At 41.7% G+C, this 288,358-nt stretch overlaps 7 protein-coding genes across 23 annotated transcripts in view; 3 read left to right on the top strand and 4 right to left on the bottom strand.

Annotated features, from left to right (window-relative positions):
- The first annotated feature begins 14,188 nt into the window (after positions 1-14,188).
- On the top strand, positions 14,189-32,688 carry SMPD4 (sphingomyelin phosphodiesterase 4). Of its 4 annotated transcripts, none has more exons than XM_075434716.1 (19): positions 14,189-14,267; positions 14,507-14,593; positions 15,579-15,721; positions 15,873-15,948; positions 16,817-16,907; positions 17,520-17,572; positions 18,144-18,295; positions 19,642-19,774; positions 20,416-20,487; positions 24,027-24,116; positions 26,623-26,768; positions 27,236-27,326; positions 28,265-28,365; positions 28,662-28,825; positions 29,538-29,743; positions 30,313-30,546; positions 31,295-31,426; positions 31,595-31,723; positions 32,172-32,688. In XM_075434716.1, exons 1-19 carry the CDS (start codon positions 14,229-14,231, stop codon positions 32,496-32,498), a joined length of 2,466 nt encoding a protein of 821 aa, XP_075290831.1. In that variant the 5' UTR covers positions 14,189-14,228; the 3' UTR covers positions 32,499-32,688. The 4 variants fall into 4 exon arrangements, with proteins under 4 accessions (XP_075290831.1, XP_075290830.1, XP_075290832.1 ...); XM_075434715.1 differs by having other exon boundaries at positions 16,817-16,925; positions 32,172-32,687; XM_075434717.1 differs by lacking the exon at positions 24,027-24,116 and having other exon boundaries at positions 16,817-16,925.
- An 8,337-nt stretch (positions 32,689-41,025) lies between these two features.
- On the bottom strand, positions 41,026-70,048 carry MED15 (mediator complex subunit 15). Of its 4 annotated transcripts, none has more exons than XM_075434897.1 (18): positions 69,713-70,047; positions 63,346-63,433; positions 62,095-62,146; positions 61,581-61,610; positions 60,154-60,369; positions 59,309-59,571; positions 58,147-58,515; positions 56,883-56,972; positions 51,866-51,985; positions 45,877-46,019; positions 45,433-45,560; positions 44,417-44,551; positions 43,965-44,028; positions 43,730-43,796; positions 43,128-43,288; positions 42,757-42,923; positions 41,748-41,846; positions 41,026-41,605 (listed from the first exon to the last, which is right to left on the bottom strand). In XM_075434897.1, the coding sequence occupies exons 1-18, from the start codon at positions 69,778-69,780 to the stop codon at positions 41,472-41,474; spliced, it is 2,394 nt and encodes a 797-aa protein (XP_075291012.1). In that variant the 5' UTR covers positions 69,781-70,047; the 3' UTR covers positions 41,026-41,471. The 4 variants fall into 4 exon arrangements, with proteins under 4 accessions (XP_075291012.1, XP_075291011.1, XP_075291013.1 ...); XM_075434896.1 differs by having other exon boundaries at positions 41,026-41,608; positions 69,713-70,045; XM_075434898.1 differs by lacking the exon at positions 41,748-41,846 and having other exon boundaries at positions 41,026-41,608; positions 69,713-70,048.
- Positions 69,978-89,406, top strand: KLHL22 (kelch like family member 22). Of its 5 annotated transcripts, XM_075434904.1 has the most exons (9): positions 69,978-70,235; positions 71,349-71,697; positions 80,991-81,260; positions 82,179-82,344; positions 83,523-84,241; positions 85,383-85,575; positions 86,996-87,229; positions 88,268-88,340; positions 89,107-89,406. In XM_075434904.1, exons 3-9 carry the CDS (start codon positions 81,034-81,036, stop codon positions 89,214-89,216), a joined length of 1,722 nt encoding a protein of 573 aa, XP_075291019.1. In that variant the 5' UTR covers positions 69,978-70,235; positions 71,349-71,697; positions 80,991-81,033; the 3' UTR covers positions 89,217-89,406. The 5 variants fall into 5 exon arrangements, with proteins under 5 accessions (XP_075291019.1, XP_075291016.1, XP_075291015.1 ...); XM_075434901.1 differs by having other exon boundaries at positions 69,981-70,235; positions 81,008-81,260; positions 88,268-89,199; XM_075434900.1 differs by having other exon boundaries at positions 69,981-70,235; positions 88,268-89,199.
- A 5,726-nt stretch (positions 89,407-95,132) lies between these two features.
- On the top strand, positions 95,133-110,992 carry CRKL (CRK like proto-oncogene, adaptor protein). Its single transcript, XM_009933210.2, has 3 exons — positions 95,133-95,995; positions 99,515-99,974; positions 109,024-110,992. Exons 1-3 carry the CDS (start codon positions 95,682-95,684, stop codon positions 109,156-109,158), a joined length of 909 nt encoding a protein of 302 aa, XP_009931512.1. The 5' UTR covers positions 95,133-95,681; the 3' UTR covers positions 109,159-110,992.
- Positions 110,993-128,094: 17,102 nt separating this feature from the next.
- Positions 128,095-138,865, bottom strand: LOC104328219 (T-box-containing protein TBX6L). The gene is made up of 9 exons (XM_009933211.2): positions 138,800-138,865; positions 134,132-134,276; positions 133,032-133,134; positions 132,424-132,588; positions 131,944-132,090; positions 131,358-131,428; positions 130,090-130,181; positions 129,167-129,359; positions 128,095-128,521 (listed from the first exon to the last, which is right to left on the bottom strand). Exons 1-9 carry the CDS (start codon positions 138,813-138,815, stop codon positions 128,095-128,097), a joined length of 1,359 nt encoding a protein of 452 aa, XP_009931513.2. The 5' UTR covers positions 138,816-138,865.
- A 24,558-nt stretch (positions 138,866-163,423) lies between these two features.
- CABIN1 (calcineurin binding protein 1) lies at positions 163,424-285,709 on the bottom strand. Of its 7 annotated transcripts, none has more exons than XM_075435086.1 (38): positions 285,588-285,709; positions 284,412-284,551; positions 282,730-282,794; positions 282,206-282,298; positions 281,752-281,865; positions 281,443-281,577; positions 281,006-281,186; positions 279,943-280,072; positions 278,405-278,554; positions 277,017-277,309; positions 275,269-275,437; positions 274,977-275,113; positions 274,394-274,611; positions 272,482-272,560; positions 272,051-272,238; positions 270,642-270,791; positions 269,783-269,977; positions 268,437-268,673; positions 266,786-266,945; positions 266,433-266,548; positions 258,254-258,415; positions 255,166-255,372; positions 254,629-254,774; positions 252,426-252,687; positions 249,603-249,863; positions 248,785-248,936; positions 248,197-248,375; positions 236,928-237,110; positions 234,475-234,812; positions 228,397-228,510; positions 196,746-196,909; positions 194,660-194,756; positions 192,807-193,448; positions 192,271-192,345; positions 178,942-179,233; positions 167,344-167,508; positions 165,303-165,529; positions 163,424-164,802 (listed from the first exon to the last, which is right to left on the bottom strand). In XM_075435086.1, the coding sequence occupies exons 3-38, from the start codon at positions 282,730-282,732 to the stop codon at positions 164,659-164,661; spliced, it is 6,558 nt and encodes a 2,185-aa protein (XP_075291201.1). In that variant the 5' UTR covers positions 282,733-282,794; positions 284,412-284,551; positions 285,588-285,709; the 3' UTR covers positions 163,424-164,658. The 7 variants fall into 7 exon arrangements, with proteins under 7 accessions (XP_075291201.1, XP_075291204.1, XP_075291203.1 ...); XM_075435089.1 differs by having other exon boundaries at positions 248,284-248,375; XM_075435088.1 differs by having other exon boundaries at positions 277,026-277,309.
- A 2,324-nt stretch (positions 285,710-288,033) lies between these two features.
- Positions 288,034-288,358, bottom strand: part of LOC142363036 (D-dopachrome decarboxylase) — a 3,191-nt gene continuing 2,866 nt past the window's right edge. Inside the window, exon 3 of the mRNA XM_075434882.1 lies at positions 288,034-288,358. This exon is cut by the window's right edge and continues 1,113 nt beyond it. The gene's annotated coding sequence lies outside the window, so the exon portion shown is untranslated.

Genomic DNA, 288,358 nt, shown 5'->3' with positions numbered 1-288,358 from the left:
TAAAAGAAATGGAAGTATTTAAAAGATAACCAGTGAACTTGTGATTTTCTTCAGGGTTCTTCAGACTTTGCTCTAGCCAGAACATAGACAAAGCAAACAGATTCTTGTCAAGGAGACAGCTTTTCAAGACACTGCCAGGAACTCCCTAACAAGGAGAAATGCATATGACCACAGCTTTACATATGCTGAACAGCTAGCACTCCAGCAGCTCTGCACTCTCTGTCAATATACAGCAACATTCATGCAATCTGATGTCAGTCAGCTCTTCTGTGTTCCTTGGTGTTTAGTCACACCCTTTCACTAGAAGTAACAGGAATGTCAAATCCAAATATTCTGAGAACAGCAGAGAACAATATGAAATGGCTAAAAATCGCAAAGGCAAGGAATCACAAAACTATAGCTCGACTATGGTGGTGAAGCAATGTCAATGCCTAGAAGTTAAACTGTCAAGGACAGGAAGTAAAGAAGCATGAGCTGGAATCTCTCAGCATGCTAGACAGATGAGACATGAATACTAAAGGTTGAAAAGCAGAACACATTTCTGGGAAAGAGAGATGTGTTTAAAAAAAAATGATACAGGCTCAAAAACAAAGTTCATTAGCGAAACTGGGAACCCTGACCTCTCCCTGGACCTCTGTACAATTCTAAACACAATTTGATAGCAAGGTCCTTTTTGTGGATGCAATGAACTTAATCTGTGTTTACAAAGGAGAGTAACTCTGTCCCAAGAAAAATGAGTGGGTGCTGAGGTTGTATTGTGTTAACTCTGATTGTGCTAGGGGAAAATAGTCATAGTATGTTCTCTTCCTCTCTAGCAGTGACAGCCCTAATCCTTTTAGCCTGAGTGAAAATCCCCCCCGGACACTGAGGGCTCCTGTGCAGGCACAGTATACCTCTGGTTCTGGTCACACTTCCAGTGTAGTGTGGGGCCTGGCTTGGTGCTGGCACATGCACCATCCACACTTAGCACAGGAAATCTAACTGGGAAGGAGCCAGAAGGGTACAAAGCTCTGGTTGAGAAGGACCCCACTGTCCCAGCCTAAGAGCCACTTGGGCCTATCCCTCACCTAACCCTAGGCTGGCACTTATCCATGGGGCACTCCAGTCTGCCAGGCAAAGGACCACTCAGAGGAGAGCCCTAGTAGAAGCCCTTGCTTTACTTTGGCATCCCCTTTGAATTCCGCTCTTATTATATGGCTTGAGTTTCTCTTTCTCAGAGCCCTAATCTTGACTCCAAACCTAGCCTGGGCTCTAAGCGGGGATCTCAGCCACATCCCCAGGTCACATAGTGTTGAGGGAACCCTACCAACAGCCTTCCAACTATTTTGGTAACCCCGTTCTGAGTACCCCTCTCTCACTGTACTTCTAGGACTTCTCTTTCTTAGATTCCTAATCCTAACTCTGTGCCTGCACCAAATCTTATGCAATGGGAAACACCACAAAACTTGGTGAAGTTTAGGTGGGGATGGACCCAGCAGTCCCCACTGGCAGAGCTACTGCTGTTCTCTAGTAATGCTTTGATGTGTACTCTGCCCTATCAAGTGGGCTGTATTATAAGCAACATCTGTGCATGATCCATCAGTGCCTCAGTGCATTTAGAAACTAATATTCAATTTAGTTAATAGACTGGGAGATGAGGACACCTACAGGAAGAGGGCTAAGGGATCTTCCCCAGGCTGTTACTTCAGGATTGGTTCAATAACGCTGTTGGCATTACATCATCCTGTCCCTGTACTGCACAGAACAGCTGGTAGGTCTGGAGAACATGAGTGATGTTGCTCTAGGTCCAGCCATGGCTCTTCTGCCATTGATGGTGTTGATTTTTCTAGTCCCTGCAGCTGATCAACAATCAGAAAACTGTGGGTTGTTCTGCCTTTTTGTGTGCAAAGAATTGCACAAAAAGTAAGTTATCCTGGAAACTACATCCACCAAACAGGAGCTAACAATTTCCTTGATCTCAGTCCTAACGTTCTTCTAGGCAATTCTAGCCCCAAAAACCATCTAAATACCTGGACTGAATCAGGCCATGAGACTTCTCTAGTAGTGTGTCTCTACTTGCCTCTTAAATCAGCCTGTTTCTCTTACCGCTCTCACACACAACAGCACTAAGTCTCTCCTATCCAAGCATAATAAATGCTCTCCTTTGTTCTTCAAATACATACAAAACTACAGCAGTGTTTCTCAGGTGATGATCTTGGGTGAAGGTAGCAGAATGCAGTGACCCAGTAGCAGAATCCCAGTTTGCCTCAATGTACATAGGACGGGCACATAAACTTTGCTGTCCTTCTTAGCAAAGCAGAGGGTGAGAGAAATAGAAGTGACTTCTCCACAGAGAGATACTAGTGATTCACTTATGGCTACAGAGCAACTCAGTGGCAGAATTCAGAATAAAACCAAGGAGGAAATCTTCCTCACTCCACCTGTAAGACACTTGCACAGCTCTCTTTCCACAGTCAAAAAGCTAACACAACTAAGAGTTCAAAGGTTAAAATGCAGTGTGCATATCAAAAAGGCACTGCATTCCTCTCTGTAGAGGGATTACAAAGACATGTCACAGTTTCACAGCCAGACTAGCAATAAAATTCAAATACACTTTTAAAGTCAGACAATTAAAAAAAACAGTCATCTTTACCTACATAGAAGTCTTGTTTTCTATGTCTGTGAACTTGTTACTCTTCCTTTTATGATTATTTCCAAAACTAAAACAAAGCAAAGGTAACATGCACCAAACATATCCTTTTATCTAAGAAAATGAGCAAGTTCATAAATAGCACTGATTTTGGGATCATTTATTGACTGACCTTACCTTTGATTCCTCAAAGACTGCTGTTAAATCAGCAGCAGAAGAATTTATGTAAATAAGATTTAGAGGTTGACGGAAATTGTCTATTTAGAAAAACAGAAGTTTAGAAGAGCAATTCTGAAGGTGTTTATGATATACAGTCACCTGAATGCCAGAGCAATATTTCAGTGTTTAATGTTTCTCCTCACTACACTCCTGTGAAGTAGGAAAGCCCTCATTACAGAAAGGGGAAACTGAGGGTCTAAAAAGCTACATGACTAGTGGCAATCCAGCAGAGCATTTAAACACATGCTTACTGCCTTCTGTGAGATTCCTTGCATTCACTCTGTGAATCCCTTGTTTGCAGAAAGCTGACATGTCCTCCGAGATGTCCAGATAAAGTGCAAAGTGTAAGGCAGTCAGAGGAAGCAGATTTGGTTCAGCTGCTTTTCCATGCAAACTAGAGAGCATAAATATTGGCAGGATGAAACTGAGCTGACGGTTTTGTCTACAAGTCCTCCCATAGCTTTGGGGAACAGCATTTCAATAACTTTAAGCTAACATCACCTTAGATACCTAAGGTTGCCAATGACTTTTTCTCTTCTATTAGGGTTTGTTCAGCAATTCCTGCACTTCTGAATATGAAGGATACGAGAACAGAATATGAAGACATGAGCCCACACAACCTGTACTCTGTCCTGCTTGAACTATAGCCCAGTCCAGACACAATTCCTGCTCTCACCCTGTCTCTGAGGTTCCTAGAACAGGAGCTGTGGACAGCTAACAGCACCAAATTTATACTGCACAACAGAAGTAACACTGCACACAGCACTCATCTGAATCCCTTCATCCTTATGCAATATACTATATTTTATTTTAACCAACAGTAATCCTACAAATCACATTCATTTCCCACTGAGGTGGGAATAAAAATTTATGTTTCCTCTCAGGCAAACATTTTACTTCTTCTCAAAACTTGAATTATTTCAAAGGCACCTTTTGTGATATTCACTATTCACTATTCCATATTCAGATGCAAGATAATAAAGTTTTAGTATTTTGGAGAACAGAAAAATGAGATGTTCCATTTTTATAATATTCCTGTAAGCCCTTAGATACCATCCTGCACCTGACACGATCCCGCTGACCTCCCTACACTTAGTATAGGTTGACACTCAATGAAGAACTGCAGGGTTTATTTTAAATCCAGTCTCATGGTACAAAATCAACTTCAGCCTGGGAAATCTGGCAACTGAGAACTTCACATGCGTAAGACGACCTGTTGGTAGTTATCTGCTCCAGTTAGCTCCGTGTCCTTGCTTTCACATGACAGGCACGACCCTGGCACCCCTGGCAGACAGTTTGCTTTCGGTTGGCTCTAACACCAAAGGGAGTAAAGCAATAGAGGAACAGGTCATGTCCTTGTGGGTTCCAAATTTTTCTTCTGGGTCCCACTTCGCAGTTATGTTCAGTACCTCTGGAAATACACCAAGAAATTTGGTTCAGGATAAGAACAGCCTGTTCCAAGACAGTTTCTCTCATCTCAGCATTTCAAATGCTCTTGAATGCTTGGCTCTGCATTCAGAGCAGAAACTCTTAATTCCATTCTAATATTATTCAAGTTCCAGTCTCATATGACTGAAATTTTATTGTGACAATTCTGCTTAAAGACTTGGGCACTTGAAATAAAAAAAAAAAAAAGCAGCAAATAATGGATAGCCCACAAGGAAAGGTGCGATGCTGGACCTCATTCCCACCAACAAGGAGGGGCTGGTGGGGAATGTCAAGCTCAAGGGCAGACTTGGCTGCAGTGACCATGAAACGGTGGAGTTCTAGATCCTTAGGGCAGCATGGAGGACGCACAGCAAGCTCACTACCCTTGACTTCAGGAGAGCAGAATTTGGCCTGTTCAGGGACCTGCTTGGTAAAGTACCATGGGACAAAGGCCTGGAGGGAAAAGGGGTCCAAGAAAGCTGGTTAATATTCAAGGATCACCTCCTCCAAACTCAGGAGCGATGCATTCCAACAAAGAGGAAGTCAGGCAAAAATGCCAGGAATCCTGCATGGATGAACAAGGAGCTCCTGGACACAGTCAAGCACGAAAATGAAGCCTGCAGAGGGTGGAAGCAAGGACAGGTAGCCTGGGAGGAATATAGAGAAATTGTCCAAGCTGTCAGGGATCAGGTTAGGAAAGCTAAAGCCCTGTCAGAATTAAATCTAGACAGGGATGTCAAAGGCAACAGGAAAAGCTTCTATACGTACATCAGTGATAAAAGGAAGACGAGGGAAAATATAGGCTGTAGGAGTCGGATGGGCCGCAGGCGGCCTTGACGATCTTGATGAATTTCAGCTATATCCTTGAGCAAAAAATATTGTGCAGCTGTGGTTGAAGAACAGGAGGAAAGGAACAAAGAAACAGGATGCGAGACCCCAACTCCTAGCCAAGCGTGAAGGTCGGGTGAACAACGCAAGATGATCAATCAGAAGAACAAAGGAACCGCGTGCCAAGAGACGCTCACCAATGAGATTCTGGGGGTGGGGTTCAAGAGAATATAAAAATGTTATGGATACCAAATAAAGTGCTTCTGCTTCTGTCTGCTTTCTTTTGCTTTGCATGCTTGCTTTTTAACTGCCGTAACTTATTGTGGCGTGTTGCCACAATAGGCCCTCTCCAGAAGGAAACAGGAGACCTGGTTACCCGAGATATAAAGAAGGCTGAGGTACTCAATGACTTTTTTGCCTTAGTCTTCCCTGGCAAGTGCTCCAGCCACACCACCCAAGTCGCAGAAGGCAAAGGCAGGGATTGGGAGAATGAAGAACTGCCCACTTAGGAGAACTTCAGGTTCAAGATCATCTAAGGAACCTGAAGATGCACAAGTCCATGGGTCCTGAGGGAACTGGCGGATGAAGTTGCTAAGCCACTATCCATCATATTTGAGAAGTCGTGGCAGTCCAGTGAAGTTCCCAGTGATTGGAAAAAAAAAATTTTTAAAAGGGTGAAAAGGAAGACCTGGGGAACTACAGGCCAGTCCATCTCACCTCTGTGCCTGCCTGGCGAGATCATGGAGCAGATCCTCCTGGAAACTATGTTAAGGCACATGGAAAATAAGGAGGTGACTGGTGACAGCCAATATGGCTTCACTAAGGGCAAATCATGCCTGACAAATTTGGTGGCCTTCTACGATGATTTGGTGGGTAAGGGAAGAGCAACCAATGTCATCTACCTGGACCTGAGCAAAGCATTTGACACTGTCCCGCAAGACATCCTTGTCTTTAAGTTGGAGAGACATGGATTCAAAGGATGGACCACTTGGTGGGTAAGGAATTGTCTGGATGGTTGCACTCAAAGAGTTGCGGTCAATGGTTCGATGCCCAAGTGGAGACCAGCGATGAGTGGTGTTCCTCAGGGGTTGGTATTGGGACCAGCGCTGTTTCACATCTTTGTTGGGAACATGGACAGTGGGATTGAGTGCACCCTCACCAAGTTTGCCAACAACACTAAGCTGTGTGGGGTGGTTGACACGCTGGAGGGAAGAGATGCCATCCACAGGGACCTTGACAGGCTTCAGAGGTGGGCCTGTGTGAACCTCATCAAGTTTGACAAGACCAAGTGCAACGTCCTGCACATGAGTCAGGGCGATCCCAAGCACAAATACAGGCTGGGCACAGAATGAATTGAGAGCAGCCCCAATGAGAAGGACTTGGAGGTGCTGGTTGATGAGCAGCTCAACATGACCTGGCAGTGTGCACTCGCAGCCCAGAAGGCCAACAGTATCCTGGGCTGCACCAAGGCAGCATGGGCAGCAGGGCAAGGGAGGGGATTCTGCCCCTCTGCTCCACTCTGGTGAGACTCCCCTGGGAGTCCTGCATCCAGCTCTGGAGCCCTCAGCACAGGAAGGACATGGACCTGTTGAAACGGGGCCAGAGAGGCCACAAAAATGATCACGGGGCTGGAACACCTCTCCTAGGAGGAAAGACTGAGAGAGTTGGGGTTGTTCAGCCTGGAGAAGGCTCTGGAGAGACCTTAAAGCAGCCTTCCAGTACCTGAAGGGGCCTAAAAGAGAGCCGGAGAGGGACTTTTTACACGCACATGTAGTGATAGGAAAAGGGGCAATACCTTTAAACTGGAAGAAGGTAGATTTAGATTAGATCTAAGAAATTCTTTACTCTGAGGGTGGCGAGGCACTGGAACAGGTTGCTCGGAGAGGTTGCGCCTGCCCCCTCCCTGGCAGTGTTCAAGGCCAGGTTGGGTGGGGCTTTGAGCAACCTGGTCTGGTGGAAGGTGTCCCTGCCCATGGCAGGGGGGTTGGAACTGGATGGTCTATAAGGTCCCTTCCAACCCAAACCATTCTATTATTCTATGATAATAGGAAATCTGATGCATTCAAAATAGTGTTACATGACAAGCATTAGAAAAGCGGTTTCAAAATGTAATTTCTCTTGTACTACAAGGAAACACGTCCATGTTCCATTTTCAGGGAACAAGGAAGTGTCAGCTTCTGAAAAGAAATTAAAGATCATATCAATCCAAACTATTTTTAAAAATGTATTTGGCTAAATACAAATGTCCAGGCCATTTCCATTAACATCTGCATGCAAATCGGTGGCCTCCCACACAGGCAGTTAGGTCAAAGAAAGAAAAGAGAGAGAATAAACCATGTAAAGCTTTGAAAGGTGAATCAACACCAGAAGTAGTTCTGAAATGCAGTGCTGAGTTTTCTAGAGCAACAGCTGAGGTGAGACAGAGTCAAGTTGACAGCATCCATCTCCCAGACTCACAGGGATTCAGATTCCAAGCTCAAAGACAATATTCAAACTTATGTGAACAAATTATCTATGACAGATGTTCATTTCTAGGTGAAATACACATATACTCCAAATATTTCACTGGAAGTCTTGTAGTAACTGAATCTGTATTATTCCAGGAGAAAAATGTCTTGGAATGCAGAGAATCTGTTCATGGTCCTTTCCATGCATCCTTTCAACTGACCAGCAGTAATGCCAACTTCCATGATTTTACTGCAAGACGTGCGTTATACAACGTTTCTCTTAGGGATGCTGCACATCATCTATAAAAAAATCTAGAATCAACACCTGCTTAAAAAGACCTCATAAACACTCACCTGACTTGGAGCACTCGGATCTGGTAGTACCAAATCAGAGTCAAAATCAAGCACCTCTCTTTCAGAAATCAGGGAGCCTAGTCCCAATTCACAGTGGTGTAGATCAGTGTAAGCAAACAAACTCCAGGACCCATTTCAAGGCTCCCCTTTCTAAAGCTGGTCAATAGCAGATGTTTTTACTTAAGGAAACTTCTGTCAGAGAATACTTTACTTCCTTAGCCCTTATCTTAAAAGGTCCACAGGCAAATAGTTTTGAAGACAATGATCTCCCAGTATTGAGGTCAACCCAGGTTCTTCCACTGGTTTCTGCAGGCCCAGAGCCCCATCCAGTATTCTCAGAAGCTTCTTACATGAGAAGATCCCCTTTCTGCCTCAGGGGATCTTTTTTATTTGCTCTTTTTTATATTCTTTTCTGAGGTCCTGTAAGTGATCCTCCTTCATGAGCTCTATGCAGTTTCCCATTCGTGCATACTTCATCTTGCTTGTCAGGCTGAAGCATCCAATATCCAAGGCTTCTGAATGTCACCTCCTGGTCACTCACCCCAGCAATTTACATTGATGTCTCTTATCTTGACTGCCAGGAGCTAAAAACTTCATGTTCTAAGAGCAAATGCTTCACATGGATAAATGGCTACGGATTCAGAAAGGACAAAGATGAAAGCCAGCTGGCAGACAGCCATTAGTGGGAGAGACATTCTGCTTCCCAAATACTGCTTTCAAAAGGAAAGAGGAGATTATTAAAGGTATTATTAAATAGATTCACTGCTTTTTAAGAACATCAGTATCTGGTTTTAACTGGAAGGATAAAAATAACATGAAATACTGTATCAGTCACAAAACCAACCAGCTACACCTTACTTCATCCATATTATGGCTCTGAACTGCCTTCCTTCCTAAGGGAATACAATAATTCTTTATTATATTTCATTTTATTAAGCAGCTTAGAGCTGCAGTTACTTGTTTAGGGTTTTTTGGAGTACTGAGGTTATAAAAGGACCTAGATGCTAAACTAATCCAAGGACATCTTGCCATGGTGATGGCTGTGTGGGGTCCTTGGGAAAACTCACCTACAACAAATGTTGTAGAGAAGCTGCCTTCCAGGCACGCAGGAAGAGCAATCGTGATTGTAGGCACCCAGCACAGCCTAGCAAGGAATATGACTGTCTCCTCTGTTGAGGGACAGATGCTGCTCCACCACACTGTTGAATATCGTGCAGTTATGGAAGACACTAGGAAATGTGTGGGAACACAAAAAGACATTTGTTCTAAGTGAGAACAATGGTTACTTGACATACACCAGATTCTCTCTGCAAGGCCCAGGCTCTACAGCTGGAAGTGCACAGAATTTAGAGGCCGATGTGGGGCTCTGTAACAAAGTCCACAGCCAGAGGAGCATTTCACAGGCAGCCCACTCCTCCGCTTAGTGCTATATGGTGCAGTATGCACATCCAGTTGCATGAAGAAGCCGCAGCCAATGGCAATCCCCCTTCTTCAGAGTGCCCACATCTAGCCATGAATATAGAACTGCAACTCAAATAAGAAAAGATGACCTTGTGGTTAATGGTATTTCACAGAAAACTGGTGAACTGAGATATAGGAATGTCAATTTGGCAAAGTATAAATAGCAAGCAGAGCTCTAACTGCACGCTTCAAGTATTAGTCAATGATGAGCAATTCATGCTTATCTTACTGCATGAAGATCTTGCTTTAGAAATATGGGGAAATATCTAGAAACAAAATGAAATCATAGTTTATCAGCTTGAAGTACCATTTCCTTTAAAATCAACAGGAAAATCTTCTCACAAATGGAACAAAGTGTTTTTCCCCCCAGGCTAACCTTACTAAATAAAAAATCAGAATATGGATCACCAGCAGCTAGAACGGAAAATGGTACATTAAATATTGCTTTACTTCTTGAAGCCCAAACCCCAAACCTCAACCCCTATATTAATAAAGCAAAACTCAGAAAGTAGTTTCAGTAGTAGTGTTCACCGTATTCAGACTTCCTCAGACTTTGGATTCAAGAGTCACTTTAGCTCCATGCATAATGCATTATGTTACACACTCTGCCACCAGTCTCACATTTCTTAAGGATAGATTTTTATAATCTGAAGAGGAATCCATAGAAAGTCCTATCCTTTGAGAACCTATAGTTTTCTGTAAGATCCTACTACCAGGTATGTATTTATTTACTCTGAGAGAGAAGTTTAATATTTAAAATTTTTGTCCTCGCTAAGTGAATTAAATGTACAACAGACTGCTCAAAGAGCTATACACTAGAAGTAGGCAGACATGCAGGTACATTGCCTTGCAATGGTTAAACATAACCTGAGAGCCTGCTGATGTTTTCATTCAGAAGAGAAGCTGTTACATACAATGAGTGAGTTAATGTTTTCTCAGACTACAAAGGAAGTCTCATCTTTATCCATGTGAAGCTTTAACTTACAGCCGTAGCAGGTCTGTGCATGTTAGGGACAATATAATATTGATGTCTGCCTGAGCTGAACAGCTTTGGAAAGACAAGTTGCTTCAGTTGGACCAGAAACATTACCACAGTTCTGAAAATTCCCCTTTTCTCCTCACCTGTATGACTCTAGGCTCTGTTCCAGCTGAATTCTCATTAACTGGTAGTCTGGTTTTGCTCCCATCACAGCTATTGTTTTCTAATCATTTCATCCATCCCTGACATATCAACACCCAAACAATTGTCCAGCCAAAAGAACACATTTGACAGAGGAGTTGGCTGTTACGACACTCTAACTTGTCCTTACAGGAAGAGATTAAATTAATCCTGCACAAGCAACAAGGTCTGTGTCATTTATCAGAAACCTATGCTCTTTCTTTAAATTAGACTATTTCTAATTTATCTTTCTCTCTGAGATCCATTGATTAACATAATCAGGTTAAAGCTACAGTAACTTGTTCCCAGCTTGGACTTGTCCTTTGCTGCATCTCAGTCAAACTTCAAGAGAAGCTAGAGTGCCCAAAAGCTTGCCTGTTTCTCCCTTTGATATCCATTCACTTTACAAAAGATGGCATGTTTTGCTACAAACGTTGCTTCATTTTAAAGTGGGTAAACCACTTCCTGAAGCATCGATGTAACGCTCCTTCTGTACCCAAACTTCCCACTGAAGTCCGTAAAATGCAGTGGAGGCCCATATGATTCAATTAGAAGTTTTTTACTACTGCTTTCAGAAAAGAAGGCTATATGAGCTCCAGAGACAGTATTGCGAGCACTAGAACCACACAAGTGCTGTTTCTTACATATTCCAAATGTTTAACCTGAACATCAGTAATAGTGCAAGCTGCCATCGGAGGATTTGGAGAGTCTCTTTTCCTAGGGGATTTTCTGGGACTGAGTGTTGTATTAGCTCACTCTCCTACACACAATTTGCTTGTGCCCTACTGAGCCATTCACCTTTATGGCAACTGTATAAACTTACTTACCTCTGTGGAGTTTGAGTCAAACTGTAATGCTGGAGCGATTACACCAAGGTGACAAAACGCTGGCTTACCTTTGAAGCTACCTAGGAGAAGTGCTAGTATGGCTGAAGTTACTCACTTCAGCTGTGTACTTCTTTGCCTAACAAAAACCTCCAGCACAATGAATGGTGAAAACACAGAGCAAGCACCAAAGCAGATCACTCTACGGAATTCATGCTTTCAGAAAACAGCTCAGCCTCCAACTATCTCGGGAATATTCCTCTCAGGGAAAAAAATACCAGCAAACCAAAAAAGCACTTTGTGTTGCTGTGGCTTAAAGACAGCTGTAGTTTGGGAGAAAGGGAAAAAGGAAACCTAGGTAATGGCACATCAGCAGATGACATGACTTTTCTGGGCCTCTGTCTCTCCATCTGCAATCTAGGAAAAAATATATATATAATCCCGATATATACATTTCAGAATGCTATATGTAAGAGTAATAATGGACCTGTACCATTGACTTCAGCAGGCTCCAGAACAGATCTATAAATATAAACTGTCATTCCACACTTCTCCTCAGCAGTTCCCCTGGTTCTTAAAATAATTTTTTAAATTTCTCCCATGCAGCCATTTTATTATTTTATTATTTTATTATTTTATTCACACAATCATTTATTTTTTGTTGTTTTATTTCTCCAGTTCTGTCACCCACTGAAAATACATCAGGTCTACTGTTTCCTTAACTTCTGGCAATCATACCCATAAATTTTATAGCTAAAGAAACACACTGCAGAAGCTTTGCCATCAAGTCCCAATAGCTTTTTCTGGAGCTGAAATGGCTCTTTATCCCCACCTGGAGGGGGGACCGGCCCTTCAAAGAAAAGTGCTCACTCACAGCCAGAGACAGTCTCCATCTGCAAAAGCACTTTTAAAACACGGCCAGCATCCCACCCAGGACGCGAGTTTCAAATACGTATATGCATCACAGCAGATACAGCTCAAAAAGTTCGATTCAATCACTCTTTCGTCAAAGAACTCTTCTGTCATCTGTTACCAGCTTGCTACATTCAAAATACTGGGCATTTCTTTTAAAAAAAATCATATGTAATGTAAAAAAGGGAAGAAATAAGCAAATTAATTGCCTGGCGGAACACTAAATTTCCAGCTGAAAAGCTGCTAATTTGTCTTTTCAGTAGTCAGGAACTGGGTGGCTCTACTGCCAGTGGAGCTACTTACTGCCTTCCCTCCTCTTACTCACCACTGAGATCAAAAGGTATTTCCGAGATCCACTTTGGGAAAAGCAGACTGGGGTGGAAACACATGTCAATACCAAGAAATAATGAACCATTTTTAATTATGATCCTGTAAACCTTTATGTAAATATTGAATCATTTTACACTGGTACATAATCCTATTAAACTGGAGGGATAAAATCACCTTGCAGGGTCAGAGCTGATGTTACAAAATGAATTCCTCTGTTCTTCTCTCTAACACAATTTTTTACGCTTTGTTTCAATGTTAATGACAGCCATGGAGCATGAGGCCACATCATTTTGTTTGACCTCCCACACAACATAAACCAGACCATTTCACTCAACTATTCCTGCACCTCCTCATGTAAAACAATCAAAAGGATCAAGAAAATCTACATTTTACCCCCACTCATCTTTTCTGACGAAACCTGCAAATCTCATCACAAACAGACCCAAACTTGTCTGAGCAGGATTATTTTCTGTAATCATGTTTACTGGTGTTAATTATATAGCTGTCTTTAGTATTTTATAAAATTAATTATTCTTTTCTAGACCTGACTGGAATTCCCTCTCTGAATACTGGCACAGCACAAGTATTCCTCTAGACCTATGGAATTTCCCCCAAATTCCCAACTTTTTTTAAAAAAGAGAAGCAGCTAGTTTTTCTGCATATTTATTTCTCTTGCAGACAGATTACTGGGCTTTGCAATTAAATGTAGCATCTTGCTTCCTTCTAAATACGAACCACCAGCATGCTATCAAACACTCTTCTGCATTATTAGCAATTTTCATTTCATCTATCTGCCAGTGGGGTATTACCACCACAAGGATGTATTTCACTCTCTTTGTACACTGGGGAGATGATTATCCTTACCTCTATAACCATCTATTTTGCCTGGTGTCTTCAGCTTCCCTTATCTTAACCTAGAATGCGTAATTATTGTTTCCCACAGCTCAACTGATGCACACAGCTCTCTTCCAAGAGCCTCATGTCACAGCTGCCTCGCTTTCTGACGCAGTTTTCTGGCCATTTAATACACTTCTATTTTAAAGCGCCTGCTCTTCCTCCACAGCATTGTGACGCTTTTCTACCGCACCGTTTTTGAATTCCCCACAGCCTGGAAGAAAACGGCCCTCCCGAACAGCCAGGAGGCGGGGGCGAGCAGCCAGGCCCGTCTGCGCTCCCGCGGCTGTCCCCCTGCTCACCCGCTGCTGCCGCCCGACGCCAGTAACCGAGCAACCGGCGGGGTCAGCCTCCGCCCGCCAGACCCCCCGCTGCCGGGGGCTTCTCCGCCCGCCATGCCGCGGCTTTTTCACAGCGCTCCGGAGGTGCCCGCGGAGGAAGCCTCCGCCCGCCCGGCAGGGGCTGGAGCCGCGCAGGCCGGGGCAGGGAGCGAGGGGCCCTCCCTCAGGGCGCCCATGTCGAGGAGGCACCGGCGCCGCGCCCGTCCCCACGGCAACCGCCGCGCGCTCCCCTCCGCGCGGTGACCGCAGGGGGCGGCGTCACCACCGCGCGCCGGGCGAGAGCGATGACGCAACAGGGGCGCGAGAGGGACGCGCCGAGGGCGGGCGGGAGGCGGCGGCGCGGCGCTGCCGGGAAGCGCTGCCGGCTGCAGCGCGGCCCGGGGGGAGGCGGGGAGGGGCAGCATGGCCGGCCCGCACCTGCAGCAGTCCAGCTTCCTGCTGGTGGGTGGGCAGCGGCGGGCGGGGAGCGGCGCGGGGTCCTCCCGCTCCGGCGGCGCTTGCGGTGTCCGGCGGGCCGCCAGCTCCGGTGCGCGCCTGGGCAGTCGCAGAGTCGGTCAGCGCAGCTCCGGCCGTGCCGGCGGAGACCCCGCGGCGAGGGGCGGCGGCGTGCGGGGGGGTTCTGGCGTCGCGGCCGCGGTTCTGGCGCGGGGGGGTCTGATGTCGCCTCCGGTTTGTACCAGGCCACGCTGAAGGCAGACTGCATCAACAAACCCTTCGTCCAGAGGTGCCACGACCTGGAGACGGTCATGGAGGACTTTCCCGCCAAGGTGAGGCGCCGCTGCCTGCGCAGGAACTCGCGGCCCGGCCTAGTGCAGGGGAATTTGCTTTTTTCCTGTTACTGCTTTCTTCTTTCCCAATTCTCTTATCAAGAGTTTTGGGAACCCCAGGTGAAACAGTGGGAATCCAGTGTTTCCCAAGAGTTAAAAACCTTTAAAATCATTAAAAGATTGTTCCAGTTGACTGCACTCTATTAATAACTTTCAGTCTCAATTTGCGAGGAAAACTAGTTTTTAAAATGTGACAAATAATTGCATGCGATGCTGGTGAGTATTGTTGGAACTTTAGAATCATAGAATGGTTTGGGTTGGAAGGGACCTTGCAGACCATCCAGTTCCAGCCCCCCTGCCATCAGCAGGGACATCTCCCACCAGCCCAGGGTGCTCAGAGCTCCATCCAACCTGGCCTTAAACACTGCCAGGGAGGGGGCAGCCACAGCTTCTCTGGGCAACTTGGGCCAGTGTTTCACCACCCTCATGGTGAAGAATTTCTTCCTAATCTCTAATCTAAATCTGCCCTCTTTTAGTTTACAGCCATTCCCCCTTGTCCCGTCACTGCACACCCTTGTGAAAAGCCCCTCTCCTTCCTTCCTGTCGGCCCCTTCAGGCACTGGCAGCTGCTCTAAGGTCACCCCAGAGCCTTCTCTTCTCCAGGCTGAACAGCCCCAGCTCCCTTAGCCTGTCCTCACAGGAGAGGTGCTCCAGCCCTCTGATCATCTTCGTGGCCTTCTCTGGCCCCGCTCCAACACATCCACATCCTTCCTATGTTGGGGGCCCCAGAGCTGGATCAGTATAGATTTCCTGTAATTGCCATATTCTAATACATTCTTTTGAATGGAAGCTCTGTCCAGTGATGATCTGGAAACAGTCATAATTAACTGGCAGACAGTAACTTTGTGCATTCTAGTACATGCAGTAGAGATCGGTCAAGTGAGGAATTGCACACATTAACTGTTTGCATCTGTTTTTGCTAAAGGAACTGCATGGCATCTTCCCATGGCTGGTGGAGAGCATTTTTGGGAGCCTGGATGGCATCAACGTAGGTTGGAATCTTCGCTGTTTGCAAGAAAGAACAAATCCTAATGAATATTCCGTGGCTTTAGGTTTCCTGGATCCTAGGTAAACACATTCATTTCAGCACAGATTAAAAAAATGTATGATAAGCAAATACCTAGTCCTTGACCTTTTTCTGTTATGCAAACGTAAGTTTACAAAAGTGAGACAGGAGAGGGTACTTACGATGGATTTTCTTTCCGATGCTTGTTTGCAGTGGTCCAATGATGAAGCTGGTTTACAAACTCCAGGCAGAAGAGTACAGATATGATTTCCCAGTCTTGTATCTTCCTGTGAGTAACTGAAAAATTAAGAGGAGAATGTAGTTGTTCTTAGCTGGAACTTTACACTCGCTTTATACGTACGGTTCAGTATAAGCCAAGGTAAAGCCTCAGTACTGCAGGCTTAGAGCATGCACATTTCTTTAAACGGTTGCTCGAGGAGGAGAGTTCCCAGCCATAAACTTTGTAGGAGATGGTGGTTGTCAGCAGCTAGATATTTGTGCTGTTAAGCCAAGAAAACTGCATTGTGATTCTCAGCATGGCCCCACAGAAAGCTGCATGCTTTATCTTGGTTACCAGTAATTGCAGGATTGAAAACAGTTTTCGAAGCTTGTCACAGTGCAGTGCCTTCCCTGGATGCATTTTGTGCCCATGTGTTTGAAGACTAAGTGCTATTCTGGATATGAAGTATGACATTTCAGACAAAAGTGTATATCTGCAGAGTTGTTTCACTATGTTTCTTGCATTGCTACCAGCTACCTGCTATCTAGAAATTGATTCAGATAGTTCTATGGTCTTTAACAAAAGAAAACATCATTAAAGTATATAGTAATTGCTGGTCCATGGCTCAGTTACCCTAACAAGACCATCAGCCATCAGGCAAACGCCAGTCATCTTCTCCACTCCAACTGGAATAGTCTTGGTGAAGGCTCTTCCTTTTTTTTTTTCCTTATACTGAATACTCATTTTCAGTGAGAAAGTTGGCAGTTACCTAAAGAGTGTACATGTGCACAAGGAAATGCTGCAATGCAGTAAAGTCCCACCGAGCTGAATGTAGATAGGATCCAGAATGCTGGAATGCAGCAGAACTTCACTGTCTGAAAACATACTCTGCAAGCATGCTGAGCAGCCTGATTAATATTTTATTACTCTCTTGCAGGGCCCCGTAAAGGCTTCGATACAAGAGCAGGTCCTACCTGAATGCTCTTTATACCACAACAAAGTCCAGTTTCCTTCATCTGGTGGTTTAGGTTTGAATTTGGCTCTTAGTATCCTTTTAACAGTTGGATATTTAATTCCTTTTAAATGTCTGAACCCAAGAGATTATGAAGCATTTTTGTTGTATATTTATTATCCATCTGTGGTAAATCACTGTCGTGCTGAAGAGTTTGGGCTGATTAGAAATGTTTAGATTCCAGTGAAAAATAAATTTATCCTCTTCATAGAAACCCTTGAGGGGGAATTTCTGGCCTCGTTCAAGTCAATAACAAAATTCCCAGTGATTTTAGTAGAGCCTGTATTTCACAATTTTTGTAATTTATGTAATATGATAGAAAAAGGGCACGTTAACTTTGCAGCTAGCTAGTTTGTTGGAAGCAGTCTAGCTGGAGCTGCACTGGTTGCAGTTGGAGATAGTAAAATGTGCTAACAAGAGTAATGCAAACACACCTTGCCACAGAGAGAAGACTTCAATTACCAATGTTTGAGTTAGTTGGAAAGCAAGAAGGCAAAGGTGAATTTGCTGTTGAGCTCTAGCAAGTTATTTTAGCATAGACAAAATAAAAATTTAATGTCTAGTCATCATCCCCAGGTATCTAACATCTGTACTTGTTTTTACATCTGATCCTTGACTGTTCTTCCAGGTCCATTTGAATATTACATGTTTTACTTTGCAATTAGTTTGATTACACAGAAGGTATGTACCTTTCACAGTTTTTTCCTTATAGTAGTATTAGCCTTTCTTCACAGTGCTTTAAGAGCCTGCTGAGATGCTGTCCAGTTAGATTAACAGCAGTTTTATCTGTACTTTTAGAATTTGTTATTGCTTTGGTTCAGTTCCCTGAGGAGATGATGTAAGACCGGATAATAAACAAAATACCCACCTTAGATATACCAGTAAGCAGTCTGTCCAACAACATGCCAACATCGAGCAGGCAATGGGTTCCAAGTGGGTTTCCTACCCCTCTATCCAGTAACACCGTTACCGCGGCTTTGTACTGTGGTGTCTGGTTATTTGGTTCCTCTTCCTGTTGTTACCTGTGCTGTATAGCACGGCGCTCTTCTCACGCTTGGTTGCATTCACTACTACAGCAACAGTTCTCTTACAGTTAGTTACTTTACTTTTGCTCCAATGTGTCTTTATTGTCAATTCACCCTTTATAACCACTTATTTATACTAAATGAGCCTGGCTGTGTAGCAGATACTCCCTGGCAGCGGCTTAAAGTAACAGTATTTAACTCCAGGTGTATCCTTGTGTCTGTTTCAGAACTCACCCGCCAGCCATCATGTCAGCCCTTCCAACAGTGCTTATTTCGTCTTGGTGGACACGTACCTGAAGTGTTTCCTGCCCACAGAAGGAAGTGTCCTTCCTCCACCTTCTTCAGATCCTGGGGGAGCTATCCCTTCCCCGACTCCCAGGTAATGACTGCAGTGCCAGAGACAAATTGTGAGAACAGTGCTTACAAAATACGGCTTGTTGGAGTGAAATCTCTAACAAGTAGAAAACACCTTGGCTCTTTATGATCTGTATGTACTTATTATATAATTACAAAAATTCAATAGATTTATGTTCACTTAATTTTACCGTAAGGGTTTCATTTGAAAGTCTGAAAGGTAGCTATTGCTGGAGCAGAAAAGGCATGTACAAGCGACAAAAATTCATCCGTTCAGCAACTCCAGCTGTGTTTTCTGCCCTGCAGCTGGAGTAGGACAGCTCTGACTGTGCTTGATAGCAGTTTTTACTACCTTCAAATACATATGGTACGTGGTAAAGATGGCACTGGTGATAACCACTGTTAAAAGGAAACTTGCATCTTTCATTAATATCGCGATAAAGCCAGGCAACTTGGCAGTAGGTCATTTTGTTTCAGTTCTGAGGTTGCCATCCTTAATTGTTTAATGCTCTCATTATCTATTTTGCAGTTCTTTGAAACCGCTGTGTCAGGACCGTGTCTGTGGCTTAGCTGCAGACTGGCAGTGCTCATAGATTTCTTAGTTCATAACTTCCTGATGTACAAAGCCAAGACACATACTAGTGATCAAATCATATAGCGAGTGACTGCATTTCAGGTGACTTTGCACAGTAATAGATCAAGCTATTTAGCCACAACTAGAAGGAAGAGGATGCAAGATTTTTGACCACTTACTGAAGATCTATATGTCTACGTGATAATGGCATAAAAACAAACTCAGAAAGTTGAAGGGAAAATTCTCCAATGCAAGCGTCCAGTGTTTTGTTCTTTGTAATGGCTAAGTGTGTGGAAGTCCACATTTTCAAAATTGGTTTTGCTACTCAAATTTATAATGTTATCAATATTAGCCATTTTATAGAAATGTAAAAATAAATAGCCATTAGATTTTATATAACTGCATTTTAAATACATTTCAAATACCAGTTTCTGTGGTCTGTTGAGCCTTAGCACATACGTAGGAAAATACAGATCATGTGAATCATGAATATGGAAGGCAGAGTGAAAGAAAAGTAGCTGAAGAGGAGAAAGTAAAGAACCATGTGCTATTGAACATAACATCAGGTCTGTGTAAAGCTGGTTCAATGCAGCATGAATAGTGATGTAGTGTTTGCTGATAGTTAAAGTGACTAGTAATTGTAACCCATTGCAGAAGTTTGAAATGTGTAATCAGCTATGCAGTTTTACTTCTTAAAGACTGTTTTCCAGTTTATAAACTGGTGATTAAAAGCAGTGATATATTTCACTGTACCGAGGCTTACTGAATTCAGTGTTTCCATTCATTTGTCTTTAAAGGTCTCCAGCAGTGCCTTTCACTTCCTACGGCATGCATCACACCAGCTTGCTGAAACGGCACATTGCCCATCAGCCTTCTGTGAATGCTGATCCAGCTTCCCAGGAGATCTGGAGATCAGAAACATTGCTTCAGGTAAGTTGGATGTAAGGAGCAAAAAAAACCCACAGCATTTCTTGCTGCTAACTGAGGAATCGCTGCTTTTTAAACCAGAGACAGTTAAGCCATTTTGCTTTAGCGTGTTTTTGGAATTGAGCAGTGCAGCTGTTTTCTCTTAGTGAAACAAAGAACCTCTGTGAAATTTCTAATTTAGAAAGGCACTTAATACCTTTTTTTTTTTTAGACTGCGTATCTAACAACTGTTCTCAAGCATTTGAACATTTTTTTTCCAGAAAAGTTTCTAAACCCGATTTTCTTTTCTCTCTCTTTTTTTTAAAATCTCACATCAATTCTATGCTCTAAGCAAAGGTTGAGCACAGAGAAGTTGGTTCTGTTCACCATCAAGGGAAGGGAAAGGAGAATGTGGACGTAACAGTTGCTCTGAAACAAGTTCCTACCATGTTGCTGAACTCATAGCAGGTGCTAACAGGATGCCAGCTCAGTCATTTACATTGACATGATAATAACCTGAAACATCTCTGAGCAGGTGCCTGTCTATTTACAAGTATAGCTAAGCTTTCGAATTATATACTGTGGCCTTCCCTTATACCTAGCTTGCGACTGACAACTCCTGGATTATTACTTTTTCCCTAGCTGAGAAAATATTTGTTTTGCAGATCTTTGTTGAAATGTGGCTTCATCATTATTCACTGGAGATGTATCAGAAAATGCAGTCCCCTCATGTCAAGGTAATAGTTTGTACTTCATTCGTGAGCACCATCTGATGGTTGACCTCTTGTCTTGGAGTAAATCTCCTATTCTGTGGAAAGTTTGTGCAAATGAAAGAAATAACTTATCAGAGTATCTACCTGACTGTGTCAAAATTGCTAATCCAGTAATCAAGACTGTTGTGTCATCTGGATTTGCCTTCATTGCATAAGTTTTCTTGGTTTTGTTTTGTTTGTTTTTTCTTTTCGTAAAAGACAAGTTTGTGGGATGGTCACAACAATCTGAACACCAATAATCAAAGTACTAATGATGGGGAAGATGCCACTATAAAATCATCATGTTAAATCCCACTGAGGTAGTCTGGCTGCTAAAAATGATCTAAATTGATTTCCAGCAGTGATAGCAACTGTTACTGAGATACTAATTAATAATTTCTAAGATTGGTAACCATTTTTTAGCATAAGTCCAAATTAAAAAGGAAATCTTACTAAACTGTCCTTCAGTTTTAAGTGAATAAGCCAGTTTTGTCCTTTCATATTCAGAAATATGCTTTTCACCGTAATGGTGTCAGAAGCAGTTCTGCAGCTACAGAGTTCAAAGTATCTTAGAAGCTCTTGCTCGGATAATACACTGTTTTAAGCAGTTTGTGGTGGCCTGTTCAGTAACAAACTACTGCATGTAAAAACTAAGTCAGTGTTGGGGATGCTAAGATCAAAGGCACTATAAATGTGAAGGGAATTTGAAGGAGAAAGTGTTGATCCTCTGAATTCCCTCTGGGTCACAGTGGGACTTTTCATAGAAGGGGAGAGAAATATAAAAGCTACTTAGGATTTATTCCTATGTGAAAGAGTAATATGAGAGTTGATTGACTGAGAAATTCTGATCCTTCACGCCACAGGCTATAAAATAACAACCATATCTGTATTCTGCTAGGGAAGAACATTCGAGAGCTGAAGTGTGATGGGTTTTGTCTTTTATTCTTAAAGTTGAGGTCAAAATGCAAACTCATGAATGTTGCAAAGTTTCCACTTGGGACTCCCAGCAGCATGGCTGTGCACCTGTGATGGAAAGGCTTTGCTTGAAGTACCTTTGGCCTGTCTGTCTGTCTGTCCAGTCTCTGTGCATCAAGCACTGTGCTTAGGCCAGAAATAATGATTGCTTTAAACTTCTCTCCTCTGTTCACCCTCTGTATTTCAGATGCTCTCTTCTAACATGAGGGAGCAGCCACTTAGACAACGACTATGAATGTTGTCATGGAATAGGGCCTAGGCAGAGCTTAAAGTTCTCCAAAATCATCACTTCAGGATCCTCCACAAGGTGTGCTGCGCCACAGCTTGAGGCCGTAACTCCCTGATGATATTTTCATTTCATCTTTGAGGGGAAGTAATCATGGGGATGTAAAAAAGGAAGTCTTCACTCTTTGGGGGTTAGAACACCTGTACAGGGGACTGGAATTGCCCATGACATGCGTAAATGGACGAAGGATCCCTCCTGCAAGACTGAGGAAAGCTTCCAGATCAGTTGGGGACAGGACTGTTCATAAGCCTGTGATGCTTAAACTAAGCTTTGTAGGCTGATGTTAGGGTGGGCTGAAGGAGAGAATAGTCTGCTTCATAGTTTCTCAAATGAGGAAGTACAATGTGCAAAAATGCAAGTTTTGTTTTAACATAAGGGTTAAAGGGCTTGACTGGAAGCCCAAGATCACTCTAAACCTTATTCTTAAAATTAGTAATAATTATGCAGGTTCATTTGATTTCATTTAGCTTTCTGTGTGTTTGGAAGAAGGGGTAATTAGCAACCGTACATCCCTGGATCTAGACCTGTTTGACCATCAGTGACTTGAAATGGCTACCTACCTGTACTGGAAGGTGGGATGACGTTCCACAGAACTTGCTCTCTCTTTGTCCAACAGCCAGACTTGTTTGCTTCGATGGGCTGAGCCAGATTCCAGACATGTAACTTTCCTGTGAAGTGCCTCAAGGAATGACAGATTTTCCTTAAACCTTGTTAATGTCATCACAGACTTCTCTTTAAAAGTAGCAAGAGGTGGAATGACAATGAATAGTAAATAATTTCTTTTGAGAAGGTGTACTTCTTTTTTTACGTTACTGCTTTGAATTCTTTCTGGGTCTGGTGTGAACCTGAGGTTGACGCTATTTGCTATGCTGAGTTTCACTGTTTTCCCCTTTAATTCAGCTGTTTTCCCATTCTTTTACATGGTCTGTTCGCTTTCTCAGATGATCCAGAGCCCAAGCATGCAGCATCTTTTTTCCTATTCCCTTCTGCTGTAATCACAATGAACCCTTAAAAAGAAGTGTGATAAAACCTTATGTACTGCTTCCTGACCTTCCAATGCCAGGTGCCACAGACACCAGCACTGCATGTGGAACACCCCTCAGACTACAGGCTCTTGCTGATTCCTGTGCAGGGAGGATTATGAAGCACACGATGTGTCTGATCTTGCAGTAACTATCCTACCACTCTTAGAAGAGTGCAAAACGGAAAGATACCAAACTGGCACTAGAAGAGATTGGGTAGGGGCTGTTCAAAGACAGCAGAGGTGTGATCTGGAGAGTTAGTTTAGATGCCTGACAGTAGTCATTGGGATCGGTGTAGTGTACATTTTTTGTTTTACATTTTTTTCATTAATTTCATACATGTGTGTCACTGTCGCTACAGTATCTTCTTCACCATCACATTGTCAAAAAATACTCTTTACCTTATTCAGCCAAGAAGGGACCTGGCTGAGGCTTGCAGAGGTTTCAGTGTTAAGGCAAGATGCCTTTTGCATCAGCATATAACACTGGTGTTAGGTGTGCCTTTTGCCTTTTTGTACACAAGATGTTTCCCTAATAGTAAAAGTAATTTCCTCTTTTGAGGAAATTCACAAGACCTGCAGCCTTTCCAAATGGCCTTTAACTAGAAAGAGAAGACAGAGGATTTCTCCAAACTGGAAACTTACTGGGCAGGCTCACAGTGATTATAAAAAGCCAAACCTTTTTTTTGCTTCCTGTTCCTTGGGAAGAAGAAAACATCAATTTGAGTTTCTTCCCAGTATACAAACCCTGCTTCTCCAGCAGCACAGGAAGAAATGACAAAGTTCTCAAAACTACTAAAAAATCTTGCAGAACATTGAACGCTTTTACTCTGTTATTTAATAAAACACCATAACAGTGTGTAAATGCTTGTCGTTGCAGTTCAATTAACTTCTGAAATGGGGAGTTCATTTGGCAAAAGCTCCATATCCCCTACCAGCACATGCTCTGAGTGTAGCAAAGAGAACAGCCACTTACAGCTATACTTTTTTGACACCTGCTCCCAGCTGTATTTCCAAGTTGATAAAGGGTATGAAATGCTGTGGAATTGATCTACTGAACACCAGAAAGAAGCGGATACTGTGGCTGCAGTTGTTATTGTGATATGTTGTCCCTGACTGTATTTGTGATGTTCATTTTTTCCCCCCACCCTCTTCCTTGGGCTCATTCTCACTTTTTTTTTCTCTTGCTCTCTTCTCTCCTTTTTTCCCTCCCTCCCTTCCTTTTTGTTTCTGTTGTCTCAGCTGGAGGTTCTCCACTACCGACTCAGTATCTCCAGTAAACACTGCGGTAGTCCTGCCCAATCCAGCTACCAGGCCCTCCACGCATACCAAGTATTATCATCTTTTCATTTTGTTTCCTTTTTAAAATCTTGTTCCATCATATAATCTGCAAAGTGTATTGGTGCTGGCTGTACAGCAGCTTTTTCTGCTAAGGTGTGGCTTAACAACTTGATTGAGAACACTGCATTGAGATTTACTAAATTTTCAGTGAAAACAGATACTAAGAGGTATTAGCAAAGGTCATGGAAAAAATAGTTAACATCTAGCATATTATGAGGACTAACTGGGAGCTCCATTTGTAGAGATGCATTCTTGTAATGCGTTGTAGAAAGAGACTTGTCAGCTATACTGACATTTTTTGACACCAAAACTGGCTTCGCCAATGGCAAATTTCTGCCCCTCTCACTAGTCATTTAAGCAAACACTGCATGGAGGAGATCAGAATTTGCATGGCTGACCCCTAAAATTAAGGTAGGTAATATCTAAGGGGTTTTAGCCTGTGAAATGTCATTGGATAGTCACAAATTTGTAGTGGCAGTGTGAACTTGACTGCCCAGTTTTGCAAAAGCACACGGGTGGTACATTTGCAGATTGTTCAGGAAATGTGCATGCATAAATATTCCTGTTGGAACAGATTGCTGATTCCTCTTTCCCTACTTCAGCCCTTTATTCATTGGGTCTTCATTTTGGGAAAGGGGAGGGCGGAGTGTATGCACTATAAAGCTTTTATTATGCTATAAAGCTCTTTAGGACTATATGGAATTTTCCTCTGTTTAATCCTGTATTTTTTTTTATAAAGTGCTATGATATCGCAAGGTACTGCTTAGAAAGCAAAACAGGAACTGCTACTGTTCTTTAAATCTTTTTTACTATTATGTTTATCTAATTACCATGTTAAGGAAAGAATGGTGTACATCCATCCTGTAAGCTAAGGCTTGACAACAAAAACGCTACTTCTTAAACCAGTAATGTTTTTAATGGTGCTGATACAGGCTAAGAAGAAACTATAAGAATTGCCAAGTGGAAAAACTACTGGCATCACCTGAAATGATGTACTGAAACAGTGGTACTGCTGGTTTTTTTAAGTTCAAAAGGTACCTTCAAGGGAAGCCTAGAATTGTTTTAAAACTACACCCTTTCAAGGCCTATAGCAGAGTACTCAGCCTCTCTAATTGCTTTTGGAGATCCTGATCTAAACTCCTAGGACCAAGTAACTTCTCAGAGTTCTACCCTCTTACATAAACTCTCCTCAAGACTGTAGAAAACATGCTGACTGACCAGGAGCTGTCAAGAACACAAGACCAGCCTTCATTAAAACTGGTAATAGGTTATCCTCTCTGTTAGAATTCTGAGTCTCAGATCTGGCTGTGCTACATAACTGTATCTGTCATCAAGCCTTGAATCTTTTCCTGGAGTGAATTTTACAGTGTTTTAAAAATCTTAAAAGATTGTAAAAACACGTCTGCTTTGCCTCAGGCATTGCAGAGAAAGGACACACACAGACACCTCCCCTGCCTGCCCCCAGCACTGGAAACACTGTTGAATAGATTTAAGAAGTGGAAGCTTTTTGTATAAAAATGCCTGCCAGTCCCGTAGAGTCATACTCAGTGTCTTAGCGTGGCTGCATTGGGCATCCTGGAAACATCTTGCAGCTGTTAACTAATGCACTCTTCCAGCATCTTCCATTATACCTGGGAGCTGTAACTTTTGTTTCACGTACATCCTTCCCAACTTTTGAAGCTTAGAATACAAATGATATCTTAACATCTGCCTTCAGTAGTGGATTAAGATTAGTTCACTACTCTTAAAGCAGATGACAGTAGCAAAGGAGTTAGTGCTTTTTTCCCAGATTCTGCAGCAGACCAGCTCTGGTGCTGGGCACCCAGGAGAACTAGCTCTTTTTAAGTCATTCATAACTCTGCTATATCATACACTCATTTATTAGTAACATCACTATGGCTCACCATTGCTCCTTGTGCTACTCCTGCCCAGGCTACTTCTCCCCATAACGACACTTAGAAGCAACAGCATTATGCAGGACTTCAAGCAGTTCTTATTCTTACTATAACTCTTTCTAGAATAATACTTTTTTATAAGGCAGATGAGTACCAGCATAGGGAGAACTCACTAAAGCCAGCCAAGAGCATAATCAAAGGATCTGTTGTGCTGTCCACAGACGTGAACTATAACGATAGTGAAAGGCTGAATATTCTTTTTTTCAGAAAGGGGTAAGTCGAAATCTACAAGTTACTCTGTTCTTTAATGCTAGCCTGAAATTGAATGCATTAGAGTACTGTAGGTACTTTTTCTTAGAATCACGTTATCAAAAATACGCTACTGTTTCTTAGTGAACTGAATGCTGAAGATTGATGTAGCATATCCTGGGGAGCAAGTCTGTCTAAAAACAGGTGGCACCAAACTACAGTGAAGAACTTAGAAGGAAGAGAACATTTCCTGTATCTTGATTTCTGATCTAAGAATATAACATTCCTGAATTATCTCCTGGACATTTAGCATCGGATACTTATTATCTTCCTGTCTTTTGCTTTGAGTCTAGGAGTCATTTAAGCCCACTGAAGAGCACGTGCTAGTGGTAAGACTGCTTGTGAAACATCTGCATGCTTTCAGCAACAGCCTGAAACCAGAGCCTCTCACCCCTTCAGCCCACTCCCACACAGCCAGCCCACTAGAGGAGTTTAAAAGGTAGGTACATGAGCAGCCTGTCTTTGAAACATGTGGGGCTTCCCCCCGAATAGCTCTGCTTTCACCGACAGGTTGAATTAGGTTTTGATGGCTAAATACAGAAGAACGTTATTAAAAGTACATGAATGCTAATGGCTTATGTTTCTCACATCCAATAGATGGGGGGGCAGCTTCAGTAGGGGGGATGTTGTGCTATTACACTGGTCTGTGTCTTGGCACAAATCAGAGAAAAGAAAATGCTAGCAGAGGATTCTGGCCAAGGTTAGTGGAGAATTTTGTATTTATGTATTTGAGTTGAAATTCAATGGCCAGAAGTAGCTTCAGTTAAGAAAAAACCAGTTTGGGTCAGTCCTTTCTGTATTTGCATTTGTGGAAGTGTGTTGGGTTGTTGGTTCGTTGGGTTACGGTTTGGTTTTTTTAAGTTGCTGCTGGTTTATACCTGTGACTGCCTTTTAATCTGTTTGCAGGGTTGTAATTCCTCGGTTTGTCCAGGAGAAACTTTATATCTTTCTGCAACACTGTTTTGGCCACTGGCCTCTGGATGCCTCTTTCAGAGCAGTATGTACCTGCTTCTCTTTCTAAGTCTGTACTTGAGAGAACTAGTAATTAATTATTGCTGTTTAGCAGCTATTTCTTGGTCTTTAAATCTTTCTTTTTTCCTAGAGCAGTGAAATTCTTTATCTAACGTGTACATTTAATGTTAGAGGAGGAGTGCCAATTACACATAAGAAGAAAGTTGAATAGATCTTGGTGAGAATTGCTACAGGTTGTAAAACAGATACATTCGCAGAGGTCCTGTTTTCTTAATATCTAATATGATAGGTCATAAAAAAATTAATACTATAATAATTTGCGATAGATACTGCAAATATTACCTCCTTCAAGCAGGAAAATAAATATGTCAGACCATGACTCTTGGTAATTGATGCAGGAGTTTAAAAGTGCAGAATGTAACAGGGCTAGATCTTGCTCACTAGAGCTATACCGCAATGTTTGAGGTACACGTGTAAGGCAAAATGTCAGAAGAAATGTTTACAGAGGCCATGGCAAATCTGTTTTTGGCTTCAGTGCAATCAGGACTCCATTGTTTCCTCAGAGTGGTGGGTACATCTGTGCAGAAGATGAGAGCTGAAATGATATGAATGTAGCATCTTGTTTACTTACTTCAGCAGAGATTCAGTGAACACTATTAGAGCTGTTAAATGCACCTTAAATGTACTCACCAACTAAGTTTGCTTTTTTTGTAGTAGCTGTTTGAGTGCCATCTCATTTGGGTACTAGAGAAAATCCAGATTGGTCCTAATGCACTTAAGTTTTTTTTCTGTTCTTTATCAAAAGATACTCAGATTACTAGAGAGCGCGTTCTTCCTGAAAAACTTTTAGGTGTCATTAAGATAATAGTCACTGGATTTAAAGGAAAGAAACAAAAAACCGTTCCTGTCTTCCTTTCAAAGAAGTATTGATACTCGGGTGGTTTTATGTGTGACTTTGCTTAGGTTCTTGAGATGTGGCTAAGTTACCTGCAGCCTTGGAGGTATGCTCCGGAAAAGCCACCACAAAGTGCAGAGCCATTGCCTCGCAGCGTGTCAGAGAAATGGTAAGGAGGAAAGCAGCTGTGAGTAATCTGAACCAAACCTCAAGTTTATGCAGATCCCAAGTAAAACAACAAGATTTCAAGAACCATCTATCTTACCCTTACTTAGCTTCCTGTACAAGATTAGAGATGATTTCTTACAACACAAGCTTTTGTACTGAGGAGTATTCTTGTCTCATTGCAAAGAGACCATCTTTCCAGAGACAGTATAAAATATTCCCTTAATGACTCATTTGCAGAAAACAAAATAACAATTATTTAAATAGCTGTACTCACAAATCCTGTACTCACTTTGACAGGGCTGCCTTCATTCAAGAAAACCTACTCATGTATACTAAGCTGTTCGTAGGATTTCTGAACAGAGCTCTTCGAACAGACTTGGTCAGTCCAAAAAATGCTCTCATGGTGTTCCGAGTAGCCAAGGTCTTTGCTCAGCCCAATCTAGCTGAAATGATCCTGAAAGGTAAATGGATATTTTGACATCTTACGCTGTCCTGTCTCAACCTTTCTTCACAATGGCTGCATCTTACCTCGGAAGCGCTGAGGTGATAGACTTACTCTCCCATTTTGCATGCTATTTTGCCATTCAGAACTGTCTGTGTGTCTTCACTAATGTTTGTCATATTGGTTTAATATGTCTGTAGTCTTTTCTAACCACTATCATTTAGATTTCATTCCACAATTTTTTTTTAAAGAATACAGAACCACAATATTGGGTGTTTACAATAAAGTCAGTTTTCCTTACACTTGTCTTACTTGATTATTTACTGTATGATTAAAACTTCCTATATCTCTAAAGGTATCTACACTTAACAAAATAGCTAGTCAGGTATGCAGTTCAGGATAATTACGACACAGTAAATTTGGGAGAGGCAAGATTTGACAAGTATCAATGTCTTAAGTGTCATGATTCTCCACTGCCTTTGTTGAAAAAAAAGTTAGAGGCTTAAAATGCTGTCTCTATGGTCTGTATTTAAATGCAGTCTGACATTTTCTGCTGTGGGCAGAGACAATTAAATGAAAAAAAGGTATTTAAGGCCTTTTTCCCCCCTAGAACTACCTGCCTACCTAAAAGCAAGTTGCCAGGCAGACTGAAGGTGCTTTGTAGCTAGACCTTCCCCAGGCAAACCCAGGAGCATTATGTGACCATCTTCGCTACTTTTCTCAAATTCTAGGAGAGCAGTTATTCCTGGAGCCAGAACTTGTGATTCCCCATCGTCAACACCGACTTTTTATGACCCCCACACTTGGTGGTAGTTTCCTCTCTTCGTGGCCTCCAGCTATTACGGATGCCTCATTTAAGGTGAAGAGTCACGTTTACAGCCTGGAAGGACAGGACTTCCAGTATAAACAGATGTTTGGCACAGAAGTCAGAAATTTGGTAAGCAACAAGTTTCTTGTCACCTGTCTTTCTACTTTGACAGGTGTTTTCTCAATGCTGAGCATCCATATTATGAGAAGTTAAGAGTGACAAACTTTACAGCCTGCACTAATGTATAGTTAAGTTTACAGATGGTGACTTCTGGAACCTGAGGGGGTCTCAATCTTGCACAGCCGTAAAAATCTACTTGCTATTTGCTAAGTAAGAAGTCAATGCAACAGTTTGCTGCCTTGGAGTAGTGTATTGCAAGTATTTCAAATGTGCTTACTGTGAACTTCTGATTCATTGTATTGATTAGTACCCATCAGCAAGTTAGATCAGCATAGCATGAGGGGAAAAAAAGCAGCTGAAAAACCTAAGCAGCACTCAAATTTCTTAAGTGCTTCAGCAGCAAAGACCTACCTTTGCCCTACCGGAAATGCAACTAACAGCACAAGTCCAGATGAGCTCAGAGAGTGAGTTTCCTGGGTTTGCCCTCACTGCCAGGTATCAAGGCACAGTTTTATCCCTGTTTTGTTTCTTAGTGGTTCTTCATCTTTGTCCCACACAATTTTTTTTTTTTGTTTTAGGTGTTAAAACTGGCTCAGTTGATTTGTCAGGCGCAGCAGACAGCAAAATCCATATCAGACCATTCTGCAGAGACAATGGCTAGCCAGGCCTTCTTCTCATGGTTTCGATTTACACCGTCTGAGATGAATGGTTCCTACGCAGGCAATGACCTTGATGAAATTGGGCAAGACAGCATCAAAAAAACAGATGAATATTTAGAGAAGGCACTGGAGTATTTGTGCCAAATCTTTAAGGTACGTAACATCTAAGAACTTTCCGCATGTGGCAGTGTGTACAAGTCAGGATTCCTCAAATGTGCATCTGCCAGTCGTCCTGTGTGGAGTCACAAAGCCATCCAGAGACCATGCTAGCAAATTTTGTTGTAAATGTCTTTTAGGCTTGACTTTACCTGACCACTTCAAAACTCCTTTCAATATTGATAGAACTAGATACTTTTAATTTCTAAAAGTTAAGCCCACTTTTTTTTCAAGTGACCACTCTTTTGGACTGTACGTCTTACACCAGACCTATCGCTTTACTTGTGCCTGTTCTCATGTTCACAAACAGGCAAGGCATGGCTTAAACTTTAAAAACAGTTCAGTATCTTCTATATGTAAAGAGCTATAAAAATACAACATATAACTGCAGCTACAGGTGAATGGATGCACTAGAAGTAGTCCGTTTCTTTAGTTAACAGATTAATTTCTGTCAGCCACCCTCCCTCACACAGAATTGACCTAGGAGAAGACAGCTATTTGACAGGTCTCAAGGAATAAGGGACATATCAAACAGAACAACTCTTTTGGATTTGACAAGCACAGACAAGAAATCTGGGGACTTTTATCTCCTTTTAATGTCTAACTGAAGTGCTGTTAAGCAGTTCTTGGTATCTGTGATGGCTGTCAAAGGCTTCCACTACTAAGGAGTTTGTGAAGGGAGAAATAAATGAAATAAAGGGGCTAGATCAAACACATGCTTTAGAACTATGTTATTCTTGAGTAGCTGAATGAAGCCCAGCTGACCCAGATGATGATGAAGTGTGGGACAGCTCAAGACGAGAATGGAAAAAACCAGCTTCCAGACTGCATTGAAAGTGATGCCGGCCTCGTTCTTACACCCCTGGGCAGGTATCAGGTGAGAGAAGAAAGATTCTGCATCCCTACCCTAGATTGTTCTTGAAAAAAAAAAAACTGTCCTTGTACATCAAGAGAAATGCAGTTCATCTGGGGTTAAGAGAGGTGCCTGTATGAAGGCATTTCACATGGGAGCCACGAGATAAGGGGTTTATTTTCCTGTTTCTAGATCATAAATGGCTTACGTAAATTTGAAGTGCAGTATCAAGGAGATACTGAGCTGCAGCCCATCCGGAGCTACGAAAATGCCACTCTTGTCCGTCTCCTATTTCGTTTATCCTCAGTGCTTAACGAAAGGGTAAGTACAGCACTGCCTCCATTTATATTTTCCATTGCAAATTCCTGTTCTTCACTGTACCTGCACATACATGACACTTGGTTTGTTCTTGCACGTCTCCCTTATAGATGGGTATTGCCTAATGCTTCTCTACTTGTAGTTCTGCTTTTCCTACACAAAACATTCAAAAATAACATTTTAAAGGTATTCCTTATGTTTGATGAACAATGGAATATCATTCAGAATGTTTCTTAAACAGGAAAAGCAAATCCTTTCCCTTCTTACAAGTACAGATACAAGGCAAGTCTGCACTAAAGCAGTTCTACTATTTAGAAGTGCATTTTGACACCCTCCCCCCCATTTCCTATAATCCTCATCCTATAAATGAAGAAAATTGTAAAGTAAGTTACACTTACTTTATGACAGTAGTTGCAACAGAATACTAATGTTTAAACTTTTCTTACCCCAGTTTGCTGATCAGATGGCTGTGCTTTGCTCCAGGGAAGATTTTGTTGGCAGACTTTGTCGCTATCATCTTACCAATCCCCACCTCATGCAGAAAATCAGGTATAGTCCCATGGTGAAGGACAGAACAAGCCAGAACTGGGGTCCAAGAATCAGCCTGAGGTTTCTGGCTAGCTACAGGACTCTCATTTCTTTGCTGATGATCTACTTCATTGCATCCTGGTTTTACGTCGGGCCAGTGGGCTGCACATTCATTATTCTGACTGGATATTTTCTTTATGCCGTAATAATGACTTTTTTCTCTGAAGGATGGAAACCACATGAACACTGATCTCCTTATCTCAGCTTACACTTGTAAAAATAAATGTTTTAAGGATGAGCCTGGGATTCAGTGACTAAAATGTTTGAATTACCGTATCAGATCTGCCTAAAATATTTTTTAATATTAAAGTTAATTGAGTTTTATAAACAATGATGTGGTTTTGTGGAGTGGAGATAATCAATGTAAATTTGATTTTTATAAAAACGTTCCTATGTAAGCTAGTGAATGACTTTTTTTTTTTGAGGGGGGAAGTACTTACAATTTAAAATGAACCATGGCATATGCAGAAACATTTCTGATTCAGCAGTAGCTGCCTTGAAGCCTCTTGCACTGTTCTAAAGCAAGAATTAGCTATGGGACTTGCACGTTATGCTTATAGGCAGAGCAGTTACAGAAGCAACAGCAGTGCACTGAGAAATTTACAGGAAGTTGCACTGACAGAAATAAGAGATAGGACAAGGCAGCAAGAGTGCATCTCACAGCCCAGTGTTGGGCTTACAGATCACAGAATCACAGAATGTTCAGGGTTGGAAGGGACCTCTGTGGGTCATCTAGTCCAACCCTCCTGCCGAAGCAGGGTCACCCAGAGCAGGCTGCACAGGACCTTGTCCAGGAGGGTCTGGAATGTCTCCAGAGAAGGAGACTCCACAGCCTCCCTGGGCAGCCTGGGGCAGGGCTCCGTCACACAGAGTGAAGAAGTTCTTCCTCATCTTCAGCTGGAGCTTCCTCTGCTTCAGTTTGTGCCCGTTGCCCCTTTTCCTGTTGCTGGGCACCACTGAAAAGAGTCTGGCCCCGTCCTCCTGACACCCACCCTTCAGATATTTATAAACATTTGTTAGGTCCCCTTGCAGCCTTCTCTTCTCCAGGCTGAACAAGCCCAGCTCCCTCAGCCTCTCCTCGTAGGAGAGACGCTCCAGTCCCCTCACCATCCTCGTAGCCCTCCGCTGGACTCTCTCCAGTAGCTCCTCATCTTTCTTGAACTGGGGAGCCCAGAACTGGACACAGTACTCCAGGTGGGGCCTCACCAGGGCAGCGTAGAGGGGAAGGAGAACCTCCCTCGTCCTGCTGGCCACACTCCTCTTGATGCACCCCAGGATCCCATTGGCTTTCTTGGCAGCCAGGGCACACTGCTGGCTCATGGCCAACCTGTCATCCACCAGGACACCCAGGTCCCTCTCCACAGAGCTGCTCTCCAGCAGGTCAGCCCCAAGCCTGTACTGATGCATGGGGTTGTTCCTCCCCAGCTGCAGGACCCTGCACTTGCTCTTGTTGAACCTCATCAGGCTCCTCTCTGCCCAACTCTCCAGCCTGTCCAGGTCACGCTGAATGGCAGCGCAGCCTTCTGGTGTATCCACCACTCCTCCCAGTTTGGTGTCATCAGCAAACTTGCTGAGGGTGCAGTCTAACTCTTCATCCAGGACATTGATGAAGAAGTTAAACAAGACTGGGCCCAGTACTGACCCCTGGGGGACACCACTAGTTACCGGCCTCCGAGTTCTGCCATTCAGCCAGTTCTCAATCCACCTCACTGACCACTCATCCAGCCGACGCTTCCTGAGCTGCCCTAGGAGGATGTTATGGGAGACCGTGTCGAAAGCCTTGCTTAAACCTCCTCTTCCCTACTTGAGGCCTCCTACCTCCATAAACCATTTCTCCATGTGTTTGCACCTCTTGTGGAGCCACTGTGCTGAAGAGGGTATTAACACTTGCCTGTAAAAACAGAAGTTACTGCTGTTTCCCCTAAAACCTTAGTATAACTCTTGCCCGGCAGCTTTGGCCAGCAGATAGGAGCATTCCTCTCGGAGTTCAACAAAGTATTTGTTGAACTCTTCCCTGACACAGAGAGGGCAAGAAGTCATTTTCATTCCATCAATGCGTAAGAAATCCATCAGTTCCCCTCTCGAGCAGCTCAGCTGCAGCAGCAATACTCCCCCAAAGCATTAGTGACTGTGCACAGCAGAGAAACCATTTACAAAACATACCCGAGTGCCCACATGTGCGCATTTAACAGGTTCATGGCAGCACCTGACAGCGAGCAGCTCAGCTCCATGGCCATCCAGTGCTGCCACCTGCGGCAGGGCTGCCCAGACGGTATCTCTGGGACAGGGCAAGGGAGCTGCCCACCGCCCTGAAGGTGAAGCTGCTGCGGAGGCCCCGGGGCAGGCCAAGGGGCAGGGTGGTGGCGGGTGGGCAGCCCAGCAAGCACAGCTCTGCCTCCCCACAACTGCAACAGGATGGTGGGACTGGTGAGGGGGACAGCAATGGCTGCTCCTCAGCAGCAGCCGTCACATTCTGTACTTTCTCAAGTGACACTATTTAAAAAATTTATACCTGTTTTCCCACTTTATTACAGATCTTCATTAAATTCATTTTTCATTAAACTGATAATGAATCAGATTGCTACTAAAAGGTACGCCACATCGTCCTGCTGCTGCAGACAGGATGAACTGAACGCTGTAACAGAGATTGCCCGTTACCTGGTCATCAGTGCTCACAACCAGAAGACTGAGCTGCAAGGAAGTCTTGCAAACCTGTCACTTTCTTGCTGTGTATCTTGAGCCCAGGGCTGCTGACGACCCACACTCAGTAACGCAGAGATGGACTTTAATCGAGAGCGCTCTGGTCAGCTTACACAGAAAAATGGGATAGCTGAGGGTCATTTAGTTTGATCTAGAAATAGTGTTTCTTCTAAACCACCACCCAAACAGCAACAGCAAGCGAGGCAAAGCTGGAGGTGTGCTGGTAGCAATACAATGCACCAATGTTCTCGGCACTAGCTTGAGCTACTTTTTAACAAACCAGATCTGCACACAAAATTTGTGTGGGAAAAGGAAAGAGGAATGCAGTATTTCTGTGCTGCCTGCTACTGCAGTACAGTATTTTTAGCAAGACATTTTATTCCTCGCACCAAGCTGCTGTGACATATGCTGCCACACACTTTACACAGCATAAGCTGTAATTAAAAGGATTTTGTACACACACAAGGCAAAAAATTATGCTTACTTTTTTCCTTCCAGAGAGTGAGGGAGTCCCATTCTAGGTTACCACCTCCCAGGTCATGGTTTGGTTGGGGGGGTTTTTTGGTGGTTTATCTTTTATTTGTTTCAAGATCTGCTGTTGGCTAATACAAGTTCTGAAACAAATACAGTACTGACAATGTTGTGGGGTGGGTTTTATTTAGCATTACAGTGGTATAAATATTTAGTGCTGTCCTCTACAAGCAAGTCTATATGCTTTCTACCAACTTCCATGATACTGCAACATAAAAACTTTTTTTTAAATGAAGTCGTGTGCATCTCCATGTTAGATACCTTCATGTTCTATCCCCAGCTTATCATCACAGTACGTAGTCCCCATGATGAGACGTGAGTCAAACACTGGACTAAAAAGGGGTTCCTCAGGAAAAGGTATGTCAGGTTCCTGGAGGGAACACATTCAGCAATTGAAAAAAATCCTTCCCTCAAAACACCTCTAATCAAGGGGATCTTGGTCAAGTGTCTCACTAACAAAATGACACAACCTAGGGTACTAAACAATAGAAAGCTGGTGTTTTCACAGTCTATTTTGTCATTTCAACACATCCATTTTTCCCTGGGACTAAGGGGCTTTATTTCCCCACCAGCCTGTTTCTGCCCTCAGATTATGGCACACTGGCAAAGTGCAGGCACAGCAGTGCGTAGATTTGTGTCCCCATGTTCACTCTCACCCCTTCCTGCAAGTTCCATCCTCTGAGCTACTTTTTTTACTAACACCAAATATTCTTTGGGGCAACACACCAAGAGATGCCACAACAAGGAATCCTGATCAGGTCAACTTCCAAAGGCAACTCAAGTCAGGAAAATAACCACCATTTTGTGCTCACTAAAAATATGCCATGGTAGTGCACGCGGGAGAGAACTAATCAAAACAGACAGAGGTTCAGTATGAAAACAGCTATCAGCTAAGTGTAAACAAACATGCAGAACTATGCTGTAGGAACCAAAGCATTCCATATCATGAAAGTAAGCCTGCAATAACCAGTTTTTGCTACCAAATCCCCCAATTTGCTTGAGCCTTAGAGCTGCACGAGGGTCGCATCTCACCACATTCCACACAAAACGTAAGAGAAGCTATTTCCTAGTATTAGTCATTCTCCTGCTGTGATGCTGTGGATAACTGTCCTGCTGCAAGTTTGATTTGAGCAATTCGACACCTGAGGGCCTTGGCTTTGCAGACCTGTTTGCTTAAACTGCCGCTCCAGACTACTCCCATCATCAGCTCTGCAGTCACAGGTCTCAGGTCATCGTTTCCTTCTTTTTTTGTCAGATAACAAAATTTCTACCTCATCTTTTGTGATGACCAGTTCAAATCACTGTTCAGCATGTAAGACTGCTAAAAAAGGCATGACTTACCTTTGGGGTAGCAGAAATATCAGAGATGGGTCATCAGACAAGACATTTTATCACTTCGTTATGTGGCCTTATTACCATTTTTATTAGTTTTATCATGCATATTTTACTAATCATACTGACATCAAAGTGAACTATTTAGAAACACATACAAAGCTAAATTTGGACTGCTACTAATTCACGGAGCCTACAAAACCCCCATTGTTTATGGCAAGTAAGTTTTCTAGAAAAACAGCAGAAAGCTAAGTTCTCTCTCTTCCTTGGTGCATCTGAAATAATGTTTGGAAGACAACAACAGGAACAAAAATGTTCCAGGAGACTAGACATCTGAAGAACAGGCATTTGTCTTCAGATGAAGATTAACACATATAGTTATCACTTGTCCTGCTAGAGAAATTTTTTTACGGCTACTGTAGTTAGAAAATAATGTTTTGAGGAATAAGAGTCTAAAAGATGGATCAGGTTCAAGTTGGAGGTCAGGCCCCTCAGCTGGAAAGCATTTCCCAGAGAATCAGTTTAGTTCAGTATATTCTTTAGTATGACAGAGCCCATATCCAGCGCTGATAGGACAATCTGCAAGATATGTGACTGCTGCCTAAACAGACAGGACAGTTCAACACAGAAAAAGAAAGTGGCCAACAACAGTTAGTTAGGGTCCTTCACTCCTATTATTTCTCTCCTCCAGCCAGAAAGAACTTGCTCATCTTATACAACCAGTTTTAGTAACAGATCTGCAGTTCTTTTAAAGATGTGGTTAGAGTAAGGAATGTATTCTACCATTTCTTTAAGTTGGTTGTTCCAAAGATTAAATCATTCTGTGAAGACACTGGCCAGTTAGAGTTTGACTGACTCTTTCTGAAATATCTGTACAGACTACTCACATGACAGGAACTGCTCTGCTTCCTATAGCCCCTCTCCAGTATTTGCCGCTTTAAGGTGCTGTCCATATGAGATGCTAGTCTCAGAAAACTCACAGAGCTGATACAGGTGAGAAACCGACAGAGTAGATATGGTAATACAAGTTGCTTTAGAAGGTAGTATTTACCCAAATGGAATTAAATAATTCTACTGATATGCAAATCAGTCTATTCTACTGATATGCAAATAAGTTATATTAGCTCATATTGTCAGTATGAGCTGTCTTGGCTCTCTAGTACATCTCACACCTTTTACAGTCAAATTTGGCCTGTAAAAGTTATCTACAAGTGGAAATACACAGAATGAACCAGCCCAGAGCAGTTTTAACACTACATTCTAGTGGGAGTCAACAGTTTTGGAAGATAGAGAAAAATATACTTTCCTAAATTTAAGCATCACCATATCCTGTAAGGTAACTATAGTACATTAATATTAAAGTGTATAAGTATTTTCAGTAGTGTACTGGGAAAAGGATGAGTCCAGAAAACAAAGGCATAGTGCTTCAAAACAGGAAGACTCATTCATTAGCACAATGATTCCCAAAACGAGTGCCTGCAAGAACATCTTCCCCGTGTTCTGCCCTTAAGCATGCTGTGTTGACAGCCTAGCAAGAGCGAGCAGCCCTGGGGAGCCAAAAGGCAGGACATGTTCTGCCAGGCTTGGCAGCTGCTGATGTGCCTGCTGCCTGGCCGTGCCAGACAATGACAGGGTAGCTCACATAAGCAAAGATAGAAAGCTCGACTTGAACTCAGAAAAGCTATGCCTCAGACAAGAAGTTTGGAAAAACAGATCAGCCAATCACACAATATCCTTGCTCCACGAAGAAAAACAGTAATTCATTCAAAATACCAAAACTTTGGGGGGAAAAGTTCTCACTAAAGCTTAAAGTCTCATCATCAGCCCGACAGAACAGTCCATCACACGATCACTGAGCTCACCAACAGGACAGTAATCCTAACCCAATACCTTTCCTACCCGAAAAAGAAATGGTTTCAGGTAATGACAGTAACAGCAATATGCTGCATTCCTCTGCAGTACTATTGCCACAGCAGTGCCTATTACAAAAAAGGCAGTTTTCCCACCACTGAAACAAATACCAGTGAACAGCTTTGTTGAGAGACAGAGGAGAACTCAGGTTATCCAAAGAAGCCATCACCATCAAACTGTGCTTTAATTCAACACTCTTACTCTTCATTCTTGTGTCCTTATTACTGCTTCAAACATTTAGATAGAAGTTTCAGGATAGATTCTTCAGCTGCTATTGTCACCTCATTTGAAGTAAAAGATGATTATGAATTAATTTTGTATGCCATTTGTTCAAGAAAGAAGAGGACCAGACGTGCATATTTCTGATTTCATAACAGATTTGTGCATTTCTGAAAGACATGAAGCCCTGAATTTTTCGTAACAAAGGCATTTTCTGAATTCACTTTTAATGCCCCAACAGCTGGTGAAGCACCCAAACATTAATACTAGTTTACTCCCACTTTGGTGCGTCTTTCCAAGGATTTGGGAATAAGCTTTTACTTTTTATTCTAGCAAGATCTGTAAGCAGCTTGTGACAGCTTGCCCATCAACAGAAAAGGAAGGCAGGTATATTGATACACAGCTATTAATTGGGCATGTTGTGGGTACATGACCCCCTTCCAGATTTCACAATTTATTTCCCAACTGAGAAGGTGCTGTATGTCAGTATGCCTACCCCACCCTCATCTAACATCTCCTTACATCTTGTTTAAAGGAAAACAGAAAGGTACTGCAGCGACAGCTCCGAAAACTGCATTAGGGAAGTTACTGTAACTCTGAGGTACATGCATGTTTTGCATCCATTTCCACGTATGTTTTAATCCAATTGTTAAGAAATAAATGCTATAAATGTATCAGTGTTAGACTCCGGCAATACTTCAATCCCCCTCCGCTTCTATCCTCAGTTCTTGGATTATGACTTAATTATGTATTACAAACTGTATTGGTGCCGCTAGTTCTTTGGCCCTAATGAAAGAGTCAGCCATGTAACATCATTGGTTAAAAAAACCTGCATCTTTCTTTTGTAGACACCATTACTGATCTCTTGACCAGGTCTTCCAATTCACTGTGAGGACACTAAAGAGTGTTGCATGGGATGAAGAGCCATTTAAGATTTCCTCCCCTAACCTCAAAGCCTACAAGTTTTCCCTTACCATGGAACAGTCACCATCGCCCAACAGACACAACAGAACTGGTATCTAAGGCTCAACATGGGAAGAGCAGTATGTTAGCATCCAGCACAGGAATAATAATAAATTTATTACAACAGAAACCAACAGATAATGCATTAGTTCATTTACAAAATACTGATAGCATTCTGCTGCCTCAGTGCTAAGTACCCACATTTAAAAACTTCCTAAAACTGATGACACCACACAGATTTATGAAGGTCATAGCAATTTCTTGACGCTACTGTAAGAGAGCCCAGCTACTCTTTAAGATTTCCTGCACAATACAGGGAGATGGAGCAGGATACAATGGAAACATCAGGAATCTGAAATTCTTCTGCACCAGGAAATTAAGAGCGAGCAACTTATAAGCACAGGGAAAATAAAACAATCACACTATGCATGAAATTAGAGTTACTTACGGCAAATGTTCTCATTAGAAGTGCCCAACAATAAGGTAGCTGATGACTGACTTCAGCGCCCATCATTGCTCAAGGCACAAAATATTAGTTGTCAGTTCTACTCCTGAGCTATGTTGGTTTTTTTCCTTTTGTTTTTAAACAAACTTATATAGCATAGAAGCATTTTCACTGAACTGCATCAACTCCCAAAGGAAGCCAGACACCTCAGAGAGACTCTTAGTAAAAGAGGAAATGTAGCTACAAGCCTGCTGGATCGATTTGTGTTACTAGGACTTTATACTGTTAGGTATCTTCCTCCCGCCTTTACGTACACATTTACTGAGTTTATAGAGGAAGTCGGTGTAGACATTAATATCTCTTCTTTCTAAACACCTCACTCTTTGGGAGTGAGAAACATGTGGTCCACGCTAACCAAAAACTGTTTATACAAAGTAGTGTTTAAAATAAGCTATAAAATACTTTGTCTCTATTTGGTTCCCCACCCCCAAGTATAATTACCCAGATTTTTCTCACACATTTGAGGAATGCCTTAAAAGGCTGCAATTTATCCCATCTCTGAGCAAAGCTAATACGCAAAAAGGTTCCTGCAACCACTGAGAAGCTTGCAAGCACATTCTAGTTGCAGCTAATTTATTTCTGGGGCAGTATCGGGTCACAAAACATACAGTGTGAAAGGAATACTGGCACTGAGCAAACTTTGAAGCAAATTAGGACATTCTCTCCCTACTACCTCTTATACCAGACTCCCTGATGGAAGTCCACAAATAATTTCTTCTCTAAGAAGACAATAAAAACTCATCCTAATACAGTCTCAAGAACCATATATACACATTTTGTATATTTGAAAATGCTGGCAAAAGTCCACAGAGGCAGAAGAGAAAAAGCATGAAGGCTAAGTCTAACATCAGGTTCTCTACTGAACCTGACACCTAGAAACAAAACAACGTAAGGCTTCTTTCTTCTGAAGTACCCTCCCCAAAATGTGATTTTCCAGTGGCATGTGGAAGAGGCCAGCTATTGAGACCTTCTTTCTTGCTTCACGACTTATGAAGTGAGATGTTATGCAGCAGATAGGCAGGCCTGACGAATACTTTGTGCCCAGGTGTTTAAGAGTGCCGTGACTGAATGTTTGTCTGGAAGTTGCAATAGTTTTGAAGTCATGTACCGATACACTGACTGCAAAAAGGGATTGGCTGCTGGAAGAAAAAAGATAACAGATAACTGAGTTATAATAAAAATAATATATATAAAAACAAAAGTAACATGAAGTGTTCACATTTCCCCACTATTAACACATACACATGCCCAAGAAATGTCATGCTAGCATCCTCATACCATACTGTCTAGGATTTTTTATCCACAGAGGGCTCTGATCTGGATAGTCCGCTGGAACACTGAGCTGTAGTGGTGGGACATTTGGAAGATTCTTGTCATCTAGAATGCAAACACACCTCCCATCAGAACAAAGCATTCCTTGCTGGACTGGGGCAGGGTAGGGGGGAAGTGGGGGTGTATGCATAATTCAACTTGGTTTCTAGCTTTTGAACCCCAAGCAGGAGCCAGGCTGAACATCTCGATTTTTATTGGAAGGCAAATCTCATTGCTCACTTTAAGAACACTCTTAAATTCTTGGAAGAAAATCCTGGCAAACATAGCTCCACCTCTTACACATTTTTGCAACTTGTCAATCTCATTGTTTCACCAGCTGAATGTTGCTAAGTTAGAAACCTCATTTTTGACAATTAAGTGCCTTATGTACTAATATTCAGGACAAAACCAGTTCAGATTCCTCAAATGAGGAAGAGGAAAGCATCTATTTTTCCCACTGGAATCCAAGAGCAAAACAAGTTAATAGACTGTAACACTTCAGACTTATTCAGCTGAGACAGGAAAAAAGATGTAGTCTGAATGTCATTCTTGAACACACATGGTTGTTAGTGATCACTAGTACAAATTGAAACAGACCCTCCTAAAAACTAAGTCAACATTCCTCTAGCTCTGTCCTAGTTGTTGGAGGCAGAATAACTCTCACATACCAGTATCGGCCAAATCCGGAATCCAGATTATTACTAGCAACAAGTATTTTTCTAGACATAAAATGACATTACCAATTGCAACTCCAGTGCAAAGAAAGGAACAACCAGTGTGAATGAAGTCTCTGGGTGTACCCTAAAGCAGGCTGTACAGACTGTCATGATTAAGCAGTGCTATGAATTTGATAAGAACAGACTTCACGCAGAAGTCACAGCTTGGCAAGATTCAAGATTTAGCAAAAAACTCTGAGTTTCTACAATCAAGCTCAGTACTTATTTTTGAATTCATCCCTTAGTTTCTTCTTGCTTACCTAGCTTGCATATGAGATGAACTGTGCCATTATTACTGCAGTGGGAAGGGTCCAGGTTTACCAGGAATTTAGGATTTAATCTTGCAACTTCCCCTTGTAAGACATTTGGTATGGTCTGTCTTTCATCCTCTTCATATTTCCGTTTTCGAGGTGAAGCAACTGGAGCCCTGTGTAAAATACAGTCCACAAAAGGACTAGGTGAAAACACTATGCCAACATCACATTTGTCAAATATTTTACAGGTGTAAAAAGGAAAGATATAACTCACACCTGTCCATAAACCCATCTGTTCTTCTACCAGTTTCTACAAATAAATAGTTTTCCCTTAAATAATGAACATTTAAGACAGACAGCAGGTCAATGATACATACGTGATAGGTGGTCCGTGAATTGCAGTCATAGCTGGCATAAACGTACGGTAAAGGGAATGGTTGAAGACTGGTGAACGGATGTTGGCCAAAACAGCATCCAAAAGTGGCTGACACAAGTACTGCTGTTTGGTGGGGGGCACTGGGGGAGGCGGTGGAGTAGGCTAAAACACAAGAGAAGCCCCTTTTGATTTAATCATCACCAAAAAAGAAATTCTACTATTGACACTGCAAAATTTTATAGCAGTAAACTTCTAATGCATGAAATACAAAGGATTCTCAAAACTGCACACAGTAACATTAAGGGGAGCGGGAAGCCATCTGCAGCTTTCTTTTAGGAACTCTGTCCTGAAGTCAGCTGCAAAAGTTCATAGAAAGAATTACTCAAGTCTTTGCACAAAGCACAAGAATTTGAAAGTTCATTTAAAAGATACAGATAGGTCATTTATGTGACGTAAATGCCTGCCCTTTTTTTTCCCCGTTTTCTTATTTTGTCCAACCTTACCTGAAGTCTTAGAACATGAAATGCAGAAAATTATCTTGCCAAATCAGAAGACCTTTTAGAATTAATTGCTTATCCCTTGCTAGCACAAAGCATTACCTACCACAGCCATATCATTTTTCAGCTTCTCCAGAGCAATTTCGCATTTCTGCAGTGTCTTCAGAGGGCACCTGCAGAAAAGGAGAAATATCCTCGTCACAAAATGGTCACCTCAGCCAAAATGTTTCTGCTATCTGAGCCCCACAGACAGCTTCAATGCCCACGTGGCTGGATGTTAAACAACAAATTTCTGGAAGGGCTGGGTAAACCGATGTCCAGCCAAATGGAAAAAGAATTACCGTTTTGAAGGGTCAGTCAGGATATCCAAGAGACTCTTCATTTTACTCAGGTCCTTCTTCCTATCTGAAATAATATCAGAAACACAAATGCTGTCTACAAGAATAGCTTCCATACTTGCAGAAAGAAACACAGTATACTGTTGAAAGTGACAACATGAGCCAACATTGAATAAAGATCTTCCATCTAATCATAAGTACATCCATTGCATAAGCTCTATGTGTTTCAAAAACATCACAAGTAAACAAAAACCGATGGAAAATTAAGGACGAGGATTTTACCCACTCTTCACAGTAAAATCTTTACAGTCATAAGCAAGAAAGAACAAAGAACTCTGACTGCCATTTTTAATCCCTGGAACAGAAACCATCACAAAAAAGGCAAGGTACTGCTTCTTTCATCAGAAGAGACAGCTGCCAGAGAGAAATGCATGACTAAATACAGGGAACTTCACCTTCATTTTTATCTATTTTATTGATCATCCTCCGGAGTGGCTCAATGTATTTTGATAGCTGTTTGAGTTTCTCCAGATACTGTTGCTCCTCTGACTGGCTAGAACTGGCTGGACTCATGACAGAATTTGGATTTCCTGGCAAGAAATAAATACTGCATGACACAGGGAAGATAAAAGATATTGCAGAACCGCATTCTCACGTTTCAAAATCTAGATCTGAAATGTGGTGCTCTCGAAGTGTAGCTCATGCCAAATATCCAAATCCGTAACTGGATCCACAGTTAAAAGTGCTTGTCCAACTCTCTATTCTTTGTGCAGAAGTAATGTATTCTGTGGACAGAACAGCAATTCCCATTTAACACATTTTTTTTCTGAAAAGGTCCAAAATTCATACACCGATTTTCTAGGTCCTCTTTTTGCCCTCACTCTGGTGCATTAAACATTAAATCAACATACTCAGTTTGCTGCAGTTTTCCTTAAGTTAGTGCTTTCTAAACCGCAGAGCACACAACACTGGTATGAGAAGGAGCCCATACGTTACTTTCATTCACCGTATCAGAAACTGCTTATTACACCTGGGAGAGAGAGGAGCGAAAGTGGAAGGCGCTTTGGAGCAAAGAAGCCTGCCACCTGTGATTACGTAGTTGCATCCTTTATGACTGCATGTTTTTGCTAAGGGTTCCTTCCTGCATGGAACCATGGAATCATTACGCCTCTATAAACTTGCTCCATTAAGTTAAGTATCATTCTTTTTTCAAAAGACTGGGGAAGTTAGAAAAAAAACATTACACAGTCCAGTCATGAGAAAAGAGGTTTCAGTTGATTTTGATTAGAGATATCCATGTTGTTGCATTATGTTGTGCACGTGACATGTTCACTACTTGCAATGCTGGCTGCTTTGTAGAGCTCTTTAATATTTACCTCGTGTCAAACAATAACAGCTTTCCTGGGAACTATTGCAGTTACCAAAACATACCCCAACTCACGGTCTGCAGCATAACTCTTAGATCATTTACCTGGGGTGTTTAAAGGACCTGGGGACGGGACACTAAAGTTCTGAGGTGTTCGTGCAGCTGCTGGGCTCTGGGATGGTTGTGGAGATGGACTGGGGAGAAAGCTGCTGGGTGATGGAGCTGGGCCGGAGCTGAAAAATAAGCATAAAATCAAACCTGCCAGACAAGCAAGCATGATCAGCCTGCGAGCAGATATGCTTGTAGCAAGCATCGCTATGGCACTCTGTAGCTTTGCCAGTAGACTCGGTAAGGATTTTGTACATAGCTTCTTTATTTAAAATGCGGGTTTTCAGAATGTATTCGGCACAATCCCACCTTTGCTCTCACTGAAGTGCATGTTAAAATTAATTCACTTCAATGGAAACAGAGCAAGATATACTGAATGCTTCTGAACACCTCACTCTTATGGCACTGACAAAGGTCCTCAGAAGTTGCAGTCTAGCTTACCTGACATTAGAGTTTGGCTGAGAATTTGGCTGGCCTGGCTGAGGAGATGGCTGTGGCTGTGGTGGTGGAGGCATTGATTGGGGTGTTTGAGCTTGTTGGACAGGAGATGGGGATGACATCATGGTAATATTGTTCTGGCTGACCTGAAATGTGGAAAAGGATAAGATCAATAACAACAAAAGGGAGCACAGACAGGGAACCTGACTAAAAGGCTTTACCTATGGAGAGAAGCGTATCCTCAAGCCTACAAGAGATGAAAGCGTTAGTTTCCTCTTCTCTCTCATAATGACAGTGCCACCTGTATCACCCTTGAGGCTCTCAGGGCAGTACTTCATATCTACGTCACTATAAATAGCCATTAAAACAGCACATAATTTGAATAACTGTATAATAATTGTTTTTAATTTCCAAAACCATCATGTTGCATTTAAAATATTAGAAGTGCTATCTGAAAAACTTGTACTTTATTAGAACTAGTCAAGAAGAGCAGGAAGAAAAGACAGTTCTAACTTCAGAATTAAGAGCCATAAAAACTTCAAAGGTCTGTCAGACTTGACTGTAGCTTCCCAACTGGTTTTCTTTAGGAGGGAGGGGGGAAGAAAAAAAAAAAAAAAAAAAAGGGAAGCCAAACCACCAACATCTTGTTTAAATATTCAGCTTTGAAAATCTGGGTGGAGATAGAAACATTCCAAACTGAATGGCTGGGTTGGAAAAAAAGGAAGTAGCTTTCTGACCACTGGAGAATGATGAGCTGTGACTGAAGGACAGAAAGATGAATAAAAGCATATCTAGAACAGCACCAAACTCTCAGTAATAAATAAGTTTATTCTGTACACTATAAAGGGCCAGAGCCAAATGACACTCAAATTAGAGCAACTTCTCACATGTTGTAATGGACACTTCCTTTGATGACTTAAAACCAAACAAGAAAACCTGTATCATGGCCAGGAGTTCTTATGACCTGAGGCTATACGTAAGTACATAGAAAGATAAATTAAATTAGCCTGCAGAGGCCACATACTGTGGCTCAGTAACCCATATGTCCATTCTGTAAGTCATCGATGAGTACCTTTATGAATTAACTCTGTTTCCCCCAGCCTAAATCATTTTTAAGCAAAAGTCCTAGTAAATCCCTACACTTGATGGCCACTGCAATTTGGTGTTATCCTTCACTCCTTAAATATCTAAATCATCCAACTCTTTCCAGAGAACATGATATTTAGCACATAAAAAGTACTGCATGGTCTACTTTTGCATGTATGCACTGAATATGACAGGAAACGCTTTGCTTGGAATATCCCATTACAGCTATGCAAGAGGTCACACACCACTAAAAAAAAAGGCGCTAACAATCCCCAGCTAGGTGCAAATTTAAAACTATTACACACTTGAAGATATTAGTTTATCACCCATTAAATCACAGTTTAAAATAAAATTCAGCCTGACATACTATGATTTTTAAAAAATCTTCAATAACTCTATTATATTCACAACCTCTCCTCTGAAGATAATATCTAGAACAAGTGAGGCTGAAATTATGTTTTAAATCAGCTATTAGATCTTCCTTTTCTCCACAATAAACACACACTGAGACTGTGCTTACTGTTTTTCATAGGAGGTGGATTCTTTAACACCATGTGTCTCCTCAATAGCTGGCAAAGCATTTCTGGGAAAGAAACGCACAGTCTGCCCCTCACAGAAACCAAGCATCTCACCACTGTTTGGAAGGAAGCTAGGATGAACACTGCAAAAAGCACGCCCTGATTTTTTTTTTTTACAATTCTATTTAACATTCTATTTAACAGCAAGCGATTTAGAACTTACCCATATGGATGCTGCACCCATTTTTCATCAAGTCAAACTAAGACCACTTTTGAGGGGTTCATCACTTCCTGAATATCAGGCCCCTTTTTAAGTGTCTCAAGTTGGTTACATAAAATTACTTCTGAAAACTTAAATCCTTGTGTTTTGGGAAAGAAGGAGAAAGATTTCATTAGGGTTTTCTGCCAGATTTAAGCTTCTGTATTGACTTCAACACCAAGGTCCCTTCACGTCAATTTACAAATGTTGCAGGAAAACAAAGAACAGAACATGCAGCATCTACTGTGCACAAAATCATAGAATGAATTAGTTTTGATACCTTTTTTTGCATTACCCTTTCTCATTTAAGTACATGCATAGGCAAATAGCTGTCATTCTTGCAAGGTTTGCTCTCTGCCAGCTTCATTTCAGAATATCGAAAGGTGATGTCTAACATGATGCAAAAATGTTAGATTTTCAAAAACATGCAATCAGAAGTACGCAATTCTGAACTTACTGCTTTACTTCTCTTTGAAAGCAGTCAATTTGCTACATAATAATTTCAGATGTCTTTCTATAGAACAGATCTAAAGACGCTTTCAGCTTTAGATTTCTACATTTTTGCAGGATATCGATTAAGATTATAATAATTAAATGAAATTTCAACTTTTAAGGAATGCTCTTTCCAGCTGACTCCCACTAAAAAGGCAGTTTAAAATAACCAAAACCACCCATTAAACCCAAAAGACAAAAAACCCCCTCCCTCTGGAGCTTAACTCCATTAAACTCATATAGCTCCTCATTTAAATCCAGAGTTCAGCCATGGTTACTGACCATTTGCATACCCTTCATCTTCAACATAAGGAAATGCAGTTACCTATTTCTTTACTAAAGGACGAGATTTTTTGTATCCACAAGCATATTCATGGACAGTGATTACAGCCCACTGAATGTCAATGTCCTCTGCTACTCTACAGTGATCTGATCATGAAACCAAGTCCTAATTTTCTGAAGTCTTGCCCACAAGACATTTAGGCTTGCATGACAAAAGTTTGCTCTTTATAGCCACTAAATCAAACCTATTCTTAATATTTAGATCACACCATGCTGGAAGATAAACTTAGCTATGAGGCCAATCTCCAGTTTGCTGAGTCTCAGGCAAGGAACAGTACTCAGCAGATAAGGCTAGTGACAGTTTTTCAGAAGCTCCCAGCAGCAAGAGTGCACAATATGCACAAGCTAATAGCAAGGAAAAGGAGACTGCAACAAGGAAGTGATGGGTAATAATTAGGAACAGTAGAAACACCTTTAGTCTAAAAGAAAACTCTAGAAAGCATTTACACTACTGTACTTACAGTTTCAATGTTAAGCCAGTAAGCATAGCCTTGCCTGCTCTGTTGCAAACTGGGTTTAAAAGTTCACCATTATGCTGTTTTATGTGACAAAATGGAAACTCTGCAGAGCTTCAAATAAGTTCAGATACAGGTTTCCATATTCCCAGTCAGGCCAGTATCCCTTGCTTTAGTTTAATAACAATTCTTATCTTTGTCCCCCCGTATATTTTCAGTTTGCTGAAGATTTCTGTGCCAACAACAAATTGGAAGTCCATACTATTACAGACTGCAATAAATTTGTAGACAGAACTTGAAGATTTTGACACTAGAAATACAGGAGAATGACTGGTATTAGCATATTAGTTATATAATTAGTTCTATAATTGCTAAAGCAAAAGCTAAATATTAATCTTTTAACATTTCAAGATCAGCAGGTTTCTTGAGCCAATCCAAATATAGATTCTTTTAGCTGTCCAAAAAGTGCCACCAACATTGATTGTGGTTCATGGTTGGTAACTATTCAGGCACAAACAAACTTCAGCTAAGAAAAAAAAGTCAGTTCTAATTCTCTGGCAATTTAAAAAACGGGAAATTGTGGAATACAATGCCATATCACTAAATATATTCTTTTGATGAAAAGACTGTAAAAGCAAACCAAAAAAACCACTGCAGAATCAACTGAGATTTGTGATAAAAAAGGACAGACTGACATTGGTGTCACATGGGGTAAAAATAAACAGCCACACAGTATTGATATCACATTTGGTCCTTCTGTTGAAAGAGGTTCTTCAGCGCAATAACAAGATTATTTTCTAAAGAGAAAAGACACTCTGAACTACCTTTCACCAAGTCTAAAATACTTTTGATACTGTAAAGAGACTCTTAAATGAGCAATTAATAACCAGATACATGCTACAGCCCTTTAGTCCTATTGTGAACATCTGCAACGGCTCTGCTGATAAGGAAGTCATAACACATCCGACAGACAATATTATTTCAGCATTTTACGAAATTAAGAGGCATAAATTATGACATTTCTAATTCCTAATACATCTACAGCCTGAACAAAATGCTTTGGCAGACAGCACTAGAGATTCACACTGATCCAGAGCTGTCAAGTATATGGCATGTCAGACTGGCTTTAAAAAAAACATGTTTCCTGCCACCATTAAACCAAGACTCACCCCTCATCCTACCACCTGCTTAGGAGCCATTTTCACTCCAATCATTGTTCATGAAGAAATTTCCTTTCTTCTTCTGCCTTGTCCAGTTGTTCAGTCTTCTACATCATTTTCACAACCCTTAGCAGGCTACTGATGACCAGTTCACTTGGTATCAGAAATTAAAGCTCCTCAACAACCACAGACAAGACAGCACTAAGAGATCAGCCTATGGTGCTGAGTGCTTAAACTAAAGGTCTTGTGTTACGAATCAAGTATTAAATATAAGCCCATCTAATACTTCTGTATCCATTGGAAGGCTTCATCGTCAAACCAAACCTTGTGAATACCTCACACAGCAGATTGTCTCAGTATATATAAACTGCTACAGCGAATAAAGCTCAAAGTAAATTCTCCTTTGACTCAACAGCTACATCTGGGTTTTATTTCAGTGAACATATATACAATGACCTGGACTGAAATGACCATCCATCTTCAACCAGAAACAACAACAGATGTGTTTGCCTAGGTCTGCAGAATCTTTCTGGTCACTGTATCTATCTTAGCAAATTCCTGAGAAGATAAGGCTGTGCCTACTAAACTTGATGCAGCAGCACTAGGAAGCAGAGTTTCAGACATTCCAAAGGCCCACGACAAGCTTGCAAAGGAAACAAAAATGCAGAGTGTGAAGAAACCGTCATTAAACCTATGAACAAAATGCAGCGGTATTAAGAACTAAAATTGCACCTGGTATTAAATTTGAAAATTAGCATCTAGAAGAACAAGACATGAGGTTCATGAATAATAGATAGCAAAATGCAGTTGAACGCTATTCCACCATCATCGTATGATATACATTTAAACCAACACCAATCACATAGGGTTAAGCAAACTTCTGCAGAGAAGAGCAGTGCCTCATTTCGTGACTTACTGGCAAGAACTCAGTTCTATTTCATTCTAGTTCTCCCTGTTCCTGCTCCCCCAAAATGACACATTTTGCTTGCAAAACATGACTGCAAATTCTTTAGCAGATCCGGACCTGCACCAGGCAGATGCAGTACTCTGAGCTCACGCATCTTCCAGCAACAGCTGGATAGGTGCTGCCAGCCTGCCTACACAGGTTCTTCTATGATGCAGGCACAAGTGGGATCTTTCTGGCAGTTCCTCCTACACAACCGTGAAAGAAGAGATCAGCTGCATTTTTCTTGGTCCCTGATACCACATAAGAAGCTACTCAAACTGAAATGAGTGAAGTTTACTCTTAATGAGAAGCAGCACCTGTACAGAGCATGAACACAAGGTAAGCACGGTCCCAGACACAACTCAGCCAGTAGACTGCAGTACTGACTTGCAACGCTGTCATAAATGCACACTCGTGGAGTATGGACAGAAACCACAAAGTTCTAATTTGAGACTTGAATAAATTATGAACATTTTATTATGAACGTTTTAAATGTTAAAATAAAGATCTACATCACTTTAAAAATGCTTTATTTGATATCCCAAGCTCTCAGAAAACCTACTATTAAAAATTAAAAAGGACCCATAAAAAACCTAAAAAGGCCAATACCCAGCAGAAAGTTAGTTCTTTGATCAAAAAGTGAACATCCCCTTGCTTGAAAGCAAGCGATACACAATCACTTATTGAATGCTTTGCACAATTCCTGACACAATGTGCTTTGACTCAGTAAATACCTGTGGCATTTGCTGTCCGCCCAAAGGAATGGAGCTTGGCGGCGTAGCAGACACAGCGGTGGTAGGCGGGAACCGTGGTCTTATTTGCATCCCACCTCGGGCCATAGGTGCGGTGATCATCTTTGAGGACAGAGGGACAACAGACAAAAGTAATCGCAAAACAAGAAATGCAGTGCACTGGCAGGATGAGAAGCCCATGCAGCCTCCAGGGATTAGGGGAAGCGGGAGCATGAAGGGAAAGTTAGTGAGCTTTTCTCTAAAGGTTATCCTAACATGCTAGCTTATAAATCAAACTCCTTTTTATACCCTTTCTGTCCATTTTAGGAAAGCATCTAATGAATTTGAGGTATCTTGAGAGAGTTGATCTGTAGATTCACATTCATGGGTCAAGGGTTGACTGTGCTATCATTTGCATGAAGGGCTTTTCCTAAATCTTGCCTGACAACTTGAATTTCTAGAATTCTTGGATATAAGTACTCTAAGCTTGTTGTCAAGAATGCTCCATCTAAGAAGCTATGTAATACCATAGGTTTCTGATGTGCTTTCCCCCACTGTGGACTCAAAGGGGGTTAGCTGTATTTGCATATGTCACCCTTCATTATAAAAGAATTTGGCAGACAGTTCAACAGCAACTGTCAGTAGGGATGCTCCACTGTGAGCAAAATTTTAGACCAACCTAACCTATGACAGCATAACAATGCCAAAGACAACAAAAATGACTTCTGGGTTTGAAAAAGCTATTTCCTTCCTTTTAAAGCCCACAGAATAAGTAAAAAACATGCTCGTAACTTCCATCATTTTGACAAATACCCATTCCTCTATTACTAAGCTGTGCTAAAATATTGATTCCACAATCTGCCTCAAGCTTATTCATGCACTATTTGATTCTCCAGGTGTATAGACTGAGCACACCCTGAAGTACAATGATTTAGGACAAATGACAAAGGTTAGCATTAGAATTTGTATTTTAAAATAGCATTAAGACTATGCTACTCTGCAGTGTCTACAAGCGCCTTTCAGAACCATCAGCCTGCATGAGCCACACAGATTTAATCATATATATCTGTATAGCCCTCTGTTACTTAAAATCTGATATGACACCATATATGCTGAGAAATTACAGCAAATACAGCATATTTTTGAAATAGCATTCAGGTAACTTTGGCAGATTGACTTATCAATAATAGAGCTTCTGTTTGGTACTTCAAAGATCTACAGCAAAGCACTCTAGGCTACTTTTTTTTCCAGCAGACATACTACCAAGAAACCTACACAGGCCCTAACTAACCTATGAGTTAATGAAGTTGCCTTTCAGTAAATGGTTTGGGGCATTCTTGCTTAGTGTTCTATGTAAATGGACTGAAGCAGCCAGCAACATGTGTCTAGAGAGAGCCAGAGAATGCATGTGCTTACAATTGTTAAAAATAAATAAAATTAAATACAACATACCAAGACTGAAAAAGGAAAGCAATAACTGATAAAGAAAATAGTGTCAAATTCAGCACAGCTGTTAGTTCACAACATCAGAGCAACGCAGTCCCTTTCCATCCAGGCAAAGAAGGATGGTCAGAGACAGGATTTCAAAAGGGGAACAAAGGAGAGCACTCCAGACATCACACACACATGCCCACGTATGCACACAGCATGCAACAGCCACCACAAGCAAACACAACCCAGCACTGGCACAAAGCACAGGTGGATGCTACAAAGTGCAGTGAAGAGCTACAGTATCAACATGAGAGCTGGTGAAGCAACACAACCCTAACAAAAAAAAAAGGGGGGGGGGGGGGGGGGGGAGGGGACGGAATTGCTAGGGGGAAAAAACAACACACATATCCTTCCAGGCACAATCACCCCATCTTAGACCCTCGTGAATGCACATGGATCTCTGGAGCATTTGAAATCCCAGGAACGCTATGGTGACCCACGTGTCCCATCTTGGTCCTGTTTCTCATGCCACACCACCAAAGTGTGAAGATTTAGATTACTGCCTCCAAGGTCAAGGAAATTAGGGTACATTCACAGTTTAAGTGTCTGGCAAACTACTGAACACCAGCATAACAAACTCCGATTCAAAGGCTTTCAGCTGTTTGTTGTTGTTGTTGGTCAAACATTTATGCACTTGCACACAATTTTAATTTTTTGTATTTTTTATTTTTTTAAATGTATGCTTTGGAAAGGAAGTGTATATATAAAATTACGCCAATTTCACTCTCTTAACAAAAGTAATCTACTTTTCCCATTCTCTAGATGATTTACATTTAAGAAACCTGTGATCCTTTGACAAAGCACTTGGGAAAGGGGGCTGCAAAGATGGAATCTGTTTTATGCAAAGCAATATATCCATAAAGGAGTTCTTGTCAGTCTAAAAACAGAAGGCAACCAGAAGCGTTCAACTACTTTTGAAAAAGATATAAATCCTCTTCCACAAGTGAAACTGATTTATCTAAATTTACAGAATTAAGAATTTTACCCCATAAAAATAGAGAGCAAGCACAGCAAGAGAGTCTCCCCCTTGACTGTAAGATACAAAACACTCCTTATCTGATAACAATGAAGCGGAATATAACAGAATCCTGAACCTGTAATTTTCTTTCACCTAAAATCCACAGATTCAGAATTCTGTAAAGGTGCAGCTTCTGGTGAGCATATGTAAGTACTGTGCCACTGTCACACTGCTAAAGACAGCTCTGATTTTCAAAGAGCAACAACCAACCTGCATTCTGAGCACCTGAAGGAGTTGTACCAGAACAGTGATTTAAACTTTATTAATATTTAACTCCAGTTTATTACAGATTTTCTATTGGTGCTGCAAGCACCTGTGTAGCACTTTGTGATCACCAGGACACTACTTTGTTTATTTATCAGCTTCACCTGTGACTTACATGCTTACAAGGACTAGACACCCAAGCAGGGTAATTACCAACCTGCATGGTGTCTTTATGACTTCAGAGAAGAACTTCAAAAGTCACATGAATCCACGTTTAAACCTGGAATTACTTTTACTTTTATGTAGGAAGGATGAACAGAAATTTTACAGAAAAGGAAAAACACAGCCATATCAACCAAAATTCCCAGTTTGAAAGCCCCTGGAGACTAAGTTTAAATGTGACAAGCAAAGATTAGGATAGGGTTCATTTATAACAAAATCTTCCCTGAACCAAATGAAGAAATAAAGGCAGATTTATTAAAAATGCTGGTGCTAGTGAAAAGGTACTAAATACAAAAATCTACTCTTAAAAGAAACTTCTTATAAAGTAAATCCACATACACTCTCAACACGGAAGCTGCATTGTAATATTGTACACAGCCACACTCTTAAAACTATTATATACAGAAAATATATACATACAAGAAACTAGCTTAATTATTGGACTTCACAGCATTAAGTGAATTTTAGTAGACTCATACTGCAATAGCATGAACATAAATGGAGTAAAGCTTGTATGTGGAATTTTCTAAACTCCATCCGTGATAGACAATGAGCAATCCCTGAGTTTACTACACATCTGAATAAAGCTGCAATACAAAACCCGCTATCAACCATCTTACCACCCAAAACTTTTCATATGCACCGTGCTGACAAGCCACTAGCATATGAATTCACTAAACAGGGCAAGATTTAAGCTGACTCTACATAAGCACAATCCATCTGCTTAGGAGTTGAAAAGAATACCATTAAGTTAGTAAAAAGAAAAAAACAGTCAGTATCCTTCCAGTCAGCCTAAGTCCCTGCAGCTCCCACCTGGAAATTATTTAAGAAACAAATTTTTTAATTCACATTTCAACTTTAGAAAGAATTGTGCATTGCTGCCAGTACTGTACCGACCATACTTACCACTGCTCAGCTTTTACATCCCTGTGTTACGTTGACCCATACAGAAACAAAACTTAGCCACCCACAGGGATATGGGCCACATGAGAGTTACGATGGTACAAGACACTATTCCTGATACAAGTCTGGAAGATGTACGTTGAAGAACCAATTGTGGTCATAGCCCATGCAAAAAGCTTCCAAATGTCTTACTGAATCTGTAATATTACTTGTGCGCTGAAGGGAAAATGGTGCATACAGACACGGAATGTCCCGATATATAGGAAACTCTGCCATTAAACCTTGTCAACCTCATTTCATCTGTCTGCCTCAGCCTCTTTGTCTACAAGGTACTTACCCATGTCTGTAAAATGCCTCAACGTGAAACACTACAGAGGTAAGCCACGAAAGACTATTTCATATTCTTGTGGAAAATGGGATGAGAGGTTCAGCTCAAGCCATTCCCAGTATTTTTCCCCATGTCTCCTTCATACGAGACACACATCAAGGAACATTCACTGGGGCTACAAGTGTATTGGAGGGTAAGAAAACTGTGTTAGACAATAAGCTTTCACCCAGCACTTTTTTTTTTTTTCAAAATGTAACTCTGCACTTGTGACACATGCCATTTTTTCTTCACATTTCACATCCAGAACAAGAGCAATCTATATCTGCTGCTCATTTCACTCAGAAAAAGCATGAAAGACAAAAGGAATGAAAGGGGAGTGCAGAGAGATTTCATTGTCTATACTATTTTTTGTGGTTGATACATGGAGGTGGAAGGTAAATCACATGTGAGTAAAGATAGCAGGCAAAGATTCACAGTACAGAAATCAGGTCACAGAACAAAGCAGTCACCTAAAAGTTTAACGAAAGAAGAGGTGATACACTCCAGGTACCAACAGCCAGACTTGTAGTGTGACCACAGTAGGCCGTCTTATTGATGTGCATTCCTGTGTCAGTACAGGCAACAACCTTACCTACTCGGGACAGAGAGCATGCACAGAGAGGTTGTCAATGAAATCCTGCCTCTGACTCCAGGCAAAGGAGAAAAAGCATAAAAGCCTATATCCCTCTTTATAAAGGGGATGACCGATGTCAGATCCCTTATCAGAAAGCCACCAGAAACCCACCTCCATGCTCACCCCTAGCATGCACTTGCTACAGGTCTATAACTAGTGATACTGGCTCCCAGGCCCTTACCTGCCCTGAAGCTCCCATCTGAGCAGCTTGGGCCTGAGCTGCTTGCACTGCTGCCGCTGCCTGCTGCTGCTGGACCAGCTGAGCCCTTACCTTGAGTATGAAAAGAACAAACGAAGTAAACATTAGTATTCGATTAGGGTATGACACTCCTGTTTCAACTACATTGACTATTCTCGTAAAAAAGGGTGTGGAGACAAGATCAACCTCACATACATATTCTTCCTAGAGTTTTTGAGCTTCCTTTATGGAAACAAGTTCCCATATTTCTCACATTTAGAATGGTCTTCCCACAGACTGTACACCCAAGATTTGATTTATTCTTGCAATGTCTTCCCTGTACTATCAGGTCTTCCTAAACAATACTTTAACTTTCTGGCAAACACAGCTAACCACATAAAGGCTCATTTCCCTCAAGTACACTGTATTAAGCACCTACCAACGATCAGCATTTCAAAAGTTTATACAGTGATTATGACTGTCAGGGTGATGTACATGACATATAACTACCCCTAGCTTAGCTGGTAGAAGCACAAAGCGGATGTATCAACTCATCCATGTGGAGTCAATAATTTCTCAAGTGTGGCTGACACTCTGCTCCTTCCCAGAAAGGCCCAAAGAGAAGCAGGTCTTGGGATTACATCTGGGCTTTTGCTCAACAGCACATACGGAGCCCAGAAAAAACTGACTGTAATGCAACAGTTCAAAAAGCTGCACCATTAAAAGTATGACCCAGCAAGAGGTTCAACAGAGTAAAACTATTGTCTTGTTCACATTCGCTTCAAGGCAGAACCTACTGGTATCTTAAACTTTGTCCCAAACCTCTGAACATGGCAGCAGAAGCAAAGCCAGCATGCTGCAGAGCCAGCACTGGCTCCAGTCACATGCACTAGGCACTTCAAAGCACGTGCTGATGCTCTTAGAAAAGCAAACATCACGCAGATTATTTTTCTTTAACCAGAGTTTGTTGTTTCTTATTTTTTTCTACTTGTCCACTCAAGCGTAAGACAAGAATTTATCTGCAAGTATCAGTTGCATAAATGGTTTTCACAGATTTCTGAAGTCCTACTCTTAGACACAAAACTGTTCTCTACTGGCAGGCCCAGACATAAACCCTTAAATTCTCCATACTCATAACACGCTAACTACAGATCTCTTCATAAGCTATGTTTTTTACTACTTCATTATTAGCAAAAGTCCAAGTTTTGGTTTTTATTTCTCTACAGGATCATAATGAACCAATAATCAGTGGGTCACTAACCCTTACCTGCATTGCTTTTAACTGCTGTGGCGTAAGAGTAACAGGCATAACCTGACTAGGAATTTGTCCCGAGATTGCCTGTGGCTGAGATACCATGGGTTGGGGTTGAGGCTGAGACTGTGGTGGAAGCTGAGACTGTTGTGCCTGAGCAACCTGTTGTTGTTGTTGCTGCTGCTGTTGCTGCTGCTGCATCTGTTGCATCTGCTGTTGTATTACTTGTTGAGGTGGCTGCTGCTGTATCTGTTGCTGTGGTATTTGTTGCTGTTGTTGCTGCTGCTGTTGCTGCTGCTGTTGTGCCTGCATAGCCTGTGCTGCCTGCAGCTGCTGCATTTGGGCAATTCGCTGTAGTTGCTGCTGCTGCTGTTGCTGCTGCATCTGAAAAGCAGGAAAAGCCAGGATGCTAAAGCTTCCAGCAATGCAATAGCAGCCTTATCTTTACAGCATGAACCAAGAGCAAACAGAATTCTAATACATCATGCTAAGGTTTTAAGTCCAAAGAGAAAGCCCAAACTTTTTACACACTCACTCTTCATATATCTCAACTCTACATAGCGCACATCCTGTGGTTTCAGTATTACAAGCTTGTCTCGCTACTAAAACAGTTTTCAAAAGCAAAGATGAAGTCCATCAGCTTCCCCTGTACAAATGGGTTCAGAAGCACTTCTTCAAATGTAATCAGCCTGCACTAGCACCACTATTTACCAGAAACTGCACAAGAGCATGACAGCTGAAGTTTCCTCTTCTCCTTTTGTGCCTAAGGATGACACAAATATATGATGTGCTTGGCACACACTTTTTTAAGTGGCAATGTGCAATTTACACACCGAAAAAACAGCCACTATTTCTAGAGTAATACAAGTGCTTTTAGTTTTTTCCCACATCCCTGTTCTTGCGAGAATTAAAGACTATCCTGATGTTTATAAGAGACAAAGGTTTTAGTTCGCTATTGCTATGACAGAAGAAAGCAACCAAACAACTGTTAAGCCTTTCCTCTGGGATGTAATACATTTTTGCCAATTAACTTGCAAGTCTAAACTGAAGTCCTGCCCAAAGTGGAAATGTGTTAATAACAAGCAGAGCTGATATTCAGTACATCCATGCAAGCCATGCCCAACTTGACAAGTAACTGAACACAGACCACCTCAATTGCCACTGTAATTGTTATCACCTGCTGTTGGTTTTGCTGCTGCTGCATTTGCAGTTTCAGCATGTGCTGTTGCTGCTGCTGGACGGCTTGCAACTGCTGTTGTTGCTGCTGCTGCTGCTGGGCTGCTGCAGCTGCTGCTGCCTGCTGCTGCTGGACCTGAAACTGTTGTTGCATGGCTGACTGCTGGGCCTGGAATTGCTGCTGCTGCAAAGCCACCTGCTGCTGCTGGAATTGTTGCTGCTGCTGCTGTTGCTGCTGAGCTATCTGCTGAAGCTGAAGTTGGGCTAAAAAGAACGTAGACTGTACTTAAAACATGAGACTGAAACATTGCAATAGACAGTTACCCACTATAACTCATAATAATTGAAGATAATCCCTAAAGTACATTGATGTTCTTCGTTAGCAGCATACACTTTTGCTTCCTCAAATGGAGGAAGCACATTAACAGCAGAGTTTATGACACTTCCTACTACCAACATCTTCATTCTCACTGCCTATATTGAGTCAGCAACCTAGGCAAAGAACATAAAAATGTGCAGGAGGAAAGATGCACAGAGGTCACCAGCAGGAAGCACTGTACGCATAGAAAACATAGGGGAGTTCTGCAAAAACAAAGTTCTGAAGTTGACATCTTGAAGGACAAAAGAAGCATCTGCTCATACAACAGGTAGACTGTTCCTCACTATACTAAGCAAGACATTTATCCCATTAGTTAGCAGTTATTTGAAATCAACTCTTCCTCCAGTTCATTTGGCTGATTTAGCCAGAAGTATGAAATCTCTTCAGCACCCTTTCCTCATGAAAGATAGTTATGTACTGAAAGGCTGATCTAACAATTTCAGTGGTTGAGGCAAGTGACCACTTACTCTGCTGAGTAGCTGTAGAGACACCAGGCATACCATGAGGGGCCATTCCCGAGGTTCCAGGAGGTGGCTGCTGCCCTGGGAGACTCATCTGTTGTCCCATTGGGCCAAGGCCACTCATCCCACTCATTGGTGCTCCTTGAGCTCGGGAAGCCATTCCCATTCCAGGCGCCCCTGTCGGGGGACCCCCAGTCAGATTCTGCAGGGCATTCATTGGATCTACAAAGAAAATAGTTACCAATATGCAGCCAGCCATGCAATTGCCTCCCCAAAATCCTCTGATCTCCATCATCCACTCTCTGATCTGTCAGCTTCCGACATGACTAGACCCGGTACCCTGAGAATTTAACATTCACTGTTCTGCCTCCGAGACCGTAAGAGACTCCCAGTACATCTTTGCCTCTCTGTAAATAGAGTGAAGATTATTAAAAGTGCTTCAGATTTGCAAAGTTCCAAATAGATTCTAAACACATTAGAGAAAACAAACTTATCAGCCACCTCTGAATTTATATGCAAGTCAAAGCAAGCTGCCAACAAAACTCCATGAGGATATCCAGCTTGTAACCTCAAAAACCAAGAAAAGAGTGCCACTGTCGATCCAGTTAGCCTCCTCCTCCTGAGGTCAACACAGAGAAGCATCACTCAGACCAGACGAAGTACTTTGACATACTGTTTCCCCCATAACATCACATTTATTATGCAGTTCATAAATTCAGTGCTGTTTAAGACAGCTGTCGTAACTGGAATTCTGGGTACACAGAAAAGTTAAAGAGGGAATGGCAATTCAAGAGGGCAAAACACAACATGGGGTGCAGAAGCAATATTAATCAGGTACAGAAAGCAACATCCTCTCTTAAAAATACTTATAAAATAATTTCCAACTGTCTAGGCTGGACATCAATCACAGACATTGCATATTTAGCCTACAGGGGGATAAAAACAGAGGATCATGCTATGTTCCTGACATACACTGCTGCGAGAATTAGCACAGAGGCAGAACACATGATCAGATCTAACCTCAGTCAACTGGCAAGAGCGCGTACACCAGCTTGCCTCTGATACAACACACTGAGGAACCCAAGGCTGGTAACAGGGAGAAACCTGGACTGCTCAGCAAGAGATTCTCTTCAATCACTCTTGTTCTTTGAAGAATCTTAGTCTTGTGAGCTAACAAAAGCACAAACCGGGAAACAAGTCTCCTGTGTTATGTTCAAAACACTCTCCAAGCCTGTCAAACTCATCACCAAATAACTGCAAGACTATCATGCCACCTCTCCTTTCCTGCTACAGCATTTAATATTCCAGTCAGGGAATCCATAGCCGCCGCCTTCTTAGTACACCACAGCCCTGAATTCTAAGCTGTTCTACAGGGGGTTGGGGAGGGTGGGCGGAAAAAAAAAAAAAAAAAAAAAAAAAAAAGGAGCTCTTACCACTGACCGAGGCTTGAGATTTCTTATTGTCTGCAAAGGAAGAACAATTAATTGTCTTTGTTAATCTTGTCACACATAAATTTGGCCCTTCAGACATACTCTCTACAAGAAATATACTCACATAATAATTTACAAAATAACAAAAAAAATTACTGTCCACTGTAGTTCTAACAAAATACATTAACCTAAGCCAATTTGGTAAACAGAATGCTAAATAAACAATGAAAACAGAGCAAAAACACAGGAAAAAAACTAGGAAGGTGGAAAAAGTAGTTTAAATAATTTCTCAAAGACTTTTCAGTTATAGATGAATGTGTAAAAGAAACAGTATTTAGAAAATAAGCACGTATATTACAGGAAAATTTTTACAGCAACTTGTGAAGAGTCACATGCAGAACCATGCATACAAACCCTAAAATACACTTTTTTTTGGGAGGATGGGATGAGCAATCCCATTACCGAGGAAAAAAAAAAAAAAAAAAAACAAAAAACACAAAACCAAACAATTACTTACGAATATCTCGAAAATGGATAATAAGTCTGGCCACAAGAGAAAGATATTCCTCCTAAGGGTGAAAAATGAAGATTTAGCATAGGAAATAAAAACGCTGCAACCATGACTTTCTGGTTCTTCAGTATACTTCCTTCACATAACAAATTTTACTTTACAATGTCTGTGGGCTTTTCAGAGCAGTTCACTTGCAAGGAATAGTCTGTTCATTAACTGATAATATTTTTACTAATGGGTCATTGTGGTTAATGGTACAAGAAGGCCAAGAAACCACAAAATTCACCGGAAAGAACCTCCTCCTGTGACGGCCACACTAATAGGACCACAATATGCGAACATAATTATAAACCAGTACATCCATTTTCCACTTTTATCCACTCTAATTCCTTTTTCTTATGAACTGAAACTGCTTACTTGGTACACTGACTGACTTTAGTCCTTGAATGATGTCACATTCATACTACAAGAACTTTTTTAAGCTAAGTTAGTATTACAAATACAAGTACGTTAACCACTTTAAGGACTAACACATGATAGAAGTGTCAGAAGACAAATATTCCTTGCAGCATTTTATTAGTTTGCTTCATAATGTGCAAGAGAAACTGTGCAGGGCTGAGATAACCTTTCTGCCCATGCAACTACCAACTCACCACTGAGGATGCCATCAGCAGGCATAAATTTGTGACACCAGCATTATAAAATTTTCACCAAGTTCCATCTCAAACGTGGCTTGTTTGGAGACAGCAACAGTATCCAACTTCTCATAATACAGCTCCAGGAAAGAGGTTTACATTTCGGTAGAGTCTAGAATTGTACACGATAACCAGACTTTCACAGAGACCACAGCACTTCCCCTGGACTTACTCTTGACACAGCCTTTTCATTGATAGCTTAGTCTCTCCCGACCACCAAACTGGTCATACAGAATGGTGTTACACTGTAGATAAAGTAAATTCTATGCAATTCACTGCACACAAGTCTTTGGGTAAGAATTAAGTGCCGTCCCATATATGCATTAAATGCTGCAGCATTAGCAAAGCTGTCTTGGACTGAAGTCCAGTTTGATACATATATTGGATGCAAACCACCTCACCTCCCCTCAGGGTAAAAAGCACATATAAATTAAAACTTATGCATAACTGTGTGTAAGCAGAGACAGTTTACTAAGTACATTGGGTTTGCTACTTCTGCGGGTCATTCCAAACTTCTCTGGATATGCCAGTTAACTTCTGGAAACAAACAGAGATGCTTTACCCTTGTTTTGGCCTTCATGAACACATGACTCTCCATATCTTTGCTGGATTTATTATGGGCAACACCAGCCTTCCTCATAGCATCATCACTGAAAGAACAGGAAAAAACAAGGCTGGGTATTAGTTGAGGACATCAGAAAATACTTTCTGTAGTTAGGAAGGACTGTAAAACAGCTTTTTACCCCTCTCTTATTTATAGGTTAAACCACATGCATACACATTACTTAAAATTGCCACTCTTTAAAATGTCTTCAAATAATGGAGAAAAAAGTCAACTAAGTTTTAAAAGGCAACACAAATATTTTTTGCAGAAATTCAAGAACAACTGCTAAGTGAGTCATTATTTTACCACTTTATGTATTATTTTGACAAAATACCAGGACCTGTTCATTTGAGGAAAGCTGAATGACAGGATTAACGTAATCCATGTTCAGTGAACAATGGGCTTGAGCTTGCCTAGTGTCAGGCATTTCCAAAAGAATCCTCTAAACACAAGGAGTAGGAGGAAGGATTTAAAAAATAAAAAAGTCTGGCAATAAGAAGCTTTAAAGCTTTCAATTCCCTTACTGTTCTTTCCCATTTACCAGCCAGAATCACAGGGACTTGCTGTCCTTTCTCTGTCACACCTCTACTAAATTGGATCTAGATCTGCCCTCTGGATGGGATTTAGAACATGCAAGATGAAACCGGGCAAAAAAAAAACCAAACAACAAACCACACATTGCTGAGGACATGGGTAGAAAAGAAAGGGCATTCTCAGTACATCAAAAAGTAGCAAGTAATTCAGCTGTGAAACATGCAATGAGATAAAGACATCCTAAAATGAGGAGTTCAGTCAGGTGAACAGCCCTATTCAACTCCTCCAGGCATTCTCATTATTGCAAACATTTCACTTTACTGCAAAACCGGTTCTGTTTTAAAGCAACCTAGCAGTTACAGTCCAAATTCCACAAACAAGTTAACAGGAAATACTTTCACCTTGTAATTAGCATCTCAGCAACTTATTTCTCAGTAACTGCTGTTGCATGAGCAGCTACCCTACATTAAACATGTGTCAGGCATCCAGTCTGAAGGGGAACTGCTGTTTTCTTCCCCCTAAACTTCTACCACCTCCCACACAGCAGGAATGGTGCTCGCATGAGCAGTAAGCTGGTTCATCTTCCTGAATTAATAACACAGTCACAGAAGTGAGAAAATTAGATGTTATAGCCTTAAAATGCAGGAGCTTAGGCTGCCACAACTCACATGCTTACTTTGCAAACTAGCAGCATACAGCTAACCTGCCATAGCCTGCAAAGTAGAAGACAGTAGAATACAGCTACCTGCTGTATGGCTCTCGCAGTAACTTGTGTGGTCTGGCAGATACTAAAAAAATGCTGTTTATATACGGAGGTTACTTAAACTGAAGCAGAATCTGAACATAATGCAGAATAACTATTCCTCCATGTGAAAACAAGTTTTAAAGTGAGCTGCTCATAAAAGAGCTCTGCTGCCGAGGAAGCAGCTACATCCAATTCTTTATTGACACCTCCCTTTTTCAATGCTTTGCCTTTCAGAAAGGCTGCCTCTAAATCCACACTACTCTGTATCCTCCTTAACTTCCCAGTCCCATAGTACAATGACATTGTTGCTCATTTTAAGAGCACCAAAAACTGGGCAGGCAGAAAGATGAGAAAAAGATTATGCAGCGGCAAGTAAAGGCAGTAACATGTAGGTAGTATTAAGTGGCTGCGATACAGACAGTGGTCAATGTGGTATCAGGAACTTGGAAAAAAATCCACAGCAAAGAAGTTATCTACTTTTACACACATCTACCATTTCCTTTCGATGTTACAGAACATGACAGACATTTTATAATGACTACATCTGCATTACCAACAATGCCACTTCAAGCACTCCATGTCATATATCCATTAGCATTCCAATAAAGGTTTAGACTAGGAGGGAGAAAAAATACATGTGTTCTTTGTTCACACATTCATCTGCAATCAATAAAAATATTTACCTTAAAAGACTGGGAAAGTCACTAAAAAAAAAGCCATAGTTTTAGCATGGAGTTAAGCACACCAAATAATCCATTATATCCTTGCAGAACACCAAACTTGGCAAACCTCTGAAAACTAGATGGTACCAGCCAATTCAATCTTCATCTGCCTCATAAGCACTTACTAAACGCAACAGAAGATGTGTGCTAAAACTCTGCCTTTTTCACTTCATGCAGAACACTCGAAGTTGCAGTTTCACAAGATGAAGCATTCAACACCAACACCAGCTTCAGGAATTTTCCCTCCATTCCCAAGAAGGTTGTTTCCAGCCCAGCAACGTGCAACCTCTCACTCAGGCCAGCCGGTCTAGTTGAAAAATCTTACAAAACACATTCTTCTTCAAAACTATACCAGCTCCCCTATGCAGCTCACACCATGACTGTATGAAACAAATTGGCAGTCAGTTCCAGGGCCAACACCACATTAAGTCATGTAACCTCACCAAATGCTGCTTCATGAAATACATTATTTGATCACTGTACCACTCGGTTCAATAAACCTTTCTTGCTTACAACAACAACGGGTGGGGAAGCAAAGCATTCTGGTAAGCTGTTAGTCACATCTATCTACATTACCAGGTTTAAAAACGCCCAAGTAAACATCACAAACACATTAAACTTTAACCACTTCACCTTGTGCATGTGACCACATTTCTGCTAGTTACAGATCGGACATATCTTTCATCAGTAGCAGCCCTCACTGTAGGAATACCCACATAACAACACAGACCAGCAGAAGACCCAAAAGAGGAATCACCCATACTACTTTATTCACACTGGTTGGGACAGAACAGTTAAAGGTGAAGGGCCTCAGCCCCCAAAACACCGCTTTCAACTACAGAGGGGAAGTAAAGGACAATCCAGCCTCCCTAAGGCCTTGTTCTAGCACTACCTTTCTTTCCTTTTCTGCAGTGATGAGAAAAACCCATTCCCACTACACACAGAATCACCCCTTTATAGCTTCACAAGCATACCCTCCAGCAGAGGTGATGTCCTCCAGCAGAGGTGACTAGGCAAGAAGCTGTCCCTTCCAAGTCAGGCAAATACAACCATCTGCGTGGCTGTGCCATAGCAGTACTGAAGAACAACCAAGGTTAAAAATAACCACTTCTGCTGTATTATTTTTAACTTTGAGAAATTTGCCTATCAGGTTCATTGCATGGCAACCCAAACACTTGCAATGAACAGGTATTGCAGAGGCAGCAGCTTCTTCAGTTCACCGCTGTGTCAAAATAATCATTTATAAAATGCATCCCACACTTTCTACAGGCCCAGGAAGTGAGAAACATCTGCCGCCTTGGCCTTTTTTGCCTGAATTCTCATCAGACAACCTAGGTTGGAATACATATCTCAGGCTGCTTTATTAACTGGTTTTGTGGAGTGTTTCACAGAGAGCAGCAATGTAGATGATCTTCCTTTTCTCCTTCCTCACTCAGAAAACTTCAGCTGATCTCCTGCCTGCTTGTTCCTCAGTCTCCATCTCTACCTACTTCCATGTGCTCTCCACATTCTCATCCTCATTTCTGTTCGCACATGTTCTTTCTTCTCATCTAGCTGAATTATTAGATAAATCCTAAGGGAGAACATACATATCAAAGCTTCAAGAAAAAAAATTAACACAAAACTAACGGACCACCACACAACCTCAGTTACTTTTCCTTTTCTGTAGTCAACATTATTCCCTTCTAACACAGCCTAGCAGTAGCTCGGGGCAGGAACTGCACACAACTGCATACGGGGTTTATCACCACCACACAACCAAGTTCAGATTTGTCCTTCAGGCAATATCAAAAAAACATATTAAGGAAAGGCCTTTAGAAAGGAGACTCCCAAGCCAGCAGTATTTGCCTGCTCCCTGTAAACCCAGAATAAAGGGGTGCCCTGCAAGCACAGGTATATTGCACACTCCCACATCATCGCTGTCTCCTGGGACAACCTAGGAGAAGCCAAAGCTGATCCCTGGCCTCAGTATGCACAGTATGAAGGTCCTGCTTGGGTCTGCAGTCACACAAGAACCTAATACCAAAGGGAGCTTCTTAGGTTATCGAATACAGTATTCTCTTAAAAAATGACAACCAAATAATACACATTGCCCACTGACGCATTCACTAGGATAACTATTCCATGCAGTGTTCCTGGAACGTTCATCCACGTAACGACACTCTTTCAAAAAAAAAAAAAAAAACACAACACAACAAAATAAACAACAACCAAAACCCAAACCTTAAATTCAGTGTTGTAAAGGAAACCCAAGTGTGAAACAGCAACAAATTAAGACTTCTGTATCCAGAAGCTATAACAAGGCACTCAAAATGAGTCATGTGACTGGTTCCATACATTTAAGTTCCCTTTTAAGACCAATTGTTCATACTCATCTTGACAAACAAATACCATTTGTTATTTGCAGGATAAACTGGAAGATATACATAGATATAAGACAGTGTATTTTCGTAACAGTTAGGAACAACCTTCCCGCAAATTAAGAAAACTTTCAGATGATTCACCAGAAATTTATTTTAATTACTTCCCTCTTCCACCTACTACATAAGCCTCACTAATAGCAAAACTGGAAGCTTATAGAAAGAAATGTTGCATACAGAGCTCAAGTCTATTTCAACAATATATTGCTTCTATTTCTCCTTTAATAAACCTATCTATCACAAGCTCCACTTCTGGCTAGCTTCACTTTATTCCAAGCACCAACACGAAACCAAAGCAAGTTGGTTTTAGATAACTAGCACATATCAATCACTTTAAAAAAAAAAAATCCACTGCAGTCACTGTACACTTATCCCAGTTACAAGTTGGTTTGCTTTTTAAACAATATAGTGAATACAAACATATGATGTATACTATAAAAGTTCATGGAACGCAAGGAAGAAACATCACTTATAGACACAATCTTAACAAAAAGCACACAGATCATATACAGACATCTGTCCACATATGTAAAAGACAATAAACCAAGGACATTTGATTTCTACTTTTTCACAACGAGAATTAGAAGTTTAAGATTACTGTCATCTCTTCATATAACATAAACCTTAAAGATTTTATTGGTCAGTAGTAGTAATTTTTTTATCTCTTGCCACATGCTTCCTTTGAAACATCAGGTTTACTGCTCAGAGAAAAAATAGTTACAGTTTGCAGGGCAAACACAAAATCAAAGGTTTGCATCTGCTTACTCATATTTATTTCCTCCAAGTTACACAGCACTTGAAAGCACTTTTGTTTGCTCATTTTGATGAAGAGGCAGAAGAGAAGAAAACGCAAGGGATTAATCTAACAAGCTTAATGACTGCAGAAAGTTTAGAAAGTAACATATTAGTTCTGAGCACCAAGAAAGTTTGCACGGCTTTGACAGACACATGTTATCGTATTTCTTTAATGAATACCTTAACAGTTTAATTCTGAAACTGCACCTTAAGTAAAGCCCACAGCTAGGAAGTAAAACTGCATGCAGTCAAACAGCATACTGTCTACATACCATTAAAAAAAGGTCTGTTTTTAAATATTGATTCTTATAAGCAGCAAGACAAGACAAAGCTTTTCAAGCATATATAAATATGGATTTCAACATTATTTTAAAAGCATCGAACAGTGCTTTCACTCTGTAATAACCACCTTTTGTAGGGTAAAAGAAACTTCCATAAAATAGAAAAAGCATGCAGAGCAGCAAAGTAATTCACGTAAAGTGATCATTTCACAAAGGACAACTGAAAAGGCAACAAGCTGAACTTTTTTTTTTTTAACAGCCTTTTAAGCATCAGATAAATACCAATTACAGTGATGCTTCCTCTGTAAGTCAGAAAGCAAATCGCTGTCCAAAATCACCAAAATACTAAGTCACCGACATTCTAATTTCATTTTTGCCCTAAAGGCAAACACAAGATAACGACAGCGGTTTTTATCGGACAGAATAAGCCAAACTTGGCAACTCTACGGACACTGCCCAAGTCGCAGCCCTCAAGCAGACACTGTCAAGCGGGCCAGGAAGCCGGTGTTGCCGCGGACGGGGAAAGCACAAGGGAAGGGGGATCGGAGGAATGAAACCAAAGCACAGGCCCGGCTACGCCCCGCGCTGGCTCCGAGCAAACCCCGGTAACGAGGCCCCCTCACAGCGGGACGGCGGAAGGGCCCCGGGGAGAGGGAACACCGGGGACGACGGACGAGCCCAGGCAGCACGGGGAGGACCGTGCAGGACTCGCAGAGGCGGGTGGGCCACGGGCGGCCCCGGGGGCAGCGGCAGCCACTGAAGCCCCTCTGGCAGCGGCTGCGGCCCGCCTGCGGCCTACTCAGCGGCGAGACCGCGGCCCGCACTCACATCTGGCTGACGAGCTTCTGCCGGAAGTTGGTGCTGCGCCAGTCGGTCTCGGGCCCGGTCACGTCCATCCCCGCCACCCCCGCGAACGCCGAGCCCCGCCGCCGCTCCGCCACACACCACCGCGGAAGTACCGCGCGCCCGCTTCCGGCACGCTGAAGGCGTGAGGGGAATGAAGTCCCGGCGCCAGTCCGGCCACCTCTCGCGAGAGCGGGCGGCTCGGCGCGGGGCTCGCTGGGAAGCGTAGTCCCGCCCTGGGCACACCACCCGCTGTAGCGGCCCGGGCCCCGACACCGAGGGACTGCGGCCGTCCGCAGCCCCAGGCCCCGCTCGAGGCTGACACGCCTGCGCCGAGGGACACCGCAGCGCGGCCGGGGCCCCGGTGACGCTGCGGGCTCTCGCCCGCCCCGGTTCCGGCCGCGGCCGCCCCTCCCTCGCGGGCGGGCGCGTCACGCGTGGTCGCCGTGATTTCCGGGTCGCACATGAAGGCGGAAGCCACTGGCGGAGGCCGCCGCCGCCGCTCTCGGTAGGTGGTGGGGGTGGGGGCGGGGGCGGCGGCGGGGGAGAGGGGACGGCAGGCCCCCGGCTGGGCCGCCCGGTGCTCCCGGGGAGGCGGCCCCCCCCAGCCGGCCCCGGCAGCGGCCTCAGCCGGTCCCCCAGCGGGGCCGAGTAAGGCAGCGAGTCGGGGGGGGCAGCCCGGCAGGCACGGCGCGGGATCTGCAGGCCCCACGGCCGCCCTCCTCCCGGCGAGGCCAAGGCCCTGCTGTCCGTGCGAAGCCACCGAGGCCCCCCCAGCCAGGCCACGGCTGCAGCGAGGGCCCTGCTGCCTGCAGGAAGCCCCCCGGGATGTCCCGGCAGGGCCCCGCGCAAAGCCCGCACGGGAGGGGGGATGAGCAAGGAGGAGGCTGCCGAGTCTCGGGACCTCCAAGGGCATTTTCAGCAGAGGAAGGGAAAGTAAAACCAGAAGCGCGCTTGAACTGGCTTTCACCTCTTCATCACAGGGTTAGTGTAGAGTCAGGCTGGCTCTTTTAATGCCGCGCAGCTCCAGGTAGCCTTCCCCTGCAGAGAAAACTGCTCCTTGTGTGTTCCTGATGGGAGGTGCATAGGGTATGGGGCAGGGGGGTAACCCCACAGATCCCTGCAGGAATAAAATTAATGTCAATAGTATGAATTAATTCACGTTTGATACAGCAGTCGGAGCTGGAGCATGCTGGAAGAGGTCTTTGCTCTGTTCCAAGTCACTTAATTGTTGTAGTTGGCACAGAATTAATTACTTTTTTTTTCTCATTGTATTTTAGACTATTAAAAATTCATGTTGTGGTTTAAGCAGTTCAACAAAGCAGGTTCAAGTCTTGCCAACTAGCAGAGTCTCTCAAGATTCATAGAACATATACAATTAGCTAATTTATAAACTGTCAATTTTTGCATAGTTATTACTTAAGAGAGCTTGATGTTGTAGAAGCTTCATTCTAAAAAGTGTTGTTCTTATTACGGACTAGATGACCCACAGAGGTCCCTTCCAACCCCTAACATTCTGTGATTCTGTTATTATGGAAAAGACTTTAGGATTTTTGAGGGGCTTTCTAAGAGTTCTCAGGAGAATTAAAACAAATGTGTCAAAATAACATATTCCTCACAGATTTAACAGACCTATCTGGACAAAAAAACAACGCTACCTCCTGACTGGGGAAAAATCTGGCAGTGTGCACTCGCAGCCCAGCAGGCCAACCATACCTTGGGCTGCACCAAGAGCAGCGTGGGCAGCAGGGCGAGGGAGGGGATTCTGCCCCTCTGCTCCTCTCTGGTGAGACCCCACTGGGAGTCCTACGTCCAGCTCTGGAGCCCTCAGCACAGGACAGACATGAACCTGATGGAGCGATGCCAGAGGAGGCCACAAAAATGATCTGAGGGCTGGAACACCTCTCCTACAAGGACAGGCTCAGAGAGCTGCGCTGGAAGACCTGATTGCAGCCTGCCAGTACCTGAAGGTACAAGAAAGCTTGGGAGGGACTTTTTACAAGGGCATGGAGTGATAGGACAAGGGGTAATGGCTTCAAGCTGAAAGAGGGGAGATTTAGATTAGATATAAGAAAGAAATTCTTTACTGTGAGGGTGGCGGGCTACTGGCACAGGTTGCTCAGAGCAGCTGTGGCTGCCCCCTCCCTGGCAGTGTTTCAAGGCCAGGTTGGACGGGGCTTTGAGCAACCTGGTCTGGTGGAAGATGTCCCTGCTGATGGCACGGGGGTTGGAACTGGATGGTCTGTAAGGTCCCTTCTAACACAAACCATTCTACGATTCTGTGAAAAAGATGGAGCTTTAGTGGCAGGCCACTTGTTTTTAGGGCAAGCAGGTACACCCTGCCTGAATATAGTTGGTTAACACTCCTTTCTTTAAAGACAAGCAGCTGCTCCATCCAGACCAGAACAAAACTATTGAAAGACTCAGATGAAAAGCAAATCTTGTTTCAAGATTAGGAATAAAGGGAAAAAATGCACCACAGAAATCTTTACAATTCTATGAATCTAGTAAGTTCCAAATTACTCATAGATAAGGCAAAATATTCAAGTTAGAAAGCTCATACTCTTTAGGTTATGCTACTGTTCATGGGGAAAAAACATTTTAAAATATCTGTATTAATAAACATTCATTTCATGGGAGTTTTGCCATATACATATTAAATATGAGATGTTTTATTCTCAATATGTCTTAGAAATAACTTGTAATTGGCTTGGAAAAAAAACCCCAGGTGTTTGCTGAAAGGAACAAATGCCAAAATTTCTGAGGCAGCATAGTTTGCAAAAGCTGTTTCCCAAACCACACCTTTTGGTTTCCTCCCACACTTCAAGTATACTACTAATGCTAGAAACTGAAAGTGGCTCAGAAATTCAGCCCAGAGTGGTGTGCTTGCATATTTCCATTAGTGACTCAAAGAAATATGGTATGTATAGACCTAGTAAGAGCATCTCATCATTTGATGAGTGTTCAAAATCAATGCTGAGACATTATATACTACCAGATGTCTTCCTTTCTTTGTGTGGGTGACTCAAGTCAAAAGGAGTCGTTAGGGTGGTTTCCCATATTTGTAGAAGGTTCCTAAAGTGAAGTGGTATTTCAGGAAGGTTTTTCTTTTTTGCAGTTGTGAATGCATAGAGGAACAATTCTGAAAGAAGCACTGCTGAGCAAAGCCTCTGGTTTTCCTTCACCCCTCTTCCCTTTTTCTTCAAAAAGAATGAAACTGTCTTAAGTCTTGTCTACATATAATGGTGTACTCAATTGTCTTCTATGTAGCAAACAGTCTTACAAGTGCCCATTACAAATTGTTATATAGTAGTTGAATTACTGGAGTATTTGCACTTTGTTTAGAATGAACAACAGTTTTGCTTTTCAGTTTGCATTGTTTGTGGCATCACATCTGTTTTCTGAATTATTTTGGCAGGCACCCAGCTGCCTCCCCATTCTGCACACTCCCTGACTAGTTGATCTGTTTGTTTGTGTGCCCTCTGCCCTGTTATAATTTTGGTACATAGCCAGGTTCTGTCTGTCTGCATTTGCAACCCCTGAGAGTCAGCATAACTAGCATTTTGTTCTAGGCTTGTATCTTGTCGAGCTTTTGGCTGAAGCCTGGCTTAGATCCTAATTGTTACTCTGTAGGGAGATATGAAGGTGTGGGAAGCCTTGGGGCATAGATTTTAAACTTCCTTCAATGCAGTAAGACTTTTAAGGGCCTAATCTATTTGGATCACAATCAGCACACCATACTGGTTGCTCTGTATTAGAAAAAAACTGTGAAGAAGATGGCCTGCAAGAAAGAACAGAGCTGCAGCTGAGGGGCATCAGCAAGCTTTGAGAATGGACCAAGAGGAACCACATAAATTTCAACAGCAAAAGTGAAGTCATGCACGTGGGTCAGAGTAACTCCATATATCAGAGCAGGTTGGAGAGAAGCCTAGCAAGAAGTCAGCTTTGCGAAAAGAGCCCTGAGGGTCCTGGTGAGCAGCCAAGTTGAATACAATTCCTCCAACCGGGGCCAACTTCATACTGGGTTGTGCTTTGAGCTCCATGCTGGAAGAAAAACCTCTGAGTTCAGTGGAGGACCACCACACAGGGCAGCAGCACGCACGAGGAGATACAAGTGCATGCAAGGCAAGAAGGCTGGGTTTGTTCAATACAGAGAAGGAAAAGCTAAAGTGAGAACCAGTTGCCATTTTTTAAGCTATCTAATAGGTATGGGAAAACGTAGAGCCAAACTTTTCTTGGTGCTGCATGGTGCCAAGGATGAGAGGGAAGTGTCACAAATTTCAGGAAAGGAAATTCAAACAGGATAAAGAAGAAAACAAATTTGATGGTTAAGCACTCAGTTTTCCAATTATTGACAAGGATGGAGATTGTGCGCTTGACTAGACAAGGCTCTCAGCATCCTGACCTGATTTTGAAGTTTTCCCTGCTTTGAGCAGGAGATTGGACTAGAGACCTCCCAAGTTTATTTCCAGCCTAAATTATTCCACAATTCTAAAAAAGCATGGGACCCTCACCAAGCTTGAACCACCTGTCCATATGGCAGTAAGCTACACAGATTCAGATACCCGACACCAGCAAGCTGTAGTTTATTTTGGGCACAGCTGATGCACAAGAAAATATCACTATCTACATAAGACACCACTTAGTAGAGATGTAACTGACAGCCGTGAGCTCTTCAGTACAAAAATGTCTGAGTTGCCATAGAAACGAACTTGGATAATCCTTCCTGCATCCAGCCATTTTTCTACAGCAGAGAATCAAGGCTGTCAGCACAACTGTACAAAAAAACCCCACAACCCACCCGCACACCACACACTCATAAGCATCACTGTAGGACATGGGTGCTAGCCATAGAAGGGGTGAATACTTGTCTAGGTGTATATCATACAGTGCAATACCAATAACAGACTTCAGCACTGTAAGTGATCTACACTACGTTTAAATAACAGGATCAGTGCACAACGTATCTCATCAGAAAATAAAGGCTGAGTGTATCTATAATGGTGGCAGGATGCATCCAGGACGTATGTCCTGACCCAGCTGCTGCAAAGTGCTCCCAGGTACAGCACAGATCGATTCTTAGGGAAGCGGAAGACTGTTCTCAACCTCGGAAGTGTGTGCTGTAAGCCGTGTGAATTCCCACTCCCAGAATGTTCTTTACTGGTGCAGCACACAAACACTGTGGTGTAACAATTGCTTTGCACTTAAAAATTCGGGTAGGACAGATGCTGCATTCTCTTCTACCACATCTGTTTTACCATGCCTTTAACTTTTCCTTTCCCCATTCTAGTTGAGCTACTCCATTCCTGTACCCTGTGTGCTTACACAAAGCATGAGGATTTTCAGTGAGCACAAGAGCAAGCCAGCATACCAGTCTCTCACCATTCTGCCATTTGAATGATCAAGATGCAATTCCTCCTGCCCCAGTGCCAATCTCCGTGGTCATAAACCACATACCTTTGTTGTGAATGCAAATATTCCATTGTTAATCAGAGAGGGGATTTTGTTTAAAAAAAACCAAACAACACATCTCTTTTCATGTACAGATAAGCAGTTATTTCAGTTGAATAAACAGAAGCCTAAGACTTCTACTTTTTTCATACAAGTAATCTGCAGAAGCATGTTGTGGTAATGGAGTCTGAATACAGGACAATCACATAGAGCTGTCAGCAAGCCGCTGACACACTGTAACTTCCACTGTGTCCATAGCTTGTTACAAAAGACCACTAGTGATATACTGAACTTTGAATTTAGTACAGAAAATAGAAGGAAATACTAGATTTCCTTCATGCTGCCTCCATGTCTACCATTGCAAGGCATGGCTGCTTTCTCCTGGTTCCTAAATGGAATCCAGGACAGAATATAGAAAATTTCAGTCTGTTGAAAAAGAGAAGTCATGTCTTTCTAGGTAGCCGTGAGGATTTTACCATTTATAGGGGATTTTTTTTGTGTGTTTTTTCAGCTCCTTAAAGTGACCAAACAGTGCATGTCTTCTGACATTAGCATTGCTTGTGGAAGTGCTCGTACAATTATTGACCTCATATGCCTCTTTCCTCTTTATGTACTGGGCACTCAATTGTAATACTCTAAAATTAATCACTACATTAACCCATGTCCTCTAAAAGACAAATTCAGACCAACATAACTTCAGTCTCAAATACCTTGTGCAGCCAGCTAAGAAAATCTCTAGTCTGATTTTCTCTGCCGTTTCAAAGTGGGTGGAACAAGGACTTGCCATCCCTTGTTTCTGGAGGCAGTGTCCCACAGCACATGAGACCATTCTTTTTGTCTTTGCTACTGTTGAAGAAGCACAGTGAACAGAAAGAGTTCCTCATCTCTTCCACCTTAGGGTCAGTCCTGCAATATTCAGCCACTGAGTCCCACTGTTAACAGCTGACCAGCACCGAGAAACTTGCACAAGAGGAGAGAAAAAAAAGTTATTCCTCGTATTTCTAGGAACTTGGCTCAGTCACAGAGCTAGTTTCTCAGTAACAGAAGTAAGAGAACAGAGAGGCCTCAAGAACATCCTAGAAGCAAGAAGCTGGCAGTAGAGAGGCTCAGGATAGAGGCAACTTAGCTGCATGGTTCAAGGGGCTGTGCGTTTATGTTAGCTCACAAGGGCCTGCCTACAGCTCCTTCATTTACAGGGATAGATATGGGAGCCTGTGAAAATGGTGTCTCAAGCCCTAAAAGCCAGCAAAGTTCCTGAGTGGTCAGGAAGGAAAAACAGTAAATAGAAGTTTTTCTGCAGCATGCAAGAGGCAGAACAAGCCTGTTCTGTCTCTCCATTCAGAACTATACTGCTTGTACTACATTTAGATTTTTTTTTTTATAAAGGGCAATAAAGATTAAGCAAAATACAAGTTTGAGGAGATAGGATTAAATTATTTTCAGCTCAAAATATACAGAGGTTACTGAGTAAATTTCCATGTAATTTTTAAGACTGATGGACACTTACAAGGCATAACCGTTCCTAGATATGTTAACAGTCATTCGCACCACGCAGCTGGTACACCGCACATAAAATAGCACACTTCCACCCTTTGGGCTACCAGATTTTTAGACAGTAACAAAGGCATAAAACATAACAAAGGCATAAAACACACAGGTCACAATTAGACCGCACAGTCCAAGAAGCGAGATGCTGTGCTAATACCAGTAGCCCTCCCCAGCAGATTTGTAGTCAGCACTTAAAACAATACTCAGAAATACACAGAACTATCAGCTCACCAAGCACACTGCATTTAATCCAGAAAAACTCAAATGCCAAGAACACCACACTTTCCTTCCAAGAAGCCCACAACACAACCCCATTAACCCTGCTTCAACAACCACTCCTTGTAACTTCCTACCCACCCAACCCCAGCTGCTCCTTGTGCAACTACTACAAAGCTGAAGGCACTCAGTAATCAGCTAAGTGAGTCTTGCTGGCCATCCCCCACAAGTCTTCCTTCTCTTAAAGTTCTTGTCTACTAAATCCTAAGACTACCTAGGTACAAGTTAAGAGGCTTTCCTTGGCTTTTGGCTCAAAGAAGAGGACTTAACTACCTATGTCAGTCAGCTGTTATGGATTAATACCATAAATGCTCACCTTTAATTTTATAAGTAGCCAACAATTCATAAAAATCATAGCAGTGAGAATTTTGCTAGAGTGGTATGTTACCACTGGTTAAAACTATGACAATAGGCATTCATACTTAGTTTATGAGCCTTGCAGCCCAATTTAGGAGAGTAGGGAGACATGACAGGATATAGGTTTTCTGAGTAGCCACAGTGTAATTAAGAAATTTCATGTATCCATGTACAAAAAGAGCTTACAAGTGCTGGCAGGTTTTAGACCACATACACTGTACTTGCTCAGTAGTATTCTACCCTTCTTCCACAGCACCACTGGCACACCCAAAACTGGTTAGCAGCAAATAACTGTGGGTGGTAAAGTACTCACAGGCAGCTATAGCGAGGGGTGAATTTCTATGTCATAGTGGCTCTGTGTTCCAAGCACACAAGGCAGCTCTTGTGTTGGTGTACATGCATGAGTGACCACCCTGAGGACAGTCCAGCTCACCAGTGACAGCCAAGATACAATCCAGGGGCAGACATTGAGAACAAGTAGAGACTGCCAAAATTCAGAAAACGGAGTACAGCAAGATACCTGTAGGCTCAGCTGTTGACTAGCCAAAAATCAGCTGTGGAGGATGGTTCAGCTGCACTCCCAGCATCTATGTTTGACCACACTGGTCTTACCACAGGTCTGCTAGAAGGGCTGGTTTGTTCAGCTCTTGCTAACAGTTGTGGGATAATTCAAGCCTGTATCTAGTAGAACTAGCAGTGAGATAAACTCCCTTCAGATCTCCAACACAGCCCCGTGTGTCACTGAAAGCTCTGCAGATTCTGATGCTTGTACGGGCTTCAGAATCCCTGAATTATTTTTTTTTTTTTTTTTCTTAATTTACCTCTTTCATAATACCATTTAATCTTCCTGGTTCCAGTTACTGTATTTGTAAGATCGGATCTCTTCTGGGGCATTACTTGCTGAAAGCTTCATCCCCTTTCTGTTCCTTTTTAAGATTCTTTGGATACAGAATGTATTCTGAATAGTACTGTCTACAATTATATTAATTAAAGACAGATTTAAGTAAAGGCTTGGGATAATTATACAGGTTTCCCACTTTTCCCCGCATGTCTCTCTCTCTCTCTCTCTCCCTCTCTCAGGAAGCCACTTCTCCTACAATACGTTTCTTTGCTAACACTTGGTACATGGGTTCAATGGCCTGTGCAGTTTAATATATCTCACTTATTTCTTCCACCAACGGCTATACGATATGACACACTGGAAGATTGTATCAAAGGTCATGCTCTTTGTACCCAACAAAAGTCTTTGAATTCAGAAAATAGTACATTTGTTACATTTACTTCTGCTTTTTGATACAATGATTTTACTCTCATAGAGATTTCTTTTGGTATAGCTCTGTAAGCTGCTGAAAAGATGCAGCCTTTTTTTGAGCATTAACCACATTAACTCTGGAGTGTTAACCACATTAAACCGCTTTAACAGATTTAATGTGGTTTATCTGAATCTGTTCCTCATTTGGACCATATATCACCCTACTTTGGTTTTGCTGCATTTATTCCCTTTTAGTGAAATGGGAATTTTCTGATCAACATCTAGTAACACTCCTTCACTTGCCTTTTTTACTATATTATCTCCTTTGCCTCAATCCATCACTCTTAGTATTCTTCAGGAGCAAATCAAATGATACAGTAATGTTTTGTCTGCTTCAAAAGCAGTCATCTTATTTGTAGGAAAAGCATCTACCTATCATGAAAAAACATCCATTACTCATCTCTTCAGCTGATGATGGATAGTTTCCCCTATATTATCGACCTGAATGTGCTCCCTAGAAGGCTGTCTCATCAGAGGTCCTCTTCTGAGCTGGCTGTCTTGGTTTTGCTGGCAAAGAGCAGACAACCATTAATATGCTTTTTCAGCCTTTTTTCCATCCCATTTATGATGCAATGCCACCTACCTCCCTTTTGTTTTGGACAGTGTAGGATAACTTCCCTCAGGCAGGACAATGAACATTTTTATCTCTTGGTGTCACCCAGATAGCTCCTTCCTCGCTGACCATACACAGAATACCTTGCAGTACTTTGAGAGAGCTCCAGTGCTGCCTTCGCCATTTGTGGCTGGCACGATTAAACAATGGTTCTGTTTCTTCACTGTCTGTTTGGATTTGCCGGCTTTGTTCTGCTTTTGCCTTTCTGACTGCTGATAACTTCTTGTGACTATCCCTTGTGCCACTAAGCTATTTCCCAGCCCCAAGAGCAGAGCCTATTACAACTGTGTCTTAAGCAGCCGTATCAGCCAAGTTATTTCCTTTTTCCTAATGCGTTTTTTTAATGCGCTCTGACAACTGGATAGAGTCTATGAGCTCTAACTGCTAAAACTTCTGATTCTTCAAAGACAATGGAAAGGGTAAATTACAGGATGGTAGAAGAGGACTCATGAGATTTTGAGAGCTTAACCACAGACATGAAACACAATCACTTCCAGCTAGGTTTTTACAGGTGTTTCCCCATGTGCCATAGGGGACCTTCCTGCAGTGTCAGTGGCAGCCCTAGAAAAAGGTAAAGGATAGCCCTCGACAAGGGCCTACACTGGAAGAAACGCCCTCTCTCTGCAGGGAGTCACGGTGAATTGGAAAGCAGTTGTGCATGCTAGCTTGAAGTTGTCACAATAAAGAAACTCACTTCAAAGCCTACAGTTTCATACAGTATTTTATAGAATGACATTCGGAAATGTGCTCAGCTAAGGAAAATGAAAAAGGGCCACGAAGATGATCAGAGGGCTAGAGCACCTCTCCTACGAGGACAGGCTAAGAGAGTTGGGGCTGTTCAGCCTGGAGAAGAGAAAGCTCTGGGGTGACCTTACAGCAGCCTGCCAGTGCGTGAAGAGGACGACAGGAAGGAAGGAGAGGGGCTTTTCACAAGGGTGTGTAGTGACAGGACAAGGGGGAATGGCTGTAAACTAAAAGAGGGCAGATTTAGATTAGAGATTAGGAAGAAATTCTTCCCCATGAGGGTGGTGAGCACTGGCACAGGTTGCCCAGAGCAGCTGTGGCTGCCCCCTCCCTGGCAGTGTTTAAGGCCAGGTTGGATGGAGCTCTAAGCAACCTGGTCTGGTGGAAGATGTCCCTGCTTATGGCAGGGGGCTTAGAACCAGATGATCTTTAAGGTCCCTTCCAACCCTTACCATTCTATGATTCTATAAAAAGCAAAGACAGGAAGAGAGGAGAGCTTTTAGGTTCTGTGGTAAAATATCAAGAGAAAGACAGAAGTGCAGTTTATATTGCAGCAAAGTTATCTGAGGGTATTAGGCAATTTTGAATTTGGCAAAAATTATGTCCATTCTTTGTTATAAATGATGCAGAAATGCAGAAGAAACAAAGGGTTCTGGCAATGGGTTGGGAAGCGAAACTCTTGCTAAGAAAAAAAAGTATCCGCACATGCTGCATACTCTGATGCTTGGAGTGAAAACCCAGAAGTCAGAATACTTGTTTGAAAAACCATGTTCTGCCACTTTGCTATGCTGATGTACACCTGTCTATTTCCAGTATCATCATTCAGAATAATTTCTTCAGGGTAGAACTGTCTCTCCATTGACTGAAGAGTTGGTTTGATTTATTTTCTGTGACAGGCGGGGGTCAGAGGACCATTTGTAAAGCAAAAGGCACAAACCTTTGCTGATTCTGTTGTCTCACAGATTTCATTCTGCTACAGCTGGTGGCTAAGCATTTCTGCCTGGGATGGCGGAGGATCAGGAGCTGACTCAGCCACACAAAGCTCAACTCGAGCCCTCCCTTCAGCAGCGCACCAGCAACACATACCGCAGTGCAGAGCACTCTCAGGCCTTGCTCAGTGGCTTGGTATCTCTCCGAGACAGCAGCATCCTCTTCGATGTAGTTCTGGTAGTGGAAGAGAAACCTATTGAGGCTCATCGGATACTTCTAGCTGCATCCTGTGACTATTTCAGGTACACTTCAGTACGGCAGTAACAAGCATGTGTCTAAATGTTACTCAAACCTGCAACATCCAAGTCTTCTGTCTTGGCACACTGCTTCTGATGTAAAATCAGGCCCGTAAGATGGAGCTGAATGTGTTTCAAAATAAGAAGTATGGCTTTATTAATCTCTCTGTTATTTCTCTACAGAAATAAAGCTCTTGTTCCTTCACACTGAGCTTACCTCCACTAAATTCACTGCCTGTGGTACTTGGAGGTATATAAAGAGGAGAGACTATCTGAACAGGTGTCTTTTGCATACATGCACTCTGCGTGGCTTTTAACATATCATTAGCCTTGTAAGACTTTGCCCATTGTGGTGATCATTTCATAATACACAAGAAGTCACTGGAAGTGGGTCACTCCTCTGTTACATGCCTGTAGTGTGACTTGCTGTCCATTAAATCAGGCACTCCCCTGGTCAATTTGACTAGCAGTTTCTTGAACTGACTTTATTTTCATAGAGCGAACAAACAAATCCCAAGGCAATCCAGACAAACTTCTGACTGGAGGAAGAACTGCTCTGGAACAAATTTACCTGCCATCCCAACTTCCTCTGTTTTTCCTCTTCCCCCACACCCAGAGTATCTACCTCTGCCTACTGACTATCCATATGTACTGGGTCTGTATTTAAGTCCTGTGACTATGAATCATGCCTTTCAGATGGCCCCTATGTTTTTCTGCAGAATGAAGAGTATTACTTTGCTAGGTCCTAAACGCCTGTACTTTTTGTATCATTGGTTTACAGAAGAGGTAATTCCATAAAAGTGTCTGGCTAGTTTTTTATCTTTCTGAGTATTTTTTTATGTTTCCAGGACAACATAAGATAAGTAAACTGAAAATAGCTTCAATGCAAATCTGCCAAACCATGTACCATTGTCTTTTTTACAGAGGAATGTTTGCAGGAGGACTGAGAGAGATGGAACAAGAAGAAGTTCATATTCATGGCATCTCCTACAATGCAATGTGTAAAATCTTGAACTTCATTTACACTTCTGAGCTGGAACTCAGTGTTAACAGTGTACAGGAAACCTTAGCTGCAGCCTGTCAGCTTCAGGTGAGGTACTGGGAGATGTGACACAAAAGAAGCAAGAAACAAAAGCAACAATGAGAGATGGAGGGTTAGGGGGTGAGTGAGAGCCTGGGTATGATAAGAAGAATTTCTTTGGGATGGTGTGTCCACTGGAACTAACTATGCAATAGTAAGAACAATGAATGAGTACTTGGACCTTTCATTTGTGCCACTGGTTTTATTATAAACATTTACCATTTCATCTAGAAGACTTTTATAAAGCACTCACTTCCACTGATGTGCTTATGAAAGCTTCCCTAGAATGGAATACCTCTGGCCTACGGTAGAAGACAGGGCTTGCTGCTCAGAAATTGTGCAGCTGAAGATCTTCCTCAGGTTGAGTCCACAGGCACATAACCTCCCCTGACCCCGTCACTACAGGAAATCCTACCACCATGGTTTCTGCACTAAGTTCAGAGTTCATGTGCCTTTAAGATAAGTTCTTTTTTCTCTAATTTCCCCTGCAGCTAAGCACTGCACAAGCCTTTGGTGCTAAATCTTAAACTTTCTGAGTGCTTGCTTTGATTGGTTTCTATGCACTTAGCACCACTTTGTTAGCAGAGGGGCACTTGGACAGCAGTTAGTTCTTTATTTGCCAGTAGTCCCTCCTGTCAGATAGAACTTCAAACTGTATTCAGAAAACAACACTAAATACTAATTTTCCTTTAAAATGGCTTCCTGTGCTTTTGAGTGATGCAGATATGTTTGTTACAGATATAGTCTTTGATACAGTGTGTCTGTAGTGCTCTGAAAGAACAAATCCGGAGTGGCTGTAAACCTGGCTTTCTCCACGTCCTCCCTGCCTTCCGTTTTCATGACTGCCTGCCAGGCAGCCTGCAGCTCGGTGCCATACTAACAAACCAGGCAGCCTGGCTGTCCAGTGTCCCATGTGCCTTGGAAGACACATTGCTGCTGCACCTGAAGCCAAACTCATAGGTTTGCAGTATAGTGTGGCTACTGTATTATATTCGTCTACACACTCATGTTGAATTCTGTTTCTCTGAAGAAAGGTGAATTGGGCACAAGTGAATGTGGTGATTGGACTGTGAGGATAGCCGTTGTCTTGTGGACGATTTATAGTCATCCCAGGCTTGTGTCACCTGTCTCTTGAGTGTGAGGTGAGGCAAGTGGTGTCTGACATGAAAAATATCTTTCTCTTGCAGATTCCAGAAGTCATTAAGTTCTGTTGTGATTTTCTCATGTCCTGGGTAGACGAAGAGAACATCCTTGATGTATACAGACTAGCTGACCATTATGACTTGAGACATTTGAGTGATCAGCTGGACTCCTACATTTTGAAGAACTTTTCAGCTTTCTCAAGGACACAAGTGTACCGACAGCTGCCCTTGCAGAAGGTCTACTCCCTTCTCAGCAGCAACCGCTTGGAGGTTAACAATGAGTTTGAAGTTTATGATGGGGCACTTTTTTATCATTATTCTCCAGAGCAACTGGAGACAGATCAGGTCTCCCTGATGGAGCCCCTTAAGCTACTTGAGACAGTTCGTTTTCCTCTGATGGAACCCCAGATCCTGCAAAGACTTCATGACAAATTAAGTTCATGTCCTTTGAAAGATACAGTCGCAGATGCATTAATGTACCACAAGAATGAATGTCTTCAGCCAATGCTTCAAAGCTCCCAGACACAGCTAAGATCAGAGTTCCAGTGTGTAGTGGGATTTGGAGGGATGCATTCTACTCCATCCATTGTCCTCAGTGATCAAGCCAAGTATCTGAACCCCTTGTTGGGAGAGTGGAGGCACTTTACAGCTGCACTAGCCCCCAGAATGTCCAACCAGGGGATTGCTGTTCTCAATAATTTTGTATATTTAATTGGCGGAGACAACAATGTAAGTGGTTTTCGAGCAGAGTCAAGGTGTTGGAGGTAAGATAAGGATAATCCTGCTATTATTTTTATTACCACCCTGTTGTCCATCTCAGAGACAGTAAGACAGTAGTGCAGTCTACACACTTGATAGCCAAAAGAGTAGGAACTAAGCAGGGGCCTCACTGAAAGAAAACACATGAAACAAAGAAATGAAATTCATAGTAACAGGGAGCTTCCAGCAGTGCTTATGGGACAAAGCCAAGCCTGGCAGGGTAGGAAGAGCTACTCATTCAAGAGTATTACATGTGCTGCTTTCTTCTGCTGGAGGGAGGAAGTATTAAAGGTGTGGGAAGCAGTAATGAACTAGGATTCACTAGAATCCTAGTTTGTCTAGATGCTCTTGAACTAGGATTTTCTCAAAGTCCTCTATGTGTAGTTTTGATCCCAATATAAAGGGATTTAGATACCAAAAAGGATTTTTACATTAAACACTATTACTGTTTGATTATTGAGAATTTGTGTGCACAACAGCAGCATTCCAAGGTCCTCTTAAGTGCCTGTGTGCCAGGGAAAAGAACAGGAGGAAGGATCTTAATGCCCATTACGTTGCAAAACTAGATAGAAAACCGTTTGTCTTTATAATGTGGTCATTTTTACTAATTTTAGCTGAGTTGCCCTTATTTTATGGCATGCATAGTTTCACTTCACAACCGTTTTTCTCTGTAACAAAAATTTCCAGGCCAGATAGATATTTTGATCTGAAAATTAATCACGAGGTTCACTTGAGCAGCAGATATTTGGGGAAAATAATCAAAGAACCCACAACATATTTGTGCCCTTCTTGGCCTCTTGAAGATCCAGATTCAGTCTTTGTGCTATTATTAGACTGGTTTACCTTGTAGAATGGCTTTGTGCAAGCAGAGATTTTGATGTATAACCTGACAGCACTGCATAAGATAATGGAAAACCTAGTCTTTTATAGCATGATTATATCAGCTAAAATACATCTTCTAAAAATGGAATAAAACAACTTTGCTAATAATAAAATGCTGACAAGGCCAAATTTCACTCCACTTACAGCTGAGCTCAATTTCAGCCAAAGGCAGTACAGTAACCCACATCTATGGTGCTGTCTGGTATTCCAGCAAGGATTCTGTGGCTGTATGAATCACTTTCTTTGATCCCATTCTTTTACAAGGTATGACCCACGACATAACAAATGGTTCCAGATCCAGTCCCTACAGCAAGAGCATGCTGACCTCAGTGTCTGTGTTGTGGACAACTATATCTATGCTGTCGCAGGCCGAGATTACCATGAAGACCTGAGGGAAGTGGAGAGGTATGACCCTAAAAGCAACACTTGGGAATATGTGACACCTCTGAAGAAGGAGGTAAGGAGTGCATTAGCCACACACACTACTACAGTTCCCCAATTCCTGATTTCATCTTTTTAGGTGCTTTTCTTATGCGTAGCTTTAAACATGCTGATATTCGGATGGGAAACAGTAACTTCTGTATATGGGATAAATGAATATCAAGAAAGGAGAATAATAATATATGTGAATTCAATTTTTAATTTAAATACTTATTTTTCCTCTTTTCTTGTTGTTTTCCCCTGCACCTTTATTGTGGTAATCCTTACAACCTTTTAAAATTGAACACATAACCTCTGCGAATAGGAAGTTCCCATTCCTCCTAGGCAGGTAAACTATGAGCCACAGTAGTGCAAGCTTCTCACAGTCCTGACAACGTGCTTTACTCCTGATCAGAAGAGATAATGCCCCAGTAAGAAGATACATGAGTTTCTACAGACTACTTAGTTCCTGGACAGAACTGAGATTGGGTAACAAGTTCTGGTGACAGTAGTTTATGTGATGCAGAATCACATCTCAGTCAGCTAACGTAAGGTCATTACTTATTTGATATACATGAGTGAACAGCTATCTTTTGTCATCGGTACCATTTATCCTTCTAGAACAGCAGCTGCCAAACTAGCAGTCATGACCCCCAGAACCAGGCAATGGTGTAGTGACATGGCAATTGTGGTTATGAGTGGAAAAGTTTGTTCTATGTTCTAATACTGCTAAAAAAGGCAACAATTTCCATTTTCAGGTTAAAAGTGTTGCAAAGGAGGAAGATGAACACAAACAACTGCCTGATGAATCTCAGTTAGGAAAGAAAACTAAAATCCTGAGTAATCATTCAAGAAACTATGCTGATTTCTACTACACCTTTTAAAAGCTTTGGGTTAGGTGACCAGCACAAAATAATATTTGTGATTTCATAATGCATCTCAATTGAGAATCTCAGGTCACCTTAAAACTATATTACTGTAATTTTACAGAAGAGATGCAGAGGCAGAAGAGGATAAACGGCTTGCATGAGGTCACAAATAATAAATGTTTGTCAATGCCAAGAATATAAAAAGCCTTAAAATCCAATTAAGTAGTACTAAGTAGAATACCTTGCATTCCTGATAATACTGCTTGTGTAAGAAAAATCTCAAACAGAATCGCTTCCAAGTAGACTAGGGAGAAAAGTAATAGTATGAATGATCTTCTAACCAAGGAACAATAAAGAATGAGAACCCACTGCAGTTCTGGAAGTTGTAGAAATTTTAGTGTATTTCATTTAGAAACTCAAACTTACAGCATAATCACCTAGAAGGGAATTGTGTATAAGAAAATCCTTCCAGATTTTGATATCTGCATAAGTCATGAAGAATGTCTTAATGTCTATTCCATACTTTGAAACCGGGAGAAATGCGTAAATCCAGACCTCAACCTCTTGCTTTCCCATGTGGTGATACAGGTCTATGCACATGCTGGAGCAGCACTGGATGGGAAAATGTATATTACCTGTGGGAGGAGAGGAGAAGACTATTTGAAGGAGCTACAATGTTATGACCCAAAGACTGACCGCTGGGACATTTTAGCAGATGGTCCAGTGAGACGCGCTTGGCATGGGATGGCTGCACTGCTAGGAAAGCTCTATGTAATTGGAGGAAGCAACAATGATTCTGGCTATAGAAGGGATGTTCACCAGGTGAGAGCATGTCATACCTGCGTCTTTCTTGGAAGAGCCTGTTTCTTATGGATGCTTGCACTCTGACGTAGTGTCTTTCTCCTACAATGTATGCAAATAAAACTGTCTGCCCTGCAACAGCTAGTGCACCAGCTCTCCCCCACTCAGCTGCAGAACTTGCAAGGATTTATTTACTGCTGTCTTTCTCGAACGCACTAACCCACAAAGCATTAAAGCTCTAGCACTCGGAATTCTTACCAATTTTAAAACATCTTTGATGGATAACATGCATTGACATACACACACCCAATAAGTAGTACATCAACTAATTTATTTTACATTGTCTGCTCATGTGCATTTTTTTCTAAGTCAAGGACTTTTGAATTACCAATGTGTAACTGCAGGTCAGAGTTGTTATGTTGGAAGGCAATTGTATAATGCAATTAAATGTACAGTGCCTGATGATAAGTGATGGCTGCAGAGAATTCTCTTGAGTCTTATTCCAGCTTCTAGAACTGCTAGAGACATGAAAAGAAGACAGAAAAAATAACTGCTCTTATAAAGCCAATGAAGATGGCAGAATTAAATCTAGCTGAAAAGTGTATCTGAATTATAACAAGATGCTTACAGATAAAAGCAGTCAGCTAAGTAGGTACACAATGAAATCTAAAATTTCCCAACATATGGTGCAGAGACAGCTTAACAGATTTGTCATATTTGTATGTTCCAGCCCATTTTTTCCTAATGCAAATAGATGCATTATGCTTGAGCTTATATTAGCATGTGTCCCCATCTCGTTCACTTTTGTATGCATTTTTTGAATGACATACAGCTGTTACCCCAGCAGCACGGTCAGAAGTTATGATTCAAAGCGATATGGCAACTATGCAAAGTTTTCTGCTGAGTACTGTACTTCTACTACATAGTGATACGCTCTATTATCAACACCCTGTCAAAAGACTGATGATATTGCATGGCTTCCTAAATAGTTTGCCATATGGCCAAGCTCTGTCACTAAGATACAAGTTTGATTTTGGCTAATCTCTCTTTTTTTTACAGGTTGCCTGCTATAGGCCAAGCACTGATCAGTGGACAAATGTGTGTCCACTTCCTGCGGGACATGGAGAGCCAGGTATTGCAGTCTTAGCCAACAGGATCTATGTATTGGGAGGCAGATCCCACAACAGAGGAATCCGCATGGACTATGTCCACATTTACGATGCAGAGAGAGACTGCTGGGAGGAAGGACCCCAGTTGGAGGATGATATTTCTGGGATGGCTGCCTGCGTCCTCACTTTGCCCAGGGCTATTTTAATGGAAACGGAGAAATGGTTCTCAGAATGGCATGCAGACCGCGTGAAGTATCACCTTGACTTTCCATCGGAAGTTATGAGTGTATCAGACTGGGAGGAATTTGACAATTCAAGTGAAGATTAGAAAACTTTAATATTTATTTTTTTGCCAGTGAATGAGGAAATTAAGGCTTGGAGAAAATACTTAGAGATTTTATATGTCTTTCTTATATACATAAATCAATATTTAAAAGTTTGAAAAATAAGTGTTCTGCACAAAATGCCATTCACAGCCCGTATCTGCCCATCTGCAAGTGTTCTGCACAAAATGCTACTTACAGTCAGTATCTGCCCACCTACTAGAAAGCAGCATTTTTAAAGTAACCACAGAACTGCCATCTTCCTCCATTGAAGGAGACTTTTCTCAACCTTCAGCATGGACAGAAAAAAGGCACAGAAGGCTCAGCTTGTCTAGCTTCTTTCCTTCCAGCTTTTAGCTTGAAATAGCTTTTCAAGATTTTTTTTTTCCCTTTTGTTTTTGGTAATAAAACTTCCTAGCCAGCTTAACACAGGAAGGTAACACCTAGTGTCTCCCTCCTGTTCCAGGTGTCAGACAGCTTGATTGGTTTTTCAGCAAGATTGAACATACTGAAACAGGAACAGTAGCAAGAAAGTCTGAACCTTCATCTCATCTGGGCATGCAGCCATCTTTGTAACTGGGTTAGAGTCTGTGAACTGACACCCACTCCTGAACTACTTCTATACTGCAGGTTCTGTCAACACAGTGGAAAGAAGATTTCTAGAAAAAAAAGATCTCTGTACAGAGTATGGCAATCTTATCATTCAACTGTCAGACACATTTGTTCACAAGCATAAATTAATAAATCCTTGTCAGAACTTTTTAAACTACTGTCTCAGCTTTATTAACCATGATGTGGAGTCTGAAAGTTGGTGAGTTTAATTAGATGCTATACTATATTAGTACCAGTGAAGTTACACCAGCTGGGGAGATGGGCAATGTTTTTCCTTCCTTTATTATATCCTTTAGAAGAGGATAAAGAGAGTAGAGATTGGTTTGCTGCAGCATAAGAAAATAAGTAATAAGGAGATAACTAGAGGTATTGAAGATTACACTGGTCCAAGACCCTGCAGTAGCTGAACTAATGCCAGGAACATAATAGAGAATTACTACAGCTCAGAAAGATAAGGCATAGTAAATCCTTCCTTCATGAGGCCTTAAAATAATTGGCTTCTGACTACCGCCTTGCTTAACATTAGTTCAGAAGCTGATTTAAAGTCTGAAGCAGTGTGATACCTGAACAGTACGGGATCCTTCCTCTTGGAGGGGTGGGGAAAATCATGACAAACTACCAAAAGCTTTTAAATCTTGTAGCAATAATGGGGCTGCAGGAGAAGGGCAAAACCAAAGTGACAATGAGAATGATACGATACTAGTCAGGTGTCATCACATCATGACAAATACTGTACATTGACATGCTACTTCAGAGTAAAGAAGTTCCTGGATATTGTCATTACTTAGGGATATTTTGTTTATGGAAACAAAGATTATTTCAAAATGGACCTAGATGACTTTACATTAGTAGACTGGGCTTCTGGAAAAGATTCAAGTGTATATACACACGTCTTTTCGTAAGTTTTTTCTTGGCAAGAGGGGCATTTGTTGGATCTTTTTCTCCAGCACTGTCAGTTTTCACCTCAATCTATGAACCTTTGCCAATTGGCAAATAAAACAAAAGATCTGGTAACTGCAGGAAACCCTGATTATGAGCTTCTTCAGAAAATCTTTTTTTTATAATGAACTCTGAACTGCACATGGACTCTGGAAATACAGACTTTATTACACTCCAATATTGGAGAATAATGAGTATTCCTATTTTGCCTGTAGAGTTACTTTTAGGGAGTAGGAATTAAATGTAGCCCTCAGATGTGAGGACAGATCTCTCTGACCTGGGCATCACTAGAACCACTCTTTTCAGACTCTTAAGTGTTGCAGTGGCAATTTGTTTTGTCTGCAAACAAGTGATTCAAGACTTCTAGTGGTCCAGATCATATTCTAGACCCAGCGGTTGTAACTAAACCCAGATCTAACTCAAGTCTAATGCTTGCAGTGCATTTTCCATGTTAACACACTTCTCGACAGGACAGTGAAACCCTATGTTATACAACTGAAAATGTCATTTAGCCTTTTTCATGATAAAAAAAGAAAGTAATTATTCTTTGTCTGGCTTCTTTTCCTCTGTATACCACTAGAGGGTATTACTTACTATTACAAATAACCAAACTGATAGGCTAATTCTTAGATTACATAGGAGAATATAAGACATTCATGAGTAATTATTAAGCTAAAGAAACATCTTGAGAAAACTCATGTTTGTTTTTTTCCAGCTTCTACCCTATCACTCCTGTGTTTGAATACTGATTTTTAGATAGACAGGTGATCCAATTTTCCATTTTTCAGTATATGCAATTTTGTGATTGCATTATTTATTAAATGTTGCAGTTCGATGCTGTGCAGAGCAAATCAGTATAAAGCTTAGAATGCCACTACAAGGAAGTTATTTTTACTTAAAGCAGATCATCTACCTTAGAGAGAAGTGCTGCATTATTTTTTCTATTTTTTTTAGTTACTGGTATAATACCCCTAAGTTAGAGGAACTAAACCTAAGGGCAGGTATTATGTATTTTGATTTGGTAAAAACAAAACTTCTGTTGCTTTCACCCACAAAATTTCTTTTCATCTGAGCATAATGTGTCGGCTGAAAGTTATGATATGCACTATCTTACTTGCATGTGTTTTGTTTAGGTAAAAAATCACAGAGTTTAGCTTAGCTCAAACCATCCTAATCACTTAGCAGTAGCTTGTTTTAGTCCAGCATGTACCCTTTCAAACTAACCCATAAGCTAACAATAATAAAATTGCTTGCCTTTAAAACTGGCAATTTTATCTAACTCAGCAGATATAAAGCACTTTGTTCTTGTTTACTACAGTTAGCTATATAAAGAAATTGCAGGAGAGATTACAGATTGATATGCAGAGCTATAATTACTATTGATTGCGTTTCCTATCAAAAACGATGCTTCAGGAACTTAGCCTTCAAGATCCCACTTAAACTTTGTGTTATCTCAAGAAAAATATGTACTGATAGGAATTTCAGGCCAATTCCTTTTTTATTATTATTATTTATAAATTCTCTGACCTCCTAAATATGTCAGTCTTGTATCTTACAGTAAAAAGCATTTATTTTTTACAGTGAGTCCTCAGAGACAGTATAGCACAAGACATTGTGGACAGACGGACAATGAACTAAGAAAGCTTTAAGTTATTTCTGGTCTGTGAGAGAATAGCCAAATAACTCTTCCAGCACTGAGTGATCAAAATACCAACACTTAAACTGCTGATACATTAGGAAGTCCAGAAGAATAGTAACTAGGTTTCTTGATGATCTATTTTCCTATTTCCTGCCAGCACAGAGGTGAAGCTGTACAGGCATACTTGCTAGATTTGTAATTAGTGGACTTGTAGACTGAAGTATTTCAGGCTTGCACATTTAGAGAAGTGATTGTGATTGCCTCAGGTTTTGTTTCATAACTGCTTTCACTACTGTATTTCTTCTCCAGCTGTCTACCTCCAAATCCAACATATCCTTTCCCATTTCCTGATAGTTTAAATTAGGGTCATTAATTTTGCATTAGAAGCATACCCCATGCTTGATTTGAAACAAATAAGGATTTTCATTCTATACCCTTGACAGAAACTTCTCCTTACTTAGAGGCCAGCCCACATGTATTTGGCATTCAGCCCAACTGACGGGGTCAGAAGCTTCTGGTGAAAGGAAGAAGCAGCAGCTGGGCACAGAGAAGGATGGACGGGACCTTCTCAAGGGAATATTCTGCCAGCTTGAGTTTTTATTTCATCAGCAGCTGATGCACTTTAAGAGCTCCCCACCTCCTCAGTTGTGTTACAACTATTTGGCCACGCTCTGAGGGTGGAAGCTGCCAACAGGTAAGACAAAGAGCGTAAATGTATTTATATATAATAAAAAGGTAAAGTGGTGCCATGTATTTATCCGTTCTTCCTAAACCAAATGCAGTTGTAGGGATGTAATACACCCGAGATGATCATCTGTAGTCTAGGAAGTTGAAGCTCAGTCTTATTGGAGAACATTAATGATCTTGAACAACGCATCTTTTTCGCATATGTAAGTAGAACATGGGATCTTTTACCTAGAAGGTCTGGCCTAGTTCAACCACAGCTATTGATACTGAGGGGCAAATTACTTGATGGATGCACACAGCTTGCATGAATAAAAGTTCAGCACAGGTAATTGTGGCAGTTCCTTTCAAACTGAAAAGATCTCTGTGCCTCAGAATCCTCTCTGGATGGGAAAGTGGGTGTCCTGGTTCTCCAGCATCAGCCCAGCCCCATGCAATACTGCACAAAAACTGGTTTATAATGAAATACTATTTATTCCTGACACATTTCAACTCTTTAAAAGTTATTTTAGTGTCATCCATACGAAACGGAGGCAAAACCACTATGTATTTGACCTACCACATTTGATTTTTATTCCAACAAAAATTATAATTCAATAAAATGCAGCAACAGGAATTTTTATTTCCTTTTTATATACCGTGTTACTAATTCTGCTGCTAACTTGTGGCTTTTGTAATTATTTAAAAATATTATTTAGCATGTTATTGCAAGTCCAACTACTAATTTTAATGTATATATTGTGGCCATGGCCAAACAGAAAACGATCCAAACCTGCGGAAATGACAGAAGAAACCATAGTAACCTTCGTAATTTATTGTAGCCTATTTACATGTGCTTAAAAATGACTCTCATTGGCAGACACAAGCACTTAAGCCAGTAGGAACAGATCAAAGGTATAGCTACTAAGTAAGCTTCCCTAGCAATGGTTGAAATATTTTTGCATAGATGTGAATTTTCTGATGGTATTATTCATCTCTGAGTCTACTGTTTTGCTAGTATTGCTGTACATGACTAAACAGCTGTTGTTTTCCACCCGGGAGATGGCTGTATTTCAGCGGCTGGTAAAGTGATACCTGTACATGTATTTAGGGCCTCCTTGAAGAGTTAACGTTTGTGATGTTGTAAGACTTTCATGGATGATTTTGTCTAAACCACAAGAATGACGCTGTCTTCCATTTTAGATGATTTAAACCCCGCTGTCTACAGAGACACAGCCCATATGTTCCAATCCAAACACCTCAGTTGGCACTAGTTACCAGAGTAGGAAGAAGAACAAAGAGAAGAAAAATGACCACGTTGTGACTGAGCTTTCGGAAATGGCAGAGCACGAAAGAAAGACCGTAAAGCTGGAGTAAGACTGCACAACAGTCCAGTCAGGCCCTTCAAGATGGTCATCTTCAATCTATTTCTCCATTTTAAATGGTTTTTGCTTTCAAGTGCTGCTTCATTTCACATCACCAGCCCCAAAGCAAAATGCAAAAACAAAATCAAAAGCACAAATTACACAAGGTCATGAGACTGAGGTAAAAATGACACTATTTGCAGAGGCTTCTAGCACATCTGGGGAATCGGTGCGGTTACTTTGTCGCGCCCTTGCCTGTTGCAGCTGGACGCGCGGACTGCCACTGCCAGCCCTCGCAAGCGCGGGTCAGCCCACGCCAAGGCCCGCGCTGCTCCGCTGCGGCCTCCACGCGCCAGCCGCCCTCTCCAATTGACCCGGCTTGTGCTGCGCCGCGTGCCGAGCGCTCGCCCGGCCCTGCCCGGCTGCTGAGTCCTTTCCGGGGCTTCCTTCCCCTTCAGCAGCCGCAACACCATTTTCCCTCCCGCTTGTGCCCCGAGACAGAGGGGCTTTGACCCCGTTATCTGGGAACGGGGCTATAAAGAGACAGGAAACTGTGTCTCAGAGCACGTAGGACGTTACCTTGAGATCAGAGATTACCACAGTGGTCCATTTTGTTCCTTAAAAAAATAATCAGCTAATAAAAACAACAAACCCTCAGGGAAGGTGATCGCTGCTTCCAAACCGCCTGCGGTCAGGGCGCCTGGCTGCGCAGCATCCCCCTGAGCCAGGAGGTGTGGAGGGGAGGGGTGGGGTGGGGTGGGGGAGGCCCGGGGCAGGGCAGGAGGGAGCCCGGCGGGAAGCGGGCTGCCATGGCAAAGCCGGGGACCGGGCGAGGAGGATGCGCCGAGAGAGGGATGCGGAGAAGACGGAGGAAGCACGTTGGCGCGTTCGCCTCAGAGGTCTTCAGCCCAAGGACTGGGCAGTTTTGAGGGGGGCGACCTGTGGTAAAGCTGCCTGCAGCACGCCAGGGAAGCGGTGCGCGGGAAAGACAGCCTTGCTCTCTGAGGGGCCTCATCCCCCGCCCTACCTCCGCACCGGGGCCGCTCGCGTTCATTCACCAACCCCAACCGGGGGTGTCCCTGCGCGCCGGGGCAGGCTGAATGGCTGCAGCCCGGAGGGACTGGGGAAGGAGACGGCGCTCCCTCCCCTCTGGCGCCGAGCCACGAGCCCCGCACCCGGCGGGGCCACCCGGCCACCGAGGCAGGCACTGCCCCTGCCTCCCCGCGTCACTTCCCCCCGCGGCCCCGACCCCGCCGGCGCAGCGCGCCTGCGCGGGGCGGTGTCTCCGGGGAGCTTCTACCGCCCGCTGCCGCCGCCATTTTGGTGCTCGGCTCCGAGAGGGGAGGGAACCGACAGCAGAAAGCGGGAGCGCGGCTCTTCTGCCAGCTCCGGCGCTGAGGCACTGCCGCAGGCCGCCCTCGCCACCTTCCCGGGCCGCCTGTCTTTGTTAGCCGCCGCTGCTCTTCGCCACCCGCCCAGCCGGGCCCGCCGCAGGCCTGAGAGAGGCGGGAAGGATGCCCTGCACACCCCGTCGCTGAGGGAGACTCGGGGGCCCTGACCGCTGCGTCTGGCCAGCCCCACCCCAGCCGCTCCTCGGTCCTCCGCCTCCAGAGGCACACGGAGCTTCTTTCTCGCTTATCCCCCTTTCCCCGGGCTTCCTCTCTGCTGGGCTGGGCACTAGCCGCTCTCTCCTAGCCCCCAGCCCGCTCCGCCTCCCAGGCCTCCTTGCCCAGGCCTTCCTTTCTCCGGGTCTCTTCCTGCGCCTGGGCCTTCGGGCTCTTCCCCTTCCTTCCCCCCCTCCCTTCCCCTTCCCCGCCCTGAGCCATGTCCTCCGCCGCTCGTTTCGATTCATCGGACCGCTCCAGCTGGTACGTGGGCCCGGTGTCTCGGGCGGAGGCACAGACGCGGTTGCAGGGGCAGCGGCATGGCATGTTCCTGGTGCGGGACTCGTCCACCTGCCCGGGGGACTACGTGCTCTCCGTGTCCGAGAACTCTCGGGTTTCCCACTACATCATTAACTCCTTGCCCAACCGCCGCTTTAAGATCGGCGACCAGGAGTTTGAGCACCTGCCTGCCCTGCTGGAGTTCTACAAGATCCACTACCTGGACACCACCACCCTCATCGAGCCTGCGCCCAGGTAAGTGCCACCCTCCCCCCGCCCCACCCCCTGCCATCTGTGATCGAGGTGGCACGAGGCGGGAGGGCGTCTTACTCGAGCCCAGTAGCTCCAGGGTCTTGACACTGCACGTAGGGCCATGCTGTGTGTACTGAGGAACTATTTGTTTACGGCCCTCGTTTTAAGCTGTTTCTGACGGTGCTTCTTCACACTCTGGATCTCCATGACCATTACAGGTTGCTTTTTCAGTCAAATCACCCATATAGTGCATGGCGCCTGTCCTTACAGTGTGTGTACATATATGTAAAGGTAGCATGTACATCTCCACCACCGACTATAATTGCCTTGCGAGAGGGTGTGGTCATATGTTGTGTCAGCCTTTTCTGCTGGTATTGTCCTGTTCCTAGCATGGTTGAGAAGCTGGTTCACAAGTCTTCCCTTCAGTGATTGAAGCACAGCCTCTGAGCTTTAAGTTGCTGTCTGTCCCTGCATCCACACTGCTTACAATAGAACAGGCCTTTATGTGATCAGACTGCTTCACCCTGTTAAGTCAGCTTTAATACATTCTAGGACAGCATTTCCCAGACTTTTAGAGCAGCATTTCCACCCCCCAAAAAATGTAAAACATTTCTCATCTGTATCTGCATACTGCATGGACTACACTGGGAAATGCTATTCTAGGAGTATGGGAAAATATGACTTGGCTATGAGCTCATTCTTTGTCCTGTTCCTAGCATGGGACATACCTGCAACTTGCATCAGTAAGCTGCTTATCAAGAGCTCTAGAACATACTCCTTATTTTTAATTAATAAAAAGCTTTCCTAGTATCTGATTTTAAAGCTTCTGGGCTTCCTGGATAAAATGAAGTGAAATAAAAGCTAGAAAAGTAGCAACACATTAAAAAAAGAAATTCAAATTGGTTTGCTTCTAAACTCTGCAGTTCAAAAATCTTACTATATTTTGCAGATTAGCAAGTTCTTAAGGTGGGAGAGAATAATTTTGAGGTTTATAGTCACGATTTAACCTTGACATAGGCCAGTTCTTAATGACAATCAGCAACTTGGCAAAGGTTGACAATAGCTTGTCAATTTGAAAAACTCAGGTGGGTCAAAAAATCTTTCTGTAAAGCTGTCAGGTGATGGGAAAGATGTGACAGAAAGCACTAGCTTCAAGAACTCTTGAAGTTGCTGAGAAGTCTTCTGGGTAGTAATTGTGCTGTGGCTAGAAAGATGGGTAGGTGAAAAAAAATTTTAAAAGAATCACTTTCACCATTGCAGTAACACTTAAATGGAGCTGCCCAGTGTATGTACATGCTTAAACTTGTGGACAGTTGGGAGGAAAAATGTCTACACTGAAGCAATCTGTATGCTTATCTCATTTCTGCTTAACCTGGATACTGTTGTGCCTTTCTGGAAGTTAAAACTTGTTCTTAATCATTCATGGCAATGACTGACTTGGCCTTCTCAAAACACTTGAAAACTTAGCTGATTCCACTTGCTCACTTCATATTTATTAGGAATTTTATGTAAACATTTTATGAACATTTTACAGTACCACCTTATTTTCAAGGTTTTGATTGCATATTGTTCTCGCAGCATACAGAGATGGATGGGACCTAGCCTACCATGAACTGACAAGGTTTTTTATAAAGCAACAAATGGAATTGACTAGGTGGTTTTCATTAGCATGATTTTTATTCTAAACTCTTTAAAAAAAAAAAAATCATTTACATGGTTGATGGTTTGAAATTGTTTGAAGGAGACTTCTGCTGCAAGAGGGAGGATGAGAGGTAGCATTTCCGGATTTTTTTTTTCTTTATTTTTAGTTAGTGGACTGGATTTAGAATAGGGGGGACAGATACATGCTTCAGAACTGTTGCGAATTCTTATTTCTCTGGGAAATGTTGCGTGCAGGTGCTTGAGCTTTTGAAGGATGTTGATTCTTTTAATTTCATGAAGTACAGTATGAAGAGGTGGTTTTCATTGTAGGATTAAGTAGTTCATTGCATAAAGCCATACAACACTTTTAGCTCTCAGAGATGAGATTTTAAACTTGTAAAACAGTTGAAAACTGACTGGTTTAAGCTTTCTGTGTTTTGTGTCATTAGTGAGTTCTGACCATCGTTGCAGATGTTCCTGAGCTCTTGCTTATGCAGTGACTGCTCTCTGAAGGGTTCTCTCTCTCTCCCTGCTTTGGCTTGCAGCAGGGTGTCTTAAGCATATATCTTCCTGTTTAGGGCTTCTGGCATATCTTGCAAAAATCAGGGATTTGACTTCCATCTTATTTTGCAAGTAGCAAAAGAGAATTGAAGTAGGTTAATGACATACATTCTTGCTATTGTAACTTAGATAATAAGTATCTGCTATGGCCTATATATGTTAAGATTTCTGACAGCTGCTTTGAATCAGATATAAAATTTATGATGAAAATAGATTACAGTGAAAATAGTTTCATTTGATGAACAATCTTCTGTATTCTCACAGACAATGAAATGACTGTGTTGGACAGATGATGGACATAGTAATAAATAATGATGTAAATATATTAGAATTAATATTATGGTTAAGACAAATGAATATTTCTAGATGGCAAGGTTTTTAATTTCTTGTTTCATTCCTACCAGTGGATACAAGTATTTCATATCGTCTTTTATGAAGATGTCACTTCTAGGTTATTAGGTATTTAAATATGCAGTAAAAATAAGTACTTTGAAACTAATATTTTTTCTGTTGTAACAACCCTTTGAGAGTTGAAGTTGTAAAAGTAAGATTAGGGAGCTTAATTCCATATTACTTTCCAGAAAAGAGGGGGAAAGCATTGTCTCCTAAAAACACAGGATCTGCCTATCTCTTTTTAAAGAAAGGAATTTTCAGTGTAAATGTGACTGGCTTTCCCCAAAATTCTGCATGTAAGTAGTAGGGTTCAGTTAGAAACATGATGTCCTACCAACCAGAAAGACAACACTGGACTTGTAGCTCTGAGTTAGAAAACTGTGTTTATCATACCCTCCTCTTGCTTTTGTTCCCTTTTTCCACTATGCTGCCTTAAGTCTAGCACTTAGAATTGCTGAATTCTTTAGAAGTGGATGATGAAGTTAAAAAATGTAAATACAATGAACTGTAGAGGATTATTTAGGGTGGAAGGGCTCTTAGCTAATTCACCCAAATAATTTCAGTTTGGTTTGATGTATTTGACTCTAATAACTTAAGCTACAGAATTAATTTTATTCTACCCTAAGATCCTCACAATGATCCAGAATAGGTGGATGAAGATTTTGCATTACTTCTCCCAATTTCCTGCATCCATGATAGATTTTTATTGGGTTTTTGGGGAAGCTAATTTGGGTATTTAAGTAATTACATGAGAGCATGAGTTACTTGTGAAATGCCTCACAGTGCTACCAAACCAATACTTTTGTTAGAAAGCTCAATAAGTAATTCTCCTCTAATTGTTGTTCCTACTGTTAAACTGGTACTTAGCTTTGTTACTGGAAATACAAAACAATAGCTATTGCTTATACCACATCTTTTTAAACTTAGGTACCCAAGTCCACCAATGGGATCTGGATCTGCCCCTGCTATGTCCACTGCAGAAGAAAATGTGGAGTATGTTCGGACTCTCTATGACTTTCCTGGTAATGATGCTGAGGATCTTCCATTTAAAAAGGGCGAGATACTGGTGATTGTAGAGAAGCCAGAAGAACAGTGGTGGAGCGCCAGAAACAAGGATGGTCGGATTGGGATGATTCCTGTTCCTTATGTAGAAAAGCTAATCAGATCTCATGGAAAGCATGGAAACAGAAATTCCAACAGTTACGGTATTCCAGAGCCTGCCCATGCGTATGCTCAGCCTCAAACCGCAAGTCCCCTTCCCTCGGTATCTAGTACACCTGGAGCAGTGATCAATCCTCTGCCATCAACACAGAATGGACCAGTCTATGCCAAAGCTATCCAAAAGAGAGTACCCTGTGCTTATGACAAGACTGCACTGGCATTAGAGGTAAGTTTTTCCTCTCAAATCTTATGGTTTTCAATTTTTTTTGTAAAATAAGAAACTAAAAATTGTTAGTTGCAAAGCTGGTGTGGATGACTTCATATGGAGCCTGCTTATCTATATCAAGGGGACTGAGAAGAAGTTAGTTTACATTTTGAAGAAAGATCTACAAAAATTGCTTCATCTATACCACTTCCTTTGAGAAAAAGTGACCAAGTTACTTCAGGACCTGTATTTACCCTCTCTTCTTGCATGTTCAACAGTGCAAATACATTACAAGGGTAGTGGAGTATATACGTCTTGCTGTGGAAGTAAGTGCTAGTGAGAGGATGACTTTGCTTCTCCACCTCATCTTGAGGAAGGAAAGAGAAGTTTCATTAATCTTTGTAGTATTCCAGGTTGAGAACTGGCAGTAGCATCCTTCAGAGAAAGGTAAGGACTGCTGATAAACATAGTCTGTCTGATCCTCAGCTGTAGTACGAGATGCACTTGAGCATCTTGTGCAGAAGTACTCTAGTCCCTTTTACTTTGGTTTTCAAAAGTGGAATTTGAGAAACCTTAAGACCTTAATTGGCAGCAAGGGGGTTAGATGAGAGGCTGCAGCTTAGCCTCTAAATTTGTGTTGAACATTTAATAAGTTCCTGTGCTCACCAAAGCATTTTTAATTTTATTTTTTATTAGGGATGTCTTTAAGACTTTAGAGCTTTATTCTTTAAATGGTAAAGAATTCATGTTACAGTTCTAGTTTAACTGGCATAAATGATGGATTGGAAGAAGTTTTTAAAGCTACATCCAGAACCCTGAGGCTGTTACTACTGAAGGCTGGTTAACTCGTAGGTCAAAAATGTCTCACCTGGAAAAAGTGCTAGTCTCAGATGACATTTGACCATGCTACACTACTTCAAGGAGCAAATGCAAGGAAACAAGCAAAGGAAGCAATAACATTTTAGCAAGTAAAATAATGGTTTAAAAAATATTTTTTAACTTTTCCTGTTGCTTTCGCTCAATTACTTTGCAAGTTAAAGCTGTTACCTATAGCTGATACTTTTGACTGAAATTTGTGAGGTGTATTTGTGACTTCAATTATTCATAATAGTTGCCCTAAGTGGTTTTCCTACTGTATTTGTAAAACCTTGACAGGTGATTACTCTTAAAGGGTTACAAGTTAAATATGTATCACCAGATTTTCCTTGAGTCTTCTGAAATCTAGCAGCAAATAACACCAAATACCAATTTGTGAACAGCATGTGAAAGTTGTCATAGAACAAAGAGTAAATTCACTGCCAACTGCACTATACAGAGTATTCCTGCCAAAACTCATGCTTCTGAAAACAAAGCAAGGCAAGGGATTGATTTTGTTAGATTATCAATGGGCCATGGAATTACTTCATGGAACTTGCTTTGCTGCAGGGTAGCAGAACTGCTTGGAAAAACCGCCCTCACAAATAGAATTTTCTGACTTGCTCTTTAGTGACCTAGTTAATCCCACCATGTTAGCTACTCTAGTATACCAGTAGGATTAATTCTGACCAACGTGTAGGTTTGAATTGTTTTGAACCTTCAAATTGTTGAAGTTGTGTTTGAGAGATTCTTTTCTTCCACTGAGCTCTGATCGCTTATTGCGTCATGTCTTTGTGTCTCCCATCACTGGCATTTTTTTTTTTCCTTCCTGTATAGTCTGTTTTCTCTGCAAGTGTGCCTTAGACACTGTGGCTTCTCAAGAGGCTTCAGAAGCAGTACTCTGGCAACTGATCTACGTTTTCATTAAGATCAGTGATTACAGCTTCTCCATACCTATCCATGCACAGGGAGCTTTAGCAACCTCATTATAGCAGTATTTTTTGTCACATGTACTACTCTTAAAGAAAAAAGTCCAACTTTTTTTCATGATCTTCCTTCAGATTGCCTAACACCTGCTGGGCCCTGATGATGTACTGAAGCATGACCTTGTCAGGGCTCTACATGTTACTAAATCTGGACCATTTGAAGCTTGTATTATGTAAGAGCAATGAAAGTAGCTAATAGTAGAGAAAGAAAAAGGTAAAGAAAGAATGTTTGGGGGAAGAAAGTTAATGGTATTCTTTCAGAATTATGTACTTGACAATACTCCACCTTAGTCTAGGTGTACTCTGAATCACAGTTCAGCTTGTACAGGTAGAACACCTTGTTAGTATAATTATACAGTCCCCGATTGTGTAATCTCATTTGAACTGATAAAACAATATGAGAGCAAAATATCTGCTTGCTTGCTTTAGCTTTATGTGGTCAGCACACGGACAGTACTTAAAAGGAAGAGAATACCATCTGGAGTAAATAATGCTATTGTGTAGTAATCTGCTTGACTTCCTTTTAAGTGGAGGGATGTCATTCTCCTAGGTTCAACTTGAAAATGGGACAAGTACTCTGCTTACCAGTCCAGTTTTTCTGTTGCACACTACTGTTTCCATAAGCTATCACAAGTTTAGTTTAAAAAAGAAAGATTCATAGCCTGTTAGAGAGGTTTGTTTTGTAAGGAAAGTATAATCATTTTTTTAAGATTTCTCACATGAGAAACCTAACTTGTAGAAGAAGCAACTATTCTTCTGAAAATCTGAAGCAATGTGTTTGGTTAGATAATAATGGAGCGTTTAACTTTTAAGTAGTATTTAAAGTGGGACAGTTTAAGGGCAACTACAATGTTGTTCCTGTAAGGATACTAGTTAATAAGACATTTGTTACAATTTCGACCTTGTTGGGCTATTCAGCATTCATGTTGGTATTATTGAAGTGACTAACGTCTAAATGTTGACTTGCTCCTACTGCATTATATGCTCTACTTCTATTCTCTAAAATAAAATATTAAATATTTATCTGTTTATAGACTAGAAGTTTAAGTATAGCTACTATCTCAAAACATACAGTTGGTATACATACAAGGAGGCATCTCCCTGCACCAGCGAACAATCAGTAAAGCCTAGGGTAAATTAGAAGTATTTCTAAGATTTACGTACACTGTTGTCAGTTGAGTTAGTTACTGTGGCAGTTCAGATTTAATGTTTTTCATGAAATGAAGTCTGCAGTTTCTCACTGGAACTAACTTTACTACTAATGTGTATAGTGTTTTTGTGGACACTGCATTAAAAAACCAACAACCCAGCCACCCAGATCTGTTTCTTTACTTGTGTGCTTCTAGCCAAGAAACAATTTCCTTCCTTTCTGGTGCTCTAGAGGAAGGAATGTGAAGGACAGGGATACAGTGTCCTGTATTTATTGGGACCAAAATTCTACATTACAGGGTTATGTACTGCTGTTCTTCAATCCTGCTTTTCTTTGGGAAAACTAGGAGGGCAATCCTGTGTTCAAAGGTTATACAGGATAGCACTGTAAGAAGGTGATGAATTTTGTAAGAGCAGAGATTCTTTGGCACTGTTATGATACAGAGCAGCAAATTCTGCCTTAAAGTTTCTCAGCGTTTAATAACCTGTAGTTCTATAGCAAGCCTATTAACAGTAATGTGCTAATGAAGCCTTGTTTTAAACTGGCATGCTCTAACCAGCACTTGACAGGTATGCAGTGCCTGGTAGACTTAAAACCTGCTATGTTTTACCTTAAAGGAGCTTATATCTTGGTAGTTGAGTACTTATTGTTTAGGTCCAAAGTAGTTGATTGCTAGCTTCTACGCAGTAAAGTTCTTTATGTCCAGCATAGGTAGGAGATAAACTAATGGTGGGTAATTATCTTAAAAAATAGTGAACTGTTTGAAGGTTGATTCAGGGTGTGAACTCCAAATTCTCTTATAAAATGGAATGAAATAGCACAAGGAACCAGAAAGTGGGAGACTTAACAGCAGCCACTAGACTTGTGTCTGCCATATGTTTAAAAAATTGTTCTTAAATGTATTGCAAACACTGTAATAAAAGTCATAGACCATTTTAAAGGCAGTAGTAGTCCTAGGTTTTATCTCTAGACTTAACATGACAGTGTTGAGGAATCTGAACTTTTTTTTTAAACAAGAGCTTCACTGTATTTTTATAGCAAAGTTTTTATACTAATGATGGCTTTTTCTAGACCTGTGCCAGGTTTATGGTATTAAGCAGTTTTATCTGTTCATACTATATCAAACACACACATGTATGTGTGCTAGTACAGAGTTGGTCTGTCACTGAAATGTTTTGGCGAAATAAATATCCATTCACCATAGTTATATAACTGACTTACAATATTTCTCTTGAGCTTGTTACAATTAGGTTACAGTTAACTTTTTTCCTTTTCAAAGGCAAGTTGAGACAAGTAGGCCAAAATGTGCTAGTAGTAGAACTTTCTTAATTGGGAAATTAGGCTACTTCTTTCACTAGACAACAAACATTGTGCTTTTCTTAGCCAAGGAAACTCAGTATTGCTGTGTTAAACATTAAATGCATCTAACCTACAAGACCTAGATTTTAAGCAAAATATTGAGCCTGTACTTGTGTAGTGTGAAGCAGTGATCAGGGAGCTTTAGTTCTGGTAACTATTGAATTGAAAGTGACATTGGCAGCAGGATTCCTATGTCTGTGCTGACATACACCAACTTTTTGGTATCCTGCCTTTGAAAATACAACTGACAATTACTTTGGAGATTTTCTGTGCAATCTTAATCTTTGTAACTTCCTTCTCCAGTCAAAGTTACTGGTTCCCATCATGATAGTGCTGAGTGCCTCACTATTTACTATACATTCACCCTCAGAACTGGTTGCAGAGTTTGTTTTCAGATGAAACTGAAAATGACATGGATAATGGAGACAAGATGCTGTGCTACAGTGAGATTTGGTGTGGTTCAAGAGTGATGGTCTGTGGGAGTTTTGAGCTCTCCAAATTCTGTACAATTGTCACAGCTGGCTTAATCAGATGGAGACAGGCTACCATTATTTAGTGAAAAGCAGCACTTTGGTGCTGCAACCCCAGCTCTGGCAATTGGTATACTTGAAATGCAAACTTCTGTTGTTTTACTCCATTCCTATAGGAGGCTAGATTATTGCATTTAGGACTTCAACATTTCTGTGCTGCTCTTTGACCTGCTTTCACGTCTCAAGAATGGTTGAAGGTCTTCTCTCTGAACTACTTGATTCTCTGGTTTAGGCATCAACTATTATTCTTCTGGCACACAGCATCAGAAGTGAAAGATAATTAAGCTGTGCTTTCAGCCTGTTGGTTTCTTGAATCTTCCAATACATAAATCACCACCTACTTCAGTGTCCCTTGGTCCTATTTGCATTGCAGCTGAACTCTGCCTCTTGTGTAGTGCAGCTTTGTACCTTTTGGGGACAATGGGATATCAAGTAATTTCTTGGTGTTGAGCCTTGTCTGTTCTTCTCCAGAACAGGCAACTGGTGTGAACAATTGTTTAGCTTTTGGTGCTAATGCTAGTGTTACCAAAGAAGACAAGTTGTAACACTAAGTAGGATAATGACTGAGATTCAACACCCCGTAAATTCCAGAGAGCGATGTTTTCTATATCTATTGACCCAGTGGGCTAAAATGATGATCTAGAGTTTTAATGATTTTTTGTCTCCTTAAACTTATATTACAGAACTCTATCAGCCATAGAACTATTAACATACAATTATTGGAATATTTGTAAAATACGTTGAATTGGTTGACTGTGTGACTAAAATGGCATGCAGGAAACCTTTTGCAGTGTATGAATCAGCTTCAGATGGAAGAGTCTAGAGTGAATGAAGTAACCTTTCTGACTGGCATGTTCCACAGCTTGTGTTTCCCCAGGGCTTTGAATTCATGCTGTAACAGGGACATAATGAAAGGATGCTACCTAAAATACGTTCTGATTTTTATCATTTGGGTGGAACCAAATGGCTGCATTTCAGAACTGTTACTCATTTCAGCAGTTGATACTTCCATCCAGTGATGCTGGCATGTTTTACAAGTGAATTAACTTATCTGAGAGATGCTGAGACTAAGGAAGTATTATCCTAATTTATAGATAAGGGCGATGAGCTGTCCAGAGTCATACAGGAAGTTTGTGGCAGAGATGAGAATACAACCATGTCTCCTGACTCTGTCCTGTGCCTAATCATAAGACAGTCCTTCTGACTGGCTTAAAATGTTCTCTGAAAAAATACTGTGTTAAATAATTGTAGTGGGAGATCACACCTCAGCTGACCATATTATAGATGCTTTAGAAAGCATTAACAAAATACTGCTTTTAGTTTGTGCTTTGGGAAGAAATAAAGGGACTACTTGACCAGATTCTTCTAGACATTGTCAAAATGGAGGTCTTTAACATAATATCCATGAATTATTCTATCATGACATCAGTGTTCCTTTTCCAAAAATCCTGTTTCAGTGTGTGGTTTCATTTACTCTTCTGAGGGGAACTGCATTTTTTTTTTTAATGATATAGCACAAGAGGATATTCAGAAGGTTTCATTTAAAAAGTTACCCAAAAATAATGTGATTGTTATTACAAATCAATTTACTGTTGCAGTGGTTCTTGACATACGGGAGTATTTTTTGCGTAGTTTTTGTCAGCTAGCACTGTTTAATGGCAGAGACTTATTTGTAGCAACTTTGCTCTCCCAGCAGTCTAAAGAATATTTTACGTTGTTAGTCTACATGGCAGTTTGTTGCAATGCAATAGACTTACATCACAAACACACTTTTTTTCCCCACTCAGCTGAAGCAAGACTGGCAAACCTATTCATGTTGTAGAAATCAGAGTCAAATTGAAGGATATCTTTTCCTAGAGCCTCAAAATGAATAATGGCTTGATCTCTACAGCACGTGAGCAGAATTAAATTGTCAGACTCAGAACATGCAAGTCCATGTTTTTGATCCAGTATACTACAGGTTATTTTTTTCTTCCAGGAATAAGATTAATGTGTTTGAGAGTGGATTGGTTTTATGGTGTGGTGCAAATGCAGCTTCTTACTAGGTTTTAACTGTTGTGATATTAGCTGCATCTTCATGAAATTGGGTCTAAAACTTTGATCAGTCTTCAAGAGTTACTTAAGTCTAGCAATGTAACACTGAGTATTTATAGATGTTATCAGCCTTTTCCTAAAGAGACATTTGTTAGGTTCCTGTTTAGGTCGTCTTGTTACTATGTAAAATTTTCTCTAGCCTTTGGATTCAGTGAAAAGTCTGACAAATTGTGTTTTTAGCAAACACACAATTAAAGCATGCTGCAGTAATCCATGAAGAGATGAAAACCAGTCAAATTAATACCATATATGTGTGCTATCATGGGCAGTGTATATCTACTTAACAGTATATGCTGGCTTCGTGTTTGAGTTTAAGAACAGCGTAAGAAAAGATGTTCATTTAAGAAAGTAATATGGTCTCGGTTGTATCCCAAGAACTTCTGGGAGTTGAGAACCTTTTTTAAAAGCACAAGATTACAGTTGTTCCAAGCGTGACAGTCTCGAACTTGGGGGGGAGGGGGGCAGACAGGACACAGATAACCCTACAAGTAGTGGAGAAAAAGGAGGGGAGGAGGAGTAACACATTTTGCTTAAATGTCTGATTTACTTCTAATATGCAACATAAAGCTTAAATCTCTAATAAAGAGTCTCAAAGTTTGAAAAATTTTATTTTAAGAGCTATAACACTGAGTGACTGCCAAGGAGTTTATTCTAGTATCTTAAACTTCAGGGTTCTTGCTTCCGAGTGATCTTCAAAAAGTATCTAGTGGAGTAATGGTAACTGGTTTAAACAGGCTTCAGAACATCTAGTGACATGCATATTATTTTGTCAGCACAGGGTTTCTGTCTTTAATGGAAAATTGTCTGTTGAATAGTTTTAATCTAAGGCTCTTGGCCAAAGTCCTTAAACTATTTGCATCAGTTATAAATTTTAATACTATTTAGACAATGTAGACAAATTGTTATACATACTGTATCAGGACTAAAATGTAGTTTTTCCTTAAATAAGAAGATCAAAGCGAGTTAGCTTTGGATTTCACAGGAGTGGCTTGGTAAGCTGAGACTCAACTGCAAAGAGCTTGGACCTTGTTTAGGGAAGAAACTTAGGAGCTGTTTGCCATTGGTCAGATGCTGGTTCTACTTTTTGTGAAATTAGTTATTAGCTGCTAATGTCACTTTTCTGATATTTACTAGTTAATCACATAGAGTAAATGAAGTAAACAGGAAGGGAGGTGTAAAGTTGAGAGCTGCTGCAACAGACCACATGTTCAGCTATTCTAGAAGCATTTAAGGGAGAAATGACTATGTAGCCAGTCCTAAATGCTGCTTGTCACATTAGATATTTTGCTTTGTAAATTACCCTAATTGAAATTAAATCCAGCCATTGAACAATGATAAGAGTATAGCTTATCATCATTTCAGCTGATGTTTCTTCCTTGATCGTAGTTTAGCTCTTCTCATCTTTCACCACCAAATAGGAAGACACACAGTTATGGTAGGAAAGGCCTGACACATCGTTGTTCCTATTTCAAATTCTTTGGCAGGAAGTAGAGGTGAAAACAAGAAATAAAGCTAGAATCTGTACATCTAATACTTTAAAAAAAGTTTGAGATTGCTTTTGCGTCCTTCAAAAGTGTACCATTATGTTAGAAACTACAGAAGCCTCTTAGACTGATAATCAGAACTAGAACTTCAAGTAGTGATTCCTTTGCTCTTTAAAAACCTAATTTCCTTTGAAATAAACCAGCTGATGCCAAAACCAATATGAGTACTGTGCTCTTTTGAGTAGATATTGCATCTCATTACTGATGGTAGCTTTAGTGATGTTTATTTATATCCAAGCTAAATGTATTGTCGCATGAAGTTGTAAGCTTTGCTATAGGAAAAGGTGTAGTTCAGCAATTTATCCGAATATGTAAATACACATTTAGTCAAGAGTCTGAAAAAGAGTGCAGAAAACGTTGTCGTGTTTAGCAGCAAAATGTTAGTGTTTTAGTTAAGTAACTTTTCAGTTGAACCTTATGCCAAAAAGAGGGTGTGTTTTTTTTTCCCTGTTATGGGCTTGCATTTGTTGTTCCTCTTCATTTGATTTGTATTTGTATCAGAGGTGAGATTCCCATCTATGATCACTTTTTTCCTTTTTTTGAATTATGCAGGTTGGAGATATTGTGAAGGTTACAAGGATGAACATAAACGGTCAGTGGGAAGGAGAAGTCAACGGTCGAAAAGGGCTCTTCCCATTCACGCATGTCAAAATATTTGACCCTCAAAACCCAGATGAGAATGAATGATTCCTTCTGCCTGATTTATACTGCTGCTTCATTTTTGTGGCTATCATTAGCATTGTTTGAGGTGGGATGATGACTTAATGGCACATTGCTAGCATTGCCCATTTTCCAGCTTGCTGCAGTTTGACAGTTCTTTTAATGTACATTTGGAATACATACAACTGAAGTCACTGCCTGACCTTCGTACCATAGTTGCATCATCCAGAATTTAGTTTCACTTTTAAAACTCTATTGAGCCTTAGGCTGGAGAAGACTGAACTAGGATATAGCAGAGAAGTATGGGAAGAAAACCTTTCCTGTTGAGACTTTGATGGACCTTTTCTGGCTTGCTCAGTAGGAAGAGCCCTAATCTTAGATCAAACATGCAACTTGTGCATCACTGTCCAACAAAAAGCAACAATAAAAATGCAATTTTAGGACTGAGGACAACTTAGTTTTAAGAGAACCTGTCCTAAGGTAGTACATTTAAAATTATGGTCTCTTTAAAGGACAATAATTGAAGCTTAGGTATTCTAAGCAGCTGAATTAGAGGCTGCTCTTTCCTGTTAACTCGTCAGCTTGTGGTTGACCTTCCTGAAACAGTGTGTGTTAAATGCAAATAACCATTGCTTGAGCTGCATTGATGCTGAGGCATTTATTTATAAGGAAACTTAGGAGGGGTTGATACTTGTAACCTGTTTTTGACATACTTAACATATTTCTATTGATTTTTTTGCAAGCACTAACTCCAGAAAGTGAGCTTTAAAGGGAAACACTTTGGCCTGGTCTCCATACAGCTCTTCTGTAGTGTTGAAAGTGTAGTTTTACTGGTGTAGAGGTGCTTGTCACCAGGCTGTTACTTGGTAGACAGGCTGATCAGATTGCCATGGTGTGGCAAGATAAGAAAGGAGCGGAACAGAAGAACTTGGTCAATACTGATAAAATCCTCTTATTTAAACATACACATCTTATACCCATTTCTCTGCAGGCTCCTTTATCTCTCCAAAGTTTCCTAGCTATGCTAGCCCCAGATTGTTGAAAGCTACTTTTCAAAACACAGTACCTTTTTTCTAGGGTGCCTCCATGTTGCTATGCTTCTTTTCCAGAGCTGCTTTCATCTTCTTTTTTGCCTCCCTCTTTTTCCTTGCTCATACCCCAAGTCCTCTGCATGCTGCTATCTTTTCTTACCCTTCTAGCTGAGTTGGCTCTGGTTTATATATGCCCCAGATCCCTCCCCTTCCCAGCATCCTCTAGAAAATGGTTAATTGGAGTCAGCTGCCTGGGTTTCCCCATGTGATAAATTAATGCTCAGGCTGGAGGAAGCCACAAGTGTGTCTAGTATCAGTATAGCTTCTTTCCCTTTTTCTGTACATAAGCTATACTGCTGTAACTGTACTTACAGTAGGGAATGATATAGCTGCAGCTAAATGAGTACAATTCAGGCCACGCAGGTTAAGTCCTTAGCCTGTGTACAGGATATGAAAGCTTAGGTACAGTGGTATCATGTGCCACCTTCTTTAAATGTGTTTTGTAGGTGAACTGGAATGCTCTTTTAAAAATAATTGAACACTGAATTAACAGAATAGGCATCTGCAAAGACTACAACTACAAGCCCTCCCTTCTCAGACAGCCTGGTTAAAGAAAAAATGGCTGTTGTAGAAGCTGACAGGAAAACAGCAGCCCCCATTTTTCAGCTTTTGAAGGATGTCATTTGCAGCAAAATGAGAAACTTCAGACTCCTACAGAATCTCACCAGTTCTTATAAATGTCAAATGATATAAAAATTGTTGTCTTAAGTTCCAGCATGTTTTCTTGTTGATTTGTGTTGCTTGATCCTAATAAAAGCACGTTGTTCTTAGCTCATGTAAAAGCGCCATGAGATCCTTCACTGGAAGGTACTGAAGAAATGCAGAAATTGCATTTGCAATGAGACATTCAAAACGGCGGGGTTTTTAAAGAAGTCTGTCTGTTCATCTGTTAGCTGTTTTCTGTAGTAGTGATGAAGTGGCTGGCAGTCTAGAAGTTCTTGTAGAGCATTTTACTACCAAATTAACCGTGGAGTAGCATTGACTGAAGTGTTTGGTGCTGTAGGAGTAATTCTTGACAATAGGCATTGACATTTTGTCTTGCAAAGAAAAGCTATGCAGCTCTCTTAACTAAAGAAGGTCGTGCTTTTTCTGTGCCCCAACTATACCTGTAAGTTTACTCCATAGATTGTACCACTGAAAGTCATCTTTTGAATACAGAAACTGCACTAAACTCAGTCTGCTGCAGAGAAATCTTATTTCAGACCTGACCTAGTTACAGGCAGCTCTTCAGAAGACTGATTGTAGAATTCTGCCTTTGCATGATAAATAAATACTGTGAGATTTGAGATCCTGAACACAGCTTTTGACCTAATTGTTTTTTCACTGAAATAAAGGTCTGGACTCATCCCCTTATTGAATAAGGTATACACTTTGAACACAAGCATTGTTTTAGGTTTAATTATGTTCTGATACTGCAGAAAAGCAAAATATTTTACCTTCAAAACTATGCAAAATTTGTGTGTAGTGGCATCTGATGCGAAGACAAGAATTCTTAAATTGCTGTGAACCTGGTTTTAGGCCACGGATGAACAGTGTTTCTCTGAGTAGCAGCGGTGTGGTTCAGGTATGTTAAATGTGGTTTAAATGTAGCATACTGAGCAGCCTACGCTGATTGTAACCTTGCTTCAAAACGTGTCTTTGCTATTTTACTATGAGACGTGTATTTTCTTATAAAAACCGCATTTGATCAGTTTGTGTTTCTCTTTGAAGGACTCTGGATTCTCTGTTGCTTGTTGCTTGCTTACATGTGTGCTGTCTGTTGCTTTATGAAGCCTCTTAAATTTGAGTGATAACCTATCATTGTAAATGTTCCTTGGGCGTGTAAGGTATACTTAATATGAAGCATGAGAGCCTACAAGTGATGGCTTCAATCTGTGCACCATTAAAGCTGTTCTTGCTTTTGAACTAGGAGCTGGTTTAATTACCTGGTGCCACAATAGTTAACTATCATGAAAGGCTTACTGTTTGACTTCCTCCTGTTGTGTACATGTGTATATAGACATTGAAGCCTCTGACCAGTCTGAAAGTTTAAATGAAAACTGGTTTAATCAGTGTCCGTCACTGGATAAGCGCTAATTTAATTCATTATTGTTTACAAATTGGGAAAGAATAAACAAAAGGGAATATCCTGTTTGGGTTGGGGCTCTGAAGAGCCTGAGCATTATTTTTGTAAAGGGAAAAACAGCATTCTTCGTGCCATTTCATGTGCCTGTAAAGTAATTTTTTTATATTGTATTAACATCCTGGGAACGAGTGGGCTGCCTTTGTTTTCTAGTCAAGTTTTCAAGCGTTTTCCTCAATATTTGCATTTGAAGGTAAGACCTGCCTAAAAGACTGCCTTTTGTGACCAGTGGAAGCATTCTTGTGTAGTTGTCATTTTCTGTTTACTTGTGTTAAATGAAAGTGTGTTTTGGGACAAGGATACAATTACTGCAGTGGGAAAGGTGGCCTTGTATTTGAGACAGTCTTCACTGTGTAAACTTTAAAACACAAGATGTAATTTAAAGACCATGATCTTTAGGCAATAATATTAAGTGTAAGCTTTTAAAGTTTATTTTGGGGATTATAGCTTGGTTTATTTTTTGTGCTATAAGATTAACAGTATTAAATGAATTATATTCTTAGAATACATGGAGTGTCTTTTCTTAAGATTAGTGCCTTTTTAATTTCTTACTCCACTTACTTCATAGAACTGGTCCAAACATCAAGCCACAGTTTGGTTTGGTTTTTTTTTTTTCCCAGTGCCCTGTTTGTACAGTCTAAATAAAACTTGCCTCAACTTACAGTATTATTTGTTGTCTTTAGTCTGAAAATCTTGATGGTATTAGCAGAGTATTTAGGTCCTTACTCTGTCGTTATGATGCCCTGTTTTGTGGGTGAATGAGAGAGCCAACCTAAGTTTTCCAGGATCAAAGGAAGAATTGAGCAGGAGCAAACGCTGTTGCCAGGCTGAATGATCCTCTCCTGTCCCATCCTCCTGCCTCTTCTCAGACTACACTGCCATGCTGTGGAGGTTCACCTGGAAAAGATGCATCTCTGGTTATACAGAGTCTCACCATCTCCTCCACCCTCACACCTGACGCGGCGGTGCTCTTCCTGTCACTGTTATTTAACGCTGCTCTTTTGCCGAGGCTTTTAGAGGTCTCTGTAGAAACCATGACCTTCTTTTACTGTGATACCCTTGACTGTGCTTGTAAGAATGACTGGCTTATGCATACGGTTTGGATATAGTTTGTATTGTTTGAGTAGGTAAGACATAACCTGTGCAGGTGCTGGAGTGGGGAGGCTGGATATTATGATATGTTCATAGTATCTGCTTTTGCAAGTCAAAACCAGGAGGTTGTCTTTTGCCTTTTTTTACAGTCAATCCAGATCAACAGTAGCACTATCTACAACTTAAGGGGTTTTTAATATTTGGGATCAGTCAGTTAATCATTAACAATGCGCTGAAACTGGAGATGATTTTATGTAGGGGAAGAACTTCAGAGGAACATCAGACGTTCAACTGCTGCAGAGATGTCTGAAAAGCTTGTGTTGTTTCCCTGGACTCTCTGTAGGTATGTTCACAGTCTGGTGTTTCTCTTCTCTGGAGTACAGCTTTCCACGTGACGCGAATAAACATTGATAGCCAACTTTGCATGGTGTCTTAGCGTCAAATGCTCACATTTGGCAAGTTTCATTTTGGAGAAAACCAGTAGTATTTCAAATACACAAACAAGACCAGGTAAGGTGCGTGCTGTAGGCATGGTAGCCCTGTTTCAAACTCCTTGGTATGCCTTTACCTTTCTGGCAGAAGCTGGAAAGGTTGCTGCAGCTGCTGCTCATGGCAGCATCGCTAGCTCTTGCTTTACTACAGATGTAGTAAAACCAAGCATCTCCTGCTGTACAAGCCATCTGCTTCCGACAAACTAAATTACAGCCCGGGGTGCCGCAGCAGCAGCACTGTTCCTCCGTAGTAAGATGCGTACAACACGACTGAGGGTGGGTGCTGCACCTCCTTCCTTACGCAAGGGCAGGCCACGAACAGCAGTGGCGCGGGACAGGAACTGGGGCTTGGTTTTTGTCTTGGTGACGTCCAGGCTTTGCTGATGCTGAACTGCAGCCTCTACACACACGTTTATTAGGCAGGGGGAGACGAAGTGACTTCATAGCCAGGGGCTTGGGGAAGTGTAAATAGTTGTCTTCTGTACAGAACTTGATTAGTGCCTCAAAACGCATCGGGTGTCACCAGGTATAAATCTGCACCACTTCGTATTGGTGTGAGGCCGCAACAATCTACACTCCTGCATTTCATTATGTGCTTAGAAATAACTCCTTTCTACCGCCTGACCTTGGAGCGGGTTGCTGGGTGCATGGTGGTGGCACGTTTCCGTTATCGGGAGGGACCAACTCCACAGCTGGAGTGGGCTGAAGGGACAGTGGCTTGTCTCCGTGTGTCCCAGCGTGGGCTGCCTCCCGCCCTCACCCGCAGAGTGCCCTGCAGTGGGGATTTCCGCTGCCTGTGTCCAACCCCGTCCTCCCCGTCCTGCTCCCTAACCCTGACACTGCCCTCCGGTAGCATTCCAGCTGGGGACACTGCTCTTCCTGCCCAGCTTCTCCGCGGGCTGGCAGGGCCCTCCCCTGCCTGGCTGCAGTCAGACCTGGGCTTTGTACCCAGCACAGCAGCTCCAGCAACAGCCACGTTTACTCAGCAAAGGAGTCAAAGGTAAGGAGAAGCAAGCAGTAGCTCAAGCTGGATTTATTTCTGGCTTACCTGCATACAGGCTATCACTAATTTAAATTTCAACTAGTTTAGTTAGGTCAGTCCAACAACATACAGCTTAAGCCTCAGGTTTTTAGGTGCAAGGTAGCTGGGATGAGCTGGGTTTACCAGTTTGTCACCCTTATGTAATGAAAAGGTTTTATTTCTAAAGGCGTGCAAGAACAAATGCCCCTTCAGAGGTATGCCTGTTTGAGCTTACACCGGTAGGAAATATGCCTAACTACACTCCAATAAAATGCTGCTACAACAAAAGAACATGTTTCCTTGTAATTTTGTACATGATTTGCAGTAGTGTGGATTGTGCGTGTAGCAAAGCTCTTCAGGTTTGCATTCACCGGGGAGATGGCTCACCTTGGAGCCGCTGTAGCTGTTTCTGCCCCTTACCACGTCCTCTGCCTTTTTTTAGAGGGCAGATCAGTTGCTCTTGTTGCAGCTGTTGAACCACAAGTCACAGCTCGGTATGGTAAGGTAAAGCAGTTTCAACTTCAGGTGACCTCAGTACTCCGAACCGCAAACTGAGGCAGTTGCTGCACAAACAGCTGAGCGCTCCTGCAGCAGGACTGCAAGTCCGAGGGGGACAAGCAGGGAAACAAAACCATCACAGCTGTCCCGAAGCGAGCCTGCCACTCGGAAACCTGAGCCCTGGGAGCCTGCCTACAGCCAAAGTCGCACCGACTATTGGAACTCCTGGACAAGATGGCTGCATGCCCACCTTGCGTCAGGTTATGGGAGCCCGGCACCTACCCCTGTGCCTCGGAGCCATCTCCGCTTTCCTGGGCCTCCTGCTCCAGTCCGGCACAACCCGTGGGAGCTGAAGGCTGAGCTGTGGCCCCTGCTCAGCGCGGTGATGGCTGCTCACCAGTGGACCTGGCAGCCCCCCGTGCACCAGACGCAGCCTCACCGGCGGAAGATGCCACCCATGCTGCTGATGAGGCTGGCAGGGGGAGCGAGAGACGACGGGGAGATAACGCAACACTCTCCTCAGATAACCTCCCCAGCACCTGCTCGCTTCATTCCAGGCATTTTGTAACCAGAACCCTCCCTGCATGAGTTATCAGTCTGACCCGCTGCGGGTGCACCAGACAATGGGATCAGGGCTAAAACTGGGGTATCCACAGGGAACTGGCTCCTGCTTTGTACGTCCTGGCTGGCCCAACAAGGGCAGCTGAAAGTCAGCGCTGAAAAATCCTTCTTTTTTTAATCTTGCATTTGGTCTAGAAATTAAGCACTGAATCACAAGAGAAAGCGTGGCTCCCGAGGACTGTTAACACCTCTCCACCGTACTGCGTTTCCAATCTGCGCTACTTAGTGAATCCTCTCCAGACCCGGGGTAAGAAGAGCCTTTGCATGTCAGAGGGCAGCGCGGCAGAACGGCAGTGCTGGACGTGCTGTTTTGCCCTCCCCAGGTTGCCCCCGCACCCGAGATCCGACTGACCTGGGGGGGGGAAGTGAGTCAGAGGCGAGGATGCTGTTTTGACAAGCCAGAAGGGACTGACAGAAGTGAACAACAGGAGCTGGTTGGAAACGCTTGGCACTTGACTCCTGCTCAGCCCAGCGCTGCGCGGCAGCCAAGCTGGGCAGCGAGGCCCCCCGGGATGCTCCTGACAGAAGAAGTGACAAACCCAGCCAGGTCTCAGAGCACGCTGTTACTATCCTTTTGTCATTTAAAACCCCAAATCAAACTTGCCCATTTTTCATTACTGTAAGGTAGTGGCCCCATGTATTTCTAAGACTCTAGTCCCATGATTTTTTTAAGGTATTTTATGTTACTGTACTAATTTGATCTGGATTATGAGGTAGTTCAGAGGACTCTCATGGGAACTTCTACATGCTGAATCCCTTTCTGTAATCTTGGACTGCCTCTTTTCGCCCTCCTCTTGTGACCAGTGATATCATTAATCCACTGACCTTGAAGAAACAGCTTTTCGCTTCCCAGGTATCACAGCCGGTGCTCTGGCTCCGGGTCTGCAGCGACGACGGATGCGCACACAGCACTGGGCTGGCTTCCCGCTGAGCAGCCAGCCTAACGCACTGCTTGGCACAAAGGAAACAACTCATCAGACTCGGTCTTCTTAATGTAAGAAAGAGCTATGTGCCTCAAAGATCAAATGCCTCCCGCTGCCCCAGACTACCTGGAATAGCTGTGGCTATTCAGCACTTTGGAGAATTAGATCCAAAATTAATCAAGATAATTTCCCTCCAAGAAGCAGCATGTTGGCCTGGACATGGGACGTATCAGAGGGAGTGGGAAATGGAAAGGCTAAAATTGGCTCTCATCTGGGAGTCTGCTGAAGGGACTAACGCGGGTCTGACCAACACACACAGGATATCGGCACTATTGGAACCCTCTGGCCAAGACCATCCCAAACTGCAGGACATAACCCAGTAGCAATATAGAGGTTACTTCCAGTACTCAGCAGCCGCTCCTGCCCGTATGGGGCTGAGTGAGCCACCGTCACTGTCACTAGTGACCCTCTGACTGAGGCAGAGACAGGTGGTGGGATGGAAACCAACCGGTGGGAGAGACAAGGTGCAGGGTGTCTAGCAAGGGTTTGTGCTGTACAGCAATGGCAGTCCACAGACCTCCACAGCGGTGTTTCTGGCATCAATGCTGGCCTAAATTTAAACAGACAAATCCAAAGACACGTTGGAGAGCAGCCTAGGAACAGAAAGCCTGCAGAGTCCTTGACAGAGCAGTAAAGATGTAGGACTGTCATCCATCAAGTGTGCAGGGCCCTGATTTCAGCTGCACATGGCAGTCCCGTGGCCCAGTGGCAGCGCGGCATTGAAACAGCTGTGGAAAATGGCAGGGAGTGGAGGGAGGAGACGACCTACCTGGAGAAGGACAGGCTGATTTAACAACCCCTCCCTGCTGCCAAATACTCCATGGGCTCTGTAGTCATCACCCAAAATAGAGCCAGTCTGTGCCTCCTCCAAGAGACAGTCCCTGCTGGAAACATGTCAGGGCGTTGCTGGGGCAGGGATTTACAGCACAGGGAGCTGCTGACACCGCACCCCGCTCTGCCTGGCTCCTTTCCTGCTCCCCCACCATTCAAGCTGCCTGTTGGTGCTTGCTCTAACCTGGGAACCTGACATGGGCTCGACCCAGTGAGGAATGTAGGCAGGGTTTGGGCAGAAAGGAGGAAAGGTCCTGTGTTAACTTTGGGGTGCAAGTCAGAAAGCCACCACGCACGGCTGCCATCTAATGCTCCTTGATGCAAGGGGTCCTTTCCAGCCCAGCCCCAGGCTGGCGGAGGCTGAGCGGTTCCGAGGCAGCTCCTTCAGCAGCCCAGGCTCCCCGGGACCGGCCACGCTGCCCCTCTTGTGCTTCCCAATGCCAAGACACCTCCTCCCCCCAGACAGCAGCTCGTCCTGGGCAACAGCCTCCTCCTTCACTGGCTTTTCTGCCAGGACCCGTGAGCTGCTCCACCCCAGCTTGCCCTAGCCTTGGCCTCCACCAGCACCTGAACACAAGCAGCCACGCAACCCCTCGCTCCGGACACACCATGGCAGCATGGGAGCTTTCCCCTTGCGCGCTTCAACCATGAAGTGGCAACGAATGCTCTCCACCGCCTCGGGACACCATCACCACGACTTCCAGACTCCAAGACCCCTGTTGGAAGCCCGCTGGAGGCCGTGACCTTTTCTCCCCCACCCCACACTGTCCCATGCTGGCTGCAGGCGGTCACTGGCTGGCACTGTGCCCCTGCCCACGCCACTGGCCCCTCCACACTGAGAGCACAGCCACGGTGGCCCAGCTGAACCCCCTGTGGGGCACGGGCTGAGGCTCTGCTCCCCAAAGCGCACCCACAGTGGAAGCGGATAGATGCCCGGGAATCCCGGGGAGCCTGCACGGAGGCAACCCCCAGCTCCCCAAGCCCCGGCTCCCACTGCCTCGCTGCCAGGCTTTCCTTCCTCACTATGGTTACATTTTCATTACCATGGTAAAAGGAGATCAACTGCATCTTTAGAATATCGCCCTCCATAAAACTAATAGGCCAGGCAATTGGGCTGGCCCTGTGAAGTACTTTACATTCTGGACTTGAGGAGTTCGTGCTGCAGTTCACAGGCTGTCCCAACCCCAAATGCCAGGAATCACAGCGTTATTTCTCCCCGCTGTCCCCCCTTTAGGTCTGGGAGCAGCATGAGGATGAGCATGGTGCCCGCCTGCCTTCGCTTGCCTCCTGCTGCCCAGAGCCCCGCTAGTCTCCAGTGGCACAAGGCAGCTGGGAGCATCCCTAGGGATCAGGGTTCCTTCTTTCCAGGGCACCGTGTCACAGCTCTGCCCTGATGCCAGGAGCTTTTACACCATCAGGGTGAGTAAATGACCAGGAGGAGACCACGCTCTGGGCCAGGGCAGACGCCAGGGTGGTTTCTTTGTAAACACTTTGCCTTCGCTGCATTTGCAATTGAAAGCTGGAGGCCAGGCTCACCCTGGGGAGGAGCAGACAGCCCTTCTTGACACGATGATGGCAAAACCTGCTCAGCTCTGTAAAAGTCCCTTCCCTCCACGCTGATGCCCCACGTTTGTTTGGGAAGCCGGAGGTGCCACATCTGCTGTAACCCAGAGCCCCGTTTTGGAGGGTGCCTGGTGGGGTTTGAGGGACTGGTTTTGCTTCGCACATTGCTGAGGCCCAACAGATCTCAGCGGCGCGCTCCAAATGTACGTCATCCTGAAATCTACCACGGCGAGCCTGGTCCTGGCTCTGCCAGTGGCTGGGTGTGTGACCTTGGGGAAAGTGTTAACCAAATGGAGCAGCGGCTGCCTACCTTCCTTATTCCCAATGCGTAAAAGCAGCCCGAGAAAAGTTTCCTTTAATTGCTCCCCCTTCACTAGACCTTCCAGGGAAAATTAGCACAAATACAACATGAGTGGCACCAACAGAAGGGACCCTGAACGACTCAGAAGGGGGTTAATTAGTCTGTTGAAATCTTTCTCTCCTTAGTTGCCATCTATAGCTCCAAGGCCTGACAAACAGCTGGGAAAAAGGATCTCTTTGCTGAAAATCAATGCTCTTTAGAGGGAAGAGCTAAAGATCCTCCACAGAGTATACTGTTGGGACATAAAGTGGAGGAGACTGTTCCTCTGCCACTAGGGTAGAAGACAAACAGGAGATGGGAACGCAAAAGGTTTCCAGGTCTCCTTAAAAGTTAGAAGGGAGACAAAGAGCCCATTTCTCCCCTCTGTGGTTTAACTGTCTTTAATCTCTCTGTCTTAGTGTCCCCACCTACCCCACGGGACAGAGTCACGTTTAGACATGCTGAAAAGCTTAACTAGCATTTGCAAAAATGATTCAAGATCCCCAGACACCGACTGCCAGAGACGCACAAAGCGTTACTGCTCATCCCTTCAGAGGAAAACCTGCTCCTCAGCGCCGGGGCTGCAGGCGGACAGGCTCTCCACTCCCAGCGCGCCAGGCAGGCAGGCAGAGGGAGCAACCTCAGAAATCCCCACAGCCCCTTAACAAACAGTTTCCTCCTTAGATTAACTTAATATTAGACTGTATTCACTCCAGAGAATTTTGTAAAACAACTCCCAGTGCCGCCATAGCTTTGCCAAGCGCCGCAGCGCTGGTAACCTGCAGCAGAGCTGGTCCATGCCCACGGCAGGACATGGCACCACCAGCAATTCTGCTATCTCCACCACCATTTTATCACTGTAACAGGATGGGAGGATTAAAACACAAGGCCGCAGCTGACTGCCTGCCATGGGCAGCACTTTGGGACTAAAATTTCCTCAGGTACCTGGTTTTAAAGTCAGGACTAAGTTCATTCGGACTCCACACCAGAGTGGGGGACAGGAGGGAGCATGGGTCCAGCTCCATAATCAAAAGCCTCCTCCTTTAATCCAAGGACAAGATTTCTTTCTTAGGCACATGACGAACTGCCCTCCCTACCTTCTACACCATCCACTGATGTCTGTATTTCAAACTAATTGCCACTACGTCATCTGATCCTGCCCAGCTGTCCAAAAAATGTAACATCCTGCGTACCGCTGGGACCTCTTTGTCAGAGGCTGTGAACTCATCTCCATCCAGCACCAAGAGGGACTGAAAAAACTGAAGCAGTGTTTTATTGCTGAAGCATAAAACATGGGAATAAACAAGCACCGAAGTGCTACTGATCATTAAAACCAGATGGGAGCCCATTTACGGCCTCCAACAGTGAAGTGCCACCGCTGCTCGGCTGAGGCCCCATTGAAATTGGAAACCCACCGCACCATCTGGGAGGTGCTGGATGGCAGTGGCCACAGGCAGCCCCGGCAATTCATGCCTGGGTTTATCCCTACTGTCCTCTAACCACCACCTCGGGGAGAACTAAGGAGTGACAGAGCTTTTAGCCCCGTCTCCACTTCTGTAAGGTTGTGCCTAAGAGAAAACGCCCCAGTGGGGACAAGCAGCCCATCCAGGGCCAGTCTCACTGTTCAGAGGAGGTGGGACGGGGAGAATCACAGGCCAAATCATCCACACACTGAGCAGGGGCTGGGCTGCACTTCAGCGGTACTTGTCCAGATGCATGTCAGAGAACCATCACGGGTTCTGGTCACCCCTGTGCAGTTCAGCTCCTGGACAGTGGATTATCCAAAGCAGCTCAGGTCTGACCTCATTTCCAGTGCTGTCTGGCACGAGAAGCCAAGCACCACGGTGGGAAGAAGCCAGGGGCTACTCCCTCTCCTTCCTAATCAACACACCCACCGCAGACAAATGTGCTGGGAGAGCATTCCCGAAGTCTGGAGTGCTGGGAACTGGCCTTCAGAAACAGCTCCATCCTGAGCCCCCTGAGCCGCAAGCTGAGCCCAGCTCCCTGCCCAGACTGCAGCTTTGCACCTTTGTCTTCAAGCCCCACCATCCGTGGCAGGGAGCTGCTCGGCAGCCAAACGTGGAGCCCTGCACGGGCTGGGTCGAGCATCCCCCCGGGCTGCCAGCGGAGAGGAGATGCAAATGGAGAGGAGACTGCTGGAGAAACAGAGACAGACAGATGCTTTTACACTTCAAAGGGAACAGGGCCCTGGGAGGCTTTCAGGAATACGCACAAATCGATAGACTCCTTTTAAACCCCAAGCACATTTGCTCAAGTGTGAGGCAATTAGTCCCCGAGGATGGAGGCAGGACAGGGCCATTAACGGACATACCGGCAGGATGAAGCGAGGGATGAAGAACATGCGGCAACGGCTCCACGCCACGCTGCCAGCCTCATCTGATGTGCTGCAAACCGTGCTGTGCTGGCCTAGCATTCTCCTCCATGATTTTCAAGATGCCCTCATGTCCCCAGGAGCTCAACTGGGAGCACATGAGTGTCCTTCAGCCTACCAGCGCATTGCTCGGCGTACCTCTTTGGTAGACAGGGTGGGTTTGATCACATCCCCTCCACTGCTCAGTTGTTTGCTGCTTTTATTCCTGGAGAACAACGACCGAGGGGATGCCCCGAGGGACGTGGGAGGGCTGGCTTGCACTAACTAGATCTACAGCAATTCTCATTTCCCCCTCACCTGAACAACGCTAGGCGATGCCCGAGCTGCTCTGCACGGCTCTGTCTCCACAGAGCCCCTCCTAGACGGTAAAACAGAGCCAAAACCAGACCGCAGGCGAGCAGAGGGCTGGCTGCTCAGCGTGAACAGAGGCAGCACGGGGACGGACCCTGCGGTGTGACAGAAATCAGGCCTGACTCGCCCCCTTCTACTCTGTACCAGCATTGCCACTCAGATTTGCCCTTAACCCACGGTCTCCCAGCGAGGACGCTATGCCGACCTCCCATGTGCCGGTATGGTGCGACCCCACAGACGGGAGCTGCAGGAGTGACGGTGCCAGCATGCAGCAGGTCTCTCTGCGAACAGCTGCTGCGTTTTACACAGATGGTCTTATTTGGAAATGAGAGGCAGAGATACCAGAACTGAGCAATGTTGCATGCCTTGCTGCGTGACTGATGGTACGCCTGTCCTGTATCGCTGGCTACCCACTCCCACTCTCCTTTATGGAGGCATGAAATTTTCCCTCTTCAGTAAAAATAGGAGAGGAAGAAATAAAAACCTCAGCATGTCTCCAAAGAACTGTAGGAGACTGAAATTAAATCCATTACACTCACCGGGCAGGGCGCTGTCTGGGCAGGAACACCATAGTCATGCACCTGCACATTCAAAGAAAAAATGGAGTATTACAGAAGCGTCAGAGGCAATCCAGCACCCTTCAGCAGAGCACTTCATGCTCTGAAACAGACTCGCATATCTTGGAAAAACAAAAAACGAACACTAAATCAACCTAAGCAGCGACACTGCTCATCATGGCTGCAGCACCTCTCCTCACCCCTGCACTGAAGGATTGCTTCACCCTTGGTTAAAATTTCATCTGACGCTGCTGCTCAGGCCAGGTCTCGAGAACGCTTCAGCACTTGTTCTGGGCAGCACACGCTGCGGGCTGCGGGGAGCACGGGCTGCGGAGGAGAGAAGCTTTCCTGACTTGCTTCACTTTGTCCTGCAAGCAGCTGCATTACACCTCTGCCTGGGCTTCTCCTACTAGGGTTTGCTGCGACGTCTGGAAGCCATATTCAAACCTCACTACACCTCTGCGAAGCGGGACGGTGAATGCAGCTCACCCCAAGTCGCCAGGAGCCAGGCCAGGAGCTTGCCTGCTTCTCGCAGCCAGTGGAACCGAGAGCCAAGCACTAGAGAAACAAGCAGAAACAGGCATCCCACGCAGCTGCCGAGTCGTGTCTCCAAGTAGCCAGGGTGGATTTTGGGGTCAGAATCATTCAGGGCAGAGGGGGAAAATGTAACGTACCACCCCCTGCCCGTGCTTTGGGGGAAAATCCTTCGTCCTCTGTTCTCCAGCTGGCCCAGGCCAGTTTTACCCTCTCTCTCTTGTCTCTTGGCCATTTACGCAGTAAATTCGGGCCAAGGGTGGGGAAGAAGGTGCGGGAGCCACCCCTGCATCCCACACATTTGGCTGCTGCTGAGGAGCGCGGCTCTGCGCCAGCCCAGCCCAGCATGGCAGGCGACGGCCGCTGTTTGCCGTTGGCAGCCAAAAGCTGCATCCCCCCTGCCACGAGGCCGCGTACGGATCCCAGCCCGGGGCTCGTGAATTCAGTGGCTTTTAAGCTCTGCAATAAAAAACCATTTGACTTGAAGAATGTTATTATTCCTGCAAGGGGGCTTGTGCTGCTTGCTGGGATTTGCTTCAGGCGACTCAGTACATCTGCTGATGAAACACGCTGCCGGGGTCTCTCAGGAGGCTCACCACGGACCAAAAGGCAGACACCCCCACTCTGGGCCCTCGGGCCAACCCAGAAGGCAGCAACGCATCCAGCTCAGCCCGGCTGCCCAGCCACCAGGCGATTCCAGCGTCCCAGCCCGCCTGGGCAGGGGAACACGGCTCCCCAGGACGTCCCCGCAGCTCCCCGCAGACAAGGAGCCTCCGCGGGCCCCAGCGAGCCCGTGGGGAGAGGCAGACTGAGCAAACCTCTCACCTCCAGCTCCTGGTCGTCAGATAAGCTCTTAGTGAAACCAGCCGGTAGCTGCCTCTGCAGAGCCAGGGGGTGACCGAGCGGGGATGGGCACAGAGGCCACACCCTGGGCCAGGCGAGAGGGGACCCTGCACCCCTGGAATACTCGCCATGCCTTCGGCGAGGCGTGGGGAGAGGTGGGCTCTTTGCTGTGCTGCAGGGAAGCACTGTCACAGGTGCCTCTCCCCAGCCTGCGGCTCCTCACTGGCATGCAGCTGGCTGGGGAAGAATTGCAGCGTTGGCAAGAAAGCATTTTTCTGCCATTCCCCTCTGCATTGAAGCAGTGTCTGACAAAATTTAAGGTTGCAAAAACCAGTAGCAGAAACAAAAATAAATCGGGATCTTTATTTCCCATAGGAAATTTACCTAGATCCTATTTATAGCCCTTTTGCCCTCATCCTTATGTAACTCCGCTGCAGAAGAGGAGCAGAAAACACAGAGAAAATAAAAAATTTGCTGCAAAGAATTAGTGCAAGAGACTGAGTCACATCTAGCGATGCAAGCAGATAACCTGGGGCTCACTGAATACACTGCGCAGAACAACGGACACCGAGATCAGCGGTATGTCAGGCATGTACAAACTGGCCCCAGGTATCATGACTAAAGTGGAGCCACTGGTGGGCTTTAGAGAGGTGCACAAACCCCACACTTTAGAGTTTATTTTATTGCTCTTAATGGCCTGCCTTCCGCACATCTCATTTCCTTTTATTGAAGCTGTCAGAGAGGCATTACATTATCTCACATGCGTGCAAAAACAGCGTTTCAGTAGAGCTCATACAGACTTTTGAACGCCACAGCTGAAGAGAACAAGACACCGGGAACTGCAAAGGGAGGGGGCAGCAGCAGAGTCCAGAGCACACACCTACGGGCAAAATGTCCAGGGGCTTCACACACCAGCCAAGCGGCCGTCTCTAACCAGAGACAGGCGAGCGAGGAAAGTAAAGGTACTTTTCTAGTAAGCCGGATGATTCACTGGAGATGGGCAAGGAGTCCTGCTGATGAGTAATTAATGGCTCGGCCTAGGCACAAGGCTGAGTCTCTTGTCCCGGTGCAGAGCCGCCTGCCAACCCAGCTCTACCGAGAGGCCCTTGGGGCAGGAGCACTTGCAAAGCTATTCTGAAGGTTTGAAAAAAAAAAGAACATTACACCCATATTTCCACAGGGCTTTCCCTGTGCTGCCCAGTTCTCCTCAGTTCCTCATACTCACCACAGCATGGCTGGCATCCTCATTAGCACCCTGCGACAGTGGGAAATACAATCCAGCTTCAAAGATAAAGAAATACATCTAACCAAGCAGCCTGCGAGGGGGTGCATTACTTTCTCTTTTCTCATTAGCGTGGCCCTGGCAGCGACCACGGCGGGGTACAGGCCGACCACCTCTGCTGCAGAGACCTTGTAGAAAGTACCAGCCCCAGGGTCCCCGCATGCAGGGCTCGAGGCACTGAGCGCCCTAGCCAGCCTTCTCATCTGATCTCCAAGATGTGAAAAACAGTGGTGGCAAAATCAACTATTAATGGTCAGAGACACGATATTTTTCTCATCCACACAGCACAGAGTACAGCCGAACTGCCTTCAGGCAGCCGGCATTTGGACAGCAGGAAATCACAGTATTCTGGGGTTAAAAACAATCTCCTTCACATTTTTTTCACCCACCAGATTTCTTTTTGGTGAGTCGCATCCACACGCATGTCATGCACAGCAGGTATAAATTGCTGCTGGCCAGGGCACGCTCAGAGGACAGTCTAACAGGGTGTCACGTATGTAAACTGCCGTGGAGTCTGAGCTTCCCTGAAACGCTGCACATCTCACGCCCATCCTGTGAAGCTGAGGGGAAGCACTTGCCTGCTCTGTACGTATCAAAATTGTGGTACAAAACTAGTTAGCAATATACTATTTAAATAAGGAAATAGTCATTGTAGTTGAGGTTCACAGATTTGTAGGGCTACTCTTCAAAGCTACTTTAACACTAATAAACACGGCTCAACACCTCTACGCTACGCACACACACAGTGCCGACCTGGTACCCGAACAGACCAGCGTACAGCCTGTCCCAGCGTACCTGCACACTGGTCCTGACGCACTGGAGGTCACAAACCCGCCCATGTCTGCTCACAGACATCTTGCTACACATGCACGCGCGCACACACAGAGAAAACCATCTGGCATAGATGCTAAATGACACACCTCACTGCCTGCTGATGGCTACAGGCCACACAGCAATTTAAAGTGTTACTAGAAAACACTCCCTAAATAGCACCTAGGAACATGTCTATCCTCCCTGAGAAGCAGAGCCTATCTCAAACAAGACCCCCTTGCCAGGACTGTTCCGCTGCTGGGCAAACAGGGATGCTTCCCCCTTCTAGCACGATGGTGAAAAGCAATCCTCTTGGCAAGGCAGCACGCAGGTTGCTCACTGGCAGACAGCTTGTCCCCACGATGGGACCGCGGGGTAAGGGAGGTGAAACTGCGCTGATAACCAGACGTGCAAGCAGATCCCTGTAGACTCCCAAACAGCGGGAAGCTGACTTTGCCGACCAGCCCAGGAGGTGCTGAGCTCACCAGCAATGCAGCACACAGCTTGGTACCTACAGCGTATTAATTATGTGCCCGATGAGCAATGCCAGGCTGGTGAGAACTGTCTATTGGCAAAGCTTGCTCAGAGCAGAGCACAGTAACCACAACCATAAATTATATTCTCCAGAGGTAGCAGGGGGTGGAAGAAGGAGGAAGTTCACAGGGAAAGATTTCCTTTCCCTCGAAAGGAAGAGGTCGGAGTGACGTAGCCAGCACCGCTATCTGTGGCTGTTTGTGACAACCACAGGCTTTTGGAAATGGCTGGAACAGTCCCTCGCATCCTGAGCACAACCTCCCTCCACTACCGGCAGAAAGATGAGCATTTCACTGACCTTGAATCTACGGCTGACAGAAGAGGGACGGGCACGGGGACAAGCAGACACCACACTTGGCCTTGCTGCCGCTGCTCCTGCAGGGGACAAACTCTTCCCTGCCTGCCTGACCCAGCGCTGCGCTGCAGACACACAGGTGGTGCTGCTCGTTTACTCATACACCGCTGGAGGAAAGGCAAGACTCTAGCTTTAGTTTGCCTATACTAAGTGAGGAAACTGCTCAAGGGGATTTCTTGTTTTGCTCGTCTTTGCAACAGTTCTCGACAGCTTCTTGGCCACCTGGACGGCTTACTGAAACTCCTCAGCTCCTGTCTCCCTGCATGCAAGTCCTGGGAGGGAAGGATTTTGCAAACCGCCAAATGCGAGATGCAAACAGCTTGGCACTAAGAGTTCGGCAGCTCTTCAGCTACTGCTTCTGCAGCTCCTGTGATTTCCTACTCCTGCTAGGAAAAAAACCACTGCAGAACATATTGATCCAGCCAGACTCACACTGACATGGCTGGGACAACCAGCAGTTTAACCATTGCTTGTGAAATACAGTGGGGGTTGCTGTGCAAGGAGACAAGTAAGTGAAGGTGTCCCGTGCTACCACTTGCAGTAATGCCTCTTTGCCTAGTGTAGGCATGGCTTCAAGATCAATACTCTAGAGCAAATATTATCTCATTTACAATTTTTTTTCAGTCTTTTCGTCGGGAAGGGTCTTCCTTGTTCACCAGCAGGCATAGGGGAACAGAGGGTACTGGCTCCACTCTGCCATGGTGCCGTGGGCATGTCCTGGAGGCCCCTGTGTATTGTACTCTGTGGAGAAGGCTGAGTAGCTCATGGCCCTGTACTGGCTGTGGGAAGGCACCATCCACTGGCCAAGACCTTGCTCGGTGCCGTAGGGACTGTACATGGGCGCTCGGGGCCCGGGTTTCCCGACAGAGTCTAGAGCCATGTTCACCACTCCTGTGTAGTCCTGAGGAGGAGGCAAAGGTGGGGGGAGTGCAGGCAGGTTGGTGAAGCCCTCTGGGAGCTGTTTGGAGTCGTGGTCGGGCACTGTGGCGAGATCCAAGGGGTGGCACCTTGCACGGAAATCATTCAAGGTTGCGGTGTCACGGGTGGGAAGCTGCTGGCTGTCCCCAGCTTCGTGGAACCTGAGCCCCGAGGGCAGAAAGAAGAGCGAGTCAAACCTACTCAGCAGAAAACCACTGAAAACCCACCCAGATCCCCCAGGGAATGGCAGGGCAAGCTGTTAGCATGCCCTCTTCCCCTCGCCTAGTGCTCCATCTGTTAGTGTGGATTTTAGTCCAAGGCCCTCTGTCACTCACACGGAAAAAAATAAATGCCAGACAAAGGATGCCCAGACCACTCTAGTGCTGGCTCAGTTCTAGTCTGGGCTCACTATAATAACTCATGCCTGAATTTGCAATTATAAGAAGGAGGGGAAAAAAATAATCACTGGAATCCTGCCACTCCTCCAACACGCTTCCTCCAAAGGACAAGGAAGCTCTGTGGTACATGGAGCTGGCTGGGAGAGCATCTCAGAACAGGGAAATAAAGAGCATTACTAAGATACAAGTATGCCCAGAAGCAGTGGGTTTGAAGTAACACAGAAAGGCTTTGTTGCTGAGCTATCTCCATGCTAATCTAGCACCTATCACCCAGGTACGCTGTCCAACAGAAAGGCATCCTTCCTCACTCCCACCGGCTGTTTATCTTAGGAAATATCCAGAAGAAAAAGAGGAATCCCATCACTTAAAGGGTAGCTTTGGACATGAGTGCCGGGAGGTGGGACTCACCGATACGTCTGGTAGGATGGCGTGGGCACTTGCTGCTCTCTGGGCAGGCCCTCCCTCTGGTCAGCTGGCACCGGCGATGCTGCAGGAAAGGCATGGCTGCCATTCTGCTCCGAGACCCAGAAAGGGTATCCGCTGCTGACCACGACGGGGTTGCTCTCCTCCTTCACATCTGCAATCTCATCTTTCTCAAAATCTGACTCACAGCAGGGAAAATAAAGAATGGGAAAAAATGAGAAGGGGGAAGCGAGAGCCAGAGCTCACAGTGGTCTATGGGCAGCTGCCTTAGTTGCAGATGGTGGAGGGAAACCCACTGATACCTCTTCTGCAGTCACACTGCCTTTAGGGACTAGCCCTTTGCAGCTTTTTTCTGCCCTTACTCTGCGGTGTTTGGTCCCGCCCTGTCCTCTCTCCTTAGTGGTGCTACTGCAAGCAGCACAGTGAACTGGAGCAAGGAATGATCAAGATTAAGAACAATCTAATAGAAAGAGTAAAGATATTTTTTTCTTAATGGTACCAGTTCCCACATCTGCATCACAATCCAGCTGCACAAAGAGCACCGCTGACACAACCACACTGACGAGAACCAAGAAGAAAGCAATGGGTGACACTGCAAGCTCATATCGCTATTGAAATGTTATGAAGGCACAGCCTGTGACCATACGTGGTCACAAAGCACAGCCGGGCTGGGAGGCTGGTGAGAGAGCTGATGAACAGTCAATAATGACAAACGACTTGCAAGCAGGCTCCTGCGGATCATTCCCCGAAAGTGAGTCAGAGACTCAAAGCCAGAGACACAACACCCTTCCAGGACTCCACTCAGGCCACTCTCCCCAGAGAGGGGACTATGTTCCTGCTTCTTTTCCTCTCTGTGGCCCAGGCACTGTTTGGAAATCATTCTCTGGGTTTGTTGTGATCAATATTACCACGTTCTTCAGCACTGGACTCCTTTTCCTCAGGCAGCTTCCTCTTCTGGCCTTTGGCTGGACTAGGCTTCTGGCATTTGGCTCGTCCTTCCCTGGGAAAGAAACAAGACATGGGGGTAGCTTGTATGTAAGCTTTTTGCCTAGATAAATATGGAAGGGATGCTGGACAAGCCCTGGAGGACAAAAAGATGGGATGAACCCCCTCTGGCATTCTGTGACTTGCACCTCTCCTAGCAACGTGCCCCGATGGGTCCTTGGGGAACACGCTTGCCATAGTCGAATTACACAGTTAGCTGTGCCGCTTGCCATCCGTGTGAGCCTCCAGGGAGAGCCCTCGCCCCGCAGGAGACCGGGGATAAATCAGTAAAGGGCTTGCCTGACTCACAAAAGGCACAATCAGCATGGAAATTCAGCCCCAGAGGTTTTGGCCCTGAGTTTGTAAGTGTCGTCCGATGCTGGATATACACACTATACACACACGTATGTGTATGGTAGGGCGAGTCTTTTGCTTGAAAGCAGCTTTTTCCTAAATGAGAAAATGAGTCTAAGCTTAGTCAGAAATGATCCTACTAGCAGGAGAAAGAAAATCCATGACATTTTCAAAGTTTAAGTAAAAAAGAGTCAGTTTTGGCGTTTTTCATCAGGAAATGAGATTTTTTTCAGGCATAAAATAACACGAAACAAAATCTCAGATATTTTCATAACATTTTCTCCTTGAAAAAAACATTATTTCCTTCTCTATTGCCAGTGTATGGTTGCACTTAAGCTTTTTTTTTCCCCATCTCATCCACTGGCTGCCCTCAGACCAGACAGAAGATCTCACTGGTATTGGTATCCATCTTCCCTCTTGCAGACAAAATGTTCCATTGGAAGAGATTCTTTTCCACACACAGGGAAAGGAGCTGAGGGAGCCTCCAAATTTCAGAAACAAGCTGATCTCAAAGAGACACAATGCTCTGCTGTGGCCTTCCGTTATCACTGCTATTCACGTGTCAGACTCCAGCCTAGCTCCAACATGCAAGAGTATGCAGGCCTCAGATTTCTCGCACTTCCCACACTTCTTCAGGAAATCCTGCGTCTCCTCCCACTCCCCATGTCTCTAGGGAGGAGGCTGCACAGGGGCCATCATTCCCCGACACAGACAAACGCAGCATGCATAACGCAGCAGGCTCTGCAGAGCTAGCTGGTGTAGTTTTGCTCAAAGGCATTGGGTAAAATTCACAAGTGAACTCCAGTTATAAATAAATTAAGATGAAAAAACAGTTTACCTTCGAGTGTTCTTCCCATGCTCACGGAAACCTTTAGCAAACGGATTGTTGTCAATCTTGAGCTTTGTAATCTTAAAATAGAAGGAACAAGATTCAGTATCATGGTGACTGGTTGGGTTCTTCCCTGTTTCAAGACCTTCACCTCAGTCTTTATCACAATGGCTTGTCGGAGGGCTTTGAGCATGCCTTTGCCACAGGGCAAGCTCTCCCAGCAGCTCCTGTTATTGTTTAGGAACTGACAGAGAGAGAGAAGTGACTTTGCCAGGGTCAGCAGGAATTTGGGTGGGATTCATCTGAGTAGAGAAATATACAGGGTCAGTAGCTATATCTGGACTTTTGCCCATACTTTTTACTGCATTTAGGGTTCTGTTAATCACTGACAGCGCACTTAATACAATTAAGGTGCATGATTCACCTCACCCAAGAGGAGATGTTTTCCATGGGAACCATAATGTGCTTATTTCTTTCCACCATTCATCAGAGGAGCCCAGGGAGACTAGCTTGGAAGGAAACACCTTCCTCTACAAGATTTCTAAAGACAAGAGTATGTAGCAATGTGACCAAGAGCAGTACTTGCACACTGTACCTGCTCATTCTGGTAGGCAGTGACAGAGGTGAAGACAGTCTCGGGGAAGCTGAAGACCTGGAAGATGCTCCAGCGGACACTGAAGAGGTCATCTGCCTGCACAATGTGGAAGCGAGGCTTGTAACGGTGCATGGAGTGGAGGATGATCTGGCACAGAGACAGACAAAGGAGAAAGGTTCTGTGTGGAACCACTGCCAACACACTGTGCAAAGTTTCCTGCAGAGACTCCCAGGACATTCATTTCAAACCAGGGATGCCCGCCTGGGTCCAGTGTCTCCACCGTGCCTCTAGAGCGACAGGACGGACTAAAGCCTTCCCTCGCAGGTAGTTACGAGAGCACAAGGGCTGGGCTGAGGAAGGAAGAGAGGGCACTTGGATATGTTTTAATTTCCACGTGATCTAATTTCTCACAAATCTCACTTAATGTCCACCTATAATGAATTTCAAGAGAGTACAGCACAAAGGCCAGCTACAACCTACATGCCCATGTTGATCCAGAGTGTTGTTGGTGAGCTTCAGTTTTTGGAAGGAGACGGGTTCTTTCATCCAGTGGCTGCCAGGAGCTGGGGAATCTGGGTGGACGTAGGTGCGACAAGGGAGCTGTGGCTCTGCTTTTCCAGCAACTTCCCACTGATCTTTATTCCACTGTAAAGGGAAAGATGGAAATCTAGAGCTTAAAAAAAATACTTTCATTACAATAAAACCCCAGCAACTTTGCTCCACTGTTGATTTAGTGGACTCCTCTGAAGCACAGTCCTGACAAGAAGCAGATTCACTTCCATAAGCCATGATCATGCTACCAAAACAGCTCCAAGTTTAGGCCTCGTTTTTCCTCCCTTTCTCCCAATGGCTCTCAGAGAAGTCTGACATTAATCATGATCAAAACTGTGTTGCTTACAATGAAAATTTCCAGCTGCTCCCCAAGCAAAACTGACAAATAACTCCAGAGAGGCATAAAATCCACCAATTACTTCTGAACTTTGTCCAAAGAAAATTTATTTATCAGCCTGGCCAGTGAAGCTTAAAGATTAATCCAATTCAAATTAAGATGGCAGGACAGCATAACTTCTCTTATTTGAAGTACTCACCTTGTACCTGAAGTTGTCCATTGGCACAAAATCTACCAGCATGAGGTACTTGGCATACGGGATTAAGCCGGAGACTTTGATTTTGCATTGTGGAAACATTCGTCTGAAGGAGAAATGAAATACACAGTATAAGGATTTCCCTGTAAAGTGGATATTGTTTAATTATCCAGCAGCAGGTCATGTTTACTCACTATGGTGGAAAGTTCTGGTAGCAGTATTTCTACAGGGCAGCTATTGAACATTTTTACCATTTTACTGATGTATTGCCTAATCCTATGGGCTTGGGTGGAAGAGGCACTAACAGGGCAGCAGTCACTGATGGCCTGACATTGTTACTGCTTTTGTTCTTCTGATTCCTGTAACACAACAGCGGGAAACTTAAATTAAAATATTTAGAATTTGCACGTAGTTCCTAGCATTCTGCAGCAACTGCAGACCTAGAGGGTAGATTAGAGCATTTTCTAGCATGGGTAGAAATCATGCTGTCATCTAAGAGCACACCTAGCTTTTCATTCCAGTACTCCCTGTCACCACTTTCATCTTCTGACTCTGCAAAAAAGCTTTGACACCTACCTCCCTACCCAAAGGGATTATTTCAGCTCACAGCAGCTTTGACATAATACATTACAATTTCACAATTTCTTATTCTTTCACTGCAAGCTCCATGATGCATGACTCATTTAAACTTTAGAGTACTCTGCACGCACAGATCATTGCTGTTCGATGCCATGTTCTTGTCTGCAAATGCAGACTCAAATCCAGGTATTTACTGCTCAGCTGCTGCTGCCTGTGACCGAGGCAAAGGAAGCCCAGGGCACTTTCCAGAGCAACCTCCCAGCAACAGGAAGAACATCAGCGTTAAGTGCTGAGATAAGAGTACAGAAGTTTTCTCAGCACATCAGCCCCACGGTGACCTTTTGCACTTCACAGTTTGGACTTCTACCACATCCTAAAAGTGCAATTCTTCTGCCAGATGCAGGGAGATGCGCATAATTGGCTAAAAACTTAGTTTAAGGGCCACCATTCAAAAAGTGAGCATCAGGAGATCTTGCTACCAGCTTGGAGGGGTGTGGTGTGGGCAGCTGCTCTGCTCCCCTCACCTGCCAGATTTGGTGATGATCATCTCGGTTCCTATCTGATGAAACTTCATCCAGAGCGCCATGTCCTCGAGGGTGACCACAATGGAGCTCTGCGGGTAGGGCTCCAGGCTCGGGGAAGACAGTGCCTCGCACGGCGCTTTCACGTCTACCGGGAGAGAGAGTAAACGGTAACTCCAGGCAGGCAGGAGGGGAGCGGGCATGAAGCGGCCTCTCCTGCCCCGAGACGCAGCACCCTCATCGGCCCTCCCAGCACCAGCTCCCTCCAGTACAGGGAGCTACCGAATTTCACATGCTGTTGTAGCAAACGAGGTCTGTACGTCCGGCCATCCCTCCTCCGGCCTGGCCACGGCACGTCTCAGCCCCACACCACCGCGCAGCACACAGCACTGGTCCCACGCAGGAGCTGGATGCCGTGATTTTACCCACGAAGGTCCCAGGTGGTGTCTGCACCACAATGCACCTCTTAAAGAAAATCCATTGTTTTCATTCAAAGGCTTTTTGTTACTTAGTCGTCTCAGAAGGCACAAAGGCTTTTCCAACAGGTTTCTTTTTAGCTGTTCAGTTATTTCATAGAGATTTGCGTGTCGTACAAACTCAACCCGACTTCCTTTGTTCCAAAACTCATACTGGCAGGTACCCACAGTCCACTTTCATTCTTGTCCTGGTATGATCAGGGTTACACAAAACACTTTACCAAGAGAACAAAATGAAAGCTGAAAGGATTGGAAACATTTTGAGTGTACCAGTGGGTAATGGGAGAAAACGACAGGTAGGTGGTAGCAGAGGTGAAAAATCTTTCCAGAGGACAAAGAGGGGATAGACAGGAGACCAAAATGTAAGTGGAGGCAAGAAAGGGAGGTGACAGAGCCGGTCCACAGAATATTCTGAAAACAGGACAGCTGGTCTGAACCGGACTTGGAGATGGAGACCACCAAGGAGCTGGTGACGGCAGTGGAAGATGCCTCTTCAGTAACACACCATGGAGGAGCTTCCTGCAATATACCTGCACCTTCTCTTACAGGCAGAGGACTAACTGTGGTCCTGGGGAGAGGAAAGGGAAGCAGGGGAGCTACTGGAGAAACTGTCTCTGGTGGTGATGGTACCCACCTCCACTGTAAGGCTGTTTGGATTAAAAACCTCCTGTAGGAACTCTTTATTGCATCATAAGACATGCAAGATTGCTGTTGCCGTACTGAAAAGCCCAGGCAAGAACAACCCAGTTCCATTTTTGGTCAAAAATGTGACCTGGTGTAGCTACTGGTGGACTGATTTCACACCCAGTAAGGCTTTACTAACAGTGGTCTGGGGTCAGAAGGAGGTATTAAGGCGCCTATTCAACTCAGGGCACTCACGGCAGCGGAGATGCCGATAGCGCAGTGCCGGCAGGCCACTTCTGCTGGGTGATGCGTTATCAGCCATGCACGGCTACTTGCTTAAAAGGGAGATTCTTCTGCCTCTTAGTCTGGATCAGATCTTATTTAGAGCATATCAGAAATAAGGGAATTTTCACCTTGTTATAGCTTTCCTGAGCAACGTCTTCAAAAGAATAAGCATGAGAAGTAGACAACTATTTCCAGAGAAATAATTTTTTTTTTCAGAAAGTGGTATCTTTCCACAAAAGCAACCCAGTGCGAGTCTAAGGGGTTCTTCCCTCAGTATTAGGAAGTAAGAAAAAATTAAACACTAGTCTGTCCGTTTGTAAAGGTCTTTAGGTGTTTTAAAATAATACCCTTTACCCTTTTTTCTGCTTTGATCCAACATTAATGAACTGACTAAGAAGTGACACCTAGTTTGCTCACTAAGATTAGCCTGTTAACATCTTCTTACTAAAGCTTCCCCCATATCCTCTTGCAAAGACATGAAAGCTGCCACGAGACGATGCATTCGGTAGCTCAGTGGAGCACACGTATCAAAAAGAGTTACAATAAAATTGGGCTGATTTCCCACAGGAGTCACCCAGTCACAAATACATGCAAACAGATTTTGATTAGCTAGACAGACGCTCACTCCTTCCCCAGATGAATCTTACAATTAACATTTTTGTATGCAAATTCCAATGCCATTAAATGAGACTGCAACAAGGCAGATCTCAGGAGTCCTTACTGAGGGGAGACTTCCAATGAAATCAAGAGGAATCGAAGTGAAAGGAGTTCGATATTGAATTAAAAATCAAAGGCAGATGTCATAAACTGTTTTTTACCAAAATGAGTCCACAATGCACCTGGATGAGCGAGATGCTACAGGAGACAGTGAAAAAGAGCTCACATACAATAAACATTGCAGCAAAGATTTTAAAATTTAGTTAATGTCTTTCACCCTGGAGGTTTTGTGTGCACAGTCTGAGGCTGAAAAACAGGACATTAACAGTTTTCATGGGGATCCGGACCCCAGCAACGGTGTGAGCTTGCTCGTGGATCCACACAGCTGACCACAGTCACATGCAACCAGCTTCAGCAGGATTCGGCAGCTCAGGATCCATTTGCAGGATCCACTTGGGATTTTCTTTGCAGAGCCAAAGGCTGGCTTGCAATGCACTTCAAATTCACTCCTAGTCTGTGCCTCTGTAACTAATGCCAAGACTCGCGCATGCATCTCCCCACAAAGACGCCTGCATGTTGGAACTACAACACGGAGAGGTTTGTGGCAGGGAGACCAAGCACTGAACTGAACTCACTAAAGCTGCACTTCTATTGTCTCCTCTTCTATGTAACTTCAGTTTTATTTTAAGTATTATTTGAAAGAGATTTAAACACTTTCCAAGAATTTTAGTTCTTGGCTTAATTATCATTGCAGTGGTAACACTGCATGTGGCACATTTTAAAAACATTCTTTATGCCAAGATGAGGTTGACAAGGAAGATAGCTGCTATGATAAAGGCACTGAAAATTAAGAGATCCTCAATCCTCAATCGATTCCATGCTTAATTTTAAAGTCCTTATACAAATGTCCTTCAGTTTCTGTATCTAGAACAGGCTGTACATACAATTTTCCTATCTTGGAGACAGAAAGGAGAAAGAGAAATAAGAGTCAATTTAGTAATGCTTGCAGGGGGATAAGATCTGTGGATGGAAGGTGCTGGAGTATAATCCACTCGCCTAAAGCAGCCCCTCAATTAATTGTAAATTACTGAGACAATGTTATGATGTCAGGAGACTTGCTGCAGCCTTCTCAAAATGTATGGGATTTGCAATACTGGGAAAATTCCAAGAAGGCAAAAGGCATACTTCTTGCCTTCATTAAAATCAGTTATTATTACATTTGCTGCTGTTATCTTCCGAGTAAAGAAGTCCAACATTAACAGCTATCCAGCATCCACAGGGAAGAAATGCACATCAATATACAAAGCTACCTGAGAAATTAATATTGCCAATAACTAAAAACCCCCCATGTCCTCCGACCTTATAAATGTCAGTAGAAACACCCCAACCCTCCGGAGGGAACCTCATTTCTCAGAACCAGAAAGCTTTTTCGGCAATAACAAAAGTATCGTGTTTCTGTAAGCGCAGTGGCTTCACATCTCAAATGCACCCATCCATCACCTGGAATATTTCTGCTGTGTGGGGTCATACACCAGAAACAACTCAGTAAGCAAATGAGGTGACTTCTGCAATAGTTGGAATCTTTAACATGATAAAATACCGTAATACAGTCTGTAGCTTTTTCGTTGTTGCTCTTTCGCTTTTCAAGTCAAAATTCTCTTGAAGGGGCAGAAATCAGTATGAATCAGATCAACACAGTATAGACTGCTTTATAAAAACCCAAAACAACGGAGAAGGTGGAAATTATCTGAGTCATTGCACATGTATTTTGCTTATGAATGAAACAACATCTTGCAGAGGTAGAGAAAGGATGCTGAGAATATCCAGCCACCTCTAACGTGTACAAAAACCGCATACCCAAACTGGGTAAATACCTGTCTCCTGCTGATGCAGAGTAAAACCCAGGACTGAGTTTGGGTTTTGGTTAACTGACAAATGCAGTACCTCTGGACGGGCCCTTAGTTTCCCAGTGTGTATCTGTCATTGTGCCCAATCACACCCATACAGAAGAGGTTAACTGCAAGTTATGAGAAGGACTGATGAAGAAAAACACAAATAAAACCCTTTGGAAATCAGAAAAATACGGTGTTTGGTCATGAAAGTTGGTAGAGGTGGGGTGTGTCTGTTTGGGCTTTACAGTTCTAAGGGGTAGAAAAATGAAAAGGACAGACAAAACCAAACAGTTTGTATCACAACTGGTCTTAGCAATATTAAATTAAAGAAAAAAAAAAAAATCTTCAAACCTTCCCTGGCCTTCAGCTCAAGGAACTTTGCAGACAATATACAAATAACACCTCTATCCTCCAGTGAACGATCACATTGCACATGGTGATACAGGTAGGGGAGTTATGGGCACAATTGTGAGTAAACCTTTGCTACCTTACAAACGATCTTCCAAGGCTCACAAAGAACACTCAAACCCACACTTTCTCACCCATTCCTACAACACCACCCCCCCCCCCCCCCCCCCCCCCCCATTTTAGAAATTCTCTTCAGCCACACACACACTACTATAAATGCTGGTAACCCTTCAGGAGCACTTGTTCTCTTTCTAAAATGACTGTACACTCCTGGTGTTAGTCTAGGAACTTTCTGTGCAATAGGGAAAAGGAGGGAGTCCTCTACCTACCTGGTAAAGCTTGCATTTTTCCATGTACTGTGGAGTCTAGGAGCTTGCACGGCCAAGAGAGCCACCAGAGTTCTTACAAGGGAAGCCAAAATAGTCCAGTTTAAAAGCAGGTCTGATATCCTGAAGCAAGCAAAAGACCTTCCTCCTGAGATCCAGTGTCAAGAGTGACCGGGATGAGGATGGGACTTCCAAGCGCAGCAAGCCAAGGTGAGTTCCTGTTTTATGGAGGCTAATGAGCAGGGAGGAGCTTCTCGCCAGGGCTGTCCCCTTGCAATCCTTTGATGTCCAAAGGGACAAAGAGAGGAAGGATCTGCAGCAATGGCTGAAGCTAAGGGAAGAAAATCAAAGAGAATTAACATGGCTTTGACATACAGGAAACCCTACAGGGGAAATGCACCTTGATTTACTGCTAACGCACTTTTAAACAAATAGAGACGAGACCAAAAACATCAACTGAAGACTTACCTACAAAATAAAAAAATCCCTTAAACAGCAAGCAGGAAAAATTTCCTTCCGCCTATTCTACGGGTTTGATATAATTTTCATCTCCAGAGGACAGAATCATTTTACTCTTTGATTTCTGGAATCAGAGTCAGGACTGTATTGAGCTTGCTCCTTCCCAAGAGGGTGGTTAACAGTCTGTGGTGAAGTTTGCCCTCACAACTGGGATGCTGCAGCAACGCATTCATCCACCAACAGATGTGGAGCCTGGAGAAGAGAAGGCTGCAGGGAGACCTGATTGCAGCCGTTCAGTACTTAAAGGGAGCCTATAGGAAAGATGGGGACAATCTTTTTAGTAGAGACAACAGTGACAGGACAAGGGGTAATGGTTTTAAACTAAAACAGGGTAGGTTTAGGCTGGATAGAAGGAAGAAATTCTTTACAATGAAGGTGGTGAAACACTGGAACGGGTTGCCCAGAGAGGTAGTGGAGGCCCCTTCCCTGGAAACATTCAAGACCAGGTTGGACAGGGCTCTGAGCAACCTGATCTAGTTAGCGGTGTCCCTGCTTGCTGCGGGGGGGTTGGACTAGATGACCTCTAGGGGTCCCTTCCGACCCAAAACTTTCTATGATTCTATGTCTTGTCCACTAGCAGAAACACATTATATCATATATAACATTACTTACCTACTCAGCCTCTGCATTCAGAGCCTTTAACCACACAGTTAATTCTCCTCCTGCGCTGTTTTTCTGTGGCAGGGTCCTCACCGCTGCATCACGTGTGTTCTGAAGCTCAGAACCAAGGCTGCTCTACATGCAGTAGCTTTTCGGCTGAGCTTCGTGAGTGAAAGGTCCAACTGTCTAATGGCATAGCCGTGGTAGCACATCATTATACTGGCACTGAACTCCTTTGGCTGGCACCTTCCAGGGCCAGTGCGAGCGATCCAAGAGCCTCATGGTGCATCAGAAACTGGTTTTAGGCCTTGTTCAAGGCACTGCTCTCACTGAACGGAAGGCTGAGCAGAAACTGAAGGACTTGAGCATTTTCCCTTAATTAGTTTATTCTGCAAGTGTGACCATTAGCTTTTGTACTTACAAGTGCTTACAAGTGCTAAAAGACAGCAATCAAGTCTCATGCTTCAGGGGACAAAACAGCCACTACACCTTGGTGAAGAAGGGACTTCTATGCATTCATGTACAGAAATAGCTATACTAACATTTAAAGGCCAAAGATGTTTAAAAGAGGAGCTCAGAAGCAGGATATCCGTCTCAATGGGCAAGTGTTGGATCCTGCACAGAAAATTTAGGAGCTCAGTTCATTTCAAAAAGTGTTGCTATAAGGCTGCAGTTGATTCATGGTCTCGCTTTGCTCCCAATAAAATACACATTTTTTTTATTTTGTCAGTGATGTTATTGGGACATCTGATTTTTAGTCTGACGTGCAAAACATGCTCTGAAATTAGTCAGTTCTATAACCGAACAACACCCCATTAGTTGTGCTTTTACTGCCTTCTGAAGCAGGCAATGCAAGCACATGCAAAGAGGACAAAGGAGTTTAAACAGAGGAGGGACTGGCTCTTTTTCAACAGTATATTAAATTTTAGGCATCCCAGTACTAGGCAGGGAGAGAAAGCCAATGCTTAGTGTGACAAGGAAGAACGTGTAAAAGAAAAGGGCTGGAGCGTTTAAGAAGTCCCGAGGAGGATTTTATAGCAGGAGATGGTCCATTGGCTCCTGGCACCTCTGAAGGACCACATCCAAGCCTTCCTGATATCCCTTTAAAACTGCTGGATAATACAGAAGACCACAGGCTCTTGTTCTTCAGCAAACTTGGGGACATGCAGAACTGGGGAGTCTCAGTGCCACAGAGGAGGAGACTATCATGTGGTGGAGCAACACCAACTTGTAGCTCAACTGGAGATTATCCATTACACATGTGGCAAGACAAACTGGAAGGGAAAAGATCAGCTGAAACTGGTACCAAGGTCAAATCTCCTCTGCTTGTACTTGCACAGCTACTACCAGACACAAACAAAACGGGATGCAGAAATGCTAATCTGCTCTGCTACAAAAGGAAAGCCAGCGTCAAATCTGCCCCCTCCATGTCCCGCTTTTCTAATGCTAGTATTTAAATTGTAGAAGCAGAAAAGAGAACCATAATCAGAATGTGAAAAGGAAAAATAGAACAAAAATTGTATCAGATTCAAACTAGCAGCAAGATGGATCAACATCCCATGCAGAATGAAACTGCACAACAGCAGCAGCAGCAGCACTGGGAATTTCAGACTCTTCACCTGACAAGAGTGTGGGATGTGTATCACGACTTGCTGCTTCTTCCACGGAGTGGTATGAGATGGTCTCCTGCTGCCACTTCATTTGCACACTGCCTATCAGCATGTCTAGAGAACACATGTGCTACAAGTACTCAAATCCTTTTGGCTTTTCCCAGCTGACTGATGGTGAAGGTGGAGTCATTAATTACCCATGACTAGTTAACAACTAGCTTTCTCCCACCAATTCTAGTCGCACTGGAAAGGTTTTAAAAGTGAAAAAAAAAAAGGGGAATTTGTTACTATTGCTGGAAAGTGTGGCTAACAGGAGCAATCCCCATGAAATTCACCATTAGCAAAGGGGGAATTTAGCACATTACCCTCCTGTCTGTCTGTCCATGGAGCGCCCTCAGGCAACTTGCTGGGAAGCCAGAGGTGAATCTGCTGGTGTCTAACAATTCACTGGCAAATTGGAGGCTGGGGGGGTGGAACGGCACGGCAGAGATAGTGGATCTGACATGTGCAAGCCAGTGACATATACAGCTCTGCTCCAAGCTCGTTTACAGTAGCAGGTAAAAATCCTACTGTGCCTAGCTCTAACAGTAGGCTCTCCTGCTATGCTGAAGGGGACTAGGTAGGGCAGCGCAGAAGGGAGGGGATGTGTGATGACAAAGGCAGAAGCCAAGAGCTTTTGCTTTGCATCTCTTTGAGAAGGTGATTAGAAAGAAACATTCCCCTATGGGTTTTGCAGTAAGGCAAATGTTTTCTGGCACTTCTCCCACCTTAAGTGAAGCTTTAACCCTTAACACTCAACAGGACCCTGTAGGGAACTGGTTTGCACACATACCTCCCCCCCTTCCTACCTTCCGAACTGGGAATTCTCCAAGACAGGGTGATCATCTTGCCATCTCTGGCTGGTGTCTGGTCTGTGGGAGAACAGAGAACGCGTGTCAGCTAGTAGGAGGCTTTGGCCGGCAGGACCTGAGCTGCGAGCAGCTGCGCAGGACACACCACCTCTGTCCGGGCAGAACTTCCAGGTCAGCATTCTCCCCTGAAAGCAAGCTCAAGTGCGAGGCATAAAGTTACTGCCTGGGAGACTGCTGAAACACAACAGAAATCCAGATTAGTAATAATGATCTTTTGAAAGAGCCAGTCTTGCATCACTGCTCATCTGTATCAGCACTCAGGCGCAACAGCCAGCAATCCAACCCCTGCAGACTTCCTTCTGTGCACACAGCCGCAAGAAAGCGTTATCATATCAACTTTAATGAAACTGGGCTTAAGTGAAGCAGCGTTGTCTGCCTGAGTTTGCACAAGTGAGAAAAAAATAACATGGAGAAGTGCAAACTGCATTTAAGAGATCACAGAATCACAGAATATTAGCGGTTGGAAGGGGCCTCTGTGGGTCATCTAGTCCAACCCCCTTGCCAAAGCAGGGTCTCCTGCAGCAGGCTGCACAGGACCGTGTCCAGGTGGGTCTTGAATATCTCCAGAGAAGGAGAATCCACGACCCCTCTGGGCAGCCTGTGCCAGTGCTCCGTCACCCTCAGAGTGAAGAAGTTCTTCCTCATGTTCAGCTGGAACTTCCTCTGCTTCAGTTTGTGCCCATTGCCCCTTGTCCTGTTGCTGGGCACCACTGGACAGAGTTTGGCCCTGTCCTCCTGACACCTACCCTTGAGATATTATAAACATTTATAAGATCCCCTCTTATATACTCCCTTCTGAAACATGAAGATAGCCTTACTGCCATTTAAATGTGACTCATTTAGCAGATTGCCACCTGGTACATGAAGGCCACAGTCCCAGAGCATCCTGGCAAGTCTTTCTGAAGGATACCCTGCCATCTGCATAGGGTGAATACTGAAAATATAGAATGACAGCGCGTCATTAACAAGGCCTAAAATAAAACAAATAGATAGCCCTACACTGATAGCTACTTATTTTCATAAGTAATTAAAAACATGAAGAGTCCTCAGACTCTCCAGACGGTTTTAGATTCCACAAATCTGCCCCTTAAATACAGGCTCAGCTTGCTGCAGAGCAAACGGTGCCTGATTCTGCACGCAGGGCCACAGGGAAAAGCAATGTTTTTCCAGAGAAAAAGCCTGATGAAACTACTGCTCCTACAGCTGTGCAAGCCTCAAAGCATGTGACTCCTTGCCCTTGTTAGTGACCAGCATCTCATCCAGAAAAACAGGGAACAAAAGCGCAGCTCCTCAGACAACACCGAGCTGACCGAGTGAACGGAGCAGGGTCGGCCAGGACAGAGCGGCTGAGCTCTGACGGCATGGGCACAGCCTGAGTTTGGGCAGCTTTATGAGCAAGTCTCTGTGGGCAGCTACAGGAACAGTAACAGCTTGCAAAGTGTTTCGAGATCCTCTGAGGAAGCACTACACAGAATTTCCTATCATGGTAGCATAAGGAATGGTTCCTTCCCAGCTGCTTACAGCAGCTCATGTAACATTTTCTTCTGATGGTGGGAAATGGCTTTACCCCCCTGCCTTTTTACAGCTGGGTTTGATCGCTTTTTCCTGGGAAAAGTTGTCGGGTATCTTCAGGTGTGTGACGTGGGCATTGCCATGCAGACCCTCCTACCCTGGGACCCGTGCAAAGGGCCCCGCAGAAGGCAGATCTCTGTAGGGCTGAAAACCTCATGCCGAGCCCCAGATGGTATCACCCGCAAACCTCCGCCGTGCTCCCAGAAAGCAAAAATCACATTTGGCAAAACCAAACGGTTGGAGAGGGCCTGTTGGTAACAGCTCGATGCTACTTCACAACAGGACCCCCGGACCAAGGCGCAGGGCCTGCGGGGACCGGCCACACGCCTGTGCCCACCCTGAAGGAAGCTGTGTTTCAGCCGCGAGGGGATCTGTTTTGGAAGGGAACGTGTGAAAGTGGCTCATGCAAGCGAAAAGTTGTACAAGTTTAACACAAGGCTCTTCCTCTTGCAGGTTTGTGGATTGAGGTATCTGGCCACGAAGCTGTGCTCCTGAAGAGGATGCTCTTCTATCTCCCCTTTATCAAATCCGCCCTGCCAGAATATGCACCCTTCTCCCAGCAGCTGCTTAGCATTGAGACAAGAAGGGAAATACTTAGCAGCCACTTAACACTGAAGGCTGAGTTCGGCCTCAAAGGCTACAGTCCAGAGTCAAATGCAAAATATTTCTGTCTAGAGCTCTTTCAAGTTTTCACAGACTCCTGATGTTAGGTGCACTGTTTTCCTGCAGACCCATTGTGTCTCCCAGACACGGCTCAGCACTCTGTCCCACTCAAATCCACAAAAAGTACACACTGAAAGGACTTTGCAGCAGCAAGAAGAGCTTTGCAACAGAGCCCAGGGAAGGGCCACCAAGCCTCAGGGTCCCGCTGTGGGCAAGGGAGCCAACCAAGGGTCGGCCTCACAGCTCGGGCAGCTCGGGCTTAGCATCCGTACAGAAACACCTTTATATTTATACACACCCACACACACTCACGTGAAGAGAGAAGCATCATGCAGAGCTCAAGAACTGCTGGTGGTTTACTCAGCCCTGAGTTGAGCCCAGAAAAAAATCCTGAGCCGAAGGGGTTTGGCTGAATGGACGCCCAGCTGGCAATGCTGCAGCAAGCTCCGTCACAAAGCTGATCTTGTCAGGAAAAAGCAGCAGCCCAAACCCAAAAGCGCGTCTCTAAACTTTCTGGACTTGCAAGATTGCTGTCATGCTACTTTGGTTTCTGCAAAAGAGTATTTTTCTTGGTGCACAAGCATTCATAAAGCCACAAAACCAAGTCAGTCTTGCCAGGACAGATTTATTCTGTCTGTTCTGTAAGGAAGTTTCGATATACTGTTCTTCATGGTAAGGTTCTACTCAAAACAGGAAATCAATAAAGAGCATAATTCCTGATCAAAGGAGCTATCTTCACAGTGGAAATGAAAATTGTTAAGATTTAAAGGTTTTGGAATTTCAAAATAAAAACTGTTGTGAGCTCTACAGAGCTGAGTAGAGCTCAGGTCCTCCAACCTCATTACTGACCCTAAAGACCTTTTGAGGAAGATAATGAACGTTACCAGAAAGCATGAGAGAAGAGAAAAATTAAACCATATGCAGTAGATTATGATTCAGAGCATTTTACAGTAAACCATGTTTCATTTTACTAAGATTTTATTACTGTATTTTTTCCCTTTTACAGTATTATTTATCATTTCTTTAAAAAGAACTCTAAAAAAATCATATAGCCATAGGATACATAAAACTGCGCACACATCTCACAGGAAGAAGGGGCCCGAACCCACAGGATGGCTGGCTAACCTGTGGAGTCTGAGCTGAGCTATTTATAGCCCACAGAAAGAAAACGAATGCAAAGCCATATTCACGCAGTACATCCCACAAGGCAGTTTTTGAAAGCTGATGTAGAGCACTATGATGGGACATACATAATCTCTAGCCAAGTTTGAAGTCAGTAACAAAGAGCTGGAAATATGTATTCACTTTAAGCAGAAAGTCCTTGGATAAACTCCGAGCTGTACTTTTTCTCACCCAATTTGTTCATCACCTTGTAGCAAAATGATACTGGTGTCCACAGCAACAATATTCAGGTAAGAATCCTTCAACATCACAGATAACAGAAAAAAGCACCTGTCAGATTTCATGGATACCTCACATCAGCAGTGGGCGGAGGCTGTCACAAACGTACATGAATTGACATCATCAGTCACAGCTACCGCTTTTTCTTGCAATCCCTAATCTGTCTGGATTTTTTCCTCCATTCTTCTCACATTGGCAAATTCCTCATACTCGCTCTTTGTCGCAGTCATGGGCCAGGGTACAAACTCCAGGCAGGATCACAGACCCACGGCTCCCTCCCCCTACCCAGAAGATTGTGAAATGTTTATGGCCTGGCTCTTATGGCTCTAGAGGTGCTGAATGGCCTTTTCCCCCCTCCAAGTCTCAGCTCCTGATGGGCAGCTACAGAAGAACTTTTAGCCAGTTTGGTCGTAGTTGTGGATTTTATTGCCCAGTTTGTCTCTTCAGCTCACATTTGTAAGCTCCAGAGTAGATTTTTCCCTGGGTAACACCCTGCAGCTCAAAGAACTCTTCTTGTTTTTATTACATCCTTAGTGATTAAAGGGATATTTAAGCCTCACAATGCTCCCTGCTGTGAATATAAAAGCCTAGCATCATTTTGGATAGATGTGTTTAGAAAAATAAATTAAAAATTTGCCCTACTATAGCAGACAAATGCTTTTAAATTGTTAAGAACATCAGGCACTTGAATGATTTAAGTATATTGGTTGCAATTCCTTGAGAAACCAAGGGACGACCCATGGCTCTGAGCTATCTGACCAGTTATACAGACAAGCTCCACTTGGACTGCGGACAACAGAGGTGTGCAGTGACTGCATTGTAGTGAAAATACCGGATTTCACCTACTTTGGCATAAATGACCGAGATTTCTTCTCCTCCCTAACTCACGTATAATAGGTACCATACTTAAAAATACAATACTTGCTTTTGTGATGGGAAAACTGTTTTTAAATGACAGACACTTTACAACCTAATCTAGGCCTGCCAACTGAATGCAGATACAAACAACAATACAATGTAAACTCAGTAGAAATATTTAAATTCTTCTAAGAAGAATGCTGGGGAGCGTGCAGGAGGAAATAGAAGTCTTATTTGAGAGCATGCATTCCTTCTGAGCACAGCTTAGATGGTTATCAACAATACAGTCACAGGTTTTGCCACCCCCTAATACTGCAGTTACTGGTTTAAGCTTCTACAGGGAGCTACTGCCAGGGTCAGATTCAGCGAGAGTAAAGTCTGCCTGCTGTGCAGGTTTGGACTCACCACCAAGGAGCTCATAGCACTCCTCCTCCTCGCTGCTAGCTTCCCTCGGAATACAAAGCAAAAAAGCAAACCAGCCAGATTATGACATGGTACAAGGAATACTCACACCTGTGCATTACTACAGCGTTTACCCTTTGGCCCAGCCTGAGCCTCGACTGATGCTTTTCTCATGACTGAGGCATTTAAAAAGGAGCTTTCCTGTTTGGATTCTCTGCTGGCAACTATTACGTTAACACACATGGCAGCCACTCCCTTAGAGCATTTTCAAGAAACCCATATGACCTAACACGTGTGTGACTTCTACATTTCTGCCAAGCTGGGCTGAAACCAGAAGGCTAGGTTAAAAAAATTATTAGGAGTGAAACACTGGCAGCACGATCACGCAAGGCTTTAGACACACTTCACATATACTTTCTGAGGACTGGTTATTACAGGACAATTTAACATTTAATTTTTCTGCCTCCACATGATGTTCCTGCCACATGAATTGTGGGTGATCAAGAGCTAACCTGAAGCAATCTCAGAAGAAGAGATGTTGAGAACACTCCTGCACTCTGGGAAATATCCTACTGCAATGTTTTCAGGTTTCAAAGGCTTCTACTGGACAAAGCTGTGGCAAAATTCCATTGCAGGATTCTAGGAGTTTTTTATTATGTCTAAAGCAGGTAAAATGATCAATTATACCGATTATATATATACTCTAATTTGAATTAACTTAAATTGTATATAAGCTAACTTAATGGTGTTAAGAGTCTAAACTTATGCCCATCTCTCTCTGTGCTTACACACAATTTTCACTGAGAGATGTTCTTTTGTCTCATGCAAAGTCAAATATGGATAGAGTGAAAAAAAGGAGATTACAAAGATCACCTTGGAATTGTGATAGGCTGTCATGGCCATAAAAATAATTTCTAGGAATGTCAAAATATCACGCTCCAGGGTAAGGTGCAGGCATCCATGCTGGTCAGCATCACATGGAACCAGGGCTGGCATTTGTGCATCAAGCGCAAAATGATCTGGAGCCAAAGACAACATAAGCAATCAGGAGGACTGGACAATGGCATCAAACCTGCTTGCAACCCTGCAGTCAGCTATGGCTTTGGAGAAGTCACTAGTATTCTACTTCATTTTTAAACAGCTGTTCACAGACCAGAGGAAGCCTACCAGATTTAAAGAGCACTTGTCCTCTACAGGACAGTGTGGAGAAGTTATGACAGCAGCTTGGGAGGACTGATTTACATTAGCAGAAACCTGAGGCAAAAATTTGAAATCTAAGCCCATTTGTGGTCCCCCATTAAGTCTTTCTGACCTCTTCATCTTCTATTTCCTCTCCAGGATGGAACTACTCCTTCTCCTCCCTTTGCATCATACTGTCAAGGAGCTGTTCAAGGGAGGAATTGCCAACTTCTGCAGTTCCTCACACCTCCACCAGATTTTTGAAAAGTGCCCATTTTTAAAAAGGGTAGGAAGGAGGACCCTGGGAACTACCAACCTGCCAGCCTCACCTCTGTGCCTGGGAAGACCATGGAACAGATCCTCCTACAAGCTATGCTAAGGCATATGGAGGGCAGGGAAGTGATTCAAGACAGCCAGCACAGCTTCACCAAGGGCAAGTCCTGCCTGACCAACCTAGTGGCTTTCTATGATGGTGTGACTAGATCAGTGGACAAGGGAAGAGCTATGGATGTGATCTATCTGGACTTCTGTAAAGCCTTCAACACAGTCCCGCACAACATCCTTCTCTCTAAATTGGAGAAATATGGATTTGATAGGTGGACTGTTCAGTGGCTAAGGAATTGGTTGGATGGTCACAGCCAGAGGGTAGTGGTCAATGGCTCAATGTCCAAATGGATGCTGGTGATCAGTGGTGCCCCTCAGGGGTCTGTACTGGGACCGGTGCTGTTTAACATTTTCATCAACAGCTTAGACAGCGAGATCGAGTGTACCCTCAGCAAGCTTGCAGAGGACACCAAGTTGAGTGGTACGGTTGAGACACCAGAAGGACGGGATGCCATCCAGAGGGACCTGGACAAGCTGGAGAGGTGGGCCTGTGTGAACCTCATGAGGTTCAACAAGGCCAAGTGCAAGATCCTGCATCTGGGTCAGGGAAATCCTTGGTATCAATACAGGATGGGGGATGCAGGGATTTAGAGCAGCCCTGAGGAGAAGGACTTGGGGGTACTGGTGGATGAAAAGCTTGACATGAGCGACCAATGTGTGCTCGCAGCCCAGATGGCCAACCGTGTCCTGGGCTGCATCAAGAGAAGCGTGGCCAGCAGGGCGAGAGAGGGGATTCTGCCCCTTTACTCCGCTCTCGTCAGACCCCACCTGGAGTACTGCATCCAGCTCTGGAGCCCTCAGCACAGGAAGGACATGGAGTGGGTCCAGAGGAGGGCCACAAAGATGATCCAAGGGCTGGAGCACCTCTCCTGTGAGAGAGCTGGGGCTGTTCAGCCTGAAGAAGAGAAGGCTGCAGGGAGGCCTTAGAGCAGCTGCCAGTGCCTGAAGGGGGCCTGTATGAAAGAGGGGGAAAATATTTTTACCAAGGCCTGATGTGACAGGACAAGGAGAAGTGGCTTTAAACTAAGGGAGGGTAGATCTAGACTAGATATATGGAAGAAATTTTTTATCATGAGGGTGGTGAAACACTGGAACGGGTTGCCCAGAGAGGTACCGGAGACCCCATCCCTGGAAACATTCCAGGCCAGGTTGGACGGGGCTCTGAGCAACCTGGTCTGGTTGAAGATATCCCTGCTCCTGCAGGGAGCTTGGGCTAGATGACCTCTAAAGGTCCCTTCCAACCCAAAGCATTCTATGATTTTCCCCTAAGAGCTGCTTAGTATCACTTAAACTTCTGTTTTGAACATAGTGACGTTCAGTCATATCCACCTATAAAAACCACAGTAACACTAAGGAGTCTGATTTTTCTGTGGTAAGTCTGATGTAAGAAACAAAAAGAGCCAAATATAACCACATATACTTGAGCAGGGAAGTGGCAGGGCTTGCTTCTGTTAGTCTGCTGTAAAACAAACTGGTAAAACTACACATAATTCTTATCACCTCGCTATCAAAGTGGCTGGGGAACTGGAGGGAGACTGGATGCACTGAACATCAGAAGAGATTAGAAGAGTTGGTACATAAAGATTCACTGACTGATGGCTCTGTGCATGAAGAAGAAATGAACATGTCTGCAGGGCGTAAACATACAGACAACAGAGGAATTAATATGCTACAAAGGCATATAATTATCTTCCTTAGTAGGGACGAAAATGAGAGAGAAGCAATTTCAGTATCCTGGAAAAAATGTACTGGCTGTGCAAGGGCAGCCTCTTCACAGAATAACAGGCAAAGCCCGTATCATATTAGACTTTTAAATAATTTTTGCACAAAACAGTGGCATTGCAGAGAACAATCCTGCCTTCACATGAGCAGCAAAGGCAGCTCCGAGCTATCTGCTCATCTCTTATGATTCTTCAAATGAATACTAAACGAATTCTGGAACCATGAAGAAGAATGTATATTCGACTGTCATATGAACAGACTGCTTCCTGGTGCAACGTAACAGGGGTTACTCATGGACTGTGGATTACAACACTGCACATCTGACACAGATTCAAGCAGAGGGAAATGTCCCGGCTTCTTTTCCATGATCACACTTTACTGATGATCTTAATTCTCTGGAAGGAGATTGGTTCTTTCTTCCTGTGACTCCTAAGAGCTAGAGAATCTGGCCGGAGTGTCTGGTGAAAGGGGGATCAGCCTTCTGAACAGCTCTCACTCGTAATGGACATTGTCCAAAGGTACAATGTTCATCAGCCACAGGGAGACAGAGTGAGGGTCCAGGCCTGAAGCTAGTAGTTGCGAAGAGGGAATATGTCTGCACAGTGGGAGAGAGCAGAACTGGGTGTTGTCGCTTCATGGTTGGTACTAGAACTTGCCCAGCGCTCCACTATAAGCAAGAAAGTGCAACTACCAAGAGAACATGCCAGACAGCTAACGCAACATGCAAATCCTCTTTACCCACTCCTTCCATCCTCATCTGTCTCTTGGGACAGTAGCTCTGCCTCTCCTCTCAGATAACTTGCTCACACTTGTACACTGATGCATTTCAAAGCTGCCCAAGTTGTTTTAAGAGGGCTCCAGATCTGAAACACTACTCATCCAGAAGGGATTCAGAGCACAAATCAAGCGAATTTCGAAAAGGAATTATCTTTCATACTGAAGTTTAAACCTTAACAACAACCTGAACAGTGGTTAGGCCTGCCTCTTGTTCAGAATCCTGATGTTGGAGCCCTACAGTCAATTAACAGGAAATAAACTATGGCAATCATGCAGCATCTTCCCCACGGGGTTTCCTGCTAGGTATTTAGGTCTCACAGTATACATACAACCACTTTAATACAGTCTGAGCTGATAAAATCACAAGCATATTAGGTGATTCAATGGATGGACCACTTTCTCCCACCTGGCATTGTCACTGGTGTTACTTGCTGTTGATGAAAGCTGCGGCTGTCGCAAGGCTGGTGCCCATTTTGGCAGTGGTGCTGCGAGCCATCTGCAGACAGGTTTCCCGAAGAACCCTAGAGAAAATGTGCAGAAGGGCTCCAGAACTCCTGCTCTTCAGAAGAGCTGTCCCTTACTGATTGAGGAGATCCTGTGTACCTGCCAAAAAAAAAAAAAAAAAAAAAGAAAGAGAAAACGTATGGAAAAGTGACAGCAGAAAGAAAAAAGGGAAAAAATGAAAGACACAGTGAAGGAAAAAAAAAGTGTAATTGGCATGCTTCTACCATTGGTGTCCTCTTGCAGGGCTCAGGGGTCCTGCCATCAGCTTTTGTACCCAGCTAAGGATTTACAAAAATAAAATCCTGTATTTCCACACATCATAATTCACAAAAGACCAGCTGACTCCCAAGGGAGGTGTGACTGCAATCTAAATGTTGCTGAGCCTGGCAGAGCACCCCTCTTCCCCACTCCTAGGCACAGGCCCCAGTGATGGGAAAGGTGACAAGTTATTGAGCCGCTGGGTTTCATTTCCCAAGAAGTGCCTTTGGGTGACAGTGGAGATACACTAAAGCCATCAGCCAGTGTGTTAGGGCTGACAAAAGATTGATCCATGGAAGAGAAAGACGCAGTTTCTCTGCAATTCTGAAGCCCAAAGTTTACTAGCTGTTCTCCTCTGCTTTCAGAGAGCTTCAAACAGCCCTCAAGGGAGAAAAAGGACTCCAGTTTACACAAACCATGTCCACTTAGTATATTTAACACATACACAGCGTCCATGATTCACCAAGTCATTTTCCATGTCCTGACAAGTTCCCGCCATGGGCAGGTCCTCCCATCACAACTTGTTTTTATGCCCCGTTACCCAAGAGCTGTCCAGAAACAGAACATTCTCCGTGCCAAAAGGTATTCTCCGTTGAGGAACCCAACCCAGGGCTGTTCTTGCAACAAACAACTGGGATGGACAACATCTCCCTCTCTTCTGTTTCAGCCCTAACGTTCATGAAGGTGCCCAGTTCAGCTTTACAAACCGAAGTCCTTTATTCCAGAACTGATTTAGCTCTGGTAGAGGCAGCGGGAGTGTCACAGTGATTCTGGAGAGGGATGTGTCTGCCTTTGCCTGATAAGTGAGGTCAGCCTTCAGACTGACTTCCCACCTTTGAATGTTGGGTTATGGTCTCTGCCTAGCGGAAAGGCAGCAAAGGCATTGACTCATTGTTTAAAGGTGCAGAGAAGTAGAATTCACATAACAAGGGGTATTTAGAAAGGGAACTGTCAGATAAAATGTTCTGGATTAGCACTTACTGCCTGAATTTTTTCTTGCCTGAAGACAAATGAAACATACTTGCAGAAATACAGGTTCTTCTTCCATTTGCAACCAGGATCAGGAAGCTCATAATAAAGGAAAATCATTACTGCTACGTGCATGTCCTAACTGACCAGCTCTGGCTTCTGTAGTGCAGCCATTGTCAATGGTTTTGTGATACAAGGAATTAAAAACCGTTTCTGTGCAACACCCACATTAGCTATTTCTCTCTTGCATTAGGCGAGACAGTGACAACAAGCCTACAGTGGGATTATCACAGTTAAAAAGTTATCTGACTAGCCTGGCCTCACAATTTGTCTGCCATCCTCAAAGTTAAAACTGAAACTTGCATCTTACCAACATTTTACTCAGCAGCATACCAAAGGTACTTAAGCCTCAGTCTACTTCTGTGCGCAAAGATGAAAGTTATGCTAACGGCTGAAGCCGGTGGGGGAGACAATTATTCTCGAGCAAACTCTCTCCAGGTTGATGAATGATGGGTTTCCTGCAGGCAGTTTTGCCCCAGCTTTTCCAGAAGATCTTCTTCAGAAATGGAGTCAGGCCCTGAAGAGAGCTGTCATTAAAGTGTATTTGCCAGTAAGAGGTCATCTTAAATAAACCTCAGCGTACTTGTGCTCTCATTCTACGTTTAGCCAAACAATGTAAAAATTTCTTCAGCAAATAAAGGAGAATTCAGCAAAAATAAAAGCAGCAGAACCAACCTTTTTTATTATTTTTTCTTTTTTTTTTTTTTCCCCCTAACATCATGCTCCACTAGGCAAAATACTAAATCTACATCAGTATTTTGGCTGTAAGGAACTATTCTCAAAACAACAGCATTGCCGCAGTAACGTCTTCTGCTTTGGAAATGTGTTACCTTGCTGTTTATATAGCCACAGGAGACCATTCAGCAATGGCAATGTGTTAATTCCATTGACATTATCGGTCAAATTCAGTCACAGGGGTTGGTGAATTTTTTTTTACATGGCTCTTTCATCTGAAAGAGAATAAAGTAGGACATAATGGATGGTTAGTAACATATTGTTAAATGATTACAGGGCACAGGAAATTTCAACCTTTCAATGCGAAAAACTGAAAAATCCAAGTAAGTCTTGATGAGAAAAAAGCCTTGGTTTTGCTGCACTGAATTATCCCAATTTCTCAGCAATCAGAGCTAAGGACTCTCCAAAAAAACTAAGCATGTTCTACACTTGCATCAGCAGATACTTGTTAGTCTTCTCCAGAATTCTGCTCATGGTAGCTCTCTGTTATTCACCATGACAAAAACTCAGGTGATTTTCTATATTGCTCATTTAATTCAACTAGGGGAGCAGTTCCTACTGGATTTTAATATTCATTCACTCAAAATGAAAAAAGCCATAATTTTACGTGAAATTGGCTAGAACAGGAAAGTATAAACAATTTAAAATATATAAAAATGTCCCAGCCTCAAATTCAGTGGCTGTTTGTGTGTTTGTTTGTTTTCTTTTTGGGACAAGCAGTTTCCATTTTATGGACATAGAAAATGGAAGATAAATGGTTAATTGAAAAACTCACTAGCTGGGGGTAAAGCTCTGATGCACAATTCAGTTCTTCTGACCCTTACGATTTAACCAATAAATCAATGGTGCTATTATGAAACAGGTGCAGAAAGTGAATATTGAGAAAGCCCAGGTACAGAGCCCACCAAGAAGGAGCCAGCCTCTCGTCCATCGCACTCAGTAAGTATCACCAGTTCTGCTGCTACTGTTCTGGAAGCCACCTGGGTCTTCTCGCTGGCTGGAACAATATCAACCACGGAGGAAGGGGGAGAAAAGCTGTTAAAGAAAATTATATTCCTAATAAACACCCTGCTGCAGGGATCACACAAAGACAGGTATCAGTAAACGGAACTTCATTTTATGATCTCCCTTCCTGGAACTTGTGTAGCTAATGCCAGTTGCTCTCCAAAGTTCACCCATATGGCACAATCATCCTAATTTCAGGGAAAATTAATTGGGTAATTTTGACTTCCTTAGTACTGTTCTCAAATTAATGTAACACAATTTTAAAACTATAGTTTGTTCCTGTTTACTCTGATTTGTTACCAAAACCTCACGTTACATTGTCATTTTATTTGCATGCCCTACCATACCCAAGCCTATTCTTTATAGTCACTCATTTTCCCATAAATTTCATTTGGGATGGAATTTTTACCAGCAGAGCTACTTCCACCTTTCTTTGGCCTTTTGCATTTTTCAGTGGTTAACTGTGAACTTTTGAGTTTGCAAGTACTGAGGAAGCTCAGTCTATTTATTTTAAAAGCAACTGTGTTCAATGGAAATTTTTGTTGTAGTAATATTTTAGGTACCTGAAAAAATTGTATAACATGTAAGCTTACAGTGAAACAGAAGCTGACAACGCCCTTCGCTATCTTCATTGAAATCAACAGTAGTCACTTATATTTAGGTACCTTGTTGAATCAGGGACATATTTTACAAGAAACATTGTCCTCCTCCTCTCACCCTCTTCCCCAGCAGACTCTCCACACTTGGAAATAACATTTCCGTATTTTCATGTTTTCTTACCACTGCTTTTCCATTTGTCTTCATAGTACCAGATAACATGACGGTTGCTACACTGTGCTGTCTTCGTATCTGAGTTGTCATTACTGAAATGTGACTGTACACACAAACCGGACATTATAATGGTAATAGATTTCTGAGTTTCACTGAAATTGCAAGAATTTCATCTCATTAAAGAAGCAAATGCAGCAGGAGTGCATATAAGCACATACTATTTACTCTCGCTTACATTTTAATTGAATTGTCAGTTGTCTAAAAGTGAACTCACTAATTTAGATGGTAACATCTCCAGAGCAGCCATCTGAATTATGCACCGTTGTTCCAGACCCTGTGTCTGCCTCCTACAGTTGCCAGTGCCCACGTCGGAGGAGCTCAGCCGGGAGGCTGCAGCGCTCAGACCAGGCTGAGCCCCTGCCACTCCAGCTGAGCCGGACATCTTTGTAGCCAAGGGGCACGCAGTGGCAAACATGGAGGGGTTAAAATGACTCTGAGGCTGCCGGCTTTCTAGCAATCCTGCACTGCTTTCTCAGCTTTCTTCTTAGCTTGAGAAAACCTGCTATATTAACAATTTCCAAAGAAAAGTACAGGCCTGGAAAAACTTGCCATTGTAGGAGGATCTTTGCTCAGTTCACTTGGAAGGTTGATTCCGGAGACAGTGACAAGTATCACAGTGCATCCAGGAGTGCACCAGTAAACGCACTCGGCTTGTTTGGCTTCTACAGAAAGACCTAAGTCTCTTGTCTTCTCACAGTTAACACGTGAACCGTCCAACAGCACTGCCTAGATGTCAACGACTAGTTCTAACTGCACAGCAGAATCTAAAGGCTGCTTTCTGCTAGAGATGCAAGGGGATCAATGGACCCAGGTTATCAACAGGTAACTCCTGCACTTCTTTTTCCAGCAATACTTTATTATGTACAATGCCAAGCTGTTATTATGTTCATAAAAGCCAAACTGAAAAATCATCTTGTACCACCGCTGCTTGCTGTGAGACAACACGTCAGACTCTGTTTTGCTCCCAGGAAAGCCTATTTACTTATTAAGCGTAGGAAGCACTTCCAGCAGTGCTGTCTATTGGGAAAGTCATGGCAGCACTGTTAGTTGAACTTGCATTGATTTCTTGAAGGCATAGCATTGCAAATTGACGTGGTAAGCTCAGTAACTTCCACTATGAATTTTTCTAACCCACTCTAACTTAATGGAAATCTAATATACAGTCTAGACATTCCGAAGTGACAAATTTCCATATTCAAACTACTACTTTCTGACATTCATATAGCACAGTGGTTTTATATGTCATCTCAATTAAGAAGTTAAGCTGTTCTTTGAGAATACAGCTAGTGCATTAGGGGAAAAGAAAATAATCACTGCAATCTTTTTGAAAGAGTTACATTTTATATATACCCATGCACTTAGAAGAGAAAATGTGACTCTCCATACATTTTAGAGCGTAACTTCAGGAAATCAAATCTCTGGTGTGTCTTACATCACAAGGAATCAAAGAATACTTCTAAAGGATGAAGCTTTTCTGCTCACACAATATCCATTACTAATTATTACTGAACAGTATGTGTCCAGTGCTACATTAGATAACAGTTCATGTAATGCATATTTGCAAATGAAACTCAGCTGCGTATTATTTCTTGTGAACAGCCCCCTGTATCTGTCATACACCTCAGAGAAGTAACAAGAAAAGAATGTGAATATGTAGACAGGCTCTTAAGCAAACTGTAGTTACACGTAACAATTAAGCACTCACATAGGAAGCACCAGGTCTAAAATGCCTTTGGCCTGCTACATGGTCTTTCACTTGTAATTATAACTAAATACCAGTCCAATGTGGTTGTCATATGCTTATACCATACATGAATTTTGTTTATATTCCATTCATACTGGAATTCACTGTTGTTTGCAGGGTCTCTGAAAGAGAAGGGAGAGAAAAAAAGAGGCTGAGAAATAAAAGGTGAGAGGGGGATATCAGTGTTTAATCTGAGAGCAAAACCTACTTTTTGCCATAGATGTTGACTTGGGTTTAGATAGGCAGTTTCCTTCAACGTACTTAGAGAGACATTGTCAAGTGTTCCTCCCACTGGGATTATATAATTGAATGTTTTTGTACCAAGCTATATACACCATCATTTAATGGCACAGATAAATCTTAAATGTAAGCAGAAGTGTGATTTTAGTTTTCCCCTTGGTACAAGTGACTGTTTTTCTGATTCTGCCATCAGTTCGTAGCCCTGTCCCATTTCATATGAGTTTCTGCAAGATAACTATAGAACTTAATCTTACCTCCTGGCTACTTTCGATAACAGAGACTGTTACACCAGGACTGTCACATCCCCGAGCTGTGTGTTTATCACCTACTCTTGGGCTCAGTTACACCGGTACAAACCCCAGGCCACTGCAATGAACTGGGATTGAATTAATCAGGATTTACACTGACAAAGCTAAAAGCATTAGAGTCCTTTTACACAAGATTTACTGTCAAAAGATACTCTTTCTCTCCGTCACTATAATACACTGCATATTAAGAAAATGGCAAACACTCAGTAGGCTTTTTTATTGGGGAATTAAAAAAAAAAAAGAAAACTGTAGTTATGGGCCAAACAGATTTCATGTGAAAAGCAAGTATATAGTGGATCTGTTTTCCTGCTAAGTTGCGATACTAATGGTAACAAAGTGAGGGGTTTTTTTGCTGTGGCCAGGAACATCGGACAGAATCCTGTAAACAGATTCTCATTCCCTCTGCTTTGTATCAGACGACATATTATGAAAAGGACATATGGTGCAGTAGCAGAAGGCCCTTAGAAGTAAGCAAGGTCAAAGCCAGCAATGTAATTTAGTTTTCATAAGCTTATAGATAGATGTCATCCATTTTAGGGTTTGAGGTGGGCACCCCCCCTTTTTTTTTCTGCTTTTTCTTCTCTGTCCTAGGGCCCCCTCTAGCGCTACCAGAGCAGACAGTGCTCATCCCAGCTGACGCGGGATGAACTCTGGGCACCCAGCCACAGAGATGCTCTCCCAGCCTTGGGACTGCACTCCAGCCGGACCCGGCACATGCCTCGTTCTTATTCACACATGAGATTTTATTAGGGATAAATCCATCCACGGAACATATTTTTGAGATAATATACAGAAAAGCCCCTTGACATCCATAGCTACCGTGCTGCTGCATCTGAGCGTTGCAAGGTTGCAGTCTGAGCCTGCGTCAGACCCTCTGCAGGCACTGAACTCCTGAAGACGCAGCAAACAGCTCGTGTGCTTGGAGTAGGCGGCTTGTGGGCAGTGTGGGGGAGGAATCCAACATGCATGCATGCTCCATATAGAGTCTCTAACGCCCCAGCTCTTTTTTTTTTTAAGGGTCAGCTGCGGCAAAAAGAAATCCACAGGCAGCATGATACCCACATTACATGAACAAAGCTGCACAGAGGTCAGTGAGCTCTAAGATAGCTTTAAAGATTGTGGAACAGGGGTTCTGGAGTTGGCTAACAAGTGCTTGCTGATGGGGTGCCATCCTCATACATGCATTAGACAAATAGCAGCAGGAACAAAAATGTCTGTCCAAGCAGAGATGCGTCTTAAATCTCTGGTAAGATTTGCCTGGAGTCTTTAATGCGAAAGTGCATTCAAGTGAAGATAAGCCATCCTCCAGAAGCCAACAAACCTCAGGTGCCAGTCTGTTACCCTTCGCAATGCTACCTGTTGCACTGCGCCCTGCAACAACTGCTGAGTGTCCCACGGGGAAGTTCTCACAAAGACATAAATTGGGCTTGTACAGTACCCCACGGTCACTCCCAAAATCCTGATGCATGCTTCAAACCTTAGCGTTAGTGGATTCCTAGTCATCAGCTCAAAGAAAGGGAAAGATGCCAATTAACGCTCTACACCTACACTGAAGTTCTTACCATCACCTTCAACTGCAAGAACAAAGCTTCTCCACCCTGGCTTTACACGACCAAGTAAGAGATCGTAAGATTTATGTCTGCTGCTTCTTCTTCTGAGCATCCCAACTCATTTACCTTGCCACCTTTTTCCTTAAAAAGTGTGACAAGCATCTGCAGAAACAGAAGTGAGCTATGCTGGGTGTATAATCCTGTACACACAGGCTACCTACACCACAAACTTTTCACCTTCGTTGAAATATCACCACCACTGCCACAAGCAGAGTGTTGAATTTAACGATGGGGCAATCCCACCCTAGATGGCAAGACTTAGTCTATTCTCACCCGACCCCTCTGTTCCCATGCAGTCCATTTTGTCTTCTAACCAGCTCCAGCTGCTATGCCTTCCTCATCCTGGCCCCTTTCTCCCTGACCATGTGGTGTTTATTTTTGCTGCAAAAGATATTAATTTCATTATTCATCAGGAAATCTCATTCTAATTAAAAAAAAAAACAAACAAGAGACAACTACTGACAAACCCTAGTACACGGTAAAATTAAGGAAGATACTCAGTATCTTCCTTGATTCAATATTTCGGTTGGAACGAAACGTTATTAGCTTTTGCAGAACAGCATTTCTGAGACAGCGGGCAGAAGCCACTAATGACAGCTGTGCCCAACAAAATTAATTGTTAGTAAAACACTAGACCTTGCCTCAGAAAGGTAAGTTTTCAGTGGTCTTAACTACACATAGATTATATAATCCTTGTGCTAGGAAATGAAATTGCATTAAACAACCAAATCCCAGTACTATACACCTTGACAACGGTGATCAGCGAAAGATAGCTTACCATGCATAAAAACACCGCCTAATAACAGCACGGAAAGCCTATCAGCAATCCACAAACTACTCTCAGCATCCGATTCAAAACGATTTCTTTTTCCATTTGCTTTGGAATGAAAACATTTTTGCCATTTGTCTGGAAGTCTTCGCAGTTTGGCTTTTCAGTAGCCAAAAAGTATTTGCTTTTTAATCCGTTGTGGCTGGGGCAAATAGTAAAAGTAGTAAAAGCCTCCCCCCTCACCTGGCCACCACAGACCTTACCTGTAACTTTAGACACCAGACACTTCTGTCCCTATAACTTCTCAGGGAAAAAACAGAACAATGCAGAAGCAAGACACTTCAGTAGCTGCCATTTATTTCTCTGACACATTAGAAAGACACCTGGGAACACCAAGATTTCAGAAGCAAAGGTCACCCAGTAAATCCTGAAGATAGATGTTGTTTCCACTTGATATGCAACTCTGAAATGGGGGAGTTGGTAAACACAACCTTGCCTATACTTGGATTTCAAGCTATCACACCTAGGTTTAGACTGAAATAAATCACCAAACTAACAGTTAACTGCAGTTTTACCACAATGCTTTTTTTCCTTGAAAATTTCACAAAATTATATTGCCAGGTTTCAGAAGATGCTGTATGAAGTGAATATTTCTGTTTGTAACGATTTTAATTTCTTGCTCACAGAATCACAGAATGGTAGGGGTTGGCAGGGCCCTCTGTGGGTCATCTAGTCAAACCCCCTGCCCAAGCAGGGTCACCTACAGCAGGCTGCACAGGACCTTGTCCAGGCGGGTCTGGAATATCTCCAGAGAAAGAGACTCCACAACCTCCCTGGGCAGCCTGGGCCAGGGCTCAGTCACCCTCAGAGGGAAGAAGTTCTTCCTCATGTTCAGACGGAACTTCCTGTGCTTCAGTTTGTGCCCATTGCCCCTTGTCCTGTCGCTGGGCACCACTGAAAAGAGCTTGGCCCCATCATCCTGACACCCACCCTTCAGATATTTGTAAGTATATATTAGGTCCCCTCTCAGCCTTCTCTTTTTCAGGCTGAACAAGCCCAGCTCCCTCAGCCTCTCCTCGTAGGAGAGATGCTCCAGTCCCCTCATCATCCTCGTAGCCCTCCGCTGGACTCTCTCCAGTAGCTCCTCATCTTTCTTGAACTGGGGAGCCCAGAACCGGACAGAGTACTCCAGATGAAGCCTCACCAGGACAGTGTAGAGGGGAAGGGGAACCTCCCTCGACCTGCTGGCCACACTCCTCTTAATGCACCCCAGGATCCCATCGGCCTTCTTGGCAGCCAGGGCACACTGCTGGCTCCAAGTATCTTTAGGGATGGTGATTCAGACAAACATTGTGTGTAAATGCATCCAGTGATCTTGGCATCTTCAATCCAGAATATTGCCTCCTGAACTGAAGAACTACATAAACCGTACTTACAGAAAGACAATTTCGCACATACAGAAGAAGAATGTCTCCTTTGGCATAAATCGGCAGTAATACCCATTGTGGAAGATGGCTCACAGCTGAGCAACACACTATTTAGTCATTAGCAGAAGGGCAGCACTGGAACCAGGCGACATGTGTAGTTCAGTCTCAGTAACTTCTTGAGATTTAGAAAAAGTCCCTGAGATACCCAAGGGCACAACATGAATAAAAAGATCATAGATTAAAAAAATAAATATCCCAAACACCACACAGGTAAGAGTTTTGAATGTAGGATAAAACAAATTGCACAGTTGTGTAGTCTGAAGATTAAAACGAGTTTAGAGCAGATCAGCAAAGTTCAGCTCTCTCTGCTGACAGGAACAGTTTCACTTACTGTTCTACCTTTCCTTAACCAGCAAAAAATCAAATCCTTCTCAAAAAGCAGGACTAGAAGTCAAAAGAAAGCTCAAGATCAGGTATTTTAACAAGCCCTGGGGCAAAAAAAAAAGGCAAGCAAAATGCCTGATGTCAAGGAATCCTTAAGAATAATAAAGGAAAACCACCACTTTCAGTGACCAGATTCAGTTAAGAAAATCAAATGCTCTGTCTTCATACATCAAACCCATGCTAGAAGTGCAGACCTAAGAATTTAAATGTGATCTTAAGCTTAGCCATACATTTAAGAATATGTATTAGCAAAAAAGCCTATGTGGTCTATTCCATTTGGCTGAAAGAGCTCTATTCAGAACTGCATCCTCCAAGCTCTGTTCCATTTCTCCTAAGAAGCTAATTTCTTTTTTCCTGAGCTACCTTCTAATAGAGATCATGCCTGATTATCTAAAGCTACCTTGACCTATTACCAGTCCATGACAATACGGTATGCTAGACACTGTATTTATAACTTACACCAAGGTAAAAAGCAAACACTGAAAGCATGTTAGTATTGAACATACCCATTTGCTTTTACCACTCAGTTACCTACCTGATCTTTTCCACATCACTTGCATCCAGCTCACACATCACTTGTAGTAAGCAAAAAAAGTCACACGAACATTTGATAATATGCCCAGGATGGACATGCTCACTTGCTTATACATTACATTTTGTTCAAAACAAACAACCCAGAACATGAGAATAAACTTGAAATACGAAGTTTGACACTGCTTCTTTCTATCCACAGTCCATTTACTATTCTTACAGTGAATGAGAGTGATCGCTGTAATAGTGGATTAAATGCTAATTTGTACAGCCAAATATTCTATGTGATCCCATTCACCATGTGTTGTCTTCCCCCTTTTGTTTTTCATCAGTATTTGAAGATGTTCAGACAGGTGAAAAAGAATTCACATCACGTCTCAATGGGGAAGTGAACCCGTTGCAGGCAATGCTGGCTGACCCAGGTTCCAGGTCACACAAGACCAAACCCACCCAAAGAGCTCTGTCAGCCTTCAGAAAAGGAAGAGGTTCCCTGTCCCCCCCTTCTTATCCAAGAAATAAAAGGAAGAGAGGAGTAGTACTTTTTCCAGAACCACGGCACCTTGCCCTCTCAGACAAACAGAGACAACAGTACATTTCAACTTTATTAGAAAAAAACCAAAAGTTTATACAAAGCTCCGCATTTTACAGAAAACCAACTCCCCCAAACACAAAGAAATCTGACGTTGCAAGCTGTATGCATTTTCTTTTTTCATATACATACATATATATGTACATACACATATATATGTGTGTGGGCGCACGCATGTGTATATATGGTGTGTGACTTTTTTTTTCATGGTTTGCATTATTTATTTTACAAAGTTAACATTTAGTTAAAAAAAAAAATCTTTGTTACCATTATTTTCTCATATAAATAACTGTGAGCAGTCCCTCTGTAGATAGATAAAAAACACCTTTTCGTGTCATTCTGTAAAAAACAGACATTACTGAAACGGTATTGAAATCTTTCAAGTTCTTTCAATACCACCATAAAAATACCATCTAGCCCCCAATTCAAAATGCTTGTCCAAGGCATTAGAAGAGAAAGGACTATAAGACAATTCTGGAAAGATCAGTTCTTTAAGCCAACATTCAGGTAGGTAATTTTTGCTGGACCTCATACATTGGTGTGAAATGAGCACAAACAGGAGGCCAACCCCCGTGTCTGCCTGGAAAAGCTGGTTCTTTGCCTATTGTCACTGAGTCAAATTCTAACAAAGCACCTGGCAGTGCCAAGGAGCTGACAGACTCTCAGCTCACCCTTCTCGCCCTGCAACAGAGCCATAGACTTTCTTGATGTAATTAAAACCTCTACCCACTCAGCAATTTTTTCCTACTCCATTCACCTTAAAAGGAGCTGTTGGACTAATCGTGGCATGGCTACACAGACATTAGGTTGTTGAATTATACGGAGAAAAACAACTAGTGGGGAAAATGCAAAATGACAACAAAAAGGAAGAAAATGCTATAGAAAAGAGCTACTGGAGTGACTCCCAAGGCTCTGGTTTGAAGAAGCGGGAACAGTAGAGATGTGAATTGCAGCTTAAAATATCCTCGCATTCACTGAAGTTAAAGGTGACAGCGTGGTCCAAATTAATTAACTGCCTGGTAAACAATCATTCGTTCCATCAAGCACCATGATGGGGAGAATGGCGAAGATTTTGAAGGCAATACAAGTTGTAGTGGTGATAACAAAGGTAATGAAAGTGAAGAACACAATGATGCAGATTAAATGGAGAGTAATGCCAACGAAGATGTTTCGACTGCCAGAGATGCTGGCAACAAGAAGAATGGTTATATGGTTGGTGTTGGTGATGGCCAGAATTCAGTCATATGTCCATGTAGTCATCATCTTCATCAGTATCACTTTCCAGTGAGGACTCCTGGCTTGAGGTCTCTAAGATTTCCAAAGCTGGCTGACAAAGGCTCTCCTTCTTTACATTCGCTGCAGACTGAGCAGATAAAATAGCAGACTGATCCCAAAAAGAGAGAGAGAGAATATATTGCTAAATAGTCAGGACAAACCCATGATCACAGGGATAAAAGCCACCTGGTTGCTATTCCTTCACATACAATAGCCCTCTTACTTCTGTAAAAGATACGGCATCGTAATGTGAAACAACATAACATTTACCAGTAGGCTTCCCCACAGTTAATATTCTGGTAGCTTCCACTAACCTAAGACTTGCAATGGCTTCAACAGCTTCCTCACCCCTTTTTGTAATTTTCTCCACTTCCCTCAGAAAAGGGTTAAGGGACTAGGATAACTATGACTTCACCCAAAGCCAACACCTGACCAGTCCTTTAAAACTGGCTCCTGCTGATAACAGCTAGCATCTTCTTCCACTGCTTATTCTATCTCCAGTTATGAAGTGGGGACAGGAACCGTTGCTCCTTTCACACAAGTATTTTATTGAGAGGAGAATTAAGATTAAAAAAATAAACTAAAAAATTACTGTTTCCCTTTTATTACCTTTAATTTTTGCTTGGTCTCTTCTGAAATGCTGCCCTTTGGAGAAAGGAGGGTGGGAGTGGGTGGAGTGATAGTGATCTCAGGTGGAAATTTGGTGACAGATGAAGGTATGAAAAGCTTTGGCATGTTGGGCAGAATGCGAGTTTTTACTCGGGTGCCATCTGTTTTGTTCTGCTGACTTCCCAAAGTCTGTGAACTGGAGCTGAGTTCAGGCTTGGAATTGGAGGCTAAACAGAAAATAATAAGAAAAAAACATGTTAGGAAGCTATCAAATATTTCAGATGTCAAAGAAGAGGGAACAATTGTTAGACATACAGCTGGCTCAAAAGGCCTATCTTCAAGCCTTGCTTCAATTAAGGATCAGAATGATCAGAAAGTGCCTCAACATTTTAGGACAACCTGAAACCAATAATAATTAAAAAACCCATCTTACTGGACAGTAGAAGCTCAGTCTGACCAAGTATGACAACTGGCAATGCAGCACTGACCCACCTACATCTAGTTAGCAGGCTACTACAATCAGCATTTTCCCATTTGTTGTTTCAGATGCAATTATCTTACCTTTGCATTCTCTAACTGCCTCTCTGTCCTGCAATGCAACACATAAAGCTACTTGGCTTTACTCACGAGGCTTAATTTCCTCCACCATAGCACTGCCTCTAATTACTGATAGCAACTCCTCAACAATTTAAGAAAAATACACAATAACACCTGTCAATTTCCTCATTAGTCTCTTCAAATCCTGCCATAAAAGCCTCCTCTTGCTCATGCCACTGCCCGCCACACTAGTCAGCATCATTTCCACATACTTCCCACGTGTCTCAGCTTGTGGTCTTTACAACGCAAACTTGCTCAGACAGGGTTCATCTCCTGAAGTAAAGAGGGATCCGGCCCTTCCTTAGGCACTATTGTATTGCAAAATAATATATATACAACAACAACCAGTAGAAGACAATGCTTTCACATGAAAAACTGACAATATGTTAAGAGATTTCTTAATCGCTTACTAATAGCGCTGCTTCTTATGGAGCCAAAACTGTTTTGTTTTTTTTTTTTTCAAGTTATATGAACGAGAACACCAGCATCTATCTCAGACTGATAATAATGAGAGGCGTTCGTATACATTTTTTCAGATTCAGTCTTGTCAAATCCATCTCTGGCAGATTTCTGGAACTGACATGGCCACTTAAACACAGCAAAATAAAATGCCAGCTTCCTAATGCTATCCTGAAAAAGAACCAACCGTAGAACTAACTACTACGGGATGCAAAATTGAGTTGTATGTTCTCAACTCCACAAAAGAACGTAAGCACTACCACAACAGATGAGGCACGGCTTTCCCTCAAGGTCAGCGAACCATCTCCATGGGCAGCCAATGATTCCAGAGTCCAGCACCAGAAATGTTGAAGTAATCAGACACGGGATAATCTGGCTCTCACAAAAAAGAAAACCACGATACCCCAAACATGAATATCTAGATTATGCCTCCCGGAAATACCAAGTTTTACACTTTTTCAATTAAAACACCAACTTGTACTTCTCTTGGGAAGGGGGCAGAGGAGGGATAGAAAACATAAACTGCTGTAATGCAGTTTTTTATGTTTACTCAGACTGAGTCAGGTTTTGTGAAAAATTGTTTCCTTCTGCTAAATATTCCAGTAGTGTAATCCAAAGTGTTTCCACATTGCCTTGTATACGACTTTAAATAAAAGAAAAATTCTACTTTAAAAGATGCACAAACCATATAGCACGATAGCCTGGTACTAGGAGTTTTTTTTATTTGGCTTTGCTGCTGGGGTATTTAGCATGTGAGTCATACACCAAAAAGAATAACCATTAAGGGACAACAAGGCACTTTCCCAGGAAGCTGGGACGTTGCCAGGAATGCCTGTAAACTCTGGAATACTTGACTGGAAGGCAGGCAGAGCAACTGAGCAATACACACCCCAGCTACCCAATCAATCAACCAATCAGTCCCTACAGACTGATCCGCAACTAACCACGCATTTGCAGAATTCTCTGAAGCACAGAAAGCTCCTACCTTGGGTACAAACATGTCCTGAATTTGTGCTGGTCACTGATTCCACTTGCCAGCAAACAGGCTCTGGCGATGGTGCGACAGTAGCCATTTTCATCTGCTGACAAAGCCGTGACTCCTGCTGCTGGAATCCAAGGCCCTCCAAAGGCACTTCAAGCTCTTCTTGCTCTTTATTAATGAAATACAGTTCACAGATTAAGAGACATCCTGATCTCTCTCCTAAGCCTCAGTCCTTTTGCTGTCTAACCAACTGGTAGAATTTTTTTTTTTTTTCTTTTTTTACACTTTTAACACTTGCTCTACTTCTAAACCGTAACATGACTGAGTGAAATTAAATATTGTCAAGCTAAGATGGTAATACCAACTTATTCAACTTGGTGCCATCAATTCAGCCTCTTTTAAAATAATAAAAAAAAAAAAATCAAGTATCATTTCAAAAGCTGAAGAAAAAAATCCTGTGTATGACATTTTGTTATCTCTGCACCTCTGCAAGGAACACACACATGCAACTGACCATTCTCCTCCAGAGACGTGAGGGCTGAAACGCCTGCCACACATGCAGAGCAAAATCCATCGCCCTTAATGATGGCCCCTCTCCGATCTGTAACCACAGGCAAATGCCAAGCTGAAGTGCAGCTTACTGATAAGTAAGATTAATTACTGTGAACATCCAGTAACAGGGCTAAATCTGGTTTTTATGTAACCAGTATGAAGTTATACTAAATGCCCACTTTTCACTGTATGTTCACTCTACCTCTAGAAATACGTTAGTCTAAAAATCCCACCTTCTGCTATTGCAGAACGTGGGATGTTTGTAACTCGGAATCTCTGCGTGGACAACCTCTTTATTACGTACCACCTGTATCTGCTTTTAAATTAATGCCGTGTTAAATCAGTTTTCCTACACACTGGGCTGCATACTGCACATAACAGGAGTAATTCTCACTGAACTACCGAGAGCTCCTGGTGCCCTTTCTGCGAAGGGCAGAAGGAAACAGCAGCTAGCCTTTCAAGGCTATGGACACACAAACAAGCGCGTACTCTCTGATAAAAATGAAAACATCCTTCAGAAACAAAGGGCTGTCTAGTTTGATTTGAATCACCTTATATTTACACAGGCTAAGGTGTGCACAGGCAGATGCAATATATATTCACAGATATATTCACATATATTGCTCTAAAATTCTTTACATGTCCATGCTCTAAATTAATTTAGAATTTTGACAGTATGATGTCTCAAATAGGAATACATATTTCAACTTCTCCTCATAGGAAAAATAATCCCACGTCCTCAAATGCTGAAAACACTTCTCCATCTTCAACAACATAGGTAAGAACTTGGAATTTACCAAGGTAATATTCTCCTGTACAAGAGTTCCCATTGCAGAAAATGCTTACAATAACATCACAGCTTAACAGCTTGGTAAAAGTCAGATCAATGCAGTTTGAAAGACGCAACCTTTCTAATGAATTGGATTTTCTACGGTTCTTGAATAATTTGTGCAAAAAAAGGCTTACCAAAGCAGGCTGTAAGTTCTTTCATCCACTAATTTTCATTGGTAAAGAAAAGAACCCATCATCTAAACTTGTAGCTGACAGCCAATATAAGCCTTAGGATAAATGAGTTTGCTTGCAGAGAATTCTCCAATAGTTTCCGAAAAGGAAAGGTCACACACTACAGCACAAATCACAGGCAGCTTCTGTTCTGTGATGTTCCACTCACTATCAAGCACAAAATGGAAAGGTCTAATGCAGAAAAATGTAGTTCTCATTCTCAGCACTCTCTTGCAGATTTCTCTATGGGTACTTCAAAATACAGCATCGGAAGTAGGAAAATAATAGTTGCATCTATACATACATTGTATTAACAGACCAAATCAGGTTAAAACAACACAGAAGCACTTCAACTACAGGAATCTTGACTAGGAAAACTGTATTTCATTGCTTCCCTGTTTAAGCAGCGGAGGATAGCCGAAGGATTGTTTGGTGTGTCTGCCTGTCCTTTACACCTGATACACATATGATTCAACCACACGCTGACAAAGTACAAGAGACTGTATGCAGAAGGATCAGCCCCAACGTGGCCCGAAGCCAATATACACATATCCCCTTACACCGCCAGCATCTGACAACAAGCTGCAGTCGAAACCCGGAAGACTCCCACACTGAAACGGCTACTTGATCAATACATAGAAAGAAAAATTACATCAACATTTGAAGAAAAGCAAGATGAAAATGATTATTTCAGAAGATTACCCTACAAGACAGCTAAGCTGTCAACTCCTTTTTAACTTACTTCAACACTCCAAACTCAGAGTCGTAAGCATGCAGAGTAAGTACTAACAGAATCTTATCCATTTATTAACCAAGAATACAAAACCAGCAATTAATTTAGCAGATAGAATTCTAGACACAAATAAACTGCAAATCCTACAGCCTCAACTACACTGCTAACTGAGAACAGTTTTGTATGTACTCAACTGCTAAATTACATTAGGGACTTATTAGTTCATCATTCAGAATAAGAGCTCTGATTTGCATTATTGTTTAATGACAAAACTCTACCTCTTATGCTGGTTATAACCTTTGTTTAATTATAAGATATATCATTGCTTAAGCTGATTTGCTGTGCTTTATTTTAACTAAATTTTGCCCCACCAACCAAAGCTCTTTTGAGCAGCCTATTTCTAGGAAGATGCTACAGGACTGCCATCAGTCTATGTTCTTTTATGAGCAATCAGCATACTCATAAGCATCTCCATCTCCCGTATCATATTTGGTTTTGTTTGTTTTGAAGATCCAGTTTTCTAGTGTAGTAAAATTAGATTTGATTTGAATAAAATTATGTCAGCCCTTTTTCACATAGAAGTGAATGAAAATGAAGGGGCAGGAGTCTGGCAGACTAAGTGCGTATTTCTGTCACTGCACTTCTGATAACAACACTTGTTAATATTCTATCAGGCTGCGTCTTTCAGTACATAAGACCCCAAGAACCACTGTTTGTTAATCAGTCCCTTGCTGTCAGAGGTGTTAAATACACAGTGACTGAATTATATCCCCGATCGGGTCATACACTTAATTTTTTTAGGACCATGCAATTTAATTTTTTTTTTTAATATTCCCTTGAATAGCATTATTTCTAAGTTAAAAATAAAGTTGATGAACAAAATATTTTTTTTAAATTCTCGAAAATGACAAGAATTGGTCGTTTCAGGTATATAGAATTTATACTATTTACACTTTAACACAGTGCACAGTGCATCTTTTTTCATTACAGATGAAAAGGGCAAAAGACAGAAAGATAATCAAGAAGAAACACACAGTTGTATCTCCTATTACTCGTCTAAAACAGACTTCTGAAGAGAGTATCTTGATATTTATCTTGTAGAAGAGGCTGTTATAGCCCTGAACGTCCTAGTTTTTCTAATAAAAACTTTCCCCAGGGAGGTAAAGACTCCACTAACTTATGAGCCACAATATTCTGCACAAGTGCAAGAGCACAAGAACATAAGCACAGCACATTATGAAGGTATTCAGAAGCTCAGATTTACTGTCAGTTAACAAATCTTTTGGTATTACCAGTACTGTGCTGTCCTGGCAGGTTTCCAAACATCAGCTCTATGAACCCAGTTTAAAATAAAATCAGTTTCTGAAGACAGAATATGCAACAGTCACTGGTCTCCACGCTGAAGACGGGACAGGTACTGCACTCCAGAGATCCATTTAGCACTCTCACCTTACACCACAACACACAAAAACTAAGCACATAGAAAAAGCACAAATCTGCAATGCATATGATTATTTATATCAAGAAGTTCATCTCCAATTGAGTTGCATTACAAGTATTTTGGTTTTAGCCTTCTCTTTCCCAACAACTGTCTAAATACATATAAAATAGTACACACACAGAAAGAGGGACATCATACCTTTTAACATCTCCCTGCTTTAGTGAGGAAGAAACAAGCTGAAAACAATTCAATGCAACAACCTACTCCAGCTTTCCTCTCCAACCTCTTTCCACTTGTTGCCAGGGTAACCAGTGTTTGCAGATGCCTATAGCGGGTGCCTGGGTTCATGACTTCATCACAGTTAATATTCTCTCTCTGTCTCTCTTTATACAGTGAACATACTATATACATATGTCCACACACTATAAACATACAGATTATACGATTCCTGCAACTGTTTTTATATTGAGACAATTTACTTTGCTATTGTGAGGTGTATAAAGTGAAAAATAACACCATCAAGAACATTTGCTTGGCAATTTGCAGATGTGGAGAAAGTTTAAAAGCAATAAGACTGTAACCAGTAAACAGCTGCTCTGGTCTCTCTGCACTGCACTGTACGTGATTGTGTCATGCTGTCAGGTATAAGAGACACTAACACTACAGTGTTATAGAACATTTTATGTGGAATTTCAAAAAATCCTTTAGTCATGCACTAAACCTATTACATGACAACTGAAAGACAAACCCAGAAAATGTGACTAGCACCTGGAAAAAATGTTTTCCAGCTTCTGATGGAAGAAGTTTGAAGTATCATAGCACAGATACATTAAAGGATACAAGCAACTTACGGTGCGTGCACAAAACATCACTTCATTATAGGAAAAAGGAAGGAGCTGAGCTTTGAACTCCGGGACAGAATATTGATATGATTTCAAAAGCGAATGCTCGGAGGAATGAACAGACAACAGCTTGAAGTGCTTAAATAAAGCATTTGCACGACTTGCCTTCATCCCTCTGCAAAATACCTTCCCCAGCAGTTCCGTGTGTCAAGACAAAAAACCTGAAAGTACATTACTATGATTTAGCAGATCGGTGCTACCTTGCCTTTCAACCACTTCAAAAGAGTAAGGACTGAATTCTATGTGCCTGCAGACGCTAGGAAATACTTTTTTTACTAGTCCCAGTAACAACTGGTTTACTTTGTATTTTAATGGCCATTCACAACACATGCAATTGTTCACAGAATGGACTGTTAATTATTTACCATACAAGGTACAAGACATTATTCCGATTTTTTTTCATGGTGATGGAAATGGGTCTGATCCTTTGCTCCCTGACACAGTGGAGTAAATATCTTACCACATTTCCAAAGAATAGCACTAATGCAAAAACAATTAATTTTCTGTACTTCATGTGCCTCACCCTCCGGAGTGCTGGGAATTAATACAGCTTTTTTTCCCCATACAGCACTTGCTAAGGCCATGGAAAGCTTGAATCTGAAGGAGCTCAGAGTTTCCCCATACACTGTGTTACTAAGTCAATGGAAAGACTGCACTGGAACACAGGTTTGTTCAGCTGAACACAGTTCATAAGGATGCTGACCTACAGAAATAATGGGGGCATTAGCCCTCAAATTGTATCTGCCATGAGGTACTACACCACAGCAGGCAGTGAGACTATTTAGTTCATCACGGGATGCGGTAGGTATACTCAGTACCCTTTCCTTACACAGTTTCTTTCTCTAAATTCATTCCAAATATCCTGCCATGAAATTTATTTCTAAAACAACACTACCATAGTCATAGCTGTAGAAATAAGTATTTGACTTGAAATGCCAAATTCAGGAAGTTACATTCAAAGCTGACACACAAAGCCATGTGTTAAAAATTAAGTGTCAAGAGTAATTTTGGAGGTGAAAAGCTGCAGAGCACAAGTTTTATTGCCCCCTGAAATGAAAGAAATTCAAGCAGTCTGGTGAACAGAAGTTTGCACTGTAATACCATGGCATACTGCTATATTTATCACTAGGGTCCTGAACAGAGAGTCTACTGTACAATTACATGAGACATATCCCAAAATGCTTCCTAGCACTGAGGTCAGCTGTCACAGAACAACATTAACGGGAGCAAAACTTGTAACAGGTGACTGCTCTGGAAGTGCTTCCTGGGAATAGTCCCTAACCCATACTAATTCCAAAGCTACCACGCTGGGGCCAGTCTAACAGCAGAGGCAGCGGAGTTCCCACATCCAAAAACATTTCCTGCTGCTACCAAGTTTCCTGAGGTGCAGAACGCTGGTGTGCATGTTGGTAAAGACAAGCCCTTCAACTCAATACTGACTTTCTTGCTCTCTATTTAAAACAAAACAAAATTCCACTAAAAAAAAAAAAAAGTATGGGCCTAGATCAAAAAGACAACAGTCTGATACTCAATCACATGAACCTTCAAATGGCATTATGAAAATACAGCTGATTGATTTTGTGTTTTAATATCTGGTTCAGCAAGCACACATCATTTGGACAGCACCTGCAGATAGTAACAGTCACTCACTTGCAGTCTACTGCTTCTGAATTCTATGCACTGGTTACCTAATGAAAGCTGTAAGACCTTTCCTTTTCTGTAAGTATTTCATCCTTCTTTGGCCTGTTAGCCAGCTAAGCACAATGCAAATCAGCAAAAGCCACTGTTACAAAATCTCCTAAAAGAATTTAATGATAGCCCACAATTTTCTAAGAACTTTGTAAGTAACGTAATACCTATGGCAGCAGGCTTACAACCAGATCTCTCCTCAGTCTTCTTTTGTGCAGGAATATATATAAATTGTATGCTGCTGGCAATAACCGAAAACTAGTGAAACTGAAACGTGCTGTAACAATACAGCATGATTAACATGTTCTCTTACAAATCTTTTTACAACAGGTCTCCCAAAGATGTGTTCCATTTGTGTAAGGTATCCATAGGCCAGTGACTCCTGGGGTTTTCCGGGGGATCTAAAGGTGCGTGGGGCTAGAGAGCCTCTTGGACCACAGACCTGCCCAGACTGCAGCGAATGCCTGGTTACGCACCATCACCTCACCAGCCGCAGGCGCGAAGCTGCCGCTCCCGTTCTGCTTGTTCCTACTGATCTAACATTGGTACATAAAAACAACTACCATTTTAATTCCAAAGGATTTTCTGCACAGCATCGTATTGAATAAATAAAACTTAAGAAATCCAAAGGGTAAAGATCAGAAATGGACATGAAGCGTACTGAAAAACTCTTCTGGAATGAATCTTGCAATAGCAAAGCAAATCAGCATACTTCCAAAGGGAAAAGACACAACTGACTGGTACCGTCTGCGCACTAGGCAAAAGGTCACCAACAGGAACCCCCCTGCTGACATTCAGCAGGGAAGTTGTTTTCAGAGTGCACCCACTGTGAAAAATAAAAAGCTTCATGAAAAGCAAGGATCAGACAAGGGGAAGTGAGAACACCAAGGCCAAGGAGGCTGAAGCAGCAAGAGATCGGACAGCAAATGCAGAGCTAGCCGAAGGCAGCCTGGCTGATTTCTCTCCGTGACTTTGCAGTCACTAACAGAAGCGGCTAGGAGCTTCTGCCTTAGGATGGTACAAAGGGCTTGGGGATTACAGGCTTCTGAAGAACAGTTATTAAAGCCCTGGAGGGCCTTAGCCTTGGGAACCGAGAAAGTCAGCTGCCAAAAACCAGGATAAGCCAACATGGGAAATGAAGGAGGAAGCAATGAAAGCAAGTTGCATACGAACGACACAAAGCAACAGTAGAACAACACGTGGATTTAAGAGAGAATTCTTATGCCTGGTAACTGCAATCACAAGAGAGCTCACAAGAGGTCACAGGTCCTTGGCCAGTCTAACCTGTTCTGTCTTTCAGCTTTTTTTGAGCCATCTGTTGAGAACAACTCTGTGCTCTAAAGCACGATTTTGAAATCAGCAGAAAAAACACAGTAAGACACTGAGTGAAGTTAGGAAGGTTGACTGTTACTACTGCCAGTCACTTAAAAAGTACCTCAAAGTTTGAATTGAAATCCATAGCTAAAATAAGGTATGGCCAACAGGGTCAAATACTTTGGCATTTCATGTAGCAGAAAGTTTACGGTACACTGAATTACAGTATCTTAAAATTTGTGTTTTGTCTTGCAAAATTTAATAACAAGCAAACTCAGAATTCTGACACTGAGATCAGTAGGTGGCTAAACTCAACGAAAGATGACAACCTACAACTTCCATTATTTCACTCAGATAAAAATAGGGACTGTGGATGTCCACTGATCTTTGGATATCTAGAAACTGTGAGGAATCAAGGTGAACCCTTGTGCCATGCACTGTTCTAAAACAGACAGATGCTGTCAATACAAATTTAGAGACTATACAAATTCTTTGCAGTATTTCCCTCTCCCTTACGTTAAACTGCCTCAGTCTTCTGAGAACTGAGTATCAGCCTGAGGTCATGTACCTGTTGTTAAAATAAACTAAGCTGCAGACTTCTGAGAAAAGATGCTCTTTACACCTAAAACTACTCTTCTGACTCTGACAGCCAGTTAAAAGCCTACAGGATGAACTGCCATATTACAACATCATTACTGAATTCTTAGGACTTTTCAGTTCAAAACCCTCTCTATTTTGAACACCTGTCTTTTAGGGAGTCTGCTGCTGCCTGCACACACTTAAACAATTTAACTTCATTGCACACTGTTAAGTTAGTGCTACTTACCTTTCCACACAACTGTCCTCACTTGCGTTTATCTCCTGTGCTTCTGAAAGTCTGAAAGCTCTACAGGTTGAAATATATTTACACCTCTCTACTTGCCCTGCTGTACCTAAGTAACAAACATCTGAAATTATAGCAACATATTCACATGGCTATGGAGTGCAGCTTCCCTGCACAATACAGAAAGAACTTGCTGTCTTCCTAAGCTCTGAATTTCTAACTTTGGACAGCTATATCACGATCTTGTTTTTATATTAAAATGTTTAGGCCTCAAATGGACTTAAATTTAATGGGGTGAGGGTGGCATCACTCTTCTACTTGGATGTTACATTCCAATTTGGTTAATAGCTGGCTTTAAGCAAAACACACAATTTTAAATAAATCAAAGTATAAAAACCTCATCTTGGTATCAAAACTCAGATGTGAATGTTTTCCTGTTCATTCCTTATAAGAATTGTTATTAGAATAAGGACAGCAAAAAAGAAGCAAATGTCAAGATTTTTCAGCAATTTAGAACAGTACAACACTGGAACAGCTTGACAGGCTGGAGAGGTTTCCCCAGAAAAAAATGTGAGGCTGAGCCACAAAGGCTAATAGTCCCATGTACCTTTATGCCTAAATGTAGTAAACTCTCATGTTGAAACTACCACCTATCATCACTTTGTTGTTGGACTTCATCATGCTGTATTCTGTACCAGTTAGTCATGTACTAGACAGAACCTCACTAAAATATTTACAGAAGAAATGAGTGGCATAGCATCAACGCCGCTTGGAAAGCCATTCCTTGTTCTGTGTGAAGTCACAGAAAATTATAGCAGCTAGTACTCTCTGATGTGGAATACGTTCACATGAACAAAGAGATACACAAGGAGGTGACAAGAGACAAAAAAAGATTAAAACCTATTACTCTAAAAATGGAAGGAGTTTTTACAGAAACAGCTAATGGAAGGGAGGTAAAAAAGGGTTATAATAGAATTATAAATAATTCTTTTCAGAGGAGGTGGATGCAGGGGTAAGAGAATTAAAAAGAAAAGAAAAAGAAAGGACACAGCAGTAATTGATGTCTCTCTCTCAGCCAGAGAAATGACCTGTCAGGTAGGTCTGAGAGCCAGAAAGCCAGATGCAACCCACGCGTGCAGCACTGGAATGAGAGTTCTGCAGAGAGAGCCTCCTGATCCAGACAGTTTCAGGGGTGTAATTCTGGCAGCTCACACTTCCATCTCCCTCAGCCAAGATGATGTACAGAAAGCATGAAGGAAGAAAGAACAATATGTAGCTTTACAACCCTAACAAAGCCTAGAAAGTCAAAAGATTAAAAGAAACGTTCCAATCACTGCAACGTGGCCTGGGAAACTGCAGAGAGGAAAGCACATCACAAAAGCTTGTGAGTTTTGTTTGAAAACCAAAGGAATTCATGAGTTCTTATCTGCACTGTCATTCCTACCAGGATCCTTAGTAAGCGTACAGCAACTTCACAGAGGATTCATTTTTTCTTTTCCCCTGTTGCCTAGGCACAAACCTGAATTACTCTCTGCTGAACTAGCCTGCCGAGGTATCTTATAACACCACGCAATTCCATTCTCTAGCTTTATAAGGACAGTAACAAACATGGTTTACATATCGCCTAAGCCATTCCTTCCTTATCATTCCTCTTTCCTTTCCTCCCTTCCCAAGACAATCTCTTCACACATTTGTGAAAAAGGAAAATCAGATGTTTATAATGCAAGTGCTAATACAGGATGTTAAATTTCAGTTTTGTCCTGTACCCATAGATTAGCTAATTGGGAAAACCAATCTCTCCCTAAACTGCTCTTTGATGCTGAAGAATTCAAAAGATTATGTGCATTCAGATGACAAGGCTGACTACATACGGAAAGAAATTCAATATGAGAAGTATACAGATAAGAAATTCAGAAAGTACAATACCAGATTAACAAAACATTCAGAATAGATCAGAGTCTATTAAATATTAATTAATATTATGTACCATTAAGTCTCACAAATCTGGGCACTGTTTCCACTGTATCCTCATCTGTCACTTTGCACAATACCTGTATGTATACGGTTCATTCGTAACTTTACCTGGGCTCCTAGAATTTGTCTACAACATTTTGTGAGTAGTATTAGGGCTCAAGCTCGTGAACAGACGGAGAGAGCAAAAGCAGCAGCAAATGCTTTTTCAGACAGCGTTCCTGCTAAGGTTGCAAGAAAGTACAGGCTGTGGCAGGTGCTCTGCCACCTTAACATGCGCAGTGTCCCACAAACACCACTTCTGGGCACCGAAGCCAGGTCTGAAACTGGGTCTAATCTGACTTCATTCCCCAGAGTGGATCAGTACTGCCTTGTACAGTGATTTTGGCTACTGCTAACAAGCCAGCCTGCCATGACAGCAGTAAAGAAAAAGACAGCATTCTCATTCAATTCTTTGCTCATCTAGACAAGATGTAGACAACCGAATACATCACACAGTCCTGAACAAGTCACACGATTGTGCTATAGAGTAAATAACATTTGTTCTGTTTCTTCAATCTTTTCCTGTACTCTAACCTTGCACATAACCATACCAGGGCCATAAATCATACTTTCCCAACGTTTTAGTACTGTCAAGACGCTTCTTTTCTCAAATGTGAACAGTAATGATCCTAACTTCATGAACCATCTAAAAGCTTGGAATTTTCACAGTGTTATGTATCGCCACACAGGGCAGTGACAGCTACGCATCTAATTCTATTAATCACCAGTTTATTTCAATTGCAATCATTTCAACTTTTGTTAAAGGTTTCAGGAATTTTAAAGACCCAGATTTTTCTCTTTCAATAAAATAAAACAAACATTTTTATGCTACTAGAGACTTAAATTCTCTGTTTAAAACATTATGACTGTTTTTAGGCTGCTACTCCATGATTTCACATGCAAGTTACATAGACAGTGGTCACTCTTTTAATCTATCCTAGTAACTGAAATATGTATTAATCACATAGATGTGCCCAATTCAGGACCAAGACAAAATCTCGGTTTATGTAGTCTTTGGAATAAGGTCTAGTGACCAGAAAACAGGCCAGAATCAGAACTCAAGTACTGACTCGTCATGTGGCCTTGGCAAACCAATTAGAGGGCCAAAACAGTCTGTCTCCCGGAGACTTACCACGTGCAAGATCACTCATGCTAGGAGCAGTCTCTGCATTTTGACTCTGGAGATGCTCCGTGTCCCTGTGTGACTCCTGGGATGGAGGTACCGAAGATGCTGAGGAGGAGGAGGATGAAGAGGAAGAGGCTGGTTTGGATTTGGACTGCAGATCATTCAGTCTCAGGAGATTTTCAGGAGTCACAGGGTCTGGATTCACTGGGGTAGGATGCAGCGCTGCTGGTATTACTGGGAAGAAGCTCTCTCTGTTGTCCTTTGTATGTTTTGGGGTTGTGGGTGTTTCTCCCATGGACTACATAAAACAAAAAAGGACAGGCAGAGACAGTGAGAAAATACCTGCCAGTAACTATGCATATGCTACCTGCTTCGGTCACAACTGCAGGCAGTACAACTTTTTGTAAACAGAAAACACCCTCTCTAAAGCAAATTTAAACATCAATCACTAAAGAAATCTTTCTCCTTTAAATATTATTTTGCTGTTTTTTACCATCTATTTATCAAAGTAGCATTTGAACATTTATTCATATTCACATTTACAATGCATTATGTATCAAATCCCTCACAACATAACGTACTTTGCCGAACTCCATCGTTAACCATGAACTACAAACTCTTGTGAACAGACACGTTTCTTTCACTTAAAAATACGTTGACAAACCCTTGACCTGAACACACAGATCTGCAGTGCTTCAAGAGAATTTGCAAATTATTAGAAGAAATTATTCTTAGTGAATGATGCGAGAAGAAATGGAGAAAGCAGAAAAATGTATTTGCTTGCAAAATAAGTGATCAGCCTAACCCAAAATCATAAATTTTCAATAACCGCAGAACTGAGTGACACTGGTGTCCAACTTGGAACAATGGTCTGGAAGATTTGTTGCCTTTGCAGAAGTAACACTGGTACTAAGAGCGACACTTTTCTCCAAAGCAAGAGCTAAGAATCTAATACGGGTTCATTAATTGTATCGGTAGAAGGGTGACATAAATTCACCAAAGAAAGGAACAAAAGTACCCATAAAATGACTACCTTCTCTATAATTTTTATCAGCAATCACAAAGTATTCTTGCCTGTGAGGCCACACAATGCATTTATTTCATGCTCTTTACAGTTTTCATTTAATGGAGCCTTATTGGACCGTAAAAGATATGGTTGAACAGAATCCTCAACTGTTTAATTGTCTGTCTCATACCTCTACCATGAACAAAAACTCATTTTAACCATGGTGATAGTGTATGAGTGTTTGAAATAGAAATAAAGAGTTCCGCTGTCAGATGTAAAATCAAACTGGGCCCTAATGTCCTAGATAACCAAAGATTCATTACAATGCCAGAAAAGTCAGCAAAGTTTCACTCAGAGAACAGAGTAAGTTGCAGCTGGAGAAATTCCATACTTAAAATTCAAAGGTGGAAAGCACACAAGCATATTTTTAAAAAAATAATTGGTGGAATGTATTTTTAAAGTTCCTGAACTTGATTAATCAATCTCTAAAAAGCATACGATTAAAACCTGCTAGTCTATGTGCACAGAAAAAAATAAAATATAGCAGCTATATTCACAATTACCATACTGGATCAAAAAAGGTCTATTTTACTTCTGAAAGCAGCAAGTTTCTGATGTTTAAAGCATCAGTTCCAAAACTAAAGGTCTCAAGATGTGCAAATGGGATCACACAAACCTGAGGGAAACTAAACTGCAGAAGAAAGCCTTAAACCAGAAGTGAGACCACTAGTGGAAATGTTTTCAGTTGTGATTTAGAACAAAAACCTTTCACACCCATGCACTTCATTGACTTGCATAATACATTATGGAGAACCTGAAATTTCAGTGCTTGTATTGTATCCAAAACTTTTTCAGCAGAAATATATGACAGTACTACTAGTTTGGTACACATTTGTTTAAAATATATCTGCACCTCAAGCTGTATTTCTATAAAAATGCAGCTATTTCCATAGACAGAAAGAGGCTATTTGGAAAGTAATTCAGCAATATTTGGATGGTACTCAGAAGAAAAATTATTAGTGAGAGAAGGAGCACAACATCATGGAGTAATTCCTGCTGGAAGGGACCTCTGGAGGTCTCTAGTCCAGCTTCCTGCTCAAAGCGGAGCTGACTTCAAAGTTAAATCAGCTTACTGAGGGCCTGTGTCCAGCCCAGGTCCAGATATCGCCAAGGATGGACATTCCACAACTTCTGGGCCCCTGTTCTAGTGCTGTATCATCTTCACAGTGAACATTTTTTCCTATCACTTCATCCAAATTTCTCTTGCTGCCACTTTAAACGCTGCCTCTCATCTGGTTCCTTCCTCTCTGCTGAAGACAGCAATTCCATACCCCCACCCTCCATTAGTCCTCTCCAGCACGAAGCAACCCAGCTCTCTGGGACTTCAGTACCATAAGCAAACACTGTTGACCTGTGTTCAACCTCTTGTCCAGGGTTCCAAATTTTTTTTTGGCAGAGCTGTTCCCCAGACAGTTACGTTGAACATGGGTCATTCTGCCCCAGGTACAGGACTCTGAATCTCTCTTTGCTGAACTTTCACGTAGTTCCTGTCACTGCAATTCTCCAGTCTACTGAAGCTCCTCTGAAGGACAGCCCTGCTCTCCAGCATACTGGACCATGCCCTCCAAGTTGGCGGCACCACTCCGACTCACTAAAGGTTCACTCTGTCCCATCAAACCAGGCATTAGAGAGGATGACGCCCTAGTACAAGTTTCTGAGGAATGCCGCGGGGAACTGGCTGCCGGGTAGAATCCCAGTGGTTGGCCACAACGTGTAAGCAGGCAACGGAGGCAGTGACAAACCCTGAAAAGAGCAAGGCCTTCTTGTAAGTTGTAGATCAAGTACACAGGGAGAAAAGGCTGAGACTGAAACAACCCTTAACAGTATACATAGATGGAACTAAATACAAATCTCATTTCTCTCAAAGTAAAGATGCTGTATCAGGGACAAGAAAAGTCCGGTTTTATTTTTAGTTGGTTCCTCCAGGTGAAACTGTGGTTTGGCAAGATTTTTTTTTTTTTTTTGCAGAGAATCAACCTGCCTTATAAAGAGAGTAACATTTTATTTGCACAAAAGAATAAAGCTGAAACTAACACAATGTTTCTGTCTCAGTAAAACCGTAACTAAAGATTCTACTGTGTAGTCAAAAATTGCAGCCTTATATCAAAGGATGGCAACCAAAGAAGATTTTCGTATTTATGGCTTTAAAGGGAACCTTCCAAATGTGACGTGCTGAAGAGTTGCCTAAGGTTTCTACAAATAGACAGGTTCTTTTCAACCCAAGGAAACAGAGACCTTGAAAGGAGAAAAAAAACCTCTCAATGACTTTTTCTCAAAAGAGGGAGGGGGTAGAAGAAAAAGGAGAAAGCTACATTTAAAATAAGAGTCAAAGCACTAAAAAACTCCCACTGTTGACTACTGTGTATTTTGCCACTCACACAGCCCTAACAAAAGGGATTTAAACCCACTTCATATGTTTTACTAGACCCAGAAACTAAAGAAAACCCAGAAGCTGTAAGCAGCAAGCTAAACGGAGCACCAGAGTGAGGCATATGTTCTTTTCTCTAAAATATTTCGGTTTTAGTGTAAGGGCAAGAATTCCAGCACCTCTGACAAGTAAGCTATGCTATTCACAAAACCCAAGTCAGGGCAACGTCACTAACCACACTGCTCAAGGCTTATGGGGCCACATTTTGTCATCCTGCAGGTGACTGCCTCCAGGAAATCACTATTCTGTAACACCACATTTGAGAAAAAAACCCAGAAAAAACTCATTACAGGAAGTCTCAGATTTGCCAGACGTACTTTATGTTCCTTTATATCTACTGCTATACCAGCAGTAAGGCACAATCAAGGTTATTTTCCACAAACACAGAGCAGGAAACTGAGAAGCCGTGATAATCCCTTACCAGTGTTTTATGTGGTTCCTCATTAGGAGATTTTTTTCAGTTTTTACTTTGTTGTGGCACAAAGTCAAAACTACAGAAATTCTCCTTCCCCCTCTCCAACCCACCACACTGTGCTGCAACTGAAATATGGTAGCTTTGTTACAAAGTGGCTTTAGCCACCAAGAGGAAATGAATCTTTTCTTACATTGATGACGATGCTACTCAGAACAAGTGCATATGAATAAAATATGATGAAAACTCGTTTATCTGCCTTCTTCATACCTTTCCTTGTAATTACAGGTTCATCTAGTCAAGATTCAACTTCCATCTGGACTTTAAAAACAAAATGAAGCATTGAAGAGTGTGCAGCACTACTTTTGTCTTGACTACTATGCTGTCAAAGTGCATGGAAGAAACACTTAAGGGTTATTAATATCCAAACAACATGTCACAGATAGTGAGAAAAAAAAGTCCATTACTTCCATAAATACCTGCTATCTTATCTGCTCTTCTTTAAATTACTTTATATAAAATTTAAATGAATAATCAGCATGCATGTTTGCATGAACTGTGACCTTTTCTGCCTTATGCAGGTGTCCAAATCAGTCTCCTTATCTGCTAAAACCGTGACTACTTCAGCATACTGCTCCAAGAGATCACCCAGCTTCACAGAGGATACAGACAAACCCTTTCCATGTTAAAAGCAGGCTTAAAAAAAAAGTAAAAAGAAAAAATGCAGGAAGGCCAACACTGGAACAGCCTTCCACCAAGAAAAGCAGCAACAAAAGTTCAGAATTTTTTGACAGATGTTAGTGGAAAAAATAGCTCCCTACAGTTTCGCAGTGAGGCACTTCAGTAATGAGACAAAAGTAGCAGCAAAAAGAAATGATGCATTAAGATAAAATATGAGAAAATTTCACTTCATAGACTATCTGCAAAATCATAAGCCAGACAACCTGACCAAGGGTTTATTTTTACTTTCTTCATTATTGTTTTCAAAACGCATTTTGAAAAACAAAGAAATCCTACAGGAACCTTCCTGATACCCCTTCTGGAATGGTACACTGCTCTGGGGCTGTGGGGAAAAGTGACAACCAAGTGTTCCATAGAACGGGAAAGTGACAGTCTTCCCAACAGAAGTTTCCTAACAAAAGATGCTGGCACTGCAACTGTTACGTAACATGTTCTTGTTGATTTTGTAAATTATTCCCATGTCTGAGCTTAGCACCCCTGTGCTCTGAATCCGCCCACAAAGAGAGGTGCGTCTTTTTAAAAAAGAATACCAGCACATCACTGCAAAGCCTGGAAGCTGTCACACAAACTGGCTGAACAACATGCCAGCCACGTTCCACAATATTATCATTCCAACTTCTGTTCAGTATTGTGTTTTAATTAAACTATGCCTACATGAATATATTTTTTTCTCTCCATCTCTCTGCAGCAATATTTGAAAGAAATCTTCTCCAGAAGTCTTCTTCAAGGTACAAGAACTAGCACCAATATCCATGATCCAGATTCTGAAGGTGGTCATATCTCCCAAGATTACAGCTTTATAAACAGAAAATAACGAAGGTTTATATACATATGATTGAACCGCACTCCAGCTTAAAATCCTCCATTTACACAAATGCACGTAGGGGCTTAATGTCCTGCTCTACACAGGCAGCCACATTCCAGCAATGCTTCCATACACAAAAACATCATTATTGGACCAAGAGATAAGGTAGTAGGATGAAAAACATTGATAGTTTGTCTTTGTAAAAGATAAAAAGTGACTTTTCTTTCCTTCATGTTCACTTAATGATTGCTTTCTGCAGGAGACAGAAGGAGGAGAGCTGTTAATTATATCAAGAATACACCTCCAGGATAGAGTGAGAGGGGGATGCCATGGCAACTGGCAAATGCAACAGTGAACAAAATGGTCACCCTTTGGTAGGAGTGAGACCATGAAAGAGCTCGTCCTTTTGTCCCTCCTATCCCCACCTCCTCCTTCCCCCTCCCCTTTGTTGTCATCTTTGCTGCATTAATAAAGCATATAGTCAACTCAGGAAAAACAACTTTCTCTGTAAGCAGCCTCTGACGTCTTGATGTTCAGGAAGAAAAGATGAAAATTAGCAGCATGTGGGTGGAACAAAAAAGGGGGGAAACACATGAGGTAGACCTAGAGATTATTAATTTCTAATTATTTAATATTTTACTTATTTCCTCCCACCCCCAGCGAAGTGCCTTCACAGAAGGCTTTTAGCTGTTTCTTGAAGAGAACAGCTTGGTGGTTTGTTGTTTTGTGTTTGTTTTTTTTGTTTTTTTTTTTAAAGTGAGAATTCAAGAATAAAATGCTCTAGACATTCAAGGCAGTTCAAACAAGTCACTCTCAACTCTTCTCCTTGAGGAAAAAAGCCTAGAAGACCACGTCACTGCAGTGCTGACTGCATTCCACAGCAGAAAGGGAAAAATCCCCTGAAGTGCCCTCTAGCTTCACTCATGGAAGACAATCCTTTCTGTCCCAAATAAAACGTCACATTCACTGCAAGGTCCAACACAGAGCTCATCACTAGACTGATGCTCCAGAGCCAGTCTGAGCACTCCTGAGGTTGTGCATGGTTGGAGCTACAGACCCCCAGTATAGCAAGCCTGTGGTCCCCTAAAATTCTTCAGGCTGCGGTTTAAGATTACCCATTGCCAGCCCTGGGGAAGAGTTAAACAAGACCTCAGTTACCTGCTTTGGAACTAGAGTAGGGCAGTAACAGTAGCAGTAGAACAGTGCTTTTACATTACAGAAGCAGCCAAACTTTATAAAATCAGGGATCATGCTGGCAGCCCGCCAGAGGCCTGAAAGGCACGGCTGATTTGCATACTGATTGTGCCTTTGTGTTTATAAAAAAATTTACTTGTTTTGATTCTAGTGGCAGCTTCTTCATGAAGCATCACGTTTAATTAGATCTGACACTGAAAGCTGCGGAAGAGTTTTGACTGCAGGTTTAGAAAGCGAAACAAGGAGAGCACTCGGAATTCGGCACCAGCCGGCGGGAGAAGGTGGTCATGTATGTGTTACTTTGGAAAAGGCGACTGAAGCCAAGGGTGAAAGGGAGGATTTGATCAGTCAGAACGGTGCAGGGAGAGCCTGAGGTTTGGCAGCTGGAGCAGGAAAGGGTGGCTGAAATCATCTTTTCTCTCCCTCTTCAGGGATGGAGTTGGTCCCAGAGCAAGGATTTCTTGGCTAAGGCAGCAGTGAGACTTAAATAACTCAGCAATGTTGAAACAGTCCCTTCTCATGACATTTAGATGATATACAATACTGCGAGGAGCCAACAGAAATTTCAGCTGCTACAACACTACCCATTACTGGGGCTTTCTACATACAGTCCCATATTCTCAAGGGTCACAACACAGGACTAGAGACTCAGTGGCATTTTGGAACTTTGCCTTTCAACACTCTTGTATCTTTAGAGATGTTAAATCCAGCCCTCTGTGCAATGTTGATGTCTGCAATGTTTTAAGCTATTTGTTTTACATAAAGTCATTTCTCAGGATTGGCGATACACAGTATACCCTAACACACAACCACAAAGTTTTATCGGTCCTCTTTAGGCTACCTGTCGTGACAGTTTCAACACTGGTGAAAGCTGTAATTTTAGTATTAAGGCATTCAATATCAAGTCCACAGTAATAAAAATACCTTTTCAAATTGCAAGTCAAGAAAACGAGAAGACGTGCATTCTTAGACTGAAGTACCTCCACATGCATTAACAGAATGTCCTGTGCACTATGAAGCTTCATTCTAGCTTGTGCTGCAATAACTTCACCATGCCGACATGTCCTTAACAGTATCACAGACATCATCATTATCTATAAAATGAAAAATTGAATATGGCCAATTTTAGGCAGTCAGTGGAAAGGCTTATTAGGAGTTCTCTAACCATCTAGAGGCCTCGCAACTCCTTGCTGCCAGCACATCCCCTCCTTGGTCCTTAGGACCACACATTTAAGTATAATGCTATGTCAAGGTCAGACTAGTCTGCCTCTTAATCTTTCATTCTCCCTCAGCAAGGCCTCCTTGGTATTCCATTTGCAGAGACCATTAATTTCACATGAAAATCATAGTTGGCCAGACTAAAAATGTATCTTACAACTCAGAGCAATAGCTGACTGCCTTCAGGATCTCCGCAAATCTTTTTGATAACATTCTCGGACTGAGAAAAATCAAAGAAAAGAACAAGCATCCTTCAAAATGCTGCTTGACTACAAAGTGAATTAATCTCTAGTGTAACTTTAGTAACTTAGCTACTAATGACACAATGACCACTACTGGATAGCAATTTCAGCCCATATATATCAAAAATCTTGCTCGTAATTGAGAACTTAAAACAGAAAAGGACAAAAAGAGGAGGAACGACTGTCAGTTGCACCTGCTCTCCAGCCCGGTGTGCTGCACGGCCATACAAATGCCTGTGCCAGCAGAGAGGAACACAGAACATGGCACAGGAAGGAGCAGCCATGAAGGAAGCAGGCTTACTTCTCCTAGCAGCAGTTCTCACGTTAAAGTGCTGATTTAACTGTGCTATGTTCTTATACTGTGATTCACCATCACATCTTCTAGAGGATGTTACTTTAAACAACAACGAAAAAATTCAGAAAATTCCAACACCATCACAACTCTTAAGTTCACCCAGAACTACTCACTGTCTTCCCTCAGTTGCAAAAAGCCCATCAGATGAGATGGGCTGCTGCTCTCCCACCTCTTCCAGTTGCAGGACTACTCACTTCATGACTTCAAAAGTAATTAAATGTCTTTAGAGTCACAATCCCACTCCTGATGGGTCATTACTAATCATTACACACTTCTTTGGAAGCTGCCATAGTCTGAACATAATTAGTCTCTGGAACTTTAGTATCTTATTTTTAAAAACAGTGCAATAGGCTAAAGGGTCAACAGGCAATACTAGAAAATGTGAATACTTGAGAAGACATTTTGTTAAATCCTCAGCATATATTAGTTTAGCCACATGAACAACTCAGCAACTTCTACAAGAGCAGTTAAATATGTAACAATTAGAAAAACAAAAAAGGGCTGATGATTACGCTGTTGTAACAGATAAAATGGCATTTATTTTCAACGTGTTTGCTGGGCAATCTTCTGCAACACTGAAAACTGATCAGACAATATTGCCCTTGTCCTCTTAACTCTGAGCATATGGTAAGAAAGATAAACACTGATCTTAATGCTGTTGTTTAAGAATGTTACATCACCACTCTAGATTTTGAACCAAAGTGTGCTGAACTTGATGAATACCTCACTTTTAAAAATTATTGTTATTCTTATTTTGGAATACTGAAGGAAGTCTCCCAGCAACTAACATTGAATATATTTTTATATCAATTACTGGAATCTTGTCCATTATGCTACTCTGTTTCCACACACCATAAAGGATTTTCCTTTTTATTACAAGTAAAAAAACTGTGCACATTTTTAGTGATCCATCCCCTTCCCCTTCCCCTCCCCCCCCTTTCACTTTCACATTAGATAGTGTTACAAGCTCAGATTTTACTTTGTCATTATGGTTTAACAGTAAATACTCATTACAGTAACACTGAACCTAGCCTAACAAACACAGCACTAATTATTCATAAAGTTAAAATCTTCTCCCCCATGAATATGGTAATATACATGGATTAATTTACGTTGTATTTACTAGCAGCTTTTTCAAACTCACAAGCCTCTCACTGGTTGCCTCTTGAATGACTGTTTCAGGTCTTCAGCTGCTTCTGCATTAGACATCAAAAACCTCAAGGCCCCCATTAGCAGGATTTGGTAAAGCAAAATTGTGTTTGCTACAGGAAAACATCAATTACTCCTGAAAGTAAGAGTTGGATCCATTTAAGTTTGAGATGTTTAATTGGTAAGATGATGCTCAGCTGATTTTGTTGAGCTGGTAAGGTTCTTCACCAGACTAGAGCTCTAATGGTATAGTATTTTATCCAAGCCTGTACCGAGGTACACCTTTCTGTTAAAAGGTAATGCAGTCTAAGCACAAGCATACTGTTGCATCCTGTAAAGATGTTAAGAACACCTGAACTAGGAACAGCAGCCACACTTATAAAGGACGCCCTTCTGAAACACAATCTCCTGCCCCTGGCACGAGCAAGGTATGTCACCACCCTGTGCAAGATCTCATGACAGAATATCTACATTAATTTCTTTGTTGATGTGTCATATTTTAACAGAGAATATTTCAATTTCAACACTTCTCCAGCAGTGCAGGGACTTATCGTGGCAAGGTTTTGTACCACCATCTTTTTCTGCCTTCTCCAAAGCTGGGGGCCAACCTTTCTACGACACTTCCACATGCACTTAGCTGTCTTTGTAGAAGATGCTAGAGTCTCATTGGCTCAATACAGGTTAACACTGCATCAGTCACGGGGACTAGAGGACTTACGAAATCAAATGAAAGGGTCACAGTATTGCCAAGCTATTAAAAAGATTAGATCTTATCACAGAAGTGTAACAACCCACTTGGTAAACAAAATTTGACAAACTGCTGTATTGTTTCCTGCTTATGCCTGAAGAGGTATATAAAGAGATTTCAGTGGAGTCGTTAAATATTTAGGTTAAAAACTCTGACTGGTCTGGAAGAAAGCTGAAAAGCCGAAATTCACATAATTCCTAATTTTAGCAGCAAGTTCATAAAGAAACCATATACTACCTGGAACTGTAAAATACAGCAGCCAGCAGAGAAAGACATACATCACAGTGCGTTTTGTGTTTATTTTATTTTTTTGCCTGTCAATTTCTTGGGAGAAGCGACTGAAGAACCAGAGGCCCTGTAAACCTATTCAAACTATCCAATAATAAAGCACTTCTCTGGGCTGCAGCAGCTCTATACATGATGTCATTTGTTTACAGAAGGCAAATACTTGCCAATTTTAAATAAAACAGGATTTAGTCTGTTGAAAACAGACAGATGTCTACAAGACTGGCTATTCCTCTGTCTCCACGCTAATTCATAGTGTTACATTAGCAGTGGGGCAGCTTCACACAGTTTACAAGATCTTGCTAGAAACAGACGAAAAGGAGACTGCAGTATGTAATAATCTCATTAGCTGGGACTACTTCCTATAAGGGAATGCTTACAAGCTTCAACGTGCATCGTGTTAAGAGAGGTATGTTTTATTTCAAGCAATTTAACAAGAAATCTCGTAACTTCCAGTGCAGTTTAATACTAGCTCACCTACTGTATCTACTTTCAAGATTAGTCTGTGTGCAGGTTATTCACCATTCTGATGTTTTGCCACATGCCTGAGTAACTGTTGACTTTGCTGGAAGAACTGGCATAGCAATCGCATAGCCAGAATCTTCCAGAAAGCCGTGTGTGGAACTTGGCTGATATATGTGAGTTTGTTCAGTGTTTTTTAAAAAGATTAATACATCCAAAAAGCAAACAGTAATGTCACTTTGTAAAGAAGCTTATCAGCAAATTCCATCTGGAACCTTTCACAAAAGTCACAGAAATATCTGCTTTTCCTGAAGTGGCAGAGCAGACAGCACTAAACCTTCTCACAGGAGCTGACCGACAGCCTCAATTTTCTTCCGCTCCACTAGGCGGAAAAAACCTAAAATGAAGATCTCTCAACTCTACACAATACAGAAGGTTCACCTTGTAAATTCTTCTACCTACTAACCAGCACCTCTAACACGTTGCACCGAGAAGTATTTGTCATCTTCGTTAACACACTGATGGGAGGAGCAGGCAATGTGCATTATTTGAGGTTAGGCTGAAAAGATCTGAACAACAAAGGCAGTGTTCTGGCAACAGACACCAGATTTGATTCAGAAACCAGAAGAATTATCTGGAGGTTTAACAAATGCATTGATTTTGAAAAACAGGTGAGATAGGTGTTCAAATCCTTTTCACACTAAGACAATACTTAACTTGGTAACATCAGAGATGTACCTCCTCAAAAGCTTATGTTTTTTGCAAAGCAGACTTGGGTGTATTTTACAGAAGAAAAGTCTCATCTAAATTTGGAGGATGCAGAGAAATTTTGAAAGTCCTTCCATTTTTATGAAAATTATTGCCTAGGCAAAGAGAAACAATCAAGTGATGGAGAAGCAGGCAATTCTCCTCCTTCCTGCAACCATAATACTTTTTTTCTGGTAACTGGCTAGATGCAATGCCATGTGTGGATATCTCCAGACCAGTCATAGCACACACTCCTGGTATACTTCTACTGGGTAAGACATGTGATAGGAAGATGAAGTTACAGGAGATGATGAGAGGATGAAGTAAGAGAAGAGATACTTCAGGGACAGAAGCAACAAACTGCAGAAAACCAGGATAAATTTCTGCAGCTCATAAAACAGGTTTGCTCAAGACATTTCTGAAAGAGCTCTATACTTTAAACTGGTACTGAACACGATTCAACATATTCATATAGTTATCTACCTTTCTTGTACAGAAAACCGTAGAGACGCTTCCTGGTTTACACACTTAAGGATGATACAGACCACCACTTGTGAAACACACAAAGACAACAGAAGGTTTCCAAGCTGCATTCCAACAGATTTTTTTCAAATATTTTTAGACAAATACTATTCTAATTACTTTCTGAGTGCTAGCAATCAGTAACACAGACTACATTTTCATAGCATAAAACATGCAGAAAGCCACTAACAGTACTAAAACATAGACTATTAACTAGGAACATAAATTTTTCTTCAAAATGTATTTTATCTTCTAGTCAAAATCTGCTCAGTAACTCTTCATTGTGTGCTGGTGGCAAAAAATTACAGCAAGTACAGAAGTAGAAAATATCTTGGTGCTTTCAACTGATGGCTTGCTGGCAAAATGAATGACCACTAAACAAGTCATTTATCCAGTTTTCTTCTTGGCTTTGATTTCACATTAAAGACTGATACATGACCACTCCTCTAAAGCTCTGTAATTGCTTGCTTGATAAACCCAGAAACTACAAGCTAAAAACAAACTGAGTAATATAACAGAGTTAAAATCAAATTCTCAACCATGCAAGCTGAGAGAAAAGATATATGGTATCTCTGGAGCAGAGTGTAATGTTAGCAAGCAAAGAGCTGATGAGGTTGTTAGCCCTGAGGGATCAGAGAGAAGTCATTACTATCCACGAAATGCTGAGGAATTATGTGGATGTTAAGAAAATTGTAGTGTGCCATAAATGTTTCAGTTCGAAGACTGCCTGGGGTTTCTCGAAAAGCTTTTGGGCATGTAAACTGTCCTTCGAGTCTGACACAAATGACCCTGACAAAAGGGATGAACTCCCTACACTAATGTTGCCCAACTTATTTTAGATGACAACAATACAAGGAAAGTAGATATTTCTAATTGCTGCAAACACTCGGCAACAGACCTGATCATACAGACTAACTAACAAAAGCTTGTTACAAGCAGCCAGGGACTTCACAGAACTTACCTGTTTCTGTGCTGATGCTCCCATATGCACCTGGCAAAACTTGACTGCCTGTTCAAGTGCTGCTTCTTCATCCACCTGAACACAGAATCACACCTAATGAAGTTGTAATTACTTAGCTCATCTATAAATCCAATTAAATTCAGATGAAATGGGGCCATATAGCATGGGAGTAAGGGACAGAAGCACACTTCTACAGCCGAACAGTGATTTTAAGTTATTCAGGAGTATACATTCAGCAGTACACAACTCTCAATTCACACTAACATTTAGCATGAACAAACCCCACATAATTGGTACTATAGCTCTTAACTGATTTCAGACATTTAGTTCCAAAACATGGAGGGTCCTACTTTTCTACCTGTGCCTCCCCAGGAGTGGTCTTGTCAAGAGAGCAGTTCTTTGGGAGATACTTATCTTCCCAACTTTTGAACTGATATAGGGCCTATTTTATACTGCTGGGTTTGGCAATTACTGTTATTCTACAATCATATCTGAGGTCACACAGAGAAATTACAACTAATGATAAAATACTTTACCTGTTTAATCAGCATGTATGTTTCAGACATGATCTTCTCAATTTTACCCAGGTCATAGGCCATAACTTTCTGACCTTGCTGCCATACTCGATACGCATCAAGCAGAAGTGTTTTCCCAGACTCCACATCCTCGAGTAATTTCCTCTTCCTGCTGGTTCTCTGGACAGGTTCTTCTGTAGGTACTGCTTGAGCTATTCCTTTAGCTGCCTGCTGCTGATGTTTTGAGCTGATACTTAGCTCTTCCAAAGAAAGTTCTGGAGTCCGGCTCTCTGGAGCTCTCTCCTTTGAGTTCCTGCCAGACTGAAGAAGGTCTGGCTCACTACGTTTACACGAAAAATCATTTTTTTCAGGGTCATTAGAATATCCATCAAGATCCATAGGCTCAACTGAACCAGGCCCATGGAGCTCTTTAATTTCCCTGTCATTCTTGTCCTCTTGTTCCAATACGTCCATAGCATTGGGAATTTGTTCCTGGGTCACCTCCTTTACTCCATTTTCAGTACTATGTGCTACTCCATCTGATAAAACGGGCTTTTTGGGAAGGACATCTTTCCCCTCTTCAGCGCTGGTTTTATTAGAGACGTCTGTTGTCATTCTTCCCGAAGCAATGTTAGAAGACTTGGAACTCTGATCTTCTGAGACCTTAACAAAAAGAAGTCATTCGCCTTTGTTCTTATTGAAATCAGAAAGCATCTGAGCACAGCTATGATTACCATGAATATTGACAATGAGTACCTTTACATTACTGCCTCTTCTGAAGAAAATACATTTATTCTGTGTTCAGTCTTGTTTGTTCCTGATATATTAATTAATCCAAGCCACAACTCTTACAGTAAAAGTATTTTAATCAGTGAAAATACCACCGAGAAAACAACAGCACAGGCTGAACCAAAGCTGCAATGTTTTTTCCCTCCCCTACTACTTCAGTCTGTACTATGGGATCCAACTAAACAAAATACGACGTTTTAACAGTGCAAAATTTTCTTTCAGTGTATTGAAATCAAAACTGAACCTGTTTCTTCTGGCAGCTGCACATCAACCTCAAATTCAAGAGTCTCCCCTTTGGTTGCTCTCACATAACTTTCTTGTTAGTATATCAAGAAGCATGCTAAACTCTGCTACAGTGTTTTAATTTTTGTACCTTTACTTTGGTGATGGTCCTGTTCTTTCAAAAATTGCTAATGATACAATTCTTCCATCCAGATTTATGAACAAACTATTTCATATACAAAGTTTCGGTGTTCTTAAGGATGCTGTCATTTAATTTGTGAAACCTAAACTCTGTTAACTTGAAAAACCCTTAGGAAGAAGTTCTTCCTTGAATGGGCTTACCAAATAAACTTCCGATTTCTAGTTATCTTAACCTGGAAATCAATTAGTCTCTATATAACTTCTTAAAATTAAATCTAAATTACAATTAAACGTAGTAACAGGTGTGGTGCTGTCAAGGACTAGCAGTGAAAAATGGATAGGCATGTAATATCTAGTTTACTGGTTTTGTTTTGCAAGAGGAATCTTAGTTCATTTTAAAAGGAAATTTCTAATAGACCTCACCTGAAAATGTAGCTGTTCTTGTACTCCATGTAACTACCATCATTTGAAATTTAAGGGACAGTCAAACCAAACTTACTGCAATCCATTCTCAACAATTGTATTTGTTACTGGATTTCAAAGACTAAAACCAACAATGCTATAAGAAAGATTTCTTGTGTAGTTGCATATAAACAAAAGGTATTAGAAATAAGTGATAATAACGTAGCCCTTCAGCCTCAGGAGATCCAGGGAATGAGCAACCCAAACCTAGAAAAATCTAATTACTAAATCAACAACCATTAAACACACTGCTGCCTTACCTGTGTCAGATCGTTGAGAGTGTCCTCCAACACCTTCACTGTAAGCACAAAGGCTTGCTGGGCCAGAACTTGGCGATCTGCATCACGCAAGTACTTCCTGTGCCACAGTAATATAACAGAAATTAAGCCAACTGCCAAAAGCTTATAGGACTTTAAATTAAAAAAACAAACACACACCCACAAAAAACCACAACAATACTAAATCAAGTTAGAAGCAAACAAAACATATATAGTTGCATTGAAATGTAACACTTTAGCTATGTTTCCCTCCGCTTCTCCCCTCCCCACAATCAAAGATGACATGCACAAAGCAAAAGACAGCACAATCTACAAACAGAGGGGAGAAATGGAAAAAAAACCCAACCAAAACATAACCAAACCCAGAGCAAAACAAACAACTAGAATCACAGTTTTTTTATATCAAGCCTTCTGTATGCCTCAAATACTATTTTTCAAGAAAAGGTTTGAATAAAAATCTGGTATTAGTCACACAAAGCTATCTTGAACCATCAAGTGATTTTCATCTTCTGGATAAACCATGCACGTGAGATTAGGGACATCAGCAAATCCCTTCTCATTGGTCATATCAGTTGCCTTTGCATCTAGGTATTTAGAGCTAGAACCCTGGTGTGCTAATACCTGTTTTCCCATTTAGTATTATAAAAAAAGCCCAAACTGTGTACATAAAATTTATTCACTCTATAGCATCATTTAATTTACTTGAGCATTGTAACTTCAGTGTATTCTGACACAATGCCTTAGTCCACTTTCAAGGAAAACATTTCCAGCCATCAGTCCCACCGAACCGAGTTTGATGGAAAGCCGAATTTCTGTTTCGGAAACGGCTGGTTTTAATAAGAGGGCTAAAAAATCCAAGTAGTAATTTTGAACGGCACTGTTTCAGTCAAAGCACCTAGATTTTTAATACACTTATTTTCTCTCTACAGTATTACATTGAATTCATAATTTTATAGTTTGCTTTTCAGACAAAAGATACAAAAACCTGACTCCTCTAGTTCAGTAATCACTAAACTCCAGCTAAAAACGACCCATTTTAAAAAATAAGGTTGTTACAAGGATATACCAGATACACCCAGAATATCTGCATTTGTACGTTCCTGTAACAACTGCAGTTCACCATGGCTGGCACTGGCTGATCCAACATGTCAAATGACTTGTTTGTTAAATTCAGTCTAGAGTTATAAATAACATAATATTTTTAGTACAACTGTGGGCTTGCTTAGGACAGAATTTAAACCTTCTATGGTTCAGTACTTCTGATATGCTAAAATGAAAGTATTTTTGGCTTCAAGTTTGCTGAACGTGTGGTGACATATTCCCAGAGATACTACAATCTATGCAAATTCACATGAACTCGCACTCAAAAACACACGAGAAAACCTTCAATGCCTCCAACTTACTGCCACCATTCAGTTCAATTTCTTAAGCATTTGCCAGACACTAATTTCAACATTTCCCACTCAGCAAGCTACTAAAATTTTACCTCAACTGCGTCGATGTCTTCCTTAGATGTTTATTTTGGTCTTCCCATTGATATCAATCTGTATGTTAGCTCACATTAAATGGCTTCTTTTTTCTTAAATAAGGTTAATGCAATTAAAATTAGATCACCCCTGAATAGGATAAGCTTTTTAAATAGCATCGGCTGCCAGTAGGCACACAACCATTGTTCAGTCCGTCAAGGATTACAGGAAGGCAGGATGCCTGGGCCCTGACCTCCCTCGCTGGCCACAGCGCTTACGCAAGAGGCCAGCAGAAGGGTGCAGAAGTCACGATGCTCTGTTCCACCACAGAACCCCTCCGCATGACAGAAAACCTCTGCAAGTCTGTTAAGGCAGCTGTATGGCTGCTCTGAGTTTCAACAGAAATGCAGAGAAATTCCAGACTCTACTACAGAATCGTAACCCTGAGAAAAATTAACCGTCATTCCACTATATTCCTGAGGAAATCTGTCCAAAGGCTTTTTTCCCTCAACTAAGAGCATCTTTAAATGAAATAGTTACCCAGTGAACAAAATACATTCAAAAGCTTTACAAAGTAATGGATTAAAATAAATATATCATACTTTCCCTGATCAGGGGTCCTCTGTAGCATAGATGAGACTTTCAGCAAGGTGTTGTAATCCTTGAGCTGTGACAGCACATTTAGCAATAAGACAATAGAACGGTTCATATGAGATGCAAAACTGCCTGGGCGGTCAATCTCATCCACGGGGATGCGCCAGATTCCCTGCAGAGAAAGGAAAAGAGGAAACCTCTAAACAGGGATCCAGCTGAAAAGGACAGAAGTCTGAACATATGGGTCAGATTCCACAGCATACTGAATTTCACTGAGGGTCAGGGGAATAATGGACAGACGAACGTTGCAGTCCTTCAGACAGGGAGATCTGTCAACCGATCCCTGCCAGCAGTGAAAGCGGGAGGCTTGCAGAAGCCACAGCACACCTTCTAAATATGCATGTGAACTATTTCCAGAAAAAAGCAAGCAAAGCCTAAATTACATTGTGCATTTTTCTTCAATGTCTGTGAATATTCCTTGCTAAGCCAAAGCTCAACTACCATAAAGAACAAGGAGTAACTTAAAATAAGTTTTCCTGGCCTGAAAACTGCTACTTTTGTGCAGTCACAGCAAGTTTCTACCTTGCAATAATCTGTTACTACACGTCTTAGGAATTTGGTTACTGCCTTGATGTCATCAGTGTTCACCACGGCACTAACCAGCCTGATAGGAAGAATCAGATTCCTCAGCAGTATCCATTCTCCAGTGGCAGATTCACATACTCGTGCATGCATCCCGAGCCTTCTAATTAAATTTCTGGGACAAGGGAATCTTTTGAGAGCAAGACTGGTGACTGATAGCAAATATACTTTAATTATCTTTAGTTAGCGTAGCTTTTGCAATGTCAAATAAGAGTAAGGAGATTTTTTTCAGGTGTTTAACATGGATGCTGTCAACACACTAGTCAATCATATCTGAAAAAAATGCAATGCAAATACTACTATGTTTGCGTGTTTGTATGTAACATATTATGACCATTCACAAAAACTACTGTTACATCAATGCAAACTCTTCCCTCGTGCTTCATTCAGTTCTGAAACTTTTCCTGTAGCAGCTCTTTCAGATGAAAATCCGCTGCTCATGTGTACCATTTTGTGACCATGCAGGAAAGAATAGTCTCATTGATATGAATACCTGGCTGAAAATGAATTTTGCTCTCCAAACCTGTTCAGAGAGCAGGATATACAAATATTTACTCTTTTACCCTTGTTTAAAGGTCTTGCTTTGATATCTTTAGCTTTACTTTCAGTGTGAGCAAAACTCTTCAAAACATCATGCAAGGTGGAAGCAAAGAAAATGATTACTGCAATCATAAATGACATTTGACCACGAAAGCAGCAGATGCCTAACTGGCCTGTCTACAACAGCTGCCACCGCCTCGCCACCCCCACCCCCCCCTCCACCTTCAGAGAATCTGCAGTCCTGCTCCACATGATGTATAGAAACTTGGGAAAAACAAACACACAAATGTCATTGTTTTTAACTAGGTAACACTTACTTCAACTGGATATAATGCACAGCCTGTTCTGTCAAATTTTCTTACTTTTCTTTTCCTCATGCTGTCTACTCTTACTCCCTAAAGATCACAGAGAAAGCCATTTTTCCTCTTTGCTCCCTGAAGCTTTTCTTCAATTTTTTTTTGGTAGCTCCCCTTTTCCACAAAGTAACTAAACCTGTACCATGACTGACTCCTGAGGCACAACCGTCACTTCCTCCTATCCCCAAGTACCAAGGTCCACAAGCACTTTCTGCGGCTTGGTGGCAAAGATCTTGTCTGCTCAGGCAGCACAGCAGCTCTTGGCACGCACAGATCTCGTAGGTAACAGTTCCGTAAAACACCACACACTTTATTTAAATAGCGAAGCTTTTTCTTCCCCCATACTATACACTGACTTTCCTTTCAGGCTACAGATGAAACACACACATTCTGGAGCTGACATTTTTTGCTTCTCTACACGTATGTAAACTGGGTTTCTGCCAAATCCTAAAACAACTGAATGCTTCATAATGGCACCACATTGCAACAACCAACAACCAATTTATCAACACAAAACAATTTACAGTCAACTTCGATGCATGCTGCCGGAACAGATGACAGCCAACGTGTAGGTTCCTGGTCTTTTTCAGCATTATCTCATCCTTCATTTGAATTAGGCAGATCACTTGGAGGGAGCTTTCAGATACCTTCTCTGTAATCAGTCGAAAATAATTTTGCAGCTCCTTCTCGCATGTCCTATGTATATGCTTTAATGCTACTCCGGAAATTATAATAATGCAGTAAAACTATTTGCAATGGCAGAGTAGGCTAATTGCAGCTAGAAGGCTGTGAAAGCTACAATGTCCACCTGATAGAAACAAAACTGCCTATTTTGGGGAACGCTGCTCTGCTGTCTTTCTACAACAGGGCCCATCTGAAGAGCTTAAATTAAAACTCACATTAGAGGTGTTTAAGTTTACTCTGTCATTGCAATTACAAAAGAACATCTGATTTTAAAAGGGAAGTCACTAACTTTTCACATCTTGACTTGCAGTTTTACTTCTTGCCGTTCTGCGTTTGTAAGATCACTGCCCTGTGTTACATACCTGCCTATTTCACACGTAGCCTCAACCAGAAGCAGAAAGAAATCTGCTATCGGGAGTTACAATCAATTTGAGTCAAAGACTAAAGAAACAATCTCATTCAAACCTCTCCCAAAGAGAGGTTTAGCTACACCCATCAGGCATGATCAATAACCTTCAGGAAGACTATTTCTGAATTCAGATCACATACTGCAACTTTTTTTTAAAAAATAACCTACCATTCAGCTTTTTAAACAAAACGAAATATACAGATGCAAAGCTTGTAGTGAAATAACTGGAGAGAAGACTGGAAAAAGTTATTCAATTTTACTAAAAGTTTTCATATCACCATTTGAAAATTCAGATTTGTTAGCAAAAGTACTTCTCTTGAAAGTACCCACACACAGGAGTGCAGATCCTCGTGACAAACACTTGCAGTTCTTTGAAAGGTTTTGTTACTGATCATCCCCACTCAGGCCACTTGACAAAATGTCTCCGGCTCTGGCCACCAAAAGGATTTTACGTCCAACGCACCAATCCTGCTTGCTGGCTACCGTTCCCGCAGCTGAAAGGTTCTCCTCCCTTCTGCAACAGCCAGTGAAGCTGTTTATACGAAACCAGAGGAAGGAGTGAGACGCTTCCAACAGCTCCAAAACGCCTCTCAAGATCCAAATGCGCAAGCTGCTCTCCATGCCTTCCTGGCTAAACAAACACTCCATACGAGCTCGGGGAGGGGGAAGCAAGCCTCATATGCACAGCTGGAAAAAAAATAAAAATGGGAGTACGAGAAAATTCTGTGGATAACTTAATCTGAATTTTACATTAATTATGAAACTGAATCATGAAGTCAGTATACCATATTCCTGCTGACAGTTTTAAAATTTTTTTTCAGCTTGAAACTTGCTGCACAACCTCCCCTTGCAGAAGAACTGAAGGCTCGGGGAGGAGCACGAGGAGAAGAGGACCGTGCTGCGCAGGATTTTGTGAGCACCAGCTACAGCGACAGCGGTTACTTTCTAGTTCAGTCACTGAAAATAGAAAGGAAGGAAGTGCTTATTATTGCTCCACGCTGCTTACTCCAGAACTTTACGGGAGGGGATTCCCTGAGGCTTAGAAATGCCTCTGCGAGGAGGAAAGGCTGACAGTTCTCAACAAAACCCAAACTTCTCTGGGGACAGCTGCTGCTGACACTGCAGAGCTTCAGAGTAAGCCATTTTGTAAGCAGAGATCAAACTTTACTCTCTCACTGCTCCACGATTTCTCTTAACGAAATGGAGAAACACTAGTCATGCTTCAGATGACCTGAATCACATACAACAAGCAAACACATAAACCAACTACTGCTACAAATAAAGACCTCCAATTATTTCTGACTCAATTCCCTCTTTTTTTATTTTCTTTTTTTCCAAGGGTCCCAGAAGTGCAAGTTGCACCACACACAAACTCAACCCTGGTGCTGCCTTCAAGTGACCAAAGCAAAACACTTCTTCAGCCAATATTTGTCAGTAACAGTAATGTTCTATTAGGAAGAGTCTTTACTAAAACCTCACCTAATTATAAATAGTATTTGAAGATTGTTACAAAACACAACAAAACCAACAAACCAGCTAATAAAGTGGTGCAGGGAAGCCACCCATTAATAATGCAAGAATCTACCCAATATTTTAAAATCAGAAGTTGAACTAACCACAATTACATAATCCCTGGAAAGCTCGCATTTTCCTAAACATTTTTATTTTTTTAAGTCTATGTTTTAATACAGCATTAAGCAAAAGATACTGAAGCACTGCTAGCTTTACTCATGTCCTCTCTTTGCAGATATCTAGGTCAAATAAGATCTTGCACCAGAGGCCTGAAAAGGAAAGGAATATGGTTCAAGCTGAGCAGTTGCACCACAAAGGACCTGTAACCCCACGCTTTTTAGTGAATAAAGTACAGCACAGCCCCCTGCACATCCCTGTTCCTCTCTGTAAGCATCGCTTTCTGCAGCGTTCAACTCGGCAAGCGTGTGCTCGCTTGACTCACGACTTCCTGCTAGTTCTGAGTGTCACCAGCAAAACCACGGCCCCCTCCCCCACGTAGCAAATTGCTAAACCACCTTTTCTAGTCCAGTCTTAACATGCTCCCGTATCTCTCATTATTCTGTCACTTGATTTTGGCTTTTCTTCTTTTCTACGGGCAATTCTATTATTTTTCTTCCTCAGTTCCTCATTTCATCCACACTGCTATTCAGTATGTAGCGGAACAGTTCCACCTCTGTGAACAGGAATGCAAGTGGGTACAAATGTATTCAGAAATTAAAGCAGTTATATTCAGAATATCAAAATCATTAGCTGCAGAGACTTGTGCCATCAAGAGAAAAAACAGCAGCCCCTGATTTCTGTGAGTAACTTGGCCAATTTCAGAAAAATCTTACATTTTTAGGGTATTTAAACAGCACTCCTCTTGTCTACTGTTAGTCTTGTTCACATAGTACAGTAACAAAATACAACAAATAGTATGCTAATAAATGAATGACGTTTTATCAGCCTGGAAAAGGAAACAGATATAAGGTAACTTCCTTTTCATACGTCAGAACCAAGAAGGATTACAATTCCTGGTCTAAAAGGTAAATATTGTCTATTTCTTTTTTCTTCTTTTAAACACACACACACTCAAGAAGTGAATAAACAGCATGCATGTTTTCTGGAAGATCTGTGGAATGCTGCAGCATTATTTTAGCAAGACAGCAGCATGAAAAATATTGACAAATGAAAATGCTCCACGTGCTCCAATTATCATATGCTGATAAAGAAACCTAACGGACAATTTTCACCTCTTATTTCCCTCTTCAAAATACAATGCCTTTTCAGAGTCTTAAATTTCAGATTTTTCAATTTCTAGAACAACCATTTTACAGTTGACTTTTGACATTAAATTGGTTCTAACCCTATGAAAAGAACACCCAAGCCATACCCACTTGGAGAGATTATTGCGTGTGAGCATGAGTCAGGGAATACACACAGGAGGCAAAGAAAAAGAGTAATTTCCTTGCTGCATAAGCAATTACATAAAACCAGAAATGCCTTGTTAAGATGGTGAGTTACAAGTTGAGGTGGAATTAGTGAAACAGAAACTGAGGTCTACAGCTAGCCTTTGCAAAACACTACGCTTGGCCGTTTGCCAGGCAGAATCTAGAGGGTTTTGCTCACTCGGTCAGGAGGCCTGAGGAGTTTTTACTCAGATGGTTCCCATACACCATGTGATTTCACAATGATGTCAACAGAAAGTCGTATCGTCTCTTTTTAAAGGGAAACGGCTAACCAGACGATAAAACAAGGAAATAAAGAATCCATTCTACTCTATGGCTACAATGGAAAGACAAAGAAGAAAGTGAGAAGGAGTGATGGGTCTCTCAAAACCTGTCGTGAAGGTGCAATCCTGTTCAAGCAGTGACAGAGCTGCATTCCCTCCGGAGCGCTGCAACAGCGTGCCTCAGGCAGACATCACCCACTTCAAAACCCCGGAGACACAGGAGGTGTGTGCATAATGCATCATCCCCGGCAGTGAAGACGACCGCTCCCTGCGCTACTTTTCCAGGTTAACATCAACAGTGCTGGTGGAGTATCTTTCCCCAGAGTACTCTAAGAAACAATCTTTAGACTCCCTCTTGTCTAGCCCTTCATTTCTCTACTCTGCAAATCTGGAGTGATTTTTGCAAAGCAAAGGTGGATTTGAAGATATAGCTGTGGAACGCTAATTTTTTTTTTTTTTTTTTCTTTCTGTTGCCAACAGGAAAAAAGGTTCTCTTATGGACAGTCAGACAGCTCCTCAAGCTAGAGCATCAGCTATTGGCATAAAGACCTTTGGACCAATTAGTTAAGTACACTTATTGTCTTTCCTCCACAAGTTGCTCCCTTTCACCAGCTGTATTTTAGGAAAGAGAAAAAAAGATTGGTTAGGAAAGGAATTAAGTTATTAGCAGTAAGTTTCATTCACTGTGTCTTGCAGCCAATCCAGGGTTTAAAAAGGAGAGAAAAAGGCTTACCATAGGGATGCAGAAGAGCAAAGTCATCCAGTGATTTAGCCAGACACTTCTATCTATTCAAAAGAAAACACCAAGAAAGGTGTCTGCTCACCCACGTTGGGATTTCCGATTCTGCCTTTGTTACCTGAATATCTTTGGGGTATATTTTGGTTTATGTCCTGTCCCTGTCTGAAAGAGCCTGGAATTCTTTCTTCAGGAGAATATAAAGCACAGAAATCCAAAGAATAAAGAACGCTTCTAGATCTTCTAATAAGCAAATACCTTGACGCAGAAACCTAGTGAAAGAATATGAAACCCTTGACAGGAAAACTCCTTACCAGGATTTTGCACTTCTTTCAGCATTCCCAGGGGCCAGACGCAGGAAGATTTCTTTACGACCAAAATAACTGGTTAGCAGGACACAACTAGAGAGTGACAGGGGCTCTGGTTTAGCCTAACAGACAGCCTTTCATTATTTTAAGAGGATTTTTCTGCTTAGATCTGTTCCGTGTATCTGCTACAACCAGACTGCCTGGCATCAGATGCAAATGGTACTCAAAGCTAATGGAACAAGCTTGGTACAGTCCATCCATCTGCCTGGAAGTGGGCAGGCTCCCACATTAGCCCCCTGCAGACATTAACAAACTCATTTTTTGACAACGTGTGGGATTCATTTAATTTAACTCCACATGTCTATGACACAGACACACACATTTAATGGTATCACCTAGAAACCTTTCGCAGAGAGAAAAAGCCATTTCGGGGATGTGGCTTACCTGAGTTATTACAGGCTCTCCCTTAGGATGAGATGAGCTACACATTAGAAACAACTATCTCCCCTGAATGCAAAGGATGAGTAAGTCAGCCATAAAAGAAGACGAGTGTTACGGGAGATAAATGCCAACTGGCAAGTCTGCAGGCGGTTCTGGTCTCTATCAGCGGCATGCTGAGGTTGAGCCCCATTACTCATTCTCAGTCCTAAAGGAGGTGCTGCGGAACCAGAAAGAGAACTGGGGTAACACAAGGCTGGGCGAAGATGTCAGCTCCCAGAGAAGTGCAAGTTTCTGGATCATGAGATTTCTCACCTAGAGCCCCGTACTTCTGTCGCTAGAGTGACTATCCCCATCTTTCCAGGGGGTTGCACAAAGCAAACACCTAGTACCACACATGCATTTTACTTGGTATTAGATTCTGTTTGGTGGAGGGAGGGTTACCTCAGCCTAATTTTAAGAAGGCTGAACATTGCTTCAGAACACAGAACTATCAGCTACCATCTTTGCCTGTCTCTGGTAACACTCCAAAATAGTAAACCTGGCACAGTGTGTTACTAACATTATTCTGACAACAGTCCTGCTGCAAAAGAGTACAACAGTAGTACAGCATAACAAAGCCTAGGCACGAAGAAGAGAGATTACAAATACCTAGCAATCTAATGCAGGGACAGAAGAGTTAAAGACTGGAAATGTCTTAAATGTCTCAGTCTCCAAAAGGTACACTTTCCACTCCTCTGGGAATAACAACAGGACAATTCTTAAATGGAGAAATAAGTTAAACATAAGACAGATGCTCAGAAGGATGTGGAGAATGTTACTATCTGTGAAATGTCCAAATGGGCCAAGGACAAGGCAGCTGCTTTGAGCAAAAGACGACAGATTTTTCACAAAAACGTCAACTGATTTTCAAGTTGTGTGGATGAGTGCAGTAAAGGAAAAATGCTAAATCTTACCTACCTGCCTTATGGATACCTAAAACTGTCTGTCTCCAAACAGCTTACACTGATTCACCAGGCTTGAAGGATTTCACATGGTTTGAAGAAACACACTTTCACCTATTTAAATATCCAAGTTCTAGATGTTACTTACTCATTACCCAATACATAAAATGCAAGTAATTACCCTTTTAATAACAAGACAGTCTCCATATACAAGACTCAACTGATTATTTTAAACTAGGCTGTCAGAGTGATATAAAGTTCTTTTACCAAAACATTTAAATTTTTATGCCAACAAAACCTGCTCTTCAATCCTACATCCCTTACTTTCAATCAAACAAAATGCTTAACTGTCCATTACCACCCCACAGCTGACATCCAGCATCCCTCTCAGCTTTTAGACTTTCTTCTGCATAAAGACACACACACTAAAATACGAAGATGAGAAGCTACAAAATCCCAGTGTTTGCAAAATATTTCAGCATATTCATATAATGCTTAGAAAAAGCAACATCATCCACCTGTACGTTATACAAATACATCACCAAGTTAGACTCGAAATCTCAGAAAATACCAAAAGCTAGAGGGTCTCAGATTAGATCAATAGTGTGGACGAAAATGCCACCATTTCAGAAAACGCCACCAATCAAGCATATGATGTTCTTTCGTGCCAGTATCAAACCACTAGAATACACAGCATTAGGAGATCCTGCTGAAAGAGTTCTTTGAGCCTGAAGGAACACAAATGAAAAGGTCCAGAGAACACCTGCTACTAGTTTTCATCACAGTTTTTGAAAAGAGAAAACCCTCTAAAGCAGTATTACATGGCACCTCTTAAAATACAATCAAGTGATAATCTTTAAAACTACTAGAGAAGAGCCTTCAGCATAATTTCACCTTGATATAAAATTTCATCTTCATATAAAATTACTTAGAAACGTTCTCCTTATAATACATTTAGGCTAAGATGCATTGTTCAGACATGTGAGCTTCTCTCATCTTGGAGCACTGGGAGTGATCATGTAGCCACATCATCTAACTTTGGGGGACCACATAAGGACTTTTCAAAAGAGTACGTTCTTCCTCGGCAACCTGTTGGGCATAGCTTCTCTCGACTGACCTGGTCAAGTACGAAAAAGTAAGCAGGTTCGAGGTGACGCAACACAAAAGCAAACAGATTTGTGTACTGCACATACCGCAACTTGGTCAGGAAAGAGCCACATCATCATTACCGGGTGACATACCAATATGTAGTTGTAATGACTGCCTCTGTTTGGGTACTGACAATGTTTCATCAGTTTTTTACTGCAGTTCTTATCACCTCAGACTTTTAGTAGTTTACAAGCCACAGCCTTCAATATATACATAGGTAGGGGTTTTGCAGCTTATTTAGGAACAAATCGAGATAATGGAAAAAGCTAACAAATCTCACTGAATAGGCTGTGAAGTTATTTACACAAATTAAGCGAGCTGTGTGTGGGAATGTAGTGAAGAACTGTCAATATTTTTATAGCATGAATATAAACAAGTACTACCAACCAGGAGAAAATATAAAATGCCATACATACCAGGAATGGTACTAGCAAAAGTTATACTCAGCTGTTCACTATTAGCCATCAAATTCTAAAAGACTTTTGGAAAGCGACAAGAATGGCACACTCCATCACCGGCGGGTGTTTTGGTATGTGCACACAATCTGGAAGCACAGTGAAATACTTGCATTTTTCATCAATGCTGAGCAGAACAAAAGCAATGGAGAGCTAACTAAACAAAAATTTAAACTCCTCTAGCGTTCTGACAGAAGTAAAATGACAGCAGTAGCTAGTGGAAAAGCCTTTCAATCTCAAATCAGAATCCTGTAAGATCTGACTAGGGTTCCCTATTCCTTTCTTTACTGCCAGTTTTATAAAGATACATGTTTGCAAATACATGGCAGTTTATATCTGAAGGTCCCAGTTCTGTCTGAGGTTTCATGTTGGCTTAGGAATGACAGAAGTACACATCCTGGATTCAGACTCTTTGTCAGCTGAAGTTGAGGGAAGGAAGCAGCTTTTTTAAAACAGGTAATAAGAAACAAATATCCCATATCAGCGGGTATGAACTAGGAAAAGATGCATACAGTGGTAAAATGGAGTCAAGCCTTGGAGGAGACATACTCCCCTCAAATACCTAAAGCTCTGCATGAGTCTGCACATTTCATCCTCACCAATTAAGATCTTCAAATTAAGTTATTAGGATCCGACAGATAACTCATTTCATTATCTCTTCTCCCCAGAGCACAGCAGCATCCATAGAACATTTTCCTTCTCTGTCCAGCAAGTGGAGGCCCTGAATGAGTCCCGACTGCTATAAAAGGCAAAAAAATCTCTTACTGTTATGCACCCCATAGCTAACCTCAGAATATCTTTTCTCCTCTGATACATGAATTCATGCAATGAAAATGTATTTTATTAATGCTGCTATTCAAATATTTTACCCTTTTTTATTTTGGGGGGGGGGGGGTGGTAGAGGGAGACGTGTGTTAAGACCTAATGCTGTCTTCCTTTCAGAGACTCCCAGGGCTTCCTCAGCAATACAGCGTCCAAAAACAAACAAAAGTAGTTCTTTGTCCAATTATAAGAGTTAGTGGAAATGTCTAATTCAAGCAAACATTTAGGCAGCAGCCTGCCTAGCACCCCAGCTAAAGTTGGCTGATCTTTCCTAACACCAGAGGAACAAGACATTGCGGAGAAGCTCTAATTCAATTACCCTATTTATAGTAAATCACAGTATACACAGAGAAGCTTCAATATTCAACCAGTAGCAATACTACAACAGCTTAATCTAGCACAAGGCATGGCAGTGACTCAGTCAGCTAGGCAGAAGACAGGCTACAGTCTGCTGACGTTTGATTTCAGTGATACTGCGAGAAAAGAATTATTTGTTTGAGAACAACCAGAGTAATTATTGATGTGGAGGAGGAAGGCCTCAACATTTAGAGTATTTCAGACTCTGGTAAAGGTGCTAAAACTACACAGAACTCCTATGACTGAAAACAACCAGAACAATATCTGGGTATTCAAGATGTCAACCTGAACGTGCTCCAATTAAAAGGACACATCCTGCAGCTTCCTGGGTAATAAAAGCCTCCACAGCATATGCTTTATTCCTAGATTTCCCAGATCTGCTTCATGCAAAATACCCACAGCGCACACAAAAATCTGCCACTGCACAAACACACACATGCTGCAGTAAATTAAAAAAACAGAAACATGAAGCTGCCACAGCCAACGCCGCAAACAGCATGTGGCACTTGCTTTAGGCACACCACCAGAATTTACTGCAATTAAGACATATGTTCTAAAATTATAAACACGTGACCAGACAAAGCTGACTGGTTTTAACAAACTGCTAATTAAACTGGAATCCTCTTATCCTCCCTCTCTTTAGCTGAATGAAGCAGCGACCGCTACAGCAGAGTAGCTCATGCGAAACAGACACCGAACAGCAGGCCCTTCCGTCGGGTCACCGTGAAGCAGGGGAACCTCCAGCGTGAGCCCGGCCGGCGTCGGCAGACAGCAGAGCCCACACCAGAGATCGCGGCTGCGCTGTTCCATGCCAGACAGGGTTTTTACAGACCTACCGTCTCTTTTTTTTCTTCTAGAGACGAAAGGCTCCCCTTGCAAGCTTTAGGACTGAACTGAAGAGGAGGATGCTAAATAATTCATCCCGCTAAGGGGGTGGAGGAAGGAGACCGAGAAATCCCAAACAACGCAGACAGAAGAAAACAAAGATCCCTCACCCTTTCGTCCCCCCTTCCAAACTTCTCTCGACTCCTCCGTCTCCCATAGCTCTCGGGATTTTCCTCCGCGCAGCGAAGCGGATCTGTCACAGCCGCTACCCGACGGCGAACCGGACTAAGGCAGGCAGCGTCTCCCCAGCGCGACGGCGAATGTCACCAGCGCGCACCGCCCGCCCGCCCGCGCTGCCGGCTCGACGCTGTGGGCGAAGCCGTGGCCGCCCGGGGCCCGCCCAGCCCAGCGCAGCCTGGGGCAGGGACTCCCCTCGGCGAGGACCAGCTGCTCGGGGAAGGGCTTTAACGCCCGCGGGCAAGCCCAACGGCAAGGGGCAGCGGCACGCCTCGCCGAGAAACGCCCTACAGTGCAGGGAGGCCGGCCGCGATTTGTGCTTGCGGGGGCAGAAACCAAACTTACTCCAACACCGCATCTATCCCCGCCGGAGCGCCAGGGCAGGCCCCGCGCCGCCCCCCATCCGGCTCCCCTCGGGGCATCCCCCGCAGCCCCGGCGCGCTCCCCTCCCGCCCGCGGCCCTAGGCTCCCCGGGGCGGTGCGGGGTGTGGGGAGGGGAAGCTCCCCGCGGGGCCGCCCCCCGCACTCACCATCACCGGGCCGGCGGAGTTCCCCGGCGGCCCGCGCAGCCGGAGCGCGCCCGCCCCCTCCCCGGGCCCACGCGCCGCGCCGCGCCGCCCCGCCCCCGCGCCCCCACCTGACCGGGCGGGCCGAGCCCCGCCGTGACGCCCCCGCCCCCGCTCCCGCCCGGCTCGGCTCACGCTTCCTCTGGCACCGGAGCTCGCCCGGCCTCTGGGAGCCGCGTACCTCGGGTTTCCTGCCGCCGCGGGCGCCTTTTTATTTATTTATACCCCCCCATCTTTCTCTGCAGCTGGGCACCGGGGGCGGCGGGAGGGCCGGAGCCGCCGGCTCGCCCTCCTGCCGAGGGACCGCCGCGCTTGACATCGGACGTCGGTCCCAGTCACCGGCGAGCCCTGCTCGGGGCCACCCCGCGGAGGGCAAGCGAGAGAGCAGCTGCGGCCGGCAGGCTGCGAGCCTTCACCACGAACGGCGACCGGCTCCCGCCTGCCCTGCCCAGAGCGGCCCCTGCCCCAAGGTAACGCCGCTGGTGCCGCCCCTCACCTCGCCGTCACCGAAGGCCCACGCGTGACCTATTTTCCCCCGGCGCGGCCGATCCCCTCCTCTCCCCGCCGAGCGGGGGCCGCCGGCAGCCCGCAGCACCTTCCACCGCACGGCCGGACAACCCGCTTACCCCATTTCCTTGCATTTCGTGCTGCCGCACCGTCCCCTCCCCCCGCCCGAGGGTTTCTTCACTCGTCTCCAGCTTCTGCAGTGCCAGGGGGTGCTGCTGGCACGTTTCTTTCACAGGGCCTTCGCCACCTCTGCCACTACATCCTTCTCCCTTGCTCACACTGTCTGAAGGGGAAGACAAAGGTCTGCCCTCGTCCTTTCCCCCCGTACTTTCGATGACTTCGGTCAATCTCCTATTAAGAGACCCAAAACGGATGCCAGTCCACTGCCAGCCTCCATCTAATCCTGCCTCACAAACTGTCTGATCAGACTTTCTCCATCCGAGCTTAGCACAGCTAAACTTCTCTTCCTTTCCCAGGACCTATCCGGGCTCCACTCCCCATCACCTTCATCACACATGTTTAAACGCTTTATCTTTGCTTGTTCCTTCTCTCACTTTTTCATGCAGGGAAAGTGCTTTGGCTTTCTCCTTGCCCTCCTAAGCATTACAAGGGTTCAGCTTGTTTTGGTTTTTACACTCCTGAGTGCTAGAATTATTCTGAAGTGCTCAGAATCATAGAATGGTTTGGGTTGGAAGGGACCTTAAAGATCATCTGGTTCCAACCCCCCTGCCATGAGCAGGGCCATCTCCCACCAGCCCAGGGTGCTCAGAGCTCCATCCAACCTGGCCTTGGACACTGTCAGGGAGGGGGCAGCCACAGCTTCTCTGGGCAACCTGGGGCAGTGCTCACCACCCTCATGGTGAAGAATTTCTTCTGAATATCCATCCTGTTTACTAACACCGCAGGTTTAATAGCCTGCTCCACAACTGTGATAGTCCCCACATGCAGAAGGCAGTTGCTAAAATTCTCTTTCTTTCCCATCATTTTAGCCACTTCTTATCCTTTTAGTTTCCTCATGTTCCTCTTTTCTTACCACATCAATTTTAGGCTTCTCACATTTACAGCCCCATATACCTTGCCTCTTCCTCCTTACTTGCATATATTAGATACATACATTTATGCTTAACAGCATCTTTAAAAAAAAGCTAAATAAAAATGTAGCTATCCTATTTATCCTATATAAAATTACATTATTCAACAATACTTTGTGTCTATCTCTCCACTTAAACTCTAAGAGCCAGCTTTTTTGTTTTAAAGCTAAGATTTCACTATGGATATTACCACTTTTTACAATAACCGATGTCTTCATCGTCTCTTACTTCTTGCTGCGAAAGGCAATAACCCATTCTGCACTTATTAACAATGCAGTTTTGGCACTACCACTTCAAAAATCCATTAACCTTTAATATTCTCACTGCATAACATGGATTTATGCTTTAAATACAGAACTGAAATTAATACTTACTTTCTATGTATTCATGCAAATAGGCTTCTTTTTGACCTGCCCTTTTTCATTTGCTCATTTAGTCACTGTTAACAGCAGAGCTCCTATATCCCCTATTGCACTGGAGCTTTTTCCTATGTATTGTTTATTTATGCAAATTAAATAGTAGGTGTACCTGGAATTAAGTACATCGTAAAATGTTTAAAGTTAATAGCCCAAAGACTGGATGTTCACTAGATTGGAAATTATGCCATATAAAAGCTCTGAACAACTAAATACCTTTAAGCCATAAGCATGGCAATGTAAAGATTTTGTTTTCTAATTAGTACCTCTTAGCTGGTAGAATGAACAGTCATGGTACCATAAAAAGCAGCAAGAACCCAAACATCTTTAAATGATAATAAAAGGTAAACAAGAATTATAATAATACTTCACTACTAGATTTTAAACTGCTTTATGAACAGGCAAATTTTAAAAATATCACTGTAATTGGAATATTTACATCATGTCTGATTCATTATTACTTTAGTATAGAAACATTATTTGGTAAAGGTCCATTACCAACTTAAACTAAGAAAATAAATGTGTCTCTTTAGAGTGTAATAGGATGTGGTTTTTACCACAGATTATCTTAGATTCTGTCCGATTCCAAGAGTTTCTTATGTACTCTCTCAATCAGCAATTTATTAATTACTGTCAAATTTCCCAGGTTTGTATTGCAGACCCACACACCACACATTATTCACTTGTCTGAGCTATCACAAGCAGCATGAATTTTGCACTATTTGCACAAGTAGGTGTTCATAACTTATGGTGCCACTGAGCAAGAAAATTCCAATTTAGTTACCCAAGATAAAAAAATAGGGAGGCTCAGTGATGTGTCAGTGGCATCCCCTGTACCAACGGGAACCAGCAATACAGCATGGGACTTCCACGTTCTGGGTATAGAAGACACGTTACCGAGATGCCCTAAACCCAGTAATGTTGTGACAAGAAGTGGATAAAACTATTTACTTGGTGTTCCCAAAAAGGGAGTGAATGTTCGATGCTCACATCAGAAGTCACCTCGAGTTACCCCATGCCCCCCCATAAGCACACGTCTAGGCTGCGTCTCTGCCTTCGGCCATCCTACTCCCACGGCCGCCGGCTCCAGGTGCACTGTGAAACGGCTGCTGCAGAAGACGGCTGGCCCCATTATGCCCGGATTCTTAGCTCAGACGTAACACTATGCAATATCAAAGGCCTTTTCATTAATCATTTTTGCCCAGTGCAGTATTTGGGACTCTCTCTTCAAGTCTTCTGGCTGATTAGGGGTAAAAGATGAGGTAGTATTTTCTTAATTGTTTAAATGCTTGGAGACACTGTACAAAATGAGGGCTGTATAAATAGCTAACATCTACTGCTTTTTAAGCTTAATTTGGGTGATACAGGAACAAAACAATGCAACTTTATGCATTTTGGTAAGGAAGGATGGATGGGATAAAGACTGACAGAGCAATTACAGGGAACTTGAAACATGCCCAGAGTCAACAAGATGACCTAACATTTGTCCTTTTAAAAATAAATACTCATAATGAATACTTTCAGTTCAGCAAATCATCTCTGAGAAAGAAGAACAGTTATCCTAGGTGCAACCATTAATTCTCAAAGACCATGTCCTATACTTGTCTTCTAGTTATTTATGATGGGAAAGGAGGAGGGCGAAGCACTATTCCAGACCATTAAAAAGTGGCAAGTTTATCTTTCACTCTGTGTTTCCTTCTTTAAGAGTCTCATTTCATCAAGTGCTTTGGTTTTTTTTGGGGGGGGGGGTGTTGTTTGGTTGGTTGGTTGTATTTTGGGGGTTTTCTTTCGATCTTCTATATCTTTAAATCAATAATAACCAAAGAAAGTTTGAGGAACGTCTCACCCAGAATCACCTTCGGGACGTAAGCTCTAACACATGCTCTCCAGTGCTGCAATACCAGGAGCCAGATGGAAATGATTTTACACTTTTAAACATTTTTAACTTCTGCACACTGGAATTTCTCAATGAAATGTTCTCGGGTGAACAATGAATGTTCAGCAAGATTCCAGACCTCTCTGCACTGTTGAGATAAGGGTGCTAGCTTTCCTTGCAAACACAGCATATGAGTTTCTTAAGGTCAATGTATTTGAAATTCTGTTCCACTCTCAAAGAATTTTCTTCAGAGGATATGCGTTGTAAATCCTGGCATGAACTCTGTTTCCACTTTGGAAGAGCAGACTTCATCTTCTGCTTTTAAGGAGGTAGGATGTAGTTTTCCCTTATAGATGGCATTTTTTTTCTCATAGACCTAAAAGTAATCTCAAGTTTCCACTGCAACAGACATCCTACAGGAACAAGAAAGTATTCTTCCTTCAGCAGCAGTATTTGCTTCCTTTAACTCAGATATTTTTAATCTTCTTGCAAACAGTCAGATAACAATAGCGACCAGATTGGAATATTTGCCTAAAAACCCAGTCTAATCCAGAGCAGCAAATTTTGTGGTCTTATTTAAGTATTTTCAGGTGATTTTAAGTATTTTCAGGTGAATTTCTCTTTTCCATCAGTGCTGGAACTACTGTAAGGGGATCACTAATGCTGAGCAGCAGAATTGGCTGCTATCACCAAACCCAACAATGTACCTGCACTGAAGTTAAACCCACACAGTGGTCAATAGGGAACAGAAAGATAGAGATTAAAGAGAATAAAGAGGAGGGAGGGGAGAAAAATATATTTCACATTCAATATATTCACCAATTTTGTTATCCAAATATGATATCCTTTTTATATGCAGGTTTATACTTCTTGTCTATTAAGAGGTAATTTTATTCCCTTTATATTTCAGAAAGAAACATAAACCAGCAAGTGCCAAATCTGGACCTTCAGAGGACTTGTATCTTTTCAAAACCTGTCTCTTTTCAATATTCAACAAGTAAGGGTAATTCAGTCCTTTCTGACAATTACTATTTTCCTTCAAAACCACAACTTTGCAAAAGAATATTTTACCAATTCAATATGATTTTATACCTGAAAAGCTTACTGCTCTTAAAACCAGGAATTTCTATGGATAAAGCTATTATTTTGGGAATTTCATATGGACCATATGCTGTCTTTGCCTAGAGACAAACAAATGTAAAATAATACCTAACTATTTGTCCACACACTACATTTAAACTGCTGTTCTTAAAAGGGCAAATGGAAGAAAGAATAAATACAAATCAAAAAATAGGAGAGGAGTATGTCAAAAGGTAGCAACAGGAGTAAGAGAAACTGAAAGCAGATCTGGCACAGAAATCTGCAGGATGTCATCTTGCTGTCTTCACCTTGCTGCCCACATACTTAAAAGACTTCAGATTCGGACTCATCTCCTGGTGGGCCTTTCATTTTGTCAGCTTCAGTCTGCCGCTGGAGACAGCTCTCAGACAGAAGTTTTCAGGAAGATTCTTTGCTTTACCTTATTGGTTTGAGAACATACAGAGGCAGGAAATTTTATTCTGGCTCAATTATTCACAAAAAGCAAGCACAGACTTGTCAGATTTTGAAGGGAGAAAAGTGACATATTGAAAAGATAGTGACAAAGTAACCCAGAAAATAGGCCTACATATGAATGGTTTACCTGCCTACACTGTCACACTAATGTTGTGCCCAGAATACACTATGACTTCTAGCAAAGATTTCAGAAAGGGAGCAATACTCACTGATTACTAATTTATAAAGAAGAAACCAACCCTTCTGCTGAAAATTGTTCTCCCCTTTTCTCTCACACTTTGTCAGCGGGGCCACACTGACCGACTGAGTTTCTGGGTATGAAATATGTAAGGCAGTTACACCCTGTCTTGTCTGTCTCTCTCTTCCTTTCTTCCCTAATTCAAATCTTTTTGCTTCCTCAGTGCCTGGGTGCCAGGTGGCACAAGCTGAAATCTTAACTTTTATGACATGGTAGTTGATATTTCTGAATTTCAGCACGGGAATGGACTTTCCTAAATTTCTCATCCAGATACTGATGATTTCCAAAGCAGTCAAGATGGGTTTCTTGATATTTTTTGACTTGAAATTCTGTAATGCAACCTAGCAATGCTGAGAACCCAAGCATGTTCCTGATCAAGAGCTGCCAGACTTCTTCCAGTTTGAACATACTTGCTGTGCAGTCCCTCATCAGTGAAGTACAGTGAATGCATCTTGAAGCTAACTCCTGTTCTTTTCTTTGTGATTGGAAATAGCTGTGATGCAACTCAGAAGTATTATTACAGTCTTTTTAGCTCTCATACTTCCATAAGACATTTGAATAAACTAACAATACACTTGAAGAAAGTGCATTAGTATCTCATTGTGTTAGTATCTTCTCACCAAAATCTTAGTTTTGGAATTCAGTCAGTCGCAGGAGTAGAACTATGTCCTCTAGCCAGTTAGCTCCTGCGAAAGAGAACACTTCTTTCCTATTGAGATTACTTTTATTGCCTAATATATTTTGAACTAATAGTTCTTTCCTTTTTCCCTGCCTTAAAAAGTCTTTGTTCTTCAACATTATAACTTCTTGTTTCTTCTAAAATGCACATAAACGCACACGTGCACACACACAGAGTAAAACTCAAAAAGTCCATTTACTGTTGCTCATGTTTAATCCCTGCAAGACAAAAATTCACTGCCTGCAGAACCCGTTTCACTGATGACAAAGCATTCAGGATGCATTTTCCTATGTGTTTCCCCCCACCCAGTGGAGAGAACTGTATTTCCTTTCTGGGGTATTTCCTTTCTGGGATACACACACAGATACACATACAGATCAATTGTGCTTCAAGGACTGCAGACTAGTTACGAAATGGTGAAAAATTTCGTGTTTCTTTCTATACTGTTGTTTTGGGGGGTTACTGTTGCAACGTTAAGATGAAAAAACCCGAAAACCCCTTCATATAACAACTGCCACAGGAACTACTGGGGGCAAAGCCTGAAGAGTAACTCCTCCTCTACATGGCACTAACTGGTCAATTCTCATTTACCTGAAGTGAGAAAAAATATTCTCAAATAACTTTTCTTGCTCTGCTGTTCTTGTGAAGCAGCAGGAACATCTCATTATAAAAGGTATGGAGGAGATGCAGTATGTTTACTTCAAGATTTGTGCAAAGGAAGAACTAATAAGGAATAAATGTGCCAATCAAACACTAATGGTTTAGTTTTTCATTCTCATCAACTCTGATACAAAAAACCAAGACTAGCTATTGTTAATTTCAATTTTCATCAGTTTCTAATACTTTTGTACCTTAGTGTTTTATTTAAAAACTATATGGAATATTGCTTATTTGCTGTTGTAATTTAAAAAAAAAAAAAAAAAAAATCGGTAAAAGCTTAAGCTTCCAAAACATTGGTCTTTGTTTTGAATTAGCTTAACTTTCAAAAAATTAGTCTGTATATGTAGTTGCACATTTTACTTGAAATGCTAAAAAAATGTAAAGTATTGCTTTTTTAGTCCTGAAAACAACATTCACTTTAGTACAATTGATTCAGAAAAATATTTTTGCTTTCTTTTTAATTGGAAAGAAAATGACAATGAAAATAGCCTGACCTAAAACCTGTTGGGAAGTAATTTTCAGCAAGACCTTTAGTATAGAGCTGTCAGACTAAGAGCAAACAAAGCCAGATGTTTTTCTTTTAAGCCTGCTGGAACAACTGCTTCATTACAGGCATGAAAACATCACTTTTATGTATCATCAACTATAATTTTTAAAGATTAAGTTTATATCATTGACAATATTTCAGCTTACAAAATAATTGGAATGTGCATTTTATTTTGACACATGTTCCTATTATGAGTATTTTAACGCTTCAAAGAAAATGCTTTTGAAATCATTGTGCTGCATTCACATCAGAAGTCCCACCTTCATTATACAACTATACTGGCCTTTAATCCCTACTTCTTTTTAAAATCTGATTTATGATTCTATTAGTTTTTTAACACTGAATCTGCCACTAGCTGTGATATACACATGGATTATAAACATAAAATATGTACTCCATGTTAGGCAGATCAGTGATGATAGAAGACAGTGCTAAAGTGTCACAGAGTTTGGGATGGCTACACACTTCCCATGGATGAGCTACATAGACATAAAAGCCTGGCCTATCTTCAGGTTTGTCTAAATTCTTCCCAATGGAAATACTTTAGTCACTTCAGAGTCAGTGTCACTGGAATAAGTGGAGCTCAGTGACCCTGAAATACCGTAATTGATAGTTACACCATTAAGAAAAAAAAAGCAACAAACCCCAACACATACTCTTAAATGCTTAGTGCAGTCTGTCAGGAGGAACAAACTAGGTATGTGTAAACAGAAATCATTTTAGTTGCTACACCAAGCTCATTAAATTATCTCAAACATGTGAATATTTAAGAAAATGTCATTATATTCATGACTTAACTAGTTCCAGTCTACTAAGCAGGAAATCATAGCGTAAGTGCTGATACACTTTGAATATACACACAGGGAGCAGCTTTGAAGAGATAAAGATTTATATAGAAAATTAGCCTGGTAGGAGTTTTCAATTCTGATTTTAATTCTGTGTCAGCAAACCAAACAGCCAGCAAAATTTGAATTCCTTCTGAGCAACTGTTACGAAGTGTTTCAAGTGAAAGGTCTGTGTTTTTTCTGATTTTGCTTCCACTAACCTATAGAAAAATTAAACAACTTCATAAAAGCCAAATTTGTGAAACTGTTTATTGACAGGAGGTAAGCAAACTGATGGAGATGAAGTCTAGGCAACTGAAATGAACAAAGGTCATAAAGATCCTGGAAACAAGCCATTTTTCTCTCAAGCTCATATAGGAACTTCCCTCATAGGATCACATTGGAGTTTTCAGAGGAGCAAGCTAAAATACTGACCACTATGGACTTCATTACTTTTGCTCGCCCACTCAATCATATTTCGTTTTAATTCTTTTCAGGAGACTGAGAAAGTCACCTTGTCTTTCTCAGTCAACCCTTGCTGTTTCACATAGAAGCTACCACGCAAACTCCAGAAGTGTTCATATTATGCCAGGAAATCCTACCTCCTCCACAGGAGCCAAACAGTCTGGAACAATAATGCACTATACCATATTCAACATTTTTATTCCTCTAACTTTAGGAATTTTGCCAAAGATAGAGTACTATTACTCAGAGAACTCCTACTTCAGTACCTTAATCTAAGCTCTGTGGTGATACAGCAGTCAGGTAGCAAACTGTGCATCATACACTAGCTACTGCATAACAACAAAATATGTTCTTACCTATCACCATCTACCATCTTATCTTCCCCATCTCAGCCTTTTTAGTTTGGTCAATTACATCCTGCTGTAGCCATTAAATTAAAAATATTTATCTAGAAATGCTCTCCACTTGCACAGATGTACACAAAGACCTGTATCACGCTGCTCTCATCCCACATTCTCCTGTTTTTGTTTTTACACTAAGGCAATGTATATCCATGAAAAATACTTAGATACGTCTGCTGAGAACTGTAATTCCAGGAATATATCTCATGACATGCTGCTTTAATAAAATAAAATAAAGTTAATTTCACTATTAATTTTCTTCATTTTGTACGGAATAAAGTTATAATAAATCACCATAATGCCAGGTAAACTAAAACCATCACAGGTGCAGAATTAAATTGTCACAGGGTTTCAGAAAAGTAGCATGAGCTGTTTGTCTGGTGGTAGCTGGTTTTGTTTTCACTTATTGCCATTTGGCATTTAACCTTCAGAGTGAGACTGATATTTTTACACAGACAAGATACAGAAATGAAAAAAATCTGTCATACCTGTAATATGGAACGGACAAGTGCCGTACTGAGCAAGATCAGATACAGGCTGATAATCACCTCAAAAGCAGTCCTGGAAACATCTACAAAACTAAGTATACAGAAGAGGAAACTGCCTTGACTGATGTCACAGAATCCTCTTAACACAACTGGTAGAAACAGCTCATCAAGAAAAAACATGCTTCACCTTGGTTATATCACACACAGCTTCACCTAAGAAAGAACCGTTGAAGGAAACTGCTCTGAGTAGGTCTTGATTCTAGCTATACATCCACTAAATTTATGTTCCTCAGAGTAATGCTATCAGTTTTAGAACAAAAGGAGAGGGTATGTAAATACAGTGAGGTATGATTTCAGACACATACACACTACTTGCCTGTTCAACACTCTCATGTGAACTCTACACATTGATATTCAAAGGAGTTATGTCAAAGCTTTCAGTCAGAGGCTATAGGAATTTGTAGGGGAAAGGAAAATGCTAATGCCAGCTATTTAAAAAGATTAAATTTCATATCTTAGATTTTCTTCTAAGATTCCAAATTTATTCTTTTCTGGTTTTGTTTGCTTTGTTTTGTTTATGCAGCAGTCTACACTGACATAACCATTCTTGCCATTTATTTCTGTGACAAAAGTAGGACAAATAACTTATACGAAGAAGCTGCAAAAACTAGTCTGATAACTGGACAGCAGACATATAATATAAAAACATGTATTTTAAAGACATTCCATGGATCATAACCTTTAAAATTCTGCTTTCCTACTGTATTTAAAAATGTTTAGTTTTTTAAAAATCCCATTTAGTTTTTTTTTAAATGAAAGAACCTAACCTAAGTTTAAAAGTAACCCCATTAAATGTTTAAAGCTAGCTCTCCCATCCATATCTGATACACAGCTGGCAGATGGAAAAATCAAATTATGGATTTATTCATTACCCATTTATAAAAGGACACTCATCACACAGAACTCCAGCAAGACTGCACCTTTAAATACTGTTTAGAGTTCTTAAACTTTAAAGATCCAGCTTTAAAATTAACTGTTTTATGTCCTGTAATCCACTACAACCTCCATGACAGTCTCTCTTGTATCAAAATCTTATCGTCACTGATTTAAGGGTTATTTGTTCCTTGGCTTACGTTTGTCTAGAAATTCATCTACTCAACAGAAGAAGAAACTTTTCCTAGGGAAACCGAATGGAAAAAAAAAAGCTGTTTAATATCCACTGGCACAAATGACAGTTCAAAACCCCATGCTTGTATCTCCAGGGATTTAGATTTATTGGCATCTTTACTAGCTGGGTCTTGGAAGCCTGCAACGTTAGCCAGAAAGAACAGCGTGTATACACTGAGGCAAAAAACTCTGTGAACGACGGACATTTTTCACTGATGAGTGCTGTTTTTCCAAGAGAATGAAGAACTGTAAATAACATGTTGGGCAGAGGTTGAAAAAGTTATCTAGCTTTATATAGGCAACTTTAAGACTTCATTGCTTACTGGGTTTCTTGGTCTTAATCCAATCACTATGAAAGCTTCACTTGCACAGTTAACTCCTTGCTTACCTTTGTTTTCAGAGTTGGTATTAAGATTGCATAAGAGAGTGAGCACACACGAGAGCAAGCGTGAAAGAATCGGAGTACTCCTTTGTACCTACTAAAAGCATGCCTCCAATTAAAACATTAGAAAATCTGGACAGGAGGTGTACAGATAGAATTACATTAACTTTATAAGAGAAAAAAAAGGTAAAGAAGGAAAACAGCTTGCTACTGGCAAAACTATCAAGGGTAAAGTCAGAAAAGAAATAATGAAATGTTAACTCTCATTGTAGGGGCAAACAGTATCACAACTGCCTGCTTCCCCTTCCCCCGGTGGAAGCCATTTGCCACGCTACAGAAGAAAAACAATGGAAATGAATATGCTTGCTTGACTAAAATATGCAGATTCTTGAAAAACTACCTTTTTGCACATAGAAAATCTCTGTTTCAAACATAGGCATTAATATCAGTAAATTTAATGGAGTCAGAGAAAACACTAATTCTCTTCCATACATTCACTTTTATAAAATTGACTTTTCGTCATTGTTTCAGAGAAGGGCCACGCTGTCACCTCATGTACTTTAGTGAACCACCTTATCCAAAATTTAAGCGCTCATTAAAAAAAGTTTATAGACTTGATGCAAAAATAACCTTGTATATATGAATTATATTTATCAATACAAATACGCCTTCCTGAATCTGCAGACAGGTGAGGCAATGATTTTTAGCACAAGTTCCTCTACCCTGTGACTCAGTGGACATTCAATGATGGGTGCTGGGAGCATCGCGCCCGTGACATGGTGTCACTCCACAGAAGATACAGTGAAGGGAAACAGAAAATTAACAAAGACCAAAAAGGAAGAACAAGGAACAGAGGATGGGAGGACACTGATTTGGTTTCACTCTTCTCTCTTCCAAACTTTAGCTTATACTGTAACCACAAAATAACTGCCATTTATACAGCTGACTGTATTTACAAATTAAGGCACAGGATTATACAATCATTTGGCTCAGAAAGGACTACTGAAGGGTTTTTTATTTACTCCTCAGCAGCTTTCCACACAAGTATCTCTTCATCACACCAGAAATGGTTTCCTCACAGGGATGAAGAACAATAACTTTGTAATGCCATTATTCAGGAACTCAGGAAAAGCAATGAAATACTTGTTAAAATTACCGAGGAAGCAAGCCAGGCAGGCAGCATGTTAGCTCGAACTTGATCCCCAGTGCAGAACAGCAAGGTCTCCATTATCTCTTCTTCAGGAGAGGTGCTGGACGACCTGTGCAGGCTCGGCTCACCCCGGCTCCCTGCTGCACAGTGTCTCCCACCCGCACACAGCGCACTGCTGACAGTCCTAAATTGTCAAACCATTTCACAAAGTAGCTTGCTCTTCCTAGCACATGAAGAAAATCTGTCTTTTATATTAAAAGGGAGATGTCTTTTATTTAACATGCAAGTACTTCATAGTCAGTAGAAAGATGGCAGTAAGAATCTGCATTTACTGAACGGCACTTTTACAAAGCAGAAAGCTCGCTCTTGCAGGGCCTATTTCCCGCACAGTGAAAACGCAAATATGTCATGGCTACAGTATGGCCCTCTCCTCAAAAGATTAAAGACAATTCTGTCTTTTGAAGTAGGTAGGGGTTTAACCATCCTCTAACCAGATGCCCCTATCTGCCTACCATAAGCATCAAAAAGAAAAAAAAAAGGCATAAAAATATCAGACTATTAACGTGTTGTCATTATGGTATCGTTATTATTTTGTTTTAGGCAACTACAGAGAAGGTCAGTGTTAATGGTGAAAGCCAACTTTTCTAGGCACTTTTTTTGTATGCAACCTATATTAAGTCTAATAACTTGTGTCAACCGTTTGCTAGTTGCTGGAATCAAAAAGGTTTGGGTTTTTTTTAATATGATTCCTTTATGGTTTCTGTTCTCTCGTGGTTGCATAAAACTGGCATCCAAAACCACTCAGAAGCAAGAAGGGCAAAACTGAATAACTAAACCCTAGTGATTTCTGGGATGTCGCTTGTGATTTTTTTTAATTATTTTTTTTTTTAAACTTAAGTTGGCATGCTCTCATTCTCAATTTCACATAAAGTGTTCAAAGCACTAAAAAGACCAACATTTTTTCAAGAAGTTGCAACCACAATCATGATCAAGCTAAAACATGACCATTAATTCACCTGGAGCTCCTATATATGATTAAACTCAAACTCTCACCACGCTGAGACACAATCTTAACTCACATGGACGCACAGTAAGTTTCTTCAAGTTCTTTCCCTTTCCCCCCAGTTTGATTCAAACGGCACTATGTTTCTCAGAAGACTCATGCTCCACATAGCAGATGTCTAGGAGCTGGAAGCACACTTGCCAATTGAAAAGACACACACCACTATGAGCAGGAGGGGAGTAACCCAGATCTATCACCAGCCAAGGACAGGAAAGGAAAGCAGAGCAGTAAAGTTCTAGGGAAGTCATTTCAGTCTGCTGTTGCCTCCAGTTTCAGGCTTTTCTAGTACGTGGTGGGAAACTGAACCTGAGGCTTCCGTCAAGTTGCCACAATCAGACTTGAAGAGCTGCCCTTGGTCTTGGGTGGTATTTGGGGGTTCTTTGGGTCAACATCAGCAGCAACCTCAGACTGGGCAGAACAAATGTCTAGAATAGGTTCAGACCACCCTAACGGTCTTCCCTCTTCCCTTAGATGATCTATAGCCAGTTATCTCTAACAGAGACATTAAATTCTGTAAGGAATGTTTCATTTTAATTCCAGTCATGGAAATCATTAATGCTGAGGTTACACTTCAGGAACTGGGAAAGAAACAAATGAAGGCTGTATCAGATCAAAATGAAATCTCATATACTCACTCAGTGCCCTATTTCTGACAGTGACCAGTAACGTATGTCTAAGGGAAGGTATAAAAACAACTGGCACACATAATGAAACTTCCTTGACAGAAATGCCCAGCTTCTAGCAAACCTGAGGCATGTTACCTTTTTCCCCTCAATAGTTGCTTATATGAGGAACTTCGTAACAGTCTTCTTTCCTGCATCTCAAATTTACCTGTACGGCTCTGGTTGTACAGAATTCCAAAACAGAGTCAGCCCTTGCCCCTTCCTGTCCTTTTCAGAACCAAGTTTCCTCTGGTAAGACAGAGAGACGTGACTCTCAACCTGAAACACAACTACGGAAACAACCCGCTACCCAGGGAGCGTAACAGGGAAAGCATCCACTGGCTATCACCATGCTATAATAAGAACTACCTCTAGAAACCTGCAGCACTAAACTTCAGACTTTATTCTGCAACTGCTCGGTGTCCAGAACTTGCAGCTCTGTACAGCACAGCTCTCCTGCCAGTGCCCAGCCACCCCTGGTATGAACAACGGCAGATTAAAGTGAAATCTCTTAGCTTCTGGCTCCCCGTGGATGCTGCTACCTTAATTTGACCCTGCTTACTCAGACCACAGAAAGAAGAGCTTCAGGGACACAGCGTTGTCCCTTTTGGAATTAAAAATAGAACAATTATCCTTAACAGTTTGCAGCAAAACTTCATGCATGTGAATGTCTGCATTATAGTTATTGTGTGCATGTGCAGCTTTCACATGTGGGGAACAGTTACCAAAGATGGACATCAAGATCTTTATTACAACAGATTATTATTACCACAGATGATGTGCCAGGAAAACACAAATAATGTATATTAAACCACATGGAGAAGTTACTGGTACACTGAGCTCAACCATCAAAATGCTTCTTCCACAATCACCACCCACCCACAGACTGATGAATACCCATCATCTGTGCACAAAGTTTAACTTTGTTTTATTAATAGTGGCATGAAATCTGAATATATTTAAAAAGTGTCCTACTATATAAAGCAATGTTTGGGGATTTTTTTTTTTCTCTTGGTGAATTAATTTCTAATTTAGTTACTATGGAAACCATCCTGGAGCCCTCTTTAAAAAAAAAAAAAAGTCTCTCTATACACACACACACACAGATAAAGAAGAGGAGAAAAGCTAGAGTGTACCTGTACATGCGGGTTATACAGAAATGTGTAACTGGCCAAACAGAAGAGACTTGGTATTCATTTACAGGAATATAGGTAAAACTCCTGTAAGTCTAACTGCAGTAATCATTCCTACAATGATTGCCATTACTAGCAGGGCTGTGAACGTGCGAAAACCTCCAGTCCTAGAAAATCAGGGCCATTCTTTTCTGTTTGGGAAATAAATAGGTACAATAATGGAGTAAGCATTTTTTTTCTTAGAACTGAAAAAAAGAAGTTCTGTGCATCCTGACATTATTCTAATATGTCAAATTGAAGAAATCAAGGCTAGGTGAACATGCCTTTTTTGTTCATTCTGAAGACAGTAAAAAATGAATTCAAAGAGATTTCAGTTGCAGCTGAGCGACAGCTAACAAATTAGGTAACAGACTGTGACACACAGATTCAGACCAGCAGTTCTGCAGTAAAATTTAACCGCAGACAGCTTTACCCAGGTTTATTTCTTTTCATATGGTGCTGTCATAAACATTTCATAAATAATTCTACTAGAAGTATGCATGATTTATAAAATGTCTGGGAGGAGCAAGCTGGCACAGTCCCTACTCGTCTTTGAGCTGCTAGCTTTCTCTCTTGCACACTGTTGTTTGTACTTGTAAAATTGAGTCAGCTGTAATTTCAACAACCCTGAATCTTCTGTATAAGACATTAAAAACACTAGTGCTACTTGCTTCAGAAGAAAAAGGTATTTCAATAGTAAAGTATCTGCAGAAAAACACTTTGATGTTCATTTAATTCTTTTGTATCATGAAGGACAAAGAGTTCTCAAAAATAAAACCAAATGCATTTAATGGAAGTCGATAAACACTTCAGGCAAAGGGTTTCTGTTGAAAATAACCCTGGAGGACATTAATAAGCTTCGAAAATCTTAAGGTTGGCTATTTAATTTCTAAGATTAGATGAGACTACTTACTTTTGTAGAGCTCTACCATTTCTGTTTTATCGCCCAACTCTGTACGTGAAGACACGAGCTGGGACAGTGGGCTGTGACACCATCTGTACGCAACGGACAACACACAAAGCTATGTTCCGAGTGCTGACCCAGATGGTGCAATACATTGGCTTACCCACTGCCTGGCTAGGAGCTTTGCATGAGAACAAACTAGTTGAGGTTTAACCCAGACAAGGTCAATGCAGTGTTGAGACTTTTTTTTTTTCCAAGTTGTTCACAGATTTAGTTTTGTCCCATTCTGGAATGTCAGATGACACTAACAGCTTTTTTTCATGGGCACTTGCAGCCATTTGTCTCTCAGATCTGGATTTTCTCACTGTGCTACGTCTGTGTCATCTGTACTGGATTACTGCCATGTGTTCCACACAGAGTGTTACTTGAAGAGGATTCTGAAAATATAGCTGAGTAGAAAATGAGACCACCAAAATATTTTATCATGTTAAACTCATAATGTACACTCTACCTGTTAACAGGAAGACTAACCTACATGCATGCAGGATTAAGTCAAGATGTAAGCACTGATTCACAAAGGCCTCAACAAATTGTTTTGCTGTCTGCGGCACTCCATGTGCTAGTTATACTATCCCCATAGCTGTGACACACTGGAGTGGAGTTCCCAAACTGAGATTTCTCAAGCCGAGAGGCAGTGGTCTGTGTGGAGGACGCCAGACTAACATTGTCTTTACCTGTTGGCAGACAAGATAAGCCAAGAACATCATTTTCACACACCTTCTCTCTGTTCTAACAGTATTGCCAATATATTGCATTGGGCTAGCATATACCTTTTGCTGAAGGTTATCTTTTATTTCAAAGTGTATTTAATTTCTTATTAAAGAAAGTTAATAAGATTAAATTATGGGAATTAAGTTTGTGTTGATTTACAAAATAGAACTATTATACAGCTGTCTAGTAACTATACTAGCACTATGGGAATTAAGTTTGTGTTGATTTACAAAATAGAACTATTATACAGCTGTCTAGTAACTGTACTAGCACTGTTCATCCTTCAGCGTATAAAGAGATCAATATGCAGAATAAGGAATGATTGTTTTTTGAAATAATGTTGGAAACATCCACCTAGGGATACAAAGGAATCTATCATTAAATTATCTACCATTAGCATTCAAAAACTAGACATGATTTAGGTCAGCCACTGATCTCTCTTAATATGTGGTAATTCATATTTTCAAGTAGAAACACTCCCTTATACAAACTGCTCAGTTCCCTACTGCTCATCTTCCTCATACATGAAAAATTAGGATACTCTTGACACTTCACCCTGCAATGATGAACAAGTCAGCCTTGATCATGCAGAGTTCACACTTGACTTGAAACGTATTGAATAATTTCATTACCTTCTATGAGAATACGTGCATAAACTGGATCTGAGCCAAAGTATTCATCAGCTGGAAGAGTTAATCACACCGCAGGATTCTTGTATGGAAAGCAGGCAGATATTGCAGGGAAATAACCACAACAAAGCCATGCAATCATCCACCAGGTCACAACTGTTTGGTCTATACCCTACCAGGCTGACAGTATTTGTTAATCAAAACTTCTATCCAGAAAGATGGAATGACATAGAAGCTCTTTTTGCAAACTGATCCATGATACAATTTTGAATTACCATCAGTATTTCGTAGTTATTCAACCCAGCTGAAGGATTATAGTCAGAGAAGAGCACTTACTTTATACTTAACAGAAATTTGCACAGAGGTGCTAATTAACACCACATACAGCAAAAATCAAGATAGATGTTAACAGATAAAAAATGGAAATAAATTTCACAATTAAAATATTAAAACAGAAGCATTGAATGGGAAAGCAGATACATAAAATTCTGTCTCCGCAATCACAGGCCACCATGTAACAGATACATAGTCCAGAAAGACAAACAGAACATCTCCAGGTTCTTGCCACACATTCCAAGCCACAAACCAGTTACAGAATCCTATCACAAAAGAGCAGAAGGCACAAAAAGCTAGAACATACCACAGAACAGCCAGAGATACTGAAGGCAACAGCAATATGTTAAGCTGCAATGACAGCAGGGAATTTGATAGATAAATGCTCATGTAAGTCTCAAAGTATTGTGTCCCATGTCAGAGAGGCGCAGACACCCCTGTGGACTAGAAGGTATCACAGACATAGGGCCAGTCTATACGACAGTGCTGGTACTACACTGTTGGACTTGAAAACACACTTTCTGCTCAGCCACGCTACAAAAGCTGAATACAAGAAAGATCCTTCCAACTCCACAGAGAATTTTTAGAGCAACTAGCACCATTTTTTTGTCATGAGAAGTGCAAGTCTAGTTGAGAAACAGTAAACGAGAGGATAATTAAGATGAACAGAATTAGAATTTTTATACAGGGCTCAACCATCAAGTATGTGGTAAATAAAGCATAACTAAGAAATGTTGCTGCTTCTCTCTCTCTGTTTCCAAGCTCATCAGAAATAATTCCTCTAATGTCGTTCCCTTCAAGAGAGGAAAATCCCAGAAAATATCTCTATAATACAATTCTGCCTTTTCTTTAGCCACTTGTCTGGCTAGTTTAGTTCACCTTTGCTGAATTTCACATTACCGTCCATTCGCAAACCTTTTAAATGAGAAACAGATGTTAAAATGATGGCTGAGAAAGTACGGGTGTGTTTATCAGCTGTATAAACTTACGTTGAAGAAATTCGTCTTGTTCCTCTCGCAGAAGAGGCCCTGTGCAGGCATGTGCTTCAGCTGCTGCCAGGGGACCCCGCTGCCCAGCAGCACGTCGCGGGCCCAGTGCAGGTTCTGGGGATGAAACGGGGAAGGTGAGTTGCAGGCAGGGGACAGAAATGCCACCCACAGGTAGACATACAAAGCTCCTGTTTATTAACCTGCATTACCATTTTTCATCTTCCAGGTAGCTGCTATTCTGACAGTATTTGTAGAGGCATGTGACTTGGAGAAAACATCCCTCAGGAGGGAGAAGCCAGCTTGCCTCTCAGAGCAAGCATCCAGGCTGCTCAGCCCCAGCAGAGGGATTAGTCAGTCCCCTACAGCCACTGAATCCAGCCTCCTATCTTCAAGTTTTGCTTTATTGCCTCTTTTGTAAATTATTATTTAAAGAAAACCCCCTTAATTTCATTGAGATCCACCTTGCATCTCCTGTCACCTACAGAAACCTCACCTACAGGTATATTTAAAAACACCTTAACTTTTTGTTAAATGTTGAGTTTTACTGCTCAGTATAAAATAGTTTATATATAGAAAGATAAAGTTTCTCAGCAAACAGTGGAACTCACTCTTGGGTATCCTGCAGCCTTCCCCCACACCCCAGGCCCCTCACTGGCCCCCAGCCATCAGTCCCTCCTGTCTTGCCCCCTCCAGCTCCTGCCTAGGGCTCGCTCCCTGCCAGCGCGCAGCCCTAGCAGAAAAGGCAACCTCTAGGCTTAAACTGCAGCCTTCTTCCAACGGGGTGGTGAATTCAGGCCTTTTACCTCTACCCAGCCATTGCCCTCCATGTAATTTTACTCAACCTCTCTGCAAAAATCCATGCCTGTCATCAAATTTGGTTAATAGTGCTCAGTGAGTTAACAAGAAAGTATTGGGAGGAGACTAAATGGTAGACAACAATCAAAACTTCACAAAAGTGCTACCCCTCTAAGAGTTCAGTGCGTGAACATCTCTTGTGTAGTTGAGAACTAGAGACAGCTGTTGGCTCCAGGCAAACCATTACTAGCAGATGGGACAATTATTAATTGTAAGGTCTTACTGACAGAGGTTTTGCTTTACTTCATTTTTAATTTCAGTATTAGAATGTAGCATTTGAGTCGCATTAGCTGGCTTTTTTATAGACAACTTTGTCACAGAGCAGATAAAAGAAAGAGGAAGATATTTGGTTCACAGAGACAAATTACAATGTTGAATTCTGATTTTTTTTTTGTGGACTGGAGATACACTCTGTCAATCACAAATTTGATTAAATCATGTCCATCCAAGAAGTATATTCCCCGTGTATTATCTTTTGGGGAGGGGGGCTTACTAGCAAAATTCTTAGTGTGTTTTCCAGATTATTTTCTTTACAAGACTCTGGTGAAACAGTGAAAACCCTGCTGAGTATGAGTGCTTTTGTCCTAATGACAGTAATCATGCAGAAATCTCCAGTGTCTTATCAGAACTGGAGCATGCCCTCTAGCAAAATGCTGATTAGGGATTCATGTGCAAGGGAGCTGAACATTGGAAATACTAACCAGATATTTATGGATGTCAAAAGTGCTTCATTCAAGAGGGCCGATACAGGACTTACATAGGGCCTTCATGATTATAGTGTGTGACAGTTGAGGGGATTGGGATGGCTTTCTTCTGGTATGGGACAAATACACATTCACTCATAAATATCACAAAGTACTTTCTGGCTAGTCAGGGGAAGCAGTAAATTCAATTATTATCACTGAGTGCCAAATTTAATTAAGACTGAAGAAAGCAAAGTATGTAACCTTAACTGTATACTAACTTCTTCCTACAGTACTTCTTTTGTAATATGTATTTCCATAATCATATTAACCTAAGCCTGCAAAATACTTTGAAATACATACAGAAGAAAATACAACACAGAAAAAAACCTAGAAAAATCTTGTCTTCCATGAAAGTCATCCTGTTTTGAATACAATCAGAATCCAACGAAAATAAGCCTATCGTAACGCCCAAGATTCAGGCACATAAATGCTTTATTTTATGCCAGTCATGGTCATCAGAAACCTAAGTAAATTCCAAGTGTGAAGACATACTAAAGAGTTGCCTAATGTGTGGCGATCTGAATCTTACAGTTAAAACTATCACATAAAAACTAAAGGAAAACAAAACCCTTAAGAAAGCTACCACCACAAAGCTTAGATGTAAAATCCCAGTCTAAACAAATCTTAGCTATGGATGTATTCCTGAATACATAGGTTTTATGACGAAAACGTTAAGAGATCGCTAAGTGTAGCGTCATGCTCCGGTGATATGCTATGCGCATTATACTGACCATCCACTGGCATGTATTTGGTACATGGAATTCACAGGCTCTTATTGAACAAGATGATGACAGTAATCTAGCTAGGAGGAAAAAAGATCGTTCAGACAAATGGGGCAATTACACGGTAACTTCACACAATCAAAACTAATAGGAATAAAATATATAGTTACAGATTTTCCACTACCCTTCTCCTTAAATCAGCACAATCAGTTATTCCCAGTCAATAACACCTGAGCAGGTCTCAACTCATTAGATTTCACAGCACAACTCTGCTTAGTTTTTAGCTGATGAAGTTATTCGGAGTGGGTGAAGGGATTCAAGACATAGCAAAAAGGATTTATTCTTCTTGGCACACTGCTTGCCAGCCTGAAATGCTGGATTTAGCTGTCTGACTCAGGGCAATTATGAAGTACTCTTTCCAGTTCAGCTGTTGCCTCCCACATCTTTATCACCCCAAGATTCAAAGACAAGATGACTGACACGGTGCAGTAACTTGCAAAAAAGTTTACAGCACTGTTAAAGTTGAAAAGGAAAATCTCTTATGGTCAACTCAGTGGAAATCTGAGGCACCTGAGATGGATACCTCTTAACTCAATGGTGTCAGAAGCCATGTTTACCTAACTTGGAAACTCTATGAAGTCTTGTTGAGTGGTGTACAAAACATCCTACTGTATCTTAATCCTTCCCTCTGTTTTCTTTTATAGTCTGCTAGAAGGCTTTGTCTCAAAAAAACCCTAGTGCTACTGCATCAAATAAAAGCAAAATAAAAAGACTACTGACCTTGAAGGGTAGCCTTTCAAATGAACTGTTATTACCAAACTGTTGCTACTTGAAATGCTTACATCTATTATGTTTACAGATTATGCCTGTCTCTAAGAATACAGGAAATCTATATATATAATCCTGTAATTTTTACATGCATGTATTATGCCTAGTTTGATGCAACTGTCATGCTACTGACATGACGTTGTACCTGACATCAATTTCCCCATTAAGAGCTCTGTTAATAATGGACATAATACAAGATACAAACTTAAAAAAATGTAAGTCATACAAACAGTATCGACAAGAAGATTCTTCTGGGATTTAGAGAGTATTTGTTATTTCGAGATAAAGACAGCATGTAAGTAAATATTTTTATTTCTTGACAATCTGATGGTTGCAGAGTATCAGACCAGTTCTACATACTGATCCACAAGGACCAGAAGGCAAATGCTTTTCACAAAACCTTTTATACTGATAAACAGCATCTTGCCAAGTCCTATCTTCTTCCAAACTGTGCCAACACTCACTTTGTAGGTAAAAATCAAAGGGGATGAAGATTTTACTTCAAGACATAGACAAGGTGAATGGGAAACTAAAACTACTGCCCAACCTGGCAATGAAGTAACTTCTGAAAATTCATCCTTACTTTCCTGAACATTTATTCCAACAAAAAACAGCTATGTACAAATCTGCTCCGATAACAGAGTAAAATGAAGAGAAATAGCCTCCAAACAGTAAGAAGGATTTTGCAAGGGAAAAAAAAGAACAGAACCCATAGCCAAACAAAATGTTAAAAGATTTTGAAAAGGATTGTTAAAAAAAGCACTCAACAACTATTTTTACTGATCTTGCAACAGCAAAACCAGTAATACAGTAAAATGGGAGAAAACAGATTGCATATGGAAAAATTGTTTTTCTATGCACTATGGAGACCTGCCAATCTTCTCCTTTCCCAGCCAACCATGAATTTTGGCCATCAGTCTAAATTCTTCACACAAATTCCTGGCGCTGGTACATAAATGCTGGATTTTCCAAGATGGTTATATGCATTGAAAAATTAATTTCAGCTTTCTAAAATTTACCAGTAATCCACCCTACCCCCATAGCAACTCAACCTGATGTAATTTATGACATTTTTTAAATCAGGCTTGTCATCAGTGTATCTAAGCTATACTCCAGTATAGCTTAGATATATACCTATACTATACTCCAGCTAGTGCTGAAAATGCATAGATGCATTCTGTGATTTAAGTTTATTCAGGAGTATAACTCCCACTAAAGACATATTAGTGTACCATTAAAACACAGACATTTGACATTGCTCTACAAAAGAGCCTGAATGAGTCATCAAAGAAAGAAAATTACGACCTCATGAAAGTATGTAGTATACATATATCAGTAGGAAGATGTTTTTTTTGCTGTATTAAGTAGTTGTTTGTTATGCAGAGAAGCAAAAAAAACAGGACAGTAAAATCCAACAATGCTAGCTGAAGCCAGGCTCAAACAGGCAGGATTCAATTTTTCTGAGTTCCAAGAGGAGACAGATTTAGACAACAATGTGTACTTCATTACAAATCACTAAGTTGATATTTATATAGGGAGATACAAAAAGCAAAAAGAAAGCTTAATCAGGAAAAAAATTAGAAGAAAATATTTTGCAAGTAGTTCCTCAGGCAAGGAAATGCTATTTGAACCAATAAATTGAAAACAGGTAGCCTTTTTTGTTGAATGTTGATACAAAATCATTTGTCAGCAATAGTAATGACAGATTGCAGGAATCTGCGTCTCCTAGTAATGATTAGCTCCATGGAAAAAGTAACAACTGTCACATACAAACAGCATAAGAATGTTTTCAAAACAAGCTATCTTTAAAAGAATGGTAATATTTTTCTGCATAATCAATGTATAGCCAAATGGAATATTCATCACCTTTCAGTAGATTGGTATGACATGCTACTGCTCAATTTGCAGCAGTACTGTTGATACGTTTTCTACTACGAGGCAAGGGATATGATTTGTTTCCATTACTTTCCCTTCCCTGTTATTCACACAAGCTTCAGTACCAGTGGGGAAGATAATTCAGGAAGCCATGCAGTGCAGCATATGACATAACACAAGACTTCCAAAAACAAAATCAGTGAGTTCAAACCTTGGTTATGACAATTAGTGAAATAACTCTGATAATTTCAACCTACTATTCATACATATTTTACTAACTGATACTTCAGAAAGACAAAGGATTATAATAACAGAAGTATGCAGAAGTAAAATAAAGAATGACATAATTTTAAAACCAAAACAATGAAAATTCATAGTAGAAGGCTTTTGAAATTAATTTTATTATGAAGATGCAAAGGTCACGCTGGAGGAAGCAAGTTATTTTGCCCTCACCTCAAATCAGAACTCCTACTATTGGTGTCACCAAGACATTGTTATTCCTGTTTAATCCAAAATCACCGGCTCATGAGCAGTAGGATCTCTGGCTGACTCTCACTCAGTGATATCTAAACAGCAAGTCATTTTGTCTTATGCAAGATGACCTCTAAGCTCTGACAACAGGAAAACTTTAATTCTACAAAGACCAAAAAGTCTGTGTCACATGATGTGTTTACACCAATACTGATGAATTTCTGCTTCCAAGTCACTTTTCAGTCCACTTATTCAGTAAAATAAATAATTGCTGTCATTTTTACAAGAACATCTTCATTTATGTGACATATCTAAAAGGTAGTTCTCTGCTGAGTGACAAAAAATTACTTAGTTCAGTAATGAAAAAGGAAATTTTCTACTCAACTGGCCTCACACATGTGAATCAGACAATCTATGAGCTGAAGACTTCCCAAAGCACAGTTCCAATCCAAACTGCATTAAAGAAACTTACCTGCTGTATTTAAACACTGAGACTTCTGAATCAGTGCAAATGACAATACAGCTTGTTTAGTCAGACAATAAACACAGCTAGTCAGCTGTTGTATCAGTGGTCTGCTCACCTTGTGTGTTTTGCTGTATGTGTACAGATATGCCAATCTGTAGAGGCTCTTGTAGTGCTGGGGAAAGCGGCTGAGACACAAACAGAAGGAGGCAATACACTGCTCTGTCAGGAACTTCCGCTGTTCCTCAAGGTCTGCTGGAAGACCATGAGGAAATTCAGATGCATCACCACAAGGTTCAGCTTTCTTTTTGAAGTCCCACTGTGAGGGTGGAGGGATTGCAGCTTTGATGGGATTGCCAGAAGCAGACTGAGGATCGACCAGAATTTTTTGGCCAGTAGGCTCAGCAGGATGGTAAGATTCTGAGCTCTCCAGCAGCTCTTCTGACTTTCCTGCAACTAGAACATTCAGAGAAGACAAATGTGACAATGAAAATTACAAAATGGCAAATTAAATATACAAAATTACAAAAATTAAATACAACAAATGGTAATCCTTTTTCTTCATTATAGCACAGACAGTATTACTGAGTGGTTCCTGAAAAAGTTATGACTATTCTGGACATTTAATGAATAAGCAATCTTTATCTTCTTAACAAACAGAGCCACACACTGATCTCTCCATTGTCTTTATGTGGGTTTTTCCCTGAGCAATAGTAAGAATGCAGCACACCTCACAGAATGCAAGATTTTATATAATGTTGGAAGATGGGGGGGAGGACACATGACAACAACAAAATAGAAGTGTAAATTCAGTAGAATTCCACTGCAAAGAAAGGAAGAAGGAACAGAAAATTAAAGCCATCCTGCCATGTGAAATGCATTATTCTTAACAATCTACCAAGAACAACACAATTCCAGAATAAAATTTAGGCTTGGACAGAATGATTAGCAGCTGCTAAACTGGCCTTCTGGATAATGCAGCACCTACAGTTCCATTCAAATATTTTTGTGATTAACTTGGTCACTCATAGTTCAGTTGACCCATCTTTTCTTGAAGGATACCAAATCTTAATTCAGAAAACACCTGTGACTGTGGGAACTTCCACATTTTGTGTTAGCTATCCATTGTTGCTGAAAATATGCATGCTGCATGCAGACTAATTTTTTTAATTTTGTTTTTTAGTCATGGAAGTTTATTGTGTCTTTGTCTTTGCTAGGATAAAGGGCCTCTTATATTAGATCTTAGCTAGAGACATAGTAAAGTATACTTCATCCTTAGGTACAAAGCTGCTCCTTAACTTTTTCTCCAAGAAGACCGAACTTTGAGTAAAACGTTTTCAAGAACAGAAATTTTTCAAAATTTGCTTGCACAATCTATATATCCATTATATTTTTACTCTACAGATAGCTTTATGGAAAAACACAACATTTGTTCTAATAAGTGTCAGTAATGTAAGAATGCATTCAACACAGTTTTTCTGACAGACAACTGATGACAATAACAGAAGTCATTGCATGCCTGAAAAAGATCCATGCTTTTAGTCTAATACCCAAAAGATTACTGGATTTAGTGATTACGTAAGTACTATCTTACAAAACTAGGAACCGGCATCTACTGCACCGTATTGATGCAAACTTCACCATAGACTTCCCTAGCTGAGGCAAGACTGAAGTAAAATATTCACAAAAACAAGAAACCAAGCTAATGCAAGTCTGCGAACAAAAAGATGACTGCTTGGCAGTTGTTCCTAGTGAGATCAGTGAAGTGAATCAGGCCCATCCACACACCATGGTTTCTGGATCTGTGAAACTGGAAAAGACTATAAGCATATTGGGAACTGGCAAAAAAGGCGTAACATCCCACAAAGGGCCACAACCCCGAAAGCTGGGCAAAATTCATACACTGGTCTTGTTTGTCTTTCCCTACTGAAGTCTAGCCCCTCTATCTACTGTCACATCCAACTGTACAAACATCAGACAAAGGGAAATTCCAGCTAATGGATTTTGAAACAATTTTTCCAGTGGAATACAGAACACTTAGTACTACTATATTTGGAAAAATTTGGTAGAGAGTAATTCCACTTCTCCACCGAAATAAATTATCCAATGGAATAAAACATCTAATTCCACTACTTGTGCTCTTCTGTGTACTGAATATCAAGCTGCTACTGGGCCAGAACAAAAAGAGCATCTATACCTGAGGAAAAGTAAAAAAAAAATGTTTTGTTTGAGATTATCTTCAAATAACTGCTCCTTAAATTATTGAGAGATTTGAAACATTGAAGAAAGAGTAAATAATAACCTAAAAAAAGGCAAGCCAGTCAAAGGGCCACCACAGACAGCAGTTTATCATTATTATTTTCTTTGTAAGGGTTAACAGGTAGTACAAATTGGGATGATGGCCACATAAGCAAAGCACAGTTCCAATATTAAGCTACACACATACATGCAGCAATAACGCCTAGTTAAAGTTCTCAGTCACAGTGCAGCGTATTTCAGTGCTTCTGCATGCCAGAAGACACATTTTAATGAGAAGATACCAGCTGACATTATCTATGAAATCAAGCATACTCTTTTCCTCTGTAGATCCCAGGGTCTCTTTGCTGGGCATCAGTGGATCAGCACAGGTAGTAGAAATCCTCTTCTCTGTGTAAGTCTTCCTCAGGCTGTCTTGAGAACTGGCAGGTTCATTAAACAAATCCTGTGTGGAACTGGAGTCAGACAGCACCGCTGCAGTGCTATCCTGACTCCTTTCTGCAAAAGAGATGGAGAAGGAATGCACCATTTCATACTCCTCGAGCTGTTACTTGCATCTTGGCAAAAGCAACGTAAAACTGCAGCCACCCTGCAAACCTCTTACAAGTGCAATACAGGATCCTTAACAAACATAAATTCTGTTGTCTAAAAGGTATTTATTTTCTTACAAGTTGTCTACTTCGACTTACCATTTTCATCTCACATCTTTGTGCTAAGAAATTAAAACCCCAGTCTTCTTTCACTAGGTATTATTTAACACTAATGTAACAGAGCGCTCCCTGCCCCACGACATTGCGTCCTAGAATATAATCCTAGAATTTGATTCAAAAGCAATGATGCTCAGCTTTCAAAAGCAGTTACGCTGAGGACGTAATATTTCAGCTGGTATGGGCCTATAAAATTTCCCAGGTTTACGGTGCCATTTACCTTGAAAAGTGCCCAGTATAATTTTGAGTCTGACCCAAGTAAAGCTCAATTGATAAGAGAAAACCATGAACAACAATACTAGTAAAAATTACTCATGAAGTACAGAAAAATCAGTACCGTCAGAGGGCAGAAACTTACAGGAGCGATCACTGATGCCATCTATCCTGCAGGTGTTAGATGCTGTTCACCAAATGTTCTGAAAGGTGATTTGATATGGCAAACACGCAATCCATCAAAGACTAGGTCTAAGATAGACACAAAAACTATTGGACTTCAAGGCAGTAGAGACAAGAATAGGAGTGACTTTGCCTTGACAGACTGGAGCAGTGTACGTTGGCTGCTGACTACTTTACAGTCACAGCTAAATTGTTAATCTAGTGCTAGCTATTACAGCGCAGGAAAAGTTGTACGGGATTGTGACTTTATCATGTGGGATAAAATTCACGCCTCAGAACAAACAGGCAAGTGAAAACCTTCCACCCGTGTCTGAAACCTGCCTGATATAACCCAAGTTCTTCTACACCAAGGGTTATCAGAGGTAACCCTGCATGACTAAAAAACGCAGCTTAGTATCTCCAACAGAAAGATGCATGCATGTTCCCATTGAGATGAGAAATTCACATTATTCTGTGATATTGTGCCAACATAATTCAGTGTCCAACACAAAATTCTAATACAGGCAGTTCTCTAAATCTGTATCCCAAAAGATTAATTCCCAGTTTCTGCTTAAGATACAGGAATAGCTTAACCAAGAGGCATGTTACATCCATTGTCTAGGTAGTTCCACTGCATTTTTATTCATTAATTTTCTTGATAAGATCAAGAAAGAAAATTTAAAAAGCAAAAGCCCTTGCTTTGAGATTAGCTGATAATTTAATTAAATCTCTTCTGTTCCAACAGAATTGCTCTTGTCCAGGAGAGAGCTAAGGGCCTCCTATGAATTTATTTTATCAAGATAAATCCCTCTGTAGACCTTCAGCTTGCAGATCAGGTTCTGCTTATTAGGATTCCAACAAATTTAAACCAAATTTGATGCACTCCGTAGGCTTTTCAGTACCACACAAAGAAAACCTTCCCTTTCAGTGAACAGATCTTAATGAAACTGTATCTTGAAAAAGAATGGGGGAGCCGTATTTGCTTCCTAATTGGAAGTTACATGGCCAGTTAATGATGACAAGTTTTATACAGAAAGAATATAATTATAAAGATCGGGAAGAGATGGATTCCGAAGAGAAGTCAGTCAAGCTTTAAATGACTCCTTTATAAAGCTTTAATAACCTTCTGTGGTACAAATGGATACTACTGAACTCCCAGTTTGCATCAGGAAAAACATTTACAGTAGCTCCTTAGATTTTTTTTTTTTTTTAAAGAAAGTTTCTGCATCTGTGTCAAAGAGGCTGAATTACTCATCTAGGGAAGAAAAAAAAAATTGCAAATTTCCAAATGTGGCCATAAACTTGGAGGTCAGTTCTGATGTGTGGGTTATGACAGATGAAGCATTAAAATGTAAATCAAGAACTGCTGGACCAATATATGAGAGTGATGTCAGACCACTGAACTTCTCAGCATGCAAAAACAGATGCTGATTTAGCATGTTAAATTTCAAATGTATGCACGACAGGGAAGCTTTTCCCTATGGGGAACAAATGTAAATATCTCTTTACAATTAGCTACCTATTTTGATTTGAAATTTCTACAAAAACAAGTGTAGGTCTAGGTATGTGTGTTCATTTTCCTTTTCTTTCAATATGTTAACTATATCAAAAAAATATTATTAATGATATTAATGTTGGGCTCCTTCATCACTGCAAAACAGAGGAAGACTACTATTGAGACAATTTCCTATCATTTTAAATACTTCTTGAATGCAGTAGATGGTTTCAAACTAAGTGGGCCTGATGAAAAACACTGCAGTGTTTCAGAAATCAGTGTCATCCATCAGTTATTAATATTAATTTCTCACAAGTCACAGAGGATGGGTAAAGTTCCAGGGAATGGAAAACAAAGTGTGGCACCTATCTTTACAGAGGATAAAAGGTCAAAGCTATCAGCCTGCTGGCCTTCATTTTCCACAGAATTATCTGAGCTTAAATAAATATGTCTATAAGCACCTAAAAGATCACAAGATCCGTAGTAGAAAAAGTGTGTCTGTATCCCATCACATATATTCACATGTGCCTGTAAAGAATTAGTGATTCTCAAACCAGAAAGGGCCAAAATGTCATTCTATTGTAAAAGCAATTCAACAAACTGGCATACTTGAACGTATAATCAGTAACTTCAGAGAAAAAAATACATTAAAGTCTTCCTGTTCTACTGAGCACTAATGAAAATTAAGCTTAATTATGGTGTCTGTATTTGGACACACATTTTAAAAAATACACTGAATAACTGGAATGAATTCAGAGGAAAGGAGAAAAAAAATGATGAGAGATTAATGAGATGGCATATAAGAAAAATATTTGGAAAACTGGACTTATTTAATTTCAAAAAGATGAGGGAGAATTTCCAAATACATACAATTAACCAAAATAAAAATACAATAATTGCTCTTCATACTCACTAAGTACAGAGAAACAGGCAATAGGTTTTAACTGCAGCAAGAAAATTGCCTTTTTTTTTTCCCCCCCTAATCTCTAGGTTCACTGTTACATACAGTGAAAAAATTGCACAGAAAAACCCTGTAGAATCGCTGGAGGTTTTCAAGGACAGGTGGACAAATAGCTACCATTTGTTATGTTACCCAAGATGTAACCTAATATAATAAAAAAGATCTGTCAATACCTAAATGTTGCAGTATGTAATGCAGAACTCGCAGCAACTGCACCAAGTCACATCCTAACTCCGCTTTTTTAAAAAAATATCTATATATTAGAAAATACTATGCTCTTCTAGCCTCACAAATATATCCTGTACACATACACACTGGACCACTGCAGTCTGTGACACATGAAATTCCAAATTCCCAGTTGCTATTGATACCTGACCTTTTGAAAGATGCAAATCCAAGGAGAACATCAGCGCTTTTTAATAATTTCTGCTTTAATTAAAGACAATCTAATGCAACTCAGTGTAATTTAAGATTTAAAAAAATACTGGGTTTAATATTTTGTTTACCTGAGGTATTTTCTTAGTTTCCTCATTTGGCAATAGCAATAAGGCAAGCTTTTCCAAAAACCTGAAGTGATCCCTCAGTTATAAGCAAATGATAAATCAAGGACTAAATATTCTTTTGAGGTCCCTTCCTGTAAAGTTTCCTATTATTTCACAGAATCACAGAATGTTCGGGGCTGGAAGGGACCTCTGTGGGTCACCCAGTCCAACCCCCTTGCCAAAGCAGGGTCACCTACAGCAGGCTGCACAGGACATTGTCCAGGCGGGTCTTGAATATCTCCAGAGAAGGAGACTCCACAGCCTCCCTGGGCAGCCTGTTCCAGGGCTCCGTCACCCTCAGAGGAAAGAAGTTCTTCCTCATGTTCAGACGGAACTTCCTCTGCTTCAGTTTGTGCCCATTGCCCCTTGTCCTGTTGCTGGGCACCACTGAAAAGAGTTTGGCCCCATCCTCCTGACACCCACCCTGCAGATATTTATAAACATTTCTAAGGTCCCCTTGCAGCCTTCTCTTCTCCAGGCTGAACAAGCCCAGCTCCCTCAGCCTCTCCTTGTAGCAGAGATGCTCCAGTCCCCTCATCATCCTCGTAGCCCTCCGCTGGACACTCTCCAATAGCTCCTCATCTTTCTTGAACGGGGAAGCCCAGAACTGGACACAGTACTCCAGATGGAGCCTCACTAGGGCAGAGCAGAGGGGAAGGGGAACCTCCCTTGCCCTGCTGGCCACACTCCTCTTGATGCACCCCAGGATCCCACTGGCCTTCTTGGCACCCATGGCACACTGCTGGCTCATGGTCAACTTGTCCACCAGGACACCCAGGTCCCTCTCCGCAGCACTGCTCTCCAGCAGGTCTACCCCGAGCCTGTACTGGTGCATGGGGTTGTTCCTCCCCAGGTGCAGGACCCTGCACTTGCCCATCAAAATACAACTCGGTATTAGCGTCACAAAATTATAATCTGTAGTCAAAATGAAGAGAATAGGGAAGAAGGTCTACTGAATTGTGCATAATTAACTGCAACAAAATTCTGATTAAAAATATGTCCTGGTATCAGATTCTCTCTTCGGTATTATTATATTTTGTTTCATTACTTTATTGTATTACTCCTAAGTTTTAGGAAGATTTCAAACAACCTGATGAGCTGAAAGCTCTATTTGATGTAAAGTTAAGCTAAGCATTTCATTTTTATTTCTAAAGATTACCAAAACGGCACTTAGGAGCAATTTTTTTGTTTTCTTTTGAACTCATTCCTCATAGTGTACTCAACTTTTGACATTTCAGGGATTTCTGTGTCAGACTATATCACCTCCTCTGTCAACATGTGAAAAAGAGCAGCTCTGGACAGAAGATGGGAAAAGGTCAAAAGGAAGAATCGTGTTAACTTTCCAAGATATTAGTAAAAAACTTTATTATTGGAAAGATATCACTGGGAAGAAAGAACTTGTATATTCATATGTACTGCCAAGACCGTTATTGTATCACAGTCAGATCCTGTCAGTCACTTGGATAATTAAATAACTGTCATTACTGAAACACATCTGTCTTAGATATTAGAAAAATATCTGTCATCCATTTGACTTAATTCTGTGCTTAAAAGCATTTTAAGATTAATCTTATCCTGAATGAAATAGGTTTATTGGGTTGACTTCAAAATCCCTGTTCCACACTATTCCTCCATACCAGAAAAAGCCATTAACATGTCCTTGTCACTGCTCCGTTAGCATTCAGGCACAACACCTACATGACTACCAACTAACAGTAACAATTTGCATTAAACTTTGGGGAATCTAAATGACTATTTAATTTTAAAATGCAACAGGAAAAAGAAAGCTCAATACTTCACTAGCTATTACCCTGTGCTAGCATTCTCCCGTATGCACCATAAGCCCTGTGGACCATATGCCACAAGCCTTGTTACCTAAACCATGTCCGCTCACAGGGCTGCAGGAGGGAAGAGACGAGACGGTGATGTGTTGAAGTGTAAGTGACCTGAACTAGCAGACATACAATCCTAATGACACAGCTCTTACTGCTAAGTATGCTGACCAGGTAACATCTGCTCATGGTACAAGCTTACGTAATTTATTCTCAGGGGAGCTGAAGTACAGCTTCATGGTGCCAATACGAATGAGGTATTCTGCCTTTGTCAAATAATTGCTATGCAGCTCAGTAATTGTGTCGTCTGCCCTTCATCCTTCAAAACTTATTGGAAATTAAAAGGAGGAGGGAGAAGATCTCTGGACTATCTATATGTGGGGGTCGGTAACACGCTCAGAAAGCCAACAAGGTGTAACTCACTTTTTCCGAATATCTTTTTCTGTCTTAAATATCTAAAGGAAAATGTATGCCCAGTTATTACAAGAAGGTACCTGAAATGTGATAAACAATCAGCTACAAGTCAAAAATCAGAAATGAGTGGCACAGAAAGCTTTTTTAAAGAGCTATATACATATGCTAACTCAAGTTACAATAAAGAAAAATCCTGCTGCAGAGTTAAGAGCTTATGAATTACTAACTATATATTATTAAAAAAAACCCAAAACTTGTCTCATGCAATAAAGGTGGGTTGTTCACATGCTGTGGATGTATAGACTCCTGCTCTTTGTTCCACCTGCCTGGCACCATATCTCCCCTTTCTCTCTTTGCTTGTATGTGTGAGCATTTTTCTTTATTGGCCTGTAATCAGAAACATGATGTATCACACAATTCTCCCTCTTGAAACAGATTCCACCCATAACAGAAGACAACACTCAGCTCTGCATCAAAAGGCACTTGCACATTATTAAAAACAAAAGAATTGCAGAGATTTGCATAGGAGCAGATTAATTCCTTGAGGACACCAAGTCCTCTGAATGTTTAAAGGGAGTTGTCTTATGAGTCAAAGATGAAAGTCTGTGTTTTGTCTGGCTGCACTGAACACCGAATGTGTTTCAGTAACTTCCAGTTCGATATTGCTGTTCTTCTTCTCAAGTGCAGAGCAACAGAGTAGCTCATCAATGTTCCATCTCACACTAAATGTCAGTGTGATACTTTTACTAACCAGAGAGAGGTTAAATAGGGGAAAGGTAAAAGTGAAGCATACTGAAAAAAAATGGATCTGCTTCATTATTCATATAGTCCAGTATGCAGTCCCCATGAACATTCAGTACTGTGTGCCAGAAAAGGATATGTACTGCAGACTGAAACATTTCTTTTGAAACTGCTGGAGAGAATTTTGAAGGGTAAGATTTCAATGTTCCGAAACGCAATGTGGATGTTCTTTTTAAGCACAGAAATATCCACTCCATCTTAGTAGCTTATTTTGTTTGGCCTGAGTGACAACCTGGTGCATAAAGTTTCTCAGAGACCACCTTTGTCTCATCAGGATGTTGAGAACCCCCGTTTACAAAAAAACTGTGCATCTTCATAACATTTGCAGAATTACACACGAACCAACTAAGACGCGAGACTTCTCCCACAGCATGAAGCAAGTAGCCTTTCCCAGTGAGTTTATCATGCAGGATTTGCCAATTATTAAAAGCAAGCCGTGACAGGTAAAAGCAGGAACAGAATGCCTGGGGAACAGAGATTTGTGTAAAGGTTAGAGGCAGCACGGGCAATATTGGTTGCAAAAGCAATCAGGCAAAGACAAACACAAAAAAAGGACAATTACGTCTAACTACATACAACAAACTACATGACACAGATGAAGACTTAAACAATATGACATTTTAACGCTGCAATAGCAATGGATACTGAATACATCATCTGCATACCACCACAATAATATGGAATTGAATATCAACACAACAAAGGCACATTACAGCAAAAAAGACCTCACAACAATCTCCCAGTCCACCTGCTGGGAAACAGATTTTGCACTCAGATTTATTTATTTTTAGTATTTTTACTGCTTTCTGAACTAATTTTAATGCTTAGCACAAAATTTAGGTAAATTTAAAGTGCTTGAATCTGTACTGCGATTGGTCTTTACTGACTACATACATCCAGCTTGTACAAAGGAGGACACTGCGCATGTCTGTTTTGGTGTCTAACACTGGCCATTTAGCTGTGTGAATATGGCGGCATCCCAGGCAATCATAGTCTTGGTCCCTGCTGAGTTCCTGTTTTTTCTTGTTTCCTACTGTGCTCTTGGAAAATACAGAGTCTAAACCTCAGGCTTCTACTATCAAATGCAAGTTTTCATTCTGGAGGGTTACAGAACAGCAACAGGCATGGGTGATGACAGGAAAGACAGGATTAACAGAAGGAAGGAAGGAAAAGATGTTGCTGAATGGAAGGACAAGAAAAGAGAAAGGAAGCTGCCTATTTTACACTCATGACAGCAGCTAGTCAGCCAGCAAATAACAGCTGCCACTCAGCAATACTTCTGTCTCCTTGAAGGAGATACGTGCTAGGAGCCGTCATGAGGAAAAAGAAGTTTACTTAGTTTACAAGCTGTATTTACTGGTTGCTTTCTCCAATTTCCATTAAATATATGACGTAAAACTAGTATCACCAGCATTCACTGTATATAAAGCTTTTCAATACGCCCAACTTCAACTGCAATTTTTGCATATCCTGATCTTCTTTTTCCACCTGCAAAATGTGCTGGAGAGCTACAGAACTATGATGACACATTTAAACATAATGTATCTGTAATAAGTCTGCCCACACAACTTTACCTATCTACAGATGAATGCTTGAAGATCCGAGTCCCAATATTTTCAAGAAAAGATGTCTGGCTGTACAGTAGTTCTCTCCTGCTTGTAATAAGATAATTTGCTGCACTAGAAGGCACATTATTGGATGTCTTGTTTAAAAAAAAAAAAAACACCAACCCAAACCAAAATCCTTACAAACAGCATAAAATTAGGAGAAAAAATAGGGCTCAGAAGGAACCACAAGAGTTCACCTAGTCCATTCCTTTTTCCATCAGGATAAATTACATGTCCATCATTCCTGGCAGATGGCTGTATCGCCACTTTTTAATTCCAGTGCTGAAGCATTGCAGCGTTATACTATCCCCAGGAACATATTCTAATGTTTCACTTTTTTTTTTTTTTGCTAAACAGTATTTCCTAGTTCTACTCTAACACTATTTTCTAACGTTCAGGTTCAAAAAGCAATTTACGTCTAATATCATCTGTTCTGTCTCCCATGGACACAGAGATCTTGTTTTTTTGCTTCTAACTCTCTGTACAGCCTTTGACACTATTTAGGTTACACTGCTATCATGTCTCCCCTTCATCTTCTCGCTAGACAAACCATTCCAATTCTTTCTTCCTCACAGGTCATGTTTTCTTGAAGCACAGAAAACAAAAATGGTCAAAAGAGGTCTTACAGGTCAGCAATGACAGGGATTCCAACTAGCATGTTTGCTTGTACTAACATATGAAGAGAACTTTGTAGTTAAGACTCTGTATTTTGTTTATATCATATATGATCAAAAGAATCGATGCAAGAGTAAGAGTAAATAAGAGCACTGTCAGCCTTAGAAAGAATAAATAGGCTAAAGTTATGCCAAATTATTTGTTCTGTGAACAATATAGACAGTTTTGTTTGCTGTCAGAATGGTAAAACAAAATAAATCTAACAAGTAGTCAAATGATGGATATTTTCTTGCTATTTTTAGGAATGGTACAATGGAAATGAAGGCACCAGTTTTCTTCAGTGATGTGATTACATGTAAGATGTCAAGAGCATTTTACTTCAAAAGTATATATTTTAATACAAGTAAAATGCAAATGCATGCAGAGGCGTATAGTATATGTAATAATATAAAAGTGGAAGACTCCTGAGCATTGCTTAGCCTGTTCGCTCTCCTTCTATCTGTAACAGCCCCAAGGCAAATATTTCAGTTTCCTGGGGCTCTTCAGTAGGCTGTATCCAGTGTTTAGTTGTGCCAGCAACTTACAAAACATCATGAATGACACAGTACTTTGCAAGTCTAATTTTCATGGTTACATACAGCCTTCCTAAAGATCACCTTAACTCCACTTCTTTCAGCAGCTGACATTTTGAATTGCTCTGACAGCAGCAAAGCTTAGTCCTAGTTAGGCTAAGCCATCAGACACAAGAACTGCTGCTTCAGCTCTGGCAGAGGTAGATGTTCCTTAGCTTGCACCTTCAGGCTTTGCTAAGCAGCCAGCATCCCACAGTCCATAATATCTTACTTTGAGTGGATGTACTAACAGCACACACTGGAATATTTGTCTAACTTACGCATCTCCTGACAACAATTCAATAGTCTTCAGGACCTAAGCAGATGTAGTCTTAGGCAGAACTGCTTCTCACAGGGAATGTTATTTAAGAAATATTTAAATATTTGCTCCCTTCTATGTTTGCTGTGTGAAAAGACATCAACAGGCTGATCATTACATAACCCATTCACACTAACACACTACATGTGATGTCAAAGCAGTCCAATGAATTACTCCTGACTGAAACGTAAGCATGAATAAAATGAACATTTCCGTATTCAATTTAGATGAGGGATCTTCTGTTGGTTTCACCAAGAACTATTTGTTGGGGAAAAGGAATAAATTCACCTTGCAGAGTTCCCAGGCATATGAATATTTGTTTCAAAACTATGTCAATGAAGTTATTTACAAATTACTGTTCTTCAGAAAATAACAATAGGAAGCAGCCCACCCTCCAGAAATAAATTTGTATCAAGCAGAGCATTTCTGTGGGGCCTGCCACATTCTAGCAACACTAAGCTATACATTGCAGATATTTTACTGCTTGTTGAGTGCTGATACTCATAGATCCAGATGGATAAACAAATGGCCAGAAGATTAGAATCAGAATAAAATTCCTAGACAAATAATAATATCAGTTACTCAAATAGTAACTTCATTTATACTATTATGTGTATTGCAAAATCTTCAATAACACTGTGATACCACCCTACCTTCTGCATTTATAAGCCAATTATTTATTATATCACTTTATAGAGGTAAGTTGCTAACCAGTCATTGTAAATGATAAAGAAAAATTAAAAGATGAAGTCTACTGGACTGTCATGCAAATCACTTCGTGCTGATACACAATATATTCAAAATAGTTGCCACCTGCCTCCTTCAAAAAAAGATAATACTGTTTTGTTTTGCCTTTTTAACAATTTGCCTTGTTTCAGCCACAGGTCAAATTTTCACCTGGTCATTTCACACAGGCACTGAAACAGTGTCCAGTCTTCTAAAGACTGAACCCACATCTTTGCTAACATACTCAGACAGACATTTAGCTCTGGAGAGGGGAAAAAAATATAAAATCACTGAAAATTCAGTCAGCTACATAACTCCTCCTATCAACATTCCCGTTTAGACTAAGTGACAGGTGCCAATGGTGGCAGGTGACAACTTTGATTTTTTTAATTTAAAGCTCTGACTGCACATTGATTTTATTTAAAGCACTGAATTTATAAAGGTAATGAGCTTCAATATTGCCCGTGTTACCACAGACCCATCACCCTCCTTGAAATGAGCAGTTTGATCATTCCTGGTCAAACCCCCCATGATTAGAGCACCTCCCTGTGCTGCCAGTATTGAGAACAGGGACTGTACCGTCCGGCGTTGCCTGCTGACGGGGTTTTTTACATTTGACGTAATCGTGGTCAACTGGAGTGGCTGTGTAAGGTGGGGATGTCAGACCTGGACCGGAGGATGAGGGGAGGGAAGTCCCAGGGCCCGGCACTGTTCCGGCTGAAGAGTGAGAGTCTTCATCAATCATGCAAGCTTTTTCCCTTCAAGAGGCAAGAAAAAAGATAAAGTGTTAGCATACTAGGGACATACACAAAAACAAAAGGACACTACATGTTCTTACAACATTTCCAATACAGTAATCAAATCTTACTAACAAATTCTAAATGATGGATTTTTAGTACAGGTTATATTCCTTCCCTTGTCAACAGTAAAACATTCTTTATTTTGTAGTTAATGCATCAAATCCTGAGGACTAAAGTCTCTTAACCTTTAAAAGATCTCAGAGTAGCATATAATCTTACTGCTCACGATACCTTAAAACTGCAAATATTTGGATTAATTCTAATCACTTTGTTTTGTTTATATTACATTCAGCTTCATTTTAATAGTTTATTATACAGTAGTCTGTAAGTATGCTCTCAGAGCATACTGCCGGAAATTAGTACTCACTTTTCTGCAACTTTTGGGGTGTTCTTCTCCTCACCCCTGGCAAATGGTCCCTCAGAAGCTTCTTTCATGAAACTAACTAGTATCTCTGCATCCACTCCAGAGTCTGGTTTCCCCACAAGTTTCAAAATAGAAGCATGAAGTCGAAAGTATACCTAGAAAACACCGCAGTCCATTTGGTCAGTAGAAAATTCATAGCTCCGCAACCTGTTACAGATAGTCTTCTCTGTAGAGACTGCAGGAGTTAGTAAAGACAGTCATCTGTTACCTAAACTCACCTGAACAGGACTTTTCCTACCTTTGAAACTTGCTTGTAAATTACAAGATCTGAACACTGTAAAAATTTTATAACTGCAGCCTATAGAATACAACAATGAAAGCAGACCTGGTCTCCTTGGAAGCAAGTCACCACGCGGTATGTTCTAGATCCACTATTTTTACCAGACAACACAGTGAAACTAAAGGTTTTATGACTACTGTTCCAATTCATGCATGAACTTACGCTTTCATAGGTCAAATGCTTGTGAAACCTACCCGCTTTTGATTTTGATAAAAACTGACTAATGAACTGTGTGCAGCAAAATCCGGAAGTGGAATTTCTGCCTGTCTGTTCAATACTGAGACTGTATACAGAAACTGTCTTTAAAGAAAAACCAGCCTGAATAACAGGCTCCATTTTATTCTCCAAGTTAGTCTTGTAAATGTTCCTAGATGCAGAACACCACGTACATATGCCTAATAATATGAATGAATAGTAACTGGTATTCCATTATCTGTAGAGAACAAGGTTTTTCAAGTCTACATATTTAACTTTCTTTTACCTCCAACGCTTCCATGGCAAGTTCTGGTGGATTATGGTAGTGAATCTTCTTTGGATATCGGGCAGCCTCCTCATGCAAGTAATGACCTGCCTGTTTGTAATGAAGCAAATAGACAACAGGAGGCTGTTTCTGCTTCTCTGCAATCTTTCCTAGCATGTAGTGAATAAGCCACTCCTCTTCATCGCCATCTCCCTCACAGCGAGATGCTGACGTAAAACACAATTTGGCTGTTTCCAACATACTGTCTCGACGCTCTTCCATCTGTGATCAAACGAAGTGTTGGGAATACATGAATTCACTGTGGCTGGGATGGAAAATTCTAAAAATACTCTCCTTCATATAAAGGTACATAAACAAGGTACATAATTTACAACACTTTCACCCTAAAAGACAAAGAACATATCCAAGTGATCAAGTACATCCCGATGACCCACAAAATCTGTTTATGGATAGATTTTTGTTCATTCCAGTAACTGCTGACACAAATAACCAGAACAAAACATAAGACAGAAGTGTAAGAACATGCATATAAATACAAATATGAAAAATAACAAGCCAATATACATGTCTACAAAAATTTTACCACTTTTTCAGAGCTGTAATTATCTTAACTCATCAAAGAAAAAAAAAGTATTTGTTTTGTTCTGCAACTAAAGTCTGCTAGAGCAACTGTCGACCACTATCGTTTGTGAAAAAATGTATTTCATCTTGCTTGCAATGCATCTAATTTTGAGCTGAATACAGAAAGAATACTCTCCCCTCTGCTCAAAGAAATTAAAACCAGCAGCATAAATTAAAGTTAACTGCCAATAAAGTCACATAAAAAACTAGGTCAAAAGATGCACTAGTGTAATTTTTCTCTTTGAAAAAGAAGCTTATAAATTGCTGGCCTGTAACAATATCCTAATCACTTGTTGCACTTCAAGAACTGTAACACAGCCTTTCCTTTCCTAAATGTTTTGTAAGGAGAAGAGATTAATAAGGTTTTTATTTATGAGAAATGCACTCCTGAAAATATGTATCTCTGGAAGAAAGATTATATTGTTCCAGTTAATCTTTTATTATAATAGAGCTTTTCTTAGCAAATTATGTGGTTTTAATATATTCATTTGAAAAAAAGGAAGATTTGAGTAGTCCTAAATAAACATTCTGATTTAATCCACAACTTAAGATGGCTGCTCTGTATTGTACCTTTTATCTGACAATATGGAATAACTCCAGCATTATCTCTGGAATTCTTCAGCAAGTCTCTCATAGCCAAGAGGCCACAAGACAGTAAGACCAAACTTCTGATAGATGAAAGGCATAAAACGTAATAGATTCATTGTCAGTGAACCATAGAATGGTTTGGGTTGGAAGAGACCTTACAGACCACCTAGTTCCAACCTCCCCACCAGGGGCAGGGACACCTTCCACCAGACCAGGTTGCTCAGAGCCCCGTCCAACCTGGCCTTGAACACTGCCAGGGATAGGGCAGTCACAGCTTCTCTGGGCAACCCCTGCCAGGGCCTCACCACCCTCAGAGTAAAGAATTTCCTTCTTATATCTAATCTAAATCTCCGCTCTTTCAGCTTGAAGCCATTACCCCTTGTCCTGTCACGCCATGCCCTTGCAAAAAGTCCCTCTCCAGCTCTTTTGTAGGCCCCTTCAGGTACCGGCAGCTGCTCTAAGGTCTCCCTGGAGCCTGCTCTTCTGCAGGCTGAACAGCCCCAACTCTCCCAGCCTTTCCTCATAGGAGAGTCATTTTCTCAGTATTTTCCTCATAGGAGAGTCATGTTCTCAGTATGGATGTACTCCTGGATGTAATAACCCAGAAAGCAAACTCCATTGTTAGTTCTCATTTCAAACATACTATCTAATAAACCATTTGTTCTCCTTTAGTATACATGCTTACATCGCCTTTCTTCTCAGAGGGTCAAATGCTGTGTAAATGTCTATGGGAAATACAATGTTTATAGGCAGCTCAGATGCAAGACCCACCACCTTGCTGTAAATATGTTCTCCTGGAAACAAAGGATGTTCACAGTACCGTTCTCTATAATTCAAACACTAAAAGTGTTTACAAATTACAGCAGATGCTCAGGAGCAACACTTCTTTTTTTCATTCTGCTTCCAGTTGTGGACTACATATTTAAGTCAGAATAGTTAAATCAGAAACAGAGTTTACTGGTCCAAAAAGGTAGAAAAAACATTTCTCCTAGCAACTCTTTTCAATGTCAGTGAGTATTCAGAATTGCTCATTTTGGCTTAACAGTAAACTTCATAATAAGTCCAACTTTTTCATCATCGTCATGCATAAAGAGCTAATGAATTTACAATAACGTCTTCTATGAAAATTCTATCAATCTCCTCATTTTGATCTTTTGTTTAAGTAAATAGCCCAAAAATGTAGAAAAGGGGGAGGATGTCTTTAGATACAAGAGATGACATATGGACACAGATATCAGAGTAATTCCTGATCTTTTCACTATTTAAATATGTATACATTTCACCTTTTCCTAGAAACATCGTATGACATTTACAGAAAGGTAAGGTGAATATAATTCCCCTTTCCAGAAGGTTACGATAATTTTGTATCACCTTTGAAAGATAATTCAAAGATCAGGCTCAAACTAATTTTACATAGGAAGAAAGAAAAAAAACCTTTAAATACTGCTTGACATCAGCAGCTTATATGAATGAATATTGGAATTTCCAATAATACTAACGACATAGTCTAATATGTGGTGTAGAGCATGTAAATATTTAATTTTAAAAGTTACTAAGTTAGAAAAGATCATTTAAAATATTTAAAGTTTCATACTGCTCTCAGTTAGATCCCACCTGCTGCACAACTTCAGAGGGGAGTTCTGACTTCCACTGCTTAAGCTGTCGGGATGCAAAGGAATGCAGGGCATAGGAAATGGTGCCGTATTCTATCCACAAAGAGAGATTAGAGCTGTCAATCTCTAGGGCTCGCTTGAAGCAATTCAGGACGGGAGTAGAGTGCTTCCAGATTGGGCCATCACTTTTCAATTCATTAGAGTTCAACTTGTCCTGAATACGACTGGCTCGAGCCAGAGCCATGCCAGCCCAAGAATCAAACCTATGCAAGCAAGAACATAACACATGAACAATTTCCCCCCTAAACATTACACTGAATGGCATAGACAAGATTACTTTTGTTATATCCGCAGCTTTCTGTCTTCAATCACATGCTCTCTCAAAATAGATCTCTGCATCTCCTCCTCCCCTCGTGGAACAGAGGCTCTATAACCTAAATCATACTGATTTTATTAAAAATGGTTTCCTAATAAAGCACTGCCCCCAGTAACTGTCACACATGAAAAACAGATGAAACAACAAGGTTTATTTGCCATGCTCAAATAATATATCTATACTTCCAATGGCAGCACTCCCACTGATTTCTTTTCTCAGTAACCATGCTGTTCTGTCCAAACACTGTCACGCTTTATTTCTGCAGGCCAGTTGACAGCCATGATGACATTTTGTATTGTTGACCTGAACTGTGAATGGTCTTTATGATCATCATCATTTTCCAACATTAAAATCACAAAAACTAAAATGCATTCATGCAGGAAAATTCTGATGAACAATAAGGATTGCTTACGGAGGGGACTGTTCAGGATCTAGCCCTGTGTTTATCAGATCATTGGCAATACAGTCTGACAAGTAGTTTCCATATTCCATACTCTCACATTAACATCTGGGGTCAACAGCTTTGGAATTTTTCAGTTTTACCATGATTCTAACACCAAAGACGTAATCATAATGTTCTCACATTTTTGCTTGTAATTTCTTACTGATTTCAATTGCAAACTCTTTTCTGGGTCACTGACCTCAACAATCAGATTCCTGAGGGGAACGGAAGGGGAAATGTAATACAAACACTTGAAGACGTAACATTGCATGTTACTGGGGTAAAAATACTATGCTACCACATAAAGCATCTTCTGAGCAACAAAATGGCACACGTTAAAGTAAAAATGCATTCCACTCATTTATTTATGAGCTCAGGTTTAAAAATATCAAAACCACAGAAAAATGGAGGTGGTGGGTGCTGGTAATTTCTTTATCAGGCTTCAAACAAAAGTTTTAGCAATCTGATAGTCACAGTTCCCAGACTAGAAGATTCAATAACATTAAACTACAGCTATTTCCTCTGTAGATTTCACAGATAAAATTACTCTGTGCCTTCACCTTCCTGTTTGTCTGTTATGTGACTGGATTTAGAAATAGTTTTCTTGTCTGAAATCTATCAAACTAGGGTTTCTGTCACTGACCGTGATGTATCAACTTCAAGGAGAATTAAAATGATAGCAAACATCTAATATGCAAACCCTGTATTTAATCAGTAAATTTAAAGATTATTTCATTTCATTGTAGAAGCCTGTTATTCAAAACATGCTTTATTTTTAAGAAGAGAGAGCTCAACCTTGGTGGTATTTCAGGAAGCTGTAAAGGATGAAGAAACACGGTGTTTTAGCTTAAGTATCACTTAAATACTTTACTTGAGCTTGTATTCTCTGAGTAGTTCTCCAGCAGCAAGATCAATACTTTCAGAAAGAGGTCAGCCTAAACAGTTAATCCACCAAAGAACGCTATTTGTGCTACAGCTATGCTATTAAACAGTGACATTCTCCATTCCTGATCATGTATGAACATGCCAAAACAAAGAACAAAAGGTGTAGAAGAGAAATATTTATTTGGTCCTTGCCCTTCCCAGTTATTCTTTATTTTAATTTAGCTTCCCCTCCATCCCCGTTTCATTTTCCTGGTTTAATTTTAAAACAATCAAATATTTAAAACCAAGTTTTGGATTTTGTTTTGTTTGTTGGGTTGTAAAATTAAGGGCATCTCTAAAACAATCAACCTACGATAATGGATTGCAGGCAGGTTTTTTTAGGCGTTTGTTTGTTTGTTTGTTTTTAACCCCTGAAACCAAAATAAAATTTTTTTGTTGTCTGCTTTTCAGTACTGAAAGAAGCAAGAATAATAATGTGCAGTGGGATTCAATAATACTGACCTGTTTGGACAAATGCAGATGTCGTGCATGTAAAATTTAATGGCTTTAGACTGTTCCTTATTCTTGAAATGATAGTCTGCCAGAAGATAGTACAACTCAGTCACCACTGGTGGAGAATAGTCTGCACCATCGGGCAGAGATGGTGCCTGAACATAAAAAAAAAAAGTAAAGGTTCATATTAAATCAAACATTCCTATTAAATGAGCTGCACACTTGCTTCTTCCTTGTAGTGAAAGTAGCCTTTTCATCACAGAATATGAAGACACTGAATGTGAGGACAGTGAAAGCATTCCACAGATACACAGAGCACTTACAAACACTAATGAACATCTCATACTGACTCCATATTAATCAGTATTACATCTTGCCATTTCAAGACTAAAAGCTTCAGTGGTGTCATTTCATTTAAATGCAATTACCTGAGGAAATCCAACATCACAGAATGAATCATTCCCCTAACTACCTCAAAGTCAACATAAAAATAACAATAATTTTTACTCCTTTCAGTTGTTTTTTTTTTAAAGCAATTAATTATACCTTGCTGCATGTTCCTTCAATATAGGCAGATACAGTATCTAGGCTCAGCATAGGCTTGTCTGTTCGAGGAACAATTGTAGCGGTCTTCTTCAGAAGGTTGGCCAAATCAGCAGACACAGTACTGGTTTTGTAACTATCAAATTCTGGTAGAGCTTTAGGTTTAAAATATTCAAACATGAACAAAGCATCTTCCCAGGTTAGATCGACCTGAAGAGGGAGGTAGATGAAAGGGGAAAAAATTATATCAAATTCCAAAATTCAGAAGTCTGCTAATGATGAATTTCTATGGCTTTTCTAGTTCATAAGAAAATACATATTACTCTAGCAGGAAACAGATTAAACCTCCCAAGAACAGAACAACTAAAGGCACAATTAATTTATGCAGCTCACAAATACAGCATACTGCTAACTGATTTAAAAGACTAAGGTATTGGGCTGTAACTTAGTATATGTCAATGAAAAATAAAGTAATTTTACTTGCTTAGAGGAGTTGCTCAGAAAAGTAGTTTAAAAGGAAGAATCTATTGCAAGTATACTGAGTGACACTGAGATCATGGGTAAGACATGGCGGAAAAAAGCTCTACACTTTCAATTTCAAACTCAGGTAATCAAAAATAAATCGGTCAGTCTTACAATACAGTCCATCTCACCTCTGTACCTGGCAAGATCAAGGAGGTGACTGGTGACAGCCAATATGGCTTCACTAAGGGCAAATCACGCCTGACAAATTTGGTGGCCTTCTACGATGAGGTTACAGCTTTGGTGGGTAAGGGAAGAGCAACCAATGTCATCTACCTGGACCTGAGCAAAGCATTTGACACTGTCCCGCAAGACATCCTTGTCTTTAAGTTGGAGAGACATGGATTCAATGGATGGACCACTCAGTGGATAAGGAATTGTCTGGATGGTTGCACTCAAAGAGTTGCGGTCAATGGTTCGATGCCCAAGTGGAGACCAGCGATGAGTGGTGTTCCTCAGGGGTTGGTATTGAGACCCGTGCTGTTTAACATCTTTATTGGGAACATGGACAGTGGGATTGAGTGCACCCTCACCAAGTTTGCCAACAACACTAAGCTGTGTGGGGTGGTTGACACGCTGGAGGGAAGAGATGCCATCCACAGGGACCTTGACAGGCTTCAGAGGTGGGCCTGTGTGAACCTCATCAAGTTTAACAAGACCAGGTGTGAGGTCCTGCACATGAGTCAGGGCAATGGCAAGCACAAATACAGGCTGGGCACAGAATGGATTGAGAGCAGCCCCAATGAGAAGGACTTGGAGGTGTTGGTTGATGAGAAGCCCAGCATGACCCGGCAGTGTGCACTCGCAGCCCAGAAGGCCAACAGTATCCTGGGCTGCACCAAGGCAGCATGGGCAGCAGGGCGAGGGAAGGGATTCTTCCCCTCTGCTCCACTCTGGTGAGACCTCTCTGGGAGTCCTGCGTCCAGCTCTGGAGCCCACAGCACAGGAAGGACATGGACCTGTTGGAGCCGGGCCAGAGGAGGCCACAAAAATGATCAGAGGGCTGGAACCCCTCTGCTGTGAGGAAAGGCTGGGAGAGTTGGGGCTGTTCAGCCTGCAGAAGAGCAGGCTCCAGGGAGACCTTAGAGCAGCCTGCCAGTACCTGAAGGGGCCTACAAAAGAGCTGGAGAGGGACTTTTTGCAAGGGCATGGCGTGACAGGACAAGGGGTAATGGCTTCAAGCTGAAAGAGCGGAGATTTAGATTAGATATAAGAAGGAAATTCTTTACTCTGAGGGTGGTGAGGCCCTGGCAGGGGTTGCCCAGAGAAGCTGTGACTGCCCTATCCCTGGCAGTGCTCAAGGCCAGGTTGGACAGGGCTCTGAGCAACCTGTTCTGGTGGAAGGTGTCCCTGCCCCTGGTGGGGAGGTTGGAACTAGGTGGTCTGTAAGGTCCCTTCCAACCCAAACCATTCTATGATTCTCTGACAATGAAATAGGAATCGGACAAAATACTGAGACTCAAAAATCTTCAAACTATCTACAGAAAGGTACTTTCAGAATTTATTCCTCATTTTACCTTCACTTTTCTTCCTTGAAAACAGGAAAAAAAAGTTCAAAAATTTACAGTTCTCTTCTGCTAGACTAAGTTTTTCTCCTTTTATTGTTCACCTTATTCCTTAAATTTTGCTTCCATACTGAAAACAGGGAAGTTGCATTACTAGAAATCAGTTTGTTAATGATTTCATAAGAACTTTTTCACCCAGAATTGCCCAAATATAATATACTTATACTTCCCTTTTTCTTAGTTATTCCCATTTTCTCATTATCTTAATTGTCTAACCGGTAAGTTTAAGAGACAGAATCCACAAATACTCAATGAGTAATAACATTAACAGTATTTGTGTATTCAAAAAGGTCTGTTCAAAGGAGCCTGACAATTGTTTTGCTTGTAAGAAACTTTTTCATTTATAATTCTATAATCACTTGCATTTGGTAAATGCAAAAATCATCTGAGGTTTTTCAACAAAATCAGTGATATTTGAAGGCAGAGGATTGTTGACCTGCTTTTTCTGTCCCTTCCTCAATACTGCAACCCTCTTCCCAAGGCACTCTGTAGTTGTTCTTCTCCCAAACTCAACTGAATTTCACACATTGCTCATAAAAAGCTACCAGATATTTACCATCACAGATTTAAAAATAAGCTATAATATAATTTACTTGCATAATTTTTAATAGTGATATTATTCACTTCCATAAACTGCAAGGTTCGCTGCTGAAGTTTTCTTGTCTCAAGCTGACTTTTTTCCTCTCTAATTTTCCTCACGCTTCTCCGTTGAAAACAGGAAAGTCATGGCTCTATAAAATGAATTTGTCAATAGTTTCAAAATGGCAGACTACTGTGAATAAACTATACTAGCATTTTATTTCAATTATCTGACCCTGTATATTCATAAAGGCATCCATATTTTTTAATGTGTTGATTTTCTACAATATGTAAAATATATAAATTTTACAAGGAAATAAAAATAACCTTTCTCCAAAATCTATTAAGTTGCATTAAAACCAAACAAGGGTGTATCTTGCATCACTTCAGGATATTCCACTGAGATTAAATAATACATATTTTACCTGCTGTACTGAATGTTCTTCTAGGTACCGTGCTTTGCTTTTTTTGCTAGGGAAGCCATATAAACAATAAAAACACTGTTCCAAGGCTGTTTCCAGCTCTTCTTTGTATGGATGAGTATCTTCAGAAGTGGATGCTGCGAGTTCTTTTTGTAGTACCTGAACCTACAACACCACAAATATCAATGAAAAGTCATCTGCAAGCTGCAGACCGCATTAAGTTACCTAGCTGTCTGAAGGCAAATGATGAAAACAACGTTAAGGAACTACACCTATTTGTCCCCAATTACAATCAAATATTACCCATATTTCTGTAAACTGGTCTCACACAAGTAATTTCAATGGCACTATAACTGCAGTAAAGTGCTTTTATTTTTTTTTTCCTGTGTTAATTCATGAACTCTTATCTTTAATCAATGAGATTAGATATCAGCTTAATGTTTCAGACTTCGGATCACTCAAAGTGTTCCACTACACGCCAAGCTGCTTCTTCCAATATAAACACTACAGTTTGTCAGCCCCGTGAGTAAGGAAAGGCACAGAAAAATTTCTGCCCCAATTCACAAACAGCAATTTCCTCTGCATGGAAAAGGGGAGATGGAGAGGACTTTGTGGAAAAAGAAGGGACAGCTAATGAAATCTGGCAAAAGGGATACAGAATTGTACAGTATGAATAGTATACAGATGGCTACACACCAAGGAAAGTGGCTTGATTGATCCTAAACACTACACACTGTAGCAAGTTGCCATCTTTAACTTCAACATTACAAGAAAAAGTACCCATCAGTAGGATATTTTGGAGGATGCTATTGCTCTAAAACTTTGATTGAAAAAACCTGCAACTGAATGCCAAAAGACAAAAGGTAACTCTGAAAATTTTCACTAAACTTTGTTAAAAAGCAACCCAAAAAAGAACAAATTCCAGGCAAAGTGAACAGGAACACGTTCACCAAGAATAATCTGCGTAGTGGGATTTTGGATCTTCATTTCAAAAACAAAACAAAACACACACTTAATCACTGAGGTTTAAGAATCAATTCCACATCTTGCACTATGAAATTTGAATTAAAAAATGAAATGTATAAGTTACATTCACGATATCTTATACGTCCAACAATAATACATCGCGTGTGTATCCCCAGTATCAAAGCACACCTGTTAGGTCTAAAGAAAACTCATTTGAGGTGGTAGAAGAGAAATGCTTCTACTGTAATCGGCATTTGGGAGACTGAAGGGTACTGAAAAATACCAAGTTCTCCCTGTGATTTGCCTCTAAAATTTCAGGAAGCTGTATACTACCAGGAGAGTTCTGTTAACTGATAAGTAATTTCATTTAACGTTTTTCCTCTGATAGAAAGCATCAACTTTCATTTATTTCTTTAGTAATATCTGACTTCTCCAAACCAGCCACACCCATTACTCAACACACTAGTTAATTTAGGAAGTCCCTCAACTGAAATTTTGCAGTCATAAACTAAAAATGCAAAACATTCACCTGTTTGCAATTTGTACTTTTACAGTACTTCAGGTGCCTGCTAACCACCATTTACCATTCTTCAGCATCTAGGATTGTTAACTCAATTATTTATGCATATCACAGAATATCACAGAATATCACAGAATAGTAGGGGTTGGAAGGGACCTCTGTGGGTCATCTAGTCCAACCCCCCTGCCAAAACAGGGTCACCTACAGCAGGCTGCACAGGACCTTGTCCAGGCGGGTCTGGAATATCTCCAGAGAAGGAGACTCCACAATCTCCCTGAGCAGCCTGTTCCAGTGCTCCGTCACCCTCAGAGGGAAGAAGTTCTTCCTCAGGTTCAGACGGAACTTCCTGTGCCTCAGTTTGTGCCCATTGCCCCTTGTCCTGTCACTGGGCACCACTGAAAAGAGCTTGGCCCCATCCTCCTGACACCCACCCTTCAGATATTTGTAGGCATTTATAAGGTCCCCTTGCAGCCTTCTCTTCTTCAGGCTGAACAAGCCCAGTTCCCTCAACCTCTCCTCGTAGGGGAGATGCTCCAGTTCCCTCACCATCCCTGTAGCCCTCCGCTGGACTCTCTCCAGTAGCTCTTCATCTTTCTTGAACTGGGGAGCCCAGAACTGGACACAGTACTCCAGATGAGGCCTCACCAGGGCAGTGTAGAGGGGAAGGAGAACCTCCCTCGTCCTGCTGGCCACACTCCTCCTAATGCACCCCAGGATCCCATTGGCCTTCTTGGCAGCCAGGGCACACTGCTGGCTCATGGTCAACCTGTCGTCCACCAGGACACCCAGGTCCCTCTCCGCAGAGCTGCTCTCCAGCAGGTCCACCCCAAGCCTGTACTGGTGCATGAGGTTGTTCCTCCCCAGGTGCAGGACCCTGCACTTGCCCTTGTTGAACCTCATCAGGTTCCTCTCTGCCCAGCTTTCCAGCCTATCCAGGTCACGCTGAATGGCAGCACAGCCTTCTGGTGTATCTACCACTCCTCCCAGTTTTGTGTCATCAGCAAACTTGCTGAGGGTACATTCTAACTCTTCATCCAGGACATTGATGAAGAAGTTAAACAAGACTGGGCCCAGTACTGACCCCTGGGGGACACCACTTGTTACCAGCCTCCAACTAGACTCAGCGCCGCTGATGACAACCCTCTGAGTTCTGCCATTCAGCCAGTTCTCTATCCACTTCACCGACCACTCATCCAGCCCACACTTCCTCAGCTTCCCTAGGAGGATATCATGGGAGACTGTATCGAAAGCCTTGCTGAAGTCAAGGTAGACAACATCCACGGCTCTCCCTTCGTCTACCCAGCCAGTCATGTCATCGTAGAAAGCTATCAGATTGGTCAGGCATGATTTCCCCTTGGTGAGTCCATGCTGACTACTCCTGATAACCTTCTTTTCTTCCACAAAAAATGGAACGCTTCACGAATTTGCGTGTCATTTGAATGCATGCTACAAGAAGCTTCTCATCATGATTGGCTTTCCTGACACTACAAACAGTGCGCATCACCACAAGGCAAAATTCTGACATTCTACATGGGAGAAGCTTGTCTATAAGTGCTGGAATTAACTATAAGAGGTTATTTCTCTTCTGCTTAAAAGATCAGTGCTAAGAACAAGGTATCATTTATTAAGAGCCAAAACTATGAAAAATAAGAGTAAAGACAATTCTTAGAAGGCATTTCAATGAAATTCTGAGTCACAGCAATCATCTTTGAGTCACAGCAGACACCTTATTTCCACTACTTCTCCTGTAACCATTTGTGAACAATGTTTGAAATTTATGAGAAGTGTAGATAAATAAGCTGAAAGGAAGATATAAGCATCACAGGATACTGTAACAAAAGCATAATATTCCTACTGCTGCAAACAAAACACCAGTAACAGAATTCTCACTTGAACAGTGTTCAAAATAATCTCCTGTGTTCTTATTCAGCTTTTAAATTCTTGGCAGTAACCCAGAATTGTTCTTAATAATTCAGACTTTGACTTCTGTTAAAGGACTTAACAACATATTAACATCTTCTCTTGCACACCACCTTCAGCCACAAGTGATACAACGTACTTGAGCAGACAGTTCACCAACCCAAGGTCATCACTGCACACGAGTCTATAAAACACACCTTTGTTTAACGTTCTTGAAGCTGCCTTTCCCTTCAAATAATTCAAGCCATTTTATCTTTGTCTTTCCTTACCCTTGCAACACTCTCTTGTCTCTGAAAAATAAATTCTTGTGCTCAATAATATCATATTATATTTTAGTTTAAGGAGTGGACAATTCTGAGGCTGAAAATTGAAGATTTTGTTCGAAGCACCTGATGACATTTGCAAAGATCTAGCTGTAAATACATTCACAGCTGCCAGTTACCTGCAGTTTATCTGGGTTCACAGAGCATACTATCAGACTCCGCAGGCTGTGGATACAGGCACACTATACAGACATGATTTAGATTCGTCACTTAGGAGCACAGCGTCTGAGGGCAAGCTCCAGCCTGGAAACAGGCTGGCTGCTGGCATGAGCCACAGTGCCTGAGCTAATAAGCCCTCTGGACCTGAGGCAGATCCATGCCGAGGCAGCTCAGGTGTATCAGCATCATGCTCCAAATACCAGGGAGAATGAGGAGAGTAGGATGCAGAGATAATCCAGTAGTCCTACACTGAATCAGCCTCAGTTCAAACACTGTTCATTAGCTCCAGCTCTACCAGCGAGAGCTGACTCCTGCAGAAGCCCTCAGGCTCTCTGCACCATCCTTCCTGGCTGTCTAAATCGCTGTCCTGGACACGCTGCTGCTCAGATGCAGAGGTAGATGAGCTCTGGCACCGAGCTGTGGCTAATAAGCTCTAGGGAGCACTGAGAGGGAAAATGAGAGATTCCTGAGTAGCTCTACGCAGAACTAATCATGATTTTCTCGCGGCTGAAGGTAATAAACCTCAATAAAGTCAAGCCGAATCTGTGAAGTGCCACTGAAATATCCCTGTACAGCACTGCCCAGTGAATGCCACAGTACCCTATTATCTGGATTTTGCCAACAGCCAGGCTATCCCCGACTGCCAGTACTGTGAAAAGCTGACTACACTTCAGTTTCTAAGCTAAAGCGAGGAAACAGCAATACACATCGAAATATTCTCCTTCAACCATGCGGAATTTATTTTCTAGAGTAACAACTAGACCTCATGGAATAATCTTAACAAGGCCAACAATGAGTGGGTAACTCCTTTCTTCTGATAATGCTACAGCAGTACTGCCTAGACATCCATTTCTGAAGCATATTAGATAATCTAACACACCTATCTGAACAACAGAGAAACGAACGGCCTTCAGACACAGGGAGGGAAGGACTGAACTAACTCTTCATTCTCATCATCTTTGTTCAAGATGAACTCTGTATGTATATCTGAAGTTATATATCATTACTAACATGAAAACAATAAAAATCAAGGCAGGTAAAATCAAATGAGTCAAATTTATCAACAGCAGAACAGCCAAATACATCACAGGTTCACGACCAAACATGGGTAACACCGCAGGGTCTGTGAGTGAGCAACAGCATTCCAGATGCGTAACTGAGAACAGGCGATGGCCTGCAAATCTCCACTCTTGTGATTTGGAAGAAAGAAATAACCGAGTTTAACTACAAAATTAAAAACTGACTTCTCCTCGCTGACAGTTAAATATACTCTTTTTTATGTGTTGAATAGTATTTACCTATATTGAAAATGTGTAAACTTTACATAACACTTGATAAATTCAGTTCTGTGAAGTGAGCAACTTATATAGAATCACTAAGACGAGATGAATATGGAATCCCTCTGGGTTATTTTAGCAGCAATCTTAAAGAAGTAACACTATGGGTTTTTTCACGTTGTGAATGATGTACAGTACTATCAGACCACTTGCTATTCCTACTTCTCCTTCAAATCTTAGGAACAAAACAAAGTAATAGTGCAAGAAGCAGAACAGAAGGGAAAAACCAGAAGAAAACAGTTATTCTTCTCAGTGAAGTAAGTCCATGGAACAATGGGAATTATGATAGGAAATAAACTGTTCTCAGGTTTATTTTCCATTTTATATCAACACTCAAGAGTTCAACTCCATGACTTGCCAGATTTTAGAGAACTGACTTCCAAACAGAGAACATAACCTTTTATTCTAACACTTAGATATGTTGTCATTCTTACATTCACTATTCTTAATTTTTCTTTTCTTTACCATAAGAGTTCTCACAATTAAGATATTTGAATATCATTTTGATTACTGAACATAAGTGAGAATGTTTATTTCTTGTCTTTCTGAGAAGAAATCACCCTTCAACGTATTTTTAAAAGCAAAGACTACCCCCAGATTTTTCCACTTTAAGATCGCTAATACTTGAAGCTTGGTCTCACAGACTGTGAATATAGAAAAATGTCCTCAAAAATTTAATTTTGCTTTATACAAATTTAAAACACTTCAAGCTTCATCTGAAAGCAACAGTTACAGTATTTTTCGTAAAAAAAATAATGCCATGTACTAAGTTGCTCAGCTTTGCTGCCAGCTATCCACATCCCTACTACCAACTATCCACATCTCTGCCAGATCCATTTTTACATTTAACATCTTTGACAACATCACAAGGTATGTCTAGGATAATCACTCCACCACTTTCCGCACAAATAGCACTTCCACCCAAGTTCTTTCTATATCCTGAACTAGCAACATTTGTGTTCTGGAGAACAATGGAACAAAAATAAAAACCTATCAAAAACTCTACAATGAACAAAGTAAGTTATGCAATGCTTTACAAAAGCTTTCAAAAAAAGTATTTTCTGCATTTTAACTTCATATGAATTATTAGATTATCCTTCAAAGCACAAGATGGTTATCTTTAGCAGTATCTAAATTTTGCTTATCTTCGGAGGTACTGTACCTTATAGTGAACTCACGATGAACTCAGCATTGTTCAACAGAAAACATCTACAGTGGCTACATACGACACTAAGTACTTCCCTTTCCCTTTCCACCTTCAGTCCATTATTTTAAATCCCTTTCATCCCTGTGTTATTGAACTGGGAGAAAAAAGAAAAGGAGACCTGAATATAATTGAGGCTGATTAACAGCACATGGGAGAAGACAAAAGTTTACATTGTCATGTCATGTCCGTCTCACCTATGCATAACTGAGTAGAATTCTGTTTCTAATATCATCAATTATTAGTGTTATACCTGCTTAACTGCAAAATCCTTATCAAATACTTGAACTCTGAGGAAATAAAGGCATGGTATACAAGGAAACTCATCTCTCTCAGGACGAAGAGCTATGCAACATTACCAGCTATCACTTTAACAGCATTTTTCCACTCAAGGTATTTTGTACTCATTTCTGGGGAATTAACTGGCTCATTCTCCATGCTATGATTTGGTTACTTTCTGGGATCACACTGCTTGTGGGGAACCAGGGCTATCAGCTCCTCCAGCAAACTCTGCTAAGCCCACTTGCCTTTTTTTCCTGTCTGAAAGCGTGAAGTGCACACCCACCAGCACGCACTGCTGAGATGGCACACACCTCTTGCCCAGAGTTTGACATTTCTGTCCTGCCTAACTTACCTCCTGGCTGGGGGACAAAAGCCATGGTCACTGCTGGAATATTGAGATAGGAAGCATGCTCCATCCACACAGACAGCTCAACTTCCGGCACGACATTTGAGAGATAAGCAGGAAAGATGAGGTTTTCTGTTTTGTCTGTTATTTTTCCTGACATTGTTCATGCTCCCTTTCTCTCTCTCTAGCTAGCACACTTGGGGTGACTGTTCATCTTCAACAGTTGAGAATTTAGAACTGTTACTCTTAACTCTCAGAGGACAGCTGAAAATTAAGAGTTCTTACAGGGTAAAAATGTTATTTGAATATCTAATAAAAGCTTGAATTTAAATCAGAGTAAACCTTTGCTGCAAGCAGGGCAGGGCTGTGGCTGAGCTACCAGACACAGAAGGAGAAGACAGAAGTGGGTATAGATTCAGTTTTCAGGTATTCCCTTTCCAAAGGCCACAGACTGCAAGCAGGTTTATATGTTCATCACCAAAAATAAAACCCAAACAACCTCTGACTTTACCATAGGAAAGAATATATAACAAAGGCAAATTACCATATTACCAGTCACCTGGATGAATGCTGATAAGCACCAGAAATTTTCATTAGCTTCAAACATTACCTCTGCTTATTTTTAAAGAGTAGAAGAAGCATCCTCAGAAGCTAAGCACCACAAAACTCAAGTCATTCAGCTGAAGTTTTATCATGGTCAGCGGCTGATACAGGCACACATTTCTCCTAAGTACTCAGAATAGCCACTTAACACTTCTCCAGTGCTTCCTCTTTCAGGGTAAGGTAGATCATTTACTAATTCTCATTTAAGATGTTTTTATAGTAGACAGCTGGTTATCCAAAGGCATCTATTGTCTGACAAAAAGTCCTGTTTAGAAAGCATACCAATGGACAAGGGTCTGGAATAACAAGTCTTTGCTATTCAGGTTAAACTGACTAAAACATTCACACATTTGTCTGGGAGAAGGAGGAAAGTGGATTTAAAAGTGTATTTTTAACAGGAAGGCACGGCAATAAACTATCTAATATAACTTCGAAGTTGTTCCCTGCTTTGAGATGGGAGTTGGCCAGATGACTTTCAGAGGTCCCTTCCAACCTAAATTACTCTATGACGCTAACACTTACATAGAACTTGAGAAGAGCACCATCTGAATTGCAGCACCAAGATCTTCTTCCCAAATACTCATGAGCTGTGTTCAGCAGCATGAGTGAAGAAGGCAACATGGGGGTATCAGGACTCCCTGGAAGAAAGAAGTTGGCAAAAAATTAAGTAGCACAGACCTGAGTTAAATCCAACTAGCCAATGCTTCATCTGGCAAACAGAAGTTTCCTCTGTGATAAGAAAGTGATGTTTGCATACCCCTCTAACCCCTTCAGCCAGCAAGACAAGACAACAAACAAGTATCTTCTTATTTATATTCCAGAGCTAGATGGTAAGGAGCTCAGCTCCAATATGTAAATGTGAATAATTAGCCAACCTTCTTCCCTCTGGTTCTGCTGCTGCTCCTGGTTGCAGCAAAGGGATCGAAAAGCATCTTCCTCATGCTGTATGATCCTGTGCAGGATAATCCATGGAAGCACTGAGGAGACATATGGTTCTTTTGGTTCTTCCTGGACCGCCATGCTGCAGTCTATTATCTAATAGAGAAACAGACATTATATGGACAAAGTGATAGGAAATAAACATCAGGTATGAATCCTTTCCAAAAAACCCAGAGTTGGTAATGCATTATATTCTCAGAAAATAATCTAAAGTTGAGTCTCTGCTTCGCACAATGAGTGGCAGTAGAAGTCCTAAAGTAAGATCAACTGGTATTAGGAAGGGTAGAAGATCATTTTCCCCACCCTGGCATTCCTCTTGCATTGTCATTTTCCAGCTAGTTATCTCTCTGTTAATACCACGTACAAACAAGAAGATGCGCAGCATAAATTCTTAGTGTTAGTCGGCCTCATTACTGCACAAGAAATTTATCTACAACCCAGCAAGGACAAGGAACTTTGTTAAAAGAATTCTTGAATTCTTTACTAGGTCTTACAACTGTTAAAGACCAACCAGAATCATTAGCAGATGCTATATAAATGATGTAACTTAATAAATTCTGCACAACACAATGCTGTGTCACAGAACTGTTGTCCTAGCATTTCCCATAGACAATTTGCCCATTTTATTGCCACAGTACCAGAAATTTCTGAAGTCCTACACTTTTCACATATTCTTTCACACATACAAGAATTTTTCTGTTGGTATTTATGTAGAAAAAGAATAATTTCTATTATTACTACAGAAACCATTTAAGATACTACAATGAATATTCTGTTCTCCAGAATTCCATTACATTCCATAACATAGTGACACACATACAACTTTACCCAATGAGAGCATGATTTTGAGTAGTGAAGGTCCTTGACTTTTACTGAAGTAAACAGCGATTTGAGAGTTGCAAGCACACTGAATTTTGACATTAACTAGACTAGCTTTTTAACAGAACTGAGAGTCTGTGTTTGTTACCTGGACTGAAAAATATTCATTCAGTAGTTTTAAGGTTTGAAAGTACCTTCTTTCAAAGGCTAAAGTTAGGCGGTATTTTGAATGCTAGAAACAGTCCGCACATCACTTTTTTTCCTGCCCTCTTCTCATCATTACCATCTTTTTACTGGAAAAACCTTTAACTTGGCCAGCACCTGCAAGCAACGCTACCAGGTTTGTAAGGCTTACAGGATCTTGTCTTCTAGCCCAAAGCACATACAGCCAAGATCAGTGCCATAACTTACAAACTGCGCTCAGCCAGCTCCATCAGTCTTCGCATTATCACCATTTCAAATAGCGTAAGAAAACAGTGTTGTTCCTGTGGTTATTTTACTACCATTCTTTGATAATTTTAGACAGCTTTGTGTCTGAAGGTACCTGCTGTTACCGATCCTAGCACACATGTGCCCAGTGTATCTCCTACATAACGCAGTGAAAATGAAGACTATGAAGGTAATGCTCATCCTCCCCTGACCTTCCCCCAACAAAAATGTAACCCAAATGTCACTGTGAGTGGGTGGCAATTCAGACACAGAAGCTGTATCATGTCTGAAGGTCTGGAGCAGACAATTGCTCTTTCCTAATGCAAGTGAACAGGTTACCTGAATCAGGTTGTTTGTTAATCGAACAAGGCTTGGTGTTACAGAAGAGTCTTTCAGGATGCTGTTGACTGATGATAATGAAGTATCTACTCCTGCGAGCAGCTGTGTTACCGTAGCAACCCACTCTTCTTTAGCAGAGGCTGCTGTCATATTAATCATTTGCTGAATTGCTTCATTCAAGGCAACTTCTGAGCATTCAAAGCATTGCTTGTAATCTTTCAGTTTGAGCAGGGAGTCCTAGGGAACGTAAATATGAGAAAAATCTATTATAAGGACAAAGGGTTTATATTAAACCTTAAATGCACAGCAGGAGAACGTAATACACTATATACAGTTACTGTGGTTACTTCAATGAAACCATAAAAGAACACCTTCAATACCACATTAAAAAAAGACAATAGGAGGTGCACGGACCCTGGGTGAGAAATAAATAAGTAGGATCTACATTTCAAAAAAAATCATCACAATCTTTATGCTTTAATAAGAGATGCAAGGAAAAAATATATTCAGGAAAAGGATGGCTGTAGGTCTAAAATTCTCATGATATGCAGTTGAATAGACGCCCTAGAGGAGCAGAGTTTGGATCTTTATGGTCTTGTGCTACCATTTTATTGCTTCATAAATAACAAAATAGCAACTATAAGGCTAGCATTATAGCAACATCCTCCTGCTTCTTTCTACTTTGCCAAGTCTGGGTCACAAGATGGCATGGAGGCTGTAGGATTTGGTTCACGCCAGTTCAAAAAGCATCAGTCTTTTTTTATGAAAACTTTTTCTTCCCTGGAGAACCTGACAGGCTCAAATTGTTCCTACAGCTCAGCTCATTTGTACACTTATTTACATAGTGTCAAATGGACTAAATCTATAGCAATTATCCTGGATGTATCTATCAACAGTTTGTCATTCATGCAGGACAGATACACTACATCATAAAAAACATTCATATGATAGATAACTATTAAGTTTCAGAACGGTTGTAAATCGCCATATAGTCAACATCAGCAGAAGTAGGAAGTACTCACAGCAGATGCAGATAGCATGAATCCATCCATGAGATGTCTCTGCAAATGACTCAAGTTTATTTGAATATATAATTTTTCTGGCCATTTCATGTAGGCCTCAGACATCTTATATCTTTAGCCACATCCTCAGTTAGCAAAAGCTGGCATATTGCTAACAATGTCGATAAAGCAATGCTGTTCAGACAATTTACAGATTTGTCCACGTTTTACTTTGTAAATAAGACTGGTTAACCATTAACACCCATTCTAGAAAGCCTTTCATCCTGTTTTCAGGAATAAGTCTTAATTTTTCACTAAAAAAAGATCTAAGAAAAAAAAACAAACCTGCAAGAGAAGCAGCTGTGCTGGTCTCTCTGGTATGGATGTTACAAATTCCAGATGTTTCGCTCTGCCATAGCCATTAAAGCATAATGTTGGACGAAGCAGATGCACGACTGCATTATAATCCCCTGCCTCATACAGTCGCTGGATCTCTTCCAAAGACTGGCATCTCTCCAGAGATTTTAGGTTCTTTTCAATCTGCAAACATCACAGATGGCACAACCCAACTTTCATTTTGTCTTCACATACATTTGACTACTGACATTTCTGCTAGCAGTTTAGCTGTAAAGCTATGTGAACTCTACAGCTACATCCAGGAATATCAACCAGGAACAAGGATTTTTAATTATTATGTAGTATATGACTTTAGTGCTATAATGATTTTAAACTTTTTTGCCTCAAATCCCCAAATCACACATTTCTACACTGCAAGAATACATCCATCAGATGGACTTCAAAGTGAAGATGGCATCTTCTGTGTTGGAGTTCATCCCCCAAACCAGTAATAGACAGAAGATGGACATCCCTTTGTTTAAAAGTACATGCAAATCGTTAGGTGGAAAACAAGACTGCCGAAGTAAATAGCTCATTTAAGCAACGGTGAAATTTATGTTTAAGTACACAAAATAGAACACTAGTCTAATAATCTATTGTTCTACATGCAGTTGCTCTAGTATTTCTATTTTGCATAAAAGCCATCTTAAGTTGTACAGGACCAACAGATCCAAAAGGTGTCTTTTTGAAAAGGAGATGATGGCTTTAACATCACAAACACTTCCATCACAAAAGAGCTCACTGATAGATGACCTTTGAAACTGAGAGAGATGGAGTGGGGAGAATACACCTGCAAATTAATTCTTACCTCTTCTAAAGAAACAACAGAATCAACATGTAGATTAGGTAACCGTATTACGATGCTGCATTCATTGCCAGCTTTAGCTTGCATTGTAGTGGAGCTCTGTAGCATTTCAGTGCAGATATCATAGTTTTCAAGTGCCTGTTCCATGTCTCCCTACAGAAACAGTAGAGAGGAAAACAAAAAAAACCAAACCCTAGAGTTCTGTCTGCAGCAAGGGTTTCTAAAGCATGTAGAAAATGTTTAACCTCAATGCAGGCACTGCCAGTGTGATTACTACACATCTTCCCAAATAAAAAACAAACCCAATTGTCAATCTCAAACTAAAAAAAAAAAGGCAGTATATCTTACCAGTGACTTTAATAACAGGTAAAACAAATCAGAGAAATAGAATTCAGCTTCCATAAATTTGGAAGATTTATTTGGATTGCTACAATCCCTTTTGTTCAAAAACGTGGAAGAGTAAAACAGTAGAAATAACTCTTCCATTTGAGCAAATAAAAACACTGAGTCAAGAAACATATTCTGCAAAGTGAATGTATTCTACTTACTCTATCCAACTAAAGTATATACTGAAGTTGAGTGGTCAGGAGAGGAGCACAAGCTGCACAGGCAAAATGTAACTCTCCATATCTAATGAAAAGATGGCAGTAACCATATAGAAACTCTTATTTTTCCTTAACTGAATTTATTAGAAAGGAATCCTTAGATGCAAAAACTAAAAAATGGAAGGAACTAGTTAGATCACACCTACGAAACTGACTCACATTATTACTTGACAATTGACTTAAGGATAATAGATACATCAAACTCTCTGATGTCCTGAGGAAGCAACACTTGGAGGGAAAGAAAAAAAAGTCTGGGATCAAATGACATTTCTTTCAAATTATTCCCTTACTGATAGGTTTAAAACCCTCTGCTTTGAAATCTGCACATTAAATTAAATGTCTCCAACAGAAGAATCATACTATCTTGAAAAAGCAGAGCAGAGTAGTTAAACCTAGAGTCTGCTTCAGTCAAAAGCTGCATTTTGCACTGCCTGCTACTCCACGTTCCAAAAAATCCGTTCTGCAGCTGCATATTACTACTCCAAATAACTAATTTTATATATTTTATATATATATATATTTTATATATTTTTTTAAGTTGAACACAAGCTAATTTAAACAAAGGCTTACATATTAGGTATATCTGAATATTAGCTTAGCATGTGAGACCTCCTACTTCATTTCCACCTCTACCCGTAGGGATAGTTAATGATATTAAAAAGTAAAACGAAATTACTATATGTTTTGAGCAGATTTTAGCCACATGCTTAAATGAGCCAAGATTCCCAAATCAGCTGTACCATCTCTGAATAACATTGATTTTAGTTTGGGAAAAGCTTTATTTGTTTAAACAAAAGTAAAACAAACCTGCAGTGCTAGAAAGCGAGCTTTCAGCCAATACACCCGAGTAACAAACTCCATCCAGCATTCCTCAAATAAATCTCGCTGTGAGGATGCAAATGACAGCTGCAACAGGTCTCCCAAGAAATGAGTTCCTGGGAAGTCAGGACCAAACTTTCCATTCACAGAGGCAGCAGGGCAATTTCGTGGAGAAACTGCAAATGAATTAATTACATTTTATTGTAAAGTTACTAGCATCCACGAAGAGAGTCCCACATACTAGTATTTCAAAAGTACTGCTCTACTTTAAGGCAAAAAATTGATTGACCAATAAAATACAGATCTGAAAGATATTCATTAAGAAAAAATAGCTCAAAAATCCAATGAACTCCTGCAAACATTTCTTCACATTTCTAGAGTATTTTTAGAGTCAGAAGAAAGTAACATCGAGTTCTCACCTGTTGAGTTCTTCCCTTTTGTCAGTAACCACTGATCTAATTGCAGTTCCATGCAAGAAAGGCTCATCAACATCATATCCTTTAGAAAAAGTACAGAGATATCAACAAAGAGTATACAGGATGAAATACATTAAAAGAAGAATTAAAAAACCCACCACTATATTTGCAATTTACTTCAAAGAAAATCTTCCACTTGTCCTCTTGGGATTTCCATACCCAAATTATAACTACTTCTTCCTCTATCTAAGCGTGTATAATAGCATCTACAAATCAACAGGCACGAAACAAAACTTAGGAGGAGCATCTAAAAATTAAAAAAAAAATCAGCTCATAAAAGAAGGTAGCCAGAACAGCATTGCCTAATGTTAGAAAAAAGTGACATCTTTATTTTTGTATCTAACTGAAATAAAACTGTACTAAATTTCTCAATCATGCTAAAAGCTTATATTCAGAACACAGTAGTACTGATATTTGAGAAATAAAAAGTCTACAGCCTATAATTTTTTCAGTATTTATCTCCATGAGACTGAGTATGTACTGTAGTCTTATCCGCTTATTGATGCTTGCTGGACAAAGTTCAGGAGTATATCAAAAATCACAACACCATGGATCTCTGCCAGGTAGTTTTGTGCAGTAAAGAATATACTATTTTCTGATTACTTTCATAGGAATAAGGGCTACAGGTCCAGATGTAAAAACCAGGTGCTTGCAGAAAAGGTTTAAAAATCCATACACATTACTAGAATAGCCCTTTAGAGTCTTCAAAACCCAAATTTATTACACTCAGGATCGCTTGCAGATCAAGTTTAAAATAAATTCAAGGATGAAAAAGAACAGACAAGCATGAGGACAGTGATTTTTAATAATAAAGCTACAAAATCTTGACTTTTAAAATTTTACCTACAAGCACACAGTTATGCAGTGAGAACCAAGGGAATACATTTACAAATATATTTACATTTGTTTAAAAAAGGGTATGTATACATGAAAAATATACAGATATACCAAAGTCACAGGATTTATAAAAAAATTAACATCTGCTATATAGTGATACTTTTGTTTGTCTTGTAAACTAAGTCAATGGAACATAGTTTTCGGAATTCATTTTTCATTTGCAAAAACGTAGAAACACTGTCAACCTGAAAAATATTTTACACTGCAGTCATCCTAACGGCAAATAAAGAACTTTACAAATGAATATATATTGCTAACATTGAAAAGACAACATAGGCAGGCTCAGTAGACAAGAAGTACTAGCACTGGTTTTATAATCCATCTTGCACCACCAACTCCGTTTAACATTAATTGAATTAACTTATGTTTTTTTCTATTTGCATTTGTGAAATCTACTGATTTATGAAGGTAATAAAATGGTGATGCTGGGATGTTTGTGGTTTTGTTTGACTGTTTTTTTACTGTAAATTGCAGGTTATTTTATAACTAAACTGTATTTACCCTATTTAAAGAAGAAATGCTAACCCTGAATCAGCCAATGTGAACACAGTACCCTCTCTACTAACCTGACGACAAAACAAAACTTTCTGTCATATTAGAAGCAAAGGGAGGGAAGAAAAAGAAGGAGCAACAACAGAGTAAAGGAGTAAAATACATTTAAGTCTGTAATATTTATATTACCTCTCTATGCATATCTGTCTGTGTACATACACACGCACATTATGTACAGGGTATACTTGCATATAGTACCACCCAGATATATTCAGGAGCTCAGGAACGGTTACATAAGCTGCAGTATAGCACAGTTTATGAAAGATGTAACAGCTAGGACAAGTAGCTCCCGGATAGAGCTAAGCAAAACCTGCATCTAATTGCTGGATTTCAGTTAGGTACTTTCAGCACACAGAAAGCAACAGTGTGACAAAGAAACAGATGTATAAGGAAAGTGTTTCATTACCTTGATATGCTGATTACTTGAGTCCCTCAGTAAGGGATTGGGAAGACTACTACTATGCTTTCTCCAGCTATTATAGATACTCAGGACCACCTCACACAAGCCAGGAGGCCACTTCACTAGGAACTTTTGGCTGATGACTTTTAGGTATCTCATCATCAGCTCTAAGATCCCACCATTATTCAGGTTATCCAGCAGGAATTCATGAACATCCTGTTTTTCTAGAAAGCAGATAAACACAAGGCCATATGTGTTTAAGGTCGAGGCAGACCATAAGTTGAAGTAAGTAAGCTTCAAGAGTGTTTTATGCAATAATCTTGCAGCAGTTCTCCTGTGCTGCATATAGGCAGAATTAAGTTCCTATATTCCAATCTGTTTAAATGGGAAACTCCACACAACAGAGCTCTTGCACACAGTAATTAAGCAGCCCACAAGACTTAAAAAAAAAATCACACCTCTTACCAACTGAGATATTTCTATGCCATAAATTATACTTCTAAAAATACCATATAGTTTTGTATATTCTAGATAAAAGATAGGAAAATACAGAAAATGAAGCACACAATACGGAAGAAACACAGATTACCAGATTCCATAAATGTTGTAGAATCAAATGACATTCGATGTGGTCCAACATGCTGGAAATTCTCTTCTTTGATCTCTGACTGCACCTCATAGTTATTGAAAGGGTCCTCCTCCTCCTCTGGATCTAATTTCCTTAATCTGCAGGAAAGTGGGGCAAACCTCATAACATCAACAAAATCCTCATTATTAAGTGAAACCTAAACATGGCATGTTGGGCATATTTTAACAGTGGAAGCACATTCCGAGATTTAGCTCTTCATACTCTCATAACGAAAGTTACTGCTGTACTGTACCTGGATGGAAGGAATTTAACCAACAGCTCTTGAAAGTCAACCTTCTCCTCTTTTTTACATTTGGTGTTCCGGACTCTAGCAGATCTCCTTTTTGCTGTTTCACCACTATCTTCTGTAATTCTCCTTCGCTTCACCCCTTTCTTAGATTTATCACCTGCAGATATGTCACCTAAAAACAGAATTTATAGGAGAAAACAAAACAAAAAAACAACAAAAATCATACAATCACAGAATCATAGGTTGGAAAAGACCTCTAAGAGCATCGAGTCCAACCATCCACCCAACACCATTATTCCTACTAAACCATATCCTGAAGTGCCACATCTACACATTTTTTAAACACCTCCAGGGCTGGGGACTCCACCACCTCCCTGGGCAGCCTGTTCCAATGCCTGACCACTCTCTCAGTAAAGAAATTTTTCCTAATATCCAATCTAAACCTCCCCTGATGCAACTTAAGGCCATTGCCTCTCGTCCTATCACTAGTTACCTGGGAGAAGAGACCAATACCTGCCTCACTACAACCTCCTTTCAGGTAGCTGTAGAGAGCAATAAGGTCCTCCCTCAGCCTCCTCTTCTCCAGACTGCACAGCCCCAGGTCCCTCAGCCGCTCCTCATCAGACTTGTTCTCCAGACCCCTCACCAGCCTCGCTGCCCTTCTCTGGACACGCTCCAGCCCCTCAATGTCCTCCTTGTAGTGAGGGGCCCAAAACTGATCACAGTACTCGAGGTGCGGCCTCACCAGTGCTGAGTACAGGGGCACGATCACCATACTGACAGCTTAAATTGCCAAACAAAAAGTGCATAACTGTTTCTATTTTTAAAAATGTTACTTTTGGCTGACACTATTTTATTCTACAGCAACACCTGAGATTCATTCTTTTCCTTCTGCAGACAGTGCCAAAATTTTTTTTAAAAATCAATTTGAAATAAACTGGCATTCTGCGTAAAAATGCTGGTCCTAGGCAAGAAGCATACTTTCTGAAAATTCTGCATTTCTTTATTCATTATTTTAGTCTTCAAGAAGTTTTCAAAATGGGAATGAGAGGAGTCTGCCTTTAACTCCAGCAACACTAGTAAATTCCCATGAATATCAACAAAATGCTGGTAACTCCTTGGTAGTAAATACATATACAGCTACAGTATAAAATATTCAAACCTCTTGCTATGGATTTCAAATAAATATAGCTGACATCTTGGTTCTCTTGGATTTTTAAAGTTAACACATGAGCAGAAGAATAATCCAGTCATCTTTTCCTGTAACAGCTCATTCATCCTAAGGAGCTCAAGACTCTTCACAGCGTTTGATATGCATCACTGTTGGAATGCAGTCACGATTCTTCTAATCTTAAAGACTGAAAAACTGAAGTATGAATCAATAGCACAAAACCAGAAGATGTTAGATACTCCTGCACTGGAGTAATAATTAAAAGCAACAAACCAATCCGACTCTCAATTCCATTAGAAAGGAAAGTCAGTTCACCGTACTGAACACTGGTGCTATGTCTTAGTCAGGAATCAACAATTTTCAGGCAGTTTAGGTAGCCTTCCTTTTCTAATGTTAATAGTTAACAGAACTTAATTTTATAGAGCTTAATCTTACTTTTTCTACCAGATGTTATATATATGCTGAAAGGGTTCTGAAACTACCAAGACACAGTTTAAAGATAGCATTTCCCAATTAATTTTGTAGGCCTTTTAATACTCAGATAAGTAGGAAAGATATCTTGAATCTTAGCGTGAAGTACCTTGCTCACCTACAGCAGCTCCTGGTTCCAATGGATTCTGACTGCGACTTGGAAAGTTGGGTGTCGTTGGAGTATAAGCTAATACAGGATCTGGCATTGTCACCACTGGATTAGTGCTGACAGGAGTTGGCTGAATAACACTGACAGGAGTAGAGGTAGGAGAAAGAATCAAATGTTGAACTGGGTCTCGGTATTCGGAGAGATCAATTCTCTTTCCCAGACTGGGTCGGGGAGGATCACATGTTGTGAGGTGGTGATACATGGCAAGTAAAGCTTCTCCTAAACACTTCCACCTGCATGTGGAAACAGAATGGCATCACAACTTCATTAATTCTGGTCAGATTATTTTCCAAATTATATTTACAAACCTAACAGCATTCAACAATGTTTCTTTCCAATAGCGTAGAGGTAGCCAGAGCAGCTTTTCAGTGGGAGAGGAGTACACATATGAGTGTCAAAATCTGTCCCACAACTAGAACAGCTGAAGAATATCTTTCTGTATTTCCTGTCATACGGACCATTGACAATTTCAGGCCTGGAACAGAGGTCCTTAGGAGATTTCTTTCTAGAATACATCACTTAAAAAAACAAGAACAAAATGTGGCAGCAGGTAAAAGTTTTCAGAGGAAACTGGTGAGTTGGTTGCAATAGGAAGAAAATGGGAGTCAGTCATGTGCCTAATCTCAAAAAATGTCTCCAACAAAACAAAAGGTCTGTGCATTAGCTGCCGAAGAAATTACACTGAACCCTAAAAAAAAAGGTAGCATCAAAGGAACCATTTGCAGGTTCTGCATTCAATCAACGACAATTTAAAAAAAAAATCACTCATCCACAAGCAGAAGAAACTTCTCTGCAATAGGGCCTGAGTGCAGAGTCCATTAATATTCTAGAAAAATTTGTGCATTAAAGAAACCAAAATAAAACCCAATCCTTTATGCCTTAATAAACACACATATAACAACTTATTAGTATCTATTCATCTTGCTGCAAATAAGGAACTGTAATTTGTTTGAGTTTCCATTATCCCAATAGTAAAAACAGTTTTAAAAAGCTAAACTTACTTTGAAGTTCACATATAAAATATTCATATATGAAAACCCCAATAATACAGCTGGAATGGCTACCAAATCATTCTTAGTTAAGATTTTTTTTTTTAAATCACTGGTTTTAATTCAAAGATTGAAAACTGATACATATGGAGTTTATGCTAAAATCATAAGCAGATCAAAGCAACCTACAAACTCATAAAATATGAAAACACTGCAGGGGTTGGTTTGTTTGGTTTTACAAGAAAAAACAGTGTTCTGTAGAAACCTGAAGCGCAGCACAGCTGCCAGCATAAGTGGCTTCAGAGAAACCTTTTAAGAACAGAAAATACAAACACATACGTGAAAAAGGGAATTGGCTGGACCAGTCTGATGTCTGGCGCTCTGTCAAGCACCAGCAAAGCCTGTCTTTTCTTACGTAGCTCCAGTGCTTCATCTATGATTCTTCCTGTTTCAACTGCACTCACGTTTACATTATGGATAGACATGTCACTAAGATATAATAAGAAATGAAGACATATTAAAGGTTGTGTTTGTTGGCTGCGTTTTTTGTTGTCTTTTTTATCTGTTTTTAAAAGCCTGGGCAGATTCATTTGACATCTTCCTATAATGCAACAAATAGTGTTAAAACAAGCACTCATATAACAATATTTTACAAACTTTATAGCACGCATATAAAAGTGTTCACCACCTGAAATCTCTGTTCTGCCTGAAGAATTAAAAGATAAAGGGATATTGTCCTATTCGGTTTTCCAAAGACTGAGGAACAAAAGGAAAGCAGGAAGTTTTGTTTTCTTTCCTGGACAAAACTTCTTGGTTCAGAAAAAAAATTGTATAGCTGAGAAACTCCTTTCATTCTAAAGTGCTATTTTGAGGAATTCATGGCATCGCAAACCAAAATTTGGAGTTAAATATTGTCTTGTATAGTCTGAGTCTAGGAATGAATTTTCGAAAGTGAAAAAACTTTTTGAGATATATCACAATCCAGAAACAAAACACAAGTGGGTAAAAGCCCTGGCTTAATTCAGCATGTAACTAATTTTAAGAGCCAGACCTAAAGCAGCTTAATACATCAGAGTCTCTATAACTAAACAGAACTTTCTGTTAAAGGTCTACTGCTATATGTAGAATCCTAAAGCCTTAAAAATTAAGTTATCCTTTCTCTTCTACATCTTCTAAATATTCTGTATTTTCATATTTTAGATGTTAGAGTCTAGCAGCCTAAAACATTAAACATGTTTTTGTCTGATTTATTGCATAATTTAAGGATGCATGTTTCACTTCCTTTTCCACATAGAACTGTACTGACGTTACCTGCACATGCAGTGATTATTATATTCAGTGAGACTGAACCATAATTAAACTAAAAACTTAACTTCTTCCTTGAATTCTCCTGACCACCACAGCAACATATTACACTGTCAGAAGCAGTTCTGATGTCGAATGGTCGTTAGCTTGGACAGATCCTGTAAATTTTATGGGCCTCTACTTTCTTTTCCCACTTTCCTCCTACCCACTCATAATATAAAATCCACACAGAAGATGATAATCTACTTTGCAGAGCTACAGGACACCAAACTTTTTTGCTGCAGGTATCAGCTGCAAACAAATAAATAAAGGGAATATGGGTTACAAGAGACTTAGGTACAAAAATAAGTGAGCAGCAGCCAATGGATTTTTTGCCTCTTTCTGCCTCCCTCCAAAAGTAATTACTGAAGAACATTCTGCCAGCAGCATCAACACTTAACACTGATTTATTATTCAGAAGACAGGTCAGCAAGATGTTGTTAGATCTTAAAGCATTATACCTCAACAGCTTTTCTGAACTACCCTAAACTCAAAATTTACACCCCAAATACAATATATAAGATGACATTCACCATTTGAGGAACATCCTTAAGGAATCTTTCCGAAGGCAAGGCTGCTCCTCAAAGATCTTCTCCTTCAGAACCAATCCTTTGCTATACAGACAGTCTTTTTCCAGAGCTTTGCAGATAAAGTACAAACATGCTGACAGAGAAATAGAAATTGGTCAGTTGCCGCTTTGGCTAATTCAAAAGCTCCCATTTCTCGGCTTTATATACATCACTGAAATCCAACTAAACATGACATTTACCAGTGACCAAAGGCTTTGTAACATGTCAAATAATTACATCTATACAGCTAAAACAACCTATTATGTCTTCCCACGTGTTGCAACCAGAAAAAGAATATCATTAATCATTAATTTTGTTTAAACAATGTTTGCACTAAATCTTTTATTTACTTTCCAGACTCCATTCCTGCACAAAAGAAATTAGAATCATAAAGCAGAATCACAGTCATTTACCACTTTCATGTTATTAAATGCAGATTCCATTAGCATAACAAGCAATGAATCCCACCAGCTTTTTGCTCACGCAGGCAATTATGTGAAGAGAACTGGGACCATTTCAGCAGGACAAACCAAGGGATCAGATTCAGCATTTCTGCCATCTTGCAACTTCTCTCCTAAATTTCATTTGAATCAGTTCACTCACTGGATATTATTCAAATATAGAATCCTATTGTCAGTTGTATCAACTGCTGTAACTACAAGTAATCATACTAGGCTATGAACTAGACTGTAGTTTTATACCCAAGTCCTGGAACTATGTAGCTGGAAATGACTAGAAAGACAAAATCAACATGCACTGAAAGGCAAGAGAACAGTCTACAGGGAAACTTCTTGCAGAGGCTCTGACCAAAGAGTCCACAGGCATTTATTTTAAGTGTAATCAGAAATGATACAAATCATCATACTGTATCACAAAATAAAAAAAATCTCTATCATGAAGTAAAAATCTCCATCGTACCCTAATGTACTGCTTACGCAAGACACATTTTCTCTATACGATTGCTTGTTGGCATTGGTATGTGAAATGACATACTCTTTGAGAATTTTTTTTTGTGTGCTGTACTTACTTGTGTAGTCACTGAGCGTGTACAAGATCGTGATAAGGTTATCCAAACAAGGCCAGTGATCAGGATTACACCTGAGACCTTCTTCAAAAGCATGACGGGCCAAAGGCAGGCGGATTAGTTTTATTGCCACATGACCAATTTTATACCATAGGTTGACATCAGTAGAGTCTAGCATTACAGCCTAGAAAGCATTACAAACAACATTATTCACATTTCAGACATGCATATCCAATTGTCTGCAGGGACTGGCACTGCTTTAGTTTTCAACAGGGACACAAATGGCTTGGGGACTGAATGGTGGACCCGTTATATCACATATAACATCAGGAAGTACACAGAATTCAGACATACACACAAATGACATATGCTGAAAGGTGTATTTTAGCAAGTTTTTGCAAACATTGAGGTTCCTGTGTTTTATTTCAGCTGTATTGTACCTCCAAATAAAACTCCATGGCTGTCTCTAAGTCATCCCGCTGTGCTGCCAGTTGTGCTAGGTTTTTATAGGTGGAATATTTTAACATCAAGCCTGGATGTTTCAGCCCTTCTTTCTCATCACCAGAAAGAACTGCCTAGAAATGATAAAACAAATGCAACACGAGCACTATGAATTAGACAAGTAAAGCGAGAAGCAAACAACTTGCCAGTTGATAACACTGGCATTTCTAAAGAGCCATTAAGAAATGAAGTAATACAAAATACAATAAAAATAGTTTCTAGAGTTCCATTCTCTAAAGGTCACTGACCTCTCGCAGAAGACGAATTTCAAGCAGCTCATGATAAGCTTTAGCAGACTCTTCAAATCGGTCATGTTTCTGAAGGTCCAAGGCTTTGTGGTACAAAGCAAAAGCTTCCGCTTCCTGTGGTTTAAAAAATTAGAACCTATTTTGTGGTGCAAATTTATTAAATATACTTATTACAGCATACTTATACTTCTTATAAACATCAGTGGTTTCACACTTTTAATACTTCCTGCTGTATAGCAGTCCACATCCAGACTGTACAGCAGAACATTAGCCTTACTGACCTAATATAACTCATCTGAGCGAAGTTTTAGTTTGCTAAAGGAGGATTCAAGAGACAAGACAGTAACACAATTTCCTTAAAAACAAAAAATTATGGTTAAACAATCCCTGCAACAAGAAAGGACAAAACTCCCATAGAGACAAAACTCCATTAGGAAATTGTGGGTTTACTCACTTGAGCTTCCTTTGTCTGTGTCTTATGACTTTTGAAGGTACCTTCGTAGTCATCCTCAATTGTGGAGCTCGCATTCAGTGCTGCAATTCGAATCTAGAATGACAGTCGAGATGCGACAAGAATGTTACATCTACATGTGTCCCCGTTTCCTTTGCAAACTGGATTTTTTCTCATTTTTTTTACTTTACTTGGAAAATGGACTATATTGAGAGATCTCTACATAAACTTATGAGAACTACAATGAATTTAATCATCACTATTTGCAAATAATACGTCAAAACAATTTCTGCCCCCAAAATCAGCTGATAAAACAAAATTTCAGGTGTCTTGGAAGCAACAGCTTCCCTAGAATAGACAAGTGCATTACAGTGAATTTTTTCAGATTCCTTATTTACCAATAACTACAATCACTCCGAAAACAATGTTCTTATGCCAATTTGTTCTTAGTCCTGGGGAAGGAGAAAATTTTCTATTTTATTTCTACTGAAACATCTCAAAAATCATCTCAATAAGCCCTTACTTACCATGTTCACAGATATTCACACCTTCTTTCTCCAAGATCAAGAGGAAGGTCCTAACACAAACAGGTCTGGAAAGCAAGTAAGATTAGAATGTTTATACTGTCCATAAAGAAAGCATTCAGAAATAAAAGACAAGCTGGGAATACTTTAATCAATAATTAATTAACTGTCCTTTGTCACCACTAACACTTGCCAACAGATAATTGCCCTGTCACATAGGAACAATAACATTGAAGTGAATTTTAACTAGAGGCAGGGAATAAAATACAAAGTTAAGCACATTCATTACTTCAGGATAGTTTTCAAGACTCTAGTCCCTGGCATTGAGGAGGGAGTGAAAGTTATTGGCAACATGGTTACAGATATAAGGTTACTCAGTTACTGTGTAATATTTAATGAACATACATTATATTAACAACATTACAACATAAATCCCTTTAATGACAAAAGCTAAAACCAAAAAAACTTCTTGAATACTCCAGCATGTTATGAGCATGAATCATTACAGCTTACGAGTTTATTCAGTTACTTAAAAGAAAATTATGGAAGTTTTCCTGCATCTTTTATCCATAGCGCAAACCAGAGTGCTCTCTCAGGTCTAGAAACCACTGCACTTACAGATATTTACAGAACAGGAAAGGAAAAAATAGACGTGTCAGACTGACTTTGCAGCAGGCCATAGAGGCTAGTCAATCCATTGCTCAAAATACTGCCTGCACTTGGAAATTCCTCTGACTAAAAATGTTGTCATTACCGTTATCCCTGCAAGAACAGAACCAGTGTTTATAAGACAGTTGTCTTTTCAGAGTATGTGGACCAACTTCTACAGACCACCTCTAATGCAAAAGCAAATTATAGTTACCTCATATACTTAGATCTATCAGAGCCATGCAGACAAAAGAAACGGAACTTTTAGTATTTCTTCATTCTGAAGGAAGCATACTAATATTTCCAGTCTTTTTACCACTGATAAAAAGCTTAAAGGGGAAAATCCACATTTAAAATCTGCAAGTCATTTTTCTTCACAGTTAAACCTGTAATTTATATTCTATTAAGTTCTTCAAACATTATGTTAGTAACAGCAAAAAACATGAAAGAGTTCCGTGCTGCTTGTTTAGAAAAGCCTCACTGCTATGTGATAAAACCTTCCCATCAACTCAAACAAAAAGATGACACATGCAAGACAGGCTAAAACCAGTCTTTAAAGTCAGAGACCACATTAATAGCAGAGTAAGTCCAGAATTAACCACAGCAGGAAGCAGTGGGAGTTTTGAACTGTAAGCTGAATTAACTCATACATCATCATGATTAGTTCTGCACGTAGACAAAACAATGCTTTGACAGGAATTTCATTCATTCAGCAATGACATTTTGCTTGCCCATGCACTGCTTACCTTCCTTGCTTACAGCTAAATCAGACTGACATCTGCACAGCAATAAAGCATTTTTCTCTTTAATTCACTAGATAAATATTAATAAAACCTCAAATCTCTTTCAAGACAAGGATTCCTTGTCTGTTTTGCATATGGAGAAAATACATGCACAGAGATTAATGGTTCTCTCAGAAATATTGAACACCCCAGGTTTTGAGAGAAAGTGCAGATGCTTATGACATCTAAATAAATAAGGCTATATGATCCCAAATCAATTACATATTTAAACTGAGTGTTTTTAAGTTCACTTACAACTACGCTTATATTCAGACACATGCTCAAGTCTTTTGCTGAATCCACATGATCTTGCTCGAGGCAGCAGAGGAAGTCAACAGGAGGGAGACTACAGTCAAGAGTTTACTTCCGTGGTTCAACTGCCGATGAAATGGCAGCTACAGAAGAGGTGGGGAAAACAATTTTAACTCTACTTTTTGTTTATACAGAAAGTTTGTAACAAATACTTAGCACCTCTACTCTCTGGTGATCATAAGTTGAGAGAACATAACTGAACAGAACAGTGAAATGCTTTTGAAAAGCAGGACAAGGATACTGCCTCTGCACAGATTGACACTGGCGTGTCAGGCAGGTGGGGGGAGGGGGTGGTGTTTCTTTTTTTGTAAACCAGACACTGTGCATGGTTGCAAACCTAACTGTGGACTGAGCTACAACAGTGCCCTAACATCTCAGAACTAAATGTGTCACTACAAGCACTTTCAGAGAAATTGCTACATCAGCTAGGTGGAGGAAAAAAAAAAAGAATTAGTCTTTAATATCAAGTATTAGAAACCGGTTTGAAATTCTTCAGTTACCAGAGTGTGTCAGCTATGAAACTGTTGCTATGACAGGTGAGCACATGCTCAAAAGTCAACACCACCTCTTTAACGCCTTTGCCTTTAAAATCTTATCTCCTTTTACCTCAGAAGTTTAAAATGTAAGTAAAAATTTCACGTCAGCTCTTGTTCCCAGAGCTTGTGTGAGTCTCAACTTCAAACTAAGAAACAAAGGGAGTGGCTCGGGCTTTCCTGGCTTTTGTTGTTGCTACACTTGGGACCATACACTGCAAATACACATTTGTTTAAAAAAGCCACTTGATTTTTGGTTTGGCTTGGATTTTTGTTTTTAACATTGCCAGGATCGCCTCCGCCGCGTTTTACCGAAGGCCATTTTCACCGAAAGACAGCCACCGTCCGCAGAGGAGCGGGGACACCTCTCACGCCGCTCGCCAGGCTCCCCTTCCCGGAACGTGGCACAAAGGGCCGGAGGAAGGGAGCCCACGCTCGCCTCCGACAGCGGCTCCGTGGCGGGCAGCGGGCGAGGCCCCGCCGCGTCGGGCCGGGCTCTCGCCGCCCTCACGGCGGGCTGCGCGGGGCCGCAGCCGCGGCCGCCCCCCAGGCCCTTCCACGGGGCGCGGGCGGAAGGGACACTCACCTCGCAGGGCCGCCCCGGGCCACCGGCGCTGCTCCCGGCCGCCGGGGCGCGGCCACCGCGGGGCTCCCGGAGCGGCTCCCTCAGGCGGGCGGCGACTCCCCGGAGACGCTGCCCCACCGGCAGTCTCCACGGCAACCTCCGCCGACCCCCCCCCCCCGAGCCCGGCGCGCCAATAAGGAGGCTGCTCATTGGCCGAGCGTCCGTTCCTTCAGCAGCCAATGGGAGCGTTGGGGACAGGGAGGCGGGGCTGCAGTTGGCGCCGGGGCTGACAGGGCCGGGGGCCGTGTGCACGGAAGCTTGGATGGATTCCTGCTCGCCGTTGCCGCGGGTTCGGAAATCAGCGCAGAGTTACCGGGTTTTGCCCCGGCCTTGCCGGGGTGCTAGCTGGAGACGGGGACGTGCTTTCATGCCCCTGGGAGGCGGAGAGGGTGTTTCTGTGTGATGGCGGCGGGAGGTCGCGAGGCAGTGACAAGACGGTGACAGCTCCGGGTGGGAATAGTTTTACTTAAATGTAACGTGACCACCTCGCAGCGAGTCTCGAGGAGGTGTGCCCTCTGCAGCCCTACGCAGGCCCTCTGGGTGCGCACGCCGTGCCAGGAAGGCTCTGGGCACAAGCGCCGGCAAGGGAACGCTCAAGCCTCACTCCATCGGTGGGATGTAACCACGTGTAAAGCCGCCCCTTCTTACAGCGGGTCACACCACGCTGGTGAAGTTAAGCCTGCGCTCAAGCGTTTCACTGAGTCCACATTTAGCACTATAAGGAACAGGCCTCCCGGTCCTGAATGTATGAACTCCAGGGTCCCGCTTGTGGGAGAAAATAATGCCCATCCTTCCATCACGACAAACCAAGAGCAGGGTTGCCTGAAGAGCAGCACCACACCGCTGTGCTTGCAGGTAACTTCCACAGCTACCGCGCTCCTGTTACGCTTTCCTATCAGCAGTGCCCTTCAGCGCGCTCAGGGCCTCGCTGCTCCTCTCTTATGTAAATACACAGAAAGATTGTCCTCACTTCAAAGGTTTGAAGCTAACAAATGCTTATACAGTGTTCAAAATCGGTCCTTGCCTTTGAATTTGCAAACATGCCTACACAGAGTTCTCAAACAAATCAACAGAGGCCATCTCTTGGAGCAGAAATATTAGTCCACTTTTGGAGGTTAAGTCTGGGAAGTTACAGAGTCAGTACGATCGTAAAAAAGTCTACCGTAGCTGGGATATTAAATCCAGATGTCAGGCAGGCTCCTTACCATGGGAGAGGGACAATCTGCACATAGCATTCAAGGGACAGGGATTTTATAACATATTGCTGAGCCCTAGGTAAGGGTGGTGTACTTGATTTTCTCCAACTAGGAAACATAAGCGACAGAGATGTGAGAAAATGTTTCCTGCTTCTGTTGATTTCTGTGTGCGTGCTCTAGGGTGGGTTTCAGGGGGCTGCGTAACCCCTGTGCAGGGTATCCTTCTCCAGCCCTAAAATATTGCACAAACCTACTTGAACATTAGCTCAGTGGAGGAAAAATAGGCCATCTCTTCAAATCAACATGAACATAAAAAGTATGTTCAGCACCAGCAGTTTATGAAGGAAAACCAGCAGCCGTAAGCCCATGGCACTCTTAGAATCTCGTTCTGTGCTGCCATCCAGCACCAGAACGACGTCAATTGGCTCAGACCAAGGCACAAACATTTCATAACCAAATGATCAATCCTTTGATTAATATTTTAACTGCTCTTATAAAAGAAACTCCATGAACCGTAAAATCCTCAGGACGGCCCTTGACCCAGCACTTTCACCGTGATTTTACATTATTCTAGGATGTTTTGTCAGAACGCCAGAATGCAGACACAACATGGAAATGGGTGGGAAAGTCACACCGAGGACCCATTTTATTCAGATGTCTTTACATGGCATACTCTTTTCCAAGCTTTCCCTCTCCTTCCTTCTCTTCTCCTGCTCAGCTCTGCAATGCCAGGAACGTTGCTCTCAGGCAAAAGCCCACACGGGCTGAGGGCAAGGGGAAGGAACAGAGCCCGCAGCCCGAAAAAAGAAAGCTGGGCCACAGGGCAGAGCAGGGTTTCTTGAAAGGAAACAAAGGCTTTGGCAATGGTTTGTGCTTCTTCCTTCACAGCACAGGACCTCCACGAAATGAGCTGTCTGCAGATCGGAATTAAAGCAATACTATTTTCTGCATTTCAGAGTATCCACCTGAAGCTGGTCAAGCCCTGTGCAAAGCCAGGGCTGTCCACCGTCCTCCCTGCAACAGAGGACTCCTGAGTTACATGTATGTCTCAGACTCAGTTCACCCACCTGCTCATTACCTAAGTTTCAAAAACTTTTAGTTGGAAGAGACCTCCTGAGAAAGTGCAGAGACCGGGGCAGCCACGATACCGGTCTCCATGCACTAAAACCTACAAAACCCCAACACTGTAAGCCAATAAACTGACACTTACAAAAGAGGCTTTGATACATTTTATTAACCAGATAAGGTGTAGCCCCCCCCAGCCTGATGCACAAATTTGTGTTTGGTATTATAGTCTTGACGGATTTTGCCAGCATAGAAGATGTTCATGCTGCACAGGGAACAACCAACTTCAAACGGTAATTAGAAGGAATATTTTCAACTATCTTAAGACCTGAAGTCATAAACAAATAAAACTCCAATCAGAAAGACAAAGGACCGCAGAAGTGCCCTTCAGCCTCCTGTTCCCATGGACACCCATGTCCCAAGGGCATGCTTGCAGATCCTCTGAGCTCCCTGTCTGTGACCTGGCCAAGT

This window comes from Opisthocomus hoazin, chromosome 13, assembly GCF_030867145.1.
Source record: "Opisthocomus hoazin isolate bOpiHoa1 chromosome 13, bOpiHoa1.hap1, whole genome shotgun sequence".
NCBI lineage: Eukaryota > Metazoa > Chordata > Aves > Opisthocomiformes > Opisthocomidae > Opisthocomus > Opisthocomus hoazin.
The sequence above is the reverse complement of the archived record's forward strand: the minus strand, read 5'-3'. Positions and strand labels throughout refer to the sequence as shown.

Excerpts from the sequence above, each read along its gene's own strand:
- MED15 (XM_075434896.1), bottom strand. The coding sequence starts at position 69,780 with ATGGACGTGACCGGGCCCGAGACCGACTGGCGCAGCACCAACTTCCGG. Across the intron at positions 63,434-69,712 it reads CAGAAGCTCGTCAGCCAGAT|TGATGATGCTATGAGGAAGG; the intron begins GTGAGTGCGGGC and ends CTGTTCTTTCAG. Across the intron at positions 41,609-41,747 it reads AAAAAATCCTAGACAGTATG|CAGCCAATCCCTTTTTGCAG; the intron begins GTATGAGGATGC and ends TTTTTCTTCCAG.
- CRKL (XM_009933210.2), top strand. The coding sequence starts at position 95,682 with ATGTCCTCCGCCGCTCGTTTCGATTCATCGGACCGCTCCAGCTGGTAC. Across the intron at positions 95,996-99,514 it reads CTCATCGAGCCTGCGCCCAG|GTACCCAAGTCCACCAATGG; the intron begins GTAAGTGCCACC and ends TTTTAAACTTAG. Across the intron at positions 99,975-109,023 it reads AGACTGCACTGGCATTAGAG|GTTGGAGATATTGTGAAGGT; the intron begins GTAAGTTTTTCC and ends TGAATTATGCAG.
- KLHL22 (XM_075434903.1), top strand. The coding sequence starts at position 81,034 with ATGGCGGAGGATCAGGAGCTGACTCAGCCACACAAAGCTCAACTCGAG. Across the intron at positions 84,242-85,382 it reads GCAGAGTCAAGGTGTTGGAG|GTATGACCCACGACATAACA; the intron begins GTAAGATAAGGA and ends TTCTTTTACAAG. Across the intron at positions 87,230-88,267 it reads ATAGAAGGGATGTTCACCAG|GTTGCCTGCTATAGGCCAAG; the intron begins GTGAGAGCATGT and ends TTTTTTTTACAG.
- LOC104328219 (XM_009933211.2), bottom strand. Across the intron at positions 131,429-131,943 it reads CTGCCTACCAGAATGAGCAG|ATTACAAAGCTCAAGATTGA; the intron begins GTACAGTGTGCA and ends TTCTATTTTAAG. Across the intron at positions 129,360-130,089 it reads GTCCAGTGCTGAAGAACGTG|ATTTTGAGAAAGATGAGATT; the intron begins GTAATATTGATC and ends GCTGTGAGTCAG.
- CABIN1 (XM_075435086.1), bottom strand. Across the intron at positions 274,612-274,976 it reads TACAACATTTATGGAATCTG|AAAAACAGGATGTTCATGAA; the intron begins GTAATCTGTGTT and ends TCTGCTTTCTAG. Across the intron at positions 234,813-236,927 it reads GGGATCTACAGAGGAAAAGA|TTGCAGGAAAGTCAGAAGAG; the intron begins GTATGCTTGATT and ends TGAATGTTCTAG.
- SMPD4 (XM_075434715.1), top strand. The coding sequence starts at position 14,229 with ATGGCCGGCCCGCACCTGCAGCAGTCCAGCTTCCTGCTG. Across the intron at positions 17,573-18,143 it reads TTAGTTTGATTACACAGAAG|AACTCACCCGCCAGCCATCA; the intron begins GTATGTACCTTT and ends TGTCTGTTTCAG. Across the intron at positions 29,744-30,312 it reads GCACAGAAGTCAGAAATTTG|GTGTTAAAACTGGCTCAGTT; the intron begins GTAAGCAACAAG and ends TTTTTGTTTTAG.